The following is a 281,333-nucleotide window of genomic DNA, read 5'->3' on the forward strand; positions in this document are numbered from 1 at the left end:
AAAAATCCTGGAGGATGGGACTCTGAAGTAAATTCTAGATACAACCAATATACAGAACACATCCTTATGATCCTGGCAACGTGTCCTGACGCAGCTAGTCAAGGCCATTTATATGTGGAGTGACCTCAGGAGTCAATCAAAATGATTTTTTTTCGATTTTTCTTGACCCGAGCACAAAAAATCCTGGAGGATGGGACTCTGAAGTAAATTCTAGATACAACCAATATACAAAACAGATCCTTATGATCCTGGCAACGTGTCCTGATGCAGCTAGTCAAGGCCATTCATATGTGGAGTGACCTCAGGAGTCAATCAAAATGATTTTTTTTCGATTTTTATTAACCCAAGCACAAAAAATCCTGGAGGATGGGACTCTGAAGTAAATTCTAGATACAACCAATATACAAAACAGATCCTTATGATCCTGGCAACGTGTCCTGATGCAGCTAGTCAAGGCCATTTATATGTGGAGTGACCTCAGGAGTCAATCAAAATGATTTTTTTTCGATTTTTCTTGACCCGAGCACAAAAAATCCTGGAGGATGGGACTCTGAAGTAAATTCTAGATACAACCAATATAGAGATCAGATCCTTATGATCCTGCCAACGAGTCCTTATATAGCTAGTTAAGGCCATTTATATGTGGAGTGACCTAAGGAGTCAATCAAAATGATTTTTTTCGATTTTTATTAACCCAAGCAAAAAAAATCCTGGAGGATGGGACTCTGAAGTAAATTCTAGATACAACCAATATACAGAACAGATCCTTATGATCCTGGCAACGTGTCCTGACGCAGCTAGTCAAGGCCATTTATATGTGGAGTGACCTCAGGAGTCAATCAAAATGATTTTTTTTCGATTTTTATTAACCCAAGCACAAAAAATCCTGGAGGATGGGACTCTGAAGTAAATTCTAGATACAACCAATATACAGAACACATCCTTATGATCCTGGCAACGTGTCCTGACGCAGCTAGTCAAGGCCATTTATATGTGGAGTGACCTCAGGAGTCAATCAAAATGATTTTTTTCGATTTTTCTTGACCCGAGCACAAAAAATCCTGGAGGATGGGACTCTGAAGTAAATTCTAGATACAACCAATATACAGAACAGATCCTTATGATCCTGCCAACGAGTCCTTATATAGCTAGTCAAGGCCATTTATATGTGGAGTGACGTAAGGAGTCAATCAAAATGATTTTTTTCGATTTTTATTAACCCAAGCACAAAAAATCCTGGAGGATGGGACTCTGAAGTAAATTCTAGATACAACCAATATACAGAACAGATCCTTATGATCCTGGCAACGTGTCCTGATGCAGCTAGTCAAGGCCATTCATATGTGGAGTGACCTCAGGAGTCAATCAAAATGATTTTTTTCGATTTTTATTAACCCAAGCACAAAAAATCCTGGAGGATGGGACTCTGAAGTAAATTCTAGATACAACCAATATACAGAACATATCCTTATGATCCTGCCAACGAGTCCTTATATAGCTAGTCAAGGCCATTTATATGTGGAGTGACCTCAGGAGTCAATCAAAATGATTTTTTTTCGATTTTTATTAACCCAAGCACAAAAAATCCTGGAGGATGGGACTCTGAAGTAAATTCTAGATACAACCAATATACAGAACACATCCTTATGATCCTGCAAACGAGTCCTTATATAGCTAGTCAAGGCCATTTATATGTGGAGTGACCTCAGGAGTCAATCAAAATGATATTTTTCGATTTTCATTAACCCAAGCACAAAAAATCCTGGAGGATGGGACTCTGAAGTAAATTCTAGATACAACCAATATACAGAACAGATCCTTATGATCCTGGCAACGTGTCCTGATGCAGCTAGTCAAGGCCATTCATATGTGGAGTGACCTCAGGAGTCAATCAAAATGATTTTTTTCGATTTTTATTAACCCAAGCACAAAAAATCCTGGAGTATGGGACTCTGAAGTAAATTCTAGATTCAAACGATATGCAGTACATCTGCTCGTTTATATTTTCGAGCTATAATGGTCGCTTAAATGAAATTTTTCAACCAAGGCACAGTTGTGGTGGGTCGATGTTTCGCAGTAACTTAAGTTATAGGCACACAAAGTTTCAATTTTAGCACCGGCGATGGAAAGCCTGGTGAATCGATTGAATTAAAGAATTTAACAAGACAATTTATACAAATTTCCATCGAATTTATTTTCGATGCAGTAGTGTACGAAATTGAAGTTCATGTATGTAATCGATCAATTCTGCAACGGATTGTTTTATTTTACAAATTCCTGTGGAAATGTGTTGCATCGATTAACAATTTCCCAATTCATATATCCAACATTTTCTTGGCGAATTGACCTGCCAGGGTGACTATAAGAATGATTCAATAAATAAATGCACATATTAGTGGAAAGTTCTATTGTCGAAATATATTTCCAATAATACGAAGGCTTAAAATAGTGATGGTGGGGGCGTGGGTAAGGTTCGTTCTGAGAAATGGCAAAAAATGTTGTGGCGGTACAGATTGTTAGTAATAATCATTGCACAACTGAACAATATTTCTTCAAATATCATAGCAATATACTGAAAATTGAGCCAGTGATAGCGAAGCGTTTCGGTTTAAACTTGTTTTGCGGTTTACATCATTACTCAAAATATATCGGATTAATCGTTTTCAAGGTTTGCATAGTTCTTCTACACAACCCAAGGTATCGAAACTTTTATTTTTTCTTGATATTTGAATTCGTCGTAGCATTCTGAAGCTAAAATAAGATTTTCGGTAAAAAAAACTAGGTTGGTGTTGTAAAAATAATAATTAATAATGTAATTATGTGAAGAAGAACTGTGCAAAATTTCAAACAATTTAGTTAAGTAGATTTCCCAGCCAACATTTTGATTAAATTTAATAAGTTGCAATTTTATTAACTGTACTCCTAAACAATATAAATTGATTGTATAAAATGCACAGATTCCTTCTATGTGAACAAAAGTGGAGGCCATATAGTGCAAATCGGTGTAGTAGGGCTATGAGATGTACGACGAATTTTGATCTATATCTATCTAAGTTTTTATTTTGAGTTTGTATATGATCAACTTTACAATCCCACATCAAGGTTTATTCAGCTTAATGTCCCTAATACTGTATAAAGATTAATGGTTGCATCCAGAAAGTAGATTGAAATAAATATTATGAAAATAAAAAAATCAGCATTAAACTGTCGAACCACGACTATTTATGATAATTTTAATCTCTTTGTGATTACGATTAAGATATACCATAATCCAATCTAAATATGGTACTTCAATTATACCTTCTATACTTGTCACATCACGACCGACATTTTTTCCGCAAGCCATTTTTTCTTAATAGGTAAAATGCGTACATTTTAATTGTTTAAATATTGAACTAGTTTAGCAGATAATTAGTGAAGTGCTAAATAGATGTGATTATTTTTACGAACGATTTTGCAGTTTATTTCAATTGCAAATTGATTCGTATACAATGTTTCAAAATTGTCATGAATATTCCAGATTTACAATTTTGTTTTAAGTTGGAGTGGACTCATAAATCACTTTAAGTAAATGTTATATTTCCATCATAGGTTTGCATTTTATGTGAACTTTATACAACAGAACAAAATTTTTGCTTACACTATTTATAATTTTGATTTAGTATGTCATTATGTGTAATTTATTTTAAACTTTCACATACGATTGCTGGTTTGCGGGGTTAGAGTTATAGTGTACATCGCATGTCTCCTGAGGACTCACTCTAACTCGCCTAATCTTCAATATTTTGCGATGAAAATTTAAGCAAATATTGCTCAAAACCTACATTATTGACTGAATAGACTAATTACCCCTAAAAAATTTTTGAGCGCGATATTTTTTCATTTTAAAGTATGTACCTACCCTTTTAAGCAAGTCCTATATAACAGTGTTACATTCTTTGCTTATACCCGAATTTTGATTGATATTGTTAGTAGCGTTTTCCGTAAGCGCAAGATTTAGTGGCTATTTTAGAGCAGAACAGTTCATCCATCATCCAGCAATGTTGATTCTACTTCAGATGAAGCAATCGCAAGTGCAATTTTCAATTTAATTTTCAACCTAATTTAATTTTCGACGAATTCATGCAATTCAACAGTATTGTATTGTCATTCGCGTAAAATTTCTCTATCAAATTAATACTTGCCATTCCATTTGTGTGTTGGTAAACCTAAATGAAATTAAATAAACCTAATTACAATAAAATTTTAGATGACCTCCCTCCCCTTCCTCGGCTCAAGTATGCTTCCTCCCAACATCATGCAAAAATCCACCTCATGAGGTGACCGTCTCCTTGGTGGAAGAAACACTTATGTCAAAATCGTATTCGTCGCTAATAATCACATTGAATGAAGATAAGGATTACTTCAAAAAATTCACCCCCCCCCCTTCCTTTCGTGGTCCCCCACTCATCATAGCCACCTCCTTAGTGGGAGAAATGCATACTATATGGATATATATATATATATATATATATATATATATATATATATATATATATATATATATATATATATATATATATATATATATATATATATATATATATATATATATATATATATATATATATATATATATATATATATATATATATATATATATATATATATATATATATATATATATATATATATATATATATATATATAATATCTTTGACTTACCTCCCCCTCCCAAAGGCACAGGTTACCCCCTCCCCCTTCCGAAAACCTTTCCATTAACATCTCTTTGGGGAAAGGGATACGGGATACGTATGACAAATTTCATCCAGATCGGACTTGTAGTTTAAAAGTAGTTAGCGGACATACAAACATACATTGATTTTTTGATTTTTTATATTTATTTATAATATTTTTTTTTCTTAAATGTTGTTTTTGCAATATATGCATTTCCAAGATATTTCCAGATTCATAAATTCATAAATTCATAAATTCATAAATTCATAAATTCATAAATTCATAAATTCATAAATTCATAAATTCATAAATTCATAAATTCATAAATTCATAAATTCATAAATTCATAAATTCATAAATTCATAAATTCATAAATTCATAAATTCATAAATTCATAAATTCATAAATTCATAAATTCATAAATTCATAAATTCATAAATTCATAAATTCATAAATTCATAAATTCATAAATTCATAAATTCATAAATTCATAAATTCATAAATTCATAAATTCATAAATTCATAAATTCATAAATTCATAAATTCATAAATTCATAAATTCATAAATTCATAAATTCATAAATTCATAAATTCATAAATTCATAAATTCATAAATTCATAAATTCATAAATTCATAAATTCATAAATTCATAAATTCATAAATTCATAAATTCATAAATTCATAAATTCATAAATTCATAAATTCATAAATTCATAAATTCATAAATTCATAAATTCATAAATTCATAAATTCATAAATTCATAAATTCATAAATTCATAAATTCATAAATTCATAAATTCATAAATTCATAAATTCATAAATTCATAAATTCATAAATTCATAAATTCATAAATTCATAAATTCATAAATTCATAAATTCATAAATTCATAAATTCATAAATTCATAAATTCATAAATTCATAAATTCATAAATTCATAAATTCATAAATTCATAAATTCATAAATTCATAAATTCATAAATTCATAAATTCATAAATTCATAAATTCATAAATTCATAAATTCATAAATTCATAAATTCATAAATTCATAAATTCATAAATTCATAAATTCATAAATTCATAAATTCATAAATTCATAAATTCATAAATTCATAAATTCATAAATTCATAAATTCATAAATTCATAAATTCATAAATTCATAAATTCATAAATTCATAAATTCATAAATTCATAAATTCATAAATTCATAAATTCATAAATTCATAAATTCATAAATTCATAAATTCATAAATTCATAAATTCATAAATTCATAAATTCATAAATTCATAAATTCATAAATTCATAAATTCATAAATTCATAAATTCATAAATTCATAAATTCATAAATTCATAAATTCATAAATTCATAAATTCATAAATTCATAAATTCATAAATTCATAAATTCATAAATTCATAAATTCATAAATTCATAAATTCATAAATTCATAAATTCATAAATTCATAAATTCATAAATTCATAAATTCATAAATTCATAAATTCATAAATTCATAAATTCATAAATTCATAAATTCATAAATTCATAAATTCATAAATTCATAAATTCATAAATTCATAAATTCATAAATTCATAAATTCATAAATTCATAAATTCATAAATTCATAAATTCATAAATTCATAAATTCATAAATTCATAAATTCATAAATTCATAAATTCATAAATTCATAAATTCATAAATTCATAAATTCATAAATTCATAAATTCATAAATTCATAAATTCATAAATTCATAAATTCATAAATTCATAAATTCATAAATTCATAAATTCATAAATTCATAAATTCATAAATTCATAAATTCATAAATTCATAAATTCATAAATTCATAAATTCATAAATTCATAAATTCATAAATTCATAAATTCATAAATTCATAAATTCATAAATTCATAAATTCATAAATTCATAAATTCATAAATTCATAAATTCATAAATTCATAAATTCATAAATTCATAAATTCATAAATTCATAAATTCATAAATTCATAAATTCATAAATTCATAAATTCATAAATTCATAAATTCATAAATTCATAAATTCATAAATTCATAAATTCATAAATTCATAAATTCATAAATTCATAAATTCATAAATTCATAAATTCATAAATTCATAAATTCATAAATTCATAAATTCATAAATTCATAAATTCATAAATTCATAAATTCATAAATTCATAAATTCATAAATTCATAAATTCATAAATTCATAAATTCATAAATTCATAAATTCATAAATTCATAAATTCATAAATTCATAAATTCATAAATTCATAAATTCATAAATTCATAAATTCATAAATTCATAAATTCATAAATTCATAAATTCATAAATTCATAAATTCATAAATTCATAAATTCATAAATTCATAAATTCATAAATTCATAAATTCATAAATTCATAAATTCATAAATTCATAAATTCATAAATTCATAAATTCATAAATTCATAAATTCATAAATTCATAAATTCATAAATTCATAAATTCATAAATTCATAAATTCATAAATTCATAAATTCATAAATTCATAAATTCATAAATTCATAAATTCATAAATTCATAAATTCATAAATTCATAAATTCATAAATTCATAAATTCATAAATTCATAAATTCATAAATTCATAAATTCATAAATTCATAAATTCATAAATTCATAAATTCATAAATTCATAAATTCATAAATTCATAAATTCATAAATTCATAAATTCATAAATTCATAAATTCATAAATTCATAAATTCATAAATTCATAAATTCATAAATTCATAAATTCATAAATTCATAAATTCATAAATTCATAAATTCATAAATTCATAAATTCATAAATTCATAAATTCATAAATTCATAAATTCATAAATTCATAAATTCATAAATTCATAAATTCATAAATTCATAAATTCATAAATTCATAAATTCATAAATTCATAAATTCATAAATTCATAAATTCATAAATTCATAAATTCATAAATTCATAAATTCATAAATTCATAAATTCATAAATTCATAAATTCATAAATTCATAAATTCATAAATTCATAAATTCATAAATTCATAAATTCATAAATTCATAAATTCATAAATTCATAAATTCATAAATTCATAAATTCATAAATTCATAAATTCATAAATTCATAAATTCATAAATTCATAAATTCATAAATTCATAAATTCATAAATTCATAAATTCATAAATTCATAAATTCATAAATTCATAAATTCATAAATTCATAAATTCATAAATTCATAAATTCATAAATTCATAAATTCATAAATTCATAAATTCATAAATTCATAAATTCATAAATTCATAAATTCATAAATTCATAAATTCATAAATTCATAAATTCATAAATTCATAAATTCATAAATTCATAAATTCATAAATTCATAAATTCATAAATTCATAAATTCATAAATTCATAAATTCATAAATTCATAAATTCATAAATTCATAAATTCATAAATTCATAAATTCATAAATTCATAAATTCATAAATTCATAAATTCATAAATTCATAAATTCATAAATTCATAAATTCATAAATTCATAAATTCATAAATTCATAAATTCATAAATTCATAAATTCATAAATTCATAAATTCATAAATTCATAAATTCATAAATTCATAAATTCATAAATTCATAAATTCATAAATTCATAAATTCATAAATTCATAAATTCATAAATTCATAAATTCATAAATTCATAAATTCATAAATTCATAAATTCATAAATTCATAAATTCATAAATTCATAAATTCATAAATTCATAAATTCATAAATTCATAAATTCATAAATTCATAAATTCATAAATTCATAAATTCATAAATTCATAAATTCATAAATTCATAAATTCATAAATTCATAAATTCATAAATTCATAAATTCATAAATTCATAAATTCATAAATTCATAAATTCATAAATTCATAAATTCATAAATTCATAAATTCATAAATTCATAAATTCATAAATTCATAAATTCATAAATTCATAAATTCATAAATTCATAAATTCATAAATTCATAAATTCATAAATTCATAAATTCATAAATTCATAAATTCATAAATTCATAAATTCATAAATTCATAAATTCATAAATTCATAAATTCATAAATTCATAAATTCATAAATTCATAAATTCATAAATTCATAAATTCATAAATTCATAAATTCATAAATTCATAAATTCATAAATTCATAAATTCATAAATTCATAAATTCATAAATTCATAAATTCATAAATTCATAAATTCATAAATTCATAAATTCATAAATTCATAAATTCATAAATTCATAAATTCATAAATTCATAAATTCATAAATTCATAAATTCATAAATTCATAAATTCATAAATTCATAAATTCATAAATTCATAAATTCATAAATTCATAAATTCATAAATTCATAAATTCATAAATTCATAAATTCATAAATTCATAAATTCATAAATTCATAAATTCATAAATTCATAAATTCATAAATTCATAAATTCATAAATTCATAAATTCATAAATTCATAAATTCATAAATTCATAAATTCATAAATTCATAAATTCATAAATTCATAAATTCATAAATTCATAAATTCATAAATTCATAAATTCATAAATTCATAAATTCATAAATTCATAAATTCATAAATTCATAAATTCATAAATTCATAAATTCATAAATTCATAAATTCATAAATTCATAAATTCATAAATTCATAAATTCATAAATTCATAAATTCATAAATTCATAAATTCATAAATTCATAAATTCATAAATTCATAAATTCATAAATTCATAAATTCATAAATTCATAAATTCATAAATTCATAAATTCATAAATTCATAAATTCATAAATTCATAAATTCATAAATTCATAAATTCATAAATTCATAAATTCATAAATTCATAAATTCATAAATTCATAAATTCATAAATTCATAAATTCATAAATTCATAAATTCATAAATTCATAAATTCATAAATTCATAAATTCATAAATTCATAAATTCATAAATTCATAAATTCATAAATTCATAAATTCATAAATTCATAAATTCATAAATTCATAAATTCATAAATTCATAAATTCATAAATTCATAAATTCATAAATTCATAAATTCATAAATTCATAAATTCATAAATTCATAAATTCATAAATTCATAAATTCATAAATTCATAAATTCATAAATTCATAAATTCATAAATTCATAAATTCATAAATTCATAAATTCATAAATTCATAAATTCATAAATTCATAAATTCATAAATTCATAAATTCATAAATTCATAAATTCATAAATTCATAAATTCATAAATTCATAAATTCATAAATTCATAAATTCATAAATTCATAAATTCATAAATTCATAAATTCATAAATTCATAAATTCATAAATTCATAAATTCATAAATTCATAAATTCATAAATTCATAAATTCATAAATTCATAAATTCATAAATTCATAAATTCATAAATTCATAAATTCATAAATTCATAAATTCATAAATTCATAAATTCATAAATTCATAAATTCATAAATTCATAAATTCATAAATTCATAAATTCATAAATTCATAAATTCATAAATTCATAAATTCATAAATTCATAAATTCATAAATTCATAAATTCATAAATTCATAAATTCATAAATTCATAAATTCATAAATTCATAAATTCATAAATTCATAAATTCATAAATTCATAAATTCATAAATTCATAAATTCATAAATTCATAAATTCATAAATTCATAAATTCATAAATTCATAAATTCATAAATTCATAAATTCATAAATTCATAAATTCATAAATTCATAAATTCATAAATTCATAAATTCATAAATTCATAAATTCATAAATTCATAAATTCATAAATTCATAAATTCATAAATTCATAAATTCATAAATTCATAAATTCATAAATTCATAAATTCATAAATTCATAAATTCATAAATTCATAAATTCATAAATTCATAAATTCATAAATTCATAAATTCATAAATTCATAAATTCATAAATTCATAAATTCATAAATTCATAAATTCATAAATTCATAAATTCATAAATTCATAAATTCATAAATTCATAAATTCATAAATTCATAAATTCATAAATTCATAAATTCATAAATTCATAAATTCATAAATTCATAAATTCATAAATTCATAAATTCATAAATTCATAAATTCATAAATTCATAAATGCATACATTTGTTAATTTCTATTGTTTCTAGATAGTTACCCTGTATCGGTGGCCAATGGTTATCTCCTATTTCCCGTTTGAAGTCATGCTTCCAATCGCTTAAAAATCTTGAAATATTTCTGCTTGAATGATCGTTTGTCACCATCTCTACCAAAGGGAATACAGTTTTTTTCACTGTTATCTCCTGGAATTGATATGCTGATCACCAAAGCATATGAATAGTGGCGCTTTTCTCCCATGCCACGGGTTAGTCCACCTGTAGCGTCAATTTCAATCGCAAATCTCGGAGGCTTTGCTGATGTCATATTGTTATAGCGTACGCGTTCATTAAAGATGATTTTGAATTGCTCGACGCAACTGAGCACAATTGTCAATGGCCCTAAGCTCAAAGACTTGAAAAATATTACTTCTCCATTTTTCAACATCTTTGGGAACCGTTGTTCTCTTTGCCACATCCTGTACAGTTCATCTATGAGATGGATTTTATTTTGTCTCGATTCCATTAACATCTCATGCCGAATGTTTTTGATTGTTTGGTGGGATAGCAGCCAACTATTTTTTTTTTCAGCATTGTTTTGTGACTGAAGTAACAGATAGTCACCCAATTGCTTTGGCATCATCTGTTTACATTTGTCACGTAATTCAGCTCTTACGCCAGCTCTGATTTGTGGAACTCTGCATGTATTCTTACAATGCCTTGGTTCCTTGTTCGTTGAACAAACGAAAAAGCATTTTGAATGAGACTTTCATTAACTGCCAGCGTTGTCGTTTCCGCGAACAGCTCCATTTTGAAGGCCAAAAACAGTTTATTCAAATGCTCTACATTCACGTATCGATTTCTACGCACTGCTCTGGGTGCCAAAGCAAGAATTTCACAGAGATTAATATAGTGATGATTCTCGACATCAAGCAGATGAATGCCATCACCATTCTCTTCGATGTACTTGCGAAACAATTGTTTCTGTACTTGGGTAAACTTTCGACGCATATCTGAAACTAAAATCCTTTTTACATTTCTTATAAAAGAAAGGTACAGAATTCTCTCAAACTTTCAATATTTTTTCGAGACCCGGAGGGCCGAGTCTTATATACCAATTGAATCAGCTCGACGATTAGGGACAATGTCTGTGTGTGTATGTAGCGGACAAACTCTCATTCGTATTTCTCAGCAATGGAAGAACCGATCTTATCCAACCTAATTTCAAATGAAAGTCCTAGCACCCAGACAGAACGTTATTCATTTGTTTTGGATTGTGATGTTTAGTTTCCAAGACATGGTTGTTTTAAAGTGTAAAAATGCGTTGCTTACAGTTTTTTAAAATTATCTGTCGAAATTGATAACATAGATAAACATTTTATATATTTTTAGACACCTTATACGAATACCTTTCTAACGAGTTGTTAAAGTTTGTTGAAATCAGACTACTGTCAAGAAAGAATATTTAACGCTGAATTTGGACGAAAAAACGGACGAATTTAATGGGTGTAATATGCGCTTTCTTTTGATATTGTATTATTGTTGATAAATCACCCTACAAGTGAGATATTTTCATACATTTTCAAGGAAGTGATTGTACTGAAATAATTCCTTTAACGAATTTGTAGCTCTTACTTTTGCGAATTACTTTATTGAAGGCTATTATAAATACTTTAAAAGTTATGGCTTGTTGTTTGTTGAATAGTCTTTGTCGCCAATTTGTTGTTCAATATAGTAATAATTCACTTAACCCATTCATGCCCATGTTGTTTGTGGACAACAACGTTTTTAAACAGCTATAACTTTTGAATGAGGCAAGATTTGCTCACAAAAATAAGTGAGTCCAATAAATGTGACTATTTCCTTTCATTTGAGTATTAACATGTCGAAGGATCAGCTCTAGAACTCAAGTTATTGCAATTATTCTGATTGGATTCCGATGGAGCAGTGCTGCCAGGGACAGTTTGCGTTGACGTCAGAAAATGAATTTTTCATATATCTTCGTTATGTTGCAATATTATTGAAAACTGATAAAACTTATCAATTTAGACTGTCTTTGGCTACGTTTTCCACCTAATTGGACTATTATAAATATTCTAGGAGAATTGTATTAAGCATTGGAAGGTAAAAATTGAGCAGCTTCTAGCACTGCGAGGGAAGCACCTTTCTTTACGAAAAAAAGGCTTTTCGTGTTTCTTGATACCACCGTTTTCGAGGAAAAATAGTTTTGAAACCCTAGGTGTACTAGAAAAAAGTTGGGCATGAAAGGGTTAAATAATCCAAATATTATTTCGACAAAAGGAGCTTCGTATTTAATTTTTCTATCTACTACCCCTAAAAATAACCACTGAACAATTCTAAATTGTCCGGATGAAACTTGATCACTTATCAGTGCAAAAATTTTCATTGACGTGAACCATTTGACAGCAAATTTTCTAACTTATAACCATCGGATCGATCTGGAACATATCTCGGAAATTGAAAAGCGAAATAAATAACTCCAAACAGCAGCGTAGCCAAAAGGAAGTTTTGGGGTTCACCTACCCCCTCCTCACCCTTCCCAAACAATATTGATTGAATTAATGCGAAAAATTTATAGATGCTGATTGATTTAATTTAATATTACAACAATAATTATCTGCGATCAGTACATTGAAAACCTATTGTTGTAAACATCATGAGCACTTTTGACAAACTGTGTGAATGGGATCCTCATCTGTAACTGATCTATTGGTCGGAATATCATAGTTGTATAATCACATCAATATCAAATACCTGCATGAAAACATTTCAATAGAAACTCATTCCAGAGATCTGAAATTAATCCTCATATTTCCGGATGTACCAGATGGATCGAAATATGGATTAAGGCCAATTTTTTGAATAGGAAGCGAAATTGTGATTGGTTGAATGCCTATGACACATAAAACTGCTAACTGAAAAATTGCATAACTTTCAACATTTGCTGAACATGTTTTTATTTTGGGAATGCATAGAGTTGAGACGAAAACATAATTTGATCAATAACGAGAACAACGAAATCGAATTTCCTTCCATTTTGAAAAATTGCGTTTTCGGTTGATTCTAGCTGCTCTGATCGATTTTTAAGATCATTTAATTTTTGTTGTATTATCAATATTATGATTAGGTAAAATAAATATTTGAAAATAGTAATTTAAGGTCAAGAACACATTCTCTCGAAAACGCCAATATCGGAGGCTTACTATGTTCGATGAATTTTACAAACGTTAAATAGCACATCATCTGATGAAATAATTCTGGCGTTATATCCTTCAAAAAGGATCTATGGAGAATTTACTCCACTTATTTTAGAAAGTCTCTAAAACAAGTTATAGCTTTTCAAGGTTCGATACATCGAATTAAATGCCAAAAATCATTTTTATTGCCAACACTGCGGGTTACCAATGATATTACATATAGCATTCCAAAATAACTCCATATATTTTAGATTTACCACATTGGTAGGTTTGGATGAATTATCAGTTATGTGTCCAACAAAAAAAAACATCTTTAACAGGCCAACGAGGGTACCCGGGTACCCACAAATTGAAATGCTTATAACTATGGCTTCCTTTAACTGATTTGGACACTTTTAGATGTTTTGGATTCAGGAACTCGTCTACTTTTTGATTCTGTACAATAGAACCGGAATAATGGATCTGGTTTTTAGAAATCCGGATTTTCCGGAGTAATGTTCCAGTACTAGGATATGATTTGTAAATTTTAATAACGTCCTAGCAATATAAGTGTCAAAACTCTTTAAATTGTCTCGGAAGTCTGTTTTTTATTGTTACGGGACCCTATGGCAATTTGAAAAATGGAATGGCCACTCACGGCTCCACGGGAACCCGTCCGTGGGAATGTCCGTTCCAGGGTCAAATCACCAAATGGTTCCAAAACCACGAGATACAGCCTACTGATGCAATTCCAAGAATTTTGATACCCATATTGCTAGTATTCCATTGAAGTTCGCAAATTGTACCCCGGAACCGAATGAAGTAACCCGATTCATTTTTACCAAGTCCAAAAGTGAATGAGTTCCTGAATTCAAAATGGCCAAAAGTATCGAAATCGGTTGGATATTACCTTAGTTATGGGCATTTTGGTTTTGTGGGTACCCGGGTACCCACGTCGGCCTGTTACGTAGAAAAAAAATTCAGGAGCCCCTCCTCACTCCCACCCTTACTATATCAACAATATTATTAACCCAAAAACTTGACTTAGTGAAGTTTAATTTCAATTTCCAGCTATTGATAAAACATAGGAATTTAATTGATTGAAACTTAAAAAGGTACCCGGGTACTGCGTCGGACACACAACGGTTATTCAAAAGATTTTTCTGGCGGCCTTTTTCGTCGGATAATGATGATATGTTGAAGCCACCACCAGTGCCAGGGTTACGCCAATGGCTGTCGGTGCTTTTAGCAGCAAGGACATCCAGCTATTCGAATAGCACAATTTGCAATACTCGTTAAGGCACTGCCTGATTGTTTGTGTGAGAAGAGAGCGTCAAACTTACCGTGCCGTGACAGATAAAAATAAAAGCATCAACAATATAATTCAAAAGAATTAGATGGTCAATACTGCCATTCCTATCTTATGACTAAAGGCAGGTATTCCACGTACCCTAATCCAAGACACAGTTCACGGTGTCATAGTCGAACAACTTTATTCAAAAAAAAATCGGCATCTGTAAAACTTAGGGATATGAAAGAATGGACTTTTCATTTGAAAGTAAAATTAAAATATTCTGTGGGGGAGTCTAAAAAAACTTGATTTTAAAGTTTTTTGATTGAAAACTTAAGTTTTTTAAAGAAACTAATTCGCATTTTTGCTACTAATTGGTACTATAGACATTCAAAAAATACTAAAAGTGAGAATTTAATAAACAATCTCATTGTCTACAACTTCGTAGAATGCTATAAATCGATGTAAAATCACCCGAGAAAGTTATTAAAATTTCATCAGTTTTTAGCGCGGGGCCCATCGATTAAGAAGTCGATTAACAAGGACTTACAGAAAAATGTTGGGTTTAAATGAACAGTAAATTCAGATGAATTGCAATGTATACAAAGTCCCATTCTCAGCAGAAACAATATATTTTCAGATTCCTCTGGTTCTTGGGCGAAAATGAAACTTTATGAACAAGGAGATATGGAAAGGTGTTAATCAAATTTATTCGATAATCTTACAACTTTTCAAGATATTTATTAATGTAGTAACGGATTTTATCATGCCTTTTTCATTTCTTTTCTAGCTCTAGGAGATAACTAATGTAAACTAGACCCTTCTTCTTAATCCTATCCTGCCTGGTAAAATACAATAAACAGTTCGAGTCATTGTAATAAACGACGGATTCTATTGCAACTTTGGGTTGAGAATGCTGTTTGTCTTTATTATCATTAAAAGAAAGATGATTGAAAGAGAAAAAATCTCTTCGAGTTTTGGATCCATGTTTATTATCTTTTGGGGTAGATCCATTTCATCAGAATTTAAGCAGATTTTTGCTTGTCCTGAAATTTTATTTCCAAATCGAACACACTTCACATAGTTTTAGAAAATAGAACAAAACCAAGTTTCATAATTTCCTTTAAGAAGAAATTCTGGAGTCGTTACGCGTTGAAAACGAATCACAACAGAAAACGAGCAAGAAAATATCAGGCTGGACCATGCATTCAGTAAATTCTCAAAGTAATACAAGTCTGTTTATTGAAGATTCCCCTTCTAATATGGGATAAGAGCAAAGACAACATATCAAGAAGACAGAATTGCCAGTTCAGTTCAGAATCTGGAGACATTAACAGCAACACGTCTTTCGGGTAAAGGTGATACTTTCTATATCTTTTTGCCTTTCTCATATAGAAAGGTTATGCAATCACTCTGAAAAACGTCAACCTAATTCCGGCCCGGAGGGCCGAGTGTCATATCCCATTCGACTCAGTTCGTCGAGATCGGAAAAAGTCTGTATGTGTGTGTGTATGTATGTACGTGTGTGTATGTGTGTGTGTATGTGTGTGTGTATGTGTGTGTGTATGTGTGTGTGTGTGTATGTATGTGCGTATGTGTCAAATAATGTCACTCATTTTTCTCAGAGATGGCTGGACCGATTTGCCCAAACTTAGTCTCAAATGAAAGGTGCAACCTTCCCATCGGCTGCTATTGAATTTTGGATCGATCGGAATTCTGGTTCCGGAATTACGGGTTTCAGAGTGCGGCCACACAGAAATTTCTCATATAAACTATAGGAAAAATTAAAAACTGAATTTTTATTTTTGATGCTAAATGTGTTCAATGTGCATGAAACGTCGAGATTTGATGCAAACTCGAAAAAAAAATTTGACTACGATTCACTTTTTTGGATTTTGGCACATTTTTGCCTTTCTCATATAGAAAGGTTATGCAATCACTCTGAAAAACTTCAACCTAATCCCGGCCCGGAGGGCCGAGTGTCATATCCCATTTGACTCAGTTCGTCGAGATCGGAAAAAGTCTGTATGTGTGTGTATGTATGTATGTGTGTGTATGTGTGTGTGTATGTGTGTGTGTATGTGTGTGTGTATGTGTGTGTGTGTATGTATGTGCGTATGTGTCAAATAATGTCACTCATTTTTCTCAGAGATGGCTGGACCGATTTGCCCAAACTTAGTCTCAAATGAAAGGTGCAACCTTCCCATCGGCTGCTATTGAATTTTGGATCGATCGGAATTCTGGTTCCGGAATTACGGGTTTCAGAGTGCGGCCACACAGAAATTTCTCATATAAACTATAGGAAAAATTAAAAACTGAATTTTTATTTTTGATGCTAAATGTGTTCAATGTGCATGAAACGTCGAGATTTGATGCAAACTCGAAAAAAAATTTGACTACGATTCACTTTTTTGGATTTTGGCACATTTTTGCCTTTCTCATATAGAAAGGTTATGCAATCACTCTGAAAAACGTCAACCTAATCCCGGCCCGGAGGGCCGAGTGTCATATCCCATTCGACTCAGTTCGTCGAGATCGGAAAAAGTCTGTATGTGTGTGTGTATGTATGTATGTGTGTGTGTATGTGTGTGTGTGTATGTGTGTGTGTATGTGTGTGTGTGTATGTATGTGCGTATGTGTCAAATAATGTCACTCATTTTTCTCAGAGATGGCTGGACCGATTTGCCCAAACTTAGTCTCAAATGAAAGGTGCAACCTTCCCATCGGCTGCTATTGAATTTTGGATCGATCGGAATTCTGGTTCCGGAATTACGGGTTTCAGAGTGCGGCCACACAGAAATTTCTCATATAAACTATAGGAAAAATTAAAAACTGAATTTTTATTTTTGATGCTAAATGTGTTCAATGTGCATGAAACGTCGAGATTTGATGCAAACTCGAAAAAAAAATTTGACTACGATTCACTTTTTTGGATTTTGGCACATTTTTGCCTTTCTCATATAGAAAGGTTATGCAATCACTCTGAAAAACGTCAACCTAATCCCGGCCAAATTTTTTTTTCGACTCGTTTAGGGTTTCTGGAGTTTAACAGGGGCGTAGTTGATGGTTTACGGAGAGGGGTTATACCCCCCCTCTACTGTTCGCGCCCCTCCTTTAAAAATCTCCTTAAATCACCCCTCAGACCACCACCCCAACCAGCCCTCATACCCCTCCCTTTCAACCCCATCATCTTTAAACCACCACTACATTACAAAGCATACCAATTTAAGCTGGGGAGTCGTTCGTTCATGGGACTTTCGCCCTCCTCACATACCCACCCCCGCATGACAAAATGAGTTAGCAAGCAGATAACATTGATCTAATGCTGATTAGGCTAATGAAGTATGATATTTTTTTGTTTCAAGTGTTTCACCGTCGACACGTAGCTCATCAAGTTCGTGGCTGGCATGCCATTGTGTATAAGTGCAAAGTGTACTAAGAATGTAATGGACATTTCCACGATTATGTTGAACATAAAAAGTCTCCGTGCCATAGTTTAGAGAAATGAGAAAGGCACAATTGCACCGCTAGGTGGATTAAAACAGGTTTTTTATATTGAGATCTCTATCTTCGTACAATAGACAAAACCATTATTTCACATTTACTATTGCGATTTCTGTTCAATGTACAGCGATTCCCAAAAGTTAACAAACTTGAACATAAATCTCATCGAATTATTTTTCTATCCTTCATGAAACTGTCAATCAGGATTCTCAATCGAAATCAAATCAAATGACTGAATATCTAATCGAGGTTGATCAAATGTAAAGTTAAAGTTTAGGCCAAATATATCCCACAAGATGCTAACGAGCAAAATGATTCAAGATTACATCAAGCATACTCCAGAATGAGTGAAGAAATAAAAAAGAAGAAACAAATATATCTGTGACAGAAAAAAAACTGTCAGAAGAAACTGCTAGCATTCAGGTTCTTCTGAGCACACTGTTAAAATAAAGCAATCCATTTTTTACAAATGAAAATGTTTTTGGAATAAAGCTAGGCCCCGTGCAAATCTAGAAACTTTGATAAAAAATGTAATAGTTTTTTCTGACGATGTTAGATCGCGATATAGTTTTCTACAAAGTTGTACACAATGAAATTGTCCATCAGATTCTCATTTTTGGTAATATTTGAATGTCTATAGTACTACCTAAAAATGTGAACCAGTTTCATTGAAAAACCTAAGTTTTCAAACAAAAAATCTTTAAAATAAAAAGTTGTTCTGGAGCCGCCTACAGAATATTTTAATTTTACTTTCAAATGAAAGGGAAAAGCCCATTCTACCACATGCTGAAATTTCAGCGATGCCATTTTTTTCGAATAAAATTGTTCTACAAAACACACCGTAAGATCGAATTATGTTCTGATGCACCCTACCCATCCCATCATATTTGTTAGGAAATAGTGGAACAAATGCAATATAAATGATAATGTTATGCTTAACAAGAGCAATATGATTAAACTATACAGGGACCATTCAATAAACATTAATTATAGTACTCTCCAGAATAGCGTAGATATCGAATGATTGATGCTTCACTAACTTCAATCAGTCCATAACACGCTCCTATGGCCTCTGGTCCTTAGAACTAATACGAATATGCGAGCCCAGAAACGGTAAACATAAAAAGTCACTTTTGAAAAAAAAAAAAGGCAATATCTGTGCTTGTAGATCCGCTTACGCTCCTAGAATATGATGAAATAATAGAATTTTTTGGAGAAATCACGTTAGGCTAAGAAAAAAAGTATTTTCCGAATTAACTTTGCGCTACGCACACGAAAACAAACTCCATTCCTTTCTCCAAAGAAGAACTTCCGAGATTTCTCTGAAAATATATGGGTGTTAGTGAAACATTGTTCATCACAACACGATGCGACAGAGCACTACACTGAAGGGCTTATAATAGAAACGTCTACCACATACTTCATTTTATTGGATCCCAACTCCGGGTCGCTATCTTCACTCGTTGTACACAGTCACTTCCTGTGATCCCATAATTATCTATACTACTAAAATCTTAGCAGCAGGGAAGTCATGCTAGGGTTGACACTATCCATCATGGGGAGTAGTATTCAGAGTTTTGGATACTACATGCAGCTGTTTGTCAATATCTCGTATAAACATCCGATCGAATTAACAAACTTACAGTTCGAAAATTAATAATCTACTCCCTCTAGAAATGTGTAGATCAAATATTTACTTTTTAAGACTTCAAGCGATCAAAGTTTAACAAGTATAATATCGAATAGTTTTCTCACGAGATATGGACCAGCAACTGAAAACATAGTGCTTCTCGACAAAATCTCCAAAACGCCTCCCTCATCGAAAAATCACCCCCTTCTGCCACTTAGTTTTTTGTAAACTATTGTAATATATCGAGAGATTATAATAATAAAAGGATACAATTATTATCTATTCCGAAATCATGCAATCGTGCAATTAAATTGAAACCAAACGTATCAACAATGAACTGGCAATAATTAAAAGGATGTAGTAAATATTATAAATTTTAGAATATAATGTTTATATACAATATAGCATATCAGATGAAAATATATCGAGTTTAAAAAAGCATTTAGTTTAGATTTTCTAAATATCCTTGACGGCCAACAAGATTTTGCGCATTAAGCATATTAAGAAAAATTATAATGATTCACATACAATAATTCGTTTACTGTTCTTTCCGCAGCACAGAGGAGTAACTAGAACAAATTCTTGGCCAATAACCAAAATTATTTGTTATTTAGTTCTATTTTTTTAGATACTTAAAAGCATACTGTATATTGTGGCGAAATAAATAGTATACCAAAAATTGCTAAAGATTTTTTGCATGGATGCAAAATGGTAATATTTTAAGGGTTTTTAATCATTTTTTATTATATATCCAGCAAAATCACTTTCAAATGGTGATGACTGTATTAAATAAGACAATATTATAACAAACGTAATAGAACACAACTATTTGTATAACCCCCGCTTGAAAATAACCGAAAATAGTAGTGTTGCTGTTTGTTGGACCAGCTTTAAAAACCTTTTTTAAACAAGTTATTCCAAATTTGAATGATAAAAAGTTACATTATACGGCAAGATCCGGCAAAGTTGCTAAAAAAACATTACAAAACAAGATTCCGGCTATTCAAAAAACATTCAATCTCTTCCGATCTTTTCCGATCCACAAATTCCAAGCGATTTGAAAATATTGATATTTTTACTAATTTGAGGTAAGTCAAAATGCTGTAGGGTCAAAAACTATGTTTGGCAAAATGAATCTTTATGAATATGTGCACAGGTCTCCCTTTTCTTCTTCCTTTTCCACTGACCAACTGTTCATGCAGCGGAAAAAAACAAATGTATTCACAAAGATCACCTCGAAAATACTAGTATTCGGGAGGATCAAGAAAATTGACCCCAGCACTGGTAAGTGGATAGATGCCAAATAGTCCCAAAAACCAGTTATTTTCTATTTGTAGTTCATATTAAGGCATAATAACAACAATAGCCGCAATAAATAGTTTTGGCCAGGATTCGACCCCAGTTACTCCTCCGTGCGCTGCTGAAAATATCGAATCGTTAACACAGGAATTATTATTAGGGAGACCCGGGGCTAATCATTACATCATTAGTTATTATTTTTACAATAACATGTTAGATGATTTTTTTAACAAATATCACATTTCGCTACGAAAATATCTGGGGTTGTGTAGAACCTTGCAAACCTTGAAAACGATTGGTCCGATATATTTTGATTTATGATGTAATCCGAACAACAAATTTCGCTAGATTTTCAGAGAAAAGTTTCGCGAAAAAAATGTTCCAGTAATGGTAATGATTTTCCCTGACCAGATTTGAGAGTTTTCTTTAATTTGTTCTTTAGCATTGGGATTGACAATAATAATTCAAATGAAAGATACTACTGGGAAGTCACTTTTAGAAAAAGTCGTTGTCGAAGTAAAGTTTAAACTATGCACGCGTTAGAAATTTGAGTAAACGCTACTGAGAGTTGTCCATACACAATGCATTAGTATAATTCGTTTGTCCGTCTTTTATGGACCATTTTTCCGCTTTTCCATTGATTTTGTGTAGCTTTTGAGATTTCTAGCACTGATGTTACCCTATGCTGATTTAAACGTTTCTCTGCGTCCTGCCACTGTGTTATCAAAGCTATAAGAAATGTCTCACCACACTGTTAGGTGGATTAAAAGCGTTTTTAGTTATTGAAAATATGGTATGTGAATAATAAAAATATAAATTGTTATCTCCGCCGTTCGTGAACGAATTTGGACATTCTCTATAGTTTGTTAGGAAGGTATTTTTATACGCTTCCTATTTCTATGCACTTAGTGCAACTTAATCATTTTGTTCGAACGTTATTTCCTTAAAACATGGTGTTTTTTGACAAAAACAACAATATCTCAGATAGTAAACAATATATCGAAAAACAAAAATAATAGTGTCTAATGGTCGCGTTAAGGTTCAAGTTACCTTTTTTAAGCATGTATTAGAATTGACCGCTTGGTAGTGTGCGTAGGAAAATTTCTTTTCAGCTTTGCCACCGGATTATCCATTTAAACCTTTTTAAAACTCTAAAAGAAGAATATCAGTCGATTTATTAGATCATCACGATTCAATTCATGCAAAATACCTGCTGGAAAAACCATCGGCTTAGCTAAATGGTGCTTTTGAAAAAGTGGCTGTGGTTTTTTCATTGCGCAGTTGTGTTGCGTACCCCAGCTCGGTGTGGTAGTGTGATAAAAAATCACAGCCACTTTTTCAAAAACACCATCCAGCTAAGCCGATGGTTTTTCCAGCAGGTATTTTGCATGAATTGAATCGTGATGATCTAATAAATCGACTGATATTCTTCTTTTAGAGTTTTGAAAAGGTTTAAATGGATAATCTGGTGGCAAAGCTGAACACAATTTTTCTTACGCATACTACCAAGCCTTGAGGTAACTTGAGCCTTAAACCTTTCATTTGACACTAGGTTCGTTAAGGTTCAACCGAGAACGCCTCAATAAGCGGCCATCTTGGAACACTAAAAAGCTGATTTTTCTCACACCGTTGGTAAAATCTGCATGAGAATGAATCAATGTATTCGGAGGATTTCATGAAGATTTTTGCCATTGCTGAGATAATTACATGATATTAGTGTACATACATACAGTCACACACACATACAGACATTATCCCAATTTGTCGAGCTGAGTCGATTGGTATATGAGACTCGGCCCTCGTTGCCTCGGAAATAGTTTTCAAAGCTTCAATAATAAACATTTCTTTTGTAAGAAATGTGAAACGCGATTTCACACTAAACGCCCAGTTTCTGGCCTATTATAATTGAAATATCTCGTAAAGTGCTTCGAAATTCATAATTCTTATAAAACAAAATAAAATTTAGTCAACAATAAAAATAAAAATATTTAACTAGTTTCTAATATTTTCGGTAAACATAGCATAGAGTTTCAAAAACTATAACAAATTTGTTTAGATGAGCTCATGCAAAAACGCAAGTTGTATTATTTAATACAAATAGTTGACGATTAGTGCTTCACAGAGTACATAAAGAATTTTTTTTGCCTTCTATTACACGATATTTTGCTTCTAAACATTAATATGAAAATATTACCTTTGTTTATCTTGGTATGATACTCTTCATTGTTATTGAATCAATTGAAAATTTCGAAGGAAGCAACATTTTCATATCAAGTTTCGTATACAAAAATAGATTCATCGCGGTATATAAGTTTAATTTACATATTGCTTTCGGAGAAATATTCCAATCATTGCTTTATAAGTAAATTTACAAAATGTTTCTGCAACTGAATTCCGTCAATTACCCATATGTAAAAAGAGTATCAAATCTTTTAGGATTTGCAACTTCAAAGGGCGCCGGAATCTATTTCTGTAGAAAATTTAGAATAGGACGTAAGTAACATTGAGATCTTCACTTTGCTTACTTTCTCTTCCGATTATTACGGCGTCACTATAACACTTTGCACCAATTTCGTCACTCCACATATAAATGGCCTTGACTAGCTGCGTCAGGACACGTTGCCAGGATCATAAGGATGTGTTCTGTATATTGGTTGTATCTAGAATTTACTGCAGAGTCCCATCCTCCAGGATTTTTTGTGCTTGGGTTAATAAAAATCGAAAAAAAAAATCATTTTGATTGACTCCTGAGGTCACTCCACATATAAATGGCCTTGACTAGCTGCGTCAGGACACGTTGCCAGGATCATAAGGATGTGTTCTGTATATTGGTTGTATCTAGAATTTACTGCAGAGTCCCATCCTCCAGGATTTTTTGTGCTTGGGTTAATAAAAATCGAAAAAAAAAATCATTTTGATTGACTCCTGAGGTCACTCCACATATAAATGGCCTTGACTAGCTGCGTCAGGACACGTTGCCAGTATCATAAGGATGTGTTCTGTATATTGGTTGTATCTAGAATTTACTGCAGAGTCCCATCCTCCAGGATTTTTTGTGCTTGGGTTAATAAAAATCGAAAAAAATCATTTTGATTGACTCCTGAGGTCACTCCACATATAAATGGCCTTGACTAGCTGCGTCAGGACACGTTGCCAGGATCATAAGGATGTGTTCTGTATATTGGTTGTATCTAGAATTTACTTCAGAGTCCCATCCTCCAGGATTTTTTGTGCTTGTGTTAATAAAAATCGAAAAAAAATCATTTTGATTGCCTCCTGAGGTCACTCCACATATAAATGGCCATGACTAGCTGCATCAGGACACGTTGCCAGGATCATAAGGATGTGTTCTGTATATTGGTTGTATCTAGAATTTACTTCAGAGTCCCATCCTCCAGGATTTTTTGTGCTTGGGTTAATAAAAATCGAAAAAAAATCATTTTGATTGACTCCTGAGGTCACTCCACATATAAATGGCCTTGACTAGCTGCGTCAGGACACGTTGCCAGGATCATAAGGATGTGTTCTGTATATTGGTTGTATCTAGAATTTACTTCAGAGTCCCATCCTCCAGGATTTTTTGTGCTTGTGTTAATAAAAATCGAAAAAAAAATCATTTTGATTGACTCCTGAGGTCACTCCACATATAAATGGCCTTGACTAGCTGCATCAGGACACGTTGCCAGGATCATAAGGACCTGTTCTGAAAATTGGTTGTATCTAGAATTTACTTCAGAGTCCCATCCTCCAGGATTTTTTGTGCTTGGGTTAATAAAAATCGAAAAAAAAATCATTTTGATTGACTCCTGAGGTCACTCCACATATAAATGGCCTAGCTGCGTCAGGACACGTTGCCAGGATCATAAGGATGTGTTCTGTATATTGTTTGTACCTAGAATTTACTTCAGAGTCCCATCCTCCAGGATTTTTTGTGCTTGGGTTAATAAAAATCGAAAAAAATCATTTTGATTGACTCCTGAGGTCACTCCACATATAAATGGCCTTGACTAGCTGCGTCAGGACACGTTGCCAGGATCATAAGGATGTGTTCTGTATATTGGTTGTATCTAGAATTTACTTCATGGTCCCATCCTCCAGGATTTTTTGTGCTTGGGTTAATAAAAATCGAAAAAAAATCATTTTGATTGACTCTTGAGGTCACTCCACATATAAATGGCCTTGACTAGCTGCGTCAGGACACGTTGCCAGGATCATAAGGATGTGTTCTGTATATTGGTTGTATCTAGAATTTACTTCAGAGTCCCATCCTCCAGGATTTTTTGTGCTTGGGTTAATAAAAATCGAAAAAAAAAAAATCATTTTGATTGACTCCTGAGGTCACTCCACATATAAATGGCCTTGACTAGCTGCATCAGGACACGTTGCCATGATCATAAGGATCTGTTCTGTATATTGGTTGTATCTAGAATTTACTTCAGAGTCCCATCCTCCAGGATTTTTTGTGCTTGGGTTAATAAAAATCGAAAAAAATCATTTTGATTGACTCCTGAGGTCACTCCACATATAAATGGCCTTGACTAGCTGCGTCAGGACACGTTGCCAGGATCATAAGGATGTGTTCTGTATATTGTTTGTATCTAGAATTTACTTCAGAGTCCCATCCTCCAGGATTTTTTGTGCTTGGGTTAATAAAAATCGAAAAAAATCATTTTGATTGACTCCTGAGGTCACTCCACATATAAATGGCCTTGACTAGCTGCGTCAGGACACGTTGCCAGGATCATAAGGATGTGTTCTGTATATTGGTTGTATCTAGAATTTACTTCAGAGTTCCATCCTCCAGGATTTTTTGTGCTTGTGTTAATAAAAATCGAAAAAAATCATTTTGATTGACTCCTGAGGTCACTCCACATATAAATGGCCTTGACTAGCTGCATCAGGACACGTTGGCAGGATCATAAGGATCTGTTCTGTATATTGGTTGTATCTAGAATTTACTTCAGAGTCCCATCCTCCAGGATTTTTTGTGCTTGGGTTAATAAAAATCGAAAAAAAATCATTTTGATTGACTCCTGAGGTCACTCCACATATAAATGGCCTTGACTAACTGCATCAGGACACGTTGCCAGGATCATAAGGATCTGTTCTGTATATTGGTTGTATCTAGAATTTACTTCAGAGTCCCATCCTCCAGGATTTTTTGTGCTTGTGTTAATAAAAATCGAAAAAAATCATTTTGATTGACTCCTGAAGTCACTCCACATATAAATGGCCTTGACTAGCTGCATCAGGACACGTTGCCAGGATCATAAGGATCTGTTCTGTATATTGGTTGTATCTAGAATTTACTTCAGAGCCCTATCCTCCAGGATTTTTTATGGTTGGGTCGAAGCAAATCGAGGTAAAATCACACCAATTCTGTTTTAGTCATAATTCATAATACTGGAGTCACATTTCAAATTTAAATCGAAACGACTTCTCCATATCAGCATTTTTATACAAAAACCGGTTTGTTTCGAGCTACGCAATGTCAGAAATAGATACAACGCCTATAGTTGGGTAGAAGTGATGTCCCTTGGTGGATGGGCCTTGGTGGATAACTAATCGTACTAAAAATTTAGAACAATTTTGCTTGGAGGATGAAACTTGGTGGATAGCAAAACCGATCTGTTTTGTGATGCAGAATCCATTCCTGCCTTATGCTCGCACAACGGGTTTGAAGTGTGAATCTTATGGTAAGTATCTTTACATTGCATTTGTTTCTAGGGTTAGTTTAGTTCACTTATTCTTAAATCTAGGTAAGTATTTACAAGTATATACAAAACATAAAATTTCATTTTCATTTCAGGTTCGTATTGGAGAATTAGAGGTGAGTATTGAACAGACATTTTGCAAAGTCTTGGTCAAAACTGTGGATTTAATACTCCAGAAAACGTTTTCAGAAGGTGATTTGAAAGATCTAAAAAACTTGATTCAATCTCATAACTATTTGTATCAAATGTTGTTCAAAGACAATCTAAAACCCAAGCAACACTTTCTCGTTCACTATCCAACCATAATTACGAAAAGTGGACCTATTGAATGAATGATGTGCTTCAGAAGCGAAGCTAAGCATCAAGGCTTTAAAGAATATGCTCACGTCATTTCATCGCGTCTAAATATTGCATATACATTAAGCATGAAATCATGCTTACAATTCAGCCATGACTTGTACCATCAAAATTTTTTCGATTTAAAGGATGAAGATCAATTCTCAGCTAACTCCCTAAAATCACGTCCCTACTATTTGAAAATTGCTAAAGATTGTCCTTTTGAAGTAGAAGAGATAGTTTTGTTTGCTCAATCAATTCAGTTTAAAGGTTCACAATTTAAAATTGGGCAATTTATCACAGCATTCAGACAACAAGACTCAATTTTTAAACTATTAGAAATAGAAGAGTTTGTCAAACATAAGGAAACATTGTACGTAATATGCAGAAATTGGAAATTAGGAGTGCATGATGATAATTTTCTAGCATATGAAGCAGTCAATAGACTTGAAACAATGAGTATTGTTAATATGAATGAAGTAAACGGATCATCGTTCACTATTCATGAACTAGGAGAAATTTATTTTTTCAGGCCCAATGACGATTTTTTTATGCGAATTGCCTAGAAAAATAAACATTAGTAGATCATAAAATTATGTATATGTACTTAAAATTAAACTTTATTGGATATAGAATGAATTAAAATTCTTAAGACGAACAATATTTAGTTTTTTCATAGAATTTTTTATAAGTGCAGAACTCAAATCTTTTGCTCTTCATTCGTCATAGATTACACGCTTGTTTATTTATGAATAAAGCTCAACTAATTTGAGTACCTTACGGTACTAATATTGAAGGCCAAAACAGTATGAAATTGCTTACAGAGTGGCGGCGGGAAGCATAGCTAGAGACGAAACTAACAATCACGATGCTAGAAACCCTAAACCATGTTTCTTGCATCCAATTGTTAGTTAGAGCTACAGCTCAGCTTCTCGCCGCCACTTTGTAGAGAGCATTATTCGAGATCTTGAAAGAGATATACATGAAGAATAGTTATGAATTTCAATGCATTTTTTTATAAAACGCATATAGAAATTTGATGAATATCATAAGTTTATCGTATGACAATTATAAGAACGAGCCATAAATTTCATATCGCGATGTATGGGTCTCATAACAATTATTATATAAAATTCATATTTCATAAAGATGATTTTCATAAGTATAATCGTATGAAATATCAAAGAATCGGTAATAAATCCATAACTATAACTTATGAAATACATAAGCGACTCAATGGCAATTTTTCCCCTGTTAGTCATAAGTCAAACTTATGATTTCCAAACGGAACACTTGTGGCGCAAAGTCATAATTAGTTCTTATGGATTTCAATAGTTTTTTTAGCTCGGTGTAACGAAAAAATCCGTAGGGGAACTGTGGGTAAGACGGACAGGTGGGGTAAGACGGACACATGGTTCTTTTATTTATTTATTTCAAGTCGTCAATCAGATGTAGACCGGTTTATTACAATAGTTATTAAACTAACTTAACACTAGTTAAAATTTTGGTTTACTTTAAACTGCTGCTTAAGTTTTGTTTTCGACATAGTGAAGTCAATGCTTTCGCAATGTTTGTTGTAAATATTCATGATTTGGTTTAAAGGGCCAAACTTGGCATAATTAGTGCGATGGCGAATTGTACAAAAGATGCTGCGGTTACGTAGTTGTCGAGAAGGAGCATAAAAATTTAGTTTCGATAAAAGTTCGATTGAATCAATACGATGTGATACAATGTCGTTTACAAATGATACCATAGAAAATTCACGACGATCTTTCAAGGTTTGAATGTCAATTAGCATGCACCGTGCTTCATAAGATGGCAAATGTAGTCCAGTCCAACCTAGTTTACGAAGAGCGAACATCAAAAACTGCTTTTGTACTGATTCTATCCGGTTTGCATGCGTTGCTGAAAAAGGCGACCAAACTATGCTACAATATTCTAGTGTTGAACGCACATAGGCTACATATAATGTTTTTATTGTGTAGGGATCTTCGAAATTATAGCTGAAGCGTTTAATAAAACCTAGTGTGCTGTTTGCTTTGTTAATTATTGTGTTATAATGATCTATGAATGTTATTTTGGAATCTATAATAACTCCTAGATCTCTTATTCTGTCACACTTTTCTACTTGTTGATTTCCCAATAAGATTCTATTGTTCTGTATATTATTCTTTCTACTCAATGTTATGGAATTACATTTTTTTACATTCAGTTTCAGAAGGCTTTTATTACACCATGTATAAATATATTTACTTCGTTTTGAAATGTCTGAAAGCCTTCACTATTTCTTATTTCTAGAAATAGTTTCATATCATCAGCATATATAAGAACTTTTACATTTTTTAGAATGAAGGAAATGTCGTTAACAAATAAAATAAAGAATAACGGGCCCAAATGAGACCCTTGAGGGACTCCTGATGTAACTTGAATTGGGATTGATTTTATCCCTTTAAATCTAACAGCTTGTTCACGATTTGTAAGATATGATTGTACCCATGTAAGAAGTCCTGGCTCAAACCCCATTTTTTCTAATTTAAAAAGTAGCATGGGTATGTCGATGCGATCAAATGCTTTGCTAAAATCTGTATAAAGAGCTTCAACGTGGTTTCCGTTATCCATTGCTGTTAATGTGTAGTTAATGAATTCGAGTAGATTTGTACTTGTAGAACGCCCTTTGAAAAAACCATGTTGCACATGGGTAATTCTGTTCTTGATTTGGTGGAATAAATTTTCATTAACAATCGCCTCGAAAATCTTGGGAATGCACGAGATGATAGCTATTCCACGATAGTTACGCACATCGGATTTTTTACCATTTTTAAAAATTGGAACTAGGAAAGAGCTTTTCCATGTTTTAGGAAAACAACCTAATTCTAGAGACATGTTAAAAAGCCAAAATAAAGGAGCGGTTAGTTCTATTGACAAAGTTTTAAAAACACCGGTGGAATGCCATCAGGTCCATGGCTTTTAGAGCTATCCAAGTTTTTTAAGGCATCCATGATTGTATGTACTTTTATCTGTTTAATGTTAATATCTCTTGAAAGTTCTGGGAGGAATGAAAAGTATTCACGCTCTCGATCCTTCTCTGAAAATGTAGTGTAATCTTTTGCAAAAAGATTGCAGATTTCCTCTGAGTTATCGCCTACCTTTCCATCAAGATGCATTTCTGTTGGGAAATAATCCGATTTTATTTTAGTTTTTACGTAATTACAGAAGTTTTCTGGGCAAGTTTTTATATTGCATCCTGTTCTTGCATTGTACTCTTCAAACAGGGATATAACATTAAAACTTCAATTGCATTGTATGTGTACCCCTGGGACGGGACATGCGAAGATGGTCTTCTTTTTCCCTCTCGGTTTTGTTGTTATTTTGCAAGGTAAAGTTCGCTCACAATATAATTTCAAGCAAAGGTCAATGATAGAGCTGTGCAGATGAGGTACAGAGTTGTGCCGATGATGTACGGAAAATGATGTAGCTTTCACATGACATAAATTATGTTATCATTCATATGAATAATCTGATTATAGCTTCATTAACTGTCAAGTAGTAGAGTTTTGTACCTATTTTTATCTAGAGACATTAATTTTTACCTAGAGCCGAAAATTAAATAACTGTTTACAAGAATTTTGAATTTGTCTTGTTATAGACTAATAGATCGCAATCGATTGATCAATTTCACCGATCTGATATAAACAGAGCAATTGCATAACCTTTCTGCTGAGAAAGTTAAACTAATTTCTACACATACATTATTTTCCACAAATTTGAACGAGAGACGCAATGTTTCATAAGTTGATTCAGTTGTGCAGGTTATTTTTGCTATGGCAAACCAAAATAAGAGGAAAAGGGGCTTCTAGTTCTAGATTTTCTGTACTCCTCCCTGCGGGAAACGCGGAGACAGGTTACTATGATTATTTAACAGAACTTTGTTGGCTGTTTTTGAATTGACAGAAGTGTGCTACCACGGCTCTCAGAAGCGAGGCTTGCTACTCCGCGAATTCTGCGGTGACGTCAGAGAAATCGTTGAGATAAACAGACGGGTTTCTAGAAAGTTGATAATTGAAAATATTTAAACTCTTACGGTGAAAAAAACAATGTGCAACGAAATCTTGACGTAATTTACGCCAAAAGACACCAGAGGTAAAAATAATCGAAGCTCTTATTTGACGGCTGAAAATGAACCTGTTGCGATTCGCGGTGAATAGAAAAAAATATTCATATGCCCATAAAGCATATGAAACAACAATCATCATCGCTTACATTGTGCCAGGGTCTACTTTGGTGCGTTTGATTCGTTGCTGTACGGTCACTTCGTGTAATAATCGGAACCGAATGAAAAACTGCATGGATGAATGGCCGGTTTGTTCGTTTAACGTTTTCAGCCGCGTGCGGCTGAATATGATCAATTTTAATTCAATGAATTTGAATATTTTCAACTCTGCTGGGCACAGTATATAATCAGTGCAGCCATGTGATTAGTAGCGAAATTTGGGAATTTGACTGCATGTCATAGAAAACATATCTAACCGTTATTTCCTACTCCCAGCATAGGTTTTGGACATCGGCCTTCCCTGGTAACATTTGAAGTTTTATGGTAGTTTTATAGCCACTCATAAAACTTAGATTACCCTTGTAGCGTGCTATAAAACTTTGAATGCTGCTTGGGTTGTGATCTATCAGGTGCCGGTCATTCGGTGGCAGCAAACAAAATATGAATTTTATTTAATTATTTTTATTAATGAATTAAAATATCAACAAAAGAATAAATTAATGAAATATTCTACAATTACTACTTAAAAATGATTCAATCTACAATTTATTTATCTGACAATCTACAATCTTATTCACACAAGGTGATGGCAAATTTTTCATAGTGTTTAACTAATTTTATGAAATAATTATCTCACTGATTATTCAAAAAATACTCCTCAAAATTTTCAATAAATATATTCGGCATTAATTTTTCACTGTCTAATAAAAATATGCATTTGTCGGTCGCTAAGGTGATCAAACTCACGAATGAAAATATTTGTTTGTCAGAAAATAATGTAATATTTTTTTAAAATATTGTATTTTTTTTCATAAAAATCTATATAATAAAGCAACAATTGTAACAATCTAATGAATGCATCCTAAAATAGCCTGGAATTTATTTTTTGATACCAAATTCTTAACTTTCTTAGTTTTGTGGCAATTTCATTATTGAGCTTTTATATAATTGATGCACAATTACAGCAGCGTAAAATCAATTAAACGAAAAGTGGCACATCATTATGTTTTACCGGCGTCGGCGGTAAAACATGATGATGAGTTATGTTCTACCATAGACCATGCAGTAGACTTGGGTGCAACGCCCAACTCCTACTTAGCAGAAGGCAAAGAATTCTTCACATTTCCTTTCCATATGAGCCTGCCTAGTCCTAGTTTTCCGTTCTAAGTTTATAACTGATTCGTTCTAGAATACCTATCCGTCTTTCAATTTCATTGCTTTCGTTTCTCTTAGTCTCAAATTAGCCGAAAATAACCAATAAAATCGATACAGTAGAACCTTACGGCAATTAAAACATAGTAACAAAATCAATTATTTGGAATATTTATTCTTTTTATTAATTGCCAATATACCGGGAGCAGTGCGGATTGAAAAAAATATCTTCTTTAACGCATTCTAATAGCAATAGGAACTTCTTTCCACCTCAAAATATATCTAAAGATTTTTTTAACAAAAGCATATAAATATAGATTCAAAACAAATTTTATAAATGCAAAAATTTTGTTTTTAATACGTCATAGACTTTGCCAGGAAATAACGATACTGCCCAAACGTTATTGCTTTCAAGAAAAGGAAAATCGCATACCTTCGTGGAAAATAACAGGTAAGTTTTTTTGTGCGTGAATAAGTACAAACGTTTAAAAAATATGTGTACTGGTGGGGCAAGACGGACAGTCTTGATTAATTCTATTGATTCATCTTTTTTATGAATGTCTCGCCCGTAGAAACGAAATTAAAGCAGTCAAACGTGAAGAACCATCAAGTTAGCTGAAGTCTCACATGCAGTAGACTGCAGAGTGTACGTTAATGTGCCCGAGGTTCAATACGGAATTCCTAGAACCTGGTAGACAATTTTGTGCAGGTCCCATACTCTGGCTGTGTGTAATCGAGGAACTAATGTTACCAATTACGCGTTTAATATATAACTTTCCAGTTTTGTATAAGTGATTGTGACTGATCATTGGAACTGATTGTCTAGCTCTCTTTAAGACAACGGCAAAAACGACATTAGAAAATACATCATTTGCTTCAACTCTAAATCGCACCCCAAAACGTCATTTTTCACCTCGAATTGACCATGTACATTAAGAAGAACCACAATCCATTCTAAACATCCGCAAGAAACAGTAAATTTTAATATTTTGCATTGTGATCATCCTTTCTGCAGCATGTCCGTCTTACCCCCACCATATGTCCGTTTCATCCGCAGTCTGGAAAAAGTGCAGATATTTCTTCGTTTTCCAGTTCTTTAAAAAATGCTGCTTATTGATTTTTGTAATATAATTCCTCTGGGCACTCCAAAGCCAACATATGGAGCTACAACATAGAGTATTACATGTTGACAAAAACATGCTCTTACTATGTTATATTTCAGTATATGCTTAATATGTCCATCTTACCCCCAGTTCCCCTACACTATGCGAACCGTTTGCCTGACCGCGGTGAACGTTTTCGCTTCGTTGCGGTATGGTGTACGGATTTTTTCGTAGAGAGTTGGTCAGACCCAGTTAAGCTCAGCCGGAAATGAACCGGAATTCCGGCTGGATCCAGTTCGCATTCCGGCTCCAGTGACACAACCGATTCTAGTTAGAATCGGTTGTGTCACTGGAGCCGGAATGCGAACTGGAACCAGCCGGACTTCCAGTTCATTTCCGGCTGAACTTTACTGGGGATTAGGGATGATTAACCCTCCAGCACTCGCGCCGTTGTATTTTGTGCAACACCTTCCGAAACTCTAGCGAAATCTTCTTCGAGCACCAGTGGGTGCTTATTCGGGGAGGCATTTGCGCGAGTGCCGGAGGGTTAATAGTGCCCAGTTAAGCTCAGCTAGAAATGAACCGGAATTCCGGCTGGTTCCAGTTCGTACTCCGGTTCCAGTGACACAACCGATTCTAGTTAGGGGGCGCCGCCGATTTCAGGCTCGTGAAATATTTTCGTGATTTGTTGGTTATGCTAATTTGTTTGAGATGATCAACAAGCTGATGATTTTATTTGTTTTATTATGCCACTCAATAGCGAACGTGTTTGTCGAGATTGTCCTAACAACTGTACTTTACAAGGTACAGGCACACCTCGAAATAGGGGACGTTGGGGAGTTGTGAACCATTGGGAGTTGTGAGCAGCGCTAAGCCATGAATAATTAAAATGTGGTAACTACTAAATATTTCTACTGTCATGACATTTTCTTATTAGCAATTTTACCCGAAAAACAGGATTATACAACAATTTTAAACGTCCCGTGCCGCAACCGCGAATTCACGAGGTTTAGCGTGAATCAATGGTCACCTATCCATTGCGAATCAGATCACATTTCTAACTAATATTTAGTTTAGAATTATCTTAAAATTTAACTTCTATAGACCCATTAAAAATAAGAAAAAATGCCGTTAACATTGCTTTGTTTAGCGTACTGTGTAGCACGTAATAATAGAAATAAATTTCAATCACTTGTTATGTTTAATATAGAATGTATTATTATTGTTAGTGGTAAACTGCCCAAATACAGCACTTGTTTTTAAAAAATGATGGCTTTCATCATCAAGAATAGTTGAAAATGGTTTGTAAAAATATTCCCTCGGTCTCGTATTTATAAACTTTTAAATAAAAATATATTTTTCATGCTTTAAATTTTTATATCTTTAAATTTTAAAGTTCCAAAATTATTAAATCTGACTTTCAAAATTTCTTAATCTTCAATAGTTTAATTTTTTTTCCTTTTACATTTCAAAATATTTAAAATTTCAAATCTTTAATTCTTTAAATTTTTAAATTTCTAAATTTTTGAATTCTTAAATTTTTAAATTCTTAGATTTATCAATTTTTCATTTTCTCGTATATTAATCATATGATTTTTTAATTCCGAAATCCTATTTTTTGAAATTTCAGCTTAAATTCTTTAATTTTCAATTTTGTATGTCATATTTAATGTTCAGTAAATTTTTTATGTCATATTTAATGTACAGTAATCATTAGGGGTCGGCCAATTCGGACCTAGTAAGGGTTTATGAGCTATAGAACTACAACCGATTCACAAATAAATATTTTTTTCCGAAAGCCTGATCAATTGCGCACATTTTTTCTAAGGTAACTTTTTCCGATATCGTACCGTATTGTGTATTAAGGGTTCTACGCAAAAGTACATGAAAGGTCCGAATTACCCCAACCCTGTTCCAATCAGTGAAGACAAATCTCATCACATTGAACGTTCACTAGCGCATTTTTAACGATCAGAGTCACCCTTTTCAAACACCTACAAAAAATCTACGTTCATATAGGTTCCTTAGTAACCACAATGTTGTTGAAAATTAAAACAGCGAAAAAAATCCTGTTCGTTACACAGATTTGATAATTTGACACTATTTATGATGTAACTGACTAACGTTTCGTCGAAAAGACTGCTATGATTCACTCAATGCTGAACCCTATAGCAGATGAAAATTGAATCAAACAATTAATCTCAGCATCATTAGACTCGAGTGAGACATTCAGACAGCAGGATGAAGTCATTTCGATATTCCCAGAAAAACAAAATATTGAAGATAGTAGAAGAAGTAAGGAACGGTGAAGGTTGTAAATTCCGCTGTATTGCTGCTGACGACGAGGACCGGAAATGTGCATACGTCCAAACGGTTTTCAACGCAGGAAACTTTAAACGCCACGTAGTTACGCATCATGCCGAAGTCGCAAGGCGGCTTGGTTTGGAGTACAGTCCAGAGAAGAACCAAACGGAAGTAACCTCAAAACCAACAGCAGGTGAACCGCCAGCCAAAAAAATGAAACAAAAACTGTTAGTTGAGACAACCAAGAAAAATATTTTCCTTGGTACATTGCAACTCGCTACCAGCTTCAATTTGCCATTACGCTATCCTGACTGGCAGGGAATGAAGCTGCTTGCAGGTCCACTTTGGGACGCAGCCGGTATACGCATGAACAAGCACGTAATGCAGCAACTCATTCGAAGGGCTGCTGAATTGATGAGAAGTATTCTAAAAGCGGAAATGAATAGCAAAATAGTTAACTTGAAAATTGACTCAGCCTCTAGACGCAGTCGCTCGGTTTTCGGAGTAAACGTACAGTTCATGGATGAAGAAGATCGTGTTCAAATTCGTCATCTTGGTTAGTAGTGCTGAGAATTCGGAACATATGTTCTAGTTTTCACATGTTTTATCGTAAATATATTTAAGTAATATCAATATAAATGTACAATGCTATATATTTTTTTCATATTTAGCTGTACAAGAAATGATTCAACGGCAGACCAAGGAAAATTTAAAAATTGTTATGGAAGAGGTAATGTTGGTCTACGGGTTATCTTCCAACCAGTTGTTAACAATTGCTCATGATAATGGCGCAAACATGTGTGCGGCCGTAAAACTGCTAAAACTAACGATGGAGAATAACTCAAAATATACAAGCGAACCTTTGAGCACAATGCTACCGCAAGAATCGAATATTTTGAAGTCAGCTATCGATGGCTCGTTCACAGCTGAAAAGGAGAGTGACGATGAACGGACGCTGAGTGATGAAGACGAAGGCGATTGGAATGATGAAAATTTGCAAGATATTGGCGACGCTTTTGATAATGAACAAGAAGGTACTATCAATTACAATTTTGATCAAAGTGCTGACGAAGAAAACAGCGTTGATTTGGGTGTTCTGAACAGCGTAAGATGCGGAGCGCATACGGCGCAGTTGGCTGTTTGGGATGTAGTCAGATTGTATAAAAGTCGACTAGCAAAAATCAATAAGGTTTGCATCAACATGCGGCATAAGGAGTATAGACAACTTTTTGTGTTGCATAAAATTCCGCTTCCACCGAAGGTGGTTGAGACAAGATGGAATGTATGGTACATTCTTCTTAAATATTTAAAATCGTTGAAGGAAACGCCCTTCTCATCGATTCTGCAAAGTCAAGATTCCTCATTTAGTAAGTTTTAGTGTTTCAGGAGGATCATATTCTCCTACATTAACTTATTTCAATATTTTTAATTAATATTCAAATAATTTATAGATTTATCACTCCACTGGAAATTTATTTCAAAGTTTTGCGATGCATTTGAGCCTATGTTCGAATTTACGATGCGGGTTCAAAAGGACCACGTGACGCTATCACAGTTTTATGCTGATTGGCTCGTGTGCCAAGCAAAACTGAGCTCATTTAAAGATTGCAGTAATGTTCTGGCTGTAAAGCTCTTGGCTGCAATGGAACGACGAATTGGTAAACTGAGAGATAATCCGACATTCAAAGCTTGTCTATACTTGGATCCAAGATTTAATTTCGCTGGATCAGGCAGGATAAATTCTGCTGACAAAATCGAAGCTCAGGTATGATTTTATACGTACTATTCTAATGAAACATACTAATGTGAGCTGTTTCAGAATTTTTTGTTGGCCCTAAACAGAAGACTTGATGATATTGCTGGTGTGGAAAATGAACAAATAGATAATATTCATGAAATTGACCAGTCAAACAACTTTGTTGAAAGCTATATATCTGATTTATTCAATGAACAACACGTGACGATCGTTCAAAACCAATCGCAAGCTGACTCGTTATTGGTCGATTTGATGAAGCTTGAATCTCGTGAAAAAATAGCTATCTGTGCAACAGTACCTTCTTCTAATTCTCGGGAAGCAGTGCGCCTTGAAGAAAACTTTAAATCATCGTCCTGTAAACCACCATCTATCGAACCCACACTTACCAAAGCAGGACATCCGGATGCATCACCGTTTGATATAGTTCAATATTGGAACAAACGAAAATACACCAGTCCCCGATTGTTTCGATTGGCCAGAGTTGTGCTATCAGCGCCGTCAACTCAGGTAACCGTTGAACGACTTTTCAGTCAACTGAAATATGTACTCTCAGACTCCCGAATGCGGCTCAACGAAGTATCCATAAAAGATATAATGGTGTTGAAAATGAATGGGGCTTTGCTACCAAAAGTAGTCGATATTCTTCTAACTGAATATAATGATATATAATTCAATATATACATCTATGAAAATAAATATTATTCAATAAACAAAAAGACACATACACTTTTTAGTTTAGTTATATACTCAGCGAACAGCACTTGACCTCACAAAAAATTGTCAAAGAAACCAACATTCAAACTTAGCACGATGTTGACACACAATTTCAAAAAATTATGTGCGCATTTACGCCACCTGGTGGATGTATTCCATGCTAATCTCTCCATCACTGAGCAGCTTTTTATTTCCCCTTAACTTCGTCAAAATCACCATCTCCTGAAATTATCAGACATCCGAGACTGATTATAACCAAGCATGTATTGAATATTTCTAACTACCGGATTTCATTTTGTCGATTCCTCGACAGAATAAATCCGTGCTGTAGGAGACGGTATATTAAGTTGTAGCGTACACCTGACATCTTTCTCATTAATTCATTAATACCTAATAATACCCGGGGCATTCAAAGTTTCGTATAGATCTCACATAATACCGATTGCCTAAGCGGCAAAGAAAACAAAAGTATAACGTCATACTTCACAAAACTTTAGAATAAGTTAGAGAGGCAGCTTTATATTGAGAAAAACGGGGTGGTTGATGTGGGAATACACTTCCCCGCGCTAATATTCAAGATGCCACATATCGATAGCCAGGTACAAGGTTATTGTAGACCCGGAGCTGCACTGTCCCTATTATATAAACCAGAAAACTATGAACACATAATTTGAATCGAGATGTTTTGATTCCTGTAAAGCTTGTTCCAATAAATACATCCATCACAAGAAAATCATTTAAGAAGTTCTCATATTTGGAATTTTGGACGGGCAATAAGTAAACATACTCCCTTATTATATCTACACAACGTCTATGTTTGAGTACAAGCTGTTTAAAAGTCATAAGTTGATCTTGATATTTGGCGAATTACCTATAATTTTTTTGATTCATCGACGTTAAATTCTCACTCGCGAATCTAATCAATTTGTTATTGGCATGCTGCCATTCAAAACCGAATGAATATTGTATAGAGCTTTGATAGCCTAAGGCATGAAAATGGAAAAATGAAACAAACTGTGATGTCGTTGCTTACCACTCGCCTACTACAAAATAAAACCGCCAAAGGCTGCAAGCCAAATTGTAGCTGTTCTGGTTCGTAACTAAGAGTAACTCTTTATTGATCAATAGAATTTTCATCAATTAACATCACTGGTTCCAATTAGAACCACCCATGTCTTATCGATTTTTGCAATGGAAATAAATGCCTATGTTGACCTAAGTTATTCCTATTTAATTTTCACTAAGTTTCGAATTGTGAATTGACAAGTTCTGTTTGATATAAAAAAAATTGTGGCAAATATTCCATAACAAGTAAGAGTTGGGCCAAATTACCTAACAATAGGTTATGAGCTATAAACGTAGAAATCTGTGAATGGATTTGCGAAAATTTATCTTTTCCTGAAAGCTCGACCTCTCAAACGGTTTTTCGCGATCGCGTATCATATCGTATATATGGTAAAAGGTCCGAATTGAATCAACCCATATTCACACACAGATTAAACGAAAACAGTTGATAGTCTCGCCTAAAATAACATATTAAATAAAAGATATTAGACGGCAGGTCCAAAATTACGATAATGCACATAATTTAATTAATTGTTGTTGCCAACAATAATCTTGTTTTCGGTTTACACATTTATCAAAAAAGCGCACGCTCACGAAAACTGAGAACCGCAAAATTTTGTGAGAAAAAACAGAGCTACATTACAGTCATGAAAATTATATACATACGCTTTTCACAGTATTACCATAGCTGAAAAATACCTGGGATCCGAAACTCCCCTCTAATTAAAAAAAAAATCGATTTCTTGATTTTTTAAATTTGTAACATTTTAATATGTTAATTTTGCAACTTTGAAGTCTTCAATTTTGCAATTTTTAAATATTTCGATTTTTTAATTTGGATCAATATTTAGATTTTTGAAAGCTTTAATATTTTTGATGGTTCAGTTCTCGTTTTTACAATATACAGATTGCATACGTCACAGTAATCGGTGAGAACTAAACAAGTGAAATGCTAAAAATACTTAAATTAAGTTAATCCGGGGCAGCGAATTGCACTAGTGTTGCACTTTCTGACAGAAGTGGGAATGAACACGTCTAGTGGCCGGCTCTTTCGCTAGAAACTGCAACTTACTGCTCCGGGGTTGTTCATTAAAAAACGGCATTAGAAAACTATTTATTTAATCAATTCAATCCATCATGCTATAAATCAATTTCCCAAGACAACGTAATGAAAACTGATGTTAAATGACATCCAATGAAAATCGTTCCAGAATTCTGTCCTGGGCAAATTTTTCTACGTTTGAAAACTGCGTTTTATCATGCCTAAAGCACGTCCAAATTAATGCGCATGATTAGCATAACAGTATAACTGTTATGCTGAAAAGTACACTTTACACGTTCGTTCGCTTAAACATGCGTTGATCCTTAAGCGGACCTTACACGAGACAGAAATATTGTCAATAAATATATTGATAAGACTGCTTCAATCCATCAATCTCATTTAAATTCTACAGAATCAATCTATGATTTATTGTCAATATTTCTGCACGTGCAGGGTCCGCTTTAGCGCAAATTATTGCCGCTGCGTCGATTCAAACTCCATGCAAATGTTCAATGGTGACATTCATCATATGACAGCCCTAGACGACAGTTTTACCTGTTTGGACGAAGAATGTTATCCCTCTCAGAAGGCTGTCTCCGCGACAGTTTATGCGAAACAGCAGACACAAAAAAATGGTAAACCGACAGCCCATTCGGCTCGCTACGTTTAGCGTAGAATATTGTCAACAAAACGAGCGCGGTACAGGCTGTCCCCAAACAGCACCTTTTCTCACAAGATTGCACTGTTGCCATTACAGTTCGGCTTGGCGAGCGAACGTGCTGTAGCAAGAGAGCGTCGAGCACACATAGAGACATCCTATTCTGTTGCACAGCGACAGTAGTAAAAAGGCAGTCATATTGGTAAGCCTGCGTGAGAATGCAGGTAATATGCATGCAATAAAAATATCAGAACAGACATCCCAACCCAACTCTCGCAACGGACTACCACATGTACGCTTTCGAACTGTCATTCTTTTTCTTGTATACTGCGTAGTAGTGGGTGTACGAAAAATAATCTCTTTCTTTTGCAGTGTTGGAAGTTTTCTATTCTTTTCTTGTTTTTTGCGTTTATTTATTTATTTCAAGTCGTCAATCAGATGTAGGCCGGTTTCTTACAATAATTATTAAACTAACTTAACACTAGTTGAAATTTTGGTTTACTTTAAACTGCTGCTTAAGTTTTGTTTTCGACATAGTGAAGTCAATGCTTTCGCAATGTTTGTTGTAAATATTCATCATTTGGTTTAAAGGGCCAAACTTGGCATAATTAGTGCGATGGCGAATTGTACAAAAGATGCTGCGGTTACGTAGTTGTCGAGAAGGAGCATAAAAATTTAGTTTCGATAAAAGTTCGATTGAATCAATACGATGTGATACAATGTCGTTTACAAATGATACCATAGAAAATTCACGACGATCTTTCAAGGTTTGAATGTCAATTAGCATGCACCGTGCTTCATAAGATGGCAAATGTAGTCCAGTCCAACCTAGTTTACGAAGAGCGAACATCAAAAACTGCTTTTGTACTGATTCTATCCGGTTTGCATGCGTTGCTGAAAAAGGCGACCAAACTATGCTACAATATTCTAGTGTTGAACGCACATAGGCTACATATAATGTTTTTATTGTGTAGGGATCTTCGAAATTATAGCTGAAGCGTTTAATAAAACCTAGTGTGCTGTTTGCTTTGTTAATTATTGTGTTATAATGATCTATGAATGTTATTTTGGAATCTATAATAACTCCTAGATCTCTTATTCTGTCACACTTTTCTACTTGTTGATTTCCCAATAAGATTCTATTGTTCTGTATATTATTCTTTCTACTCAATGTTATGGAATTACATTTTTTTACATTCAGTTTCAGCAGGCTTTTATTACACCATGTATAAAATATATTTACTTCGTTTTGAAATGTCTGAAAGTCTTCACCATTTCTTATTTCTAGAAACAGTTTCATATCATCAGTATATATAAGAACTTTTACATTTTTTAGAATGAAGGAAATGTCGTTAACAAATAAAATAAAGAATAGCGGGCCCAAATGAGACCCTTGAGGGACTCCTGATGTAACTTGAATTGGGATTGATTTTATCCCTTTAAATCTAACAGCTTGTTCACGATTTGTAAGATATGATTGTACCCATGTAAGAAGTCCTGGCTCAAACCCCATTTTTTCTAATTTAAAAAGTAGCATGGGTATGTCGATGCGATCAAATGCTTTGCTAAAATCTGTATAAAGAGCTTCAACGTGGTTTCCGTTATCCATTGCTGTTAATGTGTAGTTAATGAATTCGAGTAGATTTGTACTTGTAGAACGCCCTTTGAAAAAACCATGTTGCACATGGGTAATTCTGTTCTTGATTTGGTGGAATAAATTTTCATTAACAATCGCCTCGAAAATCTTGGGAATGCACGAGATGATAGCTATTCCACGATAGTTACGCACATCGGATTTTTTACCATTTTTAAAAATTGGAACTAGGAAAGAGCTTTTCCATGTTTTAGGAAAACAACCTGATTCTAGAGACATGTTAAAAAGCCAAAATAAAGGAGCGGTTAGTTCTATTGACAAAGTTTTTAAAAACACCGGTGGAACGCCATCAGGTCCAGGGCTTTTAGAGCTATCCAAGTTTTTTAAGGCATCCATGATTGTATGTACTTTTATCTGTTTAATGTTAATATCTCTTGAAAGTTCTGGGAGTAATGAAAAGTATTCACGCTCTCGATCCTTCTCTGAAAATGTAGTGTAAACTTCCTGGAAGAATGTTGCAAAAAGATTGCAGATTTCCTCTGAGTTATCGCCTACCTTTCCATCAAGATGCATTTCTGTTGGGAAATAATCCGATTTTATTTTAGTTTTTACGTAATTAAAGAAGTTTTTTGGGCAAGTTTTTATATTGCGTTCTGTTCTTGCATTGTACTCTTCAAACGCGATATCAATGGCAAGGTTCAATTGATCGCATAGATTTAAATAGTTTGTTAAGTTATCTTCGCTGTTGTATTTTTTGTAGATTTTGTGTGCTTTCTGCTTACGATTTTTTAAATTTTTGATTTCTCTATTAAACCAGATGGGATGTTTTGAGTTATAGTGACGCCTTCTTCTTTTCAAAGGTATATCTTCGTGAATGACTTCAAATAATATTTTGTAGGATGTCTACGGCAGCTTCAACATTTTCTTCATTTCTTAAAATCATTTGCCAGTTTATTGCATTAATTTTTTGCCTCAAGCTTTCATAGTTAGCGGACTCGTAATCAAATACCTCCTCAAATTCACTATCACCAGGTCTGTCGTTAACATGCAAGAATATAGAAAACTCAATGGCTGTATGATATGCTTCATTCTTCCATAAGGGAGTAAGTGATTCCGTTACACAGAAGTCTTCGTCTATATTCGTCATTAATAAATCTAAATAGCAATGTCGCTGATTTCTTATGTGATTTATTTGATTAAGTCCTAAACTGGCAGATTTATCGCAAATGAACTGCAAAGTTTCATTTTCCCCTACAACAGGAAGTAGGATGCTCTCATTATCAGCATCTGGTATGAAATCAATACCGCGTTGATTGAAATCGCCATATATGTGAACTTTTACGTGCGGGGAAAGACTATTAATAATGCATTCAGCAGCATGATAAAACTTTTCGTAAGTCGTTTTTCGAGCAAAATTTGGAGGAAAATACACCGAAGCGAAAACGTGAGTTTCGTCTTTAACATGTACTTTCACCCACACATGCTCGAATTCTTTTGATTTTATAGTTTTGATAACTTCTGCATTTAGTTTTGCTGAAATCGCAATCAAAGCGCCCCCTCCTGACTTCTTACCAGATACATGACAATCACGGTCATCCCTAAATACATTGTAATTGCTCCCGAAAACTTCTTCACTTCTCACTGTTTCGTCCCAACTAGTCTCAGTTGCTAAAATTACGGAATAATGACAACCTAATATTTTGTTTTGAATCACATTCATCTTAGCTGCACTTTTCATGCGGTTAAAGTTTTGGCAATAGACCAAGATTTCTGTTCTTGACTGAGATTCTCTTGGAGAAGTGTTAGTTGAATGGGAATTAATTAGACCTAGCTCTACCTCTTCTAAATCTTGAATGGCAATATGATTTGTCAATTCATTATTATCTTGCTCTAATGAGCGCGTCGATAGCGGCAAAAACACTGACAGGCGCCAATTCCGGAGGGGTACATAGGTGTGGCAGCAGCTGTTCGATGTGAGGTGCTAGGTTGGTCGGTAGGGCACGGGTTTAAAACATCACCTCTCTGGAATGCAATGGTAGGTCTGAACGAAGTTGAAGGTGGCCTCGAAAAACGTTTCTTTGCCTCAGCCAGTAGCTCTCTATCCAACGGAAGATTGTCGATGTCGCGGCGTTTGTTATCGTGGTACGCAAATCTGCTGTGGTTGTAATTACATCCGTTATTTTTGTCGAAACTTGTGTGGTGCTTGTAACCGTGATTCTTGCGACGCTTAGTATTATTATTACTGTTACGGGTGGTGTCAAGTGCATTAGCAGGCCTCTGTTTATTCCGTTTCTTCTTTATTCTTGCTTTCTCCTCCGCTTTTTGTTGATTGAGACGACGCAATTTACGTGCGTCGTATTCGGACCAATCAGCCTTCCATACCTTAGAGTTGCCAAGGAAACGCCAGCCTGAGGTACTGGCTGCCTCGACGGACATCTCAGCCTCTAAACTAGGGGAGGAATCTGTTGCAGGTGAAGCAGCAGTCTTTTGTTCCAGTGAGTTTACTGCACTAGAAATTTGCTTTAACTCATCGATAATATCATCCGTGAATATTGGGTTTACATAACTCATATTCTGAGCCGAACAGTTGTTAGCCATGTCAGTTATCACGCTGCTGACCTTTTCAATTTCTGAACAAATTTGTTTCAACTCGCGTGTTATATCGGTGGTCAGTTCATTGACATAGGCTGCGATGTTGTTTTTCGTAGCTTTCATCGATATGTCGAATAATGATGTTAAGTGATTTTTTGTGGCAACGACATCAGTTTTGCCAGTTTTGTTGGAAGCAGCCAGCTCATTCCACAACTCCGAGGTTTTGGCTATGTGTGCAACCGCGTTATTATGATTAGCTGCAGTTGTTTTAATTTCGCCTTTCAACTCGTTTAAGAGCATTTCGATACATTCAAATCCATCTCGGACATTGAAGTTGCTAAATGTGGATGTGAGTTTGTGATTCGACTCCATAACTAGCTTGTTGAGGTTGATGACTTCTTGTTGTTGTCTGTACAGTTTATCGAAATTTAACTCCATCACGAGACGCTTCTGGCACTCGTAGCATATTGGCAGCATGTATGTTAGTATTCTTTGCTCATGATTCCTCTGAGCACCAACGAATGCAGCGTGGAATTTTTTCCCGCATGATCCATGGCAGTACCACACATGTTTGTCGTCACTCACTGTACAATTATTAATCGCGCACGGCATGTTTTACTTACGTAGCAATGATAAATGAAAACAATACAAATTAAAACACGCACGGTTAAACTTTAAACGGCGCAAATGGAAACGCGACCGAACTGTAACGACGACTTGAATGCAATTTATAAGGACTATGAGTCAAAACTCAGTTTTTATGCATCTTTTTTGTACGATTGGCCATGAGCTTAACTCAGCGCAATGTTCTTATTGTTGGTCATGGGCATTACCCGACGCAACTATAAAATTAGATTGTGGTAATGAGCTAAAACTCTACTCACTTCTTTGATTGACTTGGTTATGAGCTCTACTCAACGCAAGCAAACTTTTTTTTTGTTCTATGTTGCGTTTCGGCTTCGCCTCTTCAGAAACCGACACTAACGTATTGTCGGAATAGATTAGCGCCGGCTTGACGCAAATCCCTTAAAACTAAAACACACTATGTGTTTCAATCAAATGACTGATCAAACGTGATTTCCCGTTCGAGCAGAAGTTCTGTTTATGCCGATGAGACACAAGTGAAGCCGAAACTTGTCTTGGCTTAGCAGGCCTATGCGAAAGCACTATGCTATATTTCACCCTAAGGAGAAAAATTTGGTAAAAACCAAAATTTCTCACTAGGGTGAAAATTTGTTGGTAAAAACCAGTCTTTGTACAGGAGGGCACACGTTTTTTTTTCAGTCTTATTCTTGAAGCAGTTTTTTTCTATTTTATTGAAAATTACTTCATTTCGCTACTTCACCACTTCACTACTTGGTTCACTTTGTAGAAACAAATGAAACTATTCTTGTGAATTTAGATCCTTTAATCATGGCAGGATCGCCAATGTGATATCTTGCGTACCCTCCATCCTCGATTCCTACTCTTTCTCCCCGAGTCCAAGCCCCCGGTTCTCTCACTCATCTCATCACATCTCACTCACTCTCTCAACTTAAGATACCACAGCAGTGGTAGTATGTGTGTGTTGGTTCGAATTGTGTTGCTTAGCATTTGGCGGTCGCGATTGCTCGTCTTGTGCTGAAGGTTTCGACTACGAGTGTGGAACGGAGAATCTGAGTGGTCCATGCAGCATGGAGTAGTGCTTCTATAAGACAACAGCAATTAATTGAAGTGGAAGTGGTAGAAAATTAAACGAATGCGATTTGAATACAGAAATTAGTTCACACATAAAAGTCAATGCTCTCTGAGCATATTGATTTTTTTAAGCATAATGTCCTATTACCTTTATTCATACCCATTTGATAGATGTTTGTTTTGTTTTGAATCCTATGAAGCGTTTTCATCCTTGTAGCACAACCTGCTCAAATCGGCACTACATATAAAATCGCCCGTCTAAATATTTGTTTCCAAATAAATAGTTTGTCTTTCAGACCAAGCTCAGAATTCCTGTTTTTGAGTGGGTATAGCTATATTAAATGCTTGTTGAATTTGCACGAATTCTGTCAATGTGATCCTTAAGCTAACCTTAAGTAAGCTCTTTATCGTAATCAAACTCAAGCATTTAACTTGATCTGATCACGTAAAATACACTTTAAATTTCACGCTATGATAAATTTTTGGTTTAAACGAAGAAGCTAGTGGATTATGTGAAAAAATTCATTAATTGTTTTTGCTGCATTAGTAAAAAATCCATTTTTTTCAGGTAATCATTGAAAATATTCAAGCTTCATTGCAGTCGGAGGCAAATGATTCGAAGGCTCTTACCTGAAGCAAAGACGCTAGTATCATCCAAATTCCTCGAGTTTGTAGAAATAACTTGTAGAAAAAACCTTCTTTGAGTGTAGATTCCACATTCCCTTTTCAAACGCTTCTCAATCTTTCTTCATGTTAAGGTAATAATATTTGCCCCGAAAGTCTCGTCAGGCTGCAAATTATTGACAAACAAAAAACTAGCTTGTATGGAAAAATTAAAAGTTTGATACATACGACACTGTCACAAACACAAACCACACATTATTCCAGTCCAGAATCTGTTCATTGATAGCTTTATTTTACTCTTATAATATTTATATTACTTTCAATGAATCACAATTAACGATCTTAGCTTAGGGTTTTTTTTGTTGCCTTTCTTTGTTTACGATATAATGTTAGATTTCATTTTCACATGTCACATATACTCCCTCCGGTTTCGACACTCACTTTCTCAAAACACAACCAACACCATTCTATATAGTAACAGCTCTGTGTCGGTGTGGGATTCCACGTTCGTATCTCTAGTCTGCGATTCGTTTTGTTTGATGATGAAACTTTTCCTCTTCCTACTAGTTCACTGTACTCTCAACTTCTTCTTGCTTGAATGTTATACACTGATTTTTTTTATTCTGTTTTTGTTTGGTTTTGATTATGTCATACACAATTGTCCGTTTGTCCGCATAAATTTTTAGTTTTTCTCTTTCGGGTTTAAAGTTTCATTATTCTTTAACACTACGTATTGTCCTTTAGGATATTTTCAATTTATTTTAATATTGTATAATTGCTACGTCCCTAAACTTTCGATTCAAAGTGTTGAATGCTTGATTTTTGGATCTTTTTTGTTTGTTACGCGGTTCTATTTTGCTATGTTCAAATCAACATAAAAGTTTGCTGCGCTCAAAGCAAAAATGCATAACTGAAAAGAAATCATGGCTTACTCTACAACACTCGCCAAATACTTCCTACCCTACATGTATTGCTGCTATTGTACCACTGTTGTCCATTACTCTAGAGTACTCTAGTTAGAGTATGACCATGAGGAAGAACAAGACACATGACGTATCCAAACGAGCATGAAATTTGACAAATAAACAATAGAAATACGTCAAATTTCATGCTCGTTTGGATACGTCAGGGTGTCTTCTTCTTCCTCATGGCCGCACTCTAACTGGAGTGCTCTACATATCTCTGGTTACTGTTGATATTGTTTGGATATTCCTACTGGCTATCACTATTTTTTCAATTCAATGTCCAAGTTAATCACGATGACAACAGCGGAGTATTCCTCTCTTGTATCTTCCATCTAAGAAAATGCATATTTCAAAATCGTCCAATGCTGAGACTCCAATGAAGCTCCTTCGCTAGACCACCGATGGACGACGTCTAACAGATCGTTCAACAGTAGGGCATCGCAAAAAAAATTTTTTTTTGAATTCTCAAAGGCCCCCCCTCTCATATTGTGACAAATGTCAAAGTAAGCTCAGATGGCAAATTTCACATCATTTGGACAATTTTAGACCCCCGCCCACCTCGCTTGAAATTTTTTGAAATTGGTACTATGGGAAAATATGGAGGAAAAATATATTAAATGCAATAACTTTTGAAGTAGCAATCAGAAAATTGAAATTTATACCTCTTTTGGAAGGAAATTATCTTAGTATTTGAATGGAGATATATGTGTTTCTAGAAAAATACGGGAAAGTGGGGTACTGGGTCATTTTGGCCCCAAAATCCCCTATTTTTAATGATTTTTCTGCTCCGTGATGCAAACCATACATATTTTGTAGTTTTTCTAAGGTGAAAAAATCTCAGAAATCGAACGGAACCCTTTTGACCTTAGTCCGAATACGAGAAGTTGGGGTTATAGGGCTTTTTGTCAGTCATATTAAATTTTATCATTTTCTCATGCATATATCTCTATTATTCTTCAATCAATTTTCATAAAATGTATCTTATTGAACGTGTAAAATTCTGAGGAATAAAACAAAAATAAAAAGGTTAAAGGTAAAATTCAGAAACATCAAACTTTTTGATATTTACTTTACAAATCTCATTTTTTTCATTATTTGTCCTAATACCTCAACTTCCCCTATTTTTCCAGGAGTGAAACTTTTCTCATGTGATCCCTAAGCATATTTTACACTAAAAGTAGTAAATTAAATAAGAATTTTGTTGTTAAATGGAGTTGATATGTGCGATTTTATGATAAAAATGTGAAATCGACACTATATGTCAGATAATTTGATGTTCCTGAATTTTACCGGTAACGAATCTATTTTTGTTATAATTCTAAGGATTTTCCACGTTCAACAAGGTATAGTTTATGAAAATTGAGTGGAGAATAATAGAGATATATTCACGAGAAAATGATGAAGTTTAATATGAATGACAAAAGGCCATTTAACCCCAACTTCTCGTATTCGGACTAAGGTCAAAAAGGTTCCGTTCGATTTCTGAGATATTTTCACATTAAAAAAACTACAAAATATGTATGACATGCATCACGGAGCAGAAAAATTATTAAAAATAGGGGATTTTGGGGCCAAAATGACCCAGTACCCCAATTTCCCGTATTTTTCTAGAGACAAGCATATCTCTATTCAAATACTAAGATTATTTCCTTCCAAAAGAGGCATAAATTTTAATTTTCTGATTGCTACTTCAAAAGTTATTGCATTTAATGTATTTTTCCTCCATATTTTCCCATAGTACCAATTTCAAAAAATTTCAAGCGAGGTGGGCGGGGGTCTAAAATTGTCCAAATGATGTGAAATTTGGCATCTGAGCTTACTTTGACATTTGTCACAATATGGGAGGGGGGGCCTTCGAGAATTCAAAAAAAAAATTTTTTTGCAATGCCCTATTCAACAGACGTCCATTTTTGGACCTGTGTTGAACGGTTTTGAAACAGATTTTGAACTTCTCAGTGGGCTTTCTCAACGTAGGTTTGTTTTGAAAATAATGAGTTCCGTAGCTGTCGATTGTGTTTCATTCCTTCAATCGTCTGAAAGGTGAGAAAACATTTTCTTAAGCACCCAGATCCTTCCCCGCCTGCCTACTATGGTCGAGTGGCTTTGATATTTTCTTTTATTATATTTCAAATTAGGTAGCCGCCATTTTTAAATCTGCGCATAATCATGTCGGAAACGCTCATCGAACTGATAATTTAAAAAAAAAAAACCTTTAATTATTCAATATTAAAATAAGCTTGAAACTGTCGAATTTTATGTCACATTACAAGATTATTAAGAATGTTCTGTTGCTTTCGAATCGCTTTTGAACGGTTTGTTGCTTAACCACTAGTACAACTAATAGAGACTTTCGCTGTGATTGTGTAATTGTATGTATGCTTGTGTGTGTGCCTGTTTAGATTTAAAAATGGTTTGTGGTAAATTGGCCGTGTTTTTATTTGTTGGATTGTTTGTTTTGTATGTATATTCCTCTGCTACTTTTTTGCTTGAAATCGAATACAACATCAATATAATTTGTTTACTTTCCGCTTGCCTCACTGAATGTAAGTCTGTAGTAATCTGTATGTGTGATGGTAAATTTTCGAACCATACTTCCGATGCTTAAAACATTACTCTTGATCTTGAGTGATGGATAACTTTTTTTTGTTTTCAATTCTTTAAAAACCTCACAGTAATTTCAAAATTGGAGATAGTTAAAACGATAGGCTTCCATTAAATCGGGAAATAGTTTAAACTGCGACAGTTACAGTAAGAAACAAAAGGTATCCGAAACGTTAGACAAGAAGAGTTGGCTTTGTATATATGTTTTCTGACTTGATTATGGAAAAGAAAACAACACTTAAACAGACAATAAGTTAGCTGGAAATACACTGTTACGATGATTTTATTTTACAACTAGTAATACGGGGTAAATATATGTATATTTGTATATATACGTTGCGATCTGTTGTATAGACTCTGATTTCGGTGTGCTTTTATGAATGTGGAGTTTGGTTTAAACAATGTATATAGATGAAATTTTTTCTTTCTCGAAACATCTAATAACTACAATAGTATTTTATTTCGTCACAAAAATTGTTAAAAGGCTTGTTTTATTTTATTTTTAAGAGCAATGAAGATTGCTAATGGACTTTTATCAAGGAATTAGTTTGCTTCGCTTTGCAAAAGTATAACGGAAGATGTTATGACTTGAAAAACTCTTCCCGGTGAGGTTTTACGCCCTGCTCGATTAATAATAATGCTAGTAAACTACTGTTTTTAGAAGTGCGGTCCGTTAAACAAGCTGCCCGAATAATGGGTTCCAGTATTTACCCTTTGCTTTCTTAGTATTTGAATCTGTGACATAAGCCTGTTTCCTAACGCTAGTAATTTGATGCGAATGTACCGTATCATTAATTGATTTGTGTGCATTTCTTGCAGCCATAATAAGTGAAAATCAACTTTATGTCCAAACAACAAACCGAAAACAAATGATGAGCCAATAGTTACAACATTTACTTTGTCGACCTTGATTACTTGAAAATCGAATATCTCATATGGACCGAAACGTCGTCTCGGTTCGAGACGCGCGGCTCAAGTAGAAACCTTTTCATGGCATTATACACGTTCCGAGAATGCCTCTATATGTATATGTGTACAGGTCTCCAGAACGTATTTCACGGCTTGATCCGTAGATGGCACCACTGCTGCAACCGCTGAACTGCGTCTACTTGTAGTGTACCTGAATAGTTAGTATTCCAGCCATTCGTTTTTTTTTCTCGTAAACATGCCGAATTAATTGAGAAAGGGCACTTGCGACAGTAAAAGGCACAGTAGTCGAACCTTATCGAAGACATTCACCGGTTTACCGCCGAAACTGACACAGAATATGTGGGCACGTCCGCGAAGAAATTGAAAACTGCGAGTTACGAGGACACTGCACTGAACCAGGGCATCAGCTATGTGATTTGTAACTTCGTCACTATCTTCAGCTTCTTAAGTGAATGCTTAGCTTGAAAATCCTGCGGCGGAGACGTGACATTCAACCGTGTATCTGGAGCAGGGTTAGGTTTCAAACTCGTGGTGCAGTGCCAGTGCAACACGGGGTATGTGGGTTCGAGTCCCATTATTGGCAGTTCGTATGAAGTAAACTGCCGTTTCATGCTCGCGATGCGCATACTGGAGGTTGGGCTACAAAGTTTGAAGACTCTGCGAATTAATGGACATACCGCAAACTTTTAGTAGCAACATCTACTAGTTTTCTCGCTACCCAGGTAACCAATAAGCATCCAAAATGCGTCTTAATGGCTACCTGATAAGCATTTAAGTAGTTTTAAATGGTATTTAAAAATCGCTTTTAACAAAATATACTGCTACATTACTGCTGTGCTATGAAAATGCTTTTTTACTGCTTACTGGCAATAAGTACTTAAACAGTTTTTTGAATGCTGATTAACAACAGTTGGGCATAAAGAATGCTAATATACTGCAAGAAGCATCTAAAATGCAAATTATATGCTATTCTACTGCATACACTAATGCTTGTTGGTGACCTCAGTGTGCTTCAAACTGCCGCAAAATCAGTTTTGAAGTAATTCAGAAAAAGACTGTGGACGAGGAAATGAAGCTGAATGCTGAAACTGGTATTGAAGCAACGCACTTGAACGTTTCTGGAGACAATTCTTGGAAGAAACAAAGGTTTTCGTCTCTTTTTGGGATCTCATCACTGATTGGGAAGTATTCCGGCAAATTCGTAGGAAGGGACGGCGGAATTCACCGAATAGCTGGACTCTCTTGGCGAAAGCTGCGCTACGAATCATCACTACTATGGAAATGAAGGTAGATGCCATGAAAGAAATGCTCGCGCTGTGACGCTTTATATTTCTTCTCGAAAGGAATCACCCCAAGCGTGATGCACGCAACTTACCTAGTCTAATGTCGGATCGGATCTAATGTCGGAAATAGGAAGAATGTGCACATATATTCGTATCGTGTGTCTGTATTTTCAATTCGTTCCGGGCTGCCAACACTCGACAGACTCCTTCTCAAAGCTTTTCTTCTTCGGACGTTGGCGCCATCTATATCTCACACGCGCGTTCCGAGGAATTGCTGGACACCCATACGAAGACGTCACTCTGCTAAAAAAGAATGCGTGGGTCATGTGCAAAAAAGGATTGGTAACCATGAAAGCAACCAAAAAACTTGAAGGGAAAAGAGGCGGATAAGGTGACGGACAAGCTGATAGCGGATTTAACGACATACTATGGCCTGGCGATCAGAAGGCACACCGACTCTCCATCGAACATGAGGGATGCTATACGGGCAACGGCGCGTACGAGGCAGATGATTTGCTACAGCGGTGCACTGGAGACCCAGCAAACCAAAAGGTGGCTAGGCGGGTTAAACTAGATGCTGGCGATCGGTAGGCTATTGAAACTTTGTTCTAGGCTACTCACCGTAACTTGCCGTTTACTGTGAAAGCAGTGTGGGAACTGGCTCCGAAACATTTGCATTCTGCTTTTCAAACCATGAAAGTGTGGTGTAAACATTTGTCGATATTTGAATATTCGTTTTTTGCTTGCAACATTAAGAGTGACAGTCGTTGCCTCGAAACGCGAACATCCGCTTCATGAAACAACCCAATCAAATCTAGACACATGTTTTCGTTTCCATTTTTCTCCTTTCTGTTGAAAAATATAGACAATCATGCACAGAAAAATTTTCCCACCTTTCTTTCTGCATCATGGAAAAAAACTATTAGCTATCAAACTGTCAAGTTAACCTATCAAAATGACACATTTAACCATGCTTTTGAGCCGGATTACTATCAGATTTCAACTAAAAGTTAAAAATCTGCCGAAAGGTTCCCTTAAAACTCTAGAAGAATTACTAATTGGTTTTCTATGAAAATGTAAACAGGTCATTTTTTGGCACAGACACTGGCATTACAAGATGAAAGCTCATCGATATTTCATGCGATTATACCGCCACCTAGTGATGGGTCCACCGGTGAACCGTCGATACATAGCAGCGAAGACTACATATTAAGAAGACTGATATCTCTTTCCTTCACCCATACAAACGAGAAGGGACAGAGGTTACAGCGCCTCTATTGGAGGAAGGTAGGAAGCTTAATGTAAAAGTGTATATGTGTGTGTGCATCACTATGGGAAGTACCACCTTTACCCGCAAGTGGCGTTGCTGTTACTGTCTCCAAATTCTGGACAGAGTTGCCAGTCTTCCTAATATGCAGTCTTCGGTATCAGGTTATATACACGGAAACGAAAAACTACCTAAAATTGAGTTCCTTTGACTCAATCTCATGGTATCGTGGGGGAAGTTAAAATTAGGTAAACCGTATTGAAGGTAGTTTCCATTTAACCACGGCAAAAATTACAACTCATTGATAGGTTATTTATACTCAAATTTAAGTTGAATTTACCTAATTTTGAGTATACCCCAAACAACTCAAAAGTACCTTCCTCCATGGAAGACCTCGACTGAGTCGAATCTCTCGTTTCGTTTTTGACAACACTAATAAGTGCGAAAGCGACGCACAACTCAAAAGTAAGTTAAAAGAACTTATTCTGCAGGTTGTTTTATTTAACCGTGTACAGAAAAAAAATGACAGCTTAAAATCTGCCAAGGTGTCAATTTAGCACATCTAGTTACTATTTATTTTGACTATAAATTCCGTAGAGTGTATTTGTTTACGCAACATTATGCTCACTGCTGCTCTGTGCCGTTTCCATTTAGTTGTAAATTTTCGTTTATTTTCGCGTTTGTGAATGCTTTTGTTCGTGCAGATAAGCTAGATAATTTTTGTTGAGTGAATTTGTATAATTGACGCAACGTTTGGGTAGGCTACCGGTCCCCTCTTGCCAAAAACGTATGTGCTGAAGTGATGAAAGTTGAGATGGTGCAACCTGTGAGACAGAGTTATGGATTACAGCCACGCACAGACGTTCGAAGTCATTTCTCTTTTTCGGGACAGGTTTCCTCAACCGTAGCATAGTTCAGCGCGCGCGTGCTACGGCGAGTTTAATCCGTCGAGAAATGCCAGTGTTGATTCGGGCATTCGTGGAAAGTTCAGTATCAGTAGGGTGACCATATGTCCTAGTTTTTAATTGACTGCCTTGGTGTCCTGGGATGTCGGGGAATATATTCGGTTTGATCCGGTTTTTCTCCTCTCAGCTTGATATTTTTTTTTCATTGAGACTTCGCTCTATTATCTTTGATCCAGGTTACAGTTTGGACCAACCGCAACCATAACACCGTAATACGCGCGAATCTCTCAATTATACCACTCGACAGTATTCATCAGTACGTGAAAAAATGAGCCGTTGTCCGCTTGGAAGAAAATCTGGCAGGCGACAAATATCCGTCAAAATATCAGCCATATTTTCAAAATGGCGCCGTTTCAATTCGGACCCGATAAAATCCCTTCGGTGATTCTAAAACGATACGGCGACGCTTTGATCTCCCGCTTTGCATATAGCAAATCACGATATAACAATTGCTAATAGGGAGAAATTTTGAATCAATAGATGTTTTTACAGTTGTTTCGAGCTTAGCTCTCAGATTTAGAAGTAATGATTGGCGTTGGTATTTGTCAGTTACCCACATTTACTTCTACGTTAGAAATACCCCAGGGAAGCTACTTGAGACCGTTGATTTTTCATCTTTACTTCAAAGACGTGCTGTGAACTGCCCGCCGCTCCTTCGTAGACAATCTCAAAACATTTCGTCTCATCCGCTCAATTTCTTCAATAACGGGTTGAAACCTTCGCTGATCGGTGTAGAAAGCACCGCGTAAATCCGAAGAAGTGGTCGGTGATCGAATTCACACGAAAAGAATGTATGCTGGCCAGACTCCCAAAAATATTTAGTTACTGCGATAGGTGAGCAGGCGGAAGGGGTTCCTTTTCGACTATCCTAGGTTTTTACTCGCTCACCTAGGTCATCCTAGGTATCGGTTCGTGATTAGGGGATAACTAAACGACAAGGACTGTTTTCGCTGCCCCGGTTAAGGAACCGTTCTCATTGTGGCGAATCAGTCGAATCAACCAAACTCTTCTCCACAGTTGAACACCAAGGAAAATAAAGCAGGGCGGACAAAGGTTCCCACTAGGAAGTTCACTGCGGTGATTTCCATGGATCGTTCACGGCGACCACCGTTGCGTTTGGTTTCAACAAATGAGTCTTACTCATCGCCCTAGCTAAAAGCAAAGAATTTTTGCCGGAGCAGCGAACAGAAATAAGAACGCGACCGTTGGTATTCCGACCGCACGGCTACCAGCAGCAGCAATTCGACGGACTCATCAGAGGAGAGTTCATAGGAATAAACACGGAAAAATACTTTTGTCGTTTGTTTACTTTTGTTTGTGTTACGAAGATCCGAAATTATGATAGAAATACTTTAGCCGCCCTGTCAATAAGGGTCTAACGGGCAGGTAAAAATTGAACCCAAGTAATAGGGAAACCCCTACTTACAAGCTGTATCAGTTCGGCAGCCATGGCGAAAGCAGTGAGACAACTGCATTCGATAGATTGTAATTTCCGCCTGCTGCAGCCCAGACCGAAGAAGTCAGTCATCGTGACGCCCTTTGTGTCGGTCGAATACAGCCAAGCGGCCATATACAAGATCCTGGCGCTCGCTCCTGGACAAAGGTAAGAGCATCAAGTTTCGGCTGTCCAACGGTTTTCCATGAACGGCAGCAAGTGCTGAAGAGAAAGACGGATGGGGATGTGGGGAAATTCTTCCGCACCTTGGACTGGAAGATCGGTGCGATTGACCCGATGGTCAAAAGCAGCGACTGAAGAAGTCCGGCAAGGTTGCCTTCTCTACGAAACGCGACATAGTTGTGATCAGGGACACACGAGACGTACCTGACGCTTGCGGGCAATTACTGACAGAGCTATGTCACGTCCCCCAGGGGGGAGGTGTGCAGCGACGTGAAGTACATCTCCCACACGAAGTTCCCAATGAAAGTACTCTTGTAGCTGACAAACAGTGAGAAGAGGATGTCAAAGCCGGTCTTCTTTTCTCCGTAACTCGCGAAACTTGCAACGAGGGAAGGAAAAAAGTGTTCATCATGAAGTGCTTACCGGAAATTGCGCCCTTCAAGGAAGATATCGTGCTTTGGCCAGAACTGGCCAAAACCGTAGGTTACTGCGATGAGTTGGTGGGGCTGGATTTGCTGCAACGGAGTAGATCGCCACAGTACTTGTTGAAACTGTCGGTCCAATGTGTGGATCCAAACTTCGCGAAACATTTTCTCCGCATCTGCCTAGATCATAAAACGATGAATCTTCCAGTTGAGCAAGACGATAGCAAGAAGAGGCGAACCAACAAATATTATATCGTTCAACGATAATTGGAAGTAGCTTAAGTGGTTTTTAAACTGGCTGTTTGAAAAAAATCCCGCTCAATGGCCCAGGATCTATGTTGCGCGACTGCGAACGAATATGCTAACATTGCACGCATTTCCTCCCGTACCGGAAGTCGAAGCGAATGGAACTCCTGTTTTTAATCAAACTACAAAACTCCTTGTAGGCTAACCTGGGCTTCGGTGGGTAGCTTCTGAGCACGGGTGCGCTTACCCTAACCCGCTATCCTCGACAACTAATCTTACAAGCAGCTAATACTACTGGATAGAATGGCCTTCCATGGACTGAAGCAAGTCAGTACGAGTTCCAACTACCAGTCTTGTTTTCTTGACCTCGCCTTCCTAAATGGAATAGCTTGTAAATACATGTGTTGATAATTTATGCCTAGTTTTGATGGTTTTCGATACTTTAAACATTTCGAATGATACGAGACTTTCAAGGCCCTTTCTGATTGAAAATTTCATGGGCTAATGTCGGCGGGAATCGTTCAACTGGCTGAAGGTATCCTTAAATGAGCGACCGAAATTAAAAGTCGCAAGGATATAACATGCTTCGCAAAACCCGTTTCAAACATATTAGAATATAAAAATCGGAAATAAACTTCAAGCATAAAAATCGGACAGAAATACTTCAGCATAAGAATCGCTTAAAAAGTTTTCACCCGTAAAACTCGGCAAGGGTGAACCTCCAGGATAAAAATCGTTTAAAAATAAATAAATCGCTCGTAGGAGCATCCGTATATCTTGCTGTTCAAGATTAAAAGTCGGCTAACAAAAACTACTTTGTAAGAATCGGATGTATTTCTTTCCGGTTATTTTACTGAAAGTGTTTTACCCGATTCTTACAAAGGAATGTCCCTGTCCGAATTTTATGCTTGAAGTTTATATCCGGTTTTTATATTTTAATATATTTGAAACGGGTTTTACGAAGCATTTTCTGTCCTTGCGACTTTTATTTTCGGTCGCTCAAATGGAAGTCTTCCGATAAATCGTCCACTCTGATCTCGTGCAGTTGTTGGCAAAAAAATGAATTTTACATGACTGCTCTTCGGCTAACAACATCGTAGCATCAGAAACTTCCTCGATCTTCCAGAACTGGCGCATCATCTCCTCTACTATGGCTATTGCAGCCAGGATTGCATGTCGGATGGCAGGCTCGGTCACGTTGGGCTCGTTAACTACTGCAGTAACGACTCATGCTAGGAACATCTCTCTGTCTCTCTCTCTCTTAGTTGAGGTATATTATCCACGATAACTGTACGTCCAGGCTTTAGCGGGTCGAAAAATAGTTTAGCTCCGCCCAACAAATCGACTTTTCCTGGCTCATGGAACGCAGGATCATCAAGTTCAATATTACTGGGAACTGTACCGGTTACCTTTGGTGTAACTAAGAACTCTATGTGTTACTTCGGAATTCCAAGGATCTTTGCCATTTCTTCGATCACGAAGTTGACTTGTGATCCACAGTCCAGCAGCATCCGGCGATCATATGATTGATTGTGCCTGACGATAGCGCCCTGTCAAAAAAGAGCGGACGAACATGGTCAGGCGATTTAAAAAGTTCGACGTTTGACTCAACTCGCCTGTGCTAATTGCCCCTCGGAACAAATGCAATTTGCGAATGCGATTTAAAGGCAATTTCAATACTTAGACAAATTTTCTGGCGGCTGAAATGGACTTGGTTGTTTTTCGCGTTTTTCAAACATGGCGGTTCATGTTTGGTTTAAGCTTAATTTTTTTTAACAATTGGTGTGTTTTCACTTGTACTTTGTCTAGTGCACTTAATTTAGCCAACGAATGTGGGAAATTGTGGAATCGTGTGTATGTTTAGTAGAACAAGATCTCTGACCTAAAGTCTTAATTAACGTCAGATTGTGATAAGTTTTGAAGTGCAATACAAATTTCACCATTGATTCTTCCTATAATTTGGTGGTGATTACCTAGTATACTGGTAAGTATATGTGAGTAGATAATGAATCCGAAAATAAGCATTATTTTTAATTTTCATATTAGGCTATTAAGGGCGATTAAATGGCGCGTTCCGTGGGCGATTTGTGGGCGATTTAAGGGCGGGTTGGGCGGCAAAAAACAACGGCGGCAAATCGCACAAATGTTGCATTTGAAATAGCCCCCTAATTGCCAGCAATTTGCTGGCAAATTGAAGGGCAATTAGCGCATCCGAGTTGGCAAATAGCCCCCCATTAGCCATCAACTTGCCTTTTTTGACTGGGCGTTAACTACTGCTGTTAGCAAACGTATAGTTTTCGCCGACTGCCCATAATTGCAGGAGCACGTAGTCAATACTTGTGGATCATTTCCAGAAACTATAACCGGATTTGACATAGCAGTAGGAATGGCTGGATAGGCTGGGTCAGAATTGTCAGTTGGCTTTATCTTCTTTTTCATCCTCATGAAGGAGCGTATGGTGACGCTTTTGAGACTTTCAATATGGGTTCTTGAATGGACAGCTACTGGAGCGGTGTCTTTTTCAAGTCAATTGAAGCACACGCTAGCGACTCGAACATTCTTGAACTTCGGAGATACGGATATATTTTTCAAGGTAGCACACTGAAAGTTAAGATGTGTACCACCACAGAATTCTCGCGGTTCCCTTTGATTGGGGGAACTAGAAATAGTGGCGCTTTTGTGTTAGTAGTATTGATGGCGCTGACAAAAACTTAGACCTGGTCTACTGTGGTGCTGTAGCTATCAGTGTTGCATTGGCAACTTTACAATTTTCAAGAATCTGATAAATGCTATGGTTGATAGCCCCCTTCGTCGTCATTATTTCTTGTAAAGATTTCGAGAAATCTCATGTCCTCAACCACATTCTCGGTTTGTTGTTTATTGCGGGGTAACTGTCGGTAGCGCAACTAGGAAACTAAAACAAATTAATATCGATGAAATTTGTTCTTGGGATCCTATCTAAAGTTGTTCTCGTACAACTTGCTATTCAAACTCGTTCATTCACTCCGTGGTCTAACGCGATAAGACCAAAAAGCACTTAAAAGAACAAAAGGATTTCTTTCATCGTTAAAACAAAACTTAATAAACAAAAAAAAGACAAACCAAAACCTAACCTTAATGTAACAATAGTCACGAGTTACCGACTCTTGTAGTTTATTAAAATTATATACACAGTAATACTTGTTCATGCTACAGAAATTATTTGCTCCTACCTAGGACTAACATAAAAAAGAATCGACGAATGCGTCGCCGAAGCAAGCGAATCCTCGCGAAACTCAATTTGAACCAGCTAAAAACAAATGTCACAAAATAAATCATACAACTAAAGTTAGGAAGCGCTACGTACATACACATATTACATTGTGAGTCTGGAACAGTCGTCATCAGTGCACAGATAACTAGCATCAAGTCTTTTTTCTTTCTTATTTCATTGAATCTTCCTGCGAAACCACTTTGAAGCTCGACATGTTGCTGTCGCTCGCTAACGCTTTGCGATTGATATCCATAATAATATACCGTAAACTCATGCGCTAATCCCATAAACGAGGAAACGCACCGCACCGTGTGGGAGGCGGTATGCCTCCTTCACTGCATACGAAAACTAATGATTCGCTTCAATATGAATAAAATCTGTCTTAAAGTCAACTAATCGTATAAACGTGCTAAAACTATACTAATCAACGCGTCCCTGTGAGGATGTGACTATTTCGGCAGAACGGAAGAATAAGCGCACGCAAATCCTGATATGCAGCTTAATTTTTTTTTATCAGCAGTAAACTCAACCTCAATCTCATCACTGGTTTTCAATTAGAAGTTTCAGTAGATAATAGTTAACACCTTACTTGAATAGTTTTTTTTCCCGTCTCAATATTACCGGATGATGTAGTTCACCCAATTACCCATGCACTTTCCATTCTTGCGCTTTCTTTCAGTTTTACTTCCTCATCACGGGGAAACAGAACATATGTTACATTTTGACTGAACAACAATAGATCCCTTGTAAATACTTCCTAGTTACATTATCTTGCTGTGTTATTCCTAATAAAGTCATCTGCTTCATTCCTGTGTGGCAATATATTCAGCAACTGCTACCGTGTGATTATTAACCAAGAATAAACTATGAATCGCTGATCGCGGTTGAGTAATGGTATTCTTAATGTTTATTCAATGCCTCATTCATGCCTAGATTCGAATAGCTTCTCAACCATGACCAATTGATTACCTGGTTTCGTTATGGTCATATTGCCAGAACCAAATCGTAATTGAGTCTCGTATTATTCAGCCGTGCTAATTCGGCGACCTGCTAGCAAACACAGATGTTAGTAGTAGCACAGTTCAAACAAGAAGGTGTTTTTGCATGTAACGGCTATTGGCATTCTCCTCCATCTCTACCCAGCCTGCGGTACTAGCAGTAGTAGTAGTACTAGCGTTGTAGTTATAGTAGATCTTGCTTGTTACAATTAATAGTAGCTCAGTTAATAGTAATTAATTAATATGATGTTGTGGAGGGAGGAAACGCCGTGGGGGTGGGAATTACAATTGCGGATATTCCGTTGCGTAATTTTAATTACCACCGCACTGCTTAGGGAAATGGAACGGTAACTTGCACGTACGACTGTGGGAAGTAACCGGTTCTACCGTTCACACTGCCCTCGAACCAGTTCTCGTCCACACGCTGGATCAGTGTGATGACATCATTTTCCTGGAGTAAGAAGAAATGAAATTGGTGGCATTAGAATGTATTTACAGTCGATTGGATTAATATCAGGAAATATAGAAAAAGAATTCGATTAACCATCATGATCATGAAAGTAATTGTGCTGCATATCTGTCTTTTCGTGGCTACAATACATCATTGTCATAGTTCCAATATCACTCACAAAGTGGGTCCAGTCTAGTTTTAACATAAAAATACTGGTCATGAAAAATCTGAATATTTTCTCTCGGATTGATGGAAGGAGTTATGCGACCACGATATCTGTAAAAAATCAGTTTTCAACGATCATCATTCGAAGGAAGAATGCGAGTTTCTGGCTAGTTTGATTCTCAAAGCTGTATTCAAGCTCAAATGAAACGTAAATCTCAGTGGGCGGTTTCCCACCCTTACGGTGGGACAAACAGCTCAAACACGTATACACGGAGAATTGAAACTATTTGAAAGTTGGAACCTCTGCGAATTGAAACTTTTTGAAGGTTGTAACACCGGATAACAGACAATATGCATCGAAAGAAACAAAAATAAAAAAAATTGAAAAGAGCTAAAAACGCGGTTATTGGCGCCGGATCGTTGATAGATTAACAAGAGAAATATCAATGAGCATTCTTTGGAGCACGACCCGACCTACGCGAAACCGAAGCAGTACCAACGAATGCATGTAATATAAAAATCGTTGGATATTCGATTTCATCAATAATAATTTTTCGGTTTCTAGTCCGGCACAGAAGACCCGCCTCGTCACGTTTCCCTAATAATATCGCGACGATGGAGTTTTCACTTAATCGCTTATTATGCAACAATAACGCATCGAGGCTTAGCAGAATCAAATTCAACTTGTGGGTGAATTTGGACGATTTACATGTAAAATTTATTTTATTTATTCTACCCAACTGCACATGTTAAATTTATTTCATTCGAGTATACTATTTTCCCTCATGATTGGAGGCAAGGAAGTTCCTTGATATCCCAAAACCAGTCTCCGATCAAAACTCATATAGGATTTGTATTAACATTTTTAGTTCAGTCTATGCACAATCAAATTCTCTAAAGAACAGTGTTTTAGTTGTATACATAGCTTTTAAAGTTTTTTTTTGTAATCGTGCATGAGTTTTGAAAAACATGGTTTTCATAAAATGAGATTTAAAGTTTTTAGAAAGACAAAAATTAAATTAATGAAAGCTTACAGGCATGAGATGTTAATCAGAAATACCTTGAGACTTTGAAAGAATATTCTCAGATAATAATTCTAACGATTGAAACAGAGAAAAAGCGATTTTTCAAGGTATCTGATGAGGTTATTGCAAGTGTCCAAGAGCTGATGTAAAGCAAAGCAATCTCAGATACACTTGATGATCATGAATAATTCTACTTCATCAGCAAAGAAAATTCGACATTTCGGTGGTAATCGTGTACCTATCCCATTAATAAAGAGTGCGAATAAGAGTGGACCCAAATTACTTCCTTGAGGAACACCCAAGTTGTTCGGAAACGGAACAGAGAACACGCATCCAATTTTGACTACAAGTTGGCGATCCCTCAGATACGATTCGAGCCAATAAATTAGATTAATCGAGAGGGCGAGGGCATGGAACGGGGTGTTTCCCGCCAGGCCCAGAGTTCTCGAGGGGCCCAAATTTTGAACAGAAACTGTAATTCCGACAAATATTATCTCGTCAAAAAATGATGTAGAAAATTGTAATGATAGTTTGTCTCTCTGATAATTTTGAATTGCAGCAATTTTAAATACCTTCAAAAATATTTCTCGTTAATAAGTGAAAAATAATTTAAACATTTTTTTGAAAACATACTCTGGTCTAAAGTATCTATTAGAAAAAAGACGAAAACTGAAAATCCATGGTTTCATGTTCATTGGGGCAAAGTTTATAAGAAAAATTATATTTAGATACGAGAAAATTGTCAACTAATGCAATATATCGGCTTGACCAACCAAAAATGAACTAGCGGTATAACGGGAATCAAAGCTCCCGAATACGATTTTCCAATTAACTGGTGTTACCCCTCTATGCTGCAGTACAGCTTCGATTACAGAACCGTTACTACGCGTGAGTAGAGTGTGGTAACGGTTCTGTGCCCCTCAGTGGTAATCTTTTTCAGGTAATTTCGGTCACCCTTCCTCAAAGGCCATCGATCTTTTTCTACCTGTTTCATATACTCGATGGAAGGATTCTCATTTCTAAATCGCTACATGTGTACCGCCAGATCGCTCGTCACATTGACTTGCGGAAACTGCATCGAGAAGCTACTGCGTGCGATCAGCCTTTTTCCCGCCAACAAATTTCATAGAAATTTGAACTTTTATCGTTTTTTTCTCTGGCTTCTCAAATACAAAGTTAAATAATACGTTACTGTGATAATTTTGGGCTGATTTTCGCAATGTTGTTTTAAAACGCATTTAAGGGTTAAAAGTTGTTTAGTTTTTCGTGTTTTTTACATTCTCCTTTTTTGTCTCGTTCAATTCTTTCGATTTTCAGTCTCTTTTCTTTTCACATATTTTTATGTACCTACATATTTTCCATTTTTCCACTTTACCTTTCGTACTCATTTTTTATTGTTGTAATACTTTTGCTTTATTCCTTTCTTTATTTTTTCATTTCCGCCTTTGTCATTATTAGCTGACGTTTCCCTGCCTCTTCACAATTTTTATTAGGCTGTCTCAATACATTATCCCATTTTTTAGCATTTTTTGAAGCGGCAAACTTTATATTCTTTATTTTCTCTCTATATATAATTTATTTTATTGTTATTTTAATATTTTCCTTTTTTCAATTTGCCTATTTATTACCTTTATTTTAATTGAACGTTTTTATATTTTCTATTTTTTCCATATGTTTCTTTCCTGCATGAATACGTTCTCTTATTTTTTTTATGATTTTTCAATGTTTTGCCCTTCTCATATAGAAAGGTTGTGCAATCACTCTAAAAATCGTCAACCTAATCCCGGCCAAATTTTTTTTGACCTATAAAGTCTTAGATAGGAGTATGCAATGAGGGGTTGCAACTACAACTTTGTCGAAGACTACTAGTCAATCCGGCTTTGTTAAAAGAAGTTATTAAACTTTTAACGAAGTGATGCCTGAGTCAGTTTTACATGGGGTCTCAGTTTTACATGGTTGCGTATCAGTACTCGATTCCCACGAAATGAACATTTTTGTGAAATAACCGTTAGATTTAGCTCAATAGTATGTCCAGAAGAGGTATAGTAAATAATACGAGTCATGTTTTGGTTAGAAAATTTTAGTTCCAACTGTGACCGCATAGAGGGCGCCAGCACTAACTTTTCATAGAAGAGAGATACAATATCGAAATGTTCGGAAGAATTATTGAAAAATACTTGCTCTACAACTTTGTAGAAGACACCTTATATCTATTTCTTTCCATTGAAAAGTTAGTGTTGGCGCCCTCTATGCGGTACAATGCGGAACGAAAATTTTCTAACCAAAATATGACTCGTATTATTTACTACAACTCTTCTGAACATACTATTGAGCTAAATCTAACGATTATTTCACAAAAATGTTTAGTTGCTGGGAATCGAGTACTGATACACAGCCATGCATTGCTAGGCCCCATGAAAAACTGACTCAGATATCACTTCGTTAAAAGTTTAATAACTTCTTTTAACAAAGCCGGATTGACTAGTAGTCTTCGACAAAGTTGTAGGCAATTAAATTATCTTTCTTATTTTCACTTATAGTGATAATACGATGCATACAGTGCCACCTAGCGGCAAAAAGGCGAGTTAGTGGGTTTTCTCCATGTAAATTGTCGAAAAATCTCATACAAACTTCAGGCACGTTGGTCCGGCAGCTAGACTTGTCCGATTCGCTTCAAATTTGGAACAAGTACTCCTGGTGGGACTAGGAATCGACTCAGGGGTGGGTCGATAGGGGTCATTTTTTTCCTGTCACTCTAATAACCAGCCATGGAATCGTAGTTTGGACAAATGAGAAAGACAAAATTGCACCACTAGGTGGATTAAAACAGGTTATTGTTTATTATTTAACTCAGTCACAGTTTTGCGATTCGTTTAATATTTTTTTTCGTTTATTCCTAGTCATAAATGTTCTTTGTTTATATTACTTAATTTTTTGGCATATTTTTTCCTGATCGCCATTTTCTATATTTTTCGTTTTTATTTTTCCTCCATTTCTTTGTTCTTGCCATATTCTTAAAAAAATATTCAGCCATTTTAATATTTTCTTTTCTTTCTATTTTTTCTTGCTTTTTCTGTAGCTATTTTCATGTATGAAATACGTTTACTTCTCTTATCACAATTTTTTTTATATTTTTTAACCATGCCCAACTTTTTTCTAACGCATATTGGATTCCAACATTATTTTTTCTTTCAAATGGTTGGATCAAGGAAAAAACTCTTATCATAAAAATAGGTACGTTCCTCGCAGTGATAGAAGCTGCTCAATTTTTACCTTCCAATGCTGAATACAATTCTCTTAGAATATTTACAATAGTTCAATTGCATGGAAAACGTAGTCGAAGACAGTCTAAATTGATAGGAGTTATCAGTTTTCAATTCAATTTTGCAAAATAACAAAGTTATTCCTAAAATTTCATTTTTTGTCGTCAACGTATACTGTCCCTGGCAGTAGAGGTGTGCGCCGACGAAAAATATCGTTATCGGCGGCGTTGGTGTGATTTGGGCCGGCAGCGGCGGCGTATCAGTGTAACGCCGTTCACCAAAATCATCCACGGCGCAATGCGGCGTGGGATATTTTTGGATTTGGATGGGAAGTAGAAACGACTTCTTGTTCAATCATATTGCTATGTTGAAAATTGTGTCGACGTGTTTCAAAATTAAACAAAATATTGATGACGTACCGGTGTCATCAGCTTTCAGTATAACACTGTTTTTCAACCGGGAATGAATTTAATTTGAGAAAATTAAAAAAAAAAAGTAAATATAGGGTAAAGTGCCTATTTTCACCATACTAAGCAGGGTGACTCACTAATTCATTAATTTCTCGGACTACAATCAATGGAATACGTAAAAATTGACATCAACAGCTATGCTTCGTTTGTTAAAAACCAACATAAAAACACAAAAGCGCTGAAGACAGTGAAATTCTCGTGTTTGAGCGTAACGAAAACTCGAAGCCCCTATTGTTGCGCTACCATTTGACTCAATGCGTTGAACAAAGATGGCAGACACTGCTCTAACCAACGGCTTCAAATGGGTAGGGTGATAATAGAAGCATGGTGAAAATGGGCTCATCACCCTATATAGCAGACCCAAAATTGCGATTGCTAAAGATAAATTTAAATCATCACCTCTAATGCTTGGAATACCAACCGTTAAGAATATCGATGCTAACACAGTTTCAGAAAGCATGCCCGAGCAACACCGTTTGTTGACTAGCAGTTTCTGCAACCAGTCTTCCCAAATGAACATCGAACACCATGTTCGCTCTAGTTCTGTGCTCATCCTACACCATCATTTCGTGTGCAAACTCGAACGCGCTAATGCGCACCAAAACACAAGCACATGTTCATCTGCACAACCGAACCCCATGTACGTACGCGGTGTTCTTACACACAGGATCTTGATGATAGTTTTCGCTTTCTCTCATCCATCATCACTAGCATTGACTCATTCTGTTTTGTGTGTGCCTTTCTTATGTACGCACACGGTGTACGTACACGGTGTTTAAACCTAAGTTTGCACATCGTTCGCTTGGGTTCGGTGTTCGATGCGAACCTGTACACAAATGCAAAGCATGTTTGAGGTTGAACGCGTGCGCGAAATTTTGTACACGGGTACAAACTTGTCGATGTTCATGGGAAGACTGTCTGAAACATAATTAGTTGATAAGAAGCGTACGTCAACCATTTATCAACTAATTCAGCAACCGAAAAAGCGCACCAGCAAACGTGAATGGTTATGCAACAAACGGCGGCCATTACATGTTGCAAGTGTTGCTTTGGTGAACAATTTTACGCCATCCAATTCATTTTAATAAATATTCCCAAATTAACAAGAGCTGGTCTTCAGTTAACTTTCTACTCCTATTTGAGTCAGATCTACAACCGAGTGAAGTGAACGACAACTACCAGCCTTTCCATTTAGTATGCATCATCTCGAGAACAAAGGAAACGTATTTATTCTTGCCATAATGAGTAAAGTTGACATAGGATCGTTGACCCGACCCTATACCGCGATCGTTGATTTGAATATTGTTCTATACGACTGAGTTTTTGTAAAGCGGAATATTTTCTAAATGTGAAAATGGAGCTACCGACTACCAGCTTATCTTCAGAATCATCACTTGCGCAATGCAACACTGATCTCATTCAACATGTTAAACCAGGCAGACATATTCGGTTTTGCCGAAGCACCTAAAACTCGTAGTTGAAAGTGACAGCATAGGGACTAAAATTCGCGCGTATATGAAAAATTACAATATAGAGGTAAGGCTCGAGGGATTGCCCTTCCTATAATGATTCTCAGGGATAGACCGTTCCAACATCAAATTATGGTCTTGTCAAATTTTGGTCTTGTTAAACTGTAAATGACGTGAAAACCCAAGATGATACCAGATAAGGTATAGGCATAGGATAAGCGAGAGTTTTGGTTTTACAATTGGCAACATCTATATTGCGTAAATACTGCTTTACTTCCAGAAAAAAGTTGTTAAAATCGAAATTAATTAAAACATTGTTTTGAATATAGAAACTAGTGCTTTCAGCCTTTTTGAGGTCCTCAAGGCGTTTGCCACCAATAATATTATTGTACACACATGCATGCACCTTATGCAGATTATCTTGAATCTGTTTTGCGCTTGTCAAATCGGTCAAATCTGCCACACTTCTTATTCTTATCTGGACACGCTCTTCTTCCCTTTGGGGCAGACCCTCGGTAAGGCTACATGACCGCATAGAGGTAAGGCTACATGACCGACCCCTTCTAAGCTAATTATAAAATGCATGTCGCTATACAGAGAAGTAGAATCTGTTACACCTGATACTTGGAAATATACTGATACTCTTTATTCTGATAATGCGGATCGAAAGATCCTACTTGACTCAAAAATCACGGAACTATTGAATAAACCACGGTATGCGCCCATAACATACAAATTCCTACATGCATGTATTAAAATCGTGTGGCGTCACCATGAACAATCCTTCCGCAATACAAAGATACAGATACAGAGGAGAATGCATCTCAGCAAATTGCCGACTCAGCTACGATAAACCTATCCAAATAGTTTCCCATACTAATACCTGCCAAATAGAGTTTTTCATACAAACGGTTGTCAAATTTGTGACAGTTGTTCAGGACATAACTGCAAAACAGCATCCCGCACCCCAAAATCAACTGTTAGCACTATTGGCGAGGATGTTAATAACAATGACGGCGGGTTTACATTGCCCATTCGCAAGTGAAAAAACAAGAAACAACATTCGACCGTATGCACCAATACAGCTTTAACTACCTCGATATAAGAGAAAAAATAATCACAAAGATGCAGTAGGCGAGCAGTCAACTGTATCCCCACCGCTAAAGAAGAAGCCTCGCAATAAAAAGTCACGTGCACGAGATTCTACTGATAATCAATAATGTTTTCTCCATGTCAATTGTTGAAAAATCCCATACAAACTTCAGGCACGTTGGTCCGGTAGTTAGACTTGTCCGATTTGCTTCAAATTTGATGCAAGTTCTCCTGGTGGGACTAGGAATCGACTCAGAGGTGGGCCGATAGGGGTCATTTTCTTCCTGTCACTCTAATAAACATGTTTAATATGCTCGATTCATTGAAGTTTACATTGGTTTCATGTCAATCTTTGATTACTTTTTAGTATTTTTTCTTCATTTTTATTGTTCTGTTTATTTTTTCAATGTTTGTCGTTTTTTATTTGATAATTTGACGAGAACATTTCAAATGGACCCATAAACAAAACGTAAAAAATTTCGGTGAATACTTATTTCAAATGGACACTACCAAAGCTTTATACGAGCCTAACTGTTGGTGAAATAATAGATTATCGAAAAGGCACTTAAAAATTAACGGTTCATATACACCAAACAACAAAACGGGAAAAAATTGCTTATGGGTACTTTTGTTAATGAAAAAGACTATACTTGAAAAGGGTACAAAAACATCCCAACACCGAGAAAGGGATCAAAATAAACGTCACATAACCATTTGCTGTAAACAAAAGGGTTCACCCGCATGAACTATAAGCTAACGTCTTGCCAAAAAGGGATTATGAGCGAGGGCACAAAACCAGTCCGATGTTTCAAAAGGGACCAAAACATTCATCTGCAAAAATCGCTCAAAAAAATTTTTTTTTTCAATGTGGTATATTATTCGGAAAAACTGGTTAATTTAACACGGCATTACGTTGTTCGGTCCTTAAATCAAGCTCCTGTTCATAAATGGGAATATACGTAATATAACTACGAGTTAATTTTTCAGACGTCATTTTCTCAACATGAGCATATTGTACTTAATACCTTATGAAATGTTGACGTCGAATTATTATTCTATTTCTTAAACATTTGCTGTTAGTATTTCTAGGTTAAAGTTTTTTTTTACTTTTGCGATCTTTTTATGTTTATATCCAGTATTAATTTCTTATTAATCATGTTTTCATCTCTTGCTATTTTTAATAATTCATTTTTAAAATTTTCACTTATTCCATTGCTTTAATCTGTCCGATTTTTCATTGGTCTAAGCTTTGAAAAGGTTATCTATTTTTGCTATTGCTCCGCTTTGTACTGCTTTATTTACATTTCCTATAACTTGCCAAAAGACTAAGTTGGGCAGCAGAAAGATAAGTACTTTTTTTACTTTAAGCCATTTCCTATATAATTTTATATTTGTTGTTTTATTCGGGCATTTGTTTTCATCTAATATTTGTTCAATTTTTATTGTTTACATTTTCCAAAATTTATTTCGATTCCCTTCATTGGCCGATCAGGTCGAGGTATTGAGAATATTTTCGATGATTCTAAGTTTATTCAAATCTGGTTGTTCTACTGATACACTACATTACTACTACATTATAAACGGTTACATAACTATAAAGCTGCTATGCATTATACCTAACACAGAAGTTCAATGAATCTCGGAGCTTAAACATTCTGATGGTCGAATAATCAACAATGGTGGGCGCCCTTATGGTGAACACTCATATTGACGTGAACCGTTCCAAAAGTAATGTATGGTCAACTCTTTCAAGGTGGTATATACCGTCTCGCTCTAAATACGCTGTACAGAGAAGACGAATTGAGCGAGAGTCGTGGAAGTCGACCTTTTTGGAATGAATCCACGTTTATCGGGAGAAATGTAGCTTTAGCGGGATGCAAAGAGTACATCTTTCATTATGATATCGACAACTTTGGAGCAAGTACACAACGATGAAATTCTTAGGTAATTTTTAACATCATTCCGAACCTCCAGATCATCGAAAATAATGGAGTTAAAAAACTTGTTGGATTGGTTATTCGATTTATTATTTCCACAGCTTCTTCCTATTGTGTTTGAATGGAGCAGCATTGGAACAAAAAAGGGTTCTAAGACCGAAAATTATTTCTAGCTATCAGAAAACGATATTTGGCAAATCGACAACGTGTTCGTCAATACAATCGAAGTGCCTTAGATCTGAGTTGTTTAAGATGTCGTAGATGTGCCAACCGCCTAGTGCTATCTCATTAAATAAGGCAAAGTTCAGAATACGACCGTAACGATTGGTAATGCTATTAATTTGTATGAGACAGTTGCAGCTAAAACCAGTGCAAGCGGTAGAAACGTAAGAGCGAAGCACGTTGTCTACTGGTCCGACACGTGTGTCCCAAATAGTAGTTGTAGTTTACCAATAATAATGTGCTGTAATCATATCCAAGGCAAGAAAAAACAGAACTAATCGATGGGACATAGTTGTTTGCACTGACTAGATCATTCTTACGATCTGGTGGTAAGTATATCACATCGATGCTGATAAAACGGTCAGGTAATATCAGTTTAATGAAGAGCTGTTCAAGCTAAACGTAAACACGTGTTGGATTGACGAAACCGTTCAAATCGAAGGATACATCAATTAGCACACCCCCACCGCGTGATTTACGGTTATTCTCAAAACGCCGATCGTTTCCATAAACAGCGCATGCATCACCAAAAAGCTGACGAGAATGAATCCTATCATCTAGCCAGGTCGCGATGACCACAAGTATGTCGTAATAGGAAAAAGTGATTGCAAGAAAAACTTCCTCGATTGATGTTTAATGATAGATTGAACTAAGTTTTTCAGTATCCACCAGGGCAGGAAAATTTCGAAAAATGAATTGATTGCTGTTCGAAGCTTCACGAAGCACCTTCTCAAGCATACCACATGCAATCGATGAGTTTGACACAATCGCTGCGAACATTTAGGGGTAAAACTTATCTCTGCTCGGACGAAGCGAGCTTCGCATCTAGTTCGCTCTTTACAATGTTCGAAAAAGTTCACATTAACCTTAGAAGCACACATCGTCGAACACGAGGTAAGCTCTTGGCTCGTGGTTTTTGCGTTTTTGGAACATTTCCACCGAGTTTCGAAGCGATATTCGGTGAACACATATAAAGCGAATGCCTCGTTTATTTGAGAATCGCGAACATCGAAGTTTTATATCGCTTCAAGCATCAGCATCATGAGGCCACCGCGAACATGTACGCTACGTGACTATCTGTCTTAAAATCATAAACTTTAAATCTTATTTTGAGTATAAATAAAATGGATTATTTTAAGATTATAATTTAGGATTTAGGGATTAGGTGCGTCGCATACCTTACCAATTTATGAGCCACGAGTTTGAATGAGCGTAGTGGTAGTGAAATTCAAATTCTTTTTTTCGGAATACAATTATGTTTACTAGCTACTTTGATTGCAAACTCGTCTTTTCTTCTTCAATCGGAGTATATTTTCCCTGCCAAGGAGTTTAGGTGAAGATGTATAAAGTATGTTTAAGGGGGTAAGGGTTTCAGCGTGAAAAAATGTTTTTTGGTGAAATGACTCTTTTGGATGAAATGATACATTATAATGTACAAAAGTTTTGATCAATTCGCTTCGCCCAAATTTCTAAAAAAATCGCAAATAGTGTTTTTTAACGCTAAAACCATTACCCCTCTCTTAATAATCTCCCTATCTAAAACAAATTCTTCCTAAAAAGAACAATTTTCGGATGGAATCTCACTGCTGACGTCCGAGTTCAGTTAGACGGCGAACTTCAGTTATTTGTATCCACTGAGGGGTAGTTAGGCGTAGTCCGTTGGCCTTTGTTTTCAACTTGTTGCGGTTTCTAACGTTCTTGCGCAACATTCCTAAATCGGCTAGTCATATTCACTCAATAATATGCGATGATTTGGGTGTTAAACGTTATTTTTAATTTTACCAAATGAATTTATTAACAAATACCTACATACTTGAATCCATTATTATTGTCATTAATTGAATTATAATTTCTTGGCATCTGTACCAAACCAAGAGGAAAGCTTCCAAATGATTTTTATAATATTGTTTTATAAGTTTATTGGTTGATTACCTAATCACAAGAGACAAAATATTTATTTTCAAACATTTTCGACAGAATCTGTTCACTTAATAAATGAAGTGTCAAACTTATTACATGTTCCACTTTTATGAAATTTATTTCCTGACTCCTGTACATGTGTTTTGTGATAAATAATGAGAAGGATATTCCAACTTGTTTGTGTTGTATTTGTTAACTAATTACTGATGGAGAAACGCAAAGAACTTACAAACAATGTTCTAGTGATTTTTTTTGTTGGAAATCCAAAAACAATTCTGAAAAGGACAAAATTTGGTTTATCTTCTCCATGATGTAATCTTCCCTTATTTGACTTTTACTAATAAAAAATAAAAGAAAGAAATCTTTAGGGCCCCCCGTATTTTTTTTTTTTGAATCAGTTATAGCCGAAATGCTTTATGTAAGGGAAATCTCGGAAAATGAGAAGCGAAATAAATAACTCCAAGTAGAATGAAAGTCGTTCTAAACTCGAACTTTTTCGAATACTGTCTTTCCATTATTATTCGCTTTTTGTCGCATTCCATATTTTGATATATTATTTTGAAGACCCATATTTAAGATCAATACAATAGTAATTCTTCAAAAGGGTTAATGAGACTTTTGTAAACAAACTTATTTCGCTCATTTTTCCGCTACAGAGTTGAATTTTATGAAAAATACACATGAATCAACATCTTTGCCCTTGGTAGAATCGATTTCAAATGTTTTCTGTGTTGAAATGATAACAAATTAAGAGAAATCAGCAAAACAAAAGTTTGTTCACAAATCTTATTAGCCCTATTCAAATGTTGATATGGAATAATAAAATCAATCAAGATCAATTTCGATTTTTTTTTAATTTTGCGGTGGTGTAATCCCTTAAGTGGTTGATTTAACGGCTTCTTTCAAAATTTATCGAACCTACTCCCATTCGTTCATTCGTTAGAGTAGTTTATGTTAAAGAGAGTGTACTAAATTAATAGGAACACTTAAATTTATGAAGTTATGACCCTCGCTCCACAATGCAGTTTGCGACAGAATTGCTCAACTGAAAATAATTAAATGAAATGAATGAAAATAAACATTAGACTATAGCATTTTGTACGCATGCACTTCAGAGGTCCAAGGGTTACAATTTCTGTTCTAGTTCTCGGATCTCCAACACATTTTTTTCGATTTTTTGGCCCAGTTCTCAAGGGAAATCCAGTTTTTAACTTTTTGCATACATATTGCATTGAATGAAGAACTTAGATAATGTATTCATAAAGTATTAGTAATAATTCGATTGTCCGTTCATTTTAAAAGGCTATTTTCTATAACTTTACAACTGATTTAATTTCACTTTCAAAATTTCTCGAAACATCATGTTCTAAAAGTTCTCAACCGATATAATATTCGAAAACAGTTATAAAAATGTCTCATCACACTGGTAGATGAATTCAAAGCGTTTTTTTAAATAAGTGCACTAAAAAACATGCGCCCCTTAAAACATATTTCTGAATCAAAATGGTTTTACTATTAGTCGAAAACAAGATTTACAAAACGACCAGAACTGCCAAATATGAATCGGGAATGGTCGAGTTTATTGACATTCCCTATTTATTTCTAGGATTCATCATACACATCATGACGTTATTTATTTAACTGATAATCGATTTTTTTCCTTTGAATGGATATCGATATCTTTATCCTCAAGAAACTGACATAACTGGATCCTCAAGAAACTGACATAGGAACATGACTAAGATAAGCGAGCCACTCAATACGTTGTGTACATTGTGTTTAACTTCATTTTCTAGCCCTAATTTATTTCATTTGAAAATTTATCCCCGCCCTGTCACGAAATCTTGATTTTATCCCTACTGGTAATATATCAGTAGGGTATCTTAAATAAACTTGTTACGTCACTTTTCAGTTAACCCCAGCATCCATAAGCTACACATTGTCACAATTATTTTTCACCTATTCCACCCTTAATACAAGGCCTCTGTCTAGAATATACTTTTTTTGCATAACTAGTAGGTAGGTATTTGAATAAAGAAAACTAATATCGTCCGGCGAACATGTTAGCGATGGCCCTCGCGATGCTAAATTGATATAATCCTTCGGTGTTCGCGATTCGGAAATACTTCGAGGTAATCTTTCTTTTGTGTTCGCGAACATCGCTTCGAAGCTCCGTGTAACTGTTTCAAAAATATCGATCACACGAACCAAGAGCTTAGCTCGTGTTCGTCGAAAACTACGCAAAAGCTTTTACATATCTTTCCGAACATCAATGAAATAAACAAGAAGCTTCCTTTGTCCTCGCCGAAGAGCATGCAAAAGTATCGCCCAAATGTCCGCAATTACGATGGTAAGCGATTGTGATGCGAAGCTTGTGAATACGAACCAGTAACGCAAAGCTTCGCGCTTTGAAAGTATTCGAACATAGGTTCGGTTCGAATATTTCCTGCCCTGGTATCCACCCATACGATGCTTTAAAGGACATAGATTCACTCACCTTAAAACCCAACTCGCCGGGGTTTTCCGGTTCGAAGTCGTACAGCGCCGTACAGCACGGTTGCGTTGGCTTGGCTGGCATCGGGGTTCTCGCTGGGGAACGCATTGGTGATGGCAAGGGTGAGGCTGCAGGGACGAAAACCAAATTCACACAAAGTTAGTCATTACAGAGAAATCCACCTAAACATTAACCTAAGCACGGATTGCCTACCGGCTCTACGCTACTGACTAAATCTTTTCATTTACTTAATTATTTTTTTATATTGATGATCTGTTTCTAAAAATAAAGTATATAAGTCAAATTATTAGAAAACTATAAACTAAGAACAGAACATCTATTGATCCCAAATGGCGAAACAAACAAACATCAAATTGGTGAGAGAATAACACAGTGTTATAATCATGTCTAATATTAATGAATTAATCTACAAACAACGAAAAAGAATAGTTGGGAAATAAAACCGTGCTAAATAATACAAGATGAAGACATGTAAAGGTGGACAAAATCACCAAATTGCAACTGGAACTATTAAGTAAGTGGGTGTTCATTGAACTTATAGATCATTTTGAAATCGCCCAAACAAAACCATGCTTTCTCAGAGATTGAGTAAACTGTTTTTGTTCAAAATAATCGAAAATATCGAACACAAATAGACGTCGGTTAACGTCCAGCGAGTGTATAAAACAGTACTAGAAAAATAAGATAATTATCAACTGAAGGCAAACAAGAACAAAGCGCAAAAACGGGAACTTAACTCACAATTTTGGTGTTAGAAAAAAACTTCAACAAAACATAATATTTCACTGTTAATAGTTGAATATTTAAAGGATTACTTTCGTTGAAACGCAAAACCAAAAAGAGCAGAATAATGAAGGACAATTTTGATTACCATTGGTGGAACGCGCCTGCGCTTGACCGTTACCCAAAAGTTCCAGATGAGTCGGTTTATTGACCGGCGAATTGAGACGAGATGATGAACCGCCTAGGCGAGAGAAGGTAGGTAATTTGTAACGGAAGAATAGTAGATATAGGCTAGCATAGGTCTGTTTTTCGATAGTTTTCAAAATGAAGAACATAATTACAGTATAGATCTTCGAGATTGTGCAATTAACAATGGAACTTTGAAATAAAGAATATCGTATTGGGAGAAAATACTGTAGGTAAAACCGGAAACACACAATTCATACAAGAAAAAGGTATGGAATAATGGTAGGAAAATTTCTTCTGATTTGACACCGAATAGAAAGTAGAGAAGTATTTGATCACGAGTAAGATATGCAATTAATAAATTGTGTGCTTGTTAGAATAGTTGACGATAAGCGGTATAGAATGCGGTGCCATTCGATTGGGTCATGTAAATGAATTGAATCATTGAAAATAAAGGTTAAACTATCGAAATAAAAGTGACTATGTATGTAGGAGAATTTGGTTTAAATGGGCTATTGTGTGATGAGACGATATGTCAATTATATATAGCTTTATTAAAAACATACACACTAAGAGGAAATTCCCATCACCGTAGTACACATGAATTCCTGGTCGGGTATAAATGGATTATTAAATTGTGGAGGATGGTTCGAAAGCGATATTATTAGTAACGACATTCGAGATTGTTGGGGTTAGTGCGATCAACAGCATTGTGCTACAGTCAGGACTCGCGGATTACACTACTACTTCTGTCCAAGTAACTTCCCGAGCAAATGAAAAGCCCATAATGTCCCCATGATCATGGTTCAAATTCACCCCCAATGCATGGTGTTTTGATAGTGTTTGGAATAGGTTCAACCTATGAATACACCATTCCATTTAAAAACCATATTATGGTGTATTTATGGGTTCTTGAGACCATTTTATGGCGTTTTGATGGTTGTGAAATTTGGAGCGGACCATGTTTATGGTATTTTTATGGGGTTGTATGGTGTTTGAACCCATGAGAATTTTCTCGGGTTTCACTTTCAGATGGAAAAGTCTTAATTATAGTAGATTATGTCTCCTCCTATTGTCCTTTTCCAAAGTGAATTTGACATGGAATTAAGACATACAGTTTTTAGTGCTCAAACAAGCGGAAGTCGAACTAGAAAACTGTCAAGTGAAAAATGTCCAACTAGCGAATTCCGACTGTATTTTGACTAAGAAGATTTGTAGTTTTTTTTTTTGACGCGGCTTAATGCGTTGGCTTGACTTAGCCATGGGTCTGTTGTTTTTACACGCAATAATAAACCGATTGAAATAAATTCCTGTCTGTTGGAGTTTATTGACAAAGTCTGCTACTACGTGTAAAAATCCATTTTTATGCGATGAAATAATAACTGCGTTATCCACCGCATCGTGAAGGTTATCCCATCTCTCGTGTTATCGTACTACCTTCTTAATGTTCGCGGTCGAATATTTCTGTTTGTTTCTTATGCTTACTGCTCGCTATTCTATATCCATCTTCATTGACGTTTGCTTCTTTATTGGGTGCGCTGGTTGTTGGTTAGGATACATTAAACGCAGTTTTGTTTCCTCACAGTTGGTATTGGCAATTTGTTTCGAGATACAGCATACGCATCAGTCATTAATTGTCTGTTTGATTGTGTTTTAGCAGCATATGTCGAAAGCTGTTCGTTTGTTTTGATTGTGGTAGGTTGACTATTCTGAACGACTTCACTAATTTTCCCCTTCTTTGACTTCAAAAGCACGATAGATAGGGTACATCTTCATGTACTTTCGTTTCGTGTTTCGACCCGTTATATGTAAACCAGAAAATGCGATTGTTGTCAAGTGTACCTGCGACTTATTCAGCAGACTCGTTATCCGAAGAACTACTTCGGGTGTGGACTGTTCTTTCGAACACCGTTCATGACACTTCATCAGTGTACGAATAGTAGTCGAAATATGCGTATCTGTCGGTAGAAGTGAAGTAATAGAAGATTCAAAATGGTTCGCTAAAATCCTTTATTTGGGTTTATTGATTCTATCTTGGACGCATACTCGATATAATTATACCGCATCAGGAAACAAATGATATCCCTGTAGTGCATATCACAGAAATACACATAGTTTACCAATTTGGTCAATAGATTGCCCAGAAAAAAACGAATTGATCAAAATCCAATCCGCTCACCCCTGGGTCGATTCCCAGTCCCATCAGGAGCACCTAACTTTGAGCAAAATAGTATAGCTATCGGATAAACATACTTGAGGTTTGTATGAGACGTTTCAACAATTCGCATGGAAAAAGCTCGCATTTTCACCGCTAGGTGGCATTGTATGCATCAAATTATCACTACAAGTGAAAATAACAAAGCTAATTTTATTGAACTTGTCTTTTGGGGCTGTGCCAACGCACAGTGGGTCGGTCTGGACAAAACCCTCAAATTTAATGCTCGATTTTCATGTCTTTTATATTTTTTCCTAGTTGTATTATATCTAAAGCAGCATCGACAATTTTTTAGCAAATCGATTGAAAAATTAAAGCGCTAGATTTTTTTTTAAGTGAACAGGTTCACTGCAAGAATTTGAGCAACAAACAGTTTTCCCCATTCTTCCATTTCGCATTCACCGTAAGAAACGTAATCTTTTATAACTCCTTGAATGCACACTTCAATAAAATAGTACATGAGGAATAATTTTTAAATAGCTATTAGAAGCCTTGAAATTAATTTTTGTGCTGCGAAATTCCAATTGTTTTAATATCTACAAACGACTTTATAAAACTACATCATTACCTATTCAGCAAATTTTAATAAATCAAAACTACTCTGATTTAATCGTAACTAAGGAACACCCTAAATAATTAAATTATTTCTGTTCACAGATAAAGTATCTGTGTTGGAAAGTTTATTAAATTCACTTTTTCGAAATCAAGAGAAAAAAAAACTTTTAGAACCACCCTAGGTTATCTAATTTCAAATTGGCATCCAAATTTAATCAAAATCATGTTCAGCCCGCCAAAATTATCCTTAGATGATATTTGCAGTCATTTTAAACCACTTTTGAGGTTTTGTCCAGCTTTTGTATGGAGTGGATCCACTGTGCAACGTGAGGACTCGATTTACACTCATAAAACGCGGCGCGAGACAGAACATAACACTTATTGCCCTTACTATAAAAAGGATTAAAATTTACGTGTTTTGTCGATCGATGTCCGACTGATTACTTGATAACACATACATTGATACTACGTTCACTGCCGTTCTACGCATAATTGTCCCATGTTACTTTCTGAGCATTTTAACTCTTTTCATCAAACAGTCTTTTTTGAAGTACATTTCCAGAAACGCAAAACATACAGGTTGTTCGAGAACTCCATGATAAAATACCAAGTCTATTTGTCCCATTGTTCCACTCATAATTGTGCCACCAACAATAAACCCAAAAAAGCACACAATAAAAAAATAATTACGTAGTTCAGAAATACATTACCCAGAAAAAAACATTAAGAGATGGATGTGTTAAAAATCCCAGTCAAAGAAATGCGGACGAACTATCTCTACATACAGAGTTTGACAATAGGCAACATCGTTTTTCAACCGATCAATGGGGGTCAGTTTGACAACGTCAAAATCGCTTGAAATGTCATCAACAAACAGCGGTAAACAATAGAAAACAATGCACACTTTCTCTAATTTGATGCAAACAAAAGTGCTCCTCGTTGTATTTAGACAAATTTCGTTAATGTTGACTACGCTAATATGACGTCATGTCATCCTCTTGATTTAAACAGTTTGACGTTTGACTCAACTCGCCTGTGCTAATTGCCCCTAGGAACGAATGAAATTTGCGAATGCGATTTAAAGGCAATTTCAATAGTTAGGCAAATTTTCTGGCGGCTGAAATGGACTTGGTTGTTTTTTTTCGTTTTTCAAACATGGCGGTTAATGTATGGCTTAAGCTTAATTTTTTTAAACAATTGGCGTGTTCTCGCTCGTATTTTATTTGTCTAGTGCACTTCATTTAGCCAACGAATGTGGAAAATTGTGGAATCGTGTGTAAGTATAGTGGAACAAGATCTCTGACCTAAAGTCTTACTGAAAGTCAGATTGTGGTAAGTTTTAGTGCGCATGAAAATTACAAATAAGTATTATTTGAAATTTAATTATTAGGCAATTAAGGGCGATTAAATGGCGCGTTCCCTGGGCGATTTAGGGCGATTTAAGGGCGGGTAGGGCGGCAAAAAAAGACGGCGGCAAATCGCCCAAATGTTGCATTTGAAATAGCCCCCTAATTGCCAGCAATTTGCTGGCAAATTGAAGGGCAATTTGCGCAGGCGAGTTGGCAAATCGTCCCCCGTTAGCCAGCAACTTGCCTTTTTTGACTGGGATGATTACGGTAGTGACATCAATCCTGTAAAACACATGCAAACGCATCTATATATCGATTTTGATGAAGCCTAAAATCTCCCTATTAACAAGAAACATACACCTTTTGTTATTTGTTATTTATCTCTGTGCAATCGAAATGAAAATCATTTTCACTGAAATCTCAGCTTTGTCTGATTTTGGGGCGTCGTCCTCGTTTATGAATGTATGTTCAGCATTGTCAATATACATGGTGGTGAACCAGCTCAAAGCTGAAAGCCTCTAAAATAAAGATATAAAAAAATGTACATGGATTCCCACGTGTTCAGGTGTGCAACTTTCCATACATTTTCTCACGAGGGTTGCACTGGTCCAGTCTATTGTTGTGACTGTCAGTCAGTGATGTCCTACAACACGTTCTAGAACGCGTTCCTGTTCTCGCCAAGCACGCGTGCTGTTCTTTGTAAAAGCACGCAAGCGTGCGTGTTCTTCCTAGACTAGTGCGCCGCGTGCTCGAACAACGCGTTCTCGTAAATGTTAGAAGAACGAGTGCTCGACAACAACACGAAGTTAGAAGAACACGGACCTGTTCGTGTCCCGACTTTTTTGAGTGCCGTGTGTTTAGTAAAACCGATACGTGTCTGAGCTGCGTGCCCATAGCGTCGCGATGCCGTACTTTTTTTGATTTTCTTATGCAGCGTCAGTTATAGTGTGCACCGCCACACTGGAGTCATTAACTCATCCGTGGTCAACAGCATGTTTGTGTTCTCGAATGCGAACCTTGAATGTTCGGCAGGTTGACCGATACGTCTTTGCAGGGGAATTATTAGATTTCACACAAGAGGTCTTTCAGCGTGTTACCGCTTCTGTATGCGACTTGATAACCATGGCATTTCAGGGTGGTTTGAACGAAGTTAGTGATTTTGGGGTAGAACGGCAAGCAGATTCATGGTTCCTGTTTTCCTTCCGACTTTAACGCTGTCGCGTTCTGTCTGTGCTATTTCTTTTCGTATTTCCTAAATACTTTTTCACAAATTCCTCTTCATATCCGCTCAATTCAGCTGCTTTGGCTATTTTATCCCTCTCGGTCTTCATTTTCCATCGGTACATTACGCAGACGGTAGGCCATGGAATGGAAAGCTGCTTGTTTTTTGACGTAAATTCCGAATTTTAGTTTGTTGTCCGCTTTTCTGATGCCTAGGAACGGCAATTTCCCTACGATGTCCTTCTCAACATTAATCTTTATTGTGCTGTAGTGGGAGTTCAAAAGGTCAAGCGTTCGGGCTAGGTGGCGTCTGCCAGTAGAGGAAATCCATGTACATAGCCAATGCTGAATATACGCTCATGAACGAAGACGTTTCAGCCTGACAAATCTGAAAATGCAATGAAATTTTTTAATCTTTACTCGACGAGTACTGCACGCAGAATAAATGTATTTGTCACCAAGTAATCAGTTGAACATCGTCCTGTAGATGGACAACATCGAGCCCGAAACCGATCGACAAAAAAGGGAAATTTTTAATCTTTTTTATAGTTAGTAAGGACAATAAGTGTTATGTCCTGTCTCGCGTCACGTTTTTGTGTGCGATAATTTTATTGTCTGCACCGTTGTCAAAAGCTAAATTCTAAACCCAGCTTTAGAAGAAGTTTTTAAAATTTTAACGAGGTTATTTCTGAGATATTTTTGTGAAAAAGGGCGTATTGTGCTGAATCAGTCGTAGAATTGCACGAACTATTAAGATTGCGAAGTAACGATATTACATAACACAGTCATCTTTTAGCTAGAAAATTTTAACTGCATATCCCAACAAATAGAGAGCATCATCACTAGCGTTTTAAAGAAGAGAGATAGAATATGGACATATTCAAATAAATTACTGTTCTACAGATTTCTAGTTTCTAGCTAACATCGTTGGAAAGTTTGTGTTGGCGTCTTCTCTGCAGTGGAATGTGGTACCAAAACTTTCTAGCTAAGAGATGACACATATTACGTAATAAAATTCTTCCAAATATACTACTCACCTAAACTCAAACGTTATTTCGTTAAATTACAAAGCTCGTGGGAATTACAGAGATTACTGATTCACCACCTACCCGGTGTGGCCCCATGCAAAACTGGCTCAGACATCACTTCGTTATAATTTTAATAACTTCTCGTACTAAAGCTAGTTTTAACAAAATTGTAGGCAATAAAATTGCCTCTCTTATTTTCATTTATGGTGATAAACTGACGCATACAGTGCCTTTTCTCCATGTAAATGTTGAAAAATCTTCAATCGAAATCGACTCAGAGGTGGGACGCTGGGCATCATATTCTTACTTTCCACTCTATTGGTCAAACTTATCTGGCTTTACTTTAGTATCGACGACTACCACATACTACGAAATTTACTCAACTTCTGAGCGTTTGGTTCACCTTTATGTCACATTTTAGCGTTTAGCTTACTTCTTCCAGTACTTCCATCGGACTTCGGTTCACCACGTATACTGCCTTATACAGTATCTTTACTTCAAAGGTTACTTTGAAACTTCGGAATCAGGAGACAATTTCTTTATGCTGTGGTATGTAATCGACCATTGACTTTACCGGGATGCGATGGTGCTCATTCATAATACGACAACTGAGGCTACTGTGTACGGATCAAGCCAACTAAACCATCTGCAAAGAATGGCAGTGAGGCCCTTCTAAATCTCACCATTACACAAATACCTTAAATAAGAAGCCCTATCATGTGCATCCAAACTACAGGTTATTGGTCTACCAGTCATACACGACTGTGGACACAAATGGTTACATGGGGTGCTGCCAGCGATATTATACTCACATGTAGTTTTCCTTACAGGACATTCCATATGAAGTTTCCCAGATGGCCAGTAACACTGTCGGTTCTCTGATGGAGGAACGTGCTGGCGCTGGTGTCTACTGCCGTGAAATGAGATTTCAGTAGCGCTGTTGATTCATTGAAGAGTTCGGGCTCAAACTGTTAGCCCTGATCGGGTGTCATATTTTCCTGAACCCCAAAACGAGAAACCCATCCCGAGCAAAATGCGCGGGCTAACGTGTTGGATAATGGAACAACTTCAGGTCAACGTATAAAGTGGTCGAGCAGAGGTATCGATTTCCGTACGATGCTGGTAATGGTCTTACCAAATGCACATGTTGAAATTGACAGCCTGGAAGGTTGAATTGACAACCTTTTACAAATTTCCTTATATCTGTACTAATCGATGGCCTATGGCCATACAAACCGATCAGTGATAAGCTTCCGTGTGCCTCGAATACCGGATGCAAAAGTCCGTTTTTTATTACTAGCTGACGATGTTCTTTCGGTATAAATGATTGAAGATTGCTTTTGTAAGAGTATTAGTAGCTCTTCATCGTTAGCCTGTTCTGTGGCAATCGCGCTAAGACCAGGTGCATAGATAGAATTTACAAGAGAAAGAGCGTCATCAACTTTATTGGCCATCCAGCTAATGTGGCGAATATATGGAGTAAATCAAGATATGTCCTGCAAGTAACATTCTTCGTGTGGTAGGTAATTGTTGCTGATAGAAGCAAGTGCACGAGTTAAAGGACAATGGTCGGTAAATATAGTAAATTTTCGACCTTCGATGTAATAGCGGAAGTATTTCATGGACATTTTAATTGCGGTTAGCCCTTTTCCAAACATAAAGTATTTCATTTGTGCTGGAGAGAACTTTGCCGAGAAAAAGCCCAATGGCCCAATTGCTTTTGAGATTCCCAGGTATCAAATCTCGAAGTGCAACTTGCTGAGTGGAAGAACACGCTAGTATCCGTTGATCAACGCTAGCAAGCGACGTAACTTCTTGACTGTCGTTGGTAGCTTCAAGTTTTGCAGGGCTGCAATTCACACCGGTAGAAGTCGAATGCCATCTCTATTTACGAGGTAGCCCAGAAACTCTACTTCTTTCTGTGCGAAAAAACTTTTTGCGAGATTGATAACCAGTCCATTTATCTGAAACCGCTCCAGAACTGTTTGCAGCAATCAGCTAGCATTTTGCGAAAAGGATGATCGATGTTAAGTGTCGTCACGCTATGCACAGCAGTAGTGGTGATTCCACCAAGTGAATACTGATTAGTCTTCGAGTCGATCAACCGACGATGGTTAAGGTCGATGATAACTCCAAGGGTGGCTAGGAAGTCGGCTCCAATGATAATAAAATTCCAGGTGAATTCCGACGAAGCCCTAGGTCGCTGGTTACAAAACGGCTTCTATACGTTTTTATAAATACTTCCGTTGGCAGCGTGAAGTTACCAGGGTGCAGTCGAATGTAGGTTTTCCTTCAACTCGAATCAAAAGATCTGCTGACCTATAAAAAACTATAAGACTGCTACTGAATGCTAGAGCTCCCAGCTCCACCGTTTGAGATAAGAGGGTGTCTAGTATTTTGTATTTATAAAACGACACGGCAAACGGCAGTGAGGGGTGGTGGTATTCGTTGTAATGACATTTTGCGTTCCTCATTGACCTTAAACCCAGCAGAAAATACTTGCAATTTAGCAAGGAGTTGGATAAAACGCATGTCGGCTAAACTCAAAAAATTCTCATTTTTTCTGCGCTGACAAATCGAAGTGAGAGATCGGACGGTCCTCAATTGCTTTGTATTTATTTTTTTCGGGAGGTTGTGCTACCAGATGAGAAATATAACGGACGACCGATTTGTCCACTTTGGCCAGTATGAGAAGTAATTTTGTCTTGTCATTTTGGATCCCAGCAACGGCGAATTGATCCGAACTTGGGCGAACTGCATCAGAGGATCCGACTTTCAAAATTCGGGAAGTTTCTCACACTCGTGGCTCTTTGCGTCTTGGATATACTTCATTCTGATTCATGATTCAAGCTAACATTCAAATATCTCACTAGTTCGTTGCATTGTTGAGAAATATTCCTTCAGATAAGCATTGTAAACTTTCGATTGTTGCAATCCTTGCTTCGGAATCACCTTGACAGCATCTTTGGTCCGGACGTATTTCAAGTGTTCGCAGCGTCAGCGCCTACACCTTTAAATGCTTTAACTTGTAATGATGTTCGACAGTTGCATTAGCAATTTCTTCCAGAGAATTCTTTTCGCGCACCTCATCAGCAAATTGTACAATGCCAGATCTATTTGGGTTCCTTATTTTAGTCCGTTTCTTCAGAATAATAAACAAATAAATTACTACTTTAAATGTTTTCAATACGGGCTTTATCTTCTAATGATCTTCTCCAATTCTGTCTTTCGTGGATTTGCAGTGGCTTCAACGATAAACCAAAGCTTCGATTAGTATTTACGAACATTTGTTATGAAATAATTTATATAAAGTATTCATGTAAATCAACTGCTAAGTTCGATTCGTTTTCAAGGAGGCGCATGGTATCTTTTGTCGTACAAAAAGCAACTTTCTTCTCCACCAAAAACTATTAGCCACTACCAACCCATTTGAAAAATAATTGTGTATACGCAGCTTATTCTTAAACTGTGTCCTTGTAACTTCTCCCAATTGGTAAACAATTTTCTCAAACAAACACAAATTTACCACCACCATATTTTAAGCAAAATCGACAACCGACTATTGCGCGTATCCTTTAGTGGATAGAATGCTCCATCTCTGAAATAGCGTTATGGTATGCTTTTAAAAAATCCTTCCGTTTTAACGATGGGATTTATTTGTGGCATTGATGAAATTTTCCAAATGGAAACTGAGGCTGCATCAGCCATGGAACATTCCAGCCTGTAGCCGATCGTACGGTTTTGCAATCGTCAGTTGTCCCTAACAACTAATTGTACCGAAAACATAGAACATAAATTAAAAGAAAATAAAACATAAATCACCTGACCAGGGATCATTGAAGTTGTTGTTAGCGAATTTGGTACCGATCTTGCTAGTGGAAGAGGTAGAGCTAGTACTTTTATACACACTGTTACTGCTGTTTACATTATATCTTCCATGGTTATTATTCGCGGCAGTACTGGTGGTAGTGGTGGTGTTGGTGGCACCAGAGGCTACTGTTGTCTGGTTAGGTTGGTCCCACGCATTTAGCCAGTTGTCTACAGTGGCCACGGAGGATACATGCTGCACACTGACCGTTCCGTAGGAGGGTGGTCGCATAGAGAAATTTGCGTTGCCTTTGCCACCGCTACCACCAGTACTGCCCACACTTCCGCCAACACCAGCACTCCGAACCGATAGGGACGACAGGCTTTGCTGCGAACCGTAAAGCTTATTTCGGTTAAAATTACTATTGTTGTTGTTGCTGTTGAAGTTGCTGTTGTTGTTGTTGATATTGTTGGTGTGTTGGTGGGTGGACAAATTTTGTTGGGAACTGTACATGTGATGATGGGAATTTTTTACTCTATTGGAATTAAGGAAATGTGGCCCACCATTCATTCCGTCCTGGGAGCCCAGTGTTTCGATGTTCAAGTCCGCTAGCGTTTTCGGGACGAATTCCGCCTTCGGGCGATTGGCGGCTTCTTCTCGTCTAGAAGAAAATAAATAAACGGTGTTAATTTAGATGTATTCTCTTAAAACGGTGAAAGGCATAGAAACAATACCGTTATCGGTGCCGAAAAATGCTAGCACGAATAAAAATAGATATAGGATGCTGCTAAAGGAATTGAATGCCGCGGTTGCAATAGGTGCAATGCGCCTAATATGAATAAAGCATAGAGTAGAAGAGCACTTAGAAATGAAATTGTTCGAGTTAAAAATGGAAATTCGGAACTTTATTTTTTAAGCAGCAGGAAATTAAATTCGCAAGAGAGGATTTAAAGTTTTCAGGCTTTTTTGAAAGAGTTTTAATAGTTATAAAAAGTACTTACTTTTCATTCAACACTTCGACAAGTACTCGCAAAATGTCGGCACACTGCGAGTGATAATCCAGTAGCCCGTCGGCAAATGTGACTAGCTGTGAAACCTGTTCTACCTGTGATGAAGAAAACCAATAAAATAGATCATAATCCGCATTAGACAACTGACGACATCCGGTAGTAGCTGCGCAGCAAAGAAACTTACATCATTCTCCAACAGATTGTACATTCCAACCTGTGCCAGCTGTAAGGATTCGGCAAACTTTTCCTCGGCGCTCCGGATTTCGTCATCTGTAATTTGAGATCCTATTGATCAGTATGGGTACACACAAAGAAGCCCGATTTACGGCGATACATAAACGTTGGTTTGAATTTTGTGCCACATTCAGTTTCAGCAGGTTTTGAAAGGGACAGAAAATCCAACCCAACATTTTACCATTGGATGGAAGAAAAATAAAATCAGGAGCATCAGCATCGCCGGGATCAGCATCAGCAGGATACAACGAACCAAAGAGGTGCAAAACGCAAACGGAAGGTGCACATGAAAATAAATAAACAAGCAAATACAGACCGAATCAAATTAAAACGTCAGTTCAAATCCAAAAGCTAAACAAAATTGTAAGTTGAACAAATTAATTAGATTAAGCGGAAGATGGACTAGGAAACGGAAAAAAGGATAGAAACGGTTCGTGGCCAGCATCAACAAGATGCTTGTTTACAAACTGCTAATTAAATAAATGCTTTTGTGAGTACCCCCCGGGGATCGTAAAAGGCAGGAACTTGGATTCCTGAATCAATAGCGTTTAACCGTTACCTGTTTTCACCACACCTACGTCTAAAAGTCAAAGCTTTCGGTCCTAGTGAAAAGGTAAATCAAATATACAAAACTAGTCACAATGTTATTTTCACGGAAATAGGAACAGGTTTATACTGATTTCGTCACTCTAGGTTCGCTAAAAACTAACATTTTCATATAAATTTGGTAAAGATTAGAGCGAATCTAGAGCGACTTGAACCCAAAAACGAAATGACTATTGATAATATCTACGCAAAACATTGAAAAACTGAAATTTTTTGTAGTACACAACGGAAAAAAGGTAGAAATATTGATTTAAACAGAAGCAATTATGTGTAAAATGATAAATTTGTCTTTGGTCACCATTTTAAAAGATTTCGCGTTTTTCCATATACTTTTTTTATAATTAAAGTAAAAATTCAATGGGCAAAAAATTTGGAGCAAACATATAAAACAACGGCAGCGGCAACTAACTATCGACAGTACAGGACGTTAGAAACACGAATGAAGAGCAATGAAAGTCAAAAAACGCAGTTTTTGCCACCGATTCGTCGACGGGTTAACAAGAGAAACAGCGATGAGTACTCTTACTCTCTCTTATCATGCAACAATAACGCCACAGGGTTAGACAGGATTAAACTCAGCTTGATGAGGAATCTACCTGACACTGCAAAAATTCGTTTGTTGAGTTTATTTAACAAGTTTGAGTGCTATATTACTCGCTAAGGAGAAAATTGGTTGGATAAACCGTCTTTATGCATAAAGGGCACAAAACCTAACTATAATTAATCCAGGTGTTTGCGTTTCGACTTCGTCTCTTCAGAACCAGGGTACGGCAAACAAGGTTTGATTTCAGTAGGCCTCATCAGCAAACAGAACCTCTTCACCTACGGGACATCGTAATGTAGAAGTCGCTTAGTGTGTTCACAAGTAGTGTTTCCAATTTTGGACTTAGCGTTAGCCCGGTGCATTGGTCAAGTGCCGTGGTTCTGAAGAGACAAGGTCGAAACGCAAATCTTGGACTAATTAAGTTTCCTGAGGGTAACAGTGTCCTCATGACACCGGAGGCAAGTGAAGATCATCACCATCCAAAAACCAGGAAAACAAGCCTCCGAACACAACTCGTATCGACCGATTGCAATGCTGTCTTGTATCCGGAAATTGTTCGATAAAATGATCTTGTTTCGCCTCGACAATGGGGTCGAAATGGCTTTCTGTCAAATAAATAATTTAGTTTCCGCAATGCTAGCAAAGAGCAGATGACATTAGTCTTCTTGGATATTGAGGGGTCTTTTAACTCAGTTTCTATCAACTGCACCAGCATTGTCTTTCACCGATTTTAAAATAACTTTTCGCTAAACCTGTTATCTGAAAAGCACATGCACCTTTCGTATGGTGATTCAGCAACATCGCGATTTAGCTATTTGGGTTTTCTCCAGGACTCATGTATATGTCCCCTACTCTACAATTTTTACATGAATGACATTGACGATTGTCTCGTCAATTCATGCACGCTAAGGCAACTTGCAGACGACGGGGTGGTAGTACAGGGCCCAAAACTCCTGATTTTCAAGGACCATTACAAGATACTTTGGATAATTTGTCCACTTGGGCTCTTAAGCTGGGTATCGAATTCTTCACGGAGAAAACTGAGCTGGACGCCTTGTCTAGGAAGTAACGATTAATCATGTCTTCACACTTAAATATCTTGGCGTATGCTACGCCTCCTAAGGTACCTGGGGATGCCATATCAGGTATCTGAAACAAAAATGCCAACAAAGGATCAGTTTTCTCCGGACAATAACCGGAACATGGTGGAGCTAGGAGAACTAATCAGTTTGTAAGAAATAACGATATTGTCGGTGATGGAGTACGGGTGTTTCTGTTTCCGCTCCGCTGGGAACATACACTTCATCAAACTGGACAGAATCCAGTATCGTTGGTTGCGCATTCTCTTGGGGCATGCCCTCGACCCATACGATGAGCCCCGAAGTGCTGGCAAGCGTTCTCCCGCTGAAAACCCAATTTTGGGAACTCTCATATCGATTACTGATCTGATGCGACATCTTGAACCCGTTGGTGATTGAAATTGAGCTTAATTCCCAAACCCGATTTGTGTTCTTGTTCTTCGACTACATGGCACAGGGCATCAATCTTTCTCCGCATAAATCCAACAGTGTCTGTTTCCTAGATACTTCTGATTCTACTGTTCTTCGACACATCTATGAAGGAAGAGATTCATGGAAATGATCCCCAATATATTTTATGGAAAATTCCGAGAAGTCGACTGTGACAAAATGTTCTACAGTACTGACGGATCAAATCTCGATGGGTTTCACCGGCATCGATATATGCAAGGATAATATCACCGCTTCATACGAGCTCAATGATCCTGCTTCGGTTTACGTCGCAGAACTAGCTGCTATTCAGTATACCCTGGGATCATCGACACTTTGCCCATAGATCACTATTTCATCATTTCGTTCGGACAACCTCATTTATAGCGAGGCTATTCGTGCGATGAAACCCAAAAAGTAATTCCCGTATTTTCTGGAGAAAATACGGGAGTCCTTGTGAAGGTTGTATGAAAAATCTTACCAGATTACCTTTGTTTGGGTCCCCTCTCACTGAAATGAAAAGGTATTAGAAGGTGACATCTACGAAAACCAAATTTGCTTCAACGAATTTTTCAGTATCTGTCGTCAGTGGATACTCAACAGTTGGCAAACCACGTGGAGCAATTTGGAACTTAAACTATAGGTACATTCTATTATCCCGAAGGTATCAAAGAAGCCTTGATTCAGGGGGATTTTGCCTTGGTTCAGGGGGATTGTGCCATTTAAGCCAATATATTCTGATTCCTGATTCCTGGTTCAGGGGGATGGGTGTGGGTCTGGATTTCGTTCGTGTAATGTCCCGACTCATATCCAACCACTACACGTTGGATGCGCATTTGCGTCGTATTGGGCTTTCACAGAGTAGACTGTGTGCTTGTGACGAGGGCTATCACGACATCCAGCACGTTGACTGGGTGTGCACCGGATATTGTGACGCCAAGTCTCAGTTAAAGGATCCCCTTCGGGCCCGATGTAGATCACTGAATGTCCCAGTTCGGTTTATACTAGCAAATCGGAATCTCCCCTATATGTCCCTTATTTACATTTTTATAAAAACGATAAACATCCCAGTTTAGTCCACCTCTCTTTTATTTCTCGTTTCTTCCCTGTCCTACCTTGTAGAGCCGACCAGCATCAGAGTGTCACTATGCGACCGGCATCGGCTTTACCGCTACGCCTGCATAAAAGGAAATTGAAGCGAGAGCGACCCGATAGTCTGATAACTTTCCCCGCAGGGCCAAAGAATACCATCCGTCAACCCAGTACTCGATGACCTACTAGCCCGATTCGTGTCGTAATTAGTGTCACTGATTTCCCGTTTGCTCAAAAGTTGCAAGCAAGGATGCAAAATGCCTACCTTTTCTGTGGCTGTAATTTTTTTGCCTACATTCTCATTTCTCTTTTGACGCTACTGTCGTTCGCTAGTGCAGGACGCCCAGCGCTGTACGGCAGTCTGTAAGCAAAGCAGTAACATGACAAAAAATACTGCCCCAAGTACAGCCGCCAGACGCGAGCGGTTCAGCTTCTCTTTCCTTATTTCACACTTTTTAATATTTTTAATCTATTCAATATTTTTAATCACAAACAACGACAATGAATGCGGTTCGTTTACGCCACGACCGGCATCAACGCTTTCGCGTTCGGGCCTCTCCCTTTGACTATGCAGTGAAAAATGTACAAAGCGAGAGAATAAACTTTACTACGCCACACTCTCACCGAGCAGTCGGAGTACAGCAGCAAAACAAAAATGTATTCTACTGCTGTATGGGAAAATGTCCTCGGTTTGGCTACCGTTCTGGCAAGAGCTGTAGCGGCGATGCGTCGCTGTAGCGGGCTGTACGGCTTGTGCAAATGTAAATATACCGAAAAAAATGTAGTTTATCGGTACCGTTGGCATCCCTGGTTGCAAGTTTTGCTCTTCTTTCCCTGTCATTGTGTACGCCTTCTTTCCTCTGACCCTGATACAACTACTGCTACACCGATGTTGGAAATAAGCCCCCCTCTGAATATCTTGACCAAGCATAAGTCTCCATTAAAAAATCAAATTTGTATACTGTGTTCCTAGTTTTAAAATAGGTGTAATTTTTATTTTTCATTAGAACTATTAATTCCCATCTTGTTAATCGTATTGTATACCTAGTTTTGAGACAACTGTGAAATTTCTCACAAAAACTTGTTCCTCCTTTGTATATCGAACTGTATTCTTAGTAATAAAAGAGGTGTAAAATTTTTCGTAAAAAAACTAGTGTTCCCCCTCTTGTATATCAAATTGGATTCCTTGTTTTAAAATTTTTCATTAAAAAATCGATTGTTCACGCTTTTCCATATCGAATTGTATTTCTAGACATAGATATCTATAAAATTCTTCCCCGCAATATAAAAAAATATCTCAACATTGTAACCTCCTCGTTTTAAGTTATACAAAATATAAAAACAAAAGAATTTGGCACCGCCAAGCTAACGCATTAGTGCCTATCAAATAAACGAACTGAATAAAAAACGGCAGTGGCAAAACAACGAACAAGTTGGGGACCGGCTTTATGGGTTCTGAGCGGAATGCACAAATGCCCTATCAAGTGGCAAGCGATCAGCGAGAAGATGTGTGTAATGAGTATCAAAAAATCTAGAAAGTTGAGCGAATTGTATACATTTCTTTTATAAGAAATATAAAACCGTTTCTTCAACTACAGCATCATCAACTTGCACTGGCCGTACGAAACGAGGATGACAAAGAAGCATCACACGCGCACCTAGAGCGTATGGACTATGGACTTCGGAAAATGACTGGATTGACAGCGACAAGAGCAGAGATATTAGAAGGAACCTTCACAAACAAGTATAGAGCCAACACTTATGTGTGGTAACCCAATCAAAATAAAATAACAAAATAATTACATAGTGAGTTATTTTGTAATGACGATATTTCGTTACAAGTTGTATTGTAACTCTGGTCCCGTTAATCATTTCCTTGACTATCATATAAATGAGAAAGTAGTAGACGGTGAGAGTAACGCAAGAAGCGGTCTGGAGACGTGAGTAGTCGAGTACCAATTTGCAGTTGCAGTATTGGCACGAGTACTCCGCTGGGTAATTTTGAAGATTTGGAAGTAGGAGACTCAACTTGAGGTGTGGATGGAAGGAGTAATGTATGCCAGTGGCATACTATGCCACCTATAAAAAGGGCACTGAGACTAATTGCTGCAGCTACCGAACAATCGAATTGTTGATCGCTACCTAAACGGTGCTCTGCCAGTCTTTGTAGACGCCTAACATCACTTGCAAGAGAGTTCGTATGGCAAACGGGAAATCCGACATCTGCCTGATCCCCCATATTTCATTTGAAATTACTACTTCGGAAGAGACTGTGCTCATGTACTGCCTGTTAAGGATTACTCTTTCAAGTACCTTGCCGACTGTATCCCACAGGCATATTGGCTTGATGCTGAAGGATCTCCAGGGGCTTGCCTTGCTTCGGAAACAACACCAGCTTTTGTCTCTTCCAGATGTTGAGGAATCTACCATCGTCGATACACATTTGCAACGCGGCCCTAAACATATCCGGGTTCATTAGGATTGCTGTTTTCAGAGCCACGTCGGGGATATCATCTGATCCCGGGGCCTTCTTGGTTCTCAAGGCTTTTGCCACCACTATCAGCTCCTCGTTGGTTATCCGAGCATACTGAGTCCCGTACGGCGTGGGCTGCCAGGTCGTCGGTTCATGCTGTGAGAATAGTTCTTCTACGATGACTCTCACCTTCTCCAGGCACCTATCCAGTAGTACAGCCGTCCTCCGGACTCGGTGGCAACATACATGTAAGTCAGCTATCGCCGAGTTCCACCAGAAGGCTGGGCGGCGATTGTACCTTGGTTTACACTCTCTTGGCATGGTTGCATCGCACGCTCTTGCTAATGCCATTATCGCTTAATCTGCACTAAAATACAGCTCATTGCACTGTAAGCTTCAACGAAGACTCTCTAGTCGAGTTCGTTGTTTTCCACCTCCGCTCGTTTGATTGGGTCACATGCACTTCCGACTGTCTATCTGCCAGAAAGTAAGTAACATCAATAAATGCTTCTCGTTCTTCCCGGCGGTACGTTCTGGTTGTACCATCGTTGGCAACATCTACGTGCAGCTTTGCAAAGGCCTCGAGTAGACTACTCCCCCGATATCGATCTGCATCCGCTGAACCGCTGTGCAGTTGCTGACTAACACCTCCGTTATGTGGTGAGCTATTTGCAGTTTGACCCCGTTCATCCAGCTCTCGATCGCGTCTATTGTCTCCTCACAAACCCCCCCCACTTCTTCAAGTATCTCACCTGTCGCTGTTAGTGTCGTGCGCGATTTTCACCTTCTTGGGCAGCCGTTAAGTGTTAAGACCTCATAATACATCCCGTTCCAAAGAGTTGACCCGAGAATGGAGCACTGAGGAACGATGGCTATGACTCGCATTGACTTCTGCCCTTCGCTCGTTGCGTAGAGCATCACTCGGCTCTGGAAGTAGCTCTTCAGAATCTAGCATAGATAGTCGGCCATCATTCTGTGCAGCACTGTGGCGATGGCTTCCCAGCTGGCGCTGTTAAACGCATTCTTTACATCTATCGTGACCACAGAGCAGTATCGAGCTCTACTTCGCTTATGTTTAGATGCCTTCTCGGCACTTTCGAGCACTGTACAAGCACGATACAACTTCATGAAAACTTACTTGAGTTTTCCGAGTGTATCCAGCAGACGCTCGGTGGCTTCCTGGCTTTGGCAGCAACACCAGCTTCTGTACCTTCCACATTTCGAGCAAATTGCCATCATCCAAACATTTCTGCAGCACCATTCTGAACATATCCGGATACGCCAGAAATGCAGCTTTCAGCGCCACGTTTGGTTCGGGGGCGTTCTTTGATTTCAGTCGTATCGACGCTTCTGCAAGCTCGTCGTTTGTCACTTGCCGATCGTCCGTGCTTGCTCCTTCTTCTTCGCTGTACGGTGTCATTGGGCAGATATTTGGAGCGTGCTTCGGGAAGACCCAATCAACGAATATCTTCATCTTACCCAAGCACATTTCAGCTGCCATCGACGGTATCTTCATCTTCGCCACCACGACATGGTGTGCGTCCCCCCCGGAATGGCGTCTACTTCTCGGCCTAGCTCTTTATAGCAATCTGACTTGCTAAGCTTGATTTTCTGTTTTAAAGCGGCTCTAACTTCCCGAAACACCGCATTGCGCTCCTCTCTGTCTGGCTCCGATACTGCTCTCTAAGCCCACCTTGTGACTCTGAGGCAGTGCGTAGGGTCGTCTACGGCGTGGCTCCAGTTTTCGCGGCATTGTGGCGCCACAGGCCGTCACCATTCTTCTTGTTAGATCAGCTGCGTCAACGTTCTCAATCCTGCTGTCCGGCCGAAGTGTCTCCACGAAGAGGTCGTTGTTGAAGGCTTTCGTCTTCCATTTTCGCTCTTTGGTTATATTTCTCCATGCTGCCGCAGGTTTCCGTTAGCCGATACGGTATCGAATTGCCAAGCGATCGCTATGGGTAAGCTGACCAAATATGACGAAAAAATCCGGACACCTTTCAGCAACGAAGCGTTATTGTTCACCGCAGTCAGGTAGATGGTTCGCATAGTGGACGGATTTTTTCGACAGAGTTGATTAGCTTAGCTATGGGTATGAGTATCTTGCATACTCTCCAGTTAATGTTCGCCATCAGTGAAGGACTACAGAATGTGACGTCGATGATAGACTCCCTCCCGTCTCTCCGAAATATACTAACGGAACCTTTATTGCACAATAGTACGTCTAACTTCGCTAGAGTTTCCTACATCCTTTTGTGTTGGTTACTCAACAGCCCTACTCCACAGCCGAGGCATTGATGGCACCACCAATGAGTACCGGCTTACAGCCGTCCAACTGCTCTGTTAAAGGCTGAACTGCTGCACTGTTTACCTTGGAGGTGCGTAACAGCTGCATACAAAGACACCGTTGATTTTGGCGATCAGGAAGCTTTCGTATGAACGTTCGACCACTTCTTGAATGAAGAATCTGGCCATAACTTGTAACGCGGCCGTTCCTGTTCGATCCGACACATAGTTACCGTTATCAGATGGGGCTTCATCCGGCTCTGCAATCAAAGCGACGTCACACATCGTTTTTATCTTAGACTATCACAACAGTTGCTGTGCGGTGTCATAGTGATTTATCTGTATTATCTCAACTATCGTTAGCATACAATTGCCCTCTAGGCAGGGCATTTGAAACCACCCGTCGCATGATCGTCACCTTCCTCTGGAGCGTAAAGCATGCACTTCGGTCTCTGCGTGCAATTTTTCTTAAAATGACCCGTCTTCCCTTTCCAGCACAACCAGAATCTATCCGGGCCTTTGCAAGTGCCTGCCAAGTGTCCAAAGCTCAAACACTTAAAGCATTTCTCCGTTTGTTTATTCACTCGTGGGGTAACTCTCAATGGGCATCTGGAGCATCCAACCGTAAATTTCCCTACCTCCGGTACCTTGTTGGCAGCGCTTACCTGTAGACGAACTATCCCTGTCTGTGTTCCTCCGTACCCCTTCTTTAACCGGATCATCATGTGCACTTCACCCAAGTTACACTGTACCTTCAGTACATCTCTCAGCACTTCTACCTCTCCGCAGTTTTTTCACTTTCCTGGGTTTGGGTCCCTTCTTTTTTAATTTTGTTTATAACGGTTTTAACCTTAGGGTCATTCGCCTCTTTTGGAAAAATCTTTAACCCTATGTGCGGAGTTGGGAATCGAACACAGATGAGCTGCGTACAAGGCAATCGATTTACGAACTACGCTATGCCCGTCCCCTTCTCATTACTCCATCCTTCTCATTGCTCCATCCCGAGCAATGAACCAGGAACAATGAAGAATTTGGACGATGGGTTTATTCTATTACCCCGAAGTTATCGACGAAGCCTTGGTTCAGGAAGATGGATGTTGGTCAGACTTCATTCTTTTAATGTCCGGTTTATTTTCAATGACTACACGTTAGGGCACTACAATTTTTTTTTGATTCTCAAAGGCCCCCCCACTCATATTGTGACAAATGTCAATGTAAGCTCAGATGCCAAATTTCACATCATTTGGACAATTCTAGACTCCTGCCCACTCCGCGTAAAATTTTTTGAAATTGTTGCTATGGGAAAATATGGAGGAAAAATATAATAAATGTTATAACTTTTGAAGTAGCGATCAGAAAATTACAATTTCTCTTTTTAAAGAAAATAATCTTAGTATTTGAATGAATATATCTCTGTTTCTAGAAAAATACAGGAAAGTGGGGTACTGGGTCATTTTGGCCCCAAAATCCCCTATTTTTAATAATTTTGCTGCTCTGTGATTCAAATCATACATATTTTGCAGTTTTTCTAATGTGAAAAATCTTAGAAATCGAACGGAACCTTTTTGACCTTTGTCCGAATACGAGAAGTTGGGGTTATAGTGCCTTTTATCATTCATATTAAATTTTATCATTTTCTCGTGCATATATCTCTATTATTCTTCACTCAATTTTAATAAATTGTGCCTTGCTGAATAGGGAATTTCGGAGCCAAAATAACCCAGTACCTATATTTTTGAAGAAAACAGAAACATCTCCATTCTAAGTTTATTTCCTTTAAAAAGAAGTATAAATTGTAATTTTCTGATTGCTACTTCAAAAGTTATAGCATTTATTATATTTTTCCTCATTATTTTCCCATAGCAACAATTTCAAAAAATTTTAAGCGAGGTGGGCAGGAGTCTAGAATTGTCCAAATGATGTGAAATTTGGCATCTGAGCTTACTTTGACATTTGTTACAATATGAGAGGGGAGCATTGAGAATTCAAAAAACGCGGTTTTTTGTGCGGTATTTTTACGCGATTTTTACGCGGATTTTGAAATTTACGCGGTTTTCATTTACGCGGATTTTGAAATTTACGCGGTTTTCATTTACGCGGCCTGTATCCTCCGCATAAAAAACCTGAGTGTACTGGATTCTACGTGAAAATCAACCGGAACATCCATAGAACTGTATAATTCATGAATCTAGTTCTAGAATTCTTCAGTTTTTTCGAAAATTTTTATTCACGCTGCATTGGCATAAATTTCTAGTTCCGAGTGAAAATTAAACTTATTGGTCACATAATGACCATTCGGAAAATCGGGAACATTCACAAAACTGACCAATTCATAAAGCTGGTCTTAGAACCATTGGTTTTTCTTGTTTCTTAAATTCTCATTTGAACGAGTTCGTACTTGTACGTACTGTGTAGGTCATCACAGGTTTTTTTTGCTACATTATGACCTTCCGGAAGATCTGGAACATCAGTGGAACTGGCCATTTCATGAACCTTGTCGTAGAGATTTTTTGGGTTATCATTCGCATAAATTCGAACCTGTGACCGGGATATGAACTGTATTCATATAGTTCCGGAAGATCTGCAACTGGCTCCGGAAATCTATGGTCTCCTCGAAAGTTTTTTTTTAGAATTATTATTGCCAAGTAATTGTATTTGTGCTGGAACAAAGACCGTATTTGTAAACTAGCCAATTCTACACGAGATTATCTAAAAGGCCAATGGGTCTTCCCAGTCCCAAGTACGAATTTATGCGAATGATATAGCTTTATATGTTTTCGAAAATATCTCAAGGCTCTAGGACAAGGTTTATTAACTGACCAGCTGCGCGTATGTTCCAGATCTTCCGGAAAGTCATTATGGGACCAATTTTCCAGTTATAACTACGAAGTTATGCAACAAATATTTGCGAAACAACTTCAGACCTCTAAAACTAGATTTATGAAATGACCGATTATACGGATGTTCCATTGAGGACCAAGTTAAAATTTGGAAGAAATTGATTGTTTTGCAGATTTTTTTCAAATTTTTTTTCGAAAATTTCACACAAATCTACCTATAATTTATGGAGATAAACAGATCGTACCTAAAACTTTACATGCATTTTTCTCGAAACCATCGCATCGAAGTCGGTACCATCAATATTTTAAGAGCCGTTAAAGCTATTCCCTTCAAGCTCATTAAATTATTTAGTCGTCGACCTATTTTGCGAAATTTGAATAATTATTATTTTTTAATGAAATTTAAGACGATTTTTTGAGGCAAAAATAGTTTTTTTACTTCAAATGCCCACCGCTTTGCATATAATTTAAATTTATGGAAAAGGATGGACCAGGACAAAATAATTGAACATGTTCTAAGACCCTATTTGATGTTTTCATTTTCGATGAACGTACGAGCGTCAATGGAAAGTGTTTTTTTTTTGGTATTGTTTTTCGAGACTAAGTGTGCTCATGCTCGCATATTTATCCCAATTTCTATGGGATTTCCTATCTTTAAGGAACTGATTTGCGATCATGGGCAGTATAACACAATATGCAATAAAGCTCAATATCAATATATTTTGCCTTCGCCGTTTTCGAATTTTTTTTAAGTTAGTCAGAAGAAATGATAAAAACTCCTATGCCCCCTTAATATTCATTAGAACCTTGTGGCATTTGCAATCACTCATTCACTCACTGTCTACTGTTATTAACATCGTCATATCTAACTCATATACTACAAAACATCATTTGAGGTAGTGTGCCCTAAAGCAATGTTTATCATCTTAGCTCCTGTATTCATCCCACCCATTTGAATACATTAGTTAGAGCAGTGTCTAGTAGACACTGTCTACTATCTCTATTCAACGCACTAAGTCAAATGATGAATAAGGGTGCGTCGTATCCGACTTCTTGTTTCGCTCAAACGCGAGTATTTTACATTTTCAAAACCAGATTTTTCATGTTACTGCTTCTTATGAACGAAGCAAGGATGCTGATACCTATTTAAGCGCAATCGTATTACTGTAAGCCGAGTTACAATCGAAACAGTGTGACATCCTGACTAATGAGATGAATAAGGGCTCGTCTACCCTACCGTGCGGTAACTGCCACCGGAAAGAATATCCACATTCCGCAAAACTGTGGAAGTCGTGCGTGCGCAGTACAAAAGCAAAAGTTATTAGTACGTAAATAATTCTATCCACTACTTTGTTGGTAATCCACTGCACAAACAAAATAGTATCGTTACCTCTGGCTGCGTAGTCAAATAACCGAGCCACAGAAAACAACAGTGTCGGTAGTTCGAGAAATACAATATGGAAGTTTCATATTAGACTTGCAGTTGCCGTGGTGTAACAGTTACTAAAAATAAAAAGGAAGCTTCATCTCAAGGATACATACAGGTACACTATGTCCCTATCCGTATACTGGTAACGTTGGGATGTTCAAACCAGGCAGAAAATTTCATTGCGAAGAACAATATGAAACACCAAGTCGAACATGACAACGTTAATGAGCATGAGCATGATGACCGTACAAATCGTAGTTGCTATTCCGTGATTGACCAGAACAAGCGAAATTGCACAAAGAGTCGACGAATGGGGCCTGGGAGTAGCTATCTACTTTATCTCAATGTGCACGTTTCGAGAGTTCTATACTTTGCAATGTCAATAACGGCGCCGCACAGTGGTTCCGCCATAGGCCAATAATGCAAAAAAAATATTTCGACGAAAGCGTGTTTTTGTCTCGTCAGAATTTTTTTTGTCGAGTTGTAGTTATCAATATTAGTATTTTTTTATCGGCCAACGTAACTATTAGCTGTGTATTGAACGATAACTATCGGGTTTCGGTGAATATGAAGTGTAGAAAGATGAGTATTTTTGTATATGTATTCAAAGAATTTAGCTACAAATATTGAACTTGGATTTAACTTTTTCTTTAAAATGGCCTTCAAACTATTCAGTTCCACTTAAACTAGGATTCAGCTGCGCAAGTCTGCGCTCATAATGCCTAGAGAATCTAAGATATTGTATATGTTTGAAGAGATAATACAAGACGAAAAACAATATTTCACATTTTAAAATTATATTATTTTATTATTATGCTATGATTATCTCATTTTTTAAGGTTTTGCGACTTAGCCCGGTCTGACCCAACACCGACCATATATTCTTCGTGCTGATATAACTGCTGCAAATTGGTAAAAAGCTTCTGATCCTTCTCAGCAACTGCCAATTCTCAACCCCTACTATATGAATCAACAGTCATCATTTCACTCAGACAAGCCCATGCGTATTCCCCACGCACATTAAATGCCCCGTGGATCAGTTTCCTAATTGTTCAAATAAACACTAAACAAACAAAGAAATTAGTTTGATCAGTCCAAAGATAATGTTTTCTCGCTACGGTGTCTTCAGCAAAGTTTTTTAAAAGCTGCATCTAAACCGGTTAGCACCTTCGTTTATCATCCAAATATTGGTAGGGATCCTTAAAATAAGTTTTGTTGCGTTTTCTACATTTAATGAATTTTTATAAGATAGGTTCATTCTATAAAGTCTCAAACACCATCTAATTACAAAACTATCATGAACACTATCCAGTTTTAATGTCAACTTTGAGATAAACGCTACGCACGGTGGTTCCAAATCCCAAAAAGACGATTAAAAGTAATTTCTAGCTTTCGTTGACTTTTCGTGTTAAAATCACTTGTGCAAAGTTTCGTGAAACTTGATTACGCATCAGAATCGATTAGTACCCTAATTTTCGCTAAGGAGGTACTTCTACTTTTAAAAACTTTTTTTAACAATAAAAAAAAATCTTCTACTACTTGGTAGAACTGTTGATTTGGAGTTGGTCCCCGCCAAGGCGCTAACCTCAGGGGGTGCTGAAATCATGATCTGCTTTCTAAAATAAGTGAGGATAAATCATAAAACAAGTCAGGCTATGTGCGGCATTCCCAGGTACACACTTAATTATTGTCCGAGTATATTTTTTTCGAGAGTTGTCCTACTGGAGCTGTAGAGCTAGGTTCTCGGAAGTGCTCTCCATCAGAATTAATCACTACAATTGCAGACGAGACAGGCAATGTGGCCCACTAAAACACTGCTTAAGGCCAATTACAGCGGGCCGGGGGATATGTGTGGCCGAATGGGACTTCGCGATTGACTGTATCATCGCGAAGGGAGCGAGCATTTGTACTTTGACGTGTTCAATCGCGTGTGCGTTTGTATGTCGAATTTACTAACGTGTATGTAACTCGCGTGTATAAATTCTGTTTTATAAACTGGGCACAAATATTCGCGTGCGTTCTTGAAAGATCTCGCGGACCGTGGATCTGATACCACAGATGACAGACGGTCGATTCAAAATATGGGTAAATACCCGCTACTAAAATTCAGAATAAATCAGACCCTAAAACACGTTTGGCAAACGTTTGTAGATGGAGCAAGGATCGACGCTATGCAGTTGAAGTGCAGTTGTCAAACACGTGTAGCAAACAGTTGCGTAGATGGTAATAGTGAAGCACGGATTTCCAACGTTTATCAATTTGAAAGTTTACACAGGATTTTTAATAAATTTTGTTCTAGCCGAAATGTCTGTTATCTGTGCTGATACTTAATTTTCAGTGTACGATTCAAATGAGTGAGTTCTTCCATATCACTAGAGTTCATGGTCATGTCGCCAAAGAACGCGTTGCCTCGTGGATATGAACATTATTTTTTTATTGGTCCAACTGAATACAAGGACCCAGGTTGCTAGTACAACAAATAGAGACTTCCGAACGTAACCGATCACGCGAACACAGGAGTTTGTAGGTTCACGTTTAAGACCGCGTTTGTAAATCTATAAGTGCTAAATGTTCATTTTTATAATGTTTAAGAAATCGCAAGCGTACGTATGTGCAGATTATCACAAAGGACTTTAGCGTTTGTATGTTATGGTGTTATTGCGTGTGCTAGCGTTACTTTTTCAATTGTTAGTCCCTGCTTTTTTGACGATCTGTTCCGCGTGGATTGAGAAATTTCTCCAAACTTTGTTGATTTTAGCGCATTGCTATAGTAATTTCTATAATTACTACTAATAGTTTAAATGTGAGTTAGTAGAGGAATTTTCGTCTATAGAAGCAATGAACAAGAGAGAAATTCCATGAGAAACCGGGCGACCACAAAATATCACCATCGTCGATTCGAACGAAACTATAAAGTTGTGTTCGGTTTATGAATCTCCATTATTTTCTTTGACAATTGCAATATTTTGATACAAGAGCAACTTTTCAAAAAAATTTTGTTCGCTTACTGTATTTTATACAGCAAAACTTTCTGAGAACGAATGAATATTCATGTACGAAAAAAATATACGCTGAAAAAAAATAAAAAATTATGTTAAAAATTTAAATTGTAAAAAAAACCCATTTTTCCTATTTTTTTATATTTTGACAACAAAAACCTCAAGAGAAAAGAAACATATTGAATGTGATTGTATGATGGAGAACTTATCGGTAAAAAAGTTCTTCTAACAAAAACTTTATACATGTTTTTAAATTTCATACTAATTGACACACAAAACTGTAATTTTATTACAGAATATAATTCTAAGTCTCATTTTAAATCAAAATGTATTTAACAAAAATCTTCCAAAATGCGATAGTTTTCGAGATATTTGGAATTTTGTTTCAACAAAAACAGTTAATTCGTGCGTTTATGCCCTTTTAAAAGTTATTCGCGGTACGTCATCATAAAATGTCAAAAATCTAATGATCATCGTTTTAAAGACGCAAAAGAAACTTTTTCAGTGTATTTGGATCTTGGAGAAGCTTTCAACAAAAAAGTTTTCCTAACAACAACTTTTGTCATATTTTTATAATTCATACTATTTGCAGTCAAAAATACAATTTTCTTTTTGAATATGATTCTAAACGCTATTTTAAATCAAAATGCTACTAACAAAAAATTTCTGAAATGTAGCGATTCATTTTTCATGATAATTAGTAAAAAACCAAGTCAACAGGAATTTATCAGAAAATATCAGTTCAACTTTCTATAATGGAATATAAATTTCGACAGGTACTTTAAAACCGATACTTAGGCCGCGGCGACTTTTTCTCTACGTAAACGGTTTTGTGGGGTACATTCATACCACAGAACTAAAATCGCTCTAGTATGTCTAATTGTTATTAAATTTATAATTAAATTGGATAGTTTTATTCTAAAATCATTCGTAAAGTAACCTGTTTAAAAATATTCGTGTTTTGACTATTTAATTATGTAATATTTCATTTTGTATAGAATAAGTCTTTAAAATACGTCAAAATTCCCTTTTTTCTTCATATTGCTATAACTCCGGTAGTTTCAAATCGATTTTGACCATTTATATGACGTTGTAAAGCTTATTAAATTTCCTTTTGAACAATTTTTTTCCAAAAACTCGTCAAAAAGTATATTTATTCCGATGCTTTTTTGAAAACCAACCGCCAATACAAACGTTAAAAATACAGCAATATGCAGTAACAGAGATGAAACAGGAAGGCGTCGAAGGAATAGGTAGAGCCGGTGCATTGTACGTGTATATAAAGTAAGTATGTTCCAGAGCCTGGACTGCAGAAGATAACGAATCGAATGATGCGTCTTGCATACTATATACAAATCATATACACGAATGTGTTTTGACTCTTTCATCCGCAAAAGCAAAAATTACGATACCGATCCAAACGCATTTTCTAGTTACTTTGCTATAGTGCTTTGTTATACCAAATAGCAGAGTTGGAACTTATACAATTTTTCACAAGTTTCTCGCTTACTATGTATCGATATTTTGCTTTTAAAAAAAGATTTAATTTTTTTGAATTATGTACACATGACAAAACACTAAAGCAAACGGTTTTGTGGGGTACATTTGTACCCCAAACAAACTTTAAGCAAGCACTGTTAAATTGGTCAAATGAAACAAACAGGTTGTACCTGCCTTCACGGAAGTTTAATAATCAAATTGGTTTATGATAAAGATTGCTTGCAATTCAAATAAACTGTAACGGAAAAATAAAGAACTTGAACTCATAAATTTGGTGGTACTTTGGTGTCATTATGGCGGCTCAAATTTAAAAATGGCACATTTTTTTTAAAAAAGCAGATAGTCTAGGCCAAATTTATTTTCTACAGACTGTCTTTGTTCCATCAGACCTAAACCTAGCTTCACTTCCGCCAGGTTTCGTTGTTCATGACACTCATATGGTAATGGGATAATAGCACCACTATCAAATCAGTGGTACATATATGAAACAAGCACTTTCTGTCAGATTGTTCCCGGGCTGAGCTGTTGCATGATCCGGATTCCTTCATGAAAATACATGAATTTCCACGAACTCAATGAATTGATCGCAAAAATTTTGCGTTCTGTTGAAGCCATTAATGGATTTTTAAAAGTTTGGAGTCGTTCCGAGAGCTCCATTGGAGATGTCGAAGCATCTCTATTGGCGCGCTTACCGTATAATCTGAAGCATAAAATAACTAGATACCCAATCATAGATCGTCCTAACGCTAATGATGGGACATCAAGAACACGTCAGAAAATGATTGATACCCTTCGATACAGGTTTGACCGTTCCAACCAGTAACGTGGGTGACGTCATGTAAACTGTCGAATACGAATTGCCAATTGCCATAGCTTAATTTATTACATGTAATAAATTAGGGTAAGGTGGGGCAAATCTGACCGTTGGGTAAACCCGACCTCCCTCTGTTACCGAAAATCAGAAGCACTACGCGAACTAATATCAATGTTGTCGTGTAGAGCATCGAAAATAATCATAATGGTGGTATGACAGCATTTTATTAGTCTACATTGGGATGCTCATACGACAAAAAGTGTGTTTTTACAACTTTTGATTTGACTTTTGTGCATCATTGACTACATGATATTTCTGATTGTTAAAGTGATTGCATAATAAATGTAAGTGGATTTAAATTCTTTGATTTAAGCCCTACAAAGTGCATAGATGAATTTAGTTCAACCTTTTTCATATTTTTTTTAATTGCATCATAATGAAAAATGACGCGGTGGGGCAAATCCGACCTCTAAATATTGGGGTAAATCCGACCGCTTTTTTGTTAAGAAAATTTTTATTTATAAAATTGAAATATATTTTTATTGTTATTGTTTATTATTTTTATGCAAAATGGTTCTTAATTACAAACGAAAGATACAAAAACGTGATGATTATAGTATTCGTCGAGCAATTACTCCGATGCACAAGGGAATATCATTACGTGCTACTGCTCGTGATTTTAGCATTCCAAGATTGACATTGAACTCCATTTTCTTCATGTTACAATTCAATAACACAACATTCATTGATTTATCATTGATCAACCATAAAATTTTAGTAATATCTGCACTAAATTAACCAAAAACATAGGGGGTCGGGTTTACCCCACCATTTTTGAAAACAGCAAAAATGAACATTTTTGTAAAACGCTTGTAACTCAAGATATACCCAAAATCCGAATAAAATGCTATATACAAAAAGTTGCCCAGGAGTCTAACCTTTAATTTGGTATATAAAACGACTTGATCCGATGTAAAATGAGCTTTTTACAGCCGAAACCATTTACTAGGTCGGATTTGCCCCCCCTTACCCTATACGAAACTGCCTTGCAGGAATGGTTTCTGATAAAAAATCAGAAATTTTGGTTCAGTACGACGGGCAAGTTTGTTGGAAAGTGTGACCATTAAGCTTTCTCTTTCTTCATCGGCGGCTAACTGTCGATTTAACTTAATTTCCGGTTAAGATATCAACGATTTATAAGTTTCTCAGAACGTTACAAATTTGACGTTCAATAATAGTAAATATAAATGCGGATTCTACTCGGCAGTGATTTGTTTTGCCATATGCAGATATAACTCAATGCGTATGGTGCTACTTCAGATTCGAGTGATTCTACTATTCTTAGATTAGTCAAGGGTCCAGCTCGGGTGCCTAGAATTAAAAATCTTCGAGATCTTTGGTTGGTTCTCCGTACTAGCAAGTTGGATTCGGATCGGGCTTCTCAAATTTTAAATTTTTGGGTTCGGGTCGGGTTCGGGTTTTCAAATTTTCATGCACTCGGGTTCGGGTTGGATTCGGGTTCGAAAAAATTGAAACCCGACCATCTCTATTTCATAGGAATCTAAGATGGTCGGTCAGGATTTTAATTATTTTCGGACGGATCTTCGTGGAATTCCTCAAGAGTGAAATAAGCCTTATTATTTTGATTGTTTTTTTTTCATAGCTACCGCACGTTTTGTGCTTACCACTGAATTCTATTGCATCACCAGCCCAAGGTTCCCACTATCGGTCGTGTCAGCAAGGCTGATCACTCCATATGGTTTCAACCTCATCGCCAAGAAGGCAGCAGGAGAGCATGTTTTTACCAAAGCATGAGTTTCCTGCCATTTTTCAAACCGAAGATCATCTGGCATTTTGTCATCTTCGGCAGTCCTGGCATGGTCTACTACACGTTTTAAAGAGTCCCAAACCAGGGCTCTTCGCCAAGCCCAGATGGTTTTTATACTAAAGGCTTTTAACGTAAAAGAATCCAATCTGGTTTGTATACTTGAAGTTTATATTCTATTTTTACAAACTAATATATTAAAAGCGCGTTGCATGTTCTGTTGACTTTTATTTTTGTTCTATCATCGAAACTGCAACAAAAACCACTGATCAATCTATTTATAGTAATAATGTATCCGTTTGCAATAAGACGTAAATAAAACTCTTTATTCCTCTAATCCTGAAAATATGTGCCAAGTAATTTATTTTAATCATCAGACTGGTCCTTTATTAAATTTGGCGATTTTCTGTAGTATGCCTTTGCCTACGCACATCTTTTATATGGAGCAAAACATACTTATGAATTCAAAAAATGACTCGTCTCCTACGCATCCCAGTTCTTCTCCCCACTCACGTTCACCAATGTAACCCGGCATTCCGAACAGAAAAGGATATCTTCATTCCCGAAGCAAAGTATGACGTAATCATTGTAGGTTCCGCTAAATCTTTGCTACTCTCCTCCAGCACTGGAATGCTGAATATTTTCATTTCTTGTTACCGAAACTTGGACGTTAACTTTAGAATAAAAGAAACATCATCCCCTCAGCGCAAGGAAAATGATAAAATAATATACAATTTAAGAAACAGGAAATGACAGGTGGGAACGGGAGCTTCAGGGGATAAGCATTGTATGTTTTATCGTAGTAAAACTACGGAAAAAAACACTTACCTTTCGCCTGTCGCCGTTTCTTACAGTCAAAATCAAGACGCCGTCCTTGAAGTTTTTTACGATGATGCTGTCACAGAAGTTGATGTAGATGTGTGTGTTTGTGTGTACGGCGGAGAGTTGTTGCAAGTAGGAAGCAAAAGAAAGGCAAAACGGAAACAATTAATTTGTAGTTTACTGCTAGGAGAGATGGGTTATAATGTTGCAAGGCTGTATGCACTATGTATGGAGTTTTTCCCTTCAATTTGCAAAAATTCAACGTAGACGTTGAAACTAGGTGTTAATGGCATGTTTTCTTTTGAGAAATCAGTATCAGTAGTTGAAAAAATATAGGACTGTTCAAGATGTCTAGGAAAAATTTCTGGTGACTTGAAATATGTTCCACAAATCTATCGGACGTGTATCTTCCTATAATAACTATTATAATTATAATTCTTCTAAAGCATTAACCTTCCTGGTAGATTTGTTCTGCGTTCTAGATTTTTTTCTCGCATATAAAGCGTGATTTGATTTGAATATTAACGCTTGCTCTACACCGAGTCCCTATTAAGTCGCCGCAGAGTCACAATCTGATTCAAGCGCACAATCAGAAAAAAAACTTACCATAACCTCCTTTAAATCCTTGGTCTGCAGCTGATGCAGTGGCTCGAGGAAGTTCTGCTTGATGTTATCATCCAGCGAGTACTTCACATCGGCCATCTGCTTGAGCGAGTCGCCCATCTCAACGAGGGCGTTTGCTGCATAGGTTGGAATACATAACGTGATGATGATGGTCGCCGGCGACGTACAGTCGATTCGCGCATATCAAATGCCAGCAGCAACGGTGTGGTCACATCCGTAGATGAAGGTAGAACGGGAGAACGAATAGAAATAGAAGGAAATACATTAGATTCATTTGACACCGGCCGTGGAGGCGCACAGTTGGGATGAACATGGAAATATCACGGGAATACCACATGGAATACAATTATAATTTCAAACGAACGCAAACTAAAGAAAAAAGCGCAAATGTGAGAAATAGATTACAGTGAGTTGGAAAGCAACTGCTATTGGAAGCACTAGCACAAGCAACACAGTATACCTAGGAAGATGGTGATTCATCTTTTGTACGAGATGCAAGGTCGGTAAATTGCAAAACAAAGTGACAAATTTTCGGGAAAATTAGTTCAAATTCGAGAATTACGGACGTACCGGAGTGTTGGTCCCTATCTTTGAGAACGTGTGCCCCGATTGTTTTAAAATAAAGATATTTGTTTGTGTGCAAACTGCAACGGCATTAACAAAGGAGTGAAAGCTATTACATCGCCCTACAAGCGTAAAATCAGATTCACATTAACCGATTCGAAACTGTGAACACTGCATGTTTCTTGTTTATTCTAACTATTTTTATCTAAACAATGTCATATACGGCTTTATTTACAACAAATATCGATATCGAATATTAAGTTAGTCTTTACTTGTAGGTACTTCACTTTCGGAGTTTCGCAATTCAAACGATGTTTGGTAAAGTTCATCTTGATTTTAAATTTGCAGATCTTTGTAATAATGAGAATGCTAAATTAAATAGTAAAAGAAACAAAAAAGAAATATCTAGAAATGTCAATCACTGTGTGATGATTTTTTGATTGATAAAGATGTAGCTTACTAATAGAATGAATAAAACTAGCTAAAAACAAACATTTTAAAACATTGCAAGCAAATGGATGAGGATGTTTCTGTTTAATTTGCAAAAACGAAGGCAGTTCCTTTTCGTTTGTACAATTAATTCAGCTAACTATGTTGAAGCAAAAGTAGATAGTAAATGATGGAATGTTACTTCTTTTGTGTTAAGCCCGATAACCTGTCTCAGTCTTGTGGATAATTAGAAAATGGTTAATATATGATAGCGCTCAATATAGTAAGAGACGAGAGTTCACTTCCACTTGTCAGAAGACGCAGAGGAGTTTTGATTGGTAGAAGAAACCGTGCCGATTATATTTTCGTTCTCGATAGTAGCTAATCCATTGTTTCAGTGCCGAGATATGTCATGTCTTCTACCGATCAAACTCCAGCTACCACTCTCAGTTTAATATCATTCAATGAACATCGACCGCGTACACGCTTTCCGCTTGCATATTGGAGACAAATCATATCGTGTATGATACACTCATATACATATGTCATATGTACAAGAGAAAAATCGCCACGGTTAGCTCGAGATCATAATAATCACAAACAAAAACGAAACCGATAAACACTCACAAACCAAGGACAATCGTTTGATTTTGGTTTAATTATATATATAAAAGCTCTTACGTAGGAGTACCAGCGAAGGAAAATGCTACACTTACCGAAGACACTGTCATCGCCGAGCTTTTTACCGTAGGTCAGCATACATTCAGCCAGTATACCTTCTGGTTGTGGATAAGTATTACTTTTAGCTTGACCTGATAATTTAGAAATACCTTTGACCGCTGCCATCTTCGCTCGGGCCGTCGGATTCGGTTGCAAGTATTCTTTCGTTTTTGCTTGCAACTCTTCGACGAGCTCTACCGTGACGTCTGTTTTCTACGGCAAAAAAATATCGGATTAGTAGGAAAGTGACCAGATATACCACGGTCCATGGACCATATGGAAAACACGATTCCAAAGCACTAGTCAAAGTCGAATCAATCTTACTCTTTCCATGTCCATAAAGTCCAGGTCCAGTTTGGTGCCTTCCGCACCGCCCATTTTTTCCGTGACATACTGTAAAAAAATGCGGAAAGAAACAATTTAGTACAAATTGTGGTACAAGTGAGAAATTTATGAAATTCGGCCTTTGTCTTTGAAGATGAAAAAAAAAAAATTTTCGCTTCCGTTTGAATAGACCATTTTTAAATGCTTTTCTCTGTTTTTCTCTCTCTCAATGAAACAAAGCTGAACCAATCTCTACCTAAGAATAAACTTTTTGAGCAAAAATTGGATGACATATATAATTATATATTTGCCGCTTGTTCAACTAACATGTGTTCCAGTTTTAATTGTCCACAAAAGTTTTCCGTGCGCCCACGCTCGATTGGATTGTGCCGATATTCGCGTTCGTTGGAAACGGACTGCACAAGTTTGCTTCAATAACGAAGCGGTTTTGAGTTGCAATGGAATTAGTTTTTTCGTGGTCTCGAATTAACAAATGTTAGTCAAATCAAGTTCAGTTCGATTGGATTACTAGGACATTTAGATCGGGGTTAATTCCTATCGAAACTGTCACTTAGACACAAATGCCACAGTCCAACTGAAATCGTCTATGAGTGGAGTATATGCAACCCAATGCAAAACGCAATTTTTGTTGAATTTCATAATAGGTATTCTAGAGCGAATCAGTAATAAACTTAGAACGGAAAACTAGGACTAGACAGGCTCATATGGACATAATCGAAAGGAAATGTGAAGAATCTTTTGCCTTCTGCTGGTAGGATTTGTGCGTTGCACCCAAGTCTTCTGCATGGTCGTTGATAGAACATAACACATTATTATGTTTTACCACCGACGCCGGCAAAAAATTCTTCGCCAATCGTCGCCTAGAACGACCATGTCTGTGAAACATAGTTTATTATGTAGTTGTTTGGATAGTCTTCGAGTACATGATCACTCTAAAAAGAAAAGATCTTGCTTAGTTTCTGATTTTTTTAAACTCTGGGTAGCCGGCCACCGAGAGTATCCTATGTTTTATAAACAAACGCAATTTAAACTCCACACATTCGTCCGTGGGATTGTTTTAAAAAGTTAATCTTATCTCCACAATGCATCGGATCACTATTTATTGCAACAGTATTTAGGCAGATTTCGCTATTTCTGTTGAAAATTTTTGACATTTCGGATTGTTTGTAAAATACCCGTATACGAGCGATAGTAACAAACATTGAAAAGAAATACAAAAAATTGATAACTTGATGCACGAGCTTGTTAGCAATAAAGGAATTTTGGTGATCATCGATACTAGTCAGATTAATTGTATTGCAGATGATCTTCGATCAACTATTTATTTTTATTTATTTATTTATTTATTTATTCTTATTTTTCATCAGATCTATGTTGGTCTACATGAAATGTAGTTGAATGGGAAAAGCCCATTTCAGGATATACTTCAGAAGCAATCCTCAAATGGGCGTAAAAACCCATTATCTTTCCATATATTCACACCTGATTACAATGGATTCACACTACAATAAAATATAATAACATAGTACACAGCATTACATAAATAAAAAATACAAATATTACAAAAAATGAATCTTAAAATCTAAGTCAACCTTCTTAGTCTATTTTTGAAAACATCACAAGATACAGAAAAGTCAAAATGGCCATAAACACTATTAAAAACATTACACATCGCCCTAATGGGTTCGTTTTGACCGTACTCGGTGCGTTGAAACTCGAGTCTTAAAAAGTTATGCGATCTGAGACTTCTCGGGGGCACATTGACATTTATTTGTGAGAGAATATCTGGAGCATCTATTTGCCCAGTTAATATCTTCCCAACAAATACTGCTCTAAATGTGTTCCGCCTTTTGGCTAGGGTTTCCATATCGAGCAGACGACAGCGATCGATGTACGGTGGTAGCTCTGTTGGGTTACGCCACGGCAGAGTTCTAAGAGCAAAACGGAGGAATCTTGCCTGCACTGCTTCTATTCGGTTGATCCAAATGCTTGTGTAAGGACACCAAATGGGTGCTGAAGCTTCCAAGACAGATCGCACAAGTGAAAAGTAGAGTGCCCGCAAACAATATGGATCAGTGAACTCTTTGGCGATTCTTATAATGAAACCGAGATTTCTATTTGCCTGTGCTGTAACATGAGAGTAATGATTTCTGAATGTCAGTTGTGAGTCCAGAAGTACACCGAGGTCTCTGACAACTGTCATTCTCTCTAGCGATTCCCCGGAAATGGTGTAGTTCCACAGTATTGGATTTTTTCTACGTGTAAAAGATATTATGGAGCATTTGGACACGCTGAGAGCCAGTAAGTGTCGATTACACCAACAACAAAAAGCATCTAAGTGTTTCTGTAGTTCCTTGCAATCTTCTATTGACCGCACAATAAGAAATAGTTTGAGATCATCGGCATATATAAGTCTACACCCAGGAGGTATAACAAAACAAACGTCATTGATAGAACGATAGATAGATTTTCACGCCTAGATCCGTTCGCGCCCTCTCATTCTGCCACCGTCGGCAGAAGGCTGATAGCACCCAGTCATCGCCGGCCTAAAGACCAAATGTCAATCAAACATACGTGGAGACATGAGATAGGAGACTTGTGAGAACTATGGTATCTCGCCGTTTGACGATCCAGGTTTAGAAACTATGCAATGTAAAATACTTCGAGAATTGAGGAATTATGCGTGAAGTCGTGAAATATTTCCTAATATGAATTTCAAGTTCCGTTAGAAATGCTTAACCCTTTGCGACGCAGTGGGACGTCCACCTATTTATCCTACGTGTTATTAGTTTTCTAGTTAGCGTTGACATATAAATGCGAATTCTTTCTTTTAATCAACTCTTACGGCTAGTTGGCGGTGTTTTCACTTTTCATTTTTTCCCGTTTTGATTTTGGGAGATCTTGCAAAATAGAACACGGGGCATGAAAGGGCAGACTGTTGGCAACATCTTAAAATTTTATCAAAATGATTGATGCATCGTCTCCATTTTTAGAGACAAAAATATGTGACGCGGAAAACCCGCGGCTGTTTCTGAACTAAAAGTCCTAGAGATTTAATTTTTTTTTGCAAGTATCTCAAACATTGAACTAAATAACAGATTTTTTACTGAATTTTTTCATAGATCAGTTTTTTCGAAAAAATTATCAAAATATGCAAAAGTAGAATTTATTATCTTGGTTTATAAAAGATTCTGAGAGACAGGGATGGCTTCTCAACTAGCATTAAAATAGATTATGCGGTTTTTGAGGTCGCTGATTCTGATAACAGAATTTGGATATTCAGAATGGCGGATACACAATGGCAGCCATTTTAGCAAGCAGTCGCCATATTGGATCCGCCATTTTGAATTTTACATTTTCGACGTCAAAATCATTCATTCAGCGACTCTGAAAACCCCCTTGTAAGACGTTTTAGGCCAATATAGAAAACACGAAGTTTAGCCAAACACAGTCGCCATATTGGATCCGTCATTTTGAATTTTACATTTTCGACATCAGAATCGGCGACCCCGAAAACCTCTTTTGTAAGACATTTTATGCCAATACAAAAAATATGAAATTTAGCCAAGCACAGTCGCTATATTGGATTCGTCATTTTGAATTTTACATTTTCGGCGTCAGAATAGCGACCCCGAAAACCTATATAAAGCTAAAAATAATAGTATTACCAATGGAAAAAAATTCGCGTCAAAAAGGGTTAACTAGGGTAATGCGCAAATTATCGGCCATTATCGCCCTACCCATTTGAAGCCGTAGGTTGGAGCAGCATCTGTCATCTTCGTCCAAATCCTTGGTTCAAATGGTAGGACGATAATTGGGGCACTCGATTCGCGTGTTATTTGCGCTCAGACACGAGTATTCCACCGTTTCAGGCGAATAAGAAAGGAGTCTTACTACACTAGACGCCCCCTTAAATCATCAATAAATTATGTAATTGTTCCTGTTGTATTGAGTACTTGCATATGCTCATGCACTCTATAAGCGTCACGTTAACCATACTTCTTCATGAGTACAAAAAATATTTGTAGCTTGATTATTTACACAAAAGGTGACAATGGTTTCAATCCTGTTCTAGTAATTAGCGTAAAAACGCGCATATGTCATCGGTTGTACTTCCGACATACAAAGTTAGTCGTTTCAGGTATTTCGGTAGGGCTCACTTTATATCGTTTAAAATGTGCATTAGATAGCATAATCCATGATCCTCACAAGTCAAATCATCACCAGAGACCACGCCATCGATCTGAACTCCCCGCACGGGGACATAGACACGAATATTCGTTAAATGAATAATTGAATGCATCATTCTTTCTTTCACGAGCTGTTCTTCAATTAAGAAATTTATTTTTCAATTCACTTCAATTCAATTTAGCAATTCAATTAATAAATCAAGTAAATAAATTATTTAGCCTAGTTGAACTAGGCTAGGATTGCGAAGTTATGAGGTAGTGTGAATGTCTTTGAAAAGTCTATATTTGCGTCTACCTGCTAACGATTCTCGATAATAGGCAACAACCTAAAGATGTCAGCCATGGCATTAGATGTAGTAACGTAAAGAGCCCATCCATCTACCGGCCTCCAGATCATTTTGATGCCGAAATCGTTTAAACTCGAATGTTGAATGGAATCTAGACATGATAATACTCAGTTCAATCATAATATTTTTGAGGCCATCAAAGGTAGAGCTATAGAAACTGTCCGATACGACGGAGATTTTTCCTTGTACTGTGACGAGTTACCGAAACAAAAAAAGGTTTCGTCACAAACATAACATCCGTAGCCTAATGCTGATGCTGTCCATTGCCAGTTTCCATAGCTTGAGCTTGTACGACCACCCCTGGCTGCTACTCCGTTATCGATCTGGACTAGCTGAAGTTGCACAGTAGAGTAGGAATGTTAGTACGATACTTGCTTTTGCTAGAGGCCGTATATCCTACTGTGTACTCCAAATATCCAGGGAGGAGGACATTTGTTAGTAAGTATAGAAGTTGGATTCTACTTCTACATTACCGACGCCAACGAGGTGACTCCACTATCTGGACTAGATATCGATCCATCAACTCATGGACCGGGGACCAACGGCTTTACTTCCCTTCCGAAGGAAGGCGTGACAACAGATTTGTTTACCTCAGAAAAATCTCAACGACCTCGGCTGGGCAGACGAACTGTTTCCATAGTTTCAAAAACTCAAAGTTTGTTCATTATTTAGCTTTATTTTCAATATTTGGATACAATTGTATTTCTAATACATCCTATTGGCTTGAAATAAGCTTGAACCAAAACGTTTAATTTAAATTAAGAAAGCATCGAGCTCATCCGCAGAAAAAAGTAAAAAAAATCTACACTTGTATGGAATAAATATTTTGCATGGTATTTTCCATTTTGCAGTCTCTCGTTACAGTTATACGAAAATATGGCACATATAGCAAAACGTGGTTGTTTTGTTACTCCAAAAACGCGCGTGAGGTTAAAATCTCTATTTTTTGCAATATCTTTTATATTTTTGTGAACTATGTTTATCGTCTTTTATGCCAAACGTCCATTGTGTCTAACGTCGCGCACCCGAAAAAAGACGTATGTGAAGGTCCTATAATTTTAATAAAAGGCTTAACAACTACATTAGCACCAAACATTTAAAATTGTTAGTATTATTTACCTAAAGAACATAGTCCTTAAATTATAATGGCAAAATTGTTCTATCAAAACACATCGATTCTCAAAGAAGAATTTTATATAGGTGCATGAAACTTTAATCTCGTTTTTCTCACTTCGAGCTGAATGTCACTTAGGACCTTTTGAATAAGTATTATTGGTGGTTTTGAAACCATGGCGGGATTCCATGAGAAACTGGCTGACAGCAAAATATGACCATCGTCGATTCGAACGAAACTTTGTAGTTGTGTTCAGTTTATGAATCTCTATGATTTTTTACTGTCAATTGCAATATTTGGATACAAGAGCAATTTTTCAAAAGGGCGTATACGCTTCTACGTGAATTAATTTCAAAATGTTTTTGTTCAATTTGTATTTTATACAGCAAAAATATCTGAGTACGAGTCACAGAAAATGAATTTCTATACGAAAAAAATGTTGGCTCATTTTTCACAAAAACAAAAAAATGTGTAAACAATTTAAATTGCAAAAAAACTTTTTTTACATTTCTTATAAAAGAAATGTATAGAATTCGCTCAAACTTTCAAGATTTTTTCCGAGGGCCGAGTCTTATATACCAATCGACTCAGCTCGACGATTTGGGACAATGTCTGTGTGTGTGTCTGTGTGTGTGTGTCTGTGTGTGTGTATGTAACGGACAAATTCTCATTCGTGGTTCTCAGCAATTGCTGAACCGATCTTATCCAAACCAATTTTAAATGAAAAAAACTAAAAAACAGTATGAACGCTATTAATTTGTTTTGGTTCTGATGTTTAGTTTCCAAGATATGAATGTTTGAATGCGCAAAAATGGCGTTTTTTGCAGTTTTTTTTTAAATTATCTGCCGAAATTGACATTATGGATTAACAATTTATATGATTTTAGATAGCTTTAACAAATACCTTTCGAACAAGCTATAGATTGTTGAAATCGGACTATTATCAAAAGAGATGTTAAACATTAAATCCAGACGAAAGATTTTTATCATTTCCCATTGCCAGAAATATGACCAAAAACATGTAATCTATTATTAACTCCAAAACGGCTTATTTTAGGTCAATAGTATCTTCGGAGAATATAATGGAGGCAATATGCCCTTTCTTTTGGTATTGTGCTTTTGCTGATTAATCACCCTATGAGTGAGATATTTTCACAAATTTTCTTGGAAGTGATTATATCGAAATGATGCCTTCAGCAAATTTGTAGCTCTTACTTTTGCGAATAACTTTACTGAAGACTTCAAATATCTATTTTGAATACTTTAAAATTTATGGCTTGTTGTTTGTGGATTACTCTTTGTCGCCTATTTATTGCTCAATATAGTAATAATCCATTGAAATAAGCTAAACATTATTTCGATAAAACGAATTTTGTATTTTATTTTACTATCTACAACCGATAGAAATAATCACCGAACACTTCCAAGTTGTCTGGAAGGAACTTGATAACTTATCAGTACAAAAATGTTCATTTGTGCGAACCTTCTGACTGCAATTTTTCTAACTTATAACCATCGGATCGATCTGAAACATATCGGAAAATGAGAAGCGAAATAAATAACTCCAAGAGAAGGTTTAAAACGATACCACCGCCCCCCCCCACCCAGAAAAAATATGGAATTGAAGTTGAAAATTTATTGATGCAGACTAATTTAATTCAATATTACAATAACAATTATCGGATCCGTAGATTGATAACCTGTTGTTGTAAACATCATGAGGACTTTTGATAAATTGTCGGAATGGGGTCCTCCTGATATGTAACTGATCTATTGGTCTTGATTTCACAGTTGTCTAATAGCATCAATATCAAATTCCTGCCTGAAGACATTCCAATAGAAAATTCCAGAGTTCTGTAATCAATCATAATCCTCAGATTTATTTTCAAATTGAGCTCGTTTTTGTAGAGATGTACTGTAATAAGTGTCTTAATAGGAAGCGAAGTTAAAATTGATTTAATGTCTATGAAACATAGAACTGCTCACCAAAAAAAAATGCATAACTTTCAACATTTGCTAAAAATGTTTTTGCCTTTCTCATTCACTCTAAAATTCGTCAATCTAATCCCGACCCGAAGAGCCGAGTTCCTGATCGATTTTGATGAGCATTTAATTTTTGTTAAATGAACAATTATATGTATAGGTCAAATGTTTAAAAACAGTAATTTAAGGTCAAGATAGCATCATTTTGAAACCGTCAATTTCGGAGGTTTAGTATCTTCGATGAGTTTTACAAACGTTAAACAGCGCATCATTTGATAAAATAATTTTGAGGTATATCGTCCAAGAAGTATTTATGGTGAATTTTATCAGGTTAATATTCATGACTACAATAAAGTCTCAACAAATTCGCTAAAGACACGAACTCTGTTACTATTTTCTGAAAAAATAATTCTGCATAATTTTAAAACTTCAAAAATTACGGTTTCGGAATTATGCCGTTTGGACAGTATGATCGATTTTCACCAAACCGAATTTCTGGCTACGCCGCTGATTTCAAGTAAGTAGAAACAAAGTCGTTCTACACTCGTTCACAAAAAACTTCTTCCAATGCTGAATATCTATTATAATACATTGAAACCCCGATTTTATCAGCCGAATATGAACATATGTTTGATGGGCTCTAGCAGACGAACAAGACTGAATTCGAGTAAATCCTTTCTTGAGCATGTTTTCCTTATCATGAAGATGGAAATATGCAAAAATAAAAAGTTCATCATAATCAGAAATAGTTATCAGACTACATCAAGGGACGGGAAGATTATTTTAACAGCTTCAGTTTATTATAAAGAGAAAAAAAATGCCCTATTTAGTCAATGTCCCCATTTTGTCAGCCTAAAATACACCATGAGATTGATAAAAATGGGTCTTTATTGTATGTATTATTCACTGTGTTTCACATTAATAGATACATTCCATTTTTGGGGATATTTTATTGCATCGAACTACAACAATTTTTAGGTAGCTTTCAAGGGGTTATTTTATAGACTTCTTCCAAAATTTGGCGAACCTATTCCAATTCGTATACCAATTAATTGGTATACTTGAGGGTTTATATGTTGCAGATAGAGAAAATACTGAAATTTTCAGCTTTTTTCCTACACAATATTACGAAAGCTTATTAATACATTTTTCCTAATAAGCTTGTGAAAATTATAAACTATTTGAATTTTTTTAATAGCTTAATTTTTTATTTAACCGTGATTTTTAATAAATAGTGACCATCGCTTCACAACGTAGTCTATTTTTCATGGCTTGCGGTGAGCACGATCTCTCGAATTGCTGAACTGAAAATTATGGAATAGAAATTAATTTTTAGTATTCTTTACAGATTAAACTCGCCGCGCAGATAGCTCTGAATTAGACCCGCTGGTGCCCTAAGACGATTTCGCTAGATTTTCAGAGCACTGTGCACCCAGTGCATTAACGCAAGTGACGGAAGGTTATCGAAAAGTTTCGTGAAAATGAAAATTCCAGTAATGATGATGATTTTCCCAAACGGTTCTTTTTCGAGAGGTTTTTATTTGTTCTTTGACATTAGGATTAGCGATAATAATTCAAATCAAGGATACTACTGGGAAGTCACCTTTAGAAAAAGTCGATGTCAAAGTAAAATTTGTAACTATGTACGCATGCACTTCAGAGATAGCGTGATATCAGGAGCTCTTTTTTGTGAAAAGGGCGATACTTACAAATGTAAACATAAGGCTTTTTTCATACATGCGAATGAGGGTTTTGAAACGCAACAAATTAACCTAAAAATTTTGATTCTACGATATTGCTTTCTTAAACTACAGCAAAAAATACAACGGGCGAAACTGCATTTTGGTTTGTTTATTTAAAGTTTCGCCCTTCGCGCTCCATGCAAACAGACAGGGCGATACTTTTTTGCTAGCAGTTTAGATGCGAAACTGTTATTTTCGTATTTTTTTTAGGATTATCAAGCTAATACCAGCTGTAAATAGAAAAAATGATCGCTATTGAAAAAACACGGACGAAATCGGTGGTGTACAACGGTAGTTTTTGTTAAAAATCGTAAGGGCGATACTTCAATGGTGATAGGTGGGACCGAAAAAGTAAACAATCGCCAAAGGGGCGATACTATCATTTTGTCAATTTCAATAGCAAAAACAAATTTCAATTTAATAATTTCAAATACTTTATGAAGTTTTATGTTTCGATCACTGAATCATGCAATCTAGGATGTAAAAAACACAATAGTTCTTAAATAGGAAATAAAACCATAAAATTTCGATTTTTTTGGCTCAGTACAATATAACCCCTTTAGGAAAATTTAGTTTTCCCAACACAATTTAGATATTTTATTAACAGAGCATTGACAATAATTCGTTGGTATGTCTATTTTATGGGCCATTTTTTCGCTTTCCCATTGATTTGGTTTGAGATTTCTAGCACTGATGTTGTCCTATGCTGATTTGAGCGATTCTCTCAGCCCTGCCACTATCCCATGTAGTATGTGTTATCAAAAACATCGCGAAGCATCAAGTTCTAAATGTTCTCAAACGATATAATATCCGAAGAGAGTGATAAGAGTAATAAGAAATGTCTCATCACACTGTTAGGTGGATTAAAAGCGTTTTTATTTTTTCAATAAAATTCTTAAGAGAAAAAAAAACTGGAGATGGAGAACTTATCGATAAATTTTTTTCATTTTTTCATTTTCGGAGTATTTGGATCATGGTGAAAAAATATTCCTAATAACAACTTGTGACATAACTATAAAGTTTATTCATCAGACCCTATGGTTGAATAATATTTTGATTGTTTTCGCATTGCATTCAAACGGTTTACAATATCACCTTGATATCAAAGGGAATGTCGCGGGAAATTATATGGGTCTTTTGATAAACCTGTTGTTGTTGTTGATAGAAAAACGCGAATAACTTACGAAAAGGCCGTAATAAAATAAATTAATTGTGTTGTTAAAACAGAATTTGAAATATCTCGAAAACTATTACGCTTCAGAAAATTTTTATGATGAACATTTTGATTTAAAATAGCATTTAGAATCGTAATCAAAAAGAAAATTTTATTTGTGGTACCATTTACAAAAAAAAGGAATTTTTTTTTTGTAATTGGTATGAATTATAAAAATATGTCAAAAGTTGTTGTTAGAAAAACTTTTTTGAATCTTCTCCATTATCCAAATACACTGAAAAAGCTTCCTTCATGTCTTTAGAACGATAAACATTAGATTGTTAATACTTTATGATGGAGTAACGCGAATAACTTATAAAAAGGGCATAATTACACGAATTGTTTTTGTTGGAGCAAAATTCCAAATATCTCTAAAACTATAGCATTTTGGAAGTTTTCTGTTAAATGCATTTTAATTTGAAATGATACTTAGAATTATATTATGTAATAAAATTCCACTTTTGTATGTCAAATAGTATGAAGTTTAAAACATGTATAAAGTTATTGTTAGAAAAACTTTTTTAGCGATAAGTTCTCCATCATGCAATCACATTTAAAATATTTCGTTTCACTGTGGCTAAAATATAAAAAATTAAAACAAAAATTAATTTTTTTGCAATTTAAATTTGCAACATAAATTTTTGCTTTTTTTTTTTTGAAAAATGACATAACATTTTTCTCAACGCTTTTTTTCGTACAGAAGTATTCATTCCCTGTAACTCGTTCTCAGATAGTTTTGTTGTATGAAATACGGTTATCGAACTTTTTTTTTTCGAAAATGTTGCATGTAAAAACTGTTGAGCCCTTGAAAAAAAATGCGCTTGAATCAAAATAATCTTATAACCCGTGGAAAATATTAAGTATTCCATGCCGGTGAAACGTGGAAAGTTTCATCGGAATCAATGATAGTCGGTCAGGATTTTAACTATTTTTGGACGGATGTTCGTGGTAAACTAGCATTTTGTGCTGAATTCGAAACTTTGCATTGAGATGAAAGCTTTTAAATATTCTTTTTTTATACGAACGATTCTGGGGAAAATTTTTAATTAGACCTGAGTGACAATAAAAGATTCAGTTTGTTTACTTTCTCTTAAAGGGGGTGGGGGATAGAGAGTAAGGTTGAATCGGTAAAAAGGCATTTTATTTTGGTTATAGAGGTTTTAACCTTAGGATCGCTCGCCTCTTTTCGGGTTAGAAAAATCTCTAGAAAACTTTCAAACCCTATGTGCGGGGTTGGGAATCGAACCCGGATGAGCTGCGTACAAGGCAATCAATTTACCAACTGCGCTATGCCCGCCTCAAAAGGATTTTTTTTTTAAATTGTGCCAATACATGTCGTACTGGTATAGGCACTCAATGTCCATATAATATCAGAATCCGAATATATTGGCTCGATTGGAACGCTCCTCATGTTGTTTGGAGACTTGTCCCTTGCCATGTCGTCTCATCACTTTATTGATGGGAAGGCAAAATGAGGTGAGAGAAAAAAATAGGGAAATGGAAAATGACAACACAATACAATCACAACACAAAACAATAAACAGCCTGGAGTCTTCACCCCCGAAGGAATAATGAGCCTTTCTGATAAAGCCTACAGCTCTTTGCTACACTGGGTTAGGAACAGTAGAATATCCTTGAATTTTAGCTCCTTGTACATAGGTTCATCTATATATAAAGAACCAAAAAATTCGGATACGCAATTGCATTATATATCAAATGTTATGAAGTTCCGTAAACGGAGTCACAAAGATCGCACGAGTAATGCTCAGCATACTAAAATGTAGTCATGTGATAATTGAGTTGCAATGTCCAGTTAGTACCCTGACTAGAATACTTCAATTGTGCTTGGAAAAATGCAAAAAAAATCTTTGACGTTTGCGGACTCACATCCGGCAGAAAAGTTTTTGTTTGAAGACGTTCGAAGTGATCAATTAGAGTGTATACAAAGATGTTTCGTGCGATTCACTCTGCATGGAACGTTCCCGCTATATTACCGCATTACGCAAACAGATGTGTGTAGTATGATTCAATTGATCAACAGACCTTCAAGACGCACCGCATCAACCTTCAGAGAATTTGATTATTCGACTTGCTGTCGGACAGTATCGACAACCCTTTCCTTCTCTCTATCATTAGCGTGTATGTGCTCTTCGTAACCCCACTATGTTAGAGATATAGATCCTCAGCCACGCAACTGTTTATGGTCAAAATAACCCAATCAACAAATGTTGCCGCACATTAAATGAAATCTGTTATGTGTTCGATTTTAACATATCCAAGCACAGATATAGGTAATTAATAAGAGCTATCTAATTAACAAAACATCTGTATGTTAATTACCGTGCATCGACGTTTTTTCTTGCTGCAATACAGTTTTATTGAACAAATGCTTCGTAGATCAATACCATCCCCACTGATTTAATTCCAAAATTGGTTCGTTGCTAGGGTCCTTGATGAAGTTTCGGGAAGCAATATTGTAAACAATAGTTTGGTAAAAATCGTGAAACCTTATTTATCGCCGATTTTCCCCTTAACAAAAAACGTAAGGACACGTAAATGAAAGTAATAAAATAATCATTGATTCGGTCACCCGTCAATCTACATAAATTTAGACAACCATCGTTCGCTCGTCGTTTGTACGGACTTTTGCTTCCTAACACTGCCGCTTTAGGCCCTCACAGCTATAATTTTTATGCGGAGAGACAGACGCCCACCACAAACATTTCTGCTGCAGCAGCAGTGAAAATTAATTTTTGAACTTGATTTCCATTTTTTCTCAAAAGAAACACCAGGGTGTATCTTATTTATGCATGAGACGTGACCGTACAAGTACTTCGACTCAGAAGCTCCCATCTGACCTTGTTTAATTGATTGCCGTTTGAAGAAATGAATTCTCTGTACTAACCAATTATCCTCTTTATGGGGCATTGAAAATAATTCTGACCTGGCACATATTCGATGTGCACAAACCGGGATATACAGGATCGCAGACGAATATCCTATCAGTAATGAACAGCATCACTGAAACCCACTGCAATTTACCGAGCACACTCATCAAAGTTGATTAATCTTCTGTTTCTTTGTCTCATTTGACAACTCCCACCTCATAAAACGTGACTTATTTAATCTACGGCGCGCACAAGATGTGAGAAGCTGTACAGGAATCTTCCTGCTAGATGATTCGGATAAATTTAGTATAAACTGAATTAGATGAGTGATTGATAGAAAATCAAATTAGACGTGATGTATTGCGGCCTCCGGCGAAGTGTTATTTAGCAAAAACATAAATCAGCTAGGCTCCTTGACAGAATAAAATGCGATTGAAAAATGTGTTTCATTCGATATATACATCAGCTTTCATAGCTCAGTATTAACGTCTATCAGTCGCGTGAAATATGAAAAAGCAAATCATTCATGTTCACGGGACATAAATGTTCACGAAGCTATTGCTCGCACTTCATAATAATGCGCGTTTATTTATATCTTCAAAATCATTATTTTATAATATTTTCAGATCAATAGTGCCACAAGTCAATCGTCGTATATTCGAATCTCTACCAAGGATTTATAGTGTATAGCTTACAATTATCCTCCACACTTATATAAATCGGGTACAATCAGTATCTCTCTCTCTCTCTCTCTCTCTCTCTCTCTCTCTCTCTCTCTCTCTCTCTCTCTCTCTCTCTCTCTCGAAAAAGGTCATGTACCATGCAGAGTACCTATCTTCGACTTTTGGGCTGGCAGCCTCGGTAAAAAAAGAACTTCCCTCGTCTGAAAAAACGATAAAAAATAGAATAAAGCAAATCCGGGAGAAATGATTGTAAAAGCTCTAGACCATGGTATAAACGAATATTCTCTATTTATTCTCCTCCCATCAGACATTATATCCCAGTGGACTATTTATCAAACCAGCCACTTTCCAACAAACCAATAAAAAATACTCTCTTAGCCATTGCTGCTATCAAAATACGATCATGTTTATTTTCCATTAGTCCGGCGGGACCACGCAGGACCGTGGAAAGAAACGGAACGCGAAAATAAAATGAAACAGAAAAGGATACGCTTCGAATGTGGGAAAATGCTACATCACCATATCGGTCCCCAGAGTAAGCGGCCGGGCGGAGATCATATACGCAATTCAATTAATCAACCGCAATCAGCTCCCCGTTGCCTCATTACGTGATTAAGAATCGATTTGATAAAAAGTACAGACTTGGAGTAGCTATAATTTATAATCGTTTTGAAAAATTTATTATTAACAAAATTAATGTTCAGTAGTTGAATTATGATAAGATTTTCTTAGGAGGTAGAGTAGGTATGGGAGTACAAAGACTATAGTGGATGATCTTTGCTATGTCGCTCGTGTTGCATGAAATAGATGCACGGTAAAGAACATCGTTGATGACCGTCATTTCGGCTGTTAGCGTGGATCAGCTGTATTAGTTACGATGTTGTTTATGTTTTCGTGTGTTGTTTTTCGAAAACGCATTGTCTTTCGTCCTCAGTACAGTGTATTTAATCAATATAAAACAATGTCAAGTGAGTGTTTTCTTACGTAAAAATTATTGCTGAACACGAGTTTCGTGTTGTTTTTTTGATTTTTTGCTTAGAAAAAATACCGACATCAACATGAAACACACGCTTGGGAGCGCGATAGATCATGTAAATTTGAATTATTTTGGCAGGGAAATTGAGCGTGATTTCGATATTTCGAGCGAACAACACCAAAAGGAAGATGGTGCCAGTATTCGAGCAGCCTCTATACAATTCAAGGTTCTGTTCGAAACGTCATGGGCTCATGTGAAAGTAAAGTGCTCGTCATCAATGAAAGTGCGTCAGATGTTTCACGTGGGTAAACAATATAATAATTTAAAGTCTTGTTGAAGTAGATAATTGAAAAAAATATGATCGAAAAAGAAATAAAAAAAATGTACCGAAGCGCAAACGTGATCGTCGCTCAGCCTAGCGACCACGTGAACCGGAATGCACAACTTCAATTCCACACTCTGGCGACGACGGAGACAACGAAGAAGTCATTCGCAAGTACAAAGCCAGACGCAGCTGCTGAAAAAACATGATTTGCCACTTCCTCATTTTCTTGCTTGAATGACGTTAATGAATTGCATTTATTATTTGTGTTATTAATTTTTAAATAATCTGCAGTATTCATTTTCTTCAAAAAAAAAGTTGAACCGCTGATTATTTGGGCGTGTACATCGTTTTATTTAACCTCGAATATAGTGACCTATCGCACCCCCAGATTTTAGAAGCATTAAAAAAATTACCTTTGCCTTATTGGATTTAGCTCGAAAACTATTCAGCCAGGCATAAAATCATTATTGCCAAAACGTAGCCAGATGTATAACCTTTCCAACGAATGCTTGTTTGTCAAAATCTATGCAAAAATACTATCGCGCGAGCTCGCCAAAGAAAACCTACTTGATCCCCACTCTACTCTACGCTTACCCTATCTTCCCTTACAAGCGGCGTTCAAAACATAGAAATCTACGGGCTCATAACAATGAAGAACTTTATCAAAACAAAAAAATACTGTGCGTCTCCATCAACAAACTAGTTTCAGAAATTATTAAGGCACAAGATGATACTATAATTTTAGTAAACTACACTAAATTCTACGGTACTGATTCCTCAACAAGAATTTACCGATAACACTAGTTTACAAGAAAAATGAAGCTTCAAGAAAAAGTATTTTTTAGACTAATTTTGGGTCGCTAAACACGAAAACAATATTCATTTTTTTGTTCAAAGAAGCAATTTTGTAATTTTCTCAAAAAACTCGTTTTTGAGCACTTTTTGTAGTTTTTAGTCAATATTTCGTGTCAAAATCATTCAATTAATTTAGTCAATATGCAGGTTGAAAGGTGTCTAGATGCCCTTTCCAAAAACATATAATATGTGTCGATCATATGTAAAAATTTTAGTGCTGCAAGTAACCAAAGTTTAAAAAAAGTGCATTGTTGACCATTTTTAAAAGTTACTCATTTTTAAATGATTTTTTACCGAAAAACAATTTTTTTTCGGACCTTTTAGAATCTAGAATGACAGATAATATGTTTACGTTAATTTTAAGCCTAATATCACTAACATCGGATGGAAAATGTTGATGCTATGGCACATTGAGCGAAATGGAAATTTTATGATTTTAGCGGACCCTGCCCTGGTGCGGCGGTTTAGAGGGTGTAGCACTGGTCTCATAAGCCAGTCGTCAAATATTCGAGTCCCTATAGGGAAGGAGTCTCAGTGGGATCGTAGCACTAGCCACGTAATATTCTGTGAACTGAGAATCCGCTGTGAAGCTTGTTGAAGGAGAAGGCTAAAATTCCTTTAATTCGTAAAATATGTACTCACCACAGACAAAACTTTTCCAACGATATTTTCACATTTTCAAAAGTGCACTTAGTTGTACAATGAAATATCCAAAACCATTCAAATGCCGCAGGATGGATGGATGCAAGCTCGACCATTGGCTTAAAATTTATGCAAAAAGAATATTTATTTCATTAGATTCTAAAAGAATTTTCTTCTGTCCTTGATTTATTAGAATTAAAAATAAAAGAAATATGCATTTTTTCAAAAAAGGTCGAAGATTAGACTTTTTTTTACTTTGGTCGATTGTAATCATAATAAATGTACATTTCTCGACAAACATACGATTACGGCTCAAAAGCTAACTGTCAAAATTCTCTTTGAAAGGAAATTCCGGACAAACCGTTATTGGCTAAACGCAGTTCATAGCAGTTAATGCAAGAGAAAACTTTTTTCTTTTGTTTACTATAAACATCTGTGATTGGCGGGTAACAGTTTGTCTGAAATTTCCTTTCGAAGAGAATTTCGACAGTTGGCTTTTAAGCCGTAATCATATGTTTGTCGAGATTTGATCTACGCATATTATACATTTGCGGAAAGGGCACATCAATACCTTCCGAACTGTCGCGATCGGATCCTATTTGAACAATATATTGACAAATAACTAAAATAGTGCCCAAAAACACCTTTTTCAAAGAAATCTTGAAAATGAAAATGGACTTGGTTTTCGTATTCAGCGATCCAAAATTAATTGAGGAAACACCTTTCTTCTTAGCTTATCGCGATTACCTTAAAATTGTTAAAATCTGTCACATTAGATTCTGAAAATATGAAAAATTATTTTTCTGTAATAAAAAATAGAGCGAAACAAAAAAAAGTGGAAGCAAAAGAATTTTTTTTTTAAATTCGAGCTTCTTTGAAAGGGAAATAGAGTATTATTTTCGTATTCAGCTACCCAAAATTAATCTAGAAAACACTTTTTCTCGTAACTTCATTTTTCTTGTAAACTAGTGTAATCTTATTTAAGACCAAAAGAGATATGTGAAAAACAGAGCAATTTTCACTCGGTGCCTAATAACATCACCAGTTTTTGTCAGATTTTCGTGATCTTAAACTTAAAATTCACGCGAGAAGTTTGCCTGTCACATAAGATTTTAAAAGATTAGTAATTTTACCAAACACTATTTTTTTACTTTGGTTGCTCTTAACCCTAAATTGTTGATACTTTATACTAACATGTTATACATTTTTGGAATGGGCACATCAATACCTTTCGAGTCGTTGGTGAGTCGTTTGTGTTAATCGGAAGATTTGTTCCTGAGATATTGACCAAAAACTGCAAAAAGTGCTCAAAAGTGCTTTTTCAAAAAAATCACAAAAACGGTTCTTTGAAAAAGAAAATGGATATGATTTTCGTGCTCAGCGACCCAAAATTGACTTAGAAAACACATTTTTTCTTAACTTCATGCAAATAACCCAAAATTTGTAAGCTAGTGTAATGATATGATAATCTGTACGTAATTATATCAGCTACAAACACCATATATTTATTGATCCTATTCGGTTAGGACAACCGCACTCAGACTCGTTTTGCCATGTAGGACCAGGTTGACTTTAAAATTATTGTTATGGGGAGATCTGGGGTAAATATTATATTCACTCTTTTCAGGCAGACATTTTAACTAAATGAGATCGTTTCCCGATTTTTTTTAAATAAGCGAATTATTTCTATTTTTAATCTATTTTTGATGAGCCACATTCTTTTTAAATATATGTTCAACTGCAAATTTATGTTAAGGAATGAATTTGGGAACAACGCGTTCACATGTTTTGTGCAGTAAATCTATCTACACAAAAATTCCTGGACTATCAAGTGTTACAGTCAGCGTACTTCCATGTTGTAGAACTTGGTTTCACAAGTGTGCTTCCCCGACGTTGCCGCTTTCCTGCCTGTTTCACTCTACTTCTCCTGTTAGCTGTGGCAAAGGGCAACCCTTGCCCGGCTTATCCTCCACAGCGAGAGTGGCCAGTGCTTTTGGATTTTTTGTCGTTAGCCGGAGAGTTGAATTTTCACACCTATATACATCATCAAAACGGTTTAGATACGCGAAAAATTTACAGCATAATGAGAAAAGCTCAGAACAGTGGTGTGCATTATGTTTTGCTAAAACAAAGCACTAGACGGTGAATCTAAGTCAATTTTGGTAGTTGATACCTCGACGAGTTGCAAAAAGAATGAAAGTTTATACTTGTCTCATTTAAACTCAGCAGGTAGATCTGTTTTCAACGTATACTCGCGCTTCTATAATAACTTATCCCAGGTCAGCAAAAATTTCCGGGTGAAAGCCTCACCTAGCGACATTTAGTCTTGAAAATAAACCCAAGCGAAAAGATTAATTGGAGCAGTGTTTATATGTTCGGGCTTGAGACCGCTGCTAAAACGTTCGCTCAATCACCGGCCCGTTTTCATGTTTGCGTGATCGCGGACCTTGATGTGCAGGTATTATCGCGAATAGTTCGAGCGATTGTATGTAAACGCGATGAAACGCGTGGGCATTTGTATGTCGTGTGTGCTAGTGCACATGTAACTTTGCGTGTATAAAATCGATTGTATATCCGTGTTGTCGTTTACATATTCGTTCATAAGCGTTTCAGATGTGCTTCCCCATATCACTAGAGTGCCCGTCAATGTCACTCTGAAACTGAAAAATTCGAACCTTCGAATAAAAATTTCGAAAACCCCGAATCGAATTAAAAATTGGAAAACCCGAAACCGACCCGAGCCCGAAAAATTAAAATGCTTGAAACCCAACCTGCACCCTAAATTATTAATATGGAAAACCAACCACAGCTTTTCCGAATATTTTCAATTTTAGGCATGTAAAAGTAATATAATTAGCAGTAACACCATATCCCAGTCAAAAAGGGCAAGTTACTGGCTAACGGGGGGCTATTTGCCAACTCGAATGCGCTAATTGCCCTTCAATTTGCCAGCAAATTGCTGGCAATTAGGGGGCTATTTTAAATGCAACAGTTGGGCGATTTGCCGCCGTCATTTTTTAGCCGCTCTACCCGCCCTTATATCGCCCCTAAATCGCCCAGGGAACGCGCCATTTAATCGCCCTTAATTGCCTAATATGAAAATTACAAATAATATTTATTTTCGGATTCATTATCTACTCACATAAACTTATCACTACACTAGGTAAGCACCACCAAACTATAGGAAGAATCAATGATGAAATTGGCATTGCACACCAAAACTTACAATCTGACTTTTATTAAGAGTTTAGGTCAGAGATCTTGTTCCACTATACTTAGACACGATTCCACAATTCCCACATTCGTTGGCTAAATGAAGTGCACTAGAAAAACAAAATACAAGCGAGAACACGCCAATTGTTTAAAAAACTATTTTAAGCTTAAGCCAAACATGAACCGCCATGTTTGAAAAACGCAACCAAGTCTTTTCAGCCGCCAGAAAATTTGTCTAAGTGTTGAAATCGCCTTTAAATCGCATTCGCAAATTGCATTTGTTCCTACGGGAAATTAGCACAGGCGAGTTGAGTTAAACGTCAAACTGTTTAAATCGCCTGACCATGTTCGTCCGCTTTTTTTTGTTTGACCGGGATGCCTCTGCCTATGACAAAACGAATTAATTTCAAATAGAATTTCTTTTTGTTTCTCGAGTTATCCTACTGGAGCTGTAGAGCTAGGTTCTCGGAAGTGCTGCCCGTCAGAATCACTCACTACAATTGCAGACGCGACGTCATCCACTAAACCACTGCTTAAGGGGTTACATCACTGTAGAACACGAAAAAATAGGTATATTTCAGAAATTGTTCTAGAAGCAATAAAGAAGTGAATCGAGATCTTGTCAAATTGGATTTATAATACTAATTATGAAGCACAAAAAATATTTTTTTCAAGTCATTCTGTCACAACATGGCGGCTGTCCAGCCTTATCCCCTATACGCCTTTTTTGTAAAGGGTCTACGGGCGGAAACCAATCACCCATAATTTTTAACCTAGAGTTTAAAGCTAAAATTTTTCCGATTACGTATAAGAATAGTAAGCGAAGAACGTAGAATTTTTTTCGGATATTTTTATTGTTCACGAAATGGCGCTCTTTTTAGTAAAAAAACGCTGAAAATATCTTAAATATCGACACAAACTTGTTGAATAAAAAAAATTACCAATGAAAAGATAAAATGCATGTCGCAGGAGAAATCTATTTTGAATACACTGTAAAAATTTCAATGCGATCAAAAATCATTTGTTTGGATTACGTTTTTGGCCAGCTCAAAAAATGTGGTTTCTAGAAAAAAACGCGGTTAAAGTTTTCAGTTCGCCCAATAAGAAGCGTTACAGCAGAATTGAAAATGTGAACACTTAGCAATCATCGTCGCCTGTACTTTTTTTGTATTTCATTTTCAAGACACATTTCAGACTAATAATTTTTTTTCGATTTTTTGAAAATTCTTTACTGGTGTAACACTATAAGGCCAATTACAGCGGGTCACGATTCTGAATGTGTTATTCATTGTACGGTTTAGATATGTGTGGGCGTAGGAATTTCGTAATCGCATGTATCATCGCGAAAGGCTCGAGCGTTTGTACGATGACGTGTTCGATCGCATGTGCGTTTGTATGTCGCGTGTATAAATTCTCCTGTATAACCGTGTGTCATTTCGCATCATCGCGTATGTTCTTGAATGATCGCACGCGGACCGTGAAACTGACACTTAATTTTCAGTGTACGGTTCAGATGCTAGAAAAAAGTGGGTCCAGTCACTAGAGTTGGTCGGTTCAACTGAATGTATGGACATAAGTTGCTAGGACGGAGAGTGAAGATTTCGCGACGTGATCGATTCGTGATCGCGCGAACACGGGCTTTTGTGGATTTTCGTTTGAGACCACGTTTGTAACTTCGTAAGTACCAAAACGTTCACCTTGTTACCGGGGTGTTATCAAGGTTGCGTGATCGTGGGCATAGGTGTACGTGGAGGATCGCGAAGGGCTTAAGCGCTTGTATGTTAATGTGTTTGTCGCGTATAGGTGACTTCGCGTGAATAAATTCGATTATGTAACGGTGTGGCCATTCACATATTCACGTGTTTTCTTGGATGGTAGCGCGAACGCTAATTCTGATATTTAGATCTCGGTATACGATATAGATTCTGACAGGGAGTGAGCTGCCTCATATCACTAGAGTTGCCGGTCATGTCGCCATGGAACGTTTTGTCTAGTGGATATGAGCATCACTTTTATATTGGTCCAACAGAAGGCATGGACCTAGACTACTAGAGCCGAGAGTTGAGACTTCCGAACGTGACCGATTCATGATCGCGCGAATACGGGCGTTTGTAGGGTCACTCTTGAAATTGCATTTGTAAATTTATAAATGCCAAAACGTTCACTTAGTCTCTGGAATGTTATCCTGCTTGCGAGATCGTGGGCCTATGTGTATATGGATGATCACAAAGGGCTCGAGCGTTTGTATGTTAACGTGTTTGTCGCGTGTGCTAGCGTGTATGTAACTTTGCGTGTATAAATTCGATTTTAGAACTGTATGGCCTTTCGCATGTTCGCGTATATTCTTGAATGATCGCACGCGGACCTTGAATTTGATAATTTTTAGTTTATGGTTCAGGTGCTAGAAGATATGCTAGTTTCCCTAGGTCACTAGAGTTCCTGGTCATGTCGCCATAGAATGTATTGTCTAGTGGATATTAGCGTATTTTTTTATTTAGTGCTAACTGAAGATATGGACCTGGGCTGCCAAGACGGAAGGTAGAGATATCCGGACATGATCGATGTATTATCGCACGAACATGGGCGTTTGTAAGTTGCCACTGAGACCGCAATTATAATTTTATTAGTGCTAACATATTCACTTAATCATCGGGTTATTTTTGTTTGCTAAACCACGGGCACTGGTGTGCGTGGATGATCACGGAGGTCTTGAGCGTTTTTATGTCAACGTGCTGAATGCTAGAAGAGAGTGCGATTCCTAATATGACAAGGGTTCCCGGTCATGTCGCTATGGGACGCATTGTTTAGTGAACATGAGCGTCATTTTTTGATTGGTTCAACTGAACGCATGAATCTATGCTGTTAGAGCCGAGGGTAAGGACTTTCGGACGTGACCGATTCATGATCGCGCGAGCACATTCAATTCGACCACATTGCAAAATGTTGAATTTTTAGCTGATCTGATTTGCGATTCCGGAGGTATGGATTGAAAAGTGCGACTGCACAGCAAATTCTCATATACACTGGTAACACTAAAGCGCGAACACGAAATTATTGCGACACCGAAAATGTCATGCCAATTTTCTTATAATGTTTAAAATCAAACCAAAATTTTAGGGTAGTTTTATACATATATTTACTTCAAAAATCAAAAGAAAAGTTAATCGATGAAGCCTTGAGTGTAAAATTGAATGCATTTTCGCTTGATGCACTCCATCAAAGTCTTTACAGTGTCATCCGGTACCTGTTTCTCAGTTTTTTCCATTTTCTTAACATGTCCTTCTCCTCTCTGACTGTCTTCTTGCTCTTCCGAAGTTCCCGCTTCATCATTGCCCAGTACTGCTCCACCGGGCGCAGCTCCGGACAGTTTGGCGGATTGGCCTCATACCACTCCAGGATACTTTTAGAATAGTGGCATGATGGCAAATCTGGCCAAAATAGCGGCCAAAATAGCGGAGCTGCTGCAAGAACTGCAAAAGGTGCTTCTCGAGGCACTCAGATTGGTAGATCTCGCCACTTACTGTGCCCTTTGTCACGAAAGGCTCACTCCTCAGTCCGCAATAGCAGATGGCCTGCCAAATGAGATATTTGGAGGCGAACTTCGACATTTTCTACTTCTTAAATTTGTCGTCCACATAGAACTTGCTCTTGCCGGTAAAAAAACTCCAACCCCGGAATTTGCTTAAAATCGGCTTTTATATACGTTTCGTCGTCCATCACACAGCAGCCATATTTTGTCAGCATCTTCTCGTAGAGCTTCCGTGCCCGAGTTTTAGCCGTCGATTGTTGCCGCTAATCGCGGTTTGGGAAGTTCTGTACCTTGTATGTATGTAGTCCAGCTCTCTTCTTTGCATTCTGGACGTAGCTCTGCGACATGCCGATTTTTTTAGCCAAATCACGGCTTGAGACGTTAGAATTTGCTTTAATCATCCGCTTCACCTTTCCCTCCGTCTTTTTGTTCTCCGGTCCCGGTTTTCTTCCAGCTCCTTTGCCGTGGTCCAACGTCAACCGCTCCTGAAACCGCTTCAACACTCTGGAGACGGTTGAATGGTGAATGTTCAACATTTTTCCCAACTGCCGGTGCGACAGGTCAGGAAATTCCAGGTGTTTGGAAAGAATTTGTTCTCTCGACACGCGTTGGTTCACCTCCATTTTCGTTGAATCGAAAAACACGACTTCGAGTTTGACAGCATGTAAACAATACACATCAATGAGAAAGTGTGCAAAATTTGGTTGATTTTTACCCAATGGTAAAAAAGTTATGCCCTGTTGAATGTGTCGCAATAATTTCGTGTTCGCCCTTTATGATGCTCGAATGATGTAATAATACATATTCAAATGTATTACTTCATTACTTCAATTTGTGGGTTTAGATCACTAATGACCAATTGAGGTAGCTATGACCGCATTGGTCACCTATGACTGTGCTTGATGCCCCGGGGAACTCGCCAAGTTTCTAAGCTAATGTCACAGCTATTTTCCAGTGAACTTTTAACATCTGAAAAAACCAGAGAAAAAAATGGTTTGAAATGATTTTGAGTTTGAAACTATTCAAAGTTGAAACTAATTTAAAAGTTCTTAGCAAATTTTTGGAGCGATCCGGACCCCCAACGCTCCTCCTGGATCCGTTTCTGGTTTCAAGTGTTTCAGCGTCGATACATAGCATCTCAAGTTCGTTACTGTCGATCCATTGTATGTATGTGCAAATCGTACTGAATATGCAATAGACATTTCCACCATTATATTAAATATAACCAGCCATGGAATCGTAGTTTGTATAAATGAGAAATGTACAATTGAACTACTAGGTGGATTAAAACAGGCTTTTTTCTTTGCTTCAATCGTTTGAATTTAGGGTATAGCTGAAGGAGATCTCATGTCTGTAGGTTGTTTTAATTTGATTTTTTTTTCATCTAAAAACTTCAAAACCCATTTTATGAAAACCATGTTTCTCGTAACTTCGTAAATGATTACAAAAAACTATAAAAACACTGTTTTAGTTAATTTAATTGGGCACAGACAAAACTTAAAAATGTATTAAAAATCCCCATTTTACAATGTTATAAACAGGTTAGGTGTATGGCTTTGCAGTCTAATTTTTAAGCAAAAACAAACTATTTTGTCTTCATCCGACGTTTCGGTCCGTTTGGGACCTTTTTCAAGGATTCGATAATTTTTATTTTGTTGTCAGATCTGTTGTTGTACAACAATGGATTGTCATATGATTTTTCAAGATTATCTGTTCCGATCGTGTAAAGTCTTTTCGAGATCGAAACGCTCGTCTTATTTTCCCTCTGAATTCGGTTCAGCCAATATCTTTCAACTAACTGCTAACTTTTTTTTACACATTTGTTTCTTTTGTTGTGTTTATGTCCAAAAAAATCCTAAAAATCCATGTTTTATGAGCCAGTAATAAGGAGATCTACTCAATCTAGTTGCGACCAAAGCTCTCATGTATGCAGTCTAGTCGTTTGAAAATATGGTTTTATCAAAGCACATAGCTGCAAATACCTATCTAATCCTTTTTGCTCCAATTTTGCTTGTCTTTGGCGCAAGGATACAATAGAATTCTTTGAAACAAGGTCATGGTGTGATTTACAGCATTTTCAATCACTTATCCATTGAACCATAATCTGGAAAGTCTTCGACGATTTTAAGATCTTCAGTGTTGCACTCGCCTCTCAATTAAGTTTGTCGATTTTTTTATAAAATTCGCCACAATTTTTAAAAGACCCCCAACATGACCTTATTTATACACTGTAAAACTTTCATGATATATGAAGCTTAAAATAATACCACACATAAATCCTGACATAGTACCTCAAAACATTTCCTGACACACTAACTCTACTAAATTCCACGTTCGCTGAAAAATAATGCGACCATTATTTACAATGCTGTATTACCTGCTGCACTTTACAACGACATTAGAGGATGTGTTAGCACGAACTCATTCTACACACCAACTTCGCACCCGAAACTACCTAGAAATGCCCCCAAACGCGACGCCACACGCATTTGCCACAATGAGGTTCGTAGTTATTAAAAATGTAAAAGCATTTCTCATTCGGTAGCACTCTACTCAAATGGACCAGCTGCTGATAGCTAATGCTATCTCGCAACTGGCAAGACAGTGTCGGTAGCACAGGCACATGATTAAGGCTGATAGAGGAAAGCACCCCAGTCTACCCCAGCAAACATCCCTGCTCGTCGCTGTAGGCGACCTATATTCGCTATAACACTAAGCCACACGTAACTAGGCACATCACCATTCGTTCTATCTTAGGGTGACTGCCACAAACCTACAGCGGATCACTGCAGATGCAAACCCTTATGAACTTTCCCATATACTTCACCTCCAACGGATGTCATTCGAGCAGAGCTGGGCGTGAATGGCTGCTTGCGGTTTATGCAAAACCGAGAGACGTTGACTGTTGATGGAACATGACAACCCTCATCGTATATACTGTGTTCTCTGTACCGATATGGGTCACGGTCGTTTTGTGTTGCAGTCGATTTGTTGTGTGAGTGTGTGCCTTGTCATAATGCAAATGTCGCTGTCTTCGTGCTGAATTGTGTATGTTCGGTGATAATCGGTACCGGCCGATGGGAAAATTCATGGCTACTATGTATGCTGAAAAGTGAACGTTGATTCAGACAAAAGTATTGGCGTCTCCATTGAATAGATATCGGATGATGGGGACGCCTGGTTGTTGTCTCTATATCACATAAAATGAAACTATTTAGAAGCGAAGTGAAAGGCTTACCTGATTCGCTTTATTGATCTGCTTCTTCAGACCAGCGAACGCCATACTGGAACTAATCTTGAAGCTGTTTTATTTTCACTCAGTCGTATTGACGAATTCAAGCGTGAGCACACTCACTGGTCTACCTCCGAGGTCACTACTAGCACTGGCTGGTACGGCACCAGAGCTTTGAAAACTTTTTCACTTGTACGACGGATTTCCAATGCACTTTCAATATCAACCTTATTATTCACTATCTCTCGGGGGAACGATGAGCATTTCACAGCACTCTTTCGTTTGCACTATTACGTGTACGTTTGCTCTCGTTTGAACTTGCCAATGAAGGTAACTCTCGTTCTCGCAGTATCGTATATTTGCCAATATCACACAGCACACAATCGACTAATCTTTTTTTCTTCTGCTTGGCTTCTAGGATTTTCACTCTACCCTTCGATATTATTTTTCAATCGAGCACACGCTGACGAAATGCTGCTGCATGGTGAAGATTGTGGAATGACATTCACAGGAACACCGCAACCGCAATCGTCGGACACCGACCGACGAATCAACCAACCAGACAGGAGCCGCAGGATCAAATGGAAAGAGAAAGAGAGAAAAAATAGATTTGTAAATTTGGTTTCATTCGCCTGTGGAGCTATTGTTTTTCTTATACTGTTCCCTTTACACCGCATGTTGCTAGATGAGATTCGCATTGCTTTCAGTGCAATATTCAGAATCGGACCACATTATTCGGATAATACGCTGGTCGTTTGCCGAGGTTGAATTGATGGTGCGATAGAATTGCGGAAACGAGCAAAATGGTTTCCTTCAAATAATATAGTTAGTTGAAAACTGGTATATTCTTTCAGAGTCTTGATGATCGGATAAGAGAGAATTATTTCAAGTTTACGTAATGGCGACTACATTTAAAGTGGTGGGCATAGCGTAGTTAATAAATCGATTGACCCGTACTCAGCTCACCTGGGTTCGATTCCCAACCTCGCACAAAAAAGTAGCCCGGATTGTTCGGTAACGATAATGACTGTATATATGCATTCAAAGTAAAATATGATTAGTAAAATCTAAACTAAGTAAAATATAAACTACACACCTAGAAACAATCGTGTAAATTTACGTCTCCTGACCATATGACATATACGAGCATCAAAAATGACATAGTTTTATGTTTGATTTAGATTTTACATGTCGTTAAATTTTGCGAGTCACGTAATTTTACTTCACATATGGCGTGTGTTTAAAATGTTGAAGAGTGTAATTTTATGGCACTGCGCATGGAAAGTACATCTTCCATGTAAAATTAAACAGAACACTGTTATATTTCGTCAATTACGGTTTATTAGATTGTGGTAAGTTTGGAATTACGTCAACGATAAAATTCATAATTTTTTGGTGTGTAGAATTCCGTTTTTGGCAACAATATTTTTTTTCGGCTGCCAAAACTGGACCCGTGCTAAAAATGGAACCTTACTTTGAAAGTTTTTATTTTCAATTTGTGACACCATAAATATTACAAGAACATTAATTATGAAATAAAATACCATAAAATATAGTAAATATGGCTCTCATGGTTGGATATAGTCAAAAATGATATCAATTATTACAACAAAATGTGTATTGAGCAGTGCCAAAAACGGAATCTTACTGTATTGTACAAATGCGTACAACACGGAATATTCAATCAAATTCGTTTGTATTTTGCTTTTGGATCAATTATGGAAAAATCATAACTCGACCCTTCACCATTATCTCGTTATCAGAACCAGATATTGATTGCGCTAGGTTTCATCATCAGCAATTGTCAGAACACATTTAGAGTTGTGTTTTTGTATTTAGCATCTAACTCGTTGTCAAGTTGGTGCCAGATACTGATGAACAGCGGTGCCAACTAGTCTAAACTGGATTCTATCCGTATTTTTATACGATCCAGTGAAACTGACAAATTTGTATGATTCATCCATCTTTTTCACAGAGTCAAAAATATGATCTTGCTACGTGCTATACAACAGTAGGGGAGACCGGGGCTAGTTGGCGGTTGGGGTAAGTTGGCGGAATCTCTTTTTATCCGTTTCTATTAGACATATAGCGCTGCCTCTCGTTGTGTACCTCAAGTTATGCAAAACTCATTGTCCAATGTGTTTTTATTGCAAATAATTTTGTTTTGTAGTGTAGGCGATGTTGTATTTTCAAGCAAACCAAGTAAATTTTCTAAATTTTGAACACTTTGTGTTATTTAAAGCGATTTTCAATCTATGAAAGATTATTTTTTTGGATAGTGCGTGAAAAGAGCTTTCATTATATAAAGATATTACATCTGTCCACGAACAAAAGTAATTTTTCAAATAGTTTTTTTAGAAAATATTCGATTGGGGTAAGTTGGCGGTGATGCAGGAAGATTTCTAGTTTTTAGACACCGTTCATGAATTATTCCGTTTTCGGTTGATATTTATCGGTGATAATTAACGAAAGTAAAAAAATGTGAAACACAGTTTACAAAGTTTTCTTTACAGGCTTTTGAATAACTGTTTTGCTAGGGTGGTGCTCGTAAGGTTCAAGCAGTTACTAACTACAGAAATCTTCTGTCTGCTGAACAACTTGTGTAGCGGTGTTAAACGAGGAGTCTGAACAGTGTGGGTTCCGAATTAGAAATCGATTGGGTATAGTGCGAATTCATATATCTCGGAACTTTTGTTTTGCTAATTTCTCTAAGTTGGCTATAATTTCAACGCAGAAAACATGTGGAAATGCTTCTACGCAGGGTGAAGATGTTGATTAACGGGTATTTTCAATGGAATTTCAATGGAAATACGGTTTTCCTGAAGAAAAAAGATTTGTTTCGATTTTATGGAGTATTCCCAATAATCTGCCACGTTACAACCAAAATCTGTCACATTACAGTTGTGTATTTTTATCGAGGGACGTAAATTAGTACAGTCACGCACAAAACATCCTTGATCTGCGAACTGGGTATTTACAGTAAATTTCATGTTTATTTTGAAAAACCAACATAATCCACCTAGCAGTGAGATGAGACATTTCTTACACATGCAGAACTCTTTTATTAGTTTGCAGTTTTTGGGCCTGCACAAATAAAACCTCAAATAAACTGAATAGAATATAGAAAATCAATAAAACGAACTAAATAAAAAAAAATAAAGCAAAAAATGCAAAACAAAATGTTTTCAAATTCATAAAATGAGTACAATGATTTGTATAAATCAAATTAATAAAATACATAAATCAAATTGGATTAGCTCATTAAATGAAAAATTAGTCATTATTTAAAAATAGTTATAAAATTAATTAAATAAATTAAATTGACTCAAACTAACAAATTGAATAAAATAAATAAGTAGAATGACTGATTATGAAATATTAAGAATAAAGAAATGAACAAAATGAATCAAATGAATCAAACGAATCAATTAAATCAAATGAATCCTATGAAATGGATAGAACGAATTTAATGAATCCAGTGAAAACAATGAATCAAATGAATGAAATGTATAAAATGAATAAAATAATTGGAATGAATGAAAACAATAACACTAATAAAAGAGTAAATGAATTGAATAAAATGAAGAAAAAAAACAAGCGAATCAAATAATCGAAACGAATAGAATTGATTAAATGAACAAAAAGAAGAAGAAAATGAACTGATTAAAATAAAAAATAAGGCGATGTTAAAAAGTTATAAATAAATTGAAAAAAATAAATTGTGTCAAATAAATAATTTGGATGAAATTAATAAATCTGAAAAATAGTCAAATTATTAAAGTGGAGAAACTAAAAACATGTATGAATTGAAAAAAGCAAAGAGAATAAATAGAAGGAAAACAATGAATAAAATAAGTTAAATGAATGATATGAATAAAATGTACAAAAAAATAAACTGATCAGAGTGAATCCAAAGAATGTAATGAATAAAATAGATTAAATGAACCCAAATAAACAAAATGAATAAAAAGAATGCTGAGTGAAATAAATAATTAAAATGCAAAAATCATATACTTAAAACTAGTCAAATATTAAAAATGAATAAAATAAACAAGACGAATAAAATCCATCAAATGAAGAAACTGAAAATTTGACTATTTAAAATGAAATTAAAAAGCATTTTTGAATAAAGTAAATGAATAAACCGGATTGTACGAATTTGAGAACTATTGTATCAGAATGTTATAAATTGTTTTTGATAATCCCATCATCTGAAAAATGGCAAATTAATATGCAATCAACTTTCTAAAGTTTTCATTCATTCATTTCATTAGGAGACTTATTTTCCCGGATCTAATTCGTGGATATTTTTGGGCTTTGATCCGTTATTCTTCGTAATAGTTCATACCAATGCAATAAATATATATTTTCAATGATAGCATTACAAAAAAGATATTCTTACTTTTCACATGACATATTTGAGCATATGATTCATTTAAAATTCAATTCAGATACGAAAAGATTACATAACGCATGTGGAATGCTCTTATTAAAATTTTCATCTAAAAGCATCCATATTACCCAGTTAAATTAAATATTTTTCCAGAGAACCATGAATTTCCTTAATTATAGTGTATATAAAAGCTCTGAATAGAACTGAATTAAATTGGAATTGATGTAGTTTACGAATTTTGGTCGCCTACCAACTCATAGTTCAACGTTTCGAGGGATACACCTTTCATCTTGAGGGTGTGAACATTTGTAAATAGTTATAGTTTTCTCATAATACAATCATTTTGCAAATTTTCTTAGGACTATAAGGCAATTTACGTACCAAGTAGGATGTAATATTAAGCTTTTTTTCATCTTGAGGGTGTGAACATTTGTAAATAGTTATAGTTTTCTCATAATACAATCATTTTGCAAATTTTCTTAGGACTATAAGGCAATTTACGTACCAAGTAGGATGTAATATTAAGCTTTTTTTCGCACACTAAAATGCACAAATCTATTTACAGAGTAATGGCAGACAAAAAATAGTATTGTCTTCTCAAACCTCCACAATTACATCGCATACAAGATTGGGCATTAATAAATGTTTCAGGTTATCAGAAGATCTTATCACACAACTTAGAAATAGATTGAGAAACAGCAAGAAATATGTGAGTCGTGACAGTCACCAGGAACACTAATGAAGGGAGAGAGAGTGAGAGAATGAGTGAGAGTGAGAAAGGGAGAGGAGGCGCGTGAGAAATGGAAAATGATGTTTAGTGCCGTGACCTTATATTTAAAGGTATATTATGCGATATATTGATTCCTTACATCCTTATTATAAATAATGTAAGTAGTAATTTTTACGCCAGGACCCGTATAAACAACCTAAATCTTACAAAAGAGCTAAAATTTCGCTAGAGCTTTGAGATTCAAAAATACAATTGCTTTCGGTGATGCCGCGAGTATAATTATATGAGGAATCTTTTATCTCACTACTAGGTGAATAACTTGATATTTTATGTATTAATATACCATCAACATTTACCTCACGATTGAATGCAACGCCTAATCCAAGGGAAAATTACATGAACTCTAGAAAAATTTCACTATGAACGCATTATTTTGTCTTTGAAATGAACTTCCATATTAATTTTTTGAGAAGTAGTTCATTTATTATAGAGGTAATTCACATTTTTTTTTTTCAATATCGAATTCCTTGGATCAAGTAGATGTGTTTTCATACCCCGATATTAAAAATCGGTTTAGTTTTGCCCCTAAAATACCAGTAAAGCAATACTCTGTATGAAAAGGTCTCCTTTTCAATTAGTGAAAATTAGTAAGGGAGGAATAAAAATATAAAATGTTTAATATTTCCGCCGCTCGTAAACGGATTTTAACAATCTATAGCTTGTTAGAAAGGTATTTTCATAAGCTTTTTACTTCTTTCTAGTTTGTGCGATGTGATCGCTTTATTCGAACGTTATTCGCTCAAAACCCGTCTTGTTTTTACAAGATCACCCATATCTCAGAAAGTAAACAACATATCGAAAAACAAAAATAATAGTGTCAAATGATAACGTTAGGCCTTTCATTTGAAACAAGTTTCGTTAACATCGGTTCAGCCATTGCTGAGATAATTACATGGCATTTTGTAAATACATACATACACACACATACAGACATTGTCTCAATTTGTCGAGATGAATCGATTGGTATATGAGACTCGGCCCTCCGGGCCTCGGAAAAAGTTTTCAAAGTTTGAGCGAATCCTATACATTTCTTTTGTAAGAAATGTAAAACATATTGTTCTAGATGAAGAAACTTGACTAACTTAAGAAAAGGTTGTAATTTCACGAAATAGTACTTCAAGTCAAAAGAAAATCTAAAATAACTTCAAAACGGCTGCATTTTGAAGTACAATTCTCAATAAACATATGATTACGGCCTAAAAGCCAACTGCCACTTTGAATGGAAATTCCGGACAAACCGTTACACGCCAATCACAAACGTTGGTAGTAAACGAAAGAGAAAAGTTTTCTCTTTCATAAACTGTTGTGAACTGTGTTCGACTAGTAACGGTTTGTCCGGAATTTCCATTCAAAGTGGATTTTGACAGTTGGCTTTTAGGCCGTAATCATATGTTTGTCGAGAATTTTTCATAATATTTTGAAATGAGATAACATTTTGAAGTACATTTTATAAGTTAATTATTCAAGTTGTTAGAAAATCGTTTATTGTTATTTTCTCCATAATGTAATTATTTAAAAAAAAATTTGAGAGTTGTCTTACTGGAGCTGTAGAGCTGGGCTCTAGGAAGGGTTTACTTTCAGAATCACTCACTACAATTGCAGATTAGACGGGAAATGTAAGCACTAACACACTGCTTAAGGTCGATTGCAGCGGGCCGTGATTATCAGATTAAAAGTGTAATAGTGTTTTTGAAATCATGGACATAGTTGTGAGTGGATGATTGCGATTGCATGTTCGTCTTTGTGTATCATCGCAAGGGGCTCGAGCGTTTGGATGTTAACGTGTACGATCGCGTGGGCGTTTATATGTTGCTTGTGCTAACGTGTATGTAACTTCGCGTGTATAAATTTGAGTTTATAACTGAATAGCCATTCGCATATTCGCGTATGTTCTTCAATGAACGCGCGAACCGTGAGTGATACTCAATTTTCAATGTGCCGTTCAGATGTTAGAAGAAAATGAGTTTCCCCTTGTCACCACAGTTGCCGGTCGTGTCGCAGTGTTGTCTACTGGATATGAGCGTCATTTTTTTATTGATCCGACTGAAAGTATGGACCTAAATACCGAGGATAAAGACTTCTGCACGTGACCGATTCGTGATCGCGCGATAGGTTCGTGTTGGGAGACCCTGTTTGTAAATGCATAAGAGCTTAAATGTTCACTTTGCCGCCGGGAAGTTATCGCGGACCGTGAGTTTGATACTTAATTTTTAGTGTATGGATTAGAATCTAGAAGAGAGTAAGTTTCCCAATATCACTAGAGCTCCCGGTCATGTCAACATGAACGTGTTGCGTAGTGAATATGATCGACTTTTTTTATTGGCCCAACTGAAGGCATGAGTCTAATCTGCTAGGATTGAGGGTAAAGACTTCCAGACGTGGATGATTGCAATTGCATATTCGCTTTTGTGATCAGGTTTGTGTTATCGCGAAGGCCACGATCGTTTGTACGTGTGAAATGAGACATTGTGAGTGCATATGAGAAAATATGCAATTGTATTAGTGAATGTTCGTATGAGTCTAACTCAAGATATAGTAAAAAATCTGTTTTAATCCAAATGTGGTGCAATTGTGCCTTCCTCATTTGCCCAAAGTACGATTTCATGGCTGGTTATGTTCAATATAATGGTCGAAATGTATATTACACATTCAGTACTATTTGAACATACATACAATAGATCGACAGCCACAAACTTGAGATGCTATGTGGCGACGCTGAAACACTTGAAACCAGCGGCGGATCCAGGCGAATGGGCCGGGGGTTCGAACCCAGCCGAAAATTTTCAATTTGTCAAGGAATGTAAACTTAGATTCAATTTTAAAGCAGTTTCCAACTTAATATCATTTCAAACCAAATTTTTACCGATTTATATTAAATGCAATTATTGCATATTACGTAATGTGTTCATTTAAAAATCGAAATTTCAGACCCACTAGGAAATTTTATTCTGGATCCGCTCTTGAAGCAAAATTTTTTAACATTTATTTAGCTTAATCAGCATGAACTCAATGTTCTCTTTTGGCTAACTTCTTCTATCATGCGGGTGTGTCTGTGGGAAGGAATGAATAAACCACAACCGAACCACCCTTCCTGGTATGCTTACTGGGTGAAGGTCATTGGGATGAGAGAGAGGGGTGGGCTGAAGAAAGCGTGGTCGTTTGAAGGGGGGCTTGAAGTGTGACTTGATGGATGGAGGGGTTTTTTTGGAAGGGTGGTGTGTAATGTGGTGGTGCGTCAACCCCTCACCACATACCCCTAGCCAAGCCCCAGTTAAAATACAGAAAATCTATCTTCGTAAAAAATTAGGTATCGGCCGAGATTAGGTTGACGATGTTCAGAGTGATTGTATAACCTTTCTATATGAGAAAGGCATAAAGGAAAATTAACATGCCAAAATAAAGATAGAAAAGATGCAAAGAGATTAAGTAGAAGCGTGCAAATTGACTGATATTATTTTTGGTATACATTACAGGAAAAAGACACGGCTTAGAAATTTTTATATCAGTATACAATACATGGCAAAAAATCGATCCCTTTTTAGAAAAATAATGAAATCCATAGCCCATCAGGACAATTAAATTTTTAGAATAAGCAACAACCTGGGCAATTATGAAACGTCAAGTACACGTAGTGTGATACGGAAAGAAAAGCAGAATGTTTAACATTGGATTAATCCTCGCGGTTTAAGCTAGAAAGGGCCGTTTTGATTTCAATGCAATGCAAAGGTATTTTGGATTTATTGTCAAACAGGTTGCCAAGACAGTTGCTGATAAGATAGATTCCAAACGCAAAAACCAACATTATTTTGTTTAAACTAATGATTGTGCCCTAAGTGCCCTTCAGAGGTTGATAGAGTCTTTGCTTAATGCCAGGCGTTTGGTTTGCAAGCCAAAACCAATACAGTAAAGACCCGTTTTTATGAGCCCCTTGGTGAATTTTAGGCTGATAAAACGAGGGCATTGACAAAATCGGGACATATATTTTTCTCTCTTTTTAATAAAGCGAAGCTCTTAAAATATTCTTCTTTAGCCCCTAGATATAGCCTCGTAACCTTTTCTGATTATTTAGTTTATTTTTTTCTTTAAGGGAGTCTGACAGCGCAAAATCTAAAAAAAATATTTATTTTTGCATATTTTGGATCTCGAGAATAAAAGAAAAATATGCTCAAGAAAGGATTTACTCGAAATCAACTTGGTTCGTCTGCTAGAGCCCGTCAAACTACTAACTATCAGTTTTCATATAAGGCTGACAAAATCGGGTCAAAAACCTGATAAAATCGGGGGCTGATAAAATCGGATGCTGATAAAATCGGATCTTCACTGTATTTCCATGAGGACGTGCATAGCGTAGTTGGTAAATCGATTGCCTTGTACGCAGCTCACCTGGGTTCGATTCCCAAACCCGGGTTGGAAATATTTCCAAAGGATATTTCTCTAACACGAAAAGAGGCGAATGACCCTAAGGTGAAAACCTTTACAATCAAAATAAAAAAAATATTTCCATTTTGCTTTCTGACCAGCAAACCAGAGCTTCTGTGCTTACTTTCTGGGACATCACTAGAGACCAACTAGATTTTTTTAAACGTTCATACAAGACATGCAACTTTTTGGATTTAATGTCTAACTAACTACCACGACCGGTGCCAGTAACAGAGTTCGAAACACGAAATCAAACTTTATTTGCTTTTAGTGTCATCAAGGAATACACGTTGAGCCCCTCCTTTTATAAAAGGTCGGAGCCGCCTATGATACTGACTATATTTTTAATTCTTCCATAAGAGCAACAAATTTGATGAAATTAAACTTATTTACACACCTAGGAAAAGTCATGTAAATTTACGTCTTCTGACAATCTACGAGCATCCAAAATAACCTAATTTTACGTTTGATTTTAATTTTACATGACGTTGATTTTCGTAAATCAAGTAATTTTACTCCAGATATGGTGTTGGTTGTAAATGGTTGTAGGTGTAATTTTATGTCACTACGCATGAAAATTACATTTTTCATGTAAAATTGAACGGAACATGGTGATATTTCGTCATTTCATGAATTGCGGTTTATTAAATTGTGTCATATTTGAAATTACGTTAATGATAAAATTTATATTTTTTGTTGTGTTGAAATCATATCGATCTGTTTGTCTTTTCGACGAATTCCACTTGAATATAATAAAACGTTTTTCAGCGATATACCACGGAACACCTAAAGAGCGATTTTAAGTTGCAGCAACGTATGAAATTAATTGAAATTCATAAAAGTGCAATAAGGTAAAAGTTTCGGAAAAAATCATTCCTCCTTTTGAAAAAGTCACCCACTGCAAAAATCAATCGCCAAAATTGTTTGTCTGGTGGGTGACAATCGTGGAAAAATTCGCTAGATGAATATTCGATTGCACGAAGCTGGAAAAAGACACTTCATTGACGTCGTCGTGCAAGCCATCAAGTTCCACGTTTCGACAAATCGTATTGGCCATTTTTTAACTAAAAGCTACACACTATTCATATCGTACCAGACTGATGAAATAAGCACCGATTTACCTCACTATCGAAAAAAAATATTAACACCTGACACGATTCACCCTTAGGTGCAGTGCTTCTTTAATCACGTGAATTTTTTCTTCGTCCGCACGAAACAATGGGAGCGCTCCTTCCTTCGAACTGACGCGTCTGGCAACGATTTGCTGCACACTTTGAAGCTGTGGTAAATGTGGAGAATACAGATATTTCCTACGCTTGTGGAAGTTGGGAAAACGCGTGGTTTTTCACGAGACTACTATTCGACTGCGACTGATGGTTGACGCGCTTTTCTCTCGACTATGCGACTGGAGCCTTTCAGCGTCGAAGCTCTTGCTTGTGGTACTCTTGATGCTTCAAACTCACTCTCCATAGCCAGACAGAGAAGATTGTGAGAAATTTTGAGCGGAAAAGTTCAGCAACATGTTTTTCCTAATGGGGATTGGGATGCGGAGGGGGCCGTGTGGTTGAAAAATTCAGCACGAAACAGGATCACGGTCATCAGCTTCTGGCATGGCATGGTTGGAAATTGCTGTGTGGGTACCTGCGTTTCTGTTGTGCAACGTCACCAATACCTAATCTATTCGATACTGCACGAGTATTGGTAAGTTGCTGGAAAGTGTACGATTGAAAGCTTTCCTAGAACAACAAAGTTAGGAGTAATGCAGGAATAAAGTGGACGCTCTTTATGTTAGACGAAAGCTCAATAGAACTGGTGGTGGGGCGTGGTGCAAAAAATAATCCAATTTTCACCGTCACAGTGATGCTGCTGAACGATACTCGAATGAGTAGTGTTGTTTTGCCGTATCACTGGATTTCTTCTAAAAATAATTGCTATGGAATTTGAATTTGTTTGGTTGATTATTTAATGACAAAGTCAACAGGACGTATCTGCCAATCAAGCATTTCTATAGAAACTCCCAAATATAAAATATGCAGAAAACGTATTTTATTATTTTTCCAATCAACTTTTGGACCCTAGCTCCTGGTCGGTTGTAACAGCAGTTCAAGAAGCTTCTACCGTTCGTATCTGTGCAACCAAGAACCCCACGGATTTGAGAGAAAGTTCAACGCATGCGCTCTAAGTAACTTGATGGAAGCCAGCCGAGAATAAGTAACGACCTATGCTTTCTGTCTGATATGATTTTTTTTCGTTTTCCATTCCATTACAATCAACCTAATAATCCGACACCGATATATACTGCTGCTTCTGTTGAAACAATGGCTCAAAATGAAAAAGAACCACATGGGTAAATAATTCGTTTGAACATCCTTTCGAAGCTTGTCACAGAAAACGAAATCGAAATAGCAAAGCCAAACTACATTCATAAAATTTCATTACCCCAATAAAATTTGAATTTTGAAATAGTTTGGTTTAGATAAAACTCTATTGTAACCAATATTTTAATTTGATAGCCTCAAATAGGAGACACGGTATAAGCGTAATCCGCCAGTTTTTTGTTCACAAACACAGGTTTCTACGAATAGCCAATCATAATCCAAACAAAGAGCAAAATTTGACAACATAATCCTACCAAACATTCCGCAATTATGGAACATGATTTGCCACTGTGTCCGGCATATGTTTAATGTATTTCGCTGTTCAACAAAAGACACATTGTCTGCTTTCTGAACATTCGAACCTCCATCGCCACGCCCTTCTTCCCTTCTTGTGCAAATGCTGTCTTCCAAAATTATACGGATACATACTTCCGAAACGAATCGTTCCGGAATGTCGCATTGAATGGTGTGAAAAAGCAAAGCCACCGCCATTACAAGGAACTACGCTTTAGACATCCTGGCGCCACTGGCAAAACCTAACAGAGTCTCGGTTTCGCCTACGGACAACAAAATTTTATCTCGATTGTTCGAGACAGATAATCGATTTTCCTTTCGAAACCCCCAGGCGTAACCGTTCGCTGCTCGACGTGAATAACCTGTATTACAAACCAAACCCACAGATTCAGGTGTTTCTGAAGTATCTGCAAATTACATAAAACCAATATTTTCCAAACATTTGAGTGAGGAAAAATCGTCTCGAATATTGCCGTGTGCGCCGTTTCACGTGAGCAAACAAAACAGCCTACTCACTCACCGCCCACACGTTGCGTAAAACACGAGTACGGGTTCGAGAGCCCGGCAATTAACTTCATTCACAATTTTCCTTTCTCCCTTTTTTTCCCGCCCGCCACAGGCCCGGCTCTGTTCCCGCAGGAAAGCAAAGTAGGAAATCGACCGAATCGATTCACATTTCGCCTACGTTCGTTGTGCTATACAATATCTTCAGCGGGATACCGTACTCATACACCCACGTCGATGCAGGTTCTGTGTGGTTTACCCGCCTTACTGTGCTGTTCCGTTTTCCAAGTTTTTCATTCAGGTTTTGTTTTTACTTTGTCACGAATGCCTACAACGATAACTTTCTACCGTAAAGTAGGTTTTAAATAAAACTAGTCAAAAAAGTTGTAAATTATTTATATTTATGTAGGCCTAGCATACATTGCATAGGGGAGTGTGGGAAAAAATAAACCACTTTTTTATTAATTGTAATAATGCTTAGATTTTTAGTAATGAAGTATTTTCTATGCACAAATATAAAAGGACAGATTATATGTAGAGTAGAATTTATGTTTATGTTTGCGTGCGTTGTTATACGAAAACGCATTATCTTTTGTCCTAAGCGCAGTACCGTAAACCGGGGTGACTTTGATCATCGGGGTGACTTTGATCACTCGAAACTTTTTTCGTAGATCGCTTATTAAACCAGAATAGTCGACCGAATCATTTTAATTTAGAATGATTTTTACTCTAAACTTATAAAATACTGATTTGTTATACTTTTTGAGTATATTGTTCGGTTTTTGGAAACAAAAACTACAAAAAACCGAAATTTGACTTTATCTTATTTTACGAAGTTTCGTGAAGTGTCTATTTTTTATAAAACAAATAAATTTCAGATTTGAGCAAAAGTAATAAATTACAAGCGAGTTTTTATTTTCCTATAGATTGGGATATGCCAAATTTAGTTTTAAGAGTTTGTTTATTTTAAATACATTTTTTTGTAAAACTAGTTGGTAATTATTTCAAATTATTTGAAGCTAAAATTCATAACATTTTTTTTATTGTTCAATATTCTAATGTGTTAAAATGGATGAAACTTTTTGTACATTGATAAAGCACTGAAATAAAACAATTTTAGCATTCGTTTTCGAGCTCTCCATCGAGACAGAGGTTGTTTTTTCTAGTCCGTAGTGCTGTGTGAGGCGATAAAGAATAGTGTTAATCCGCATTCAAGGTTATTTTGCCAGTTCGGTTCGGTCCTCAGTCTTTTGTTCGCGTGTGAGGATTAAACAATAGCCAGCTGTATAAGCTGGATCGGTTCGTCGTTGGACACCAGTTTAAAGCTAAGTGGTTTTTGTCTTTTGTAACACATTTATTGCTTTCTTCCGTCTGCGCGGGCGCTGACCCCGTGCGTTGACGTTTTCTATGGTTCCCTCTCCGGATGGTCAAATGGAAGTTGAATCGGGTTCAACTTCTAAGGCTCCCCCCCGGCCCAAATGCTATCCAGAACTCTCAACTGGTCCATTTGTGGTCTTCTTTCGGCCCAAGACTAAATCACTGAATCTTCTTCAGATTTCTAGAGACCTGACGGAACGGTTCTCGGCTGTGACCGAAATTTCAAAGGTCCGCTCGGACAAGATAAGGGTGTTGCTAGCCAACTCAAAGCAGGCAAACGATATTGCTTGCTGTGAGCACTTTACGCGGGATTATAACGTGTATATTCCGGCTGTAAGAGTACAATCCGAAGGCGTCGTAACCGATGAGAGTTTGACGTGCGAGGATCTGCTGAAGTACGGGGTTGGCCGATTCAGAGACCGCTTACTTCAGCCAGTTAAAATACTTGAGTGCAAACGTTTGCACTCAGTAGTAGTTGCGGGGGATGGTTCAAAAACGTACCCCCAATCAAACTCTTATCGGGTGACCTTCGCTGGTACCGCTTTGCCAAATTTCGTCCTCTTGCACAAGGTTCGTCTGCCTGTGCGTCTGTTTGTGCCGCGGGTCATGAATTGCACAAAGTGTAAACAACTGGGTCACACAGCCACCCATTGTAGCAACAAGGCCCGCTGTGGAAAATGCGGGGAGAATCATCTAGATGATTCGTGCAGTAAGCAAGCCGAAAAGTGTCCTTACTGTGCGGAGAGTCTGCATGATATCTCGGCATGTCCCGCGTACAAACTACGCGGGGATAAACTGAAACGTTCCCTTGCGGGACGATCCAAACATTCTTTCGCAGAAATGTTAAAGAATGCTACGCCACCATCCTCAGCAAACATCTATACTCACTTGCCTCCTGACGAGGGCGAGGCTGGTAACCCACAAGAGGGAACATCTACTAGGGTGCCTAGAATTTATAGGAAGAGGAGGAACACTTCCTCTCGTAAAGTTCCTTGTAAAGGCCAGAAGGTGTCCCTTGACGGGGCTCCGAAAGTGACATCTATTGGAAGTGTTGCAACCAAACCGAAGCAATTAGCTCCTGGTCTCGGAGGATTAAGCTCAGAGAAGGAGTTCCCAGCACTTCCAGGAACATCAAAAATCCCAAGTGTTCCTTTGTTTCAGTTCGAGAGTAATCACAGCACTGGAATTATAAAACTCTCGGACATAGTGGACTGGATAATAAAAACTTTCAATATTACTGATCCTATTAAAAGTCTTATGTTAGCTTTTCTCCCTACAGTGAGAACATTTTTGAAGCAGTTGACTGCTAAATGGCCCCTCCTTTCAGCGATTGTATCCTTCGATGGCTAACTCATCGAACGAGGTCACGGATTTGATCACTGTTCTACAGTGGAATTGCAGAAGTATCATCCCGAAAATCGATTCCTTCAAAATTTTAATAAATAATTTGAGTTGCGATGCATTTGCATTATGTGAAACTTGGTTAACTTCCGACATAGAACTCAACTTCCACGACTTTAATATTATTCGCCTGGATCGAGACACCCCCTATGGAGGAGTGCTTTTGGGGATCAAAAAGTGCTATTCCTTCTACAGAATTAACCTTCCCTCGATAACAGGTATTGAAGTTGTCGCTTGTCAAGTAACAACCAAAGGCAAAAGCCTTTGCATAGCTTCCATATATATTCCCCCCAACACCGCGGTTGGGCACCGACGGCTACAAGACATCTTAGAATCCCTGCCAGCACCGCGACTAGTTTTAGGAGACTTTAACTCTCACGGTACAGCATGGGGTTGCCTCTATGATGATAACCGGTCTTCCTTAATTCAGGATCTTTGCGATAACTTCAATTTGACAATTTTAAACACGGGTGAAATGACACGGATTCCTGCTCCTCCAGCGCGCCCGAGCGCCTTAGACTTGTCCCTTTGCTCAACATCGCTGCGGTTAAATTGCACGTGGAAGGTAATTCCTGATCCCCACGGCAGCGACCATCTGCCGATTGTAGTCTCAATCAATAACGGTTCAAGGCCATTGAAATCAATCAATATTTCGTATGACCTCACACGAAATATCGATTGGAAGAGCTATGCTGCCGCGATATCCGACAACATCGAATCTACCCAAGAACTTCCTCCGGAGGAAGAGTACAGCTTTTTGGCTGGCTTGATTCTCGACAGCGCGAATCAAGCTCAGACTAGGCCAGTACCCGGCGCGAACATACAAAAACGTTCTCCCAATCCCTGGTGGGATAAAGAGTGCTCAGACGTGTACGCAGAGAAGGCCGCCGCGTTTAAGACCTTCCGGAACGACGGGTTACCCGCCAGTTTTCGACAGTACGCGACGTTAGACAAGCGAATGAAGAGTTTGATGAAAGCCAAAAAACGCGATTATTGGCGCCGGTTCGTCGACGGATTAACGAGAGAAACATCGATGAGCACTCTTTGGGGAACAGCCCGACGTATGCGAAATCGAAACAGTACTAATGAGAGCGTGGAATATTCAAACCGTTGGATATTCGATTTCGCCAAGAAGGTTTGTCCGGATTCCGCCCCGGCACAGAAGATTTACCGCGCCGCGTCTCCTCACGATAGCGCGAACGAAACACCTTTTTCGATGGTGGAGTTCTCACTTGCTCTCTTGTCGTGTAACAATAAAGCTCCGGGGCCAGACAGAATCAAATTCAACTTGTTGAAGAATCTGCCTGACTCTGCCAAGAGACGCTTGTTGAACTTATTTAATAAGTTTCTCGAGGCTAACATTGTCCCACTCGATTGGAGACAAGTGAAGGTCATCGCCATCCAAAAACCAGGAAAACCAGCCTCCGACCACAATTCGTACCGTCCGATCGCAATGCTATCCTGTATCCGGAAGTTGTTCGAGAAAATGATCCTATCCCGCCTCGACAATTGGGTCGAAGCAAATGGCTTACTGTCAGATACACAATTTGGCTTTCGCAAAGGCAAAGGGACGAACGATTGTCTTGCGTTGCTCTCAACTGAAATTCAAATGGCCTATGCTAGCAAAGAGCAGATGGCATCAGTGTTCCTAGATATTAAGGGGGCTTTTGATTCAGTTTCGATCAACATTCTTTCAGAGAAGCTGCACCAGCATGGTCTTTCGGCGACTTTAAATAACTTTTTACTAAACTTGTTGTCGGAAAAGCACATGCATTTTTCGCATGGTGACTTATCGACATCACGATTTAGCTACATGGGCCTTCCCCAGGGCTCATGTCTAAGCCCCCTTTTATACAATTTCTATGTCAACGACATTGATGAATGTCTTGACAATTCCTGCACGTTAAGGCAACTTGCAGACGATGGCGTGGTGTCTGTTACGGGACCCAAAGCTGTCGATCTACAAGGACCATTACAGAATACCCTGGACAATTTGTCTGCTTGGGCTATTAAGCTGGGTATCGAATTCTCCACGGAGAAAACTGAGCTAGTTGTATTTTCTAGGAAGCGTGAACCAGCACAACTACAGCTTCTATTAATGGGTCAAACTATCGCTCAGGTCTTCACAGTAAAATATCTAGGGGTCTGGTTCGACTCGAAAGGTACTTGGGGATGCCATATTCGGTATTTGAAACAGAAATGCCAACAAAGGATCAACTTTCTTCGTACAATAACCGGAACATGGTGGGGTGCCCACCCAGGAGACCTAATTAGGTTGTATCAAACAACGATACTGTCGGTAATGGAATACGGATGCTTCTGCTTTCGCTCCGCCGCGAACATACATTTCATCAAACTCGAAAGAATTCAGTATCGTTGTTTGCGTATCGCCTTAGGGTGCATGCAGTCGACCCATACGATGAGTCTCGAAGTGCTGTCGGGCGTTCTCCCGTTGAAAAATCGATTTTGGGAACTCTCATATCGATTGCTCATTCGATGCGATATCTTGAACCCGGTCGTGATTGAAAATTTCGAAAGGCTTGTTGAGCTCAATTCTCAGACCCGTTTCATGTCCCTGTACTTTGACTACATGGCGCAGAATATTAACCCTTCTTCTTACAATCCCAACCGTGTGCATTTCATAAATACTTCTGAATCTACTGTTTTCTTCGACACATCCATGAAAGACGAGATTAGTGGAATTCCGGACCACATACGCCCACAAGTGGTTCCAAACATTTTTTATAATAAATTCCGAGAAGTCGACTGTTCTAAGATGTTTTATACTGACGGATCAAACCTCGAAGGATCCACTGGCTTCGGTATTTTCAATCAAAAGTTCACCGCCTCCTACAAACTCAGTGACCCTGCTTCAGTTTACGCCGCAGAACTAGCTGCCATTCAGTATACCCTTGGAGTCATTGAAACATTACCCGCAGACCATTACTTCATCGTTTCGGATAGCCTCAGTTCCATTGACGCTATTCGCTCGATGAAACAAGGCAAGCACTCCTCGTATTTTTTGGGGAAAATACGGGAGCTACTGAGTGCTTTATCTGACAACTCTTTCCAGATTACCTTGGTATGGGTCCCTTCTCATTGCTCCATTCCGGGCAATGAGAAGGCAGACTCCTTAGCTAAGGTGGGTGCCTTAGAAGGAGACGTTTACGAAAGACCAATTTGCTTCAGCGAATTTTTCAGTATTACTCATCAGAGAACCCTCGAAAGTTGGCAAACTTCGTGGAGCAGTGGAGAGCTGGGAAGGTGGCTACATTCGATAATCCCTAAGGTATCGACGAAACCTTGGTTCAAGGGGATGGATGTGGGTCGTGACTTCATTCGTGTGATGTCCCGACTCATGGCAAACCATTACACGCTGGATGCACATCTCCGGCGTATTGGGCTCGTGGATAGTGGTATCTGCGCTTGTGGCGACGGCTATCACGACATCGAGCACATTGTCTGGGCGTGCACCGAGTACAGTTCCGCTAGGTCTCGGCTAATGGATACCCTGCGGGCCCGAGGAAGACCAACCAACGTCCCGGTTCGAGATGTGCTGGCAAGCCGCGATGTTCTCTATATGTCCCTTATATACACCTTTGTGAAAACCATCAATATACAAGTCTAACTGCCCCTTGTTATCTCCTTATCATTCTCAGAACGCTCTTCCACCTGTATCAAACCATCTGTATCGAATGAGCCAACAAACACGGGACCTACGGCACGAACATAACACGCTTAACTCGAAATGTAGCCGATCCACATCTGAGCCGTACTACGAAATCGTCTGGAAAAACCCCTGCCATCTTGAGGAGGACCACCCGGCGTCCCAGTACATGATTCCCCTGATGAAGGCCACCCGAGTTTGTAATCCATCCGTTGATCTCACGATGCCTGAAACTGAAATAATTTTCTCTCCCTGCCATCTTTGTCTACCCTCCCTCCCCTGACTCTTATACCCAGAAGTACACCCCTACCCCCCCCCCCCCCCCCCCCCAATATCATCACGAAGCATTTAGCTCTTCTTGTCTCTTCTAGTTTTAACTATTATATTATATAATCTCGTTGAAATTGCCCAACTCTACTACCCACAAAAATAACTATAATTACGAATCTTTACAAAATTCAATCATGCCCTCTAGTTATTCCTAGTTTTAAGTTAGTCGTAAAAAATTGTCCCCCTTAATTAAACATTATTTGCTCCAATAATCTCACTGATAAAAATGTCAAACCATATTGCCACAAAAACTAAATGACCCCCCTAATCTTACGAAAACAATATTATCCCCTTGTGTAGATATATAAGATAGCTATAAAATCGCATTAGTTTCATTTTTAAAAAAATCAATATGTAATCCCCTAGTTTTAAGCAATTTAAAATGTAAAACAAAACAAAATTGGCACCTTTAAGCTAACGCAACGTGCCTTATCAAATAAACGATTTGAATAAAACAATTTTAGCAGTTTTAAAGGTTTTCAGAATCCTTTATTCTAGTTGGACCCAAATTATACGAATTTTGGTTACTCGAATTTTACGTACATTTAAATACTTTGTATAATACCAATTAACATCTATTTAACAATGAGTATCTTTCCAGAATTAGTTTAAACAAACATTTGAATGAAAAACATTGACATCAATAACTTAATGTGGTTGAACATCCAGGTTATCAAAGTCACCCCGGAACACGAAAACGGACTTCAACTTGAAATCATTTTTTTTAAATAGCTGTAAGCGGACAGTTTTAGGTAAAACCATCCAATCTTGTTCTCCATACATCAGTACATGGTTTAAAAATATTAAACTTGAAAAAAATGTATTGCGTCTAAAAATATGTAATGATTACTTCGAAAAGTGATCAATGTCACCCCGGTTTACGGTACATTTAATCAACGTAAATAAATGTCAAGTCTTACGTAAAAATTGATGCTGAACACGAGTTCTGTGTTAGTTTTTCGATCGGTGTTGAAGTAGATAATAGAAAAAAACAAGATCGAAAAAGAAAAGGAACAGAAATTTAAAAAAATGCTCTGAAACGCAAACGTGATCGTCGCAAAGCTAAGTCACCACGTGAGCCGAAATACACAACTTCAATTCCACACTCTGGCGATGACGAGGACACCAAGTACAAAGCCAGACGCAGCTGCTGAAAAAACATTTTTCAACATTTCCTTCCGCGGTTTCATGATTTTTCACATCATTTTCTTACTTGAATGACGTCAATGGATTGCATGTATTATTTGTGCTATTCATTTATAAATAATCTGCAGTATTCATACACTTCAAATAAAAGTTGAACCGCTGATATTCTAGGCGTGTACATTGCTTTATTTAACTTCTAATATACCGTAAAACGAGGTATGTTTGATCTACGGGGTAAGTTTGATCAAATGAATTTTTTTTCAGTAACATACGATAAGATCGAAATAAAAAAGAAACCATATTCTAAACATGTTCAGCATCTATCGACAACGATTATTTCATCATTTAATGTACCTTTTATGAACATAAATTCAAGTTGAACACAACTACACAACTCTACTGCATCGGTTCAGTCTGTTCAAACAATCCCTTATATATTAATGAAATCAATAAACTTCAACTGAACTGATCACTTTTTTTATAAATCGTAAATATGTTTGTCCAATGATTCATTTTAAAAATCCGACATTTTTGTTGTTAACTATTTAATTTTAACGATTTTCCTGAAAACGTTCGATAAAAGTTATCTGTATCCTTCTACGCAATTTAGTTCTCGTTCAAGACGTCACAATATTGGGCCATGCAATTGCCTGCATATATGCAATTTACACAACATTTCGAGCGTTATCTCTCGTTGCGGTAGACATATTTTGTTGATCAATGTTACCCCGAAAACAACGAATGAAAATTTACAACAAAGTAATTTTATTTAAATAGTAAAACAAAATGGAATACCCAACAATTTGTACATTTTCAATCTATGGTTACCAGTACTTGTTTTAAAAATGCAAACAGTAACATCTACTTGAAGTGAAGATAGTTATTTGAAAAACTTTTGAAAAAGTGATCAATGTTCCCCCAATTTACGGTAGTAACCCCCAGTTTTTAAATACATCGATAAAAGTATCTTGGCCTTATTGGATTTAGCTTGAAAAATATTTAGCCAGGCATAATATCATTATTGCCAAAACGTTATCAGATGCATAACCTTTCCAACGAATGCGTGTTTGTCAAAATCAGTGCAAAATTACCATCGCGCGAGCTCGCCAAAAAACTGACCTACTTGACCCCAATCCACCAGACTTCCCAAGACAATCGACAAGTTTGTACCTGTGTACAAAAATTCGTGCGCGCGTTCAACCTTAAACATGCTTCGTCTTGATGTACAGGTTCGCTTCGAACATCGAACACAAGCGAACGATGTACAAACTCTAGTTCAAATATCCGTGTACGTACACCGGGTGGTGCGTACCCGAGAACGATTCGCACAAGGCAAAAATAGTCAACGCTAGTGATGATGAGAGTGAGAAAGAGAAAACTGGTGCCACGAACCTGTGTGTACACGAGGTGTACGCACACCGTGTACGTGTACGGGGTTCGGTTATGCAGGCGAACATGTGCACCTGTTTTGGTACGAAATGGTGTGTTTGAGTTCGTACACAAAATGTGGGTTTAATATGAGCACAAAACTAGAGCGAACATTGTGTACGATGTTCGTTTGGGAAGACTGCACTTCACTATAATAAGATATTGCCAAAAATTAATTCTCTTCTATGTTGGAAAGCTACCTAACCCCGTCTTCGTAGCTTTCATCAAAAATGGCATGACAAATACACGTGAAATGCCTCGTGCATGTATATTTGTGAGTAGTACTATTGATGCATATCTTATATACCACATCACAAATCGCGATATTTGTGCTGTCACGATCAATATGACTATTGATAACACAAAACAAATACGTCTATTGTTCGGCATATTTGCCGCATAATGAATCGTCACGTTCTGATGATTCGAAATGGGTTTTATTATACTGTATACTGATACAAATGCCCACCACATAGGGAAACGTACCTATTTTCACCATATTAAGGAGGATGCGTAACTAATTCATTAATTCCTCGGCCTACAATCAACGGAATGCGTACAAATTGGCACCAACAGCTATGCTTCGTTGTTAAGAACCAAGATAATAGCACAAATGCGCTGAAAACGGTGAAGTTTCGCTATCATTTGAATCAATGAACGTGAAACATGATGAAAATAGGCTCACCACCCTAATTTGGGGCAGCTCAGATATTGATGGAATACGTAAGTAGTATGGAATACGTAAGTAGTACGAATCTGCACATACTTAATGTAGGAAAACGTCCAACATTTGCACGAGCTGGCATAGAATAGCTGGTGTTAGGTGTAACTCTCTGCTCTAACAGTATTACGCTTGAGTTGGCAAACTGGCTGATACCAAACGTCTTTGATCATTGAAACGTCTCGCTAGATAATCCCAAATCTACGAACTGGGACCTCTACGAAGAGAGCCTGGCGAGAGTTTTATGGGTATCTTCCGATGACTGGATCTCAACGCATCTTTGATGAGGTCGTAGATAAAACAAACGCATTCAGTAGCAGCAGAACAAGAGGCTTGTCCGCTTCGAGTTATGCGTGCTTCTAGAGGAATACCTTGGTGGAATACTGAACTTGTTCGACTCAAAAAGTTAAGTACAGGAGCTTGGAATCACAGGCGCTAGGACGCACAGTGATCACCTTCCATACAAAAGTCGGACAAAACCTCAAAAGTGTCCCGAATTTGATGAAAACTTCACATTAGGGTAATTTTGTGACGCTGAATTCATATTTGATGTTTATTTTTTTTATTACCTCAAAATTTTGGCACTTAGGCTGGTTTTGAAAATTCAACATTTACGTATATAAAGTGCACTATTTCCGAAAATTCATTTTCAAAAAATTAGGCGCGGTGATTTTTTTTGCAGAATACACATTTTTTCAATTGTTGATAATGATAAGACACATCTATAAATTATATTGCGAACCCTGGGTAGTCAATGGCTACCATGCGTCTCCTTCAGACGAATCATGAAAAATCACCTTTTTCATACCTCGGGGCAAAACAAGATATTCATTTTCGAAAAGTACACTAATTTTCAAGTATCATGAACAACAAGCGATCTTTCCGAACCGGTTCAAAAAAAAAGTACAGCCACTTTGAACATTCTAACTTTAAACTATTGCTCGATTTATTATTTGTTTTTCATGTCTGAGCGAGAAGAAAGGCTTGTATCGACTAAATCGAATGGCAGCTATAAATCCAGCGAATAACCTTTCAAATGAAATCAGTTTGACCCCAATCGGAATCTTAACTAAAAGATATATTCATTTGAATAACTTTGGTTTGAAAATAGTTTTCCTCAGAATACATCATCTATTTCACCTTTGAAGTTCTGTAAAAAATCGAACTCGAACTAATATTTTGAGAAGACTCTATTCAACCTGTTAAGAAACAGAGAAAAATGTTAAATCATGAAATGAAATTTTGAGGTTTTGTCCGGCTAGGTGACACTGTGGGACGGCTAGGAGGCATTTAAGTTTGGCTCGCAAAGCATACAGAGATGCCCTCCGATCCTCTGAGCGAAGTGTTGGAAAAGCCTCTGCACAAATGTTTCAAGCCTCAACGAGACTAGTAGACTAGTAGTTACTTTCAAAAAGACTTTCATGTCAGTCCTATTAGAACTGCTAATGGTGAATACTCGTCTGACGAAAATGTAGTACTCAACTGTCTTTTTGACACACACTTTCCAGGCTGTACGGAGCCATCACTTAAGACTACCCCTGAGCTCCTTTCGGATATTTCTGATTCTAGGTCATTTACCCGTAGAATTGTGACAACCGAATCGATAAAATGGGTGATTGAAAATTTTGCTCCGTACAAGTCTCCGGGAAAATATGGGGAATCATTCCAGTTCTATTTCAAAGAGGATATGAATACTTCAAGCATATTTTGAAGAAAAAAAAAGTTTTTGCAACAGGATACGCTCCGTTAGCTTGGTGGGAAATAACTGTAAAATTCATTCCCAAAGGTGGCCGCGTAACTTATGAGGAGGCAAAGAACTTTAGACCGATCCGTCTGAGCTCCTTTCCTTCTCAAATCAGTGGAACGTGTAATCGACAACTACATTCGGGATGTTAGCTTGATCGAACACCCGCCGCATGCAATGCAACATGCATGTCAGTGGAGAAAGTCTATTACTACCCTGTTACACAATGCTGTCTACAACATTGAAAAAGCTTTTTCGAAAAAGCCATCAAGCTTAGGAGTTCATATTGAACGAAAGCTTTATAACGTGTCTTTCGAATCCATCTTGGTGGGCAGCACGAGCTCATGGAGTACCTTCATATATCATGAACTGGATACACGCAATGCTTAGCAACCGTCCATCTGTACTCGTCGTTAAGACAAGTAGATATAAGGAAACTGAGTGTCTGCGGATATCCTCAAGGTGGTGTGCTGTCACCACTTCTATGGAACTTTGTCACTGATGACTTGTTGAAGAATCCTAATGAGCTTAGGTTTCTGATATATAGTTTCGCCGATGATTATCATGTGATTACCGGTATTTAACGTACTTTCTGATTTGATGATATTGGACTATAAATATCCAAATAAAACATGAATGAACGAAGGATTTCAACCGGAGCTCGTTTGTTGCTGTTCTTTGACTCTGAAACTATTGTCGCAGATCAAGATGAGTACGTTGGGATAATTCTTACTCAAAACTTAATTGGACAGCTCACATCGATTTCAGGATCAAGAAAGCTTGCATGGCCTTCGGCCAATGTAGATGGACTGTCGGTAAATCTTGGGGCCTCAAACCCAAGTACATTCGATGGATCTACACAACAATTGTTAGACCAATACAGGCACATAGGTGCCTTGTGTGGTGGCAGCAGGGAGAAGTTATGACAACTCAATCAAAGTTCTACATCATCTACAGACGTTTGTCTTGATGGTTTCTGAAACAAGAAGCACTTTCTTGTACATACCGTCTTAAGGTCACTAGGCTCTGGAACAGTAACCCAATAGACCGTGCAACTAACATCACAAGACTGTGGACCCAAATGGTAACATGGGATGAGTATATACTTGGCCCCACCCCAGTAACAATTGTGGTTTTATGATAGTTTTATAGTCACTGATAAAACTTAGATTGCACTTGTAGCGTGCTATAAAACTTCAATTGTTACTTGGACAGTGGCCTTACACGCACATGTAGTTTTCCTTTTAAAACTTTCAACGTGATAAACCCTCCCCTAGAAGAATGGCTGTCTGGCTTTTGAAGAATATGTAGTTTAATATACTGACGGTTCTTTGTTGGAGGGCCGAGCCGGTGTTGGTGTTCATTGTCGTGAAACGAGATAAGACCAATCTCATTCGCTTGGTAAAAACTGTACCGTATTCCAAGCAGAAATCTTCGCGATTATGTGTGGCGTACAATCGGCACTTCAACAGGAAATTTGCGGTAAAAGGATCTATTTTTGCTCTGACAGTCAGGCTGCCCTAGAAGCACTTATTTGGGCAGATTAGAGATCAAAATTAGTAATCGCATGTCGAACTCAAATCGAAAAACTTCTGCCGGATGGGAGTCCGAAAATGTTAAAGATTTTTTTTGCATTTTTCCAAGCACAAATTCAGTATTCTAATTAGATTCGACAGATGATGTGATGAGGGTTCGATGAATCAAGGTATGGGAGCAGTGATATTTTCGGCCGGCGTCACGCATACCGTCCTTGTTGTCGAACAGCTTTTTCAACACTTCCTTCTTCCTCGTCGTCATTATTTTTACCGGACGGCCGCTACCGGCCTTCCGCTCCACGCTCAGGGATGCCAGGACTCGGTAAACTGTACTCACGGGTACGTTTTCGTCTCGAAACTGGTCTACCGTAAACTTTTTGCCACGATGACCATGCGTTTCGTAAAACCGTAAAACACACTCGCGGAGTGCTTGCTGTTTCGACGCCATCTTCGATCGAACTGACAGGGAATCTAGAGAGCAATTCTCTTGAGAAGAAAAAAAATTACGCTCCTTACTTTAATTACAGATAGGTATTGAAATCATTCTCATCTTTTGCTGAACACCCGTTAGGTTAACGATTTTCAGGGTGATGACATAACCTTTCTGCATGAGAAAGGCGAAAATGCGCCAAATTATCTAAATCCAAAAAAGACAATTTTCGTGAAAAACAAATATTTCGAGATTACATCAAATCTCAATGTTTTATGCTTGACCATTTGAGTTCAAAATTAACTTTAATTTCTGATTTTAAAAAGATTTGCATGATTTTGGTATTATGGTACTACTAGTTTATATTGAAAATTGTTCTTCAACTCGTAACTTTGGAACCGCAACTCCGATCGACCAAAGTTCAATATAATTAAAGACAATGTTTGTGAATATCGGCCCAGCCATCTTTACGAAACTGAGGTAACACCCACAAATATTTATCAACCATATTGGGAGAAAGGTAAAAAACGAAATTTTAATGCGGCACCGAAAATTTTCGGTGCCGTCATTGGGAGTAAAGTACGCCATGGGGATATAAATGTAGAAATATATTTGAGGTATTATTCGCCGGTTAAACACAAACATAAAAATTGGATATAATTTTAAGAGAATGCTTGTAATCATAGCAGGCGATGAAACTGAAACATAAATTATACGCAAAAACATTGTAACCTAAATTCTTCTGAAAAAGTATGATGTACTAATTAAATTATTAGATAAGAGGATAAAGAATACGTAATATCAACCTGGCAATGTAATGCAATTATTTGTGGTCCTAATTTTTGTCAGCATTTTTGATTATTTGGCAACTGGTGACTATGTGTCCATTTTTTCAAAATGTTACAATTTTGGAAGAAACAGTAATCGATCATTTGCAAATTGAGTAGATGAATGATCTTGTTTTTGTAATGGCACAAAAATATAAAAAGCGTATCGCCAAAAAGAGACTTTTGTAACGAGATTTAAAATACATGCAACATAAAATTATACGGTTTAAGACATTAAAAATGCCTTGCATCACTATCTGGGGCTTGATATTACTGATACCAAGAATTATTCCTGATCAGAACTCTAACAAATAACGGCTTCATCATGACTTTCATCATCAGACCAAGGCAATTGATCCGGCACATAGGATTATGATGTTTCTGAAGAGATATTCTCTAACCCGTAAACAGAGCCGAATGACCACAAGGTTAAAACCTCTATAATCGAAATAAAAAAACTGGGGATATCAAACAAAACAGTGCAAAGAATCGAGAAACAAGTTGGGTTGTCACGTACAATGTTACAGTGACACCCAATCGAGATGACAAACCAAATATCACGACTAAAGAAAGAGTGCATAAATCCTACACAAAATAGTTGACCAAGTTCGATTATCTCGTTAGTTGACGACAAACATAGGCAAGGCAGGATTCAAGCGATTCCCAGGTCAAGAGTTATATACAGCTACCGGAAAAGAATAAAGGTGTAAGATAAGTATAAGCAGAAAGCGTTGGCAGATTTCGAAAAAAATACTTGGTTTGCCAGACGATTTGAACAAGCAGTCGCATGTGACCATGTGACAAATTGACACAGTCAATCAAGATATTAATGTCAAGGAATGTTCGCAAAACCGCTTGTTGGCTTTTTTAAAGAAACACAGTTATTCTGTGCTGTTTTGAACAAACCTAGCTTCCTGTCACTACGGGAAAATTGTACTTAAGATCAAAAGCCCTCCAAACTCGTATTTCACGCATTCGAATGCTCTTCATCCTGCCATGCGATGAAATCCTAGAAAGCGGTTTTGCTCACAGCAGTTTTAAAATGTAATTTTTATTAATAATTTTTGACGAGACCAATGTTTTGAAACGCTGAAAAATTAAATTGTTAAGTACCGCCTAAGCAAGAATTATGCACAGAATATATAATTTTAGGAGTTTTCTGGTATTATAGGAAAATTACGATTACGCTTAAGGTGTCGGACTTGCCCCCGGATCCCCTAGAAATTTTTGTCCTTGGGACGAAATTTTGCTTTCAAATTTATGTTTTGCGATTTTCGTTTGTTTTGACATTAAATATTGATGTTTCGCACTATTTTTAGACATGCTCCGTAAAAAAATTGGATTTTCAATATTTCAAGTACTAAACTGAAGAACTGATTTTTTTCGAATACTAAAAAATCTAAATTCAAACGCAGCATCCTCTTAATGATGCCCGATTAAGCAAAAATTTGCTTGGGTTCCTTTTCCGAAACAGCCAATATTTTCTGCATGGGTTCATGATTAATAAAAGATAACCATTTTCATTGATACCTTTCCTATTGAACATCCCCAATTTCCCATACCAAGTTGGGTTTTAAATGTGAAGCTCCGTTCCTTTTTGCCTTTCTCAAGAGAAAGGTATTGCAATTGCTCTGAAAACCGACTTTTTAACGGAGGCCCGGAGGGCCGAGTGACATATACCATTCGATTCAGTTCGTCGAGTTCGGCAAATGTCTGTGTGTGTATGTATGTGTGTGTGTATGTATGTGTGTGTGTATGTGCGTCTGTGTGTGTACGCGAACACAATCTCACTCACTTTTCTCAGAGATGGATGAACCGATTTTTACAAACTTAGTCCCAAATGAAAGGTGCAACGTTCCCATAGGCTGCTATTGAATTTCTAATGGATCCGACTTCCGGTTCCGGAATTACAGGGTGATGAGTACGATCACGCAGAAAATGTCGATTTTAAGAAATTCTGCAATGAATGTATAATGGTGAAAATTTTTCCAAAATGTGACCACAACTGCTTCGATTTGTAGTACTAGGTCATTAACAGCCATTGAAAGTCTCTTTGGTCACATTGGCCACCATCATCGGTTCCGGAAGCCCCGGCGGAAGTATCCAAATTCAGACTAACAATCACATCGGTTTCTCGGAGATGGCTAGACCGAATCAACCAAACTTAGTTTCAAATGAAAGATGTTGCGTCCCCGTAAATGGCTATTAAATTTTATCCCCAACCGACTTCCGGTTCCGGAGTTACGGGCTGTGGCGTGCGATCACATAGCAAATTGGGATTCAAACCGATACTCCGATGGAAGCAAAAAAGGTAAAAATTTCGCTAAAATGTCTCTCAAATAACTTAACTTTGCAGTTCTAGGTCACCGACGGCCAAACAAACTTTCGTTGACTACATTGACCACCATAGACGGTTCCGGAAGTGCCCGGGAAAAGCGGCCATCTTTCAAAATTTACGAACTCACATCAGTTTCCCGAAATGGTTGGGCCGATTTTCACAAACTTAGTCCCAAATGATAGCTATAACATCCCCATAGATGTATTTAAAATTTCGTACGGATCGCTTATATGGGTCCGGAAATATAGACTAAATCGTTCGGTCACATATGAAATTCCCATATAAGTCGGAACTCTAATTTTTTTCAAAAAATTTCAGAAATCGAATTCGTATTTTTGATGCCAAACATCTTTAAAATGCATGAAACGTCGAGATTTTATGTTATCACGAAAAAATTTTATTTATGAAAATCGACTTTTTGGGACTTTGCCGATTTCGCACCTTTTTTTCAGTTCAATATTACCGTGGCTGTTTTTTCTTTTACAAAATTTTAGAACTCGAATAATGATTTATTTTCCTGTATATGGTTGTCATGTGATGTATAATAATAAATTGTAATATATGCATTTAAAAGTTTTTAATGGATATAAACAACGCACACATTCTCGTGATTCATGATTGAGAAAGGCACAATTGCACCGCTAGGTGGATTAAAATAGGTTTTTTCAAAAATTTCTTTGCCACGGTTTTCCTGGCATCTCAAACTTAAGATAATTTTCTTTTTTCTGCTCCGCAATCTAGTGTTTAACATTGTTATCGCTCGATAATCCCACGCTGAGTTAGCATAAAAACAAAATTCAATTTACAACTGAAATTGAACTTGAACCAAAACTACACCGAACGAATGAAGGACGAGAGAAACATTCGCTACAGCACAGCGAGCATGAATACATTTTCGTTCCTTTTCAAGACCACGCAGGGATGTCAATATTTCTACGCTCTGGTTTGAGAAACATAGAATCTTTGTGTAGCTCGTAACTCGTGTGCCGTTTACGTGTTATATATATATATATATATATATATATATATATATATATATATATATATATATATATATATATATATATATATATATATATATATATATATATATATATATATATATATATATATATATATATATATATATATATATATATATATATATATATATATATATATATATATATATATATATATATATATATATATATATATATATATATATATATATATATATATATATATATATATATATATATATATATATATATATATATATATATATATATATATATATATATATATATATATATATATATATATATATATATATATATATATATATATATATATATATATATATATATATATATATATATATATATATATATATATATATATATATATATATATATATATATATATATATATATATATATATATACATATATATATCAAAAGCAACTTGATCTTCTGTTTCGACAGATTTCAGAGTCGATTCTTAGTGTACGTGCCAATTTCAGGGCTAAAATCACGATTCTACTGATCACTAACAATCCTTTCTGACTTGCTGTAGAACATACGATGAACGGATTATGAGACTCTCCTCGGAAATGCCACACCGAGGCCGATATCAGATACCGATCGATAATAAAAAAATTAAAAATAATAAGTCTCTCATCAGATGTTACATTTATTAAATAAAAATACATACTCTTTCTCAGAAGTCAGTAGAGGACCTTGGCAACCTGTAAGTAAAAAAAAAACAAAACAGAAATAAGTACCTTTATTTGGCTATGGTGCAATTTTATTGCTAACCCTAGAATAAATTATGTTCATCAATTCCAGATTACAACGCAATCCCCTATGGCTAACAAATAAATGTTCCGGTAGTTATCAAGCTCCATAGGTAAGGCTATATTACGATGGCAGTCTAGTTTCATCGTTCTTTTCCAGGTATCCGCATGATGAAATAGCGCCTCTATTGTAAGATGAAAAGTTGGGTGCATATGAAATCAAATCTAAGCAAATCTAAATGACTATCTAAGCAAATTTTAAGCTTAATCGGACGTGATTCACGAGGCAATCAAAATTTCAATTGAGCTAAAATTTTTGGAATCGAAAATTTTATATTAATGCCGAATGTTTTGCCGTGCATTTTCTCCAGAAAGTTTCGGAAGTAATAATCGGAAATGGATTGATTGGTTCAGAAATGTGTTTACAGTCTAACAGTAGATTTTCCAATTTCATTCTACAACAACATTAAAAACGACCAATTTCGTAACGTTAATGATTTCTCTCTCTCTCTCGCTTTCTCTCTCAACTCGCCTGCTTTTGAAACGATATACAACCAAACGCACCATTTGCAACTATAGAAACGATTTCCGCTTCCTAAATTTATAGCATATATCGAATGATGTTTTTTACCGATTGAATACACCCAATATAAAGCCAATTTCAGTATCCAACCATCCATGGCTTTAGGGGATTTTGTTAGGATCTGTTTTGCAGACGCACGTTCACTGCATATTGCGATATCTATTTCAAAATTCTGGCGTTGACAACCATGCGCTGGAATGCGTAGATGAAAGAAGAAGATATTTATGAGGCTTGGTAGCATAAACATTACACTACTCCACAAAACAAACTAACTTGAGTGTGCTGAGACTACATGTGCAAAATCCAATACACAAGAAATAGTTTTCTTTGATTATTCACTGCGACCAAATAGGAAATATCCTATACCATCCCCAGGTACGTACCGAACCGTGTCAAACTAATTGACAGATAGTGTGTTATTGCATTTTTTGCACCAAATAAAAAGAAATAACTAACGAACCACAGAAACTATGTTACATTTTTTTAGAATGGTCCAACTAGAGCTGTAGAGCTGGGTTCTCAAAAAGACACCCAGTTAGAATCACTACAATTGCAGTCTAGACGGGAAATGTCACCTAATAAGGCATGATTCTGAAGTGGAGTTCCGACCAAAGACGGTGGTTATTGACTTCTGTTCCTTTCCTTTAACCTTGGGGCCGTTCGCATCTGTTTTCGGGTTAAAAAATCTATAACCCTATGTGCAGGGTTGGGCATCAAACCCCGATCTTATATAAAATAGGTTTTTTAAGTTTCTCGATTTTTTTTAATAATTTGTACTAGTTACACATCAACAATACAAGTTGTGTATTCTGGTTCATTTTAAAACTTCCAGGTAGATTCGTTAATAGAAAGCCTGGTCGCTCTTTACACGAAAACCTCTTCCTTATAATAGTCTGAGTTAATTCCATTTACCTTTTCAGAAACTGGCATGTGTTAAAACAAAGAAAATAACGAGAAGCTCTAATTTTATATAAAAAATGTACTATATTTTTATCTAAAAATATCTAATTATTCGAATTACGTTAGATTAGGTAAAGCACATTTAGTACAAGAAATGCCACGTTCAAGATTTACCAACAAACTGACTGTACTTTTCTCACCCGTTTTTACTTTCGCCTGTCAGTACCCAACGTCAGTACTAACCGTTTTAAAACCACTTAACAACGACTGAATTCTTCAATCCGCTCCACTGTGCCGCGAACGACGAGGTTATGTCTGATAAGCATTGACCTTTCCACAAACTTTAGCATCGCACACACCATATATCCCATCTGTTGTTCCAGCCAAACGATGGAGAAAAGAGTGAACCCAAACGATGGGATTATGATGGATAAATGAATTGGAAGCTGGGGTTAATATATGGAATGAGTCTCATTGCCCTCGACGCACATTTGCTCATACAGGGTAATGCGCATAGTTTGGCCCTATTAGGGGAAGGTGCCGCACTATTATTTAACTAATTAGTCTACAATCGATGGCGGGCGTATAAATTGGTATCAATATCTTACTCGTGATGAAATTTAACAAGAACTCAAATCAGGTGCGTCAATTCTCATCCTATCATTGATCTATAATCAATGGATTCAAATGTTTAGAGTTGAAATAGACTCGTTACTCCAGTTGTTGGTAGAGGATAGCTGAGCAGAGGGAACATTATGGGTGTGACCTTAGCTTTGTGTGCACAGCAATGCGGAACTCTTGTTTGATTTGTGTTCATTTAGGAATTCTCCTTATTATCTGTTATCTTCTTTCATTTGTTTCGGACAAATTGTCTGGAGTTAGGTTTTGTTCCAATTCATGGATTAAATTGAATGGCTGGCGTCCAAAAGGGGCTAACCAACATTTTTTTTCCGAAATCGTTATTTTTGTATTTTTTTAATAGTTCTAAGTAGGGGAGAGAGGGTAGCAATGAAACACATTTTTTCTACAATTTAATTTTGATGATAATACTTGTTATTTGTGTAACCAAAAGTGATACATAGTGCCACTCTGTTGTTAACTAATACATAAATTTTTTTCAGCTGGTAAAATTCACGGGAAATAACATTTTTTGGATAATAAACAGTCGGTGGTAAAATGTATCAGTGTGCCCCATGGGTAGGAACTATGAAACACGATGTCGTCTACAGTGAAATATTCTACTTATAAATTTTATTCTTTTGTTTTGACGAAGAATGATCCTAACGCTTTGAATTAAAGTTATATTCAGGCGAAAATCGTTTGTTTACGAAAGATTTCACTATATCATCGCGTAACATCGAACCACCATATATGCATATTAGCTACAATCCAGAAATAAGAGACAATTTCTACAAAACTTGCCCAAATTTACTGATTTTGCACTATATTAGTAGTATTTACTTTGGAAAATCGGTACCCATTCACATTTTGAGACAGACCACAAAAATCACTGTTCCCCATACGCCATCGTTCCACAGTTACCCAATGGGTCTATTCATGAAAATTGTCAAATTACACAGAACCATGAGAAGTTGCCAAAAAACTTTGTTCGCGGCAAATGTTGAGCATAAAATTTGCTATAAATAGCAATAGACTAAACATTTATTCAATGAATAGTAACTCATAAAGATGGAATAATGTTTTTCATTGCAAATTTACTCTGGCTATCACAAAACAAACGATAATCCATTAAAAGAGATACAGTTATCAGATCTCTTCCAAAATATAGCAACACGTGTAAAGAATTAGAAATCGTGAAATATGAGGGAATTAGACGATTCTGATCATGCATTATGATTTTATTGCGAATATTTCATAGTTCCTGCTGATCCGCTGTTACCCTCTCTCCCCTAATCTACGCGAACTGCCATTTGAGAAATTTGAAAATAATTTTTAGATTTTTTGCTATTAGCAGTTGACTATGAAGGTGACCCCAGTACTAGCTGGCGTTTAATAGTAAGTAAAATACTATTCAACCATAAGGTCTTATGATTAAACTAAATAGTTCGATTATATTTTGGTTGTTTTCGTATAGCTTTCAAATGGTTTACAATATCACCTTGATGTCAAAGAGAAAGTTACAGGAAATGTTATGGGCCTTTTGGAAAACTTATTATTGTTGGTGGAGAAACGCGAATAACTTTTAAAAAGGTCGTAATAAAACAAAAGAATTATGTTGTTAAAACAATTTTTGAAATATCTCGAGAACTACATTTCAAATTTTTTTGTTATTGCCGTTTTGATTTAAAATAGCGTTTAGAATCATATTCAAAAACAAAATTGTATTTTTTACTGCAAATAGTATGAATTATTAAAATATGTCAAAAGATGTTGTTAGGAAAACTTTTTTATTGAAAGCTTCTCCATGATCCAAATACACTGAAAAAGTTTCCTTTACGTCTTTAAATGATAAACATTAGATTTTTTACATTTTATGATGGGGTAACGCGAATAACTTTTAAAAAGGGCTTAATCACACGAATTAACTGTTTTTGTTGGAACAAAATTCCAAATATCTCGAAAAGAAGATTTTTGTTAAATACATCATGATTTAAAATGAAAGTTACAATTATATTCTGTAATAAAATTACAGTTTTGTATGTCAATTAGCATGAAATTCAAAAACATGTATCAAGTTATTGTTAGAAAAAAATTTTACAGATAAGTTCTCCATCATACAATCACATTCAAAATGTTTCTTTTCTCTTGAGGTTTTTGTTGTCAAAATATAAAAAAATAGAAAAAATGGGTTTTTTTACAATTTAAATTTTTAAAACAAATTTTTGTTTTTGTGAAAAGTGACACAAAATTTTTTTCAGTGCATATTTTTTCGCACATAAATATTCATTCTCTCAAACTCGTCTTCATAAAGTTTTGCTGTATAAAATACAGTAATCGAACAAAGAAAAAATTTAAATTAATGCACGTAGAAATGTTTACGCCCTTTTAAAAAATTGCTCTTGAGTCAAAATAATCTTACTGATTGTGGAAAAGTTTTAGTTTCATAGGAATCCAAGATGGTCGATCAGGATTTTAATTATTTTCGGATGGATCTTCGTGGAATTCCTCTCTACCAAGAGCAGTGGTAACTTGGAATTTTAAACTCGTTTATCTCGAAATGTCATTTATCCAAAAATGGTTTTTTCGTGATCACGATAGACCGAAAAACCACTCAACCAATTTTTTTCAATTTTTCTTTCAATCGATCGTAACTAAATTTTCTCGTATCTCAACGATTCCCTTTTCGTGCAAAAATTTTTGTTTTGTTGATGAAATTGTTGAATACATACAATTTTTAGAGCGATTTTTTTAGGAAAAACGTTCCCGAATGCAGGAAAAAATTAATATTTATTCAAATAATCATTGAGGTATACTCATACACTAATGGAATTTTTTGAGCTTTGGGATTTTAGTTGATCTATTGGTCTTCAATCGTGATCACTGCAAGCCTCTTACATAAAAAAGGGTTTTAGGGAAAAAGCCATAACTCCGCCAATTAACAATGTATTTCTATAATATTATGCTTGTTTATTTCACTGAAAAATCCACTACCAAAATACCGTAAACCGGAGTGACTTTGGTCATCGGGGTGACTTTGATCACTCTAAACTTTTTTCGTAGAGTTTTGCTCTATTACTTATAAAATGCTGATTTGTTATATTTTTTGAGCATATTGTTCGGTTTTTGGGTAAAACAAACCACAAAAACCGAAATTTTATTTTACCTTATTTCACGAAGCTTCGTATAGTGTCTATTTTTTATAAAACAAATAAATCTTAGATTTTAACTAGAGTAATAAGTTCTAAGTGAGTTTTAATTTTTCTTAAGAATGGGGTGCGCTAAAGTTATTTTAAATAGTTCGCTTATTTTAGAACAATTTTCTGTAAAAATAGTTGGCAATAATTTCAGGTTATTTCCAGCTAAAATTCGCAATATTTTTTTATATTCAATACTCCAAAGCGTTAAAATGGATATTCAATACTCCAAAGCGTTAAAATGGGCATGGGGATTTCGCGAAGGCGTGTATCATCGCGAAGGTCTCGAGCGTTCACACGTTAATGTATTCGGTCACGTGTGCGTATGTATGTCGCGTGTGCTATGTTATAACCGTGTGCGTTCGCATATTCGCGTGTGTTCTTGGATGATCGTGCGCGGACCGTGAATCTGAAACTTAAGTTTTGATGTACGGTTCAGAAACTAGAAAAAAGTTAGAGATCTTCCATATCACTAGAGTTCCCGGTCATTTCGCCATGGAAGGTGTTGTAGATTTATTTCAACAGTGTCATTATCTATATACACTCAGGTTTTTTAGCGCGGTTTTTTGCGATGTTTTTTACGTGGATTTTCGAAAAACCGCGGATTTTTAAACGGATTTTCCAATTGCCGCAGTTTTTTTAAGCGGATTTTCCAATCAACGCGGTTTTTGCAAAAAATATTCTAAGCCCTTTTGAAAGCAAAAGACTTAGAAGATTTTCGGAAAGATGGAAGAGACGGGTCTGGACTCCTTATGGCCCGCACCTCAACAATATGGGTATTTTCGGAATGGACTTGACGAGTAGGTGCCAGAAATTGATTTTCGACGCCATTTTGAAATCCCAGATGGCAACTTCCGGTTTAACGAAATTCGCTATAACCCAATCAATATGAGTATTTTCGGAATGGTCTTGACGAGTAGGTGCCAGAAATAGGTTTTTGACGCTATTTTGAAATCCAAGATGACGACTTCCGGTTTAGTGAAATTCGCTATAACCCATGCTATATGGGTATTTTCGGAATGGTCTTGACGAGTAGGTGCCAGAAATAGATTTTTGAAGCCATTTTGATATCCAAGATTGCGACTTCCGGTTTAGTGAAATTCGCTATAACCCAATCAATATGGGTATTCGGAATGGTCTTGACGAGTAGGTGCCAGAAATTTATGCTTGACGCCATTTTGAAATCCAAGATATCGACTTCTGGTTTAACGAAATTCGCTATAACCCATGCGATATAGGTATTTTCGGGATGGTCTTGACGCGTAGGTGCCAGAAATTGATTTTTAGGAAAAAGTCCAAGTCTTCTGCATTTAAAAGGACTTTAATAATAATTTTGCAAAAACCGTGTTCATTGCGAAACCCGTACAAAAAAAACTTTTGGTGAGGGTTTTTTACGCGGATTTTCGAATTAACCCGTTTTTTTACGTAGAATTTCGACTTAACGTGGTTTGAGTTTGAGCGGACACAAAACGTAACAGCTACTACGAGGTCAGAAAGCAAGCTGACGAATTTTCTCTTATGTGCTGGTTTTATACCTGGCCAAGTTCATTGGATAACAAAGAAGCAGTCCTAGCAACGCTCGCTGCTTGGTTGAATTGTACGGACCAATCAACGCAGATACACTGCTGGCCAATAAAATAGGTGTGTGATACATTGTTTTGTTTTTCTCTCAATTACGCATACCAAGTTGCAGCAGTCTCAATCACACCTGCCGCACACAGAAGCCTTGGGATCTGTCAAGTTACTAGTGGGTTGTTGGCGCTGATTATATTTGCAATCTTTGTCAAGATGGAAAACAAGACTATCGCAGGCTTTTTCGTGTGGTCAATATAATAGGTGTGTGAAATATATTAACGTATTATTATTTTACATAATTCCATTATACGTTTTGCCTTTCTCAATAGAAAGGTATTGCAATTGCTCTGAAAACCGACTTTTTAACGGAGGCCCGGAGGGCCGAGTGACATATACCATTCGATTCAGTTCGTCGAGTTCGGCAAATGTCTGTGTGTGTATGTATGTGTGTGTGTATGTGTGTGTGTATGTGACCAAAAATGTCACTCATTTTTCTCAGAGATGGCTGAACCGATTTTGACAAACTTAGTCTTAAATGAAAGGTGCAACGTTCCCATAGGCTGCTATTGAATTTCTAATGGATCCGACTTCCGGTTCCGGAATTACAGGGTGATAAGTACGAACACGCAGAAAATGTCGATTTTAATAAATTCTGCAATGAATGTATAAAGGTGAAAAATTTTCCAAAATATGACCACAACTGCTTCGATTTGTAGTATTAGGTCACTAACATCCATTCAAAGTCTATTTGGCCACATTGGCCACCATCCTCGGTTCCGGAAGCCCCGGCGGAAGTATCTAAATTCAGAATAACAGTCACATCGGTTTCTCGGAGATGGCTAGACCGATTCGACTAAACTTGGCCTCAAATGAAAGGTATTGCGTTCCCGTAAATGGCTATTTAATTTCATCCCGATCCGACTTCCGGTTCCGGAGTTACAGGTTGTGGCGTGCGATCACATAGCAAATTGTGATTCAAACCGATACTCCGATAAAAGCAAAAAAGGTAAAAATTTCGCTAAAATGTCTCTCAAACAACTTAAATTTGCTGTTCTAGGTCACCGACGGCCAACCAAACTTTCGTTGACTACATTAGCCACCATAGACGGTTCCGGAAGTGCCCGGGAAAAGCGGCCATCTTTCAAAATTTACGAACTCACATCAGTTTCCCGGAAATGGTTGGGCCAATTTTCACAAACTTAGTCCCAAATGATAGCTATAATATCCCCATAGATGTCTATAATATTTCGTACGGATCGCTTATATGGTTCCGGAAATATAGACTAAACCGTCCGGTCACATATGAAATTCCCATATAAGCCGGAACTCAAATTTTTTTTCAAAGGGGGGACCTCATGAAATTTCAGAAATCGAATTCGTATTTTTGATGCCAAACATCTTTAAAATGCATGAAACGTCGAGATTTTATGTTATCTCGAAAAATTTTTTTTTATAAAAATCGACTTTTTGGGACTTTGCCGATTTTGCACCTTTTTTCAGTTCAATATTACCGTGGCTGTTTTTTCTTTTTCAAAATTTTAGAACTCGAATAATGATTTATTTTCCTATATATAGTTGTCATGTGATGTATAATAATAAAATGTAATATATGTATTTAAAAGCTTTTAATGAATATAAACAACGCACACATTCTCGTGATTCATGATTGAGAAAGGCACAATTGCACCGCTAGGTGGATTAAAATAGGTTTTATTTGATGAAGATTGAATTCTGCGTGTTAATAAATGTATTTAAATGTTGAAAAAGTCAAAGATTTGTTATAGAATGGGTCGAGCATCTCACTGTACTCAAGTAGAACGAGTTTTGCTAAGAAATTTTGTTCAAGAAGATAAGACGTATAAATAAATCGCGAATACACTGCGGCGTTCCGAAAACTTCGTTACAAATGCCTTAAAACCTTTGAAAAAAGGAAACACGAAAAAAACCCAAGAAAAAATCTACAGCAGCTGACCATTGTATTTGCTATTTTAGCGAAATCTGATCCATCCATCGTCATCCAAGACCAATTCAGCACAAATTAGAAAAGTGGTAGGTCCGAGAACAGTTAGGCAGGCCGTAAAATTCCAATCTTCCAGAAAGAATTGCTAAGAAGGTTCCACTATTTCGAAGCCAAAGCTTTTGAAGAAAAATGCAATTTGCTTTTCAACAGCGTAATGGGCCTGGTTCAGAAGGATTCAAAAAATGTCGACATATCCTTCGGAGGGACGAATCAAAGGTAAACCTGTTTTCCTCCGATGCACAACGAAACGTTAAACGTCCAAAGTGCAAAGATTTTGATCTGCGACACACGCAAAATATGGTAAAGCACGGAGGCGAGAACAATGAGGTTTGGGGCTTGCTTTTCGTGGAATGGCGCAGGTTTTATTCTTCGCAACGCCACTATGATGTTGCCATCATTCTAGATTCGAATGCAAGGCTAAAGGATGGACATCCTAAAGGATGTCATGCAGTCCTATGCCAAAGATAACGTGCCTTTACATGACAGTTTCAGCAAGATATTGACCAAAACACACATCAAAGTATGCAAAGGAATGATTTCGGGATAATAAAGTGACTATAATTTCGGACCATGCCGATCTCCTGTCATCAATCCCGCAGAAAATTTACGGAATGTGCTTAAAAAGAAGTTATTCGATCGAAATTTCACAAATAAGGATCGTTTGTGGCAAGCTGCTTAAAAGGAATGCTACCCTATACCAACGGAAATTTATCAGCGTTTGAATGACTCAATGCCAAGACAAATGGATAAAATTTGGTTGAATAAGGGAGCTTACACAGGTTACTAGTTGTTAAAAATGTTGAAGTCTTAAAATCATTGGATATGAAAAATTTTAATGCAATGGATTACAATACACCTATTTCATTGACCAGGTACTTTTTTGGATTTCATGGAGAAGAAAGAGTTACGACAAAGCATAACATTTAATTTACAAATAAAAGTGTTCTTTTTCATATTTACGACTGTGCCTAACTATAAAATATTTGAATACAAAAATATTTTTAGAGAAAACTCAAAATTTCATGTATTTTTATCACACACCTATTTTATTGACCAGCAGTGTAATTACCACCTTTTCAAAATACATTATTTTTGTTATCCATAATAGACGTTCATTTTACGAATTCTAATACAATATACGTGCACATATTTCCGATCAGATAGTGCAAAAATATAGCGATTCCGATCAGTACAACGAAAGTTATTCGCATTTGAAAACTGGGAAAATATATCAGTAGAAATTTTTGAAAAGGGACCCCATATTGAAACGCTAGAAGTATTCTGCTTAATAAAACCTGGGTGTATTCTGCACAGTGTACGACTTAGAACAAAAGGTGGATTAAAGTCCAAACTCTGTCGTATCGGTTCAAATATGACGGTTTACATAACATTTTGGTACGCTGAATTCGTTTTTGATATTAAACCATTTTAAAAATAAACATTTACTAGTCATTAGGGTGTCTCAAAAATATATTTTTTTCTAAATCGTTCTTAAAATTTGTGTATATTAATTTTCGCGTGCCTAATCATTTTTGATATTAACATTTGTAAAAAGAATTTCATTATACATTAGGGTGGCTCAAAAACAATTATTTTGTTGCGAAGGCTCAAAATATTTTTTAAAGAAATTTTTGTGCTCTGAATTCCTATTTTGGTTTTAAAAATAAAAATTAGCTTTACTACTTATTAGAGTGGCTCAAAAGTAAGTATTTTGTCATTTATATTGATTTTTTTCAATAGTAATTTTGGAATTTATTTTCCATATTGAAACGAATAGATTGACTTCTCATTACGGGGCTTCAGAAATGACCATTTTGTTTTTACGGATCAAATAACATGTGTTCGACTAATTTTGGAACATTTAATTCATTAGTGGGTTACTTGATATGAAAACTACATTTTCTTCCATTTTCAAAAAAGCGTCATAGTGGAATGTTTAATTACATTCACTAATCACTAATTCACTAATCAACAAGATGTGTAACGATTTTTTTCGCAGGTGTGTTTTAAGTTACTTAGATTGCTTATTTCATATCTTAAATAAAAATAAATCTAAATCCCTTTTTTCGCGTATATGGTTCATTTAAAAATGATCATATTTTATGTGAATAGTATTGCAGCTATATCAGTGCTATGAAAATTCGGATCAAAATAGTCTCGCCAATTGACTAGAACTCAACTGTGTTCACTCAATTTGGCAGCTATGTATTGCGTAACTTAGCAAGAAATAGCTTCAGAAACATTTTATGATATATTTCAAATGGTTGAAAATATTTACTGATTTTTAAACATTCTTAATACCTTTACCATCGAAAAAACCATACCTGCCACTCGGCTCCTTACTCTTGAACGCTAGTAAAACCCTTGGAGATCATGCTCTCAATGCTATTTGAAAATTGTGCATGTATTCGTGTCATTATTCTAGCTACAAAGTGATTATTCAAATTCAATATCACTAATAACCATGCATCTCCATTCACAGGTTTTTTTTTAAATTTTGATTGCTTATCGCAAGTTTTCGCAAAACTAGCATAGACTCATTTTAAAGAGAAAATAAAGGCTTTCGAATGAGTATAGTGTGATCGCGGGCATTCACGGGCGTCGTTGTTGTTGTCGCATTAGAAGTTCGCATTCAATAAAAATTCATGACAAACAGTTATCTAAACACTAACTAAACCAACTAGTGACTTATTTTTGGCGATTTTACGATGCAATTTGATCACACGAATAATTTTGGTGAAGAAATGCATTGCATAAAATCCACCGTTTCTTTGAAAAACGAAAATAACCGTATGTAGGTCCTATGGTCAAATAATGCAAAAAACACATGAGTTATGCCCTTCAAAAAGCTGTTAAAAATTCATTTTACGTTCAAATCACCCAAAATCTCGCGAAAATGTCTCTGATGGCTCAGCTGATAGGAGAAAAATACTACTGAGAATATCGCATAAGCTTCATATATGGACTTAAGTCCGGACTCGTCCCACTGTGTACTGGGATGCTGCATAAAATGACATTACATTCGACAACGTGTTTCGAGTATTTCAACGAAGCAAATAATTATGCCTAGCTAGAATCGTAATTACTACTAAGTCGAGCTTCATGTTCACTTTCAACAGTTGACCCATTTCACGAATCGATGGTCTTACCGGACATTTAGAAAAGTCGACAGCAATATAATTTGACTACATCGAGGAATAAACTATCTTTGCATTGTCACTCATTGATTGTTCACGTTTCACACACTACGTAGAACGAATCAAATTTTGCTTTTGCAAAGCGGCGTTCGGGTAGATTTGATGGCTATAGCAGCGAAGCGATTTTTAGCTTCTGAACTGAGCAATATGAGAAACCAGACTGTATAAATTTTATTAATGCATTGCAAAGGGGTGAAGCACTACGTGCCCAAGTATATTTAACATCTACTAGGGAACAGATGGACAATGAATAAGTAAAACAGTAAAAATGAATCCTGATCACGAATGTAAAAAAATGCAGTTTATGCATCTTAGCCATTTGTCGTCACTCTCATTATCACCTTTCCTTCACATAGTAATTTTCAATTGTTTAACGTTACTAAATCCCCCAAAAAAACTGAAGTTACTAACTCTTAAACGGAATATAATAATAAAATTCATTAGCCACTACCATTTTCATCATCTTTAAAAGCATTTCTCCACAGCGCTCAAACGTTTCCCTAAATGCTATATTGCTCAGCATCCTCGAATGGTCTAAAAACTACTGCATTTTTATCAACCATTCAATTCAAGATCTGTAACGCCGATACGTTTGAAAATAAAAATAAAACATATGTAAAAATCTCAACATACAAATCCATTGATTGCTCACGGAACCATGAAAATCGCGCTTGCCCCAGATTCTGCTAGCTTGAGCAATATTATCGGTATTTGCCTTGCAATGGTAACACTTATATAGCTTCGGCAACTGCATCGACTGGCTGTCCTACTTCTACGTTGACCTATTGTTTGGCAGCATCTTGGGATGCGGCGAAGGAGCTCGTAGAAAATCGATTTAGTTTCTCGAACTATAGTTTTTGTGAATAGGGTTCTCATAAGGACAGTGAAAGTTTGCCGGTGTGACCCACCATCTGCTAATTTTCTGATTCTGAATTTTGAAACTAGGAACTATTACGAACATTCTAACGACTGATAAAATCTTTTCAGTTTATTTTAATAACCAAGATAAAATAGAAACAAAAATTCAAAATTTATTAAAATCGTTACAATACATGCTAATCGTAAGTTGAACTTAAATACGAATTTCCAAATACACAATTAACATCCAATTGTGACGACATTGTTAGTCATACTAACTATACTTACTAGGTATCCTTTTGATACGCTTTAGTTTACCATAGGCTCTTCTGAGCACGGCGCGCACACATGAAAACAAATTTGCTTCCCTTGGCCCAGATATATGGACCACACATTACCATCTATTCAGAACTGGTGGAAGTAAGTTTGCAAGGCTGTCAACACTGTCAACGGACGATAAAGCAAAATTTACGGCTCTGTTCCGGTATACTGTTTTTACTTACTTTTCCATCACCCTCCCAGGTACCACACCCTTAGTAACAGGATATGGCACGTCCGGTCGGGCGCTAAGGGATTTCAGACGAGCAACATCAGCATCCAGCAAATACTGGGGATGGGAGGAAGGCATTACCTCTGAAAGTAATTATTACAGCGCACGGAAGCTCAACAAATGAGATTCCCATCGCGCTCTCATTTTCTCTCACGGTTAACTTACAACCGTCGCTATCGTCGTTGTCGGGGATTTAATTGACACTTGCTAATAAGTAACGAAGCAGTTTTGTTACTCCGTCCATGTCCACGCTTGACTGCGGCGACAGAGAAATGAACCCTAACTAGTGCGTGATCTTCTACAGAAGCCTATCATTTCTAGCCTCTCCCAAGCTTACTACTGTTGGGCTCAGTTATGATGGTGGAAGCCCGCAGGAACCAAAGCACGGTACCAGCATCATAAATTGGACCTGACGCGTGCATCACCTTGACCTTTTCACCCACCAAGTACCCATTGGTGATGATGTTGTTGTTGTTGCTTTCAGTGTATTAACTATTATATCTAGAACATCAGAGTGTGGAGTCGATTGTCGTTCGCTCTCGAATCGATTTGGATTGGTTCAATGATGGTTTATTAATATTCAACACATACAGTGCTGTTCAAAGTAATAGCAGCGAAAGCGTTTTCTCGGGTTGAATGTTATGGACATATATAAGTTTTACTTAATAATAGCTTTCTATTTAAATTTTATTTGTATTTTAACCGTACTTCAAAAAATCAATAATTATTACACGACTATCGCTACTATTATTTCGAACAGCACTGTACATAACTCTACACCTACGAGCTCCTCAAATGGGAAATATATCGATCTCGGGATATAGCGAAAGGAGGTAGCTCGGGACGGGCGTAACCATATTTTTGGCTGACGCTGGCTGGATGCATCTGGTGTGGTACACATACAATGAGGAGATTGTTCAACCGCGGGGTATGTCAAACCTAGCTTATCTTGTTACGAGCTGACATATAATTCAGTAGAGCAGAATAATCCAGTACTCATACTTTTGTTGGGCGAGTCAATTTTCTTGATGTGTGAATGACACTAACGCAATAAAACGAACCTGCAACCGACGCGGGGTTATATTTTATCCTTTATGTATACGACTGTCGGAGTTTTATGGATAAGGTTGATCGGTATGCAGTCATTGCAGTCTTTAAAGTAATCTGGACAGATTTGTACTTTCTCTCCCACTTTTCGACAATTTAGTTTTGTCGTCCTCTGAAATTGAATGACAAACAGACAGAAAACGATGACGTCTATGCTGAACTAAAGGTCGAGTTATCCAAAAAATAACCAGCAAATATCGCGCATGGCTAGAAAAGTTTCACCTCGACCACCGCAGAAACGTCGTCCCCAGGATGGCCCTGATCCGAGCAATATTCTTGTTGGCGGACGAAAGCTTGTCGATAATAGCAATATTGTTACAGTTCCACCTTCCACGCCGTTGCTCTGGTTGTATCTTTCCTCCTTTCATCCCAGCGTTAGCAAGGAGACTGTCGAAAAAATTAATATAAAGTACTAAATTGCAACGGGGAGATAAAGATTATTCCGCTTGTTAAAACAATCGTAGACGTCAGTACTTTGAACTTCATATCCTTCAAAGTTGGAGTTCACCGAAAGTACCATGATGCAGCTCTTAACCCTGACACTTGGCCACAATCCATACTGTTCAGGGAATTCGAGAATAACCGTACCCAGAACATTTGGTGCCCTCTGACTGATTTTCCTCTGCCTCCAGAAGAAGCATGTACTCCGCTAATGTGACCCGGCCTATCAACGGTCCTGCAGAGGACTCTGCAACGATTGGCAATCCCGAGCAAATACTCATGGGTTCAACCACCACATAGCCCCTTGGAAAGACCTTAAACATGGTCCGTGCCAAAATTCGCAACCATCAACACAATAAAATGGTCCCAATAACCCATAAATATACCAACATATGGTATTTCATATGGGATCTACTGGACCATGGTGATGGTGTTTTTATGGGTTGAACCCATTTCAAACACCCATGTCCAGGTATTGCATTTATCGCTCATATGAGTAAATGCGCCCGGCTAGTTTACTACTACGACAATAAAAACTCACATTTTCACACGAAAAGTTATTGGCACTCACACAACCTCTCCGAATAAATAAAACAGCCGTAGAATGAGTGCATGAGTTTATCACGGTATCCTTTTTTCGCTCGCTGCTTTCCTGCCGTTATTCCAAAACACGACAAAACAAGTCTATCATATTTCTTTGCCGCTTTTCTTTGTAATTATGTGTATTTTTTGAAGTTTTTATTGATATCCACGAAATTAAAATTTTATCGCCTTCTCCGGTGAGAAGGAAAAAGTCAAATAAATTTTATCCGGAAAATCATTCTCACGCTATTTGCGGAGACGGAGAATTTTGCGACCCATCTTATCTCGGGAAAGTTGGACATCGGATAAGCTTCTTCTCGCATGAGTGAGAGAGAATTACAATGCCTGCCCATGTCAAACCTTATGAGCATGGGGGTATTATGGGCTTTTCGTTTGCTCGGGATGCCACTATACCAAGTTACACCGCCATTGTGAAGGAGTGTCGATGCTGATCGCCTACTGGGACGCAACGCAGTTGGTACTATGGAAGCCCTCGATCCCCCCGAGCCCTTTCCGTCAGCGTTCAGCAGTCGTCCCGGTCCTGTATATGTGGGTGGAGAAGGCGTCTTCCAAGCCGCCTTTCTGTTCATGGTATTGACGAAAGGATCTTCCTATGGCTTCGCTCTCTACTTAACCTGAGCCGTCCTCCAACAACATCGAGGTTTACTACCAGAATGTTGGTGGCTTAAATTCATCAACCAACAGCTATTTACTCGCGACCACGGGCTGTTGTTATGACGTCTTCGCCTTGTCCGAAGTGTGACTCGACAACCGTGCTCTGTCTCGCCAGCTATTTGGTTCAACATTCGCCGTCTATCGCTGTGACCGCAACGCCCTCAACAGCCGCAAGACATCAGGCGGTGGTGTGCTTATCGCCGTTCACCATGGTATAAAAGCCCGAGTGATCAACAATGACAAGTCGTCGCTGTTGTGCTATCTTATGACAAGCGCCATTTAGCACATTTCGAGAAAAACGATTTTTAAAGTTTGAGATTGAATATCTTGAAACTTATAACTGGTAAAAACAATTCAAAGAAGACAATTGATGCATCTATCTACTCTGTATTAACATCTCAAATATTACGAAGATCGGTTGACTATGTTGCGAGTTTTTACTATGAATGTAAACAAAAGTCGCACTCACACGTGTCATAGACGTGTATTAATGACAAAATTTGTATGACGTGTCAAAATCGTGCATGGAAAATTTTCCATAGAAAAAAATCATCAATTTTTAATTTTTATTCATATTTTTGGTTTTATTTGGTCTATAAAGAATTGGTGGGATGCATTTTAATGGAAATGAGTCAGGGAATCTAGAAAAAATAGTTATTTTTGGTTACAGTGTTGCCAAATATGCTACATTTCCAGTTTAAAACTTAAACTGTGGTGTTCTCACAACTCGTGTATTTTTCTTTTGAAAATTTTTATGCCATTGTGTTCCTCAGACATTTTTACACATAAAAACACAGAAACTTCAATAGAACTTGAGCAAATCCCTAGATACAGTGATTTTAAGCAAAAAACTCAATTTCTCATCATGTTTCTCGCTATATCTACGTAACCAAGTAGAATTTCAAAATTTTGAAAACGCCACTTTGTAGAGATTTTTCAGGACAAGTAATGTGGTATATCTAACTCAGTTTACCCCAAAATGGCGTTTGTCATAAGATAGCACAACAGCGACGAAGTGTGGATATCAGTGAAACTTGCCGATCGCTATCTGTTCCTGTGTGTCGAATATTTTCCACCGGACAGAGTTCGTGATTACAGCTTGATCGATGTACATCTTTCCTCCGTTTCTTTGATCACCTCGATCGCTGCCCCGTCTGATGATATTGTTATACTGGATGACTTCAACATACCTGGCTTGACGAAAAATCGGCACTTATCAACAATGCCAGTTGTATCTTGGACAACTACAGCAGCACAACTTTTCGGCAAATTAATAATGTCATCAACGAGAATGGACGTACATTGGACCTCTGCTTTGTAAATACGTGCCCAGGACTACGCTCCGTATTGCTACGCCGCTTCAAACTCCTATAGTCCAGTATGACGCACCTTTTTTAGAGCGAAACGTCGAGCGTCAACTGAAATCTAACCCCAAGTCGTTCTGGAAGTATGTGATTGAGCAGCGAAAAGAATCCGGGTTACCATCTTGTAATAATGAAATTTTGGGCACCAGCACCAAGGAAATTTGCCAACTCCGACAAATTTTCAAGCGTTTTTTCCGACAAGAGCCTTCCACCACAACAAGTCGCTGCCGAAGCCATCTGGGTCCAGTAATATTCCTTCTCTACTTTAATGACATCAACATCAAATTACAAGGACTCCGCTATTCTTTCGCCGACCACATGAAAAATTTTCGATAAATGCGGTATAAAACCGAAGCCGAGTTTCTTCAGGGCGAACTGGAGAGCTTTAATACGCGGTGTGATCTAAACAGAATGATTTTAAACCCGAGTAAATGCTCAAACGTTACGTTCACGCGGAAACGCGGTTGGCAAAGTTATACAGCTATCGTGCAATCGATATCGCCATTCACCTCTGATACAGAACTCCTATCCCATACCTCCCCGCGGTACCAACCGGAATACAGACTACCTTTGGCCGTTTTTGCAGAAACTCGGGACTGGGTCGGATTCTATCCCCAACCGCTGTCAGTTCGTTCACTTCGAGAGGTTGACGGATTGGAACCTGTCTCAGTTTCGTTTCGAGCGGGTTTGGTATTAGTGAAGATCGGATAGTATCTGTGGTCGTATGTTGACAGGGAAGGGGGAAAAATGACGCGCTCGTGAAACTACTAATGTATCCTTCTAGCAGAGTGAATTTTAGTATACAACCGTCGATTAATATTTAGTTGTTCGGAAATTAGCCCCAATACAACTTTAATCTGACTAGTATCGATGATCGCGTACTGAAAATTCGCTGCATCTGTTTTTATGAATCTAATTTTAAGTTCCGTTATTGCTAACTATCCCGTGCATCAGTTTAACGATCCTTTGTATTTCCCATCAATATTCGAAATTATAGTTCGTATACGTGTATTTCACAAAAAAATCGATATGGAAAATAGGAAATACTTTCCTTGATTCATAACGTCTCGCTATCATAACTCTTTGTCTGTAGAACGTATTATCACCCGGTAGTTTTATTTATTAACCCATTCATGCCCATGTTGTTTGTGGACAACAACGTTTTTAAACAGCTATAACTTTTGTTTGTGGCAAGATTTGCTCGCAAAAACAAGTAAGGCTAATAAATGTGACTATTGCCTTTCATTTGAATTTATACAGTTACAAGGATCAACTCTAGAGCTGAAGTTATTGCAAGTAACCTGATTGGATTCCGATGGAGCAGTGCTGCCAGGAACAGTTTTCGTTAGCGATGAAATATGAATTTTTCATATAATTTCGTTACGTTGCAATATTATTGAAAACTGATAAAACTTATCAATTTAGACTGTTTTTGGCTACGTTTTTCATGCAATTGGACTATTGTAAATATTCTAGGATACTTGTATTGAGCATTGGAAGATAAAAATTGAGTAGCTTCTAGCACTGCGAGGAAAGCACCTATCTTTATGAAAAAAGGCTTTTCGTGTTTCTTGAAGCCACCGTTTACAAGGAAAAATAGTTTTGTAACCGTACAAGCGCTAGAAAAAAGTTGGGTATGAAAGGGTTAAATATCGTAAAAAAGGAATAGCGAAATTTGTCTGAATATTGTCGTAATAAATAGTTATCCGGCCCATTATGCGGATAAAATTAGCTTTTCTAGGCAATACTCCCATGGTCGGCTGTGAGAAGTTCAAATTGCTGTTATTTAGAAAACATTGGATATTCTCGGCAGCTGGCTACCCAGAGTTTAAGAAGTGCTTAAAACTAGACAAGATCTTTTCTTTTTCGAGTGGTCATGCACTCGAAAACCACCTAACCTACTACCTAATAAACCATGCTTTATAGGTCGCATCGCTTGCTTGGAGCGAATCCTAGACCTTATACCCTTCCAAATCACCAACACCGTGACACCTATGGAAGAGTCTGTTGAGTCGTCTACCTTCCGTTAAGTAGGTGGAGCATCAACACTTCCCGTCTACCTTATCCTTCCGCAACTCTTATTAGATAATCAGCAGTCAAACATGATGAAGTCAGTGTGCAATCCGCCAAGATCATCGTCACAACGCAATTGTTACGTTCACACGGCAACGCCATCCAACTCAGTTTAACTACCATTTATTCGACTCGAGCATTCCAAGACACTCTCAAGTCAAGGATCTCGGAGTCGTCATGAATTTGGCAGTAACGTTCAAACCACATACTTTATACATCGTGGATAAGGCCGGTTCATTTTTTCTGTCTATTCCCCATTTTTTTTTATTCAATTCGTTTATTTGATAGGCACAAATGCGTTAGCTTGGCGGTGCCAAATTCTTTTGTTTTTACATTTTGGATATCTTAAAACTAGGAGGTTACAATGTTGAAATTTTTTTTTTATACAAGAAAAAAAAAAGTTTACAGCTATCTTAAGACTAGAAATAAGATTCAATATACAAGAGAGGGCCAAAAGATTTTTTTATGAAAAATTTTAAAACAAGGGATTCAGTTTGATATACAAGAGGGGGAGTAATAGTATTTTACGAAATATTTTACAGTTATCTTAAAACTAACAAAAGGTGGAACAAATATTTATGAGAAATTTCACAGATATCTTAAAACTAGGGATACAATTCTATTTACAAGATGGAGGACAAGAGTTTCAATAAAGAGTAAAAATTACAGCTATCTTAAAACTAGGAATACAGAAATCAAATTTGATTTTTTAACGAAGACTTATGCTTGGTCAAGATATTTCAGAGGGGGGCCTATTTCCACATCAGTGTAGCAGCAGGTGTGTCGAGGACAGGGGAGAGAAGACGTATATGGTGACAGGGAAAGAAGAGCAAAACTTGCAACTATCGCGCAAACGGGAGATCAGCGAAACAAATTTGCGCCTCAGTCTAGTAAGTCGTCGAGTACCGGGTTGGCGGATGGTATTATTCGGACCCGCGGGGAATCCTTAAAAAGTCATCGGACATCAAGTCGCTCTCGCTTCAGTTTCCTTCTATGCAGGCGTAGTGGTAAAGGCGACGGCGGTTACATAGTGGCACTCTGCAGCTGATCGGTTCCACAAGCAAGAGGAAATTTCTAAAAACAAGAAATAAAAGAGAGGGGCTAAATTGGGATATTTATCGTTTTAATGAAATTGTAAATAAGGGACATATAGGGGAGATCGCGATTTGCTAGCATATCCCGGACTGGGACATTGGGTGGTCTACCTCGGGCCCGAAGGGAATCCTTTAACAGAGACCTGGCGTCACAATACTCGGCACAAACCCAGACAACGTGGTCGATGTCGTGATAACCCTCGTCACAAGCGCACAGACTACTCTCCGCAAGCCCAATACGCCGCAAATGTGCATGCAACGTGTAGTGGTTAGACATGAGCCGGGACATTACACGAATAAAATCCCGACCCACATCCATCCCCCTGAACCAAGGCTTCGTTGATACCTTCGGGATAATGGAATGTAGCCATCGTCCAAGTTCACCATTGCTCCATGAGGTTTGCCAACTGTTGAGTGTCCTCTGACGACAAATACTAAAAAATTCGTTGAAGCAGATTGGTCTTTCGTATATGTCACCATTTAATGCGCCCACCTTTGCTAATGAGTCGGCCTTTTCATTGCCCGGGATAGAGCAATGAGAGGGGACCCAAACAAAGGTAATCTGGTAAGATTTTTCAGATAACGTATACAAGGACTCCCGTATCTTCCCCAGAAAATACGGGAATTGTTTTTTGGGCTTCATCGCACGAAGAGCCTCGATAGAGCTGAGGCTGTCCGAGATGATGAAGTAGTGATCTGTGGGCAGAGTGTCGATGATCCCAAGGGTGTACTGAATAGCAGCTAATTCTGCGACGTAAACTGAAGCGGGATCATTGAGCTTGAATGAAGCGGTGATAGTATTATTGAAGATACCGAAGCCAGTGGACCCATCGAGATTCGATCCGTCAGTGTAGAACATTTTGTCACAGTCGACTTCACGGAATTTATTATAAAATATATTGGGGATCACTTGAGGGAGTATATGGTCCGGTATTCCACGAATCTCTTCCTTCATGGATGTGTCGAAGAATACAGTAGAATCAGAAGTATCTAGAAAACGGGCATGGTTGGGATTATACGAAGAAGGATTGATGCTCTGTGCCATGTAGTCGAAGTACAAGGACATAAAAGGGGTTTGAGAATTAAGCTCGACGAGTCTTTCGAAGTTTTCAATCACCAACGGGTTCAAGATATCGCATCGAATGAGCAATCGATATGAGAGTTCCCAAAATCGATTTTTCAACGGGAGAACGCCCGACAGCACTTCGAGACTCATCGTATGGGTCGACTGCATGCACCCTAAGGCGATACGCAAACAACGATACTGAATTCTTTCGAGTTTGATGAAATGTATGTTCGCCGCGGAGCGAAAGCAGAAGCATCCGTATTCCATTACCGACAGTATCGTTGTTTGATACAACCTAATTAGGTCTCCTGGGTGGGCACCCCACCATGTTCCAGTTATTGTCCGGAGAAAATTGATCCTTTGTTGGCATTTTTGTTTCAGATACCTAATGTGACATCCCCAGGTACCTTTCGAGTCGAACCAGACCCCGAGATATTTAAATGTGAAGACCTGATTGATCGTTACACCCATGAGTAGAAGCTGGAGTTGCGCCGGCTCACGCTTCCTAGAAAAGACGACCAGCTCAGTTTTCTCCGTGGAGAACTCGATACCCAGCTGAAGAGCCCAAGCAGACAAATTGTCCAAAGTATCTTGTAATGGTTCTTGCAAATCGGCAGCTTTGGGCCCTGTAACAGAGACCACCCCGTCGTCTGCAAGTTGCCTTAGCGTGCATGAATTGGCAAGACAATCGTCAATGTCATTCACGTAAAAATTGTAGAGTAGGGGACTTAGACATGAGCCCTGGGGAAGACCCATGTAGCTAAATCGCGATGTTGTTAAGTCGCCATGCGAAAAATGCATATGCTTCTCAGACAACAGGTTTAGCAAAAAGTTATTTAAAATCGGCGAAAGACCATGCTGATGCAGCTTCTCTGAAAGAACATTGATAGAAACTGAGTCAAAAGCCCCCTTAATATCCAAGAAGACTGATGCCATCTGCTCTTTGTTAACATAGGCCATTTGGATTTCTGTAGAAAGCAACGCAAGGCAATCGTTCGTCCCTTTGCCTTTGCGGAAGCCAAATTGTGTATCTGACAGTAAGCCATTTGCTTCGACCCAATTGTCGAGGCGAAACAAGATCATTTTCTCGAACAACTTCCGGATACAGGAAAGCATTGCAATCGGTCGGTACGAGTTGTGGTCGGAGGCTGGTTTTCCCGGTTTTGCGATGGCGATGACCTTCACTTGCCTCCAGTCGTGAGGAACAATGTTACCCTCAAGGAACTTGTTAAATAAATTCAGCAAACGCCTTTTAGCAGAATCAGGCAGATTCTTCAACAAGTTGAATTTGATTCTGTCTAACCCCGGGGCGTTATTGTTGCACGATAAGAGGGCAAGTGAGAACTCCACCATCGAAAACGGTGTTTCGTTCGCGGTATCGTGAGGAGACGCGGCGTGGTATGTTTTCTGTACCGGGACAGAGTCTGGACAGATCTTCTTGGCGAAGGCGAATATCCAGCGGTTTGAATATTCCACGTTCTCGTTAATACTATTTCGGTTACGCATACGTCGAGCCGTACCCCAAAGAGTGCTCATCGCTGTTTCTCTCGTTAACCCGTCGACGAACCGGCGCCAATAACTGCGTTTCTTGGCTTTCATCAAACACTTCATTCGCTTTTCTAGCGACGCGTACTGTCGATAGCTATCGGGTAACCCGTCGTCCCGAAAGGTTTTATACGCAGTGGACTTTTCCGCGTACAGTTCTGAGCACTCTTTGTCCCACCACAGGGTGGGAGATCGTCCGTGGGTGTTCTCGCCCGGTACTGGTTTAGTCTGAGCTTGATTCGCACTGTCGAGAATCAAGCCAGCCAAAAACCTGTACTCTTCCTCCGGAGGAAGTTCTTGAATGGATTCGATTTTAGCGGATATCGCGGTCGCGTAACTCTTCCAATCAATGTTCCGTGTGAGGTCATATGAGACATTGATTGTTTCTGATGGTCTTGAACCGTTGGCAATTGAAATTACGATAGGCAAATGGTCGCTACCGTGGGGATCAGGGATCACCTTCCACGTGCAATCTAACTGTAGCGAAGTCGAGCATAGAGATAAATCCAACGCGCTTGCGCGTGTTGGTGGTGTAGGAATCCGTGTCATTTCTCCCGTGTTTAAGATGGTCATGTTGAAATTGTCGCAAAGATCTTGGATTAATGTTGATCTGTTATCATCGTGAAGACCACCCCATACCGTACCGTGCGAGTTAAAGTCTCCTAGAACTAGCCGCGGTGCCGGTAGGAATTCCGTGATATTACAAAGCGTTCGGTTCCCTACCGACGCTCTAGGGGGAATGTAGATGGAAGCAATGCTAAGGTATTTGCTTTTGATCCTTATTTCACAAGCGACAACTTCAATGCCTGGTGTCGAAGGGAGGTTAATTCGGTTGAAAGAATAGCACTTTTTAATCCCCAAAAGTACTCCTCCATAGGGGTTTTCTCGATCCAGACGAATTATATTAAAGTCGTGGAAGTTGAGATTTATATCGGAAGTTAACCAAGTTTCACATAATGCGAAAACATCACATTTTAAACTATTTAGTAAAAATTTAAAGGAATCAATTTTCGGGAGGATACTTCTGCTGTTCCACTGTAGAACAGTGATCGAATCAGTGACCTCGTTCGATGACTTAGCCATCGAAGGATACGATCGCTGCAAGGAGGGGCCATTTAGTAGTCAACTGCTTCAAAAATGTTTGCACTATAGGGAGAAAACGTATCAGAAGGCTTTTAAGAGGATCGGTAACATTGAAAGCTGTGAAAATTAAGTCCACGATGTCAGAAAATTTCATTAGTCCATTACTGGACTGAGTGTCTGTTTGAAAAAGAGGGACACTTGGGGTTTCTGGTGTCCCTGGAAGTGGTGGGTACTCCTTGTTTGAATTAAAATTTCCAAATCCAGGAGCAGATTGCTTCGGCATTAGTGCAGCACTTCCGTTGGATTTATTAGATGTGGTTGGCGCACTCTCAGAGGAGGACACCTTGGGACCCTTACGGCAGTCTAGGGGAGGCAGGATTTCTCCGCTTCCTGGACTCCCCCGGGTTAACAAAAGATGTTCCCTCTTGTGGATTATCAGATTCTTGCTCAACAGGAGCCAAAAGAGCAAAGGAGTTTTCGGAAAGGACAGATGGCGAAGCATTCTTTAACATTTCTGCATAAGAGCGCTTCGAGCGTTCCTTGAGGGAGCGCTTAATTTTATCCCCGCGCTGTTTGTACGCAGGGCATGATTTAAGAGCATGCGGAGGGCCCCCGCAGTAAACACACTTTTCAGTGTCTTTGTCACAAGAGTCATCCTCATGCTCTCCACCGCACTTGCCACATCGTTTTTTATTGCCACAAAAGGTGGCTGTGTGGCCCAACTGTTTGCAGTTGCTGCAGTTCATTACCCGCGGTACAAACAGGCGTACAGGCAGGCGAACCCTATCCAGAAGGACATAATTTGGAAGAGACGATCCGGCGAAAGTCACCCGAAGCGAGGCTGATGGTATATAGGATTCTTTATCTCCAGCGAGCGTGTGCAATTTCTTGCAGTCTAATATTTTCACCGGCTTTAGTAGGGGGTTTTTAAAACAGCCAGCCCCATACTTCAGCACGTCCTCGCATGTCAAACTCGCCTCGGTTATGACCCCGTCGACCTCTACATCTACACACGGTACATACACCCTATAATGCTGCGTAAAGCGGGTACAGGAAGCAATCCCGTTTGCCTGTGCGAGGTCGCTAACAACAATTTTTAACTTATTCGCGCGAACCTTTGTAATCTGGGTCACGGCCGAGTAATGCTCTGTCAGATCACGTGATATTTTCAAAATATCAAATGATTTATTGGTGGTCCGGAAGTAAACCACAAATGGCCCAGTCGAGTTCTCTGGGTATGCTTTTAGGCGAGGGGGTTTGGTAGGAGGCTTATCAGGGGATGTTTCATCATCCATATTATCATCGGTGGGCTGACCGTCGAGGGACATTTTAGCGCGAGATCAGCACTTCGCGCAAAGAACGATAAAAAGAGCAGTAACGGAATGTATCAAGGGCAAAACAGAAAATAATAGTAGAAGGGAAACAGGTACTTATCTTTTCGATGCCGATGACCTTTGCTGGGACTGGCTGACAATACCAGCACGACACACTTTGTTTTCGAAACAAAGGCCTAGCAATCACAACTGGTTTTGACACTGCACTGAGCACTGGACACAATAAAAACTGAGCCGGGGAAGGCAACTGCAAAAGCACTAGCACACGTCTTATCCGAGCGCAAGTCGAACAACGAATGACACAAGTCAAATACGTCGGAGTTATATTGGATTCCAAACTGAATCGGTCTGCTCATATTGTGTTCAGAGTCAAGAAAGCGTGCATGGCCTTCGGGCAGTGCAGACGAACTTTTGGAAAGACCTGGGGTCTCAAACCTAAATTCATCTATTGGGTTTACACGAAAATTGTACGTACAATACTGTCATACGGATGCCTTATGTGGTGGCAGAATGGAGAGGTGATGACAGTCCAGTCAAAGCTAAACCATCTGCAAAGAATGGCGCTCATGGCGTTGACTGGTGCTTTCACCACGACTCCGACTTAGGGTTCGCAGTACCGACCCTTTTTGGCGAGAATCGGTACTACGGTACTGAAGCCCTCAGTACCGGTAGTACCGGTAAAGTACCGGTACTCGAATATTTTTTTAAAAAAATCGAAAAAGCTTCAAACTGAAATTGAACGCTCGAACTGATGATTTTATTCTCAGATGATTAATTTGTGCCGATCAAAAAATATGTTAATTGTTTTTAATTGCTTCAGAATGGCAAGACTCATTTCACAGAAGATATTTTTCGTATAGGGGACCTTCTTTTATTTCGAAATCTAGGCCACTTTGAAATCAATAACTGCTAAGTGGTGCGACTTTCGTCGACTTGCACAGATGGTAAATGTATGAAACCCTATTAAAAACAGTAAATCAAAGCGAGAATGGCAGTAAATCCGAGCAGGTTAATCGCATTTCCTCTCTTGCTTTTCTGAAAATTGGTTCTCTAATGCATATCAAGGCTCCTTGCTTTCCTGTAAACTATGGAGTTTTGCTGAATTTTCGATCACCAATAATTACAAATCGCCCCATTTAAAGTAGTTCACCAAGTCTAGAACTGTTAGCTACTAAATCGTTATTCGTTCTTTTGTAGATAAAGGTTTAAGAGCAAACTAAATACAGACATAACTTAGACCATAGTCTTATTACGCGCTACCCAGTGAATATTGGAAACCAATCAGCATGTCGCTAATAAAACTTTAACTCCTAGAATTATTATGATGATGGCCCCATCTCATTCCCACACAAAGGTGTTATCTCAACGATTTATCTAGAAGGCAAATTAATGTAATTAAACGTTATCTTGCAGACCGATATTTTGAAACAGATCCCCCTGCAGAGTTAACATATTTGTCATAAAAAATAAAATTGTATAGTACCGAAAATACCGGTACTGGCTTTTGTTCAGTACCGGTATTACGGTACCAAAAATGGGTCGGTATTCCCGGGATTTTCGGTACCGGTATTACCGGTACCACAACCCTACTCCGACTGCTGCTCTTGAGGCACTTCTAAATATTAAACCATTACACATTCAGCTCAAACAAGAAGCACTATCATGTGCATACAGACTGCAGGTTACTGGGCTTTGGAACAGTAACCATGTTGATCTTGCTACCAGCCATACGCGATTGTGGTCACAAATGGTTACATGGGGTGCACCCAGCGATATTACACTCACATGTAGTTTTTCTTACAGGACATTCCATGTGAAGATTCCCTCTCGAGAGGAGTGGTTGTCTGGCTTTATGGAAAGACAACAACAAACGCAAGTGGTTTGTTACACTGACGGTTCTCTGATGGAGGGACGTGCTGGTGTCTACTGTCGTGAAATGAGATTGGAACGATCTCACCCACTAGGTAGCTACTGTACTGTATTCCAAGCAGAAATATTTGCGATTATGTGCGGGGTACAATCGGTCCTTCAACTGAGTTTGTCCGGCAAAGTTAAAAGCTTCTGCTCCGATAGTCAGACTGCAATCAAGGCCCTTAGCTCAGACAAATCACGGTCCAAGCTAGTGATCGCGTGCCGAACCCAAATCGAAGAACTAAGAATTGTCAACACTATCTACCTTGTCTGGGTGCCCGGACATTCTGGTATTACTTGAAATGAATGGACAGACGAATTGGCCAGGGCAGGTTCAGCGATTGACATCGTTGGTCCTGAGCCCGCGCTGCCAATTTAGACAAGTTGGATAAGGGAAAAAATACGGTCCTGGGCTTCGTCCGAGCACCGCAATTATTGGAGAAATCTACAAACGTGTCGCCAAACAAAGGCGTTTCTAGAACAACCATGCCCAGTGGTTTCGAAAAATCTCCTACATTTTTCGAAGCTCCACTGCGGCCTGCTGACCAGGGCTTTAACCGGCCACTGCAAACTCAATTATCTCATGGCAACTATTCAGCGCGCTGAGTCTTTTTCATGTGATCTTGGAACCTCATATCATCTGATATGCAACTGTCCAGCAGTAGCGCAATTGCGATTTCGAGTTTTCGGCCATCCTTACATACACGACACCATGTTATTTTTTCCCATCCTTCCAATTCTACTTCCCCACATCTCCTTCTCGTTTCCATCCGCTCAGGAAATGATGAAAACACACGGCTAGGCACAAATCCCCGACTACTCCCGGGAAGCGTGCCATTTAAGCCAATATATTCTGATTCCTGATATCGGATTGTTTGTAAAATATGCATATATAAGCGATAATAACGCACGGTGTCTTTTTTCAACAACTTTATGCAAAAGAATTCAGCATCTCTGAAACTTCAGGATATTAGAGAAATGACTATCCCCTTCCATTTGCAACAAATTTTGAAATAATCCGTCGGGGGGTCTAGAGATATTTTTTTAAGTTTTTTTCGAGAAAACATAGGTTTTATGTAGGATCCAGTTCACATTTTATGGAGTTTTAGATATTCGAACAAAATTGAAAGTGAAAATCTGATCGATAATTTAATTGTCTACAACTTTGTTAACAACTGAAAATCGATCTGAAATCATCCTAAAAAGTTGTTTACGATTTTGACGAAGTTATCTCTAAGTTAGTTTCACAGGAGGCCTAGTGGTTTGTAAGTCAATTTCCACGCACTATGCCTTTATTTGCCAAAAAATATAATTACAGCTTCTTTGTATAAAATTCATTTGTCATATGTTCTATTTGAACAAATTAAATGATACTTTTTGACACCATTGCAATATTTGACGGATTCCATTACAACGCTTGGTTAAGAAACCTGATAATCTTTTTCAACATTAATGTAATATAAGTGACAGTGAACAAAAATGTTTGAGTGTTGGGTTTAAGATTGTTTTTTGAGGTATATTCGAAGATTTTCATGCATGTGAAGGTATAATTGCAAGCTTTTTCTTGCACCCAAATCATATTTCATTTTCAAACGAAATACATTTCGCATTTGCGGACGGTGCTGGTTGTTGCCACAGAAGCACTAGCTGCAGTTATTGATGATTTAACACGCGTTTGCGAATTAACCGCCACGAGTAGTTGAACTGTCTGTGATTTAATTTTGGGTGTTAAAATCTGAATGGTTGTTTTGGTTGTAATTGTTTTTATGTCGAGCGTTCATAGGCACAGAAAAAAAAATATTGGTAAAAGTAAAAGTGTTCCGCTCTTAGCAAAAAACAACCAACGCCTACTATTGGGTTGAAAGCAAAACTTTCAAATTAATGAAGAATAATAATCAAAATAAAAGTTTTCCTTTTAATTTAATGAAGAATAGTAATCCCAATAATAATTTTATTGTCAAACTAAAAATATGCGTTGGTTGTTTTTTGCTAAGAGTGAAAAGCTTTTATTTTTACCAATATTTTTTTTCTGTGTGGGTGCACAGTGTTGTCTGTGCATAGAGAGTACCGTGTATGGTTCCAAGTAGCGATCCTTTTTGGCGAAAATCGGTACCACGGTACTGAAGCGATCAGTATTACTGGTACTCGAATATGTAAAAAAACGAGTAATTTGATAAGCTTAACATTCTGATCACTTACGTTGAACAATAAGCGCGTTGCCTGACTTTCTACGTATTCGATAGCTGGTAGATGTGAGAAACAAGGTTCTTCTACAACCTCACAAGCACAATTCAGCGCAATTCATTTCACAGTGGCCTGATCTGGCAGAAAGGTTTGCCACATTTGTTATGGCATGCACACCAACCATTCTTGCTAGCTTCTTCGGTGTTCGTTCTTCTACAGATAAAGATCGTTCTTCTACAGATAAAGATTAAACTGTAAACCGAATATAGACGTGACCTAGGTTAACTTAGCTTGCGTAAATTACCCGTAGTTGCACTTCGTGCTTGACCGAATGAGTGAAAATGCACAATGCACCAAAAAAATGTTACTTGGGAGTAACAAATCATTCTCATTGCTCATTTTAACTGACTGAACATTTTCATTAAATTGTTAATAACGACGTCGGCTACGACCCATACTGTTCTACCGGGGAAGGAAAGGAATGTTAGTTCGACACTCGCTGTTGATAGAGACCGAGACTACCTCTGCATCTTCACTAGCATAACGGGATAGGAATTGTGTTAGTAGGAAAGGGAAAAGATCAGGAGGTATATCTTGGCAGATAATGTGATATTAGCAATAACCACGAAAGTCGAGTTTTTATCGCGCAGCGTGGACTCCAAACAGCTGGCCATCCGAAGTGCCTATTCTTATTTATACTTCAATGAACATTTCCATAATTCTTTGGTTTGTTTTGTTTGAATTTTGGTTTAGTCTGAGCTTAAGCGCCCGGTGGCAACACCGATACTAATCTGAACTGGCTGAAATTGTCACGGTTAAATGTCTCAATTGAAATTTTTTGTTTCAATACTTTTATAAAAAATTAGAAACAAGAAAAAAAAAAACCAAATATTCCTCAGGGTAGACATCTAGGACCCTCCATATTTCTGCTCTACCTGAACGATCTACACCTAGCAGTAAACATTTTGAAACCATTTTTCGCCGATGACTCCAAACTCTACCAACCAGTTAAAAACTCTGAAGATGCTATATTCCTACAGAAACAGTTGGATTAGTTTTCAAACTGGTGTAAAGTAAATAAAGATGGTATTGGTCATTCCTAGGCGAGAAACTTGTTGCGGATAAAACAACCTACTCATACTAGCAACATACCAAAAGGTTTGACGAACTTGCTAGATTCAAAAAGTTATGCAGAAAAACTTGGAATCGCAGAGACAGCTCGGAGGCATATATGTCAGTTCGCAAAAATTACAGAAATGTCCTTCGATCCTCTGAGTGATGTTTTTGGAGAAGCCTTTGCACAAACGTGTCTCTTAACGAAAAAACCACAAACGTTTCAAGTGTTTCCATAGATAATTTCTCCCTGAACAATCGAATTGGGCTCATGCTACAATTTCAATCATAATGAAAAAAAAATTACATACTACATGGTAAAGTCATCAACGCAATACTCACAAGAAGAAACTGCGAGCAAAAAGTCAATTGCCAAGTGTCCGAGCATAAATAAACCAAACTGCGAACTCGAGATAAGATAAGCTTGCTAGCACTAATTATAAAGCACTTCAGTGTGAACAGAAACAAAACAAACGTCTTCCTGCCGGTCGGGGCTTCCGGGCTACTGTGGCAAACAGTTTCAAGCAACTTTTCATATGCGATTCTAAAAACGTGGGGAGTGAGGTTCAACACCCCAAAATTTAATTTCCAGATTCAGTTTTAATTTAGATACATTGTTTTGGAATGGAAAATTCCGGGGAACTTTTCATGAAAATGCTGGTAGGTAATTTCGATTCGTGGAGAATCAGGGAAACTTTCTGGCCGATGCATTACGGCTTGTGTGTATGCATTCCATAAATTAATGGTACAGAATTACGGTGCCACGGAAAGCTATTTACGGAGAAAGAATAAATACTTTCTGTCGTTTTTAGTGCTGTTAAGACGTTATTCTTCAAATCGAAAAAATAAGAATATACTTTGAAACCAATTCTGCATAAATTGAAAAGTTTCTAGACATACATACTCTAAGCCTACCGTTTTTCACCCGTCCCTTTTTCCATCGCGGTGTTAGCACAGGATTTCCAGGGGATTAAATACCCGTTTCCTCCGCCGTTCCACAATGAAAATTTAATGGTTCCACAGGGATTTTGGGCGAGGTTGTTATTGCTTTCTGTTCAAACCAGGCTAGGTTATCGATCTGCTATCGCCGCAGGTAACGAAGAAACTACCCATACGCAACACAACGGGTTCCAGCAATAGCACATGTAGTCGATTACCATCGATACTAGGGGAGTGTTTCCGGTTGTGAGCCGGATTTTGTTTTTGACCCGAAAAATTCATTTCGATCATGCGTATGGTACAACATATACCGTTCGAAAAGTGTGACAAATTATTAACATACCGCCGAACGAAGCATATTACACTAGTTTACAAGAAAAATGAAACTTCAAGAAAAATTATTTTTAAACTAATTTTGGGTCGCTGAACACGAAAACAATATTCATTTTTTTGTTCAAAGAAGCGATTTTGTGATTTTCTCGAAAAACTCGTTTTTGAGCACTTTTTGTATTTTTAGTCAATATTTCGTGTAAAAACCATCCAATTAATATAGTCGATATGCAGGTTGAAAGGTGCCGAGATGCCCTTTCCAAAAACATATAATATATGTCGATCATATGTAAATATCATTTTTAAAAGTTACTCATTTTTAATAGATTTTTTTACAGAAGAACAAATCTTTTTTGAGACCTTTTAGAATCTAAGATGACAGATAATATGTTTACGTTAATTTTAAGTCTAATATCACTGATGATCGCATGAAAAATGTTGATGCTATGGCACATTGAGCGAAATGGAAATTTTATGATTTTAGCAGTCCCTGCCCTGGCGCGGCGGTTTAGAGGGTGTAGCACTGGTCTTATAAGCCAGTCATCAAATATTCAAGTCCCTATCGGGACTCAGTGGGGTTGTAGCACTAGCCACGTAACGTTCTGTGAAATGAGAATCGGGTGCGTAGCCTGTTGAAGCAGAAGGCGAAAATATCTTTAATTTGTTAAATATGTACTCACCACAGACAAAACAAAACTTTTCCAACGAATATTTCCACATTTTAGAAAGAGCACTTAGTTGCACAATGAAATATCCAAAACCATTCAAATGCCGCAGGATGGATGGATGCAAGCTCGAGAAGACAGTAGCCAACACAAACAATAACTATCAAGTATAGAAGATTATTTCAGCCGAAAATATGATTATGCGAAAAATAAAAAGTTACAGTTTTCACTCAGTGTTTCATACCATCTACATTTTTCATCAGATTTTTGTGACCATTGGCTTAAAAAGATTATTTATCTCATTAGATTTTAGAAGAATTTTCTTCTGTACTTGATTTATTATAAAAATATAACTAGAAATATGCATTTTTTTAAAAAAAGGTCGAGCATTAAACTTTTTTTTTACTTTGGTCGATTGTAATCATAATAAATGTACATTTGATCTACACATATTATACATTTTCAGAATGGGCACACCAATACTTTTCGAACTGTTTCGATCGGATCCTATTTGAACGAGGTATTGACAAATAACTAAAATAGTGCCCAAAACACATTTTTCGAAGAACTCTTGAAAATGCTTCTTTAAAAAAAAGTGGACTTTGTTTTCGTATTCAGCAATCCAAAATTAACTTAGAAAACAATTTACCTTAAACCTTAATTACATTAATTACCTTAAAATTGTTAAAATTTGTCACATAAGATTCTGAAAATATGAAAAATCATTTTTCTGTAATAAAAAACAGAGCAAAACCAAAAATGAGCAAAAAAACTTTTTTTTTAAACTTCTTTGAAAGAGAAATTGAGTATTATTTTCGTGTTTAACTACCCAAAATTAATTTAAAAAAACACTTTTTCTCGCAACTGCATTTTTCATGTAAACTAGAGTAATCTTATTTTTTTTTTCGAGAGTTGTCCTACTGGAGCTGTAGAGCTAGGTTCTCGGAAGGGCTCCCCGTCAGAATCACATACTACAATTTGCAGACGAGACAGGCAATGTCGCCCAATAAAACACTGCATTAGGCCAATTGTAGCGGGCCGTGATTCTGAATGTGATATTCATTGTACGGTACGGACGTAGGGACTCGCGACCGCATGTATCATCGTGAAGGGTTCGAGCATTTGTACGTTAACGTGTTCGATCGCGTGTGCGTTTGTATGTCGCGTGTGCTAACGTGTATGTAACCTCGCGTATATAAAATCTATTTTATAACCGTGTGCATTTCGCATATTCGCGTGTGTTCTTTGGATAATCGTGCGCGAACCGTGAATCTAATACTTTATATTTGGTGTACGGCTCAGATGCTAAATGAAAGTGAGATCTTCCATATCACGAGTTCCCGGCGATGTCGCCGTAGAGCGTGTGGTCTAGTGGATATGAGCTTTATTTTTTTGATTGGTCCAACTGAATGTATGGACCTAAATTACTAGAATGAAGGCTAAAGATTTCCGGACGTGACCGATTCATGATGGCGCGCGTTTGCGGATTCGCGTTCGTAACTTCGTAAGTACTAAAACGTTCACATAATTACCGGAGTGTTATCAAGTTTGCGCGATAGCGGGCATAGGTGTGCGTAGATGATCGCGAAGAGCTAAAGCGTTCGTATGTTGACGTGTTTGTCGCGTGTGCTCGCGTGTATGTGATTTCGCGTGTATAAATTCGATTTTGAAACCCTGCGGCCATTCATATATTCGCGGATCGTCATTCTGATATTTAGTTTGGTGTACGGATCACATTCTGACAGGGAGTGAGTTATCCCATATCACTAGAGTTCCCGGTCATGTCACCACGGAACGTTTGGTCTAGTGGATATGGGAGCAATTTTTTTTAATTCTTCAATTTTATTTATTTTTTTTTTAACATGGACCTAGACTGTTGGTACCGAGGATAGAGACTTCCGGACGATTCCGATTCATGATGGCGCGAACGCGGGAGTTTGTAGATTAACGCTTGAGATCGCGTTGGTAAGTTTATGAGCGCTGAGATGTTAACCTTATCACCGGGGTATAATCATGCTTGCGAGTTGGTGGGCGTAGGTTGTTTAGAAAATCGCGAGGGGTTCTAACGTTTGTACGCTAACGTGATTTTCTAACATATTTGCGTGTGTTGTGTGTTCTTGAATGGTCGCGCGAACCGTGAGTCTGATTTCGGGGAATTTTCGGTGTGCGGCCAGAATTCTGGCAGAGAGTGGGATCCCTTATATCGATAAGCTTCCCGGTTATGTCGCCATGAGACGTGCCGCCGAATAGGTATGAGTGTATTTGCCCAATTGGTCCAGCTGAAGGCATGGACCCAGGTTTCTGGGATCAAGGGTAGACCTCCGGACGTGACCGATTCGCAATCGCGCGCGCGAGGGCATTTTTGTAGGTTCCCGCTTGAGACCGCGTTTGAGAATGTGTGAGTGTTAAGATGTTGGCTATCACCATCTTTGCTGACCCAGCTGAAAGCGAGAGTAGAATGGCAGTATAGGATTCGAAAAGAAGAGATAAAAGACAATATATGAGAGACGCAATAGATAAAACAGGTACAAGATACAGCTAAAGTTATGATCATAACATGAAAGACATACATTAGTACTTCAAACACTACTAATACTTGAATACCCAACCACCACACATAGCACATCCTTTCTCAATTATCTATTTGTTACTAGTTGATTGTTGTTTATGAGCGGGTGAATAGAAGAAAGATAAAGAACAGAAAAAAGGCTCCTATCAGCCCTCCCGGCCTCCTCGATACACCACTATCGAGGCGTATTGTAATCAACATCTTGAAGCGGGCTTCTTATATAAATAAAATCTTGCGTCATAATGATTGGTGGATTATTGACATAAGAACTAATTAACCTCTAGTAGTAGCACTTGGTGCAAATAGAAACCAAAAAGAGCGAAGGGTCCTTATATTTAGATAATTCTATTTAGTCTATTGTGGCCTGATGATGTTTACAATACCGTCAATCCTCCTGCGAGAGGGATAAAGAAATAGATATTAATAGATAATAGAATAGATAAGATAATAGATAACACAGAAATAGATATTACATGCATCTAAACTACTTTTAGGTGTTTGGTGATGTGGTTCACGTGGATTGGATTTCTTCAAAAACTACGTGTTTCAGTTTATTAAGTTGATCTAGTTGAGCATTAACTAGTGGCTGAACAGTATGTTTAAGAGAAGGTTCCATCCATAAGAGATTGTCATCTCTGTTTCTGAAAACAGCGAATCCGATTCGTTATAAATGAGTGTCACTCGCCATCTTCACGAGCCAGAGCGACAAAGCGATTTAAGAGATAAAAACACCCACCTTCAGTCTGATCATCTCTTATAGATAACAGTCCATCGATCCGAATCGAATGACTCGATCACTATGCTCAAGATCAAATGAGTCCCCGAACAACCGAACCAGCATGTTCCCCCATTTGAAAGTAGAAACATCCATATCAGCCGCCCGCCAAAACACTCGATCGAATGATTATTAGTCATGAGATTCAGAGATCAATGAACCAGCACTCGCTCGGTTCTCCCACTCTTATCGACCAAGCAAGAGTACGCGCCCATTAGGCTCATCACCCAAGCCCAGGGAAATTCGGCTTAAACCGATTTAGGTTTATAATCTTTCGCCGCGCGTTTTTTGAAGCCATTGTTCAGTTAATAACACTTTTTTTCGCCTGAAATTTCACAAATCGGTCTTCGACACTGTAGAAACACTGCTGTATTTTCTCTGTACTCGACTTGGTTCTCATAACTTCCCAGCAAACCGCCCGCGGACAAGGGTTATTGCAATCTAGCCTCAACATCAGAACTCTTTAGGATTCCACGCAATATAAAGGAATACTTTATTCTGGTGAAGGCTATATGATTCGACAATATAATGGAAGTACCCTGTCATCTCAATTATCTCTTCCAAATATCATTCTAATCCAAGTGTCCGCTTTCTCATTACCCGGAATGGGGAAAGAACTCAAACTAAGGTAATCTGCTATGATTTTTCAAATAAAATCATACTCAAAAACTCCCATTTTTCCCCAGTACATACAAAGAGTGCTTTCCATGATCCATCAAACGGAGAGCCTCCCGTAACTGTAACGATGTGGGCATGGTCGTTGATAGATAAATATAAAACTATCAGTTTTGTGGGAAAAATGTTGGCAGCACAGACTCTTTTGTGATTGCACTCACCACTACAGTCATAATAATTAGTATGAAAGCGACGCATCATATGACGAACGTTCCGTGTATTCCAATCACAGGATGAATCGAATACACAACGTAGGCCCTAGCCACCAGACGAAACATTATTTCTCTGATGATCCGCCTGTTAATCCGTCGACGGACCGGTGCCAATAACCGCGTTTTTCAGCTTTCATCACGCTTGTCATTTGCATTTGTGGCGTTGCGTATATTGGGAAAAAATCGGGCGATGCGACGTTCAAAAGTCCCTTTCGCGTACAATTCTAAGCAAGCTCTGCCCACCACAAGGTAGGAGATTGTTTACGGTTGTTCGTTTCGGGTACTCGTTTCGTCTGACCTTTAATCGTAGTGCAAATGCATTGTGTTAAACCTGGGGGAAAATGTAGGAAACCTATATTTCAGTAGGGACACTTGGGGTTTTTGATGTCCCATGTGGAAATTCTTGCTAGTTTCTAAGATTACCGAGACCAGGAAACACTTACTTCGGTTTTGTAACAGCACCATTCAAGGGACACTCTCAGGCCGCAGGAGAGAAAACTGATTTTCCTCTTTCGTAGCGCTCTTTTGCATTTTTTATAGGAGCGTTCTTTAAAAGAATGTTTCATTTTGTCCCCACATAATTTGTATGCGGGATATGTCGATAGATTGTGCGGAGTCTCTCCACAGAAGGAAAACTTTCCATGATTCTCTCTGCATTTTCCACAGCGTGCCTTTTTTCTACAAAAAGTCGATGTAGGCCCAATTGTTTGCAACGACGGCAGTTCATGCCTCGCGGGCACAAAACAGGTAGACTAGCCCCGTCCAAAAGATGAAAGTTTGGAAGAGCAGATTCGACGAAAGGTTCGAAATGAGGCTGATAGAAAATAAGTTGTTCTCATATACTCGTTGATTTTTCCTGATCGCAATTGCTTGCGAGGCAGATTTTTCACTGGCCGAAGCAAAGTGTTCTTGAAGGAACGAACCTCATACTTCGCAATTAACGTCCCTGTTGGAGACTACACCATCAATCTCTACTTTCTGGGCGGGTATATAGACAAGATACTTGTTTGTACACGGCCAAGTGGTATTTAGATAAATCTCGCATATATCGATGATGTTAAATGGCTCCTATTTGCCCTCATTAAAGTTTGTGATGAATATATACCAAATTCGTTACTGATACTTTTTGCATGGTTCAGGCAACTAGCAGTTGGGAAATTGGATTCTGAGATGATTATGGCTTTCATTTTTTTCTTTGCTGGGGACATTATCCACTGCGACCAGTTTTTTATCTATTGTGATATGACTTTCATTGGTTTATTTTTCCAAAAAAATACACTGAAAAAAATTCAGTTTCTACATGGAAAAGTTTTTTTCAAATAACTTGACAGTAGGCAGGATACATATTTACCTATCTTGGAACAAAATTTCATCCAAATCAAAGATGGGTTTTTTTGTGAATCGACTTTAAATTTTTAAAATCGAATTTTTTTCAGTGTAGGAGTCGATGAAGAATTTTTTCAATATTTTTATTCAAAAATTTAACTAATTTTGTAAAAATCACTCCTACAACATTTTTTGTAGAATTTGTCATTTTTAGACTAAAGCCATTTGAAAAAAAATCAAAAAAAGTTTGACCCTTTTCAAAAGACAGTCTAGATCAATTTTGGAAAAACAAAGTGTGGAAAGTGGCTTTTTGTGACAAAGTTCTCATGTACAGAAAGTTTCATTGAAATCTGGGAGGGTGCTGCCAACTCTGAATACGATTTAGAGCGAAATTCGTCATTGAATATATGCAGATTTGTACTACTTAAGTATTCGATCCTTTTGGTGCCTCTCAAATTAATAGCAGAGCTGCCCTAAATTATGGGGTGAACATCATTGCCGATTGCGAGTAAAAACCCATTTCTGCCACAGTATGACACAACCGTTCTGAAACCATCAGAATGATATGATCCATAATGCGGCAAATGTGCCGAACAATAACCCTATTTCCTGTTATGTTATCAACAGTCATATTGACTGTAACAGCACAGATGTGAGTTGTGAGGTGGGATAAAAGACATGCGTCAATAGAAATATTCACAAATATACATGCACGAGGCATTTCATGTGGACTTGTCGTGACATTTTTGGTTGAAAGCTACAAAGACGGGGTTAAGTAGCTTTCCAACATAGAAGTTTCTTTTATGGAAACATGGTTCCTGAACCAAAACTATGGAAGCCTTTCCTTCTTGCACAAGGCAGGATAGATTCATAGTTGCTGTACGTTTATGCTGAAGATTAATTTGTGCTACTCTAACCTTACTCGATCACAGCACTACACATTCCACTATCAGTACTTATTGTACAGTAACTAGAAAATAGCAAACATGTTGGCTAATAATTTCCTACAGTGAACCTCGAAATGGGTATTAGGGACATGACCACCATGAATGTGCAAAGAAACAAACCCACGATACTCCATGCGCGACTGCCACTCTTGTTTTCAGTCGCCTCTTACGACATGGGAGCAGGAATCTAGTGGATCAATACTTGGCTGAGATACTTCAACCCGCCGTATGCCATACGGTCTTTAGATTGATTTTGTCCGGAAAAAGATAATAGACTGTTATCAACCTCCTAGTAGAACACAGCAACATCTGTTGTTAGTCGCCTCTTACGACATGGGAACAGAAACCCAGTGGTTCAGATCTCCGCTAAAATAGTTAGAGCGATTTCAGCACGCCTGGGTTTAGAAGGATGGATGTGGGTCGGAATTTCATTCATGTGATATCCCAAATCCTGTCAAATCACTATTCGTTGGATACACATCTTCGGCGTATTGGATTTGTGAACAGCAGCCTCTCCCCTTGTGGTGATGGTTATCACGACATCAAACATGCTGTTTGGTCTATCACCGAATATTATGGCGCCATGTCCCGAAGAATATAACCCAACGTTCCAGCTCGGGGTGTAAAGACAAACCGCGAACTCTACTACATGACCCACATATAGCTTTATTTTTATTTGCCGTTCTAAGAATATTTTCCTTTGTGGTGTCAACCCAAATCAGAGCGTTACTATGGGACAGAATTATCTCCTGCATTATCTCAATTAGCTGTACCTGAAGGTTTGACCCCTTTTGAAGATTTGCGGGTCAGAGGCGGACAACACGACGGATCCGTTTAGCATAAATCTGCAAGCTTTTTGCTCTTCTTTTCCCCATCACCGTTGTCCACCCTCTCTTCCCTGAGTCTGATACTGTTGTTACTACGATGTTGTAATCAAGCTCCCTTGTAAATGAATTTCCCAAGTAATAAAACCTCTCTTACAGAGAGAAAACTGGAATCGGCTCTTCCTTTATTTCAATTAAATAAATTTTAATAAAAAAAAAAACAAAACAATGCTAGCCCTCGTAAAATAAAAATCCTCTTATTGTTCATGAAACTTGGCAGAGCGTGGCATGTTAAATATATTAACATTTTGCCCTGAAGTAAGAAACTGCAGATTTTTGTGACCATCCAATCCATTCCTACTGTAACTAGATATTCTCCTTTCCAACCAATCTAATATGAGACTCTCACGTTCAGGAAGAACGTTTGAAAGCTCAGTTTGAAAGAATCTGAAATCAGATAGCATCACTGCTATCTGCGATAAGATTGAGATTTCTTCGTAATGATATTACGCACGAGTGGAATTTTTAAATATTTCTTCTATGCCAAAGCTAATATAGTATTATACTGATCAAATGTTTCACTTGTTACACACGTTCACTACTAGTATTTGAAAAAAGTCTGATTGAGGAAAAAGGAGGTAGAATGATTATTGCAGTTGAAAAATTAGTTGGTCCAGTAGCTATTAAGTCTGGTTGTGTACAAAATGTTCACTATGTCCACAGCAATCAAACCGTTTGGTGATTATCCTGAATCAGGTCAACAAATTTTTCCATGCTTGCAAATCCTCAGTAATCTTCAAAACGGTAACCTTGAACCGAAATAACAACAACCTTATCATGAATTTATTTGTGTGCACTTTTCCTGGCACGTAGTGCATTTTAAACCAACTGATCTTGTATGTTTGTATTGGTAACGATACATGATAATTTGCACGGCTTCGTCAATGTATATTAAAACATTTACAGTAGACAAAATTACAATTCAATATTTATTTACCTACAAATTTCACCAATTTTGATTATTTTTCAATAAATATTCAAATTCGAAAGTTACTTGGTGTTCACGTAATGCCACTTCTGAAAGAAACTTTAAATAATCAAATATATCGCCCAGCAATTAGAAGTTTAAAGCTGCAACTTCAATTTCACGACCCCGGATCAAACATTTTGAATGTTGTTTTCGGTCATCGATAGCAGGAAAAAAATGTATTACCATACAAGCGATAAGATAGCAGCAATTATCTCGAACCAGTCAAGCAACCAAGTTCAAACGATGACGCTATTTTCACGCCCCACTACACAAAACAGCTGTAGGTAGTTGTACTAGCAGCCAATCGCAAACACGAACCACCGTACTGTACCGGAGCGGTGTGTCAGATAATGTGCTCACTTCTCAACAAACTGCTAACTGAAATCACACGCTAAGCAGTATGCTTGCCACTAAACATTGACCTTGATTAGTCGCTAGAAACCGGTACCGAGGTCGCAGACACGGGCGATGGATTCAAACGTGGGAGGCAGCGTCGGAGGCAACCGAGGCTTATGTGCAAATTCCACTTTCATTAGAGAACGATAAAATCTTGCCCCCGAGTAACACAGATTCCGCCGCATCACAATCTACCACACACTGTTGTGTATCATCGTTCATTCGCCATACCAACAACTGACGGTGAACTTCCGAGTCAAAAGTTTTTTTTTCTCATGATACCCCGCACATTTTAATGCGCGCGTTCTCCTCTTCATACACTACAGAGCGGAGGGGGCACGCCAAAAATCGCGCGTCAAGCTCGCGTCCGCGTTCCCAAGCCTTCGACACAAACAAAACGACGCTTGCAAATAACTGAATCTAGTAGGAGCAAACAAAATCCGGTAGCATGATGCGATTTCGAAAAAGTACACAGTATGAGCGATGGATAAAAATAGAGGGCGGAAAGCGAGCGCCAAATCAACGCCATTCGTCATCAACCCCGCCAAACGTCGCGTCGGTCGCACTTGAAATAAAAATCGACAGTTTTCAGTTAGTCGCGAGAAACGCGAGTTTCGATTGAAGCAAAATTTGCGATTAATAACTAAATTCGTTACAGGTTTATTTGAGCTCATTTGCGCAAAATTACAGCACTACGAGTGCACCTGTAACTGCATCGTACCAATCGGCACACGCAGTCTGGAAATAAACCCAAAGGATGACGTGAGAAAACTCACTGTGAAACAACCAATCATCACACGAGCAATACATTAACGAAAATTGTGCAGCTTCAACAAATTACCAGGAAGCTGGGAATTCGAATTCTTGTTTTTTTATAGTTGTCTAATTGGAGTTGTAGAGCTAGGGTCTCGGAATGGCTCCCCGTCAGAATCACATACTACAATAGCAGACGAGACGGGAAATGTCACACACTAAAACACTGATTAAGGCCAATTGCAGCGGGCCGTGATTCTGAATGTGATATACATTGTACGGTTCAGATATGTGCGGGCGTAGGGACTTCTCGATCGCCTGTATCATCGAGACGGACTCGAGCTTTTGTACGTTAGCATGTTGGATCGCGTGTGCGTTTGTATGTCGCGTGTGATTCGCGTGTATAAATTCGATTTAATAATCGCGTGTCCCTTCACATATTCGCGTGTTTTTAGATGATTCCGCGGACCGTGAATTTGATACTTAATATTTTCAGTGTACGGTTCAGATGCTAGAAGAGAGTGAATTTCCCATATCGCTAGAGTTCCCGATCATGTCGTCATGGAACGTGTTGTTTAGTTGAGATGAGCGTTATTTCTCTGTTTAGTCCAACAGAACGCATTGGACCTATGCTACTAGGGCAACGATAGGGACTTCCGGGCGTAACCGGTTCATGATCGCATGAACACGGGCGTTTGAAGCTTCACTCCTGAGAACGCGTTTGTGAATTTGTAAGTCCTAAAACCTTCATTTAGTAACCGGGGTGTTATTCTGTTTGCGAGATCGCGAGTGTAGGTGTGCGTGGATGATCGCGAAGAAGGCTCGAGCGTTTGTATGTTAGATATGAAGGTGAGTAATTGCAGCAGTAATTGAAAGTATGTCCTCGTGTGATATTTATTGTACGGTAAAGGTATGCGCGGGCGTAGGGACTTCGCGATCGCGTGTATCATCGCGAAGGACTCGAGCATTTGTACGTTAACGTGTTCGATCGCGTGTGCGTTTCTATGTCGCGTGTGCTAACGTGTATGTAACCCGTGAATCTGATACTTAATTTTTCATCCACGGTTCAGTTTTTAAAAGAAAGTGGGATTTTCCATATCATTACAGTTCCCGGTCATGAGTTTTCTTTTTAATTCATTCAATTTAAGGCATGGACCTAGATTTCTGGAATCGAGGATAGAGACTTCCAGACGTGACCGATTCATGATCGCGCGAGTGCGGGGGCTGTAGGTTCACGCTTGAAAGTTTATAAGTGCTGAGACGTTCATATTATCACCGGCATGTTATCATGCCTGCGAGAACGCGGATGTAGGTTGCATGGATGATCGCGAAGGGCTTAAGAATTTGTATGTTTGTTTGGCGCGTGTATGTGAATTCGTGTGTATAAATTCGATTTTTATGTCGCCATGGATCGTGTAGTTTAGTGGATATGAGCATCATATTTTTGATTGGTTCTCCTGAAGGTATTGGGCTTATGCTATTAGAGCCGAGAATAAAGGATTCCGGACGAAACTGGTTCATGATCGCGCGTACACGGGAATTTGGAGGTTCACTCCTGAGACCGCGTTTGTGAATTTATAAGTGCTAAACCGTTCACTTAGTCACCGGGGTGTTATCCTGCGAGATCGTGGGTGTGATTGTGCGTAGATGATCGCGAAGAACTCGAGCGTTTGTATGTTGACGTTTTTGTCGCGTGTGCCAGTGGATACAATATTTCGCGTTAATACAATATTTTTGTAAGCGTGTGGTCATTCGCATGTTCACGTGTTCTTCAGTGAACGCACGTGGACGTCTTGTCTAGTTTTTATTTCTATTGGTCCAACTGAAGGCATGAGTTTGGGCTACTAGAATCGAGGGTAGAGACTTCCGGACGTGACCGATTCATGATGCGCGAGCGGTGGGTTGATACTTGAGACCGATGTTTGTTAATTTATATGTGTTAAAACGTTCACTTAATTAGAGGGGAGTTTGAATGTTGGTGAGATCGCGAGCGTTCGCATTTGTGACCAGGTTTATGTTATCGTGAAGGCCACGTTTGTACGTTTGGAATGAGAGATTGCGAGTGTATATGAGGAAATAAGCAATTTGTGTTAGTGAGTGTTAGCGTGGATCTAATTTAAATACAGCAATCAAAGAAGGGTGCCTCCAGAGAGAACTTGGTCCTAAACCCACATTGTATATTATTTGACCATGGCAGTGGATAATAAGGTCGCCAAGTTAAGTACTAAAATTGATCACAATGTAACTTATCTAAAAAGAAAATTGCCTTGTACGCAGCTCACCTGGGTTCGATTCCCAACCCAAAAGGGTTAGAAATTTTTCCAAAGAGATTTTTCTAACCCGAAACGAAGCGAATGACCCTAAGGTTAAAACCTCTATAATCAAAATAAAAAAATAAAATAAAATAAGCGTATTCCAAGTTTCTGTGATATAATCACTGTAATATTGCTTTGGTGGAAAAGCCTCCGGACCCCATCAAGGTACAGTATCATGCTGAGGCGCATACGGTTTCCAGTAATATTGTAGTCACATTCGATGGCGTTTTCAGGGCAACAAAAGTTGATGACAATTCAATTGAGAATACACAACCCGAGCAAACGAAAAGCCCATAATACCCCCACGCTCATGGGGTTTGACATAGGTGTTTGAAATGGGTTCAACCCATGAAAACACTATCACCATGGTCCGGTAGATCCCATATAAAATACCATATGTTGGTGCATTTATGGGTTATTGAGACCATTTTATGGTGTCTTGATGGTTGTGAATTTTGGCACAGACCATGTTTAAGGTCTTTTCAAGGGGCTATGTGGTATTTGAACGCATGAGTATTTATTTGCTCGAGAAAGCCATAATATACTGCACACACCAGTCGTGGAGAGTATCCAGAATGGTTTGTAGTGTGAAGAAGTTAGACTAATTACGAATGATGAAACATATTTTAAGACTATGCAACCAGCACTTAAAATATCGGAAACGTCGTTAACAAACAGCGAAAATAGCAGTGGTGAGAGTGCGCTGCCTCGAGGAACTCCAGTGTTATTTTGGGACAGTAATTAAATTGAGCATTGCCAATGCAAACAGAAACTTGACGATGAATGAGATACGATCTCGAAGTCAGCAACAGAACCTACTCGTGCAGCCATCTGGACCTTTGTGAGCCCTGATGAAAGAATGTATACATTTCTTAAGATACTTATACAACTTTGACTTCATCGTGTTGTTGGTTCTGAAAAACTCTACTCATTTGAAAAGGGTCAAACTTTTTTACTATTTTTTTTTTCAAATGGCTATAGTCTAAAAATGACAAATCCTACAAAAAAATGTTGTAGGAGTGATTTTCCCAAAATTAGTCAAATTTTTGAGTAAAAATATTGAAAAAAATCTTCCGACTCCTACACTGAAAAAAATCGATTTCAAAGATTTAAAGTCGATTTACAAAAAAAACATTTTTGATTTGGATAAAATTTTGTTCCAAGATAGGTAATTATGTTTCCAACCTACCATCAAAAATTTAAGTTAAGCAACTGATTTTTTTCAGTGTATTTTTATTCAGGGTCCATATCCCAGAGACCAGAACCCATAATCCCGAGGAGAGAACCCAGACTCCAGATTCTATAGCCCAGAGTCCCGAGGAGAGAGACCAGAATCCAGAGTCGCGAGTCCTTAACCAAAAATATTGAGGCGAGTTTAGAGTCCATAATACAGAGCTCAGTGTCGAGAATGCAGAGTCCAGAGTCCATAATGCAGCGATCAGAACCCAGAATTCCGAAGACAAAGCTCAGAGTCCAGAATCCAGAGTTCCGAAAGCAGAGTCCAAAGCGCAGAGTTCATAGCCCAGAGTTCAGATGCTAAGAGCCAAAGAGCCCAAATAGCAGAAACCAGAGTCTAGAGTTCTTATCCCAAAATACTGAGCCCAGAGTCCTCAGCACATACTCCAGAGTCCAGATCCTAGCGTGAAGAGTGCAGCATCCGGAACTCAAAGTCCAGAATCTAGTGCTCTGAGACGAGAATCCTGAGACCAGAGTTCAGAATCTAGACCCAAAATACTGAGCTCGGAGCCCAGAGTCCAAAACACAGAGCCCAGAGACCAGAATCCAGAGCCCAGAGACCAAAGTCCTCAGGCCAAAATACTGAGCCCAGTGTTCCGAATTGAGAGCCCAGAGTCCAGAGCACACAGCCCAGAGACCAGAATCCAGAGTCCCGAGAAGAGCGCCCACAGTCCAGAATCCAGAGACTCGAGTGCAGAGCCCAAAGTTCAGAGTCTAGAATTTAGATTCCAGAGTGAAGGATCAAGATCCAGATACCAGACCCCATGGTTCAGAGTCCAGAGTGCATAGTACAGAAATTCGAGGCCAGCGCCAAGAGTCCATTATCCAGCGACGAGAGTGAAGAGTCCAGAATCTAAAGTTCGATGTCCATAGTCCAGAGACTAGAACCCAGAATTCAGAGTCCCGAGGGGAGCGCCAAGAGTCCAGATTCCGGTGTTCAGAGTACAGATTCCAGAGTTCAGAGTCCAGACTTCAGAGTCTAGAGTTTGAAGGCCAGAGTCCAGAATCAAGAGACCATAGTTCAGAGTCCAGAGTCCATAGCACAGAATATCGAGGCCAGAGCCTGGTGTCCAGAATCCAGCGTGAAGAATGCAGAGTCCAGAGTTCACAGTCTAGAATCTAGACTGAATGGGTATTTTCGAACTGGTCTTGACGAGTAGGTGCCACAAAATTATGTCTGACGTCATGTTCAAATCCAAGATGGCGACTTCCGGATGTAAATTATTACGATTACACTTCGGATTGCTTATCTGTGCACATCATTTGATACTGTTTAACTTTGATTTATACAATTGATCCATAATGAAAGTTTTACTAGAACTGCTCTTCACAACTATTGTTACTAGACTGCTTTTAGGCCTTAGTTTTATAGTACTGTTATTTGATAAAATGAGTATTGATGTAGTTAAGGTACAGGTAACAGGCTAATATGCCAAATGAGTACCAAATTCGTTACTGATACTTTTTGAACGTATCAAACAACTAACAGTTGGGAAATTTGATACTGAGCTGATTATGACTTTGATTGGTTCAGTTTTCGATAAAAATACACTGAAAAAAAATCAGTTTGGACAAAGAAAAGTTTTTTTCAAATAACTTTTTTTCTTGAAAGTGCCCAACTTGAATTTTTGATGGTAGTTGGTAGATGGTTCGTCAAACATTCAGCCGTAAAGATTGGATAATGGAAAATCGAATTCGAAGCGAAAATATCGATTTCGAATAATAATTGCTCGAAAAAAATCGATATACCAGATGGATGTTGTCAAATATTCAAACGGAAAGATCGGATTTAAAAAATCGATATTTCGAGGTAAAAAGATCGATTTTGAAAAAAACGCGCGTTCCTACTCTACGTGCCGTCCACGTATAGCCTCTAGTGTATTGTACAAGTCGTGCACACACTAAATACGCAAAAAACGTGATTCGCAAATGCATTCTTCGCTTTTCAACTGAAACCATAGGACAAAAAGGCTAAAGCAATAGACAAAACAGATATTGTTGTAGTGAATACTGGAATAAAGAATTTGTTGAAACAAGAAAAGAGCTAAAAGATTATAGATTTGAAGAACGCAAGAATTCAAAAAGGGACCATCCATAAATTTCGTAACGCAAAAATTGTCCAAAATTGACTCTTTCCTCTGTCTCAAAAAAAATTTCTTCAGTAAAAATGCTACCTAACGTTCTAGCTTAATCCCCCTTTCCCATATGTCACAATTTGTCGTGATCACCATACCTTCCCTTCCAGAAGACGTTACGTAATTTATAAATGGTTACAAAGCTAGAAATATCGAAGGAAATTTGAAGGCGCCAACGGAAACATAATCTGAAAGAAAAGACAAAGGATTGGGAAAACAAACTATACTCGTAGGTAAACCGCATTTCAAAATAATCTGAAAGCGGAAATAACGAAAATAACTGTAAGGTAATGAGCCTGTTTTCTTCCTGTTTCTATTACTATCCTGAAACCATTAGTTTGAGCAGCACCTTCAAAAGTTGTACTACACATTGGCTGAAATGACAGGGCAATAATTGAGGGCACTCGGTTCGTGTTTTCAGTGCGCTCAAACACGAATATTTCGCCATTTTCAGGTGATTTAGGAACAAAGTAAAGCATTTCATCCAAACTGGAAACAGTTCAATAAAAAGGGATGATATCTTGAGGATACGATTGTTCTCGCCTCAATTGATAGCAAAGATTGCGTTTTGTACATGCTGTATCATCAAGGCGTCTTCTACACAATCCGGTGTGTGAGTGATAGGTTCATCATACAAATGAGCACCGCACGCTTGCATCTCACAAACAGGTTATGATTCATTAGATTGTAGCCCTGCTGGTGAGTAAGTGTAAGATAGCTTCTGATTGTTTGTCGTTTAATCTCAATTTAAGAATGTTCACATTGATTTGATAATTATCGTTAGTTGGAGACCGTGCCATTCGGTATTCGGTTTAAAAAAGTAAGATCTGAGTACTACAATCCGTTGCGGAGATTCACTTTATATATCGACACATTTGGCATTGGATAAATACTTGATTATTGATAGTTTATGATGGACAACGCGAATAACTTTTAAAAAGAGCATAATTTCACGAATTAGTTGTTTTTGTTAGAACAAAATTTCACATATCTCGACAATTGTCGTATTTTGGAAGATTTTTGCTTAATACATTTGGATTTGAAATGACATTAGGGATCATATTCAGCATTAAATTTTTTTTTTCGAGAGTTGTCCTACTGGAGCTGTAGAGCTAGGTTCTCGGAAGGGCTCCCCGTCAGAATCACATACTACAATTTGCAGACGAGACAGGCAATGTCGCCCAGTAAAACACTGCATTAGGCCAATTGTAGCGGGCCGTGATTCTGAATGTGATATTCATTGTACGGTTCAGGTATGTGCGGGCGTAGGGACTCGCGATCGCGTGTATCATCGCGAAGGGCTCGAACATTTGTACGTTAACGTGCTCGATCGCGTGTGCATTTGTATGTCGCGTGTGCTAACGTGTATGAACTTCGCGTGTACAAATTCTATTTGCTAACAGTGTGCCTTTCGCATATTCGCGTGTGTTCTTGGATAATCGCGCGCGGACCGTGAGTCTAATACTTTATTTTTTGGTGTACTGCTAATATGCTAAAAGAGTGTGAGATCTTCCATACCACTAGGGTGCCCGGTGATGTCGCTATAGAACGTATTGTCTGGTGGATATGTGCTTTATTTTTTGATTGGTCCTACTGAATGTATGGACCTAAGTTATTAGGACAGAGAATAATGTTTCCGGACGTGACTGATTAATGAGCGCGCGAAAACGGACGTTTGAAGGTTCGCGTTTGAGACAGCGTTTGAAACTTCGTGAGTGCTAAAACGTTCTTCTTATTACCGGGGTGTTATTGTTTGCGCAATCGCGAACGTAAGTGTGCGTTGTTAATCGCGAAGGGCTTAAGCGTTCGTATGTTAACGTGTTTGTCACGTGTGCTCGCGTTCATGTGACTTCGCGTGTACAAGACTGGATTTTGTAACCGTGTGGCATTTCCTATATACGTGTGTGTTCTTGGATGGTCACGCGGACCTTCATTCTGATAGTTTTTGATGTACAATTCACATTCTGACAGGGAGTAAGTTACCCCATATCACTAGAGTCCTAGGTCATGTCGCCATGTAACGTGGTGTCCAGTGGATATGAAAGCTTTCTTTTTTAATTGGTCAAATTAAAGGACCTAGTCTGCTGATACCAAGGATAGAAACTTCCGGAAGTGACCGATTCATGATCGTGCGAGTGCGTGAGTTTTTAGGTTCACGCTTGAGACAGCGTTTGAAAATTTATAGGAGCTGAGACATTCACTTTATCACCGGGATATTATCATGTTTACGAGATCGCGGGTGTAGGTGCCGGGGATGGTCACGAAAGGCTCAAGCATTTGTATATTACCGTGTTTGTCACGTGTATTTGACTTCGCGTGTATAATTTTGCTTTTATAATGATGTAGCGTGTATTCTTGTTCGATCGCGCGCGGACCGTGAATCTGATGCTTAATTTTTAGTGTATGGTACAGATGGTAGTTCGTTTCCCTATGGAGAAACTTGAGTTCCAGGTCATGTCACCATGGAACGTGTTGTTTAGTGAATATGAGCGTCACTTTTTTGATTGGTTCAACTGAAGGCCTTAGTCCAGACTGGTAAAACTTTCGGACGTGACCGTTTCATGATCGCGCGAGTGGTGGGTTAATGTTTGAGACCGCGTTTGGAAGTTTAAAGATGCCACGTTTACTTAACTACCGGGGTGTTTTCATGTAGGAGAAATGGCGGGCGTAAGTATATGTGGATTATTGCAATTGCATGGTCGCGTTTATGGCCAGGTTTGTGTTATCGCGAAGGCCACGAGCGTTTGTACCTATATGAGTATAAATAGCGTATAGTAGAGATATACCAATAAAAGGAATCATAACATGCCGAATAAAGAAAAAAGATGCAAAAAACTTGATTAGATGTGTATAAATTGAACAATACTATTTTGGTATACATAAATAATGGAAAATCAAACTAATAGATGTACAAAAGAAACAGACTAATGAAGTAGAATAGAGAAACATATGTAACATGCAATCAAACTCGTCTAAATGCAGCAAATGTTGCATATTTATCATTAACGACAATTCCATGCTGTTAGACTTTCATCATGCTATGCTGGCGGGAATGGATGACTCACGTGCGTCGGTAAATATATTTTACCCTAATTTATCTAACCCGACTTTTCCGAATGAATAGAACCAAATGCTCAGATTGATCACCAGAAGTATTACCCACTATTCTATCATATACGTCAGTTCTGCATCCATTCCCTGACCCAACTGTCACAAATACTCAGACGAATACATACATAGATAGACATACGACTAGCGCATAACAGTTGTACACTAGTACGAAAAACTACGATTACCACAAAGCTACAACTAATAGGTTTCTACTTATTCTACTTAATTAAATTAATTTAATTATTAAATTAATTTAATTAGTATATACTTGATGACGAAGTCGACCGATAAATGAACACACAATGATTCCCTCCGTGAGTCCCGTCTACGAATACCACCAACAGAACAATATTTGTAAACATGGAACACAGCAAAAGTCAATCTACGTCGATCCACCAGTCGGCCACGACACCGCACATAGATCAGTGGTTTAGCGTTGGTATGCGCAGGTGCAGAGTATGATAAAAACATATAACATAAAAAAAGGCGCATAAGCCCTCTCGGTCTCCTCGATGCACCACTATCGAGGCGTAATGCAATACCCATCTTAAAGCAATTGATGCTTGATGATGTTTGCACTACCGTCAAACCCCTAAACCTTGGGGAGGGAGAAACAAAAAGTGGACGAGTTCTTGAATCCAAAACATCTAAAAATGTCCAAATCGGTTAAAGGAAGCCATAGTTATGAGCATTTCAATTTGTGGGCACCGGTACCCTCATAAGCCTGTTAAAGGCGTTTTTTTGTTGGACACAACGGTTAATCCTTAAAAAGAAATGCAATAAAAAAGTCGAAATGCAACTCTTCTATATTTTTTACTCCTACCTAAGGATCTCAGCAATATGAAAAAAAATGATTACAATATATTGTATGTCATTATTTTTTGCTCTGATTTTTCAAAATTCTCTTGGTTAAGTCTCCCCATGCTTTTGTCGAGTCTCCCCGCAGTGGGGAGACTTGACTAAAAAAAACGTTCACTGAAAAACTTTATCTTTTGAAAAATTGAATTGAAAATTCTGTAAAAAATACCTTTGTACAATGACTTTTCAAGGATTGAAAACTTTTGTGATGGGCTAATAATAACACTAGTCTACAAAATAAAAATGAAAATCTGAACTTCAGCATTCGAACACCATTTCCTTTTTTTCGAGAGTTGTCCTACTGGAGCTGTAGAGCTAGGTTCTCGGAAGGGCTCCCCGTCAGAAACACATACTACAATTTGCAGACGAGACAGGCAATGTCGCCCAATAAAACACTGCAATAGGCCAATTGTAGCGGGCCGTGATTCTGAATGTGATATTCATTGTACGGTTCAGATATGTGCGGGCGTAGGGACTCGCGATCGCGTGTATCATCGCGAAGGGCTCGAACATTTGTACGTTAACGTGCTCGATCGCGTGTGCGTTTGTATGTCGCGTGTGCTAACGTGTAACTTCGCGTGCATAAATTCTATTTCATAACCGTGTGCCTTTCGCATATTCGCGTGTGTTCTAGAATGATCGCGCGCGGACCGTGAATCTGATACTTAATTTTTTGGGTACGGTTCAAATTCCAGAAGGAAGTGGGTTCTTCCATATCATTAGAGTTCCCAATCATGTCGTCGTAGAACGCGTGGTCTAGTGGATATGAGCTTTTTTTTTTTGATTGGTCCAACTGAATGTATGGACCTAAATTGCTAGAATGAAGGTTAAAGATTTCCGGACGTGACCGATTCATGATCGCGTATTTGCGGGTTGGCGTTTGAGATCGCGTTTGTAACTTCGTAAGTACTAAAACGTTCACACAACTGCCGCAGTGTTATCAAGTTTACGCGATCGCGGGCATAGGTGTGCGTAGATGATCGCGAAGGGCTTAAGCGTTCGTATGTTGACGTGTTTGTCGCGTGTGCTCGCGTGTATGTGACTTCGCGTGTATAAATTCGATTTTGAAACCCTGCGGCGATTCATATATTCGCGGACCGTCATTCTGATCTTTAGTTTTCGGTGTACGGATCACATTCTGACAGGGAGAGAGTTACCCCATATCACCAGAGTTTCCGGTCATGTCGCCATGGAACGTTTTGTCTAGTGGATATGGTAGTTATTTTTCAATTTAATTTTTTTTTAATAATTAACAAGGACCTAGATTGTTTGTACCGAGGATAGATACTTCCGGACGATCCCGATTCATGATGGCGCGAGCGCGGGAGTTTGTAGGTTGACACTTGAGATCGTGTTGGTAAGTTTATGAGTGCTGAGATTTTCACCTTATCACCGGGGTGTAATCATGTTTGCGAGTTCGTAGGTTGCTTGGAAAATCGCGAGGGGCTCTAACGTTTGTGCGCTGACGTGATTTTGTAACCTGTGTTCTTGAATGGTTGCGCGAACCGTGAGTTTATTAAATTTTCAGTGCGCGGTTTGAATTCTGGCAGAGAGTGGGATCGTTTATATCATGTCGCCATGAGACGTGTTGTCTAATAGGTATGGGCGTATTTTCTTAATTGGTCCAGCTGAAGGCATGGACCTAGGCTTCTAGGATCAAGGATACTTTCGGACGTGACCGATTCGTAATCGCGTGCACGATGGCATTTTTGTAGGTTCCCGCTGAGACCGCGTTTGAGAATGTGTGAGTGTTAAGACGTTCACTATCACCATCTTTGTTGACCCAGCTGAAGGCGGGTGTAGAATGGCAGTATAGGACTCGAAAAGAAGAAATAAAAGACAATATATGAGAGACGTAATAGATTAGATAGGTACAAGATACAGCTGAAGTTATGATCATCACATGAGACATACCTTAGTACTTCAAACACTACTAATACTTGAATAGCCAATCACCACACATAGCACATCCTTTCTCAATTATCTATTTGTTACTGGTTGATTGTTGGTTATGAGCTGGTGAATAGAGGAAAGGTATAGAACAGACAAAAGGCTCATATCAGCCCTCCCGGCCTCCTCGACACACCACTATCGAGGCGTATTGTAATCAACATCTTGAAGCGGGCTTCTTATATAAATCAAATCCTCAGTAGTCATAATGTTTGGTGGATTATTAACATGAGAACTAATTAACCTCTAGTAGTAGAACTTGGTGCAAATACAAACTAAAAAGAGCGAAGGTCCTTATATTTAGATAACTCTATTGAATATATTGTGGCTTGATGATGTTTACAATACCGTCAATCCCATCAACCTGCGAGAGGGCCATCAACCTGCGAGAGGGCATTACCTGAAGATGCAAATAATTATGCCAAATGTCCGCTATGTTAAATGACTTTCAGTGTTATCACTGTCAAATTATGCCAAATTACCGTTTTCCGAAGTTAAAAATAATTATGCCGAATTTCTGTTATGCCAAATAACCCGATTCCCTATCCGATAGTTTCAAGTTCCAGTAAAGCTTGAAAATTCGCTAGGAGCATGTGTACTTTTTAAGTATTTTCCGAGCTTCTGGTTGCTTGTGTTGGTTTAAATGCAATGTTGATATCAACCTTCGTCAAAATGTGCACTTAGTGCGATTCCAAGAACTGCTCATGTTTGAAAGAAGGAATCAACTTCAGTGAGAAAAATAATATTTCAATGTCAGATTGATTACATAGAAAACTAGAGTAAGCACGAAATTGCTTTGAGTGCTTTGAAAACTTTTGTATTTAGAACAATGTTGGTCATCTTATATGAAAGTTAACATAATCGTGATTTTTTTTTATTTTGATTATAGAGGTTTTAACCTTAAGGTCATTCGCCTCTTCGGGTTAGAAAAATCCCAGATGAACTGCGTACAAGGCAATCGATTAACCAACTACGCTATGCCTGCCCCCTATATTCGTGAAATGTCATTCAACAAGGAATCTGTAATTGTAATCTATTATTCATATGATAGTCTGTTAGTTTCAAACTACAGACCAGGCCAAGGAAATTGGAGGGATTTGCGAAAACGAAATATTTTTTTGGATGGCGAATTTACGAATATTTGGATTGCTACCATTTTAAACTAAACTACTATTTATATAATATGAAATTTAATTCGTGATATAAAGTATCTTCAACGGTATTGGTATCTTGCTTTCCAAATTTTTTGTTCTTTCGATGCCTTATATTTGTTTGCAGCCTAAATTCAAAAGAAGGAAAAATCTCAAGAATAGTTCATATTTGAAAGAAAAAAAACCTCAAAACAAAATAATCAAAAGCTAATGACAATTTACTATATATGTATAAAAGAGGGCAAAATGTCAATGTAAGTTATAATCGAAATCAAAAATATTTTCGAAGAATCGACTATATTCAGGTGAATGTGAACGCTTAGAAATTCTTAGTTGCATTTAAAATCAATGAAATTAAAAAAAAAATGTTCATGTTCAAAGAAAAAAGAAAAATGTTGGCTGCATAATAGGTCTTCTCAAAAAGTGCAATGTGCAATGGCAGTACTGCCCATGATTGCATATTTGTCCGTTTTCTATGGGATTTCCTATCTTTATAGGACTGATTTGCGATCATGGGTAGTGAAGTTTTATTGAATTTACGGAAAATTCGGATAATTGGTATAGTTCATTTCGGGCAATGATATTTCGGGAAACTGCATCCCAGAATATTGCCGATTTGGTGATCTATTATTTCAGTTATTGACCTACAGGTCTACACCTGAGTAATTAGGTTTAATTACCATTATGCCAAATGGCTTTAAGCCAAATGGTTATTATGCCAAATGGCTTTATGCCAAATGGCAATCTATCTTCAGTTTTGTTTTAGTAGATTATGCTAAATGACCTTTATGGCAAATGGCTTTATGCCAAACGACCACTCGACTCTTGCTATGGTTATGCCAAGTGGCTTTATGCCAAACGACTTTATGCTAAATGACGTTATGCCAAATGACTTTATGCCAAACGGGCTTCCCTCTTTCACCCCAATCTTGTAGTATTTTTATCGCATAATGTCATAATAGCGCAAACGCAGTTTGTTTACATTTGCGATTTAAGCCCTAATGAAAGATCTATGTCGATTTGTCTGATTTGATAAAAATTTGAAATTACTCCTAGTGGCCAGCAAACGATCTATGGAGGTTATTATTTCTTGTCACTTTACCAGATAGTCTTGTGTGATACATGCTATAAAACAATGTAATATGCAGATCACCGAAATCAAAACCAGTTCATCCCAACTGTATCTTTAAATATGACCAAAAAGAAATGTTCCCCAAACATAGGCTTAAAGTTTTCCTTCCTGATGTAGCCCAAAGGATCCACAGCCTATAAAAACAGCAAAAAAAGACACACAAACGGTCCACCCACGAGCTACGAATACCGTAACACTTCATCAGCACTTTTACCAAACATACCGAACGCGGCCCCACGTAGACTAACGCGAACGAGCCAACAATGAATGAACCGCGCGGTGAGACGAGGCACCAACCAGCACATTACCTACTGACCGAAAGAAAGAAACAACACGTCGATCGATAATTTCTGTTGTATGTTCTAGCTAGATAGACAGCCTAACCAACCGTTGGCGTTGGAGTGAGTGGGATGGGATGGGGTAGAGAGCACTTGAGTAGAGAAAAACGAACCCACACGAGCAACCGCTTGAAGGTAAATAAATTTTCTTTCGACGGAAAAAAATCCACTAAAGGATGCACGGATGTCGCGAATTTCCGTGTAGCTGAGCATATCGTTTTTCTTTTGGCGTTAGTTTTACGTCACCGAAGTGACGACTGTACGGTGGCGCAAATTGCTCGGAACGAATTTTGTTCGTTGCTCCAGTGTGAATTGCAAAAAAAAATATTGGATATTTTTAGTTAATCCTTTCATGCCCATGTTTTTTTGTAGACAACAATGTTTTTGAACAGCTATATCTTCTCATTAATGTGAGATTAGGTCACAAAATCAATTGAAGCTAAAAACGGAATATTATCTTTCATTTGAGCACCACTCCGATTGAATTCCGCTGGAACAGTGCTGCCAGGAACAGCTTCATTTAACGGTAAAAAACGATATTTTGGTATACCTTTGTCGTCTTGAAATATTTTTGAAAACTGATTAAACCAATTAATTTAGATTGTAGAGCCTTGTTTTTTTATTCATTTCGTTTATTTGATAGGCACAAATGCGTTAGCTTGGCGGTGCCAAATTCTTTTGTTTTTACATTTTGGATATCTTAAAACTAGGAGCAAATACAAATATGTTAATACGGAATGCGCTAACGATTTTTCGAGGACACGTTTTAAGCTACCCAATGGTACACCGAGGTACACTGTCAAAGTGACAGTGTGCTTTGATGAAATAGTGTTAAAACTGGTTGCACGGATGAATTTGTTTAGCAACGATTGACACATGCAATTGTGTTGGTTACCTGTTGACGAAAATGTAAGTTTTCTTCAATAATCGTTTATTGAAAAAAGATATTACTTATGAAAAAGAATTTCTAATCTGCAGCTCAAGGATGGGATTGTTCCAGCTTTGAGGAGGTAGGTGGTTATTTTCGCACATTGTCTTAAAATCTTTCTACCCGCAGCTCCACGTATGACGTTAAATACAGATTCTGGAGAGACACTGAAACTAAAGGAACCAGGTGAAAAGTTCTTTTTCTACCTGATTCGATAACCTGTCGGAATTTAAAATATTAGGTAACAGGTGCCCAATTTTTTGTCCCATTCAGTGACTCAGTTGGACAGCTGATGACACTTAAAAACTCGACCAACTCTACCAATTTTGGTTTTTTTAGTCATCCACATACTTTCGGCACGCACTGCAACGTCCAACACGCACGGTTCTTGGAAATCTGGTATGTTTAAAAAATACCACCACATCTCTTCCAACAAATCTATAACCAAAACTATCCATTTTGTCCATTTCATTTACAGCAAGACTCTGAAGATGAAATATCGCACCTGAAATGGAAACCGTGCAAGTTCGGTTCATAAAGGCAGCCACCCTCTCACGACTAGTGGATGCCCTGACGATGGATGACGGAGAATTGGAGGTTACCTTTGTAAATGTGTTCCTTACCACCTACCGAACATTTGCCCAACCGGAGAATGTCCTGGGATTGCTCCTGGACCAGTACGAGAAACTATATTCGGAACCAGCGGCACTATTGCCCTCGGATGCGCTGAACGATCAGTTTGTTCAAAAGTGAACAGTTCAAAACTCCGCTTCAGGAATAAACTATCTGCTCTGACATTATAGTCTCAGTTCTGCACGTTTGGCTGGATGGATTCCCCGAAGGTTTGGATACGGAAAGCTTGTAAAGGCTTCTGGCGTTCACATCAAAAAGGTTGCAAAATTCAGAAATACACGTTAGGTGAGTTCAACTGATATTTGTTAAAACCAACCCATTCCAATCATTTATCTTCGACCAGGTGTACCAATAGGCCAAACAAGAACAGTAGAAAACCCTCGCCATTGCCAAGGTCCAGTTATTATCATGATCTGACCGACTAGTTTGGAGTTTTTGGAATATTTACAACCTGCCTTCCGGGGACCACCATCGCATCTGATGAACTCGTATCGATTCCCCGAAATTCCCGTGAAGCACTTTGCCGAACAGCTGACCCGAATGGATATGAAACTGTTCAAGTGGGTGATACGTGTGATCGCCAACAGGGACAAGCACGAGTGCGGATCAGTACTCGCCACCATTACTCAGTTCAATGCGGTTTCCTTCCGGGTGAAATGCTTATCGAACCGCAGCTGAAACCGCAGGTAAGACTAACTATATCTTAACTGAATTTGTATTCTAACGAGCTATTTTTTTACTAGGGACGAGCCCTTCTCATGTCCACTTGGATTGACATTGCACAGGAGCATCGACTGTTGAAAAACTTCTCCTGGGCCGTGCTGCTTCGAGAACAACTGGAACTCTACACCGAATTTGCTCGGATATTTTCCGAGGATAATAACGCCTGAGCCCAACAGGAACCGCTGATGCGTTTGCCGACACGGTAGGCGAGAAAGACCGCCATCTGCAGAAGGTATTTCAGAAGCAAAACATGTTAATTAGCTACGGAACCCTTCCTTATCTGGGGACATTCCTGACAGACCTAACGATGATTCATTGATTCATGCTGCCATGCCTATTACGTTACAGGATGGCTTGATCAATTTCGGCAAGTGACGGAAGGAGTTCGAGGTCATCTGCCAAAGGATGCTCTGTTCGATCGGTGGTTTGCCTCGCCGCTGGTCCTGGACAAGACGCATTATCCTCAAAGTAAATGCGAGCAAATTGTGTTTATTTTTTATTAAAGACGCTGAATCTATCTGGGTAAAGACTCATTATTCATGCGCGTATAATCATCATGTGTAAATCAATCAATTGCCCTTCCTATGCTCATTCACAGGGATAGACCGTTCCAACATCAAATTATGGTCTTGCGGATCAATTATTTTTATTGAAACAAATTTTATTGAATTCAAAAAATAAATTTGTCTCCCGACCAATAATTTTATTTATTGAATTTAATGCATATTTTTAACCTACAAATCTTTTTTTCTGCGTTTTGCAATATTTTCCAAATCCAAGCAACAAATAAACATTCAAATCTCTTGTAGGATAGGGAAAATACTATTCCTCAGCACGGTACATCAATAATCCTGCACTTTCCACTGAAACTTCTTGCTGGTTTCGTACAGGTTCGCCAGCGCCATAGTAAACTCATCCTTAGCATTCAGTTTGAGATAGTACTTGTACAGCAAAAGCACTGTCCGGGCATCCTCAACGGAATCGTGTGTCTCGGATTGGATCTTGATCCCGAGGAATTGCCATGTCAAGAAGCGATGCGACACCGTGCGATGATAGGGAGATGAAACAGGTAACTCGTGTCAACCACTTGCTCCGGCGGAACAATTATATTGATCACGCGAAAATCGTTCTTGAATCCATGTCCGACGAAGATGACACCACTTTCCACCAGATAGTGTATTTTTGGTAGGACTTTTTCAGCGTCGTCGGTCTCTTGTAGCTAAAGTTAGCATCCAGATCGCCTTGTTTAATTTCAAAGAATTTTGTCGGATAGTCGACAACCTGCTCCTGAGTGGAGATGTAATCGTCGACGAAGAGTACTCGTTCATCTTTACCTTGTCCGCGGATACACGTAATCCTAGCCACACTCATGTGACGAGGTTTTACGGTGGACATTTTACCATCGGACTGGATTTCACTTTCCTCCCGATTCAAAGTATCCATTGCTACCAAGTCACCCGACTGAAAGATCTAATTTTTACTCAACGGTTTAAAATGTTTGTCACCTCAGATTTCACCGGAGTTTGGTTCGGTAATATATCATTTGCGAATGGATTTACGTACTGAATCAAACATGCCTTGTTCTCTTCTTGTTTCTTCCTGAGTGCGGTACTGGTGTAAAACACAACGCAAGGAACTTTCCAATCCAGTGTAAATCAAACCCTGCATGGACACCGGGGAAATATTAAATTCATCGAATATGTACCAGTCTCCTCCACCTCGATCCGTTTTGAGATCATGATAGCTTTTTGGTACATGCACCAAAGCTACCAGATTATACTCTGAGCTCTGTCATTGATGCAGCAAACAGCTACCGACAAGCGATTTCAAATTGTCGCTACTACGAAATTTGTTCTGACTCACTTAGTTTGCAGCTTTCGTGAGCATCAGAACCTTCATAGCAGCTGGAAGCAGTTTTCAACGATGCAATTTCCAAATTCTCTCTCATCCAATGTCATTCGGAAGCCTAGCGGGACCCACTATTTCTGCTGACCTTGATTAGACGCATTCGAGTTGAACGACGGTGGGTGTAATCTGTAATAACAGCGTAAAATATCATAGGACCTGTTGGAACAATATTCAGGCTCAAGGAATCTCACCTCGGATGGAAAATGTGACAATCTACCCGAGAGCAGTGCATCCCGTAACGGCACATTTTCCCATTACCTACTTTGCACCATTCCGCGAATCACCATCGCTAGACACTTGGGCAGAGTGTCGCGGCACTTATTTCTTTAGATATTTACTCAAGTTCTTTGTTCGTCTCCAGACCGCAGTTAACCGATAGAATTTTCGGCAGATCAGCCACACGACTCTTTTGATTAGTGGGGGTGAACTTGTTGCATTTCTCACACCAGGCCGGTGTAGTTTTTTCAACAGACATAATATTATATGCTCCCGGAACGATCGTAGAAAATTGATGGCTGGACAGGGTCGATTTTAGGTTCCAGCCACTGCACGAATTATTTTCAGCATATATGAAACGATATTGAATCATAAATCTGCACAGAAACAAACATATATCAATATAAAAATAAACTTAAGAACGGCATGCTCTGATCGGATTTATCAAAATATGTTGCCATTTCTTATTATTTTTCAGTGTTTGTTAGTTCTCAAGCAAAATCCATGCATAGGGTTCATTAAATCTAGTTTTCGGAGAGCCAAATAATGATTTCCCTTTGGTATGGGACCTTGACGTATTTAATTTGTATTTGCTAGGAGGTTACAATGTTGAAATATTTTTTTTACAAAAGAAAAGAAAGTTTACAGCTATCTTAAAACTAGAAATAAGATTCAATATACAAGAGAGGGCCAAAAGATTTTTATGAAAAATTTTAAAACAAGGGATTTAGTTTAATATACAAGAGGGCGAGCAATGGTATTTTATGAAATATTTTAGAGTTATCTTAAAACTAACAATATAGTTTAGTACACAAAAGGGGGAACAAATATTTTTTTGAGAAATTTCACAGATATCTTAAAACTAGGGATACAATTCTATTTACAAGATTGTAGAGCCTTGTTGTCTCTTGCTGCATACAGAGAAGCCGTCTCCACTCCACTCGGTCCATTGCTGCTTGTCGCTAGCCTCGCTGTCTTCGAAGGGTCCGCAGGTCGTCCTCTATCTGGTCGATCCACCGTGTTCGCTGTGCGCCCCGTTTTCCTGTTCCTGTAGTGTCGCCCTCAAGAACCATCTTCACCGACTCGTCGTCCGACATTCTTACGACGTGTCCAGCCCACCGCAAACGTCCTATTTTTGCGGTATGCGCGATGGATGGTTCTTCCAGCAGCAGACGCAAGCCATGGTTCATTTGACTGTGCCACGTTCCGTTTTCCATCTGCCCGCCATCGTAGATGGTACGCAACGCCTTTCGTTCGAAAACTCCAAGGGCGCGTTGGTCCTCCACGAGCATAGTCCAGGTCTCGTGGCCGTATAGGACCACCGGTCTAATCAGCGTCCTGTATATAATTAACTTCGTGCGGCAGCGAATTTTGTTCGACCGGAGCGTCCTCCGGAGTCCAAAGTAGGCACGATTTCCCGCCAAGATCCGTCTCTGAAATTCTCTGCTGGTATCATTGTCGGCGGTTACCAGTGAGCCCAAATACACGAATTCGTCGACCATCTCGATTTCTTCACCGTCAATCCGAACTCGGGATGGGAGGTTCACATTGTCGTCTCTAGAACCTCTTCCTCTCATGTATTTTGTCTTCGAAACGTTGATGGCAAGTCCAATCCTGCTGGCTTCAGTTTTCAGCCTGATGTACGTTTCCGACATCGCCTCAAAGTTCGGTGCCTTTATGTCAATGCCGTCGGCAAAGCCAGGAAGCTGGACGGACATCCTGAAGATCGTGCCACTCGTGTCTATCCCCGCTGTCCTTATTACACCTTCTAACGCAACGTTGAACAGCAGGCAAGATAGACCATCACCTTGCCGTAACCCCTTTTGAGATTCAAAGGGACTCGAGTGTCCCTGATACTCGAACAACGCACATCACCCGATCCATCGTCGCTTTGACTAATCGTGTTAGCTTATCCGGAGATCCTTACTCGTACATTATCACCATAGCTGATCTCGATCGATTGCGTCATACGCCGATTTGAAATCGATGAACAAATGATGTGTGGGCACGTTGCATTCGCGGCACTTCTGCAGAGCCCGCCGAATCGCGAATATTTAGTTCGCGAAGACGCAGGGAACCCATGAATCCCGCTTGGTAGTGCCCCACGAACTCCCTTGCAAATGGTGACAACCGGCGGCAAAAAAATTGGGAGAGGACCTTTTAGGCAGCGCTAAGTAGTGTGATCGCGCGGTAGTTGCAGCAATCCAACTTGTCACCTTTTTGTAGATTGGGCGAACGACACCCTCCATCCACTCCTCCGGGAGAATCTCTTCCTCCCAAATTTTAGCGATTACCCAGTGCAGCGCTCAAGCCAGTGTTTCATCACCATATTTTAATAGCTCACTGGGTAGTTGATCTACACCGGCAGCTTTGTTGTTTTTCAGCCGACCGATCTCCTCCTTGACTTCTTGAAGAATAGGGGCCTATTGTCCTCTGCACGTACTCCAAGATCCGTTGCCATACCGCCTTCATCCTCTACTGCTTCACCGTTGAGGTGCTCGTCATAGTACTGCTTCCACCTCACAATCACCTCATACTCGTTCGTAAGAAGGTTGTCGTCTAAGTCCCTGCACATATCGGCTTGCGGAACGTAACCTTTGCGTGAACTGTTCAGCTTCTCGTAGAACTTTCGTGTGTCGTTAACGCGGTACAGTTGTTTCATCGCTTCGCAAACTCGTTCTTCCTGTTGGCGCTTCTTTCTCCGGAGGACCGGGGTTTGCCTGTTCCGTGCTTGTTTGTAACGCTCCACATTTTGTCTCGTTCCGTGCTGCTTTCTTCTCCTCTATTAACTGCTTACATTCGTCATCGAACCAGTCGTTTCCTCGATTCGGAATCGCTATAACTAGTGCCGTTATAGCAGTACTTTCTATGACGGAACGGGTCTCCCTCCAGCCAACCTCAAGAGTAGCTGCGTCCAGCTGTTCTTCCGTGGGTAGTGCTGCTTCCAGCCGCTGTGTCTATATGTCTTGGACAATCCCGGCGTCCCGAAGTGCGATGTTGGGCCTTGGCGTCCGACTACGATGAGTGTTGCATACCGTCGAGAGTTTTGAGCGCATGCATACTGCAACTAGGTAGTGGTCCGTATCTATATTCGCGATGCGTTAGGTACGAACGTTGGTGATATCAGAGAAGAATCGCCTGTCGATGGATTGTGGATATCTTTGCGAGGGAAGAAGGTACTTCGGACTACCATGCCATGGGAGGCTGCTAAGTTCACGCACCGTTGGCCGTTGTCATTCGATATGGTATGCAAGCTATTTGGCCCGATTACAGGTCTAAACATTGCCTCCCGTCCTACCTGAGCGTTCATATCACCGATGACGATTTTCACGTCCCGTTGCCAACAGCCGTCGTACCTCCTCCAGCTTCGCATAGAACGCTTCCTTCTCGTCGTCGGACCTTCCATCGTGTGGGCAGTGTACGTTAATGATGCTGTAGTCGAAGAAACGGCCTTTGATCCTCAACTTACACATCCTTGCGTTGATCGGAGTTTGTTCAATCACTCGTTGACGGATCCTACCCAGTACTACAAAACCGGTTCCCAGCTCATTGATGGTGCCACTGCTCTGGTAAAAAGTAGCCGCCCGATGTCCACTTTTCCATACCTTTTGTCCTGTCAAGCAAAGTTCAAAATTGCGTGGTTGGAGTTGGTCGTAGATTATCCTGTCGAAAGCTGGAAAGCAAAGTGACCTGCAGTTCCATGTTCCGAGTTTCCAATCGTAGTCCTTATTTCGTCGCGTAGGTCTTTGCCGATTATTCCGATACGTATTTTTCTCTGCATTGTTCGTAACGGTTAGTTTTCCAGGGCGGCTTGTTGGGCCTTCCCCAATCCCCTGTCTCGCCGGAGGACCATCGTGTCAGCTCTGTTTAGAGTCCCACGCTGACACATCGGCTGCCCCTAACATGGAGAACAGACTCTGTTTTGAGCTGCCCCTAACATGGGGAACAGACGGACTCACCCTCCGAAAAGAGGAGCCCCCCTTCCCTGTCAGCATACGACCATGGTCCCACCGCAGTTGGTTACCCGATCTTTCCTATGGTTACTCGTACCCCAACTGGTACCGTGCGAATAACTACGTTGCTGGATGCTTCTTGGACTGCTTGAAGAAAGCTTTTATCCACGTGAATTCGAGTTCTCTTGCAGGGGGAGTGTGAAGATGCTTAGCATAGGTAGTTCTTGCTGTTTTTGTCGGTGTTGTGACTAGTTTTGAGTTGCCCCAAAGCTGGAATCGCTGTTCGCAGTCGTTTCGTTGTGGGAGGTATTAGTTTGCTCGTCGTGGCTCTCATTGTGTTGCGCATGTTCATTGTTAATGCTGTTTTCCCCTACGCGCTTTTCTGTTTGCCGCATACATTGCTGTACGTTGTTGTAGCAACGCTCGAAGGTTGGGGATCCCAGGAAGGATGGGACTATAATCACTCTGAGACCGGCATTGTGTAGGCTATCGAGTCTCCTCAGTGTTGAATCCTGAACATAAGAGACGATTGGCGCTGCCTACAGGATTTTTTCGAGTGTTTGCTTTGTACAGTTTCGTGATCGTCGCTCTATCGCCTCCCCAGAATCTGTTGGCCACGCATCGAAGGAACTGTAGTCTGTGCTTGCAAGCTCCTCTTATTTACTCCACATGCTTTCGGAATGAGAGGTTTTGGTCGAAAGTTACTCCAAGGCACTTGTGTGCGTACTGTTTCCGGGGATCGGGACTTCGTTCATTTCCAGTTTGCTTATTTAAACTGATGGCAGATGGATTATCATCACGTAGTGGACTCCATCTTCTCCTGAAGAAGACGCCTTTAGTCCATACAAAGCTTCGTCTAATTCGTTTATCGTAAATAACTGATAATCTGCGTCGTTTGTTTCGGGAATTATCGATGGCTGAGCTTCAATTTGTTTTCTGTGTCGGGAAAATGACATGCTGGGGGACATCGTGGGGTGGTTTCCGGAAGTGTAACGAGTAATCACTACTACGGATAAGGTCGACGAGTGACTACTCTAAGTCTCCTGCCAATTGTGTGGAGCAGCAGGCGAAATCGATACAAGATGACTCTCCGTTGTTAACTACCAGATCATACTCATCAAAGGCTTCTTCCAGGACCGTTTTGCTGGAGCTGCAGAATTCGGACCCCGGATCAGCTGGGGTGGTGTGCGTTTATGTCGCCTACCAGCAGAAAAGGCTCGACCGTATTTTTTACAAGATACTTGATTTCAGTTTTAGCTATGGTTTGTCGGGGTGGCAGATATATATTTGTTATTGTTATGTTGATAGGTGGTACAACTTTTACTACGATAGCTTCCAGAGTTGTGCTTATGATAAAAAACAAAGAATACTAAATATGCATTTAATAAATAAGCTTCCGAGAATAAGGTCGCTTACAGGTCGCAGGTTTTTCGCATCTCGCATCCTGCTGTCAGTACCACCCGCTGCTCATCTTCGCGACCACTCTGTAAGCACTCTAATATTCGGGGATTTTTCAAAAAATCAGCACATTCCATAAAACAGTATTCCGGCAAATAATTCCTCCCGGAAAATGATGTACAATCGTAATGATCGTTTACCGATACATCATTTCACTCTAACAAGTTGTATCATTTCAGCGTAAAATTTCATTATTGAAACGCCGTCAGCCGATAAAAATAGAGTAACTGTTACTCCCTGGAACAATGTCTTATTCAGCAGTACGACGGGTTGATTTTTCGAACAGTTACTAATGCAATGTTACGGGTGGCCCCCCAATACGATCGACTGCTACATACTCACCGAGTTCTCCTGCAGAGATTAAAACAATCGGCTGGCTAGGATGCTTTTCGTTCTATACTTTTGTATGGCGATGCTGCTATCTAGCAGGTACTGTAGGTTCAATTATTTTTCCACCACAGCACTCTTTCTGATGAACCGGATCGCTGACGTTGTTTGCCAGCCCAGACAATGAAACACTACCACCTTCTCGAAACGGACCACTTTTTTGCACCCCTCACGCGCGTTTTGCTTCAACCAGCTTTTTCTTTGCCCCTCTTGCAACAGTAAAATAGCTGGAAATTTTTGCACTAATCTGATGTAATTGATTTTTTCCACTTTTACCACCGGATTCACTGCGCGGAATGGCTACGTCCTAATGCTGTTGGGCAAGCAACACACACAGGGAGCAGGGCACCAAGAATCAATTTTTCGCAAACGAGTGCACCACGGAATCGCAATTCGAAATATAGATAGCAGCGAAAAAAACACCTTGGAATAGCTGATCAATTATTATTTTCTACCTTACGCAGTTGATCGGGAATCTCGAAAAACCACCGCAGCACCACACGATGTGAACTTGCTCGGAAACAAACTCGATTTGAAAGATAACGTTGGTAGTGTTAAAAAAACTGATATTCTCGAATATTTTACTTGAAGCTCTTGCACTGTGTGGGAGAGAGGAATATCTCCCGCTGCTTTCAATCCGCAAGTGCCGTGGTGATGTGATGTATTCAAATTGTCACGCACACCATTCTCGCAGGAGTGGAACTGTCAAGATTCAAAACAAACAAAACACTCATCGGAAGTGGATTCTGTTGCAAGCGTTACGCGCCGTTACATATTCGTTCGCAAACGTTCGGAACTTCTGACCAGTGATGCCAGGTGTAAAGATATGTCTTCATTTTGAAGACATTAAATGTGCAAACATCCCGAATAAAAACTTATGGCGAAAATACGATTTTCATTGTAACATTACAATAAAAAACACAGTAAAAGAATTCTCGATAAACGGTTTTAAAGCCACTTGTCAAAATTCTCCTTGAAAGGAAATTCCGGACAAACTGTTACCCGCCAAGCACAGATATTGGTAGTAAACAAAAGAGAAAAGTTTTCTCTTTTATTAACTGCTATGAACTGTGTTTGGCCAGTAACGGTTTGTCCAGAATTTCCTTTCAAAGAGAATTTTGACAGTTGGCTTTTAAGCCGTAAACATATGTTTGGCGAGAATTAGAAATGATATAAAAGTAACATCCAAATTATAATAAAATTTGTTGTTTCTACACACTATTTTATTGCAAAGGCAATTTTTACATTAAAAAAACTGTCATCGGCGGTAAAACATGATGCGATATGTTCTATCAACGATCATGTGGTAGACTTGTGTGGAAAGCCCAACTCCTATCAGCAAAAGGCAAAAACTTTTCCACATTTCCTTTCTAACATGCCAATATGAGTCTGCCTAGTCTAAGTTTTCCATTCTAAGTTTATAACTGATTTGTTCTAGAATGCCTATCCGTCTTTCAATTCCATTAATTTCGCCGAAAATAGCCAACAAAATCGATACAGTAAAACCTTGCGTCAATTAAAACATAGTAACACATAGATCTAATGGGAATAATGTCGAACAGAGCCCATCCACCGATCATTTTGAAGTAAAAATCGTTTTATTTCGAAAATTAATTTCGAATTGAGAAACTAAAATCAAAGCGGAACATGGAAGCAGTATTTACAACATCAATATGACATACATTTTTAGTGTGCATTATTTCACCAAATAGTCATTTTTGTATGCTGCATCAACATCAAACGACATTTTTGCGCTTTTGTTATGGCTTGTGGCACTAAAAACTGGATTCTAACTGCACTGCGCACTTACTATTTATTTTTATTCTTCTAAAAAAAATCCGAGCAATGTACGGAGGAAGCGGATAGTGAAAATATACGGAACACAGTTCGGACCGTCGATAGTTTTGCTACAAATTTGATATTATTGTGCGATTCTATAGCTGTTTTCGGATCCTGCCATCATTGCTAGTGTTTATCTGCTCGACTTTTGCTTCCCGCTACTCGGATGAACACAACTAACTCTATACTACTCGTTCGATGTCAGCAAACATGAATAAGGGTAAAACAGTGACGAAAGCATTGTCCAGTACGTTAAATATAAACAAAAATATCAAACGATCCAATGATGATCTAAATCAGATAGATGATTGGATGGAGACACTCGAGGACCTGCTAGTGCATATGAAAAAATTGATTTACGATGGGAATGCTCGAATTGAACAGAAAATTGAAACTACCAACAATACCATGTTGGAAGAAATTGCCACTCTTAGAAACGACGTTCAACAGGTGCGGGAAGTTTGTGCTCGTGATATTATTCAGCTAACGGAATGCCTAGTGAAAACTAATAAAGACGTCAACTGGAATACAGATGCTATTGCCAGGCTGGAAAAATCAAGCGACATGCTACTGATCGGTGTACCGTAAATTTCATCGGAGAAAACTGGGGCCTTCTTCGTCGAAATTGCCACAGTCCTCGGTTACCGTGACTTAGATGTTCCCGTCGTCTTCTCGAAGCGATTGGTCCGAGTCCCCGTTGCTGTTGATTCTTCGCCTCCAATTCTAATGCAGTCAATAGACTATCTAACGCAAAACTTTAAATAGCCATGCGCCGTCTGTCTCTCATGACATGAACCAAGAAAATGATTTTGATTTTGACATGCACCATACAACTCGCGAACAAAATCAATAGATACGCAGTAAAAGCGTAATATTTCTTAACGAAATCTGAAGGCACGGGGAAGAAAGTTGATTTTCTTTAAATGCCAGTCTTATTTTTTGTAAATAAATAACTTTTTTCAAATATTAAATATTTAAATAGCGATTAAAATTTTTCATTCGGTACAAAAACACTTTTCTAACCCTTTAACGATTGAATTTGGTTCGCAAATGATACTTTTAAAGAGAAATTAACGATTTTCATGACAAAATTTTTATTTTGCTTGTATTTTGACAGCTCCATTAACAAACATGATCATTTAGACTGCAGCGCAACCCTATGTGTCGTTTTGTCGTTAGACAACGAATTCTTTCGATATCTTCAAAAAAGAAATATCAATCTGAAACAACTCCCCAGTCACCGTGGCGAGCAGAAAGTTAGCAAAAGTTGAGCAAAGCGAAATTGATTCTTGCAGCGTTTCTGCCAGTATTTTGCGCGATTTGTGCGAGATTTCTGGCAAAGAATTCGCTCAAATTCAACAACCGTTTCTGACAGAAGCGGTTAAACTAACCGATGCTGCTCACTTTTAGCCAGAATCCAGCCAGGAATGTACGGTCAAGATTTCTGTACGCTTCTTGCCACATCCTTGTCAGATGTTTTGCTCGGTTCGTGCTACATTCTACCAGAAAGGAATTGCCAGGATCTTTGCACGATTTATTTCCGAGTTATGCCAGGGTTTTGCTCGATTCCTGTCAATATTTCCCAGAAAACGCGAGCGAGACTGAGTTCGCCCTAGTTCAACTAACCCGACAGGATGCGCGCAGAAATCTGACAGGGCTGCCAAACCAAGACTTACAGAAATCTAGCAGAGCAGTCTCTGCCAGAAAATTTGGTGACTGGGTCGGATTCGACGTCGACAAGCGCGTTTATCTGAATGAAAATCTAACTGATTCAGCCCGTGAGCTAAAGGGCATCGCCTTAAAATTGAAACAAGCTGGTCGCCTTCAAGCCGTCTTCACAAGAAACGGAATAGTTAACGTGAAAGGTACTGACGTCAGTATGGAAGCGCTGCCAATCTACAGCCAGGATCAGTTGGAGAAATTAACAGCGAAATCAAAATAACCCTTCCTTGTAACATTTTTTTTTCCTAACTCGATCATCCATGTATCCCTTCCCTAGTTTTCCTTGCATTCTTCCATTCCTAAAAGTAATCTACCTAATTTATCGGCTCGAAAACGGTTGGCAAAGGCCAAAACGATCTTCATGCGTGTGTCGGCAAAGGCCTAATCTGCTGTTGGTGTTGTTTGCTGCTGCTTGCTGTGTCGGCAAAGGCCGAACCTGTTGCTGTTGTTTTTGGCGCTGTGTTATATGAACCCATTATCTTTGATCTGATGATACTTAATGAATCCAATGAGGCCAAATGAATTCCGATTGTAGAGGCAAAGAAGGAAAAGTTCTTACTCTACAAGTATATTTCTAATCAATAAATAAATAAATAATTACAATACAATACGTTCGAGCACTCCGTCGTTTCTTGAACAAAGCACAGGAGCCATGCCATCATCGAGATTACATCTACAAACTCACGCTGCGCTGCCATCACCGGGACGCCCGTTATACAGTACGCCGGAAGCCCCCGAGCGCTCCGACGCAGTCGCGCTAACAGCCAGCGACCAGCTCAGTCGTCCCTGCGCTGCGTTCGGAGGTCTTGAGGGGGTCTTCCGAACTCCCTCCTCAGGCGAGTATGTTGCTTTAAATGATAATCCGCTCCCTGAAAACCGTTTGGTCCATAGCACACCGTCGCATACAGCACATGATTTTCTGTCCGTCTACTACCAGAACGTTCGCGGAATGAGAACCAAAACGCAAGCCTTCTTGCTTGACCTCACCTCCTGCGACTACGATATTATTGTTCTCACCGAAACCTGGCTACGTGATGACATATTAAACGCTGAGCTATCGACGAACTACGCAATCTACCGATTCAATCGTAACTCTTCTACCAGTCACCTAAGCCTAAGGAGGGTGTGTTCTTATGGCGATAAAGAAAAATCTAGCTGGAACTGTACCAAAGTTACCTGAATGTGAACATTTGGACCAAGTTGTCGTACGTGACGCTTTTGATACAATCAACGACGATCTCATTTTTGACTTTACTCGATGCAACCTCGATGAAGTCTCAATGGCCATTGGTGTGATATGCTGGATGAAAACGATTTAGATCAGGCAGTTGCGGCGTTCTACGAGATTCTTCACCGCAATATTCCTAAAAAACGTATCAGCAGAAAAGCAGATTATGGGCCCTATTCTCACAGTTACGTCAGTGTCTAGAAGAAAATATTGTTCTTGTCACCAAGTGACGTGACTGTGAGAATAGGCCCCTATAAGGTTCCGTGGTGGAATCCCAAGCGTAGTCGCCTACGCAACGTACTCCGGAAACTACGAAAACGATACATACGTCGTAGGACCGACAACAAAACTATTCTTCGTCAAATGGAACCGCAATATGAAACAGCCCGGAACAATGAATTCGGTAACTTTCTGAACCAAGTCCAACGCAGCCTTCGTGTCTATCTTCGAAACAAAAATTCACAATCGGCAGCCGAGTCACCGGACCTATTTGCAGAGCACTTCCAAGATGTATTTACCAGCCTTTCTGTCTATCCATCGCAACAGTACCTTGAAACATTACCAACGTATACTATCGTAAATGATGCCGATGTATTCAGCGCTCTGTCCAACGTTGATCCGTTGAAAGGGCCTGGTCCGGATTGCTTGCCTCCTGTGTTTATAAAACATTGTGCCCGAGCTCTCTCTGCACCAGTAAGCATAATTTTCCAGCTCTCAATGTCGGAAAATGTTTTCCCAAGTGTATGGAAAGAAACTGCTATAGCTCCCATCCATTAGCTGCAAACATCCACAATATCGAAAACTACAGAGGGATCTCGCTACGGAACTGTCTAGCTAAATTTATGGAAAACTTTATCTACAATGCGATGTACGCTGCTTCTTCCAACATAATCGACGAACGTCAACACGGATTTGTAAAAAAACGTCCCGCCACTTCGAACTTGACGACGTACACAAGTTTTCTGGTTCCAGCTGTCGAGAAGTGTCAACAAGTAGACGCAATATATTTTGATTTCGCGAAAGCATTCGACAAGGTGCCCCACAACATTGCTGTTTTGAAGCTGGAGCGATTAGGTTTTCCTGGATGGGTAACCAGATGGCTACATTCCTACCTCTACGAGCGATCCGCTTTCGTTAGAATCGGTACTACACGTTCAAGCACGTTCGAAACGCCAACCGGTGTGCCTCAAGGAAGGCACCTAGAGCCACTTATCTTTCTCTTATTCATCAACGATCTCTGCACCCGCATCAAGTCTGGAAAACTACTCTACGCTGATGATCTGAAAATCTTTCGCTCAATTGCCTCAGGACTCGACTCTGCTGTACTTTAAAATGATATAGACTATATAGAAGAATGGTGCTTACTAAACGGCATGCAGATCAACGGCGATAAATGTAAGGTGATAAGTTTCTGGCGCTCGTCAATTGTAAGGTATTGCGAATATACCTTTCAAGCCTGTGTCATCGAGAGGGTGGATTCTATCCCTGACTTGGGAGTGTTGTTCGACAGAAAACTTCGTTTCGCCGAACACATCACTGCAACAAAGGTGAAGGCTTTTGCAACAATGGGCTTTCTGAAACGGAACACAGTTGATTTTGTGGATTTATACGCGCTGAAATCAATATACTGCGCACTGGTTCTGAGCACGTTAGAGTGTGCTGTACAAGTATGGGCGCCATACAACGCCGTCCAAAGTAATCGGTTGGAGCGTGTTCAGAGAAGCTTTGTACGATTTGCTCCCAGAAAATTGCCTTGGAACGACCCTATCCGTCTTCCGCCGTACAATAACAGATGCATGTTGCTAGATTTGCCAACGTTAGAGTCTCGCCGTAGTTTCTTGCAAAGAATGTTTATCTACGATAAAGTATGGTGTCCAGGTTGGTGGAAAGTGCGCAATATTTTTGTCGCTTAAAAATCCAACTTGCGATTTAAGGAAATTAAACTGTTTTATGGCTAATTTATAACAGGCATCAGAATACGTTTCTGCGAATAAAAACTTATCCAAAATTTCGAAATTAACAATTATCGGTATACCGATCACGAAATAATTAATCACATTCAGTCTACTATTTCAAAAAGGTTTGAATACTCCGATAAGCAATTGTAACTACATGTATGCATTTTACGCAAATTTAGCTCGTTATTTAACTTTTTTATTCAATGATTCGACTGGTCAAAGTTACCTCAAGAGCAAAGATTGTAAATTCAAAATAAAATTATTACATTTTTGCGCAAAAACAAAAATCACCCAACAATTTGAATCTATGGGCATCAGTACCTGATTTAAAAATACAAACAGTTACATCTAATTGATATCGTGAAATTTATTCGAAAATCGTTTGAAAATGTGATCAATATATGGGTGACCGGGGCTGGCTGGCCGAGTGCCTTTTATGAAAAGGCTATTATGCGCAGTAGCGACATCTATAGTGATTTTTGTGAGGTATTAGGTCACCAATGTACCGACGTAATTTCAGGTGTTTTGGTGGTGTCGTTTGTACAGGAGCACGTTTGTTCTTTTTTCGGCACTGGTGAGTAAATTTCTGTTTCTGAAAAATAATATGTGTAACGCGAATCATTTTACATCCGATTTCCAATAACTTTGTACTCCTGGAAAGGGTATTCAAAACCCAACAAAATGGTATAACGGTTACCAGTGTAACCTTATATTTGTTTGTGTAAATCGTGATTGTTCTCGAAAATATACATTGGGGTAGGTTGGCCGAGTTCTGTGCGGGGCTGGTTGGCCGAGTTGTAAATTTAGTGTAGAGTAATGTACACTTTGATATTTGTGAAATGCCAATCTTTTTCAAAGCAAAATTTGATATTATGCTAATATTGATGAATATAAGGAAAAATTTACATGAGAAATAAGTGATAAAAATAATTTAAAATTATTACCAAATAGAAATAAGAGATTAGAATCGTTAAAAGTCGGAAATTGTTTATAAAAAAGTTGATTCCGATATTTTATGAATTAAATGCAAAGCAGGTTTCAGAGTCTCTGGCGTGTGCCGCTTCAATCCTGAAATTTTTCCTCATGAGGAGCTTCTGGCAGGATTTGTCACAGATCGACCCAACCTCGAACAAAACTCGCCCAATAGCATAGAATCTGCTGCAGATGTAAGCCTCTCTGAAGACGTCAGACCTCTTCCCAAGGCGAGTGCACGATCTGATTCGAAGAAGTGGCAAGTTCTTAAACGCCGATCATCACAAATTTTGACCGATTCCCCAATAAAAGCAGTATTGGAGGAGCAGAAAAATGGAATCAAACGTAAGCGTACGCTGGCGGAGGAAAAAAAATCAGCGAGAACTGGTAAAAAGTTCACTAAAGCTGCCAAAGGTAAGTCCAAAAAGGTTAAAAAGACTAAAAAGTGAAGAGTCGATTTTATTTTCCTTGCGTATATACGAAAAAACGATATCCACTGATACATTTGACGTGTTTAACTTATTTTACCAAACTCGGCCAACCTACCACAGCCCTGGGGTTGGTTGGCCAATTTTTCTTTCCGCATTTGTTTGCTAGTAACTTTTTCCCTAATTGTTCTTCATGAATGAAAAAAATTACATATGTGCTCAAGGGTTGCATCTTCATGACAGCGCAAATCGGTTTTCAAAAAGTCTAACCAAAATGAGTACAGAAATTCCGAAAGCAAAACTCGGCCAACCAGCCCCGGTCTCCCCTATTATATTTCCTGATTATACATCATATTATCATGATTTAATCTGTTCCACAATATTCCGCCACGTCACTCGGTCAACTGCTGCTTGTCTCCAACCTCTCAGGTGCCCGATACTCGCCAGGTTCTGCTCCACTTGGTCCAGCCACCGGGAACGCTGCGCTCCTCTCTGTCTTGTACCTGCCGGGTTGGAGGTGAAAACCAACTTGGTGGGGTTGTTGTCCGGCATCCTCACAACATGCCCCGCCCACCGTACCCTTCCACCTTGTGCTACTTTCCGGATACTTGGCTCACCATATGGTCGCGCAAGTTCGTGGTTCATCCTTCTCCTCCACATGCCATCCTCCTGCACACCACCGAAGATCGTTCTCAGCACCCTTCTTTCGAAGACTTCAAGTGCTTACAGATCCTCCTCGAGCATTGTGCACGTTTCTCAAAGTTTTGTGGAGCCCATAGTAAACACGACTTCCAGAGATAATACGCCTTCTGATCTCCCGGCTGGTGTTATTGTCCGCAGTCACCAATGAGCCTAGATAGATGAACTCGTTAACCACCTCGAACTCGTCGCCGTCGATCGTAATACTACTGCCCAAGCGTTCCCTGTCGCGATCGGTTCCTCCAGCCAGCATGTACTTCGTCTTAGACACATTTATCTACAGTCCTACTCGTGCTCGCGCTTCAGTCGGGTATACAGATCAGCTACTGTCTCCTTGTTTCTACCGATTATGTCTACGTCGTCAGCGAAGCACACGAACTGTTCGAACCTCGTGAAAATCGTGCCCCGCATGTTGAACCCGCTCTTCGCATTACACCTTCCAGCGCTATATTGAACAGCAGGCAGGACAACCCATCGCCTTGTCTTAATCCCCTGCGTGTTTCAAACGGACCCGAGAGGCCACCCGAAATTTTGACACAACACCTTGCACCATCCATCGTAGCCTTTATCAGTCTTGTCAGCTTCCCAGGGAAGCCGTTCTCGTCCATCATTTTCATATGCGGCTTTTAAGTCGATGAACAGGTGTTGTGTCGAGACCTGGTATTCACGGCATATTTGGAGGATTTGCCGTATTGTAAAGATTTGGTCGTTTGTTGATCTGCCGTTGATGAAACCGGCCTGATAACTCCCGACAAATCCATTTACCAGCGGTGATAGGCGGAACTGTGATCACTCTGTAGTTTTCACAGTCCAATTTGTGGCCTTTCTTGTATATCGGGGTGATGACCCCTTCCTTCCACTCCTCCGATAACTGTTCTCTGTGCCAGATTCTTTCGATTATTCGGTGCATGCATTCTGTCAGTTTCTCCGGACCCACCTTGAAGAGTTCCGCTCCTACCAGCTGCCTTGTTGTTCTTGAGTTGTTGAATAGCCTCGTTAACCTCATTCATAGTGGGCGCCGGTACATCCCCGTCGGCTGCGACACAGACATAATCGTCCTCCTCGAACGCCCGATTGTCCGCCTGCGCACCATTCAGATGTTCATAGTAGTACCACAGACTAACAGACATAACACTATGAGGGAATTCCCTCAAAAAACATCGATCCGACAATTTTCCCAGAACACTAGCTCCGCCTTTTATTCACAGTCCCAAACACTCATTTACTGGTGGGTTACCCCTCAGGTTTGGGAACAATTTTTCACTAGTGGTCTATCCCCCATATGCTTGTTTATATGTCAGTGGCGCCATAATTTCAAATGTGGCCACAGTCCCAACTACAAATATATTTAAAATGACCGTTAAAGCGGGCGAAGCTTTGTTTTTGAGTGTTATGTCTGTTAGTCTGTGGTAGTACTGCCTCCACCTTTCGACCACCTCACGTTCGTCCGTCAAGATGCCACCTTCCTTGTCTCTACACATTTCGGCCCGCAGCACAAAACCGTTGCGAGAGTCATTCAGCTTCTTGAAGAACCCCGGGTTTCCTCAGAGCGAAACAGCAGCTCCATCTCCTCTCTCTCAGACTCTTCCAGGCGGCGCTTTTTGACCTGAAAAAGACGAGTCTGCTGTTTTCGCTTCCGTCGATATGACTCCACGTTCTGACGAGTGGCTTGAAGCAACATCGCTGCGCGTGGTGCATTCTTCTCGTCCAATATATCTTGGCACTCGCCATGGAACCAATCGTTCCGTCGACTCCTCTGTACGTATCCCGACGACGCTCTCCACAGTGCTGCCTATGGCTGCTTTAGTCCTGGTCCAGCAGTCCTCAAAGGGAGCATCGATGAGCTCCTACTCCGGTGGCAGCGCTGTTTCCCTTAGTCGGTCCAGGTTATACCGCGGCGGGCGCCGGTATCTTACACTGTTCACTAGGTCCTTACGTCGATAATGTCCGAGAAGTGCCGTCCATTAATCAGAACATGATCAATTTGCGTCTCTGTTTGTTGCGGTGATCTCCAGGTGTATCGGTGCAGGAGGTGGTGCTCCTTATGGCCATGTTCTTGGAGGTGGTGAAATCGATTAGTCTTAGGCCGTTCTCGTTCGTCTGCTGGTGGGCGCTGAATCTTCCAATTACCGGTCTGTTTTCCACCTCCTGGCCAACCTGAGCATTAAGGTCGCCGATCACGATCTTGACATCATGTCTTGGGCAGCGATCGTATTCACGCTCCAGCTGCGCGTAGAATTCGTCCTTGTCGTCATCGCTACTTCCAAGGTGGGGACTATGCACGTTAATTATGCTGATGTTGAAGAACCGGCCCTGGATCTTCAATCTGCACATTCTGTCACTGACCGGCCACCATCCGATCACACGCTTTTGCATCTCCCCCACCACCATAAAAGTTGTTCCCAGTTAGTGTGTATTGCCGCAGCTCTGGTAGATGGTGTGGTTCCTGCGAAAGACCCGCACCGTAGACCCCTTCCAACACACCTCCTACAGCGCCACAATGTCGAACTTGCAGTCTTTCACTATATCGGCAAGTATGCGAGTGCTCCCGATAAAGTTAAGCGACCTGCAGTTCCATATCCCAAGTTTCCAGTCTCTTGTCCGTTTCCGTTGCGTACGTCTGTGCCAATTTTGTCCATCCGAAATTTCTTGTTGAACTTCCTGAGCATGCTATGCTAGGATTACGGTAAGGGAGAGATTTAGGCTAAGCGCTTATTTAAAGGCGGCGCTGGCTCGCCTTGTCAGGGCTGCTTTAGGGCATATAGTATTTAGGCCTAGAACGCGTAGGGCCCTCTACCTCGTCCTACCACACTCGCAGTCAGCCCCCGCTACATGGTTCGGGTCGCGAATCACAACTAGTTGCTATCGCGACTAAGCATTATCCACCGCCTATGACCCGCCCGGTTGTTTGCAGCTCAGCTTCCCACATAGCGTTCCTCCACCACCACGGGGCCCGGGAAAATGTGATCAATGTTGCCCCATTTTACGGTAACTTGAATCGAACTACGGAACTCCGATCTAGGTACCTAGGGCACAGTGAGGCAGGATGCCATATTCGTTGAACGAACTTTCTTGGGCTCTGGGTATGTATCATGCAAGTTTGGTGTTTTCGACAGAGTATGTTTGATAAACAGAATCCATTACACATTATTTTTTCCACCGTAAGAGCTTAAATATTGTTATCTAGCTAATACCTATCGCGCTTTGCTGCGACTTTCAACGAAACAGGAGGAAAGCACAATTTGTTCCGTAGCGCCATCTGGTGAACAGATAATCCCCAACCAATAGCACACAAACACGCTCCATAACAAATTTCTACTATGTATAAATTTTTACGGCAATCGGTTAAGCCGTTTGGGAGTCCATTGATCATATACATACAAACATTGACTTTTATATAGATAGATAGATAGATAGAAGATAGATAGATAATCAATTTTCGAGAAATCCGTTTATCTCAACGATTTCTCTGGCCTCACCAAAAACTGTCAATTCGCGGAGTAGCAAGCCTCGTTTCTGTGAGCCGTGTAACCGCTGTCAATTCAGTCGAGCTCAGCTACTAAAAAACATTTCGACGGGTGCGCACCTGATGGAGATATCCCAACTACATTCGAGAACGTAGGGAATTTTTACACAAGTGGAATGTTGAAGACGTCTGTTCTCTGTGATTTAAATGTTTACACAAATTTTATTAACATATTTGTTCGATCATGGATGTCTGTTCTCTGTGTGTATAGAAAGTTTATGTCAAAGCAATTAAACCAATGCTAAATTTCAATGTACATATTTTATAATAAAAATATATTGGATTCAAAGCTCCTAAAATGAAAGAAATTGTCTAAGGTCCTACTGCAAATTCGCGTTATAACATAGGACTGTCAAACGATATTAATACCAACGCGATCAAATAAAAATTAATTTGACCGAAATAGAACTTTAATATATACACATTGCTGTCGAAACAACATTCTTATATCAATTATCAAATCAGAGAATCCATTTCTGTTCGCTCCTCCGAATGCTTACTTCTTGATAGATTTTCTAGAAGCGTGCTGGTCGTTCTTAGTTAAGTTCTTTAGCTTAACTTTCAGGCCGTAGCTAAAATTAATCCAAAACTTCCTTCGCTTTAGTTTCTCCCAAGAGATGGCGTCAATTTCAAAGACAAGGGCGGCCATAGTTCCAGTGTTCCTTCGTTGTAATGTTCTCCATCCAGAGGTCGATAACTTATTTTGAGCCTCTATCATCCCGAGGATGAATTCAGTCGTCTCTTCAGCACTTTTCTTGAAATATCCAAGCGCCTTGAACTTTTTCGGGGATCCCGAATCCCTTTCAGTGATGCAGTCCACTGTATTCCAGTAGGCTTGTCCCTCAAGCCATTTGGCAGTTCCTTCACCCGCACAGTAGAAAACCATACAGCCTGACGTAAGGGTGGCGTACTGTGTGAAGACGGGTTTGACATTGTTGCTAGCTCTTTGCTCCACCAACAGTGCCAATACTCTTTTCCGGATCTGGCTGGCTTCCTCCGTACTCAGTTGTCTATTAGGATAGCTCTTGGGAATGATCTTTACTATAACACCACGAACCTTCGAATTATCGCCAGGGTCTGATTGATTGTGGATACTTTGCATAGGTTTTGCAACTCCATTCTTGACCTTTTGTTTCTTCTGGGGCGTTTGAGAACGATCAGAGGTAGCTGAACGATTGAGTGTACTAGTTGTTACTCTTTCAGCTGGTTTATTTTTAGGTGGCTCTTTGACTTTCTCGTTTAGCTCTTGAAAACGATCAGAGGTAGCTGAACGATTGAGTGTACTAGTTGTTACTCTTTCAGCTGGTTTATTTTTAGGTGGCTCTTTGACTTTCTCGTTTAGCTCTTGAAAACGATCAGAGGTAGCTGAACGATTGAGTGTACTAGTTGTTACTCTTTCAGCTGGTTTATTTTTAGGTGGCTCTTTGACTTTCTCGTTTAGCTCTGTTGCAGAAATTCCATCAGAATTTTCCTTAACGGCCACAGTGCTAGTCTCATCATCGTTAATGAAATCAGCTGTCCCTTGAGAAGATGCCACTAAACCCCGCTTCAGGAACCAATTCTGTGCTTCCCGTTCTAGCTGAGCCAGTTTCTGCACAATCGGGGTTAGCTGTTCCACGTGGTCCTTATAATTGCTGGCGGTGTTCAGTTGCTTCTCACCGTACGTGACCTTTCCGTCAAACTCATTCATCGGTACTTTGAGGTCCTTATCAATTTGTTGAAGGGTCACTTTTAGATGCTCTTCGATTTCTACCAGGTACATTTTTTCATCGTACCACATACAGCAACCTTTCACATTGGTGAGGTTCGTATTCCAGCAGTTTTTGCCACGCGAAGAACACCACGGCCCGTGGTACCACACTTTTTCCGGAACAGTAGCTGCAAGGGAAATAGCCAAACCCATACGTTCGGCGCGTCCTACTCGACCGATTCGATGTACATACATGCTCTTCTCGTCCGGTAGGGTTACGTTGATGAGGAAGGGTAGACCTTATCGAAAAGAAACACTTGATCAGCAATTGTTTATATTAAAATTAAAAGTATAACTTACCAGAGATATCCAGACCGCGGGCGGCTACATCAGTACAAATCAGAAACTTGACTTGTTTGTTCTTGAACTTTTCCAGATTTCCTTTACGCTCTTGTGGTCTTCGGTCTCCGTGCAAACAAACGCAGGAGTACTTTACTGGATCGATCTGACGCAAGTAGCGTTCCATATTATCGCAATCCAACTTTGTGCGACAGAAAATGAGAGCCCGATCCATGTTATGCTCGTTGATAGCATTGACCGTGTACTCCCCTTTAAGTATCTTGACCGCTTCCGATAGGGTCTCCGCAGTATTGGATCCAGGGCGTACGTTATCCTTGGCATGCACTCCATCGGTTGTGATGTGCTTGCGTTGTGCCCACCAGCTGGTGTCCTTCTGCGGATCAACGTAACAAACGACGTGATGAACCGTTTCCGGAACGGCATCCTCCCCTCTCAGATCGATCCACGTAGGAAAATGCATCAATTTTTCGGCTAACTTTTTAACCTCGAAAGAGTGAAGTGTTGCACTGCACACGACCATTTGCAACCGACATCCATCCGCGTTAATTTTGGGAATTTGCTTATGCAGTCGTTCGATCAATTCGGTGTATCCATTATTGAGCAGTCCATCGGCTTCATCCAGAACAAAAAATCGACAGCTGCTTAATAGAACATACCCGTTATTGATCAAATCTTCCAGGCGACCTGGTGTGGCCACTATAATGTCGACACCGCTCTGCAAGGTTTCTAACTGATCTTGGATCCTTACGCCTCCGATTAGAAGCAGTTCCCTAACATTGGGATCCTTCAAGTGCTTCTTAAACTTTTGAATCTGGTCGAAGGTTTGCTCGGCCAACTCCCGCGAAGGTTCGATTATGAGCGCCTGGGGGGCATTCGGTTTTGGTTGATCTTCTGTAGCAGCTGCACTACCAGTATTTGGATTTAATGCTAGGTGATCATGGGACACATTGCAAACTGCAATAAATCCCTCAGGAACCGGATACTTAAAGTCTGTTTCACCAAAGTTAAAAGCCATTTCGGAGTTCTTCACAACTACAGCTGGGAAAAATTTGGCATTTCGCAGGTTACTATCGGTGATTCTAAATGCCAGACCCAGGGCTTTCCCATTTTTAGTATAACTAATCTCTCCCTTGTCCAAATCCAACAGACATCCAATCACATCCATTTTCCCAAACGCATCCCCGTAGCTATCAAACTGCTGGCAGTTGGACTTCTTACCGGTCCCTCCAAATCCAAAACCAAACTTATCCGTTCCCAAAGCCAAATTGGCCTTCTCTGTGGACCAACCAACTCGACAGAGTCCGTCATCGGCCACCGTTGCCTCATAGTAGTATTTGCCCTTGCCGCGCACACCAGTCGTACAGCGGCATCCGTGCCATTCTTTAAACTCCCGCGACTGACACCGCAGACCGTCCGGAGTGACAGCCATTGCATTATCTCGATCCGTGTAAGAAAGTGTCCATGGTTTCACCTTGTGTCCGATTGTACCTGCCTTGCCATCCCGGACGTCACGCAATCTTTCCCACACAATCTGCAAAATTGGTAAGCAGAAAGCACCAGTCTTGCCACTGCCGGTCTCGGCTGCCATCAGCACATCGCCGCCGCCGAGAATCAAAGGAATCGCTTCCGCTTGTACGTCCGTCGGTAGCATCCATTCCATTTCGTCGATTGCCTGGCTGATCTCCGGCATAACGCCGAACTCTGTGAAATCGAAAAGATAGGTTTTAATTTTCTCCGCCAAACACAATTTTCCCGTTTTGTTTATTGAAGGGTGTAACTTTCTTGGCGTAAGCTACAGTGCGATTAATAAATTATACCTTCAAATGCTGCCATAATACGAAATTTAATTAGCACAATCGCAGAAATTTAATGTTTTTTGGCGTTGCCTGAACGCATCCAAACACCAAACCCAAACACTGCGTGCTATGAAGCAATAATGTACGCTGTGTTACTATGAACCAGTACACGCTGCGTTACATAGCGGTACTTTCCGAGCCCCCGCTCGACCGGAATGACATTTGCTGCGCTCTCTTTGTTTACTTGGCTGATCAGCTGTTCTTTAGAAAGCCTGTGAACACCTGATCAGCCAAGTAAACAAAGTGCGCACCAAATGTCATTCCCGTCGATTAGGGGCTCGGAAAGTACCGCTATGTAACGCACCGTGTACTGGTTCATTCCGGAACCCGCGGGAATCAACCAAGCAGAGATGCCAGATTTGAAGATTTGTCTTCATTTTGAAGATATTTGAAATGTTGTGAAGACGAGTATTTATTTTGAAGACATTTATTCGGATGTTTGACTGACTGCTGGCAGAATTCTGGCTCAAAATAAATAACCGATTAAGAATCCTAGCAGTTGAAGACAAATGCAGACACTTTTTTTTATAAAATGTGAAGATATTTGAGAAAGACACCTGGTTTCCTGCAACCAAGATACGCTGTGTTACAAGCGTTACTTTCCGAGCCTCAGCTCGACTTGAATAAAATTTGGTGCGCTTTTTGTTTACTTGGTAGGTCAGCTGTTCTTTAGAAAACCTGTGATCAGCCAAGTAAACAAAGAGCGTACCAAATGTCATTCAGGTCGAATAGGGGCTCGGAAAGTACCGTTATGTAACGCAGCGTGTACTGTTCATGAAGCAGTACACGCTGTGTTACGTAGCGGTACTTTCCGAGATCCTGCTGGACCGGAATTACATTTGCTGCGCTCTTTGTTTACTGTTGGTGATCAGCTGTTCACAGGCTTTCTAAAGAACAGCTGATCAGCCAAGTAAACAAAGAGCGCACCAAATGTCATTCCTGTCAAGCTAAGGCTCGGAAAGTACCGCTATGTAACACAACGTATTTTTGCTTGATAACATGAGGCAGCCCAGTAAAGTTCAATTGGAAATGAGCCGGAATTCTGCCAGGTTCTAACTCATATTCCGGCTAATTCTTACTAGGATCGGTTATGTCACGGAATACGAAATAAAACCACTCCTAAGAACGGTTGGTTTCGAAATCATCCAATGAAGGACGTTCGTTGGACGACCGTTCAACAAACGTCCATCGTTGGACGTTCGTTGAACGAATTTGAAACAATTTTTTGGGCTTCTTAGTGGGCAGCCAGAATTCCGACTCATTTCCGGTTGCACACTTTACTTTTCATTCCGGTCGAACTATGGTTGAGAAGAAAGTAACACAGCATGTTTTGCCTCATAGGGATTGACGTTTTTTACATCAATATACATTAATAAGGCCGCTTGTGGCATCGATTTTTGTTTTTCGGTCCTATAGGTATTTCGCATAATTGCTAAATTTAGTGGAATTTCAGAAAATTAAACTACTTTTGAAATGACAGCATTTGAAGGTAAAATCGGAATATGTTTGTTAAAATAAATTCACTAAAAGTGGTTTTGTTTTTCTTCATTTCACAGAGTTCGGCGTTATGCCGGAGATCGGAAAGGCAATCGATGAAATGGAGTGGATGCTACCGACGGATGTACAAGCGGAAGCGATTCCCTTGATTCTCGGTGGCGGCGATGTGCTGATGGCAGCCGAGACGGGTAGCGGTAAGACCGGCGCTTTCTGCTTGCCCATTTTGCAAATTGTGTGGGAGAGATTGCGTGACATCCGGGAAGGCAAGGCAGGGAAAGCCATCGGACACAGGGCGAAACCGTGGACACTTTCCTACACGGATCGGGGTAATGCGATGGCTGTCACTCCGGACGGACTGCGGTGTCAGTCGCGGGAATTTAAGGAGTGGCACGGATGCCGTTGTACAACTGGAGTGCGCGGAAAGGGTAAGTATTATTACGAGGCAACGGTAACCGATGAAGGCCTCTGCCGAGTTGGTTGGTCTACGGAGCATGCTAATTTGGATCTGGGAACGGATAAGTTTGGTTTTGGATTTGGAGGGACTGGTAAGAAGTCCAACTGCAAGCAGTTTGATAGCTACGGGGATGCATTTGGAAAAATGGATGTGATTGGATGTCTGTTGGATTTGGACAAGGGAGAGATTAGTTATTCTAAGAACGGTGTTATGCTGGGGTTGGCTTTTAAAATCACCGACAGTAACCTACGAAAGGCTAACTTTTTCCCGGCTGTAGTTCTGAAGAACGCCGAAATGGCGTTCAACTTCGGTGAAACCGACTTTAAGTATCCAATTCCTGAAGGATTTACAGCGGTTTGCAAAGTGCCCCATGATCACCTAACGTTGAATCCTAATACTGGTAGTTCATCTAATGCAGAAGATAAACCAAAACCGAATGCTCCTCAGGCGCTCGTAATTGAACCTTCACGCGAATTGGCTGAACAAACCTTTAATCAGATCCAAAAGTTTAAGAAACATTTGAAGGATCCTGAGGTTAGAGAACTGCTTCTTATCGGAGGAGTTAAAATCAAAGATCAAATAGATGTCCTGCAGAGTGGCGTCGACATTATAGTAGCCACACCCGGTCGCCTGGAAGATTTAATCAGCAACGGTTATGTTCTGCTAAGCAGCTGTCGTTTTTTCGTCCTGGATGAAGCAGATGGTCTTCTCAAGCAAGGTTACACCGAGCTGATCGAACGTCTGCATAAACAAATCCCTAAAATTAACGCTGATGGATGTCGATTGCAAATGGTCGTGTGTAGTGCCACACTTCACTCTTTCGAAGTTAAAAAATTAGCGGAAAAAATGATGCATTTTCCTACGTGGGTCGATCTAAAAGGAGAGGACGCCGTTCCGGAAACAGTTCATCACGTCGTTTGTTACGTTGATCCCCAAAAGGACACCAGCTGGCAGTCGCTACGCTCGCACGTTAAAACTGATGGTGTCCATACTAATGATAATGTTCGACCTGGATCCAATACTGCCGAAACCCTATCGGAAGCTGTCAAGATGCTTAAAGGCGAGTACACTATTAATGCTATCAACGAACATAACATGGATCGAGCTATCATTTTCTGTCGCACCAAGTTGGATTGCGATAATATGGAACGCTACCTGCGTCAGGTCGGAGGAATGAAGTATTCCTGCGTTTGTTTGCATGGAGACCGTAGGCCGCAGGAGCGCAAAGAAAATCTGGATAAATTCAAGAACAAACAAGTCAAGTTTCTGATTTGTACTGATGTGGCCGCACGCGGTCTCGACGTCTCTGGTAAGTTATCCTTCTGTGCTCGTTTAATTTGCTATATAGTTATACAAGCAATTGTTTTCTTTAATAAGGTCTACCCTTCATCATTAATGTAACGCTACCGGACGAGAAGAGTAACTACGTACACAGAATCGGTCGAGTAGGTCGCGCCGAACGTATGGGTCTCGCTATTTCACTCATATCCACCGTTCCGGAGAAAGTCTGGTACCACGGACAGTGGTGTTCGTCGCGTGGCAAAAACTGCTGGAATACAAACCTAACCGATGTGAAAGGTTGTTGCATGTGGTACGACGAAAAAATGTACCTGGCAGAAATCGAAGACCACCTGAATGTGACCATTCAAATAATTGATAAGAACCTGAAGGTACCGATGAATGAGTTCGACGGAAAGGTCACGTACGGTGAGAAGCGACTGAACACTGGCAGCGGTTATAAGGACCACGTGGAACAGCTAACTCCGGTTGTGAAAGAACTAACTAAGCTAGAACGGGAGGCGCAGAACCTGTTTCTGAAGCGGGGTTTGAATGCTCAGCAACGTTTGCAAAATAAAGTTTGCTAATAAATAATCTACACTATCGCCAAAACCTTCAAAAATTACTTGCTTCTAAAGTATTGAACTTTGCAGAGCAATTTTTTGTAATGTTGGCTTAATCAGAAATAAAATTGAATATTCCCATGAATCTCATAGACTTGTTTCAAATTTAAAGAAGTTCTATTTGGTACACGATTTACAATACTTGTTCATATCCTAAGCCTAAATTTATGAAAAGATTCAGAATTTCAGGTCATCTAAGATTATAAACATTTCGAGACGATTTCGTTGGAATATTTAGTGATTTAGCTATACTTCGGCGCACATCCCTCCATATATAATCTTCGGGTCTCCTCGTCCGCCTTATCGTCTTTCGGAGGTTTATAATCTGCTACATGATCCACCCGCAACGTTCTTCCCAGGAGCTTGATTCCGTTCATGTTGTCCACAGTCAGAATCGTCGAACGTTGATCTTCGAAGCAGATGAAACTGAATCCTTTCGATTTACCCGTTTTCTTATCCCGTATATGATTGATGTTGACTATTTCGCCATACTGCGAGAACACTGCTAGTAAGTCTCCCTCGGTTAGGTCAGATGGTAAGCCACCAACGAAAATCCAAGCGCTGTTCTTGTACTGATCATGCCAGGAGTTTTTACCACCAAACTTCAAATCTTGATCGCTCAATTTGAGCACGTTTTTCATGTTTCTAAAAAAACAAAAAGTTATAACCATTTTAATAGATCAAATGATTTGTACTCACGTCATCGGATTCATTGTGAACCAAAACCTGAACTTTGTTTACTGTGCTAGCATCAACAAATCACAAAAATAATTAATTTCAATTCATTTAATTATTAAACGAAATTGTTGCGGCGCTGTGAGTCAACCCTGGCTTGAGTCTGTCACATTTGGATAACAAAACAAAGCAAAATTAATGGCGTTTTCGTTTTTTCTTGGTGCTACACCGGTGTAGTGCAAAGAAAGAGATAGACTGATTACACCCAAGTTTGAATGAGTGTAGCACCGACTACACCGGTGTAGTGCACTGTCAAAAACGAATATGCCATAAGTAAAAGTAAAAATCATTTAGCAAAACACACTGTTACATAGCGTTATATAGGATTTTCCAAAGAACAACCCACTGAGACGTCCAAAAAATTGTTTCAAAATCGTTCAACACGGGTCCAACGATGGACGTTCGTTGAACGGTTATTTGGACGTTGTCCAAATTGGTCCAACGAACGTCCTTCATTGGACGATTTTGAAACCAACCGTTCTTAGAGGGAACAGACGCAGCAACCCGCTTCCCACTGAGACGTCCAAAAAATTGTTTCAAAATCGTTCAACACGGGTCCAACGATGGGCGTTTGTTGAACGGTTATTTGGATGTTGTCCAAATTGGTCCAACGAATGTCCTTCATTGGACGATTTTGAAACCAACCGTTCTTAGAGGGTTGGAAGAAAAACGGGCAGCCAGTAAAAATCCGTCAGGATTCCGGCAGCTGTCAAAATTATCAAAATGGCGCTGCCAGAAATCAGCTATACTCCTTCCAGTTATGGCAGGCAGATTCGCCTCACCGGTTCTGTTTTGTTTATCGTTGTTTTATTTTCGCCACATTTACATTTTTCCAAGAAGGATAGTTTTGGCAGATGAAAAAATAGGAAGAAATAAAGATTTTGGTTTCAAACATGGTAAGTAATATGGATTTCATGTCCCCAGACATGGTTTTATTATAAATTTACATAAAATTTAAAAAAAAATTAAGAAAAATACAAGCAAAACCTGAAACGGTACAAAACCGGTCCTGCCGGTGCGCGCCTGGCAGAAATCCGGCAGAAAAAACCGTTAATAACCGTAAGGCGAAAAATTCTGCCAGAAACGGTTGTTGCATTTGAGCCGGCCGGCTGGGCAGCGCTCTGCCAGCCAGACCCCCAGAAATTCTGCCAGACTTTTTATTTCGCTGCCGGCTATCTGGGGGGAAATCTGCAAAATGTAAACGAATCGCAAATTTCACTAAAAAAGAGACGCAGGGTAGGCGTCGGCTCGTCCGAGCTGTCAGTAGCCATCACCAAACCAGCAACCGCCGAACAATCTTAAAAGTTGGAAACAGTATCGTTTCTAGTAAGCTTTTGTACGGAATTGAGTTGACCTGTCGTGCAAGCCTATCGTTAGTACAGATCCTAGCTCCCGTCTGTCGTATCTTCCCGATTCCATTTTAAAATCCTGTAGTCGTGGCTGTCGCAGACCGTGTTCAACGGCCAGTATTTCTCGTAACACCCAGGGATGCCATTATGCCAGATTGATCTGGAATAGCCAGAAGTTTTGGCAGCTTCCAGACAAAAAGACAAATCTCTCATTCTGCCAGATTTTTAAGTTTTAGAAGCTGCTACATACACATTTTGGAAATTCGGTTAATAATGTCCTAAATTTTACAAAAATCGATTGATGAAAACTAAAATGTATGCCAAATTTAGATGACTTTGAGGTTGCTGTCAAGTGCCAGATTTTGCCAGATATTTTTAGTTGAATTGCCAGATTTTCTTTGAAAAATAGTGGCAACCCTATGCCTACACTGAAAAAAATCCAAACGTTAATTCTATTTGCTTCAAACCGCTTAAAATTCATATGAAGAAGAAATGCTATTGTTATCTCGCGCACACATATCTTCTATGTGTCAACTGTATAAACTATGTATGAACACACATAAGTTATATGTGCATATTGTTATAGAATGGGGTTTTATGTGCCCAATAGTTATGAAATGTGAATGTAAGATTAATATTTCTTGTAAATACACACATTAGGTTTATGTGCCAGCAAATAGTGTCTATATGCCTCCGTTAATTGCAAAAATCTATGTGTAAAATCAATAGGCATAACGTTTACTTTTTTTTGAGTGTACTCTTCTGAGTGCTAAAGAACATTCATGCTCACACACTAAAAATCTAATTTCTCTATATAGTTCTCGCAACTCTAACATATACTCCCACAGAGTTTTTGCACAGCAGTCCCATGCAATAGTACGCTGCCACTCAGCCAGTCTCGCACACACACACCAATCTTGTTTTTCTATCCAACTGTTGTCTCTCTCATTCCTAAGGTTTCTCGACTGTCGTATCAAGCGACAGTGCGTTCAGGTTCATACACTGCCAAATGTACATTCGTAGCATTATGTCAGATTCATTTATGCTGTGTAATAAAGTAGGGACGTCGTTGGTAGTGATGTCTATTTTTTAGCCACGCAAATAATGAAATAATGTTTTGCCTTCTTCTTGTGTTTCGTTCTCTTCCTATCTTATCCGCTACACCGTCTACAACGATATTACGCGAAACGCAGCCGGTATACTTCCTAGCTCTTTAATTCTATCTGCTTGTGCTGAATCTGGGATTCTACCATTCGATGCCGTGGTTGAAAGGATAAACGGCTGACAAGCTTCCTTGAAAGCAGCATAAACAATTCAAACTCGAGCCAAGACCTGCAGGTCATGGTCAACAATATTTTTCAAAATAAACACCGAAAGACAACTTCCTGTCACAGAATCTTTGCACCGCATAATAGACAGGATGTGGAATGAGAAAATACCAAAAATCTACTGGAAAATCAAAAAAGCATGCAGGGCAGGTGATAAATTAGTTAATGGAGAGGCGTTTCGAGTTCCTCTCATTAGAATCCGACACTAACTAAGAGAGTTTTAATTTTTACTTGGTGCTACACCGGTGTAGTGCAAAAAAGAGACAGACTGATTACACCCAAGTTTAAATGAGTGTAGCACCGTGATTTCCCGTAAGAAAGAAGTTCTGATTTAAAGTGATGATCCGTTTGTCTTAGCAGGCTAATACAATATGCACTATGCTATATTTCGCCTTGGCGCATAAAGGACACGAAAGCTATAACTAGTTATAACTCAGTTATTGTAGAGGCGTTTCGAGCTCCTCTCATCAGAATCCGAAACTAACTTAGTTAACGGACTAACGCCAGATTGACGCTATGTCCAAAAAACGAAAACACTATTTGTGATTCTGAGCAAACGTGATGTCCCGTAAGAAAAGTTCCGATTTAAATTGATGAGAATGAATGCTCCGAAACTTGGTTTGTCTGAGCAGGCCAATGCAATATGTAGTATGCTATATTTCTCCTTGGTGGAGAAAAATGTTGGGAAAAAAGACAGGTGATAACTCAAAAAGAGTGCAGGCAATTTTTGGAGAACACATGGACAGTTCATACAAGGATTATATACATATATATATATATATATATATATATATATATATATATATATATATATATATATATATATATATATATATATATATATATATATATATATATATATATATATATATATATATATATATATATATATATATATATATATATATATATATATATATATATATATATATATATATATATATATATATATATATATATATATATATATATATATATATATATATATATATATATATATATATATATATATATATATATATATATATATATATATATATATATATATATATATATATATATATATATATATATATATATATATATATATATACAGATGGATCTCGAGCGACTAGTGCAGTAGGTGTACGAGTTCAACCCCATCGGAGAGTCGATACCGCTCTGCTAGATTTCTGTAAGTCTTGGTTTGGCAGCCCTGTCAGATTTCTGCGCGTATCCTATCGGGTTAGTTGAGCTAGGGCGAACTCGGTTTCGCTCGCGTTTTCTGGCAAATTTTGACAGGAAACGAGCAAAACCCTGGCATAACTCGGACATAAACTGTGCAAAGATTCTGGCGATTCCTACCTGGTAGAATTTAGCGCGAATCGAGCAACACATCTGACAAAGATGTGGCAGGAAGCGTGCAGAGATCTTGGCCGTACATTTCTGACTGGATTCTGGATAAAAGTGAGCGGCATCGGTTGGTTTAACCGCTTCTGTCAGAAACGGTTGTTGCATTTGAGCGAATTCGTTGCCAGGATTCTCGCACAAATCGCGCAAAATGCTCGCAGAAACTCTGCCAGCATCAATTTCGCTTTGCTCAACTTTTGCTAACTTTATGCTTGCCACGGTGACTGGGAAACTTGGGGGCTAGTATGGTTCCACTAGACAACCAAACAGCAATATTTACGGATTGCGCCAGAGCCCACGACGCTCTTGAAAGTGGAATAAAGAAGCACCCTTCGATACAGTCTCTGGAATTTTATCGCAACATCACATTCTGCTGGATTCCTGCACGCAGTGAAATCCCCGGAAATGAAGAGGCCGGACGTTCTCGCTAGTCTGGGAAGAAAAGGGATGAGCTAAAGACATTCCCGGACCAGACATCCGTTACTTCATCAACAGAACCATCTCGGGTACTTGGCAAACTAAATTGGTGGGATGCCGTCAGCTATATTTACACGGAAAATAAAAGGCAAAACCGAAAAATGGAATGACCGGAAAAAACGAAGAGAACAACAGATATTGAGCGGGCTACGCGTTGGTCATTCTTGTATCACACACAGACATTACACGGAAACATCCGATCCCCTAGAATGTGAATCGTGTCTGGTCCGCCTGACGGTACACCGCATCCAGATCACCTGCCCCATATACGACGGACTTCGAAGAACATGTGGCCCTCCTCTCGTATGAAACGAGAGATGTTGAGTAACGACGGAGTCTGAGAAACAACTTTAATCTGTTATTTGAAGGAAACACACTTATTCGACAGAATATATATTAAAAAATGTTAATTCCAATGAGTAATTTAAAATTAGGTAAAATGGTCGGTGTTAAGTCAGACCGGACTAAGTGACAATATATTGATTTCGAGAAAAACGAGTTTAAAGTATATTGCCCTAATTCCATTTTTTGATGTTTTGCGACTTAGTCCGGTCTGACCTAACACCGACCAAATGTATTGTAAAAAGACATTTTATTCAACGGAGGAAAATGACCCTAAGGGTTAAATCCTCATTAATAAACTACATCTAACATCTATCTAACCGAACACTTACATAACGCAACAATTGGTTATGAAGAATTTTGATAGCGATTTTATCACAAATTATCACAAATAAATTATTATGACCTAACAGATTATAAAAGGGCCTAACCAGAAAAATATTCATTTTAGATGGATTGTAGAGTTACTATAACAAACTCGATGAATTCAAAATCAAAACTACAACTGCTCTAAGAAAAAAAATTCAATAATTTACAAAACCAAACTTGTTTTACGATGTTCAATGGAGCCTATCTGACCAACAAGTTAGATTTTACTTAATTTTTCTAACTTTCGGTGTAATATCAGACCGGAAAAGTATTTTTGTGTGAAGTATACAAGTAGAAGCAATATGCGCAATCAAACGAAATAAAATAGTGTCAATTTTGTAAATAGAATTATAATGAATTTTACCATACCATTTCTTTTGCAATTTTCTCAATGTTTACGTCTTGCAGATAAGCCCTTTTCAAATATTTGGCTGGAGATGTTATTTCGAGATTTCGACCGATAACTGGGGCTACGTTACATCGTATTTTACTTCATATTTAGTTCGACATTACTAGCGTTACGCTCGAAAACCGTCAAATTTCATGTAACCAGCAAAAGTCAGATGGTTACTTCTTGATCAGGTGACGATATTTTCTCAACTCTACCATACATCTCTCAGGTGAAACTACGATTCTTGCAGATTAATTTCCGTAAATATTCCAATTTTTTTCACAAATCGTTAGAATACCAAAGCTTCACGATGGCTTTACTGTCCGCCATCAAAGGAAAACTAATTTCGGTTATCGGTGATGAGGTAAGGATAAAAGAATGTTGCATCGTTTTGACGAAAACAATACATTTTGAGATTTTCCTCTTGATAGTAAACTTCTCAAAATCACAGTATTGATACAATAAAATAAATGCGACGATTCTATAGTACGTTTCTTGTTTCTAGGATACCTGCGTTGGTTTTCTTTTGGGAGGAATAGGAGAAATCAATAAAAATCGTCACCCCAATTTTATGGTAGTCGATAAGAGTAAGTAGTCCCTTCCTCCCCTCTGAAACTTATTCAGTATTCAAAACTAAAAAAAAATCATCGCTACCTAGACACTGCCGTCAGTGAGATCGAGGATTGTTTTAAACGCTTCCTTAAGCGGGATGATATCGACATCATTTTGATCAACCAGAACTACGCCGAGATGATTCGCCACGTGATCGATGCGCACACTTCGCCAACGCCCGCTGTACTAGAGATTCCGTCGAAGGATCACCCGTACGATGCGAGCAAGGATTCAATTCTGAGACGTGCGAAGGTAGTATTTGTTATATTTTTCCTATCATTACCAAATTATTCATTTTGAATTCTCTTCGAATTTCTCTAGGGTATGTTCAATCCAGATGATATGATCGCTAACCGTGGTTGAATACTACACTAGAGTTATCTTTTGTTATATGTATAATAATGTCAGCATGATGTTCAATTTAATAAAGTCATTCCGCATTGTGTCATGATCTTATCCTGAAAGAAAAAGTGTATTTTGTGAGAAAATCATAGTTCAAGCTAAGTCGCAGGAAAGCAAAGGCTTTTTCTATTGGAAATTCAATTCGGACAACCCGCATATCATTTGGGCACTAATCGTAATAATATCCATTACAGAGGGATGGTATTATTTCATACTGCGTAATGATAGGTGCTCTATATAATGCAATCCCCACTTAATAAATACTAAATTGGTCAATTTGGGAAATATCGGATTCTAATGCCCATACGAGGTATCAATCGTAGGGCAAAACTGACGTAATGGTGGATGGGGTAAGACTGGGATTATGGGAAAGTCGGAGTAGCGAGCCCACACGTGTTTCTAATTAACTAATCACGTTCGCTAAAGTACTTAACAATCTGCCAAGTATAAAAAAATTCAGAGGTAACCTGTGTTTATTATTACGAAAAAGCTGTATGTTTCATTTCTTAAAGTAACGTTTATCATAAGGGACCATTCATAAATTACGTAACGCTTTTAGGGGGGTACGACAAGTTGTGACATAGGGGGGAGGGGGTGTTAACTAGATCGTTACGTAACATGTTTTCATCGAAGAAAAAAATTTGTTTCTTGGAATTTGTTACGTAACAGCGGAGGGGGGATGGAAAAATTTGTGACAATTTGTTACGTAGGGGGAGGGGGAGTTAATTTTGGGCAATTTTTGCGTTACGTAATTTATGAATGGTCCCTAACGTGCAATGATGATGAAGCGGCTATTTATTAAACTTCTAATCTCAACCATGCTGTCTCAGAGCCCCCTCCTGAATAATTTGTTTATTTCGTGGGCAATAGGCAATGATAAATATCGTATAGATCGAGGATATGTGGATATTTTCACACTTCTGATTATTTCATCGAAAAAAAATTCTGTTTCATTTATAGAGATTTCCTATGACTGGGGTTGGGAATAAAACCCAAATGAGCTGCGCACAAGGCAATCAACCTACCAACTACACTACACGTTCCCTAGAATAAAATTATATCGGAAATATTGTTTTGATAAATCTTCCGAAAACGGTTCGGAAAAAGTGGAAATTTCCAGTCCATCTCGGTCAGAGCCATCAATATAATGCACCAACCGAACAATAAATTGATGAAAAGGTCTGCTACAAATTTGTTTCTATTACCATTCGGAATTAGGTACTTGAAGCGAACAGAGTGTAGTGTCCGGTTTTACCGTGTAGCACTTGCGAACGAACCCCTGTAGATCAAATGTGTGACAATGGTGATACCAACTGATAAAAACAAATTGCAAAAGTGTAAATAAACTAGCGTTCTCTTTTCCGACCGAACGTTGAACGCTTGAACGTGATAGACGTGCCTCTTCTCCGGTGAACTAAAAAGAAAAACCTCTTACTAAAATATAAAACAGAGAAATCGTAGAAGAGAGCAGGAATGAATGAAAAGAAGACCTTCAGCAGCGCCAGGAGAGGTATGGGGGTCTAGTTGTCAAAGCAAACGACGGCGTGACGTATGCTGCGCCCCTTAAAAGGGCGAGAGAGGATCCCATGCTGAAGAAGCTGGGGGAGAAAGCAGTAAGAACCAGGCGCACTCAAAAAGATGAGATGCTGTTCGCGGTGGGAGGAGAAGCGAACGTGAGTGCTTTAGTTCACGAAGCAGTGGTCAAGTGCAGGAATTTGGACGAGCTCACAACGGAAGACGGAGTGAGGAGCGCGCTTATACAACAATGTAACCTTGAGAAAGAGCAAATGTCAATCAGGTTGGGGCACACAGACAGCAGCGATACGCTTATTGCATCCTCAACAGACTGACGAATAACGCTGAAAGTGAGAAAGGATTATTGCAGAGGCAGTTCGCCCAAGCAACCAGAAGTTCGGATAATACTTAAAAAGCACACTTTAAAGTTCACATAAAGTTCTTAGCGAACTTTCAAGCTGCTTAAGCTTCAATGGAACTTGAAAGCTGCTTAAGCCGCTATTAGTACACAAAACGTATCGCAAAATTACTTAAACGGGAAGCTTATGCAGCTCCCTTATACTCACTTTTGGTTGCTTGGGCGGACTCTGAAAAGGGATCTGGACAATGGACGCCACAGTCATCGCGAGCGCGGAGAAAGCATTAAAGCAATAGAGAAGGTGTGATCGCTACTACGCCGTGGTTACGATCGACGTGAAGAACGCGTTCAACAGCGCCAGCTGGGTGGCTATTGACGTACCGCTGAACAGAATGGGGGGGGGGCTCAGGGTTCCATACTCGGGACAACGCTCTGCAATATAATGTACAACAGAATTTTAACACTGCAACTGTTTAGGAGAGTCGAGATTGTCGACTTTGCAGGTGACGTTCTGACTGACCGGCGAGAGCAAGTGGAGATGTTGACGGCAGAGACAATAGACATCGTGGAAACCTGGATGGCTGATGTCAAATTGCGACTAGGTCACCACAAGACGGAAGAAGTGTTGGTCAGCAACCGAAAAAAAATCCAACGTATGGTGATCAGCGTCGGCGGACACTCAATTCCATTGTGCACTGAAGTACCTGGATGTGATAGTGGACGTTCGATTAAATTATAACACCCATGATATGATCCTTGCTAACTAACGTATTGGCAAAGATCATGTTGAACATCTGAGAGCAAAATGCAGCACAAGACGTCTCCTGGCGGGTGCTTCATCCTCTGAGGTGCCTTAGACATGGCGTACTGGCCTGGGCTGCTGTAGCGAGCGCGTATAGAACGACATCGTCGGAGGCGGTATGCTTAAGGTTGCACAGAGAATGCGCAAAATTCGCAAACGAAAAAAGCAGTTTTTTTCCACACCGTATGTCAGATCTTCATAAAAATCAATCAGCGTATATAGAATGTTGTTACAGTACTGCTGATTGATTTTTATGAAGATCTGACATACGGTGTGGAAAAAAACTGCTTTTTTCGTTTGCGAATTTTGCGCATTCTCTGTGCAACCAGAGACTAATTGAGACGGCGGACTCACGAGTTTTCCGTGGCTCAAGAGGTACTAACTCAGGTAGTACTAGACGGTCCCTCGAAATGTCAAACAGAAAACGCGTTGATCATCGAGGATGCTTTGTTTTACTTTGCTACGTGTTTTTATTTTTCCTGCTAGGTTATCTGTTGTTTACAAAGCAGTGAAAAAAATAATTGTAGAGCTGCTTTTTATGGAACTAACAGAGCTTTATATGAATCTAACGGTTTCCAATTACGAGTCGCCCGTCCCACAAACGATTTTCAGTTAACTTTTCCAAAACCATCCCTAAGTAAAGGTTGATGGGTTCCGAACAATTTTTGTTTTCCAAAACATTATAAAACAATATGCAAAGGTTTCATAGTTTTCAAACAACAGTAGCTTGACATTACACCCGGGAGAGAAAACAACTCAGTGGCTGAAACATTAAAGAAATAAGATCCAAAAACGAAGTTGTGTGAAATCTTACGACGCTAATCTATCTGGGCATTTATGGTGCATCTTTCGTGCACCAAAATGCCTCGGACGCTATGGTACACATTCTTTTTCGAACTTTATTTTATTAAAAACCTCTTGGGCACAACCGCACTTATAGTTTCAGCAATTTAAATGCTTACGAACTGCGTTTAGTCATGAAATCCCCGAACAATAACAAACTGGCCAGTGGTTGAAAAGCTAGAAAGTGTCGTTGCGTAAATGGAAAAACGGAGACATTTTGCATGTAAACAACAGATGCAAGCAGCTACGATCCTAGCAACTGTCAGTAAATAATACCTGCTACCAACTTTACAAGCCCGATGCAAAGGGGATCACTAGATTGGTTTGTTAAGGTTGGCAGAACTGAAGGGACCGCGGTGATACTTCTAGTACTTCTTAAGATCTAGTACACAGAGTACTACGGAATTTCGAGTGTTTCTTCGTCAGTTGGTAGTCTCTATTAGTCTCTGGTTGGTAGTCTCTATTAGTCTCTGGTGCAACCTTAATTACAAGGATGATTTCCATCTGCATCACTCTGTCTGAGGACGTGGAATGCTAGCAGCTTTAAATCGTGTATGAATTTTTCGGCTTCCAGCACGATGTAAGAATGATTGGCAACGTGGGTGACTGGGTTGGAGTTTAATACTGGAGGGTGCGACGTATATGTTCTGCTTGAGTTTGCGTTTGAAAAAAATAATTCATATTTATGCTCGTGTGTGCGTTGGATTGACGACGTTTTCGACGGGTTGTAGGTACTATAGGCACCAGGCATGCACAAGAACGGTGCTGCTCCGTGTCCTATTGCTGTGCACTGACTCATAATGTGTCAGCGTTAAATTCATTGAGCTAGTGCTTGCGCTGGTTTCCAATGAGCTAGAGTTAGCAAGTAGCCCGATCACTGAGCTAGCTCACCGAGCTTGCTCGTGCCAGCTTACCGAGCTGGCTCACGGTGCTAGCTTATCGTGCTAACTCGTTGTGCTAGCTCTTCGAATCCTACAGCTCGAGCACGAAGGTTACCTAGCACGAGCAGTGTCAGTGGTTGTTGCTTTTGGTTCCTTCAAAGCGGCCGCTCAGCTCGTGTTAAGCTCTCATGCTGTGCTTCATGCATCCCTGATAGGCACACACGTTTCATATTTTGGATATATGTGATACGTTTTTTATCGTTAAAGTATCTGACAACATGCTTCTGTAGCTATTTCAAAAGCACGGGCGGACTCAACTAGATTTGCGTCTACAAGGCGGTTAGTTGGAGATTTTGCTGGGTGGGGATACTGTGTTATGTTAGAGCAGTTTAACTTTCGTTTTGTTTTCAAAAAGTTACGAGGTAATCTATGACTATTCTTGGTAGTCAACTCAAAACTAATGCCATCTAACCAGGAGAAAGCACCGATTGGTTTTTATCACAGACTTGTATTATTTATATCGAATTCCTTAGGGCATGTTCAGCAGTGCAGTATTTTAAATGGGAGTTTCAAAGGAGTATTAGAGCGGAAAAATAACATTCCCAGCAGAGCTGACTTATTATTTCGAACAGTTTTGTTTCGAACTGTATAACAGGTAGGGTGATGAGCCTATTTGCACCATGTTTCTATTATCACCCTACCCATTTGAAGCCGTTGGTTAGAGCAGTGTCTGCCATCTTTGTTCAACGCATTGAGTCAAATGGTAGCGCAACAATAGGGGCACTCGATTCGAGTTTTCATTGTGCTCAAACACGAGAATTTTACTGTTTTCAACGCATTTGTGTTATTATATTGGTTCTTAACAACGAAGCAAAGCGGTTCATGTCAATTTTTACGCATTCCATTGATTGTAAGGCAAGAAATTACCGAATTAGTGAGGCACCTTGCTTAGTATGGTGAAAATAGGCTCATCACCCTATACGCTGCCATTCTCTTTGTTGCCTCATTTGAAACATGTTTGGAACTGTTTTGATATATATAAAGAGTATTCAGTACCTACACTCAGGTTCGATAGATAAGGGGGGTTCAGTTTTAGATTCATAATTGGCAGTGGTATAGCATAAAGTTGAAAATTTTAAAACTAGAACTCACTCCCTCAACATCTGTTTTAGCAGGTAATCTTTTTAATTTGAAATTCATGCCATATCTTGAGCGTTACTGGAGCTAAAATTATGTTTCCCCAGCTCTTTAATCTGAGTATCTCTCCTGATCTATGTATTTAAAACACAGTTCTAGTTCTAGTTCAACATTGAAACACTTATATAAAATGAAACGCTGTAGAACATGCACCAAGTTCATTGCTCTAGTTTCAAACTTCAACTGGTTTACTAACACAGTAATTTATTAAATACCTTTATTTGTTTGTCCATTAATCGATAAAGAAATACTTAACCTAAAGATTGTATACCTAAGTTCATATGAATATTAGTACATTATAGAAAATTGTATTGGAAATGAATCGATTTCCAATCCCGCACATAGGGTTAGACATTTTTCTAGCCCAACAAAAGAACCTGAACCCAGGTTAGCTGCATACAAGACAATCGATTTACCAACTACACTATGTTCCCCCTATAGTAAATGTTTCATTTTCCATAAACAGTTGTTTGTTTCAGCTTCCATAGCCTCCCATTTGCTTCTATTCGGAGAAGTAATTTTATAGTTCAGCTCCTATTGATTGCTGGATAACCTACACTGTCCAGAATAAGATTTCCTCAATTACCCGCAACCCCACTACAATCAACGCAAATGATTCAATCAAGAAACATTATCGCTGTATTCATATATTATTAAGATGTGTACTATCCTTAACATAAAATAAGAACGGCGGAAAACATTCACCCTCAATTCAATTCAGTCATCTTGGACGGGTAGAAACAATGGGACCCATTTCGAAAATCTCTAACATACTGCAAGCAACAACACCTAGCTACCAGGAAACGTTTGATGTTTTTCGCATGTTCATGGAGATTTGCGGTTTAAATTTTTTCGACGATAATTTTGCGGTAGGCTTTATAAACTTCACCAGGTTTGTGGTACCGCCGGTAAGCGGATTGTTCAGCGTAGTCGCATGCATCATTCATTTGATTCGATACATGGGGGACGTAGATTCGACCATTCTAAGCCTTGCAGCGTTTTTCTCTGCATGTGAAGTGATTGTTAAGATTTGTGGAATGGCATACAAACGTTCAAAAGGACTCAAGCTGATGTCTACCGTTCTGGACGATAGAAGCTACGAGGATGGACCTACTGAAAAAGCTGCTTTCCTCAAGTATCACACGTTGGCAAGGTATGACCGAAAAGGACTTATGGTATTTACTGGCTAACTGAAAAACTAACTTTAATCAGGACTCTGATGTACATTACGATTGTGTCTTATCCATTCACGGCGCTTATGTTACTGTCGTATCCGGCTGTTGCAAGAAAGCTGAACGAGTACATGCTTCCAGTAGGGTACTCGATTCCGTTCATCAGCCATAAGCAGCAGCCCTGGTATGCGATCAATTACTGTATCATATTCGTTCAGATGACTTGGTGTGCACTGGCTTTTGTGGGAATTGATGGTCCCTTCTATATCTACGTTTGCTACTCAACCTGTAAGCTAGAGATTCTCAAGAGCTACATTGGAAAGATCGGCGAATCCGAGAATATTAAAGAGCAACGGAATTTATTAAGAAAAATCATTAGGATTCATACCGATGTGCTGAAGTGAGCAAGTATCCCAGTATTATGTTCTGTGTTCAAAAATCAGTTATTTTCAGGTTTTCGAGAGATTGCTCCGATTTCTACCAGGAAATTTATTTAACTCAAGTTCTATTTTCAATCGCTCATATTTGCGTGTCACTTTTTCATATTCAACTGGTATTTTTTGACGATAGAGCGAAGTTCAAAAATAATATTTTTTTTTCATTTAGGTACTCATAAACAGTTCCTATGGAATGTTACTGACAAACGTGGCCAAAATGTGGATTTTCTGCTACTGTGGTGAACTAGTTGTTACCAAGTCCAACGAGGTATCAGAGGCTATGTACAACAATCAATGGTACGCACTTTGGCACAAACAGGATCTCAAGGCCGTTCAGTTTATGCTCGCCAATGCGCAACGTACTGTTGGATTTTCGATTGGAGGATTTGGCATTTTATCGTACACAACGTTCACTGAGGTAAGGGTATGTGAATTCTAAAAGTTAAGTGAACCTAACTCAACATCAAATTTGATAGATCATGAAAACTGCATACAGCTGCAATGCGTTCCTACACAATATGATGAATTAAGGCGGTCCGAGCAGTTCCAGTCTGGAGTGGTTAATTAAACGAAGTTACATTTGCACTCGCACATTTGTTATTCACAATAATTCGTTACTAGTTAAATGATTGAATTAGTAATGATTTACTGATTCTGGAACAATCGGAATATGATAAGAAGCATGTTTGCAAAACTGCTTTGAATATAGTTATCGCGAAATGAAAAAATATTTTTGTTGCATTTTAGGATCAGAAGTGTGCGTGTTTTGAAACTAGGTATTATTAGACCTCTGCTTACTTAGCCTTTAGAGTGATTTGGTATCGAAGGCAGGCCCGTAGCCACGATTTTATTTCGAAAGGGGCTTTAAAATTATTGCATAAATCTTTAATTCTGATCTGATGAAATTTTGAGAAGTTCCTTATGAAAACAATTCCACTAAAATTCTAAAAACATGTTCCTTGTCACAAGAAAGGCCATAGTACATCAACGAATTCTTGAGGTTGAGTTTGAGTTTTATTATTTATTTACAAGTTACAATTTAGTCTCGTTAAAACAGCGGATGTTCAAGAGTCCAAAGTATTAAAATGCTAATCGAATATGACAATCGTTGAAGGAGCTAGAAAATGCAAGATATATTCTAAACTACACGTTTGCAAGCCACTAAATCAAAATGAGCAGAACAATATTGTTAGACTGTTCAAATGAAGAGAACGACAAAATTTGCACTATAACTTCTGATTTAGCCGGCGATTTGTAGATGCACAGAAACGGTTCAACTTCTATTTTCTTGATCTGGCTTCTGACCACTATTATTCATAAGTTCTATGGCATCATGCTAACACAATTTTTTGATATATTCTATTTTAATGAAACTATTTTCAAGACTGGCCCTGGCCTGAAAAATCAGAGTCCCGGTCAGAAAAAAATTCTTGGTAAGCAATAGTATTAAAATATATATTTCAATGATTTAGTCAACTAAAGGAAGCTGTCCAGAATTTAATCTATTAAAGAAAATTGTCCACAAACCGAAATAAAATCACTTAAAACTTATTACTACTATCTTCTAATTTACGTATCATTTGTTAAATGTATCAATGATGACACCATCAAAAAACTAGCAACTACAAATATGAATAAACTCAATAATTTCAGCACCTCTTGCATCCGACACATGGAAGAGAAAACATCGCACTTACTTTACCTTCCCGGAAAAATAAATAAGGTGTAAGGCCAACTTTCTATGACGATTTCGGTTACACTTCATAAGTCAATTCATAACTTCGTCAAATAAATATATTGACACGAATCTGCTCAGTAATTGGTTTGTTTGTTAAATAAAAGTAATACGCTCTAATTTTTTTCCACAAGATATTCGACTCCTTGAACCAAACTGTAATGTCTGTTTGATTGCAGGTTCATTTTACCACAATTTGAGAAACTAGTTTCCATTAAAGCTGTTGCACCTAACGCATCAAGGTCCTACGGATAACGAAGACGTAAGCGTGTTTCGTAATTGAGAGAATCAGAGCACGATTCCGAAAGCACTCGAGTTGGGTGTACAAAACAGATAGAAGAAGTGCTCTTGAGTCGATTTTAATTGATTCATATTTCTCTCTTTTCTTCGTGATTTTTGATCATCTCTCTCATTTACTCCATAGCGAACAAAAATAAAATGAGAGGTTCGAGGTGTACTAGCAAGCCGCGATATTCTCTACATGTCCCTTATATACACGTTCCTCAAAACCATCAATATCCAAATTTAAATGCCCCTATCTTATCTCTTGTCATTCCCAGAAGTGCCCTCTTCCGCCTACCGTCCCCAACGATGGTTTGATACGACTCCAAGACGAGACAAAACATCTGTCGAATGAACCAACAACACGAGATCTACAGTACAACATCACACGCGCAGCGCGGTGTGTTCCCGATCCGTATCTGAGCCGTACTACGAAATCGTCTGGAGGAACCCCTGCCGGCTCGAGGAAAACCGCCCGGTGTCCCAATACTTGATACATACGATCGAATCTGTAATCCTGGCCGTTGATTCCTGATACCGGAAACTGAAAGTTTATATCCCCCCCCCCGTTCAGCCTTGTCCTCCCTCCCTCCCATGTCTCTGATACACAGATGTATGACTTCACCCCCTTCTCCCCTTGAATATCGTCCCAAAACTTATGTGCCCCCCTATCTTCTAGTTTTAGTTGATCAATAGTTAATCTCGTTAAGAAATGCACAACAGTACCACTACTTTAAAATAGCCGTAATTAATTACCCCTAATCTTGAACCACTCTCTCTAGTTATTTCTAGTTAATAAGCTTGTAAAATGTTCCGCTTAGTTAATAATTAATTTCTCCTACAATCTCCCTTCTAAAAATCATAAAGTGAATTACTATAAAAAGAACACACAAAATGACCCGTCCCCCCAATCTTACGAATATTATATTATACCCTCTTTTATATGTATAAGTTAGCTGTAAAGTTTTTTTTTAGTTTCATTATATAAAACAAAATAATATTGAAATGTGTAACCCCCTAGTTTTAAGAAATTCAAAATGTAAAACAATGAAAAAATGGCACCTTTAAGCTAACGCATACGTGCCTTATCAAATAAACAAATTGAAAAAAAAATAAAATGAGAGACTGTCACATACTGAAAACATAAAATCGAGACACAAATCCTAACTTATTTACATATAGATTCAACCAGTTACAACACTGTAGTCGCTCTCCGTGATAGCCTACTGAAGTCTGTTCAATGTATCGCCACGTCCTTTTTAAACTTAAATAGACATTTATTGGAAACCATCGAAAACGACTAAAATGCTGGCGCTGGTTGCAACAAGTGGTTTAGCATCAATTGACATCCGATGGAAAGTAAAGAAAAATCATGACAATTAGTCCTACGCCAAATGTGTGCGTTTCTGCATATCAGCGAGGTTAGTAATATACGAGTGTATATAATTCGTGGGTATATGAACATTAGACTGCCCAGAAAAATGATGAATTTTTGAAAACTCAATCGGCCCACCCCTGAGTCGATTCCTAGTCCCACCAGGAGTACTTGCACCAAATTTGAAGCAAATCGGACAAGTCTAACTACCGGACCAACGTGGCTGAAGTTTGTATGGAAATTTTCAACAATTTACATGGAGAAAACTCCCTAGTTCGTATTTTCGCCACTAGGTGGCACTGTATGCATTGTATTATCACTGTAAGTGAAAAGAAGAAAGATAATTTAATTGTCTACAACTTTGTCGAAGACTGCTAGTAAATCCGGCTTCGTTAAAAGAAGTTATTAAACTTTTAACGAAGTGATGTCTGAGTCAGTTTTGCATGGTTGTGTATCAGTACTCGAGTCCCGCGAACTATACATTTTTATGAAATAATGGTTAGATTTAGCTGAATAGTATGTTTACAATAATTGTATTAAATAATACGGGCTGTGTTTTGGTTAGAAAATTTTAGTTCTACCTGTGGCCGCATAGAGGGCGCCACCACTAACTTTTCATAGAAGAGAGATAGAGTATCAAGATGATTGGATGAAATACTGAAAAATACCTGCTCTATAACTTTGTAGAAGACACCAAATTTCTATCTCTCTCCGTTGAAAAGTTAGTGTTGGCGCTCTATGCGGTAACAGGAGGAACTAAAATTTTCTAACCAAAGCATGACTCGTATTATTTACTATAATTCTTGTAAACATACCATTGAGCTAAACCTAACGATTATTTCACAAAAAATGTTTAGTTCGTGTGACTCGAGTACTGATACACAACCATGCACTGTTAGGCCCCATGCAAAACTGACTCAGACATCACTTCGTTAAAAGTTTAATAACTTCTTTTAACAAAGTCGGATTGACTAGCAGTCTTCGACAAAGTTGTAGACAATTAAATTATCTTTCTTATTTTCGCTTACTGTGATAATACGATGCATACAGTGCCACCTAGCGGCGAAAATGCGAACTGGTAGGTTTTCTCCATATAAATTGTTGAAAATTTCCATACAAACTTCAGCCACGTTGGTCCGGCAGTTAGACTTGTCCGATTTGCTTCAAATTTGGTGCAAGTACTCCTGGTGGGACTAGGAATCGACTCAGAGGTGGGCCAATAGGGGTCATTTTTTTTCCTGTCACTCTAATGAACATCTCAGTAAACCGCTATTCTACCACTTGTTGGCTTGTTTACTTTTTCATGTTTTTCTTGCTAATTATTCGATTGTTAAAAGTATCACGGTTGTTCGAATTAACAGTATTTTTGGTGCGGTACGCATTCCCTGCATAAACATGAAATTGAGTGTCAATACAAATAATTTTGCATTAAAATAGCACGAAACAAAAACTGTCTTCTTAGCTATATTGTTATCAGCAAATTGAAATGTTGCACTCTTGAGTAAGATGCCTGGTGTTTATACCCAGCGTACAATGCACTAAACTATTACCATCAATCAATTTGCGTGTAATTTAACTAACTTTATTCTAGCCAATATCTAGAATAAAAGTTTTGTTAAACGTTGCAATCACTACCGATAAAGTGCGATAAGTTTGGAGAGTTTTTGTGCTCAATTTTCTCTAAATTTTTTTATATATAATTCGTTTATTCGATTCGGTTCAATGCGTTAGCTAAACAGAGCTGTGGGTCTTTTATATATTTCCTGTCGTCATCGTGGTTACTGCCATGTTTATGTGCGCGAGCTGTCAATGTTACCTGAACAGCAGCCACAAATTTGGCAATTGTTTGTGGTTGAGGTAATGGTATTGGAGTCTAGCGAAAGATGTAATGTGTGTAGTGATATTATCGTATTATGTTTTGTACGTGAAGGATCAGGTAAGTAGATTGACCACCTAGATTCTCACCACAAAAACATTTGAAATACGAGGAATTACTTCCTAGATTTATAATAAATTCCATTTCCTCCCAAATGTGATATGAATCTTCACAGAAAACTGAATAAAAAAATTTCTTCCTATTATTTTGAAGAAAAGTGACCGAATTTTACAGTAAAATATGAGATCTTTCAGTTTTCATGAAGCCATTTTCCGAAACTCGAACTTTTTTCTATTTTTTTTTTTTTTCATACGTTTATTTGACACGGCATTTGCAATAGCTTTTTACGCCAGTTTCTTTTTTTACATAGCACGTTACAAAAATCCTTAAGACTAATTTTAACTATACTAGTACTTTGTCTAAAACTAACACTGAAATCACTTTATTGTTTGCTTTTTTCCTTACATTGTTGTATTTCATACTGATCTAGTATTTTCGGGTGTATTTATTTACTTTTTTTCTGTTATTGTCTAAATTTAAAAACTAAATATTCTAGGTTCCTTTAATTGGTGAATGATTAGCCTTGGATGAGAGTATGAGGAGATGAATTTAATTAAATTTTGACAGACGCTGTTTTTAGAAAATGATAGATAAGTTCCATGTATAGAGGATCGCGATACGTCAGGATGTCTCTAACAGGAACATGGATTGGTCTTCCTCGGACTTGTAAAGAATCTACTAATTGTGATCTGGCTTCACGATATTCAGTGCAGGACCAAACAACATGCTCAATGTCATGGTAACCTTCTCCACAAGCACAATGATTACCCTCAGCGAGCCCAATACGACGGAGATGCGCATCTAAAGTATAATGATTGGACATGAGCCTAGACATCACACGGATGAAGTCCCGACTTACATCCAATCCTTTGAACCATGCCTTCGTTGATACTTTAGGGGTAATTGAGTGTAGCCATCGTCCCATATCTCCATTGTCCCAAGATGTTTGCCAACTAGCAAGTGTCCTCTGTCGAGAAGCGCTATAAAATTCATTGTAAGCGATGGGTCTTTCATATATTTCACCATCTAGTGCACCAATCTTGGCTAAATTATCAGCTTTCTCATTGCCCGCAATAGAGCAATGGGCGGGGAGCCACACTAGGGTAAATTTATAACATTTTCTTGTCAGGTTACTCAGAGATTCTCGTATCTTCCCCAAAAAGAATGGATCGTGATTATCAATCCTCTTTGAGCGTAGAGCTGCAATTGTGCTGAGACTATCAGTGAGGATAAAGTAATGGTTCGGGGGTAAAGTATTAATTATTTGCAAACTATAGTGAACTGCTGCTAGTTCCGCTATATAAACAGAGGCGGGTTCTGCAAGTTTGAGAGAAATTGAAAAATTATTGTTGAAAATACCGAAACCAGTGGCCTCACTGATTCGTGACCCATCAGTGTAAAACATTTTAAGGCAGTCTATGTGTTGATATTTACTTGTGAATATTTTAGGGATCTCCCGCGAGCGTAGATGATCCGGAATTCCACGAATCTCTGCTTGCATGGACGTGTCGAAGAATAAAGTGGATTCAGGAATATCTAGTATATTGACGTATGTGGGAACATACCTAGCAGGCGTTATTTCTTGTGACATGTGATTGAAATACACTGTCATGAATCTGGTTTGGGGTTGAAGCTCGACAAGTCTTTCAAAATTTTCAATTACCAGTGGGTTCATAACCTCACATCGAATAAGTAAACGAGAAGAGAGATCCCAGAATCGGTCTTTTAAAGGAAGAACTCCCGCTAGTACTTCAAGACTCATCGTATGGGTCGATTGCATGCAACCTAAGGCAATTCGTAAACAGCGATACTGTATCCGTTCCAGTTTAATAATGTGAGTGTTCGCAGCTGAACGGAAACAGATGCACCCATATTCCATTACTGAAAGTATTGTTGTTTGATACAATCTTATCATGTCACTTGGATGAGAACCCCACCATGATCCAGTTATTGTTCGCAGAAAATTTATCCTTTGTTGGCATTTCGTTATTAGATACCTAATGTGGCCTCCCCATGTGCCTTTAGAATCGAACCAAATTCCAAGGTATTTAAAAGTCAGGACTTGGGCTATCGTTCTACCAACCAACTGAAGCTGAAGCTGAGCTGGATCACGCTTCCTTGAAAAAACAACCAACTCTGTTTTCTCCGTAGAGAAATCGATGCCTAACTTCAAAGCCCAACTTGATAAATTATCCAAACTATCTTGCAGTGGTTGTTGTAAATTTAAGGCTTTTGGTCCTGTAACAGAAACCACGCCATCATCTGCAAGTTGTCTTAGAGTGCATGGGCTGACAATACAATTATCAATATCATTCACGTAAAAATTGTAGAGAAGGGGGCTTAAACAAGAACCTTGTGGGAGACCCATGTAACTTATTCTGAATGTTGCCAAATCGCCATATGAAAAATGCATGTGCTTTTCTGACAATAAGTTGTATAAATAATTATTTAATATTGGTGAAAGACCACATTGATGTAGTTTCTCTGAGAGAACATCAATGGAAACAGAGTCAAATGCTCCTTTTATGTCTAAGAACACAGACGCCATTTGTTCTTTTTTTGCATAAGCTAGTTGGATTTCTGACGAAAGTAGCGCCAGACAATCATTCGTTCCCTTTCC

General features: G+C 38.0%; 7 protein-coding genes across 17 annotated transcripts; 4 read left to right on the forward strand and 3 right to left on the reverse strand.

Annotated features, from left to right (window-relative positions):
- Nucleotides 1–36,670: 36,670 nt before the first annotated feature.
- On the forward strand, nucleotides 36,671–41,980 carry LOC131687071 (uncharacterized). Its single transcript, XM_058971114.1, has 3 exons — nucleotides 36,671–37,289; nucleotides 37,405–37,891; nucleotides 41,764–41,980. Exons 1-3 carry the CDS (start codon nucleotides 36,671–36,673, stop codon nucleotides 41,978–41,980), a joined length of 1,323 nt encoding a protein of 440 aa, XP_058827097.1.
- A 6,730-nt stretch (nucleotides 41,981–48,710) lies between these two features.
- Nucleotides 48,711–239,290, reverse strand: LOC131690506 (endophilin-A). Of its 11 annotated transcripts, none has more exons than XM_058976347.1 (14): nucleotides 238,612–239,290; nucleotides 171,632–171,665; nucleotides 140,220–140,690; nucleotides 113,261–113,329; nucleotides 113,047–113,149; nucleotides 112,933–112,992; nucleotides 111,206–111,339; nucleotides 110,606–110,672; nucleotides 89,815–89,915; nucleotides 89,622–89,725; nucleotides 89,184–89,281; nucleotides 78,407–78,499; nucleotides 77,518–77,642; nucleotides 48,711–63,457 (listed from the first exon to the last, which is right to left on the reverse strand). In XM_058976347.1, exons 3-14 carry the CDS (start codon nucleotides 140,262–140,264, stop codon nucleotides 63,338–63,340), a joined length of 1,119 nt encoding a protein of 372 aa, XP_058832330.1. In that variant the 5' UTR covers nucleotides 140,265–140,690; nucleotides 171,632–171,665; nucleotides 238,612–239,290; the 3' UTR covers nucleotides 48,711–63,337. The 11 variants fall into 11 exon arrangements, with proteins under 11 accessions (XP_058832330.1, XP_058832329.1, XP_058832322.1 ...); XM_058976346.1 differs by having other exon boundaries at nucleotides 112,933–112,995; XM_058976339.1 differs by having other exon boundaries at nucleotides 112,933–113,149; nucleotides 140,220–140,687.
- An 11,994-nt stretch (nucleotides 239,291–251,284) lies between these two features.
- Nucleotides 251,285–255,016, reverse strand: LOC131690558 (ATP-dependent RNA helicase Ddx1-like). The gene is made up of 3 exons (XM_058976434.1): nucleotides 254,896–255,016; nucleotides 253,079–254,779; nucleotides 251,285–253,017 (listed from the first exon to the last, which is right to left on the reverse strand). Exons 1-3 carry the CDS (start codon nucleotides 254,909–254,911, stop codon nucleotides 251,525–251,527), a joined length of 3,210 nt encoding a protein of 1,069 aa, XP_058832417.1. The 5' UTR covers nucleotides 254,912–255,016; the 3' UTR covers nucleotides 251,285–251,524.
- A 1,267-nt stretch (nucleotides 255,017–256,283) lies between these two features.
- Nucleotides 256,284–258,761, forward strand: LOC131690638 (ATP-dependent RNA helicase Ddx1). The gene is made up of 3 exons (XM_058976558.1): nucleotides 256,284–256,423; nucleotides 256,491–258,194; nucleotides 258,263–258,761. Exons 1-3 carry the CDS (start codon nucleotides 256,408–256,410, stop codon nucleotides 258,748–258,750), a joined length of 2,208 nt encoding a protein of 735 aa, XP_058832541.1. The 5' UTR covers nucleotides 256,284–256,407; the 3' UTR covers nucleotides 258,751–258,761.
- Nucleotides 258,762–259,017: 256 nt separating this feature from the next.
- Nucleotides 259,018–259,644, reverse strand: LOC131690633 (RNA-binding motif protein, X-linked 2). Its single transcript, XM_058976555.1, has 2 exons — nucleotides 259,486–259,644; nucleotides 259,018–259,431 (listed from the first exon to the last, which is right to left on the reverse strand). Exons 1-2 carry the CDS (start codon nucleotides 259,497–259,499, stop codon nucleotides 259,029–259,031), a joined length of 417 nt encoding a protein of 138 aa, XP_058832538.1. The 5' UTR covers nucleotides 259,500–259,644; the 3' UTR covers nucleotides 259,018–259,028.
- A 5,664-nt stretch (nucleotides 259,645–265,308) lies between these two features.
- Nucleotides 265,309–266,234, forward strand: LOC131689524 (V-type proton ATPase subunit F). Its single transcript, XM_058974667.1, has 5 exons — nucleotides 265,309–265,395; nucleotides 265,460–265,530; nucleotides 265,672–265,753; nucleotides 265,825–266,030; nucleotides 266,100–266,234. Exons 2-5 carry the CDS (start codon nucleotides 265,477–265,479, stop codon nucleotides 266,139–266,141), a joined length of 384 nt encoding a protein of 127 aa, XP_058830650.1. The 5' UTR covers nucleotides 265,309–265,395; nucleotides 265,460–265,476; the 3' UTR covers nucleotides 266,142–266,234.
- Nucleotides 266,235–272,519: 6,285 nt separating this feature from the next.
- On the forward strand, nucleotides 272,520–273,915 carry LOC131690371 (odorant receptor 94b-like). The gene is made up of 5 exons (XM_058976085.1): nucleotides 272,520–272,929; nucleotides 272,989–273,348; nucleotides 273,402–273,501; nucleotides 273,555–273,803; nucleotides 273,862–273,915. The coding sequence occupies exons 1-5, from the start codon at nucleotides 272,520–272,522 to the stop codon at nucleotides 273,913–273,915; spliced, it is 1,173 nt and encodes a 390-aa protein (XP_058832068.1).
- Nucleotides 273,916–281,333: the final 7,418 nt, after the last annotated feature.

This window comes from Topomyia yanbarensis, chromosome 3 (genome assembly GCF_030247195.1).
Source record: "Topomyia yanbarensis strain Yona2022 chromosome 3, ASM3024719v1, whole genome shotgun sequence".
NCBI classification, from domain to species: Eukaryota; Metazoa; Arthropoda; class Insecta; order Diptera; family Culicidae; genus Topomyia; species Topomyia yanbarensis.

Coding starts and splice junctions, on each gene's coding strand:
- LOC131687071 (XM_058971114.1), top strand. CDS start 36,671: ATGAAGTCATTTCGATATTCCCAGAAAAACAAAATATTGAAGATAGTA. Junction 37,290..37,404: donor TGTTCAAATTCGTCATCTTG/GTTAGTAGTGCT, acceptor TTTCATATTTAG/CTGTACAAGAAATGATTCAA. Junction 37,892..41,763: donor GTTTGGGATGTAGTCAGATT/GTATAAAAGTCG, acceptor CTGCACGTGCAG/GGTCCGCTTTAGCGCAAATT.
- LOC131690506 (XM_058976343.1), bottom strand. CDS start 140,264: ATGGCGTTCGCTGGTCTGAAGAAGCAGATCAATAAAGCGAATCAG. Junction 89,726..89,814: donor ACAATCTGTTGGAGAATGAT/GTAAGTTTCTTT, acceptor TCTTCATCACAG/GTAGAACAGGTTTCACAGCT. Junction 89,282..89,621: donor GTCGAAGTGTTGAATGAAAA/GTAAGTACTTTT, acceptor ATTTTCTTCTAG/ACGAGAAGAAGCCGCCAATC.
- LOC131690558 (XM_058976434.1), bottom strand. Junction 253,018..253,078: donor CCGCGGTCTGGATATCTCTG/GTAAGTTATACT, acceptor CTTTTCGATAAG/GTCTACCCTTCCTCATCAAC.
- LOC131690638 (XM_058976558.1), top strand. Junction 258,195..258,262: donor ACGCGGTCTCGACGTCTCTG/GTAAGTTATCCT, acceptor TTCTTTAATAAG/GTCTACCCTTCATCATTAAT.
- LOC131689524 (XM_058974667.1), top strand. CDS start 265,477: ATGGCTTTACTGTCCGCCATCAAAGGAAAACTAATTTCGGTTATCGGT. Junction 265,754..265,824: donor TTTTATGGTAGTCGATAAGA/GTAAGTAGTCCC, acceptor ATCGCTACCTAG/ACACTGCCGTCAGTGAGATC. Junction 266,031..266,099: donor CAATTCTGAGACGTGCGAAG/GTAGTATTTGTT, acceptor GAATTTCTCTAG/GGTATGTTCAATCCAGATGA.
- LOC131690371 (XM_058976085.1), top strand. CDS start 272,520: ATGGGACCCATTTCGAAAATCTCTAACATACTGCAAGCAACAACACCT. Junction 273,502..273,554: donor CACTTTTTCATATTCAACTG/GTATTTTTTGAC, acceptor TTTTTCATTTAG/GTACTCATAAACAGTTCCTA. Junction 273,804..273,861: donor CGTACACAACGTTCACTGAG/GTAAGGGTATGT, acceptor CAAATTTGATAG/ATCATGAAAACTGCATACAG.